This window comes from Jaculus jaculus, chromosome 1 (genome assembly GCF_020740685.1).
Source record: "Jaculus jaculus isolate mJacJac1 chromosome 1, mJacJac1.mat.Y.cur, whole genome shotgun sequence".
NCBI lineage: Eukaryota > Metazoa > Chordata > Mammalia > Rodentia > Dipodidae > Jaculus > Jaculus jaculus.
The window spans coordinates 339,843,439-340,131,796 of NC_059102.1; the positions used below are offsets into that span (position 1 = coordinate 339,843,439).

At 43.3% G+C, this 288,358-nt stretch overlaps 2 protein-coding genes across 5 annotated transcripts; both read left to right on the plus strand.

Annotated features, from left to right (window-relative positions):
* The first annotated feature begins 9,181 nt into the window (after positions 1 to 9,181).
* On the plus strand, positions 9,182 to 59,399 carry Rrp15 (ribosomal RNA processing 15 homolog). The gene is made up of 5 exons (XM_045130192.1): positions 9,182 to 9,349; positions 28,274 to 28,536; positions 31,061 to 31,158; positions 34,737 to 34,935; positions 58,907 to 59,399. Exons 1-5 carry the CDS (start codon positions 9,205 to 9,207, stop codon positions 59,027 to 59,029), a joined length of 828 nt encoding a protein of 275 aa, XP_044986127.1. The 5' UTR covers positions 9,182 to 9,204; the 3' UTR covers positions 59,030 to 59,399.
* A 12,933-nt stretch (positions 59,400 to 72,332) lies between these two features.
* Positions 72,333 to 156,434, plus strand: Tgfb2 (transforming growth factor beta 2). 4 transcript variants are annotated; one of them, XM_004670110.2, is made up of 8 exons: positions 72,335 to 73,168; positions 88,185 to 88,268; positions 126,870 to 127,033; positions 147,318 to 147,450; positions 147,562 to 147,672; positions 150,085 to 150,262; positions 151,559 to 151,712; positions 155,099 to 156,434. In XM_004670110.2, exons 1-8 carry the CDS (start codon positions 72,823 to 72,825, stop codon positions 155,255 to 155,257), a joined length of 1,329 nt encoding a protein of 442 aa, XP_004670167.1. In that variant the 5' UTR covers positions 72,335 to 72,822; the 3' UTR covers positions 155,258 to 156,434. The 4 variants fall into 4 exon arrangements, with proteins under 4 accessions (XP_044986339.1, XP_044986346.1, XP_004670167.1 ...); XM_045130404.1 differs by lacking the exon at positions 88,185 to 88,268 and having other exon boundaries at positions 72,333 to 73,168; positions 150,200 to 150,262; positions 151,559 to 151,668; XM_045130411.1 differs by lacking the exon at positions 88,185 to 88,268 and having other exon boundaries at positions 72,334 to 73,168; positions 151,559 to 151,668; positions 155,099 to 155,248.
* Positions 156,435 to 288,358: the final 131,924 nt, after the last annotated feature.

Here is a 288,358-nt window from a genome sequence, read left to right on the forward strand (position 1 = left end):
GTGCATCTGGCTAACGTGGGTCCTGGGGAATTGAGCCTTGAACCGGGTCCTTAGGCTTCAGAGGCAAACGCTTAACTGCTAAACCATCCCTCCAGCCCCCTCTTTGGTTTCTTGAAGGAGGTTCTCACTCTATTCCAGGCTGATCTGGGGGTCACTGATTTGGTAGGTGAACTTTTTAAAAATTTTTATTTTTATTATTTATTTATTTATTTGAGCGAGGCAAAGAGACTGAGAGAAAGAATGGGTGCACCAGGGCTCCCAGCCACTGTAAACGAACTCCAGATGTATGTACCACCTTGTGCATCTGGATTACATGGGTCCTGGGGAATTGAACTGAGGTCCTTTGGCTTTGCAGGCAAGCACCTTAATTGGTAAGCCATCTCTTCAGCCCCCAAAGATGAACTTTTTTATGTAGGTTTTATGCAAGGTGGAATAAGTCTCCTTAATATATGATAAAACTCAGGCTGAAGGGGGATAGAGTTAGGGTGACTGGACCCCTGAAGGTGTAAAAGGGGCAGGAAAGTTTTTACTTATGTCTTCCCTAGTTCCAAAGAACTGCTTTTCCACAAAAAGTCAGGACTCCTTCTGGAAGGGAGGTCTTTCATAATATTTAAACATTGTGGGTGGTCAAATTAAGCTTATTTCTTCCTGAGACAGCCCCTAGTCCTAACCAACCAGCTGGACCTCTGGGTCACCTGAGCCTGAGCCAAAAGACACCATCCTAAGGATATAAATACCTTTGCAAGGAGAGGGCAGGCTCTTGTTCTCTGATCATTTGACAACTTCCAGCTGTGAGTGAGGTTTTTCCCTGGGCTGGGCCTGGGCTGGGAGACACATGCCTGATGGGACTCACTACCTGCCGTGATTTTCTGCCAAATTGTTCTACGACAAAGATGTCTTTATGTAACCAAACCACCTACTCATTCAGGCATTATAAACAGTAAAATGAGTTAGGCCTGATGGCACAGGCTTATTATCCTAGCTACTTGGGAAGCTGAGACAGGAGGATTACCAATGCTAGCCTGATTCCACATTTTTAAACCACGTGACTTTTAAGTTGTTTGGTAAAAACAAGTACATAATTTTAATTTGAACTGTGACTGATATTTTCTCTTTTGTTTGGGCTTTACACAAATAAGATGTTGTCTATAGACACCTTTTGGTTACTTTATTAATCCAAATAGTCCAATAGATCTCTCCTAAAGTTTTTGTTGCCACTTGACTTATTTCAAGGGTTTTTTGGTTTTTGTCTTTTATAAAGTCAGATTTAACTAAAGCCTATTGTGAACTGATAAACATAATTACTGAGTGTTCTGCCTGTTATGCCCAGTTCTCGGCACCCCCAGTGACCACCAAGGAGAACCAAACACTTATGCAAGGGCAAGGAGCTTAAGCTCGGTCTCTTGACTTCACCAATGCAGTGAATCTGTGCAAGATCCCGGAGTAGCGGGAGGGCAGGGTTTTTATAGGGATTTGAACATAGAAGGGGATGGGTACGTGACTGGTTGATTTAAACAGTAACTGCACTTGTACTCTTCTGATTGGCTTAGGATTTTGGCAGAAAAACTTGGTGGGTGGGAGCTAGGTAACTAAGCAACAAGCAGCAATAACATTTGTATGTATTTTCATTGGCCAAGACAGGGAAGTAGGAGGGATAAATCTCTTAATTTGCCGAGGCAGGGAGGTAGGAGAGACAAATCTTCTGCAAGTCTCAGGTGTCCTGGGCAGGGGGCAGGGCAGCTGCCCCTTTGTTCCTTTATCTAAACTGAAACTTGTAACTTAGGCCTAACCAAGGCAGCACTCCACTGAAGCCTATCATGGCATCATTCAGTGTCTGGGTCCTTCACTGCCCGGTTCTTGGCACCCCGTCAGTGGCCACCAAGGAGAACCAAACACGTATGCAAGGGCGAGGAGCTTTATTTCGGGCTTAAGCTCGGTCTCTTGACTTCACCAATGCAGTTGATCTGAAGCCTGTCATGGTGTCATTCAGTTTCTGGGTCCTTCACTGAGTATATATTCTTAGTCAACTTGAACTTACATAGAGGATTATTGAAAACAACAAAATTCTCTCTGAAGTGGTGACTCATAATTTGCCAAGCATTTTTAAAGATTATAATGTCCTGTTACTTAAACAGAGGAGGCATCTGGCCTGAGGTCCAGACCAGCCCACCTCAAGACAGAAACAAAAACTTGCCTGAGTTACTGTTAGATCAGATGGGCTCCCCAAAATGGAGTCACCAAAGACAGCAGGATGGGGACAGACACAAGGAAGTGGGTCATCCACATTCCTCAAGAAACCACCCATTATCCCTTCCTTGCCTAACAATGCCCCCTCCCCCCAATCATGATTTCCTGTAAGTCACTTGGTCACTGTTCTGGTGTCACACCCTGGCTATCTTAGATCTCCCCTAAAGAAACCTTTGTTTCAACTTTTTCCTTCCTTACCTTCCCCCAACTGAAGAGCCCTATAAAGCACACTATCTGGCATGTCAAATTGGCTGAACTCCACTTTTGAGATTCAGTCCTGGAAGCTTGTGGTTTTTCCTGAATAAAAGCTTTCATCTTTGCCTCAGAGTGTTTTGCATGGTCTTGGTCACTTCCATACCTTACAGTTACTCTTAATAAAAACATTTCCAAACGTGCTAGAGGTATTGAGAAAGATTATCCCCAGAACAGTTGTCATGTTTTGCCTATATTCATAGACTTATAACTTTAAAAAGGGTGTATTTCATGGAGTTTATTAATAGGAGGTACCTTAAATCAATGGGTTATATAAAATCAATCTATGTATCTGTGTATCTATGTATCTATGTATCTCTCCCTCCCCCCCCCCTCTCTGTGTGTGTGTGTGTGTGTATTATAAAGCAAGCCTGGATGTCAGGTAGAGATTTTTGGTGACATAAATAGTAAGGAAGTTGTAAGTTTTTCTGCTAAGGCTTTTTCTTTACAAATTTCCAACAATAAGATGGTTAACTCTTTGAAGCTAGACTACTTGATTCTTTGTCAGTGGGTAACAAGATTGATTTATTTGGTGTAGTTTCTCTTAATAGTCTTATAAGAAAGATCGTTAATTTTGAGGTGAGCTGAGATGATTGAAGGAATTGGGAAGGAATTTTTCAATGTTAGACATAGAATGCCTGTTAAATGCTTTTTGAGTGGAACTTAGATCAGAATTTTAAAATATGTAAGCTCTTGTTTACTGTTATATGCTATTTAAAGTTATGGCAAGCTGGACTCTGGAGAAAGGGATAGCACCCTCCTTTATCCTTTATCTCAGACCCCATAGAAGAGGGATAGCCCTCTTCTATGAAAAGATGAAAGTCAGGATTGGGCATAACCTATCTATAGACTCTTCTTTTCACTTTCCCCTACTTTGTTTCATATGGGACAATCGGCTTCCAAGGTAGCCCAAAAGTCTCTGCTCGTCTGTCTCCTGAAAATCTGGGTTCATTTAGATTATACAGTGAGAACAGGAATTGTCTGTTACTTCTCTCCAGAGACTTTATGAGACAATTAGAAAACATACTAATGTAACTCCAGACACCATGGAGGAGGAAATTCTTACCGGAGTCAACAACTGATATGTGTAAGAAATTACAAAAATTCGTAACCAAACCAGATAAGAACTTTAAAACAGTTGCTCCAGGTGGCAACTCCTGTTTTATTATAATGAGGAAGCCAAGACAAACAAACAAACAATCAAACAAACAAACAAAAAAAAACGGGGGGGGGGTCTAGAGAGGGAGAAAAAGAAAAAAGGGTAGATGTCACCAGGACATCATGATAATAATGAATGTTGCTCAGGGAAGAGCATTTAATTGGATAAAATCTAAAATATGTTTACCTGATGCTCAGAGAAACTGAGTCTTATGGTCAAGGCCTCACTCTTTAGCAGTTCACTGATATTAATTTGTTATGGTTTAAGGGTTATAAAAACTGGCTTTAAGACTCTCAATAAAGTAAATTAGGTACCTCTGTTGATCAAGGTTTTAACTATTGGAGAAACTGAGTCTTAAGATAAAGGTTCATGTATACATGTTTAATTTCCAAAGATGAGGTACTCATACCTAAAGACATTGTGACTTTTAGGTAGCTTCTGTTTTATTCTAATTCCATTGAACAGTCATCACTAGGTTTAATCACTTAGGTTTAAGTGATTTAATTTCAGTCACTGTAACCTTTATGCTTCTGTTAGGTTAAATATGTTGGGATAGTTTGTCTAAGCTTTATCAAATTTAAGTCATTTTTTTAATAAAAAAATTCTATGGTATATAAAAATCAGTGGCCATCAAGGTTAAGCTAAAATCATTAGTTGTCAAGTGGTGTTTTCTCTTTCAAAACAGATTTTATCAAGGGTTGTATTTAAGAGCTTAGCTGTTGTGGCTCAATAAAGACCAGATTTTGCTCTATTGTATGTAAAGTGACTGTCTCATTTCTGGCATCTCAAGTCCAGTGCTTATAACAAAATTAACTCTTTTTTTTTTAAATTATTTATTTATTTATTTGAGAGTGACAGACACAGAGAGAAAGACAGATAGAGGGAGAGAGAGAGAATGGGCGCGCCAGGGCTTCCAGCCTCTGCAAACAAACTCCAGACGCGTGCGCCCCCTTGTGCATCTGGCTAACGTGGGACCTGGGGAACCGAGCCTCGAACCAGGGTCCATAGGCTTCACAGGCAAGCGCATAACCACTAAGCCATCTCTCCAGCCCCAAAATTAACTCTTAAGACATATTCCCTACTTTAGGGTACAGCCTCATGTTCAAACAGTGGTCTTCATCTGAGCAAAATAATTTCAAGCTCTGTTGTTCTGTTTACAATGTTCCCTGAGTAACTGGTATCCACACAGGTATCTGGACCAATCAAAGATGTTTCAAACACAGGTGCTAAGACCTTATACTGTCTTACTTGTCCTTTTCTGACAATTTCTAGGTTAAATTAGTTGGTTAAATCTGTGTTGTTTTCAAGACTGATAACACATTCTGCCTGTATTTATAACTTTATTTAAAGACTATATGCCTACTTCCTATGCCTCAGATATGCTGCCACAGGACAACCAACTTTTAAAAGTTTAGACAAAATGAGTTTAAACTCTTATGCCATTCTTTAACTAAATATATTTCAGTAATAAAATGTACTTATATGTACATATACCCAGGTTGGTTAATGTAACTTCCTTTCTAAGTGTATTAATAGCCTATGCAGAAGCCAAAGCCAATTGGAATCATTGGAGCTAAAAAGGCCAATATTTTGGCCTGTGCTCCCACGTCATGAGGCCACTGGAGATGATGGGACACTTCTACACTGGGCCCCTGGTAAGTCATCTGTCTTTTGATCAGGAAGGATATGGAGACACCCCCCCCAAAAAAAAAAAATGGTGTACAGTCTGAAGCAGGAGAGTCACAATTGAGGAGCAATCAGTTCTCCTGGCTTCCCAAAGAAGGGAAAACTACTTGACCAGCATGGCCTTGAAGAAGACACCAATAAACTATAGGGATACTCCTGGGTCCCTAAAGTCTTTTTTAGAGCCATTAGTGACCTCCAGATTTAATCCTTGATTAAATTTTGGCTATCTGCAGAGAGAAATGCACAACCAAAGATAAAGGGATACTTCGAATATATGAATGGCCTATTAAGTAATACAAGAGCTTTCCAAGAGGGGAAACAAGCAAGACCTTAAGACATGTTGTCCCCAGCTCTAATAGTTCCAATTCTATAATAAGAAAAAACAACCATAGATGTCAAAAGGGTTATTTTCAAGTTTGGAATATGTTTATAGATGACTCTGACCAAAAGTCTCTTAATTCAGAAGATTTCTTTACACTGGGAACAATGGTGAATCTCTTTTATCTTGTGCCAGGACATCCTAAAAGAAGTCATGAGAGCCAGGCATGGTGGCACATGCTTTTAATCCCAGCATTCTAGTGGCCTAAGTCCAACCCCTCTCCTCTTGGCACTTTCTAACAGGGCTATAGCCACGTGGGAAAGATGTGGTGTGGATAGTGTTTTCATAACAACATCTAACTGAACTTTGTTCAAGTCAAGGGCAAGCAGGTAACAAAAACAACCAAGTGTGAGGACTTTGAATAGAAACATCTTAAACAAAGCATGAATAATGAACAAGAATAACAAAAAGAGATTGGCTAGTGAGAGAGAATGTAAATTACAGGTAGAGTAATATAGTAGGTACAAGAAGCAGTGACTGCCCCAGAGCTGAGATACAATGTCAGAGGAAGGGTCTCCTTGCCCTGCCTGTGGTTGAGTTCCATGTCTTGTGGTTCACTACACGGCCAAGGAGCTGCTGAGATGGCCACCCTCACAGAAAATCCTCAGTTAAGAACTTGCTGGAAATCAGTGTTCTTCGAGGTGCTGGGGAAAACTGTGGCAGGCAGGCATCCTGTGAGCTGCTGTCCCCATAGGGAGGTTGCAGAAGAAGGTGCTGGGTGCTGCGCACCACAGGAGCCAGGTGCTGGAGACACCATGTGTGCTTCAGGTGTCTGAGGCTGAACAATTTCCAACTGGCTTTGCAGAGAGAAGCCCTTGAGTAGGAAGAAGACCCTTTTCCTTAAGAGTGCCCTCTAGTGTCCTCTATTGGCAAAGCTTAGAACTTGACTGGTGGGTAAAGGAAAAGTATTTAAAGAGCCCTGCTACGTTTTTACAGAGTAGCCAAGAGTGCATTTGAAGCTCAGAGGCAATAAGTGGATAACCAGCACAGAAATTTGTTTATAAACTTTTTATATATAAGAATCTGGGTGATTTAAATTATTTCTACCACACATTGGATATGCTGTTTGGATCTTTTCAATTATTTTGAATCATTGTCAGGACAAAAATTGTTTTCTATTTTGTGAATTCCAGGGCTGGAGAGGTGGCTTAGCAATTAAGGCACTTGCCTGCAGAGCCTAAGGACCAAGGTTTGATTCCCCAGTACCCACATAAGACAGATGCACAAGGTGGCGCATGCATCTGGAGTTCATTTGCAGTGGCTAGAGGATCTGGTGTATTCTCTCTCTCTGCCTCTTTCTCTGCCTCTCTCCCAAATAAATTGAATTAAATAATTATAATTTATGAATTCCAGTGCTTACCAGAAATTTCCATTGCTTATAATTATTCTATGCTTTCTAAGTACTTAAGTGTAACAACAATATCTGTAAGCAGTGCATTTCAATGGTTGAACAAACTCTGAAAGGGAGGCCTTTTCTTTGAATATGATTCTACCGATTATTAGCTGGGTAGTTTTGAAACTTTTTTTGTCAGCCTTACTTCCGTCATTTATAAAATAGGGACAATAACAGTAACTAGCTCACTGGTCTATTATGAAGATTAAAGGAACATATTCCCCACATAGCAGTAATCTATTTCTGGATTAAAAACCTGAAGTCTATTTTATTTATTGTTAAGGAAGAACAACTGGGGTCTGGGAAAATTGTTCTGTGTATAAAGTTCTTGCTGTGCAGGCATGAAGGGCCTTAGTTTTCATCCCAGCACCCACATAAGAGTTGTGGCAGGGCAGCACCTGCTTGTAATTCCAGGGCTGGGAAGGCAGAGGCACAGGATCCCCAGGGCTTAAGAGCTAGGTAGTGGAGCTGAAAAGATGAACCCTAATCTCAGTGCTAATCTCTGTGTCAATAAAAACAAGGAGGGAGTGATGGAGGAAGATGCCTGACATTGATTTCTGTCCTCCGTATGCAAAGCCACACACATACAAACACTGCGCGTGCGTGCACACACACACAGATATCTCACACATACAAAAGAGGAAATTTCAATGTATAAGCAAGTTGACTATTTGTGTTTCCAAGCAACATCTTAAATTGCAACAAAACCCGCCACAATACTTATATATAACTTATTATATTAATATGTAAAGACTGGATTTAAAGGCATAGGACTATAATCTTAGCTATTTAAGAGGCTGAGGTAGGAGAAATGTAATTTCAAGGTGTTTCCTGAGTAAACTTATTGAGATTCCTGTCTCAAAAGTAAAATTAAAAAGGGGAGCGGGAGGTGGCGGCGCACAGCTTTAATCCCAGCACTCAGGAGGCAGAGGTAGGAGGACTGCTGAGAATTCCGGGCCACTGTCAGACTACAGACATAGTCAATTCCAGGTCAGTCTGGGTTAGGCCTTACCTGGGGGGAGGGGAAGGGGGTGGTGGTTGGGGGACGGGCTGTGGCTGTGGCTGGTGCAGCATGAGCGAGCCTATCAGCTTAATCCCCAGAATCACCAAATATACAAAGCAAAAAAATAAGTAAGTTCACAGTACAAACCATTACCTCCTCTCTTCATCGCCAGGTGTTACCTAGCACATTATTGTTGGACTAGCTCCATGCTCCGTGTGCATGAGCATCTCTTTGCTTGTACCACTGAAATAACGTTTCTCTCTTACTTGGCTGTCTTCTCTACAGTTATCTTCAGTGTTTCCCTAACTTTGGAACTCTTGGTGTAAAAATTAGGCTAAAACAAAAGTAAATATGAATGGTCAGAGACTGCGTGTCAGCAGTTTCCTAAGACATTCTTCTTGGGTACACCTTTTTTTGTGGCCATAATCGAATACTTCAAAAGGTTTATGCTGAAATCTGATCTGTTCCTAAACTGTTTCTGCAATGCCATATTTCCTGTTTCTTTTTTTAAACATATTCGTAGGATTTCCTAAATAGATCAACCAAAATACATCGGAATGAAGGTTCACATTTCCTCTTTCTTTTCATTTCTTTCTTTTTTTTAAAAAATAACTACCATATTAAAAAGCAAGAATCACTGCTTGCGAAACACGAATCTTTGGGAATGTCCACAAAACACAAAGTGGCTTGTTTTCCTGTCTCGATAATTAACTGTCAGCGCTTGTATTCTGTCGGTCCACTGTTCCGCCATTCCTTCCAGAACGTTAAAGCCCCATGGCTGGTTTTAACAAGAGGAAGACTAGAGCCCGCCGAGGACTTAGGCAGACGACGACTGCGGCGCCCTGGGGCCGGTCAGCAGGATGTGGCGTCGGGTCTCGGAGCCGGTCCCGGGCGCAGGCCGCGAGCCGCTCGTCGCGGTGGCGCCGATCCGACGCCGACACGAAGCCTCCTGCAGGCGCAGCCCCGCCGGAACTGCCCGCGAGCACCGCGCGGAACTTTGTGAGCCCGGAACTAGAAGCCGAGCGTGCCGCGGTTGCCACCCGGCCCACTTCCCAACGGCGCTTCCCGTGAGTGGACGGAAGAAAATGGCCGCGGCCGCTGAGGACTCACGTGCGAGCGCGGGGAAGAAGTCGAAACATTCTCTGAAGAGGAAGAAAAAGATGAAAGCGGCGGCCAGGTCTGTCGAGCGGGCGCCGGGAGACGAGGCCAAAGGCGCGTCTGACAGCGAAGGTAACGTCCCTGGGTTGCGCTGGGGCGGCCGGGAAGAGAAGTTCGGCGGAGGTGCCCGGAGCGGGGCTGCAGAGCGCCGTCCCTGAAGCTCGTTCTCATCTGTAATTCTGTGTTTCCACGTTTTTTACTTATTAAAAGTATTTTTTTTTGAGGATGAGGACGACTGAATGGGTACTCCAGGGACTCTGGCTTGACGTGGGTACTAGGGGACTCGAACCTGGGCCGTCGGCGGTTGCCAAGCGCGCTTTGAACCTGCGGGCTCCCTCTGCAGCCCACCTCGTCGCACCAGGCACTTTCAGTCACTGTGGCCTGCCCCTGCTGCAGGGAAACCTAGCAGAAGCCGAGCGTGGCAAGACGGGGTTGTATTTGAAATTACGGGAGCCGCCGCGCGTGGTGGCGCACGCCTTTAATCCCAGCACTAGGGAGGCAGAGGTAGGAGGATCGCCGAGAGTTCGAGGCCACCCTAAGACTACATAGTGAGTTCCAGGTCAGCCTGAGCCAGAGTGAGACCCTACCTCGAAAAACCAAAATAAGTAAATAAATAAGCAAATAAATAAATAAATAAATTATAGGGATGGAACAGGTCTCGGAGCGAGGACAGAAGGCCAAAAGAGCAGTAAGAGGAAAGGATGGCGTGCTGACTTTGAGTCCTGTCAATTGGGTGGGTGCGAGTGTTTGGGACATAGAGAACAGATAGTAGATGGTAAATGAAGAGTAGCTGGGAAAGGTGGGAATAAACAAAAGGAACCTCTGATAACAATTCCTCTTAGATATGAAAAAGGAAGGATGTATTTTGAGGCCTCCAACCATGATGGACCTTTGCCTTGCTGCTTATCACCCTTGACAACAGGTTCTTAAGTTAGAAGGAATTTCACGCGGTTCTGTATTTCCTACTTACCAGTCTCTACCCATTTGCTTAGTGGGCACCCATGTTTCCTGATTTTTATCTGATCACTTCGTTTGCTCACAACAATGTACTGGTTTCCCTCCTCACAGCCTTGCACATAATCCTTTGCACGATCTGGGGAAGCTTTCAGCTGCTCCCTCCCTACTAATAGCTGTTCTCTGCCATCTTTATGAGCCATCATGTATACCCCTGTAATGGAGTTTCTGGACCTTTTGTATCAACTCTGAAATACAACCAACTGTTGAACAGGAATTAGATCTTCTGATTTGATATTTTCTTTAATACACTTTAAACATTGTTATCCAAGGGGGGGGGATACACCAATACACCATTATATTTGGAGCAAAATGTAAGTGTTACTTAGAAATTTGGGTACAAAATGGATTTAATTATTCTAGTACTGGGTAATTCCAAGTGGGCAATGTTCTTCTGAATATATTATTTTAAATACTGTATTTAAAATACTTTTAATTAGTTTCTCAAGCTCTTTTATAGATCAGTTACATCGTGTATTAAGAAGGGTCTTGGATAATATGGAAACCTAATTATTCAGTTCAGTGAACAGTTGTATTCTGTTGTGTGTTACAGTAACCCATTGTATGTAGAAAACATACAGCATGAATGAATTCTTTCCCTGGGATTAAAGCTTCAAGGAAGACAGTTATTAACACAGGCCTGCAATACACTGTATTGAGTATTATTAAAAGATGGTGATCAAGGTCATGGTTCATATCCGTAATGGCGAGGATGGAGCACCTCTGTGGATGACTGAAAGTGCATGACTTGTGGTATTGGGTTTACAAAGAAATTTTACCAAATGGGTGAACTTGCAGATATAAAGCCCACGAATACAAGGTCAGCTGCGTCCACTTTTGAACTAGTAACATTTTGCATATACAGCTTCTGTGATCTGACACTGCTTCTCAGGAAGTTTTATTTGTCCTTTCCTAGACTATAAAGGTCATAATATTTTGAGTAGGTAGTTTTTATTTTAATTAATTTATTTTTACTTATTTATGAGAGACAGGGGTGGGGGAGAAACTGGGCATGCCAGTGCCTCTTGCCACTGCAAATGAACTTCAGACACATGTGCCACTTGTGCATCTGGCTTTGTGTAGACTCTGGGGAATTGAAACTGGACTGTCAGGCTTTGCAAGCAAACACCTTTAACTGCTGCACCACATCTCCATCCCTCGCTGCTAATCTTTTGAACCTAGTGTATGCTCTCCCCATTCCTAACTACTTCTGTTTTGCTACTGTTGAAGTTTCAGCCTTTCAGCATCTCTTCTCTATCTGTTAGGTTTTAGTTTAGCTGTCTCCATCCAGGTTTCCTTTCATCATTTAGGCTATCTCTGTGATAGAGATAAAACAAATAATAAAAAAGGACCCTTCATTGTCTTAATTCAGTAGTAAAGGTTTAACTCAGAATTTGTTATATAATACAAGAAATTGCTCTTTTCCTCTTATGAAGTCATTTTGTCTCTAGATCATAGAAATGGGTTTTCTAGTTTAGATAGTTGTACACATGTGGCATGGTGGAACCGTTGTTACAAGTTCTCAATGATTCTGTAAAGCTGCAGAGGTCAAGAACTCTAAGAAGGCCTTTGACAACCTGTGTAAGTTACAGGCGTGTTAAATTTTGTCAGTTTTGTTAGTAAGCTGAATTAGAGGCATTTAATTTTTAACAGGATCATGAAGATGGTAGGGCCTTGACATTTGAAGCAGATTCCTTTAGCGACATAACACTTTACAAAGAGCACAGGTATAACTAATGTGTTTTGAACATTATTTTTCATCTTTTGGTTTTAATATGATTTGACATATTGTAAAAGTAAGTTAGAAAAATGTGCTTTTAGGAGGACATAACTCTTTAAATACATTTTTGCAGAAAGTTTGTAGCTTCTGTGAGGACAAAATCCTTACCTTTGGTCACAGCTGTGTCTCAAAGATTAGCATATGGCCTGATGTATGGTTTAGTATTCAGTAGCCATTTATTCATTGCCTGTTTGAAGAGTTTATTAATTATACAAAGTAGTGGATTTCATTGTGGCATTTTTCTGCTGTGCTAACTTCCTGGAGAGGTGAACGGACGTCTGTTCACCCTGGATAGGGTACCCAGGACAGACCAGAGGAAAGATCCACTCAAGTCTAGCCTGGTGAAGTAGGAGGTTTAATTTGGGTTACTTACCTGAGCAGCACCACACCATTGAAGCCTGTCTTCCCCGAGGAATTCTAGACCACTCACATTTGGGAAACTGTGAGCCTCTTGTGCAGCATCAGGGCTGTTCAGAACAGCTGTCTGCCCTGCCTGATGAGTCCACCCTCCCTCCTTCCCTTTTCCCCTCCATCCAGAAGGGAAGGTGGGCCCAATCCTGTGAGTGTTTCCTGCAGGTAGCTACTATGGTTTCGAGAAGGGAAAGGCCAGGAGACCTGGAGGAGAGTTCCACCACATTTTCATAAGTGATGTAATGTACTTTCATGCTACTACCTCTGCCGCCTGCCTAAGCCACCCTCTGTTCCCTTCCCAGGTTCCATATCTGAAAGAATGTGCAATATTCGTCTTTCTTATTCTCCTTATTCCACTTAACATGGTGTGCTCCAGTTCCACCCATTTCCCTACAAATGACATAACTTTGTTCTTTATGTCTAAATAAAACTATTGTTTGTAAATCCATATTTCTTTTTTTTTTTCAGTCCAGCTCAGGCTGACCTGGAATTCACTATGTAGTCTCAGAGGGGCCTTGAACTCATGGTGATTCTCCTACCTCTGCCTCCTGAATGCTAGGACTAACGACTTGCACCATCATGCCAGCTATGTAAATCCATATTTCTTTATTCATTCAGTCTTGATGGGCACTTAGCTGACTGTAATTAGTTGTGAATAGTGCTGTGATATGGGCATGCTGGTGTCTTTGTAGTAAGCTGACTTTGATCCTATGGGTATCATCCAGAAATAACATACATGATCATATGGTAGTTGAATTTTTAATTTTTTGAGGAACTTTGATAGATTTCTCAATTAACTATATTTATATTTTTACCTTTCCATAAGCAGTAGTTTTTTTTCCTTTTCTTTTCCCCCTTCCCTTCCTTCCTTCCCCCCTTCTTCTTTTCTTTCCTTTACTCCATTCCTTCCCTTCCTTTTTTTTTTTCCCCCCCTCTTTGTTTTTGTTTTGGAGACACAGGTTCATGAGCCCAGCCTGGCTGACCTCAAACTCCATACGTTTCCAGGAATGGCCCAGAATTCTTCATCTTTGTGCCTCAGCCTTTTGATTACTGGTATTATAGGCCTATGCCATTGTGCCTGTCTCCATGTCTCCACCAACAGTAGGGTTCCCTACCCCTCCCATCCTCACCAGCATTTGTGGTTTTTATTTTAATGATAGCCATTCTGACTGGAATGAGAGGAGTCTCATTGTATTTTGATTTGGTTTTTCCTTGATAGTTTTGTGCATTTTTATGTTTATTGGTCATTTGTACTTCCTTATTTGAAAAATGTCTATGCAAGTCATTTGTTCATTATTGACTAGGATTATTTATATCTTGGTGTTTAATTGTTTGAATTTGTTATATATTCTAGATACTTTCTGTCAGATGTACAGCTGGCAAGGATTATCTCCCTTTCTATTGATAGTTTCTTTGGTCTGGTGAAGTTTCTTTTGCTGTGCAGGAATGTTTCACTTTGGTATTATACCATTTGGTATCTTGAAATGGAAAAAAAATCTCTTGATGTAATTTTTTTTAACTGTTTTCTCATAAACCAGATTTCACTGGAGCTAAAATTAAATTATATGTAGTGTAAACTTAATGATGACAAAATAACTCATCAAATGTTTGGTAAGTTGTACTACTTTGCAGAAAGATTTGAATTGTGACCATAACTAAATAACTAAATGGCAGGCACTCAAGAACCAGAGATGTGGGAGGTAAACATGTCAATCTAAATGGTTCTTTGTTTTTGATGGAATATGGGGCCTTGGGCATTCGAGGCAAGTGCTCTGCCATGGAGTCATATCTCATCTCTCCTTTTATGTTTTATTTTGAGACATTCAGGCTGGTCTGTGAACACACCTTTTTGTCCAGGTGTGCCTTGAACTTGTATTCTTCCTGCCACATCCTCCTGAGTAGCTGACGTTATAGACTGGCCTCAGGCGTTGTCTTACTTACTATGAGTTTCAGGCAGTATAAAGGGGAGGACAGCACCCCTGCCTGAGTTGTCCTCGAACTGCCCAGAGTATTAACTGGATGTTGGTTCTTAAGTTTGTAGTTTTAACAAAACCCCAGAAGTTTCCCTAGTCAGAAAGTTACTGCAGGTGAGCTTTGGGAGATGATAAAAGCAGTTAATGTTCATATAAGGTATAAATAGGGAAGGAAGGAGCCTGTATATCTCAGTTACACTTGAACTGCTCAGGTGTGTTGAATTGATTGATTGTACGAGGTCTAGACACACTGCTAACTAGACTCTTAAGCTTGTATCCTTGTGAGGAAAGCTTCTGTAGTCAGTAAATCAAGCCACATGAGAAAAACCTTGGTCTTTACCTATTGTCTGAATGTGATTGACCCCTCCCTCATAGAATGTGATATGTCTATAACATAATAAGACTGTTGGTAATGTCAGGATTCTAGATAGTGAAAAGGCCTGAATTGTTTTGGTCATGTATGTGGGAAATGGCCATCTATTGGTAACACACGACTTGATAACAATCCAGTTAGAAGGTCCTAAGAGATACCCTTCATTCTTGATAAACTACAAAGCTGTATTTATGACATAATAACTTAGCAGGTAGATGTTCTTTTCATCAAACTGTATGTAGCCTGTAGCTTGCTTCATCATTCAAGTTACTTAAAATAGTAAAAGGATATGCCTAAGAAATGAAGTGTAGCATGGCCATGTGTGAGTGGCTTAGCTGTTTATAGGACAGACTCAGGAAACACATGATTTCAGGCTGTATCTGCATTGGCTTGTCCAGATAGCTCATGTAACTCCATCTGTCAGTGCTGTCCCATGGTAGCACTTGTGTATATTTTTGTCTATTTTCATGGAAACTTGGAATGACTTCAGTTTTTCAAAATCAGTGCGTTTTAAAAGTTGTAAAGCATCAATTTTTAATATTCTGAATTTAGCAGTAGCTGTCAGGAAAGACCATGTGGCATGAGCAGCACGTGTGATTTACAGTTGGACGGGGGCAGTAGCCGTACAGCTTTTCTTGGTGAGGGGTATCGTGCTTAGGCAGAATCAGAGAGAGAGTGGCAAGGTGAGAGGGGTGTGTGTGTGCTTAGATACAATCAGAATGAAGATAGGGAATGGATTTTTCCAGGTAAGTGAGACTTACAGAAATTCATTTTTACTCAGGCTTTGTTCAACTATTAAAAGCATCACTGAATGACTCCAGCATTAATAAGTCGAGTTTTCAAATAGGTGGCACTTAATCTGATTTAAAACTTTGTAGTGCTTTAGAAATTAGAAAGTGTGATCAGTCTTCCCTGCTAGCTTTGTGACTTGGGGGTGTTTGAAGTGTTCAAGATCCGGTATCATGTGTGTAAATGGAATAAGAACATCATCTCATCTCATAGAAGTGTTGTGAAAAGGCAGTGCACCAGAAATATGCTAACATCTACTGAGCTCTGCCTTGAAAAGTTGTGGGACAGGAACATTGGTCACTTGTAGTAAAAGGCAGCACATGTGATTACCTGGCACTCTCTATAGCCAGTGACTTGGGCAGAATTATTTTATTATAATTGATTTCTTTCCTTGCAGATTTTGCCATCCATTTAAATAAAACCTTCTGTAGGACTGGAGAGATGGTTCAGTGGTTAAAGATGCTTGCTTGCAGAGCCTGACAGCTGGGGTTTGAGTCCCTAGTACTCAGTTAAAGCCAGATGCACAATGTGGCACATGTGTGTGGAGTTTGTTTGCAGTGATGAGGCCCTCGCATACCCATTCTCTCCCTCTTTCTTGCGTTCTTTTGCTCTCTTCACCCTCCTTTCTCCCTCTGTCTCTCTGCTTGAAAATAAATAATGAAAATATTGAAATAAAAAGCTTGTTATCATTTCTTTGCTGGGTCCCCCACTATCTCATTATTTTAATCTTTGCTCTGATCATTGAGTATTATTTCCTTACTAAAGTTCTTGCTAAATAAGTGCACCAAGTCTGAGCTGAGTACAATTTATGTGTACCTCGTTTATTTTCCTAACAACCTAGTGAGGTAGGTGCAGTATTCATCCACATCTTATTAATAAAGAACCTCAGTATTCATACACATCTTATTAATAAAGAACCTGAAGCACAGAGGGTTCAATTGCCTAAGATTATGATGTTGGAAAGTAATAGTCAGGAAAGAATGCCAGTCTGCCTGCTTCTGTCATCTGAGTTGGACCTTTTGGCTTGCTCATATAAAACTTCTTTTAAAAAAATTACTATATTTTATTTGAAAGGGGTATAGGAGGAAGGAGGGGTGGGAAGGGGAGAGAGAGAGAGAGAGAGAGAGAGGGAGGGAGGGAGGGGGAGGGAGGGGGAAAGAGAATGAGTGTGTGTGTGTGTTTGACTATGGACGATGTATGTGTCACTTTGAGTGTGGCTTTATGTGGGTACTGAGGAATTGAGCCCAGTCCATCAGGCTTTGTGAGCAAGTGCCTTTAACCACCGAGCCTTTTTCCCACTGTGTCATATAAAGCTTCTTACTCATCCATCACCTCACCCATGTACCAGAGATTACAGATAACAGGGAGTGCTTTTCTTTGTTCCTCCACCACAGCCACATCAGGCACTCCCAGGGTCTGTCTGTCTGTCTCTCTCTCACTCTGAGTGAGTGTGTGAGTGTGTGTGTATTGGGGGGGGGATGCCACATGGTAGTGGTACTTAACATAGTCTAGGCTGCTTTAAAAGAATGTTATGTTTACTAGATCATTTGGTTATCACGAAGGCCCAGTGAAGTAGGTGCTGCTCCCTCCTGCTTAGCCGGCTTGGAAGAGGTCTCTTGGTTTAGTGCTTGAGTTGAGATTGAGCCCAGTAGCCTGCCTTATGTGTCCTCACTCTTAACCACCTTCTCACTCCTCTTACTCAAGTTTTTTGAGAGAGCCTATTTCAGTTTAGGGTAAATTCCAAAAATGTGAAGTAAGTTAACTCAAGGTTATCCAATCGCCCAAATCTCCTAAGTGGTATTTATGTTTTAAGAGAAAATCTGAATCTCGTGGAAAGAAGGAAGGACCTAAAATAATGCTAGGAAGAAAATAATGCTAGGAGGAAAAACCACTGGCAGTTGGCCTCTTACTGGAAGCTCACACCTGTAGCATGGGATGTTGAAATGACTTGGTTTTAATTTTGAGGTTGATGTATGTTTTATTTCTTAGACCATATGTCAGATTTGTTATGAAACCTTATAGTCCAGTCTTCAAATCTGCCCATCTGAACTTGTCATTTCTCAGTATTTCATCATTTAAAGTTGCCAGTGTTGTTTCACACTTTCTTCTTTTGGCTTGCTTGGAATGCCACCAATCTGATTACAACAATAATTTTTATTGTCACATAAAGCATTGATGCAGATCTAGTATGAATTGGTTGTAGGCGCTGACCTTTGCCCTGTAATAAATTGGTCCTGGTTATAGAATCTAAATTCTTGACTTCTTTCCTTGTCATTCAAATTCTTGCTTTGCCTTTTAAGAAACAACTTGAATTATTCCAACAACTTGAATTTATTCCTTGTAAACTTTCCCTAAACCCTCCTGTATGCCTTTCCCCCTTTCTTCATTGCTTTTTTTTTTTACTTAGAACACAAATTTTATTGCTTTTTCTTTTTAACCTACCCTACTAAACTGTTCAGTTCCTCAGGCAGAGAAACCTAGAGTTGGGGTCTCTATTTATTTATTTACTTGCTTGCTTACTTACTTATGAGAAAAAGAGAAAGAGGGAATGGGTGCATCAGGGCCTTCAGCTACTGCAAAAGAACTCCAGACACATGCACCACTTCGTGATTCTGGCTTACATGGGCACTGAGGAATCAAACTTGGGTCCTTAGGCTTTGCAGGCAAGCACCTTAACTTATAAGCCATCTCTCCAGTCCTAGAGTTAGGGTTTCTTTTTTCCCTTCTCCATCATTGATGGGTATTCAGAAATAATGGGGGCTGTGCATTTTTTAAGAGGTTGGGTTGTCACAGTCCTGTAGTTCTATAGGCTTAAAAATGCTTTCTTTACTTCCAGCAACTCGTTTCATCTGGGCTCAGGAACAGGTAAGTAGAACCTTTGAAAGGTGGGTGATGGTTTGTGGAGAGGCAGCAAATGAGAAATAAGGTCTGCCTGAGGACCTTAGAGGTCTGGAGCAGCCTGCTTTTGGGGGGGGGGTAGACTGTAGTTAGTCATGTCTGGCTACTTATGATCATTACAATTAAAGTGAGAAATCAGTTCCTCAGTCATGCAAAATATTTGAAACACTCAGAAGCCACTGACTGGTGGTTTGTGATTAGCTGTAATGTGACAGTGCCCTGATTGGAACTTTTTTCATTATTTTAGATGTTTCCCCTAGTAGTTCTTCTTGATTTCCAGACTTTTAATGTAACATGTAGAAATGTTTCAAATAGCATAGCAATACAAGAGAATTTTTGCATGCTTGGTGATTTCTAACCATGTTTACACAACTGAATCTATATACTTATTTTCAGCTGTTAAAGATAGGTTAGTGAAAAATTAAAAAATAAATCTCAACTTAGGATACAATTAAATCTCAAAAACCAATTCTTCCTTCTGCTTCTTCTAGTAGAATCTTAGGTGGTGGACAAGTACATCCCAATGTTTAGTTGATGGCAGATTTCATCATTTTGGTATTTTTAATTTATCCATTCAAAATATCATCATTTTTATTGGCAGCAAAATCTGCACTAAAAGCCAGAGCTTCTTTAAGAAAACAGTAAAATAAAGACCATGACTTTTACAAATTCTTCTGGAATTCTTTTTATTGGTAGGTTGAGTGCAGGTCATATAAAATAAAATAAAATAAAATGTGTTAAACTTTACAGACCTTTTGTGTCTCCATAGTACCTTTGTTGTAATCACCCTAAAGAAAGCCAGGTAAGGCTTCAGAGGTGAGTGGTGGAAGTGACTTACGTAATCTCGCATAATGTCTGCCTGTACTGCAGTTAAGAGTCTGATATGAACCCTGGCTTGTTTATGAAAACTACAAAACACTAGATGTCAGTATTGCACTGCGAACATTGTATGAGGAGCTGGTGAAGATTTTCCTGCCTTTAATCTCTGAGATAGTATCTATTCTCATAAATGTGTAAGCCATTGTGTCTTTTTACAACTGTTTGCTAAAGAAAGCAGTTTTTATAATAATTGTGTGATTAGTGTTTGTGGTGCTGCTGACTCCCAGGACTGGCACATGTGGTATTAGAGCTTGCTCTTCTGCTGACTGCATTACAAGACTTTGTTCCTCAGGGTCCTAGCAGGTACATCTTGAGGAATGCTACCCGCCCAGGTGCTGCTGTGTGGTCCCTTCAGGATCCTACTGTGCTGTCCATGGTGTTCCTGAAGCTGGGACCAAACAGTAAGGTTCCTACCATGCTAACCAAAGTGCCTCTAGCCTTTGTTTGGGAAAAGTGAGATGCCATTCTAATACTGAGGACAGTTTTTGTATATCAAACTCTAGAGTTACATGTATGCAGATTTCTGAAATCAACCCATTCTGTAGAATGCATACTAGGCTCCAAATTTCATTTGTGCTGAGTCAGTTTATACTTGAAAAATTCTCTTTATTAAGAAATAGGCAAGGCACTTGCTAGCAAAGTCTGATGGCCCAGGTTCGATTTCCCAGTACCCACATAAAACCAAATGTACAAAATGCATCTGTGTGTCTGCCCCACTCAAATAAGTAAGTAAAAATATTTTTTTAAGTTTCAGAAAGATTTTATTATTGCTCAGAGCTTGAGGTAGTTTTTTTATTTATTGGATGTTTTTATTAGTTATGTATGCAGTGTGTATACAGTCATGTTGGTACCATCATTAGCCTCTTCCCTGTTCTCTCCCCTCTGCAGGGATGAGCCTTGTTGGGGAAAGTGGGTCATACATTGTGGGGTTAGCCATCAGTTATGGGTAAGAGGCAATGTTTCTGTGCATAATGTCCCAATATGTGGCTCTAACATAATCTTTCTGCCCCCTATTCTGAAAATTTCCCTGAGCCATGATGGGTCTACTTCAGTGATGAGGTCTTGGGAGCCTCTGTGTCTCTGGTTTGGTAGGAGTTGAGTGTTCTCTGTGTCTATCTCCTTCACCTTTTTGCTGGGACAGGTTCACCAAGAAAGCAGCACTCTTGCTCATTTTCCCAATTACTTTTAGTTTCATTTGGGGCCCTGGGGAGGTGTGATGGTCTGATTCTCTCAGGATCTGCATCCATCTGAAAAAGAGAAGCAAATTCTCCAATGGGGAGTGAAGTCAGCACTAGATATGGGATAGCCATTATTATTTTAGAGAGAATTTAATAGGTGTAGGCCCTCTTGTAGCCCATGATTGGTGGCAGCTTGATAATGGAGAGCAGGCTTGTCTTGTGGATATGGTTCTGACTTGTTTCCCAGCTCCAGCTATGCACTCCATTCCACTGAGCAGGTCAGTTAACCAAATCAAGAGCAGTTGGTTGCCCACCATGGCTGTGTGCCACTATTACACTTGTGTGAGCATCACATCAGGTTGTTTGCTGCTGAGTAGCTTAGACCACAAGTTGCTTGGACAGATGTGGGTCATTTTCCCCGTCACTCATGTAGCACCTTCTGGCACTAGACGAGCTAACTGTCTGGGGCCTTACTCTCCCAGATTCCAGCCAGGTCACTCCATGTTCCGTACCAACAGCATATGGTGTCTTCAGCAACAGGGTGGTGGGTCATCAAGTACTCTGACAGAAATCTGTCTTCTTTTGGGAAACCTTGTAGGTCTCTCTGATCATTGTGGATGTTAAACACATGCTGGCACTGGGAGTTACAGGCCAGCACTAAGGAAAAGAAAGAATAAAAAGGTAATAGAGATAGAAGAGGGAGGGAGAAAGGGAGGGAGGGAGGGGGAGGGGGGAGGAGAAAGAAACAGGAGAAGATTAAGGTTAGTCTTCATCATAACCTCTTCAGGGCCCTGTGAGGACCTGATGAAGGTTCAACCATTTAGTCTGTCTTTTAGGATGTAGAATTTTATGGTACCATTGCCATTTGGGTCCAGTTTTGTGTCCCCCCCCCCTTACCCACCCCACCCACCCCACCAACCCTATTGTTTGGTCCTCGAGATGCTTATGAGGTATGCCTGCATCTTGGGCAGATTCAGGTTAGGAGCTACAGATGAGTGAGACCATGCGACTGTTATTTTTCTGTGATTGGTTGAGTTCCTGAGAATGATTTGTTCCAGGTTGGACCATTTTTCTTCAGATTTCATTGTTAGTTTTCCTTGCTGCTGTATAGAATTCCATTGCGTAGGTATACATCTTGGGTATCCAATCGTCTAATGATAAACATCTGGGTTGATTTCAGCTCTTAGCTATTATAAACTGAGCAGTTATAAACAGGGTTGAACAAATCTTTGTGAACTGAGGCATGAAGCTTTTAGGGTAAATGCCCTGTAGGGGAATAACCGGGTCTCTTGGTAACTCTATAGTCAACCATTTTAGAAGTCTCCATATTGCTTTCCATAGAGGTTGTACCATGTTACATTAATACCAACAGTGAATAAGGGTTCCTATTTCTCCACATCCTCACCAGCATTTGTTTTCATTTGATTTTTAAATGTCTGCTATCCTTACTGGATAAGGTGGAATCTCATTGTTATAATTTCCATTTCCCTGATGATTAGGGATAATGAACTTTTTCTTAAGTGTGTGTTTGCCATTTGTATTTCTTCCTCTGGGAACTCCCTGTCCATTTCTTTGCCCCATTTTGTGAGTGGATTGTTTGACTTTATTGTTCAGGTTTTTAAGTTCTTCGTAGATTCTGGAAATTAGGCCTCTGTCAGCTGTATAGTCAGCAAAAATTTTCTCCCATTCTTTGGGTAATCTATTGGCTTTGCTTATTATATGTTTGTCTGTGAAGAAACTTTTCAGCTTCATGAGATCCCAGTGGTTGAGGGATTGTTTAAGTTCCTGAGCTAGTGGAGTTTTGTTCAGGAAGTCTTTTTTTCCCACTCATACCGTGAAAAGTTCCACTTAGTTTTTCTTCCAGTAGTAGCTGAGTTTATGGTCTTATATTGAGGTCTTTGATTCATTTGGAGTTGATTTTTGTGCATGGTGAGATGTGTGGATTGAGTTTCTTTTTCCTGTGTAAGGCTAACCAGTTTGTCCAGCACCATTTGTTGAAGATGCTGTCTTTATTCCAGCCTATATTGTTAGGGCTTTTGTCAGATATCAAGTAGCTGTAGTTACTTGACCCAAAGTCTGGGTCCTCGATTCTGTTCCATTGATCTATAATCCTGTTTTTTTATGCTAGTACCATGTTGTTTTTATTGCTGTGGCTTTGTAATATAGCTTTAGATCAGGTATGGTGATGCCTCCAGAAGTATTTCTTTTTCTGAGGATATGCTTGGATATCTGAGGCTTTCTGCCGTTCCATACGAATTTTGAGATCATTTTTTCTATCTTTGTGAAGAAAAATGTTGGGATTTTTATTGGTGTTGCATTAGATCTGTATATTTTAAGATTGCTATTTTCACAGTGTTAATTCTGCCTAACCAGGTACATGGGAGGTCTTTCCATTTTCTCAAGTCTTCCTTAGTTTCTTTCTTGAGTGTTTTTATGTTTTCATTGTATAGGTCTTTCTAGTTCTTGGGTAGTGTTATTCCAAGGTAATTTTGTTGTTGTTGTTGCTATTGAAAGTGGTACAATGTTGCTTATTTCTTTCTCTGTATCTTTGTCTTTTTCATATAGAAAGACTACTGATTTTGTGCATTGATTTTGTGTCCTGAAACTTTGCTGAAGGAGTTAATCACCTTTAGGAGTTTTCAGATGGAGGTTCTTGCATTACTTATGTATGGAATCTGAATTAGGCTAACTTAACTTCTTTCTTTCCAATTTGTAACCCTTTTATTTCCTTCTCCTGTCTTACTGCTTGAGCTAGGACTTTCAGTACTATATTGAAGAGCACAGGTGAGAGTGGACACGCTTGTCTAGTTCCTGATCTCAACGTAATTCCTTCAGTCTCTCCCCATTATGTATTATTATGATCCAGATTTGGGACCTTTAATAATATCCCATAGTTCCTTCATGTTCTGTTCACAAAAATTTTTGAACTTATTGAAACTTTTGGACTCATGAGCTATTCTGTTTTGCCTTCCAGTTCTGAATTTTTATCTCCCACATGGCTGATTCTATTCTTGAGAGTTTCTATAGAGTTCTGGGCTTGTTCAATTTGGTTTGTATTTTCTACTGTTTGTTTATGTACAGCTTCCATCCCATGGTCAAGTTCCCCTTTCATGTCATTTTCTGATTTTCTTAATGCTTCTTAGAGTTCATCCTTGTGTTTCTTGTCTTCATTGAGCTTAGCCAGCTAGTTATTGAGGCGCCCCTCCCCCTCAGCTCATTTTGAACTCTGTATTTTGAACTCTTCCTGCTTTTTTTCTATTAGGTCTAATCTAGTGAGGGCAGCATTCTTATGATTATCAGCCCTTTGTTGATTTTCTGTAAGTTCTGCTATTACTTGGCCAGGGTTGCATAGCTTACATCTTCATTTGGGGATTGTGATTCTACTGTCTCTTCTGTGTTTTGAATAGAGACATCCATCCTGGGACTGGGCAATCTTGTTGCATTTACTTGCATTTTCTTTTTCATGTTAATTCTTTTTGCGCTGTGGTCTGCTCATCACAATGTAGGAGTCTTTAATCCAGGAGGAAGCTGTAGTCCACCCTTGAAGTGTCTTGAGTAATTGTTCCTTTCATGTTTGCTTCCACTAGGCTTCTGATGGCAATGGGGCCTGCTGCTCAGAGGGAAGGAGCCCGCCAGGCTCTGGTGGGGTCCTGGGGACCTGATGAAGGGGCTTGTTGTTTTGTGATTCATGGTATGGGACTGCATCCTCAGTTGGCCCTAGGGGATTGCTAGGGGGTCATGGGGCAGAGCAGACTGGTGTTGCGGCTGGCCTGTGGAGGGTGGTGGGATGGGAATGTGTGTTGGTTCTGCAGTGCTTAAGGGTGAAGGGATGGAACAGCAGGTCCCTTGGGACCCTGTAGCTGGGGGTGGATGGGACTTCTGGGTTCTGTGACAGGGCAGGGTGGGGATATGGGACTGTTGTCGGTCAGGTGACATGTGGGGCTGTGTGGAGGTCCTGTGGTGCTAGACCCTAGGGAGTGGGGAACCTTAGCCTGCTGGCCTGGGTCCACACAAGGAGGGGCAGTGGCGTGTAGAGGTCCCTTGGTGGTGGTGGGGTCACTAACCTGCTGACGTGAATCTGCCTATGGATGTGGGGAGGTTGGTGAGTGGGACTACGTTTGCATGTGGAGGTCTCCTGGGGGAACGCTGGCCTGCTGGCTTGGGTTGGTGCGCTGGTGTGGGGGGTGGCAGCAAGTGGGCTGGTATGTGGAGGTCCCCTGAGGGAAGGCTAGCCTGCTGGCCTGAATCCACCCACGGGGTGGGGGACAGCAGTGAGTGGGAGGCCCCTGAGGGAACCCTAGCCTGCTGCCACGGGGTGGGAGGTGGCAGTGAGTGGGGCAGCTTTCGTGAGCTTGGAGGCGCTCCTGGAGCTGTGCTAGCCTGCTGGCCTAGGTCCCCTTGCCTGCAGTGAGTGCAGGAGGAACTGCAGCTGCGACTGTGGCTAGGGCGGCTGCTTGAGGGCACTGGGGACTGGCGGGCCACCAGAGCGCGTGGGATCAGGTGATTCCTGCTTTGCTCCTCTGCGCCCTCCCGCTAGAGGTCTGTTGGACTCTGCTCACCCCAAGAAGACCCAATGAACCCTAACCGTCTTGCCTTACTTTCCCTGGGAGGTGTAGCGTGGTTAGATGGATGCCACCTTGACTGGTAGTCCAAATACAAATATTTTTAAAAAGAAATATGCCGCTTCATCATTTTTCATATCATTGGTAGTTTTTAAAATATTTTTTATTTTCTTTTATTTATTTACGAGAGAGAGTGAGTGAGTGAGAGAATGGGAGCACCAGGGCCTATAGCTACTCCAGACAGACTCCACATGCATCCAGGTATGCATCTGGCTTAGGAGGGTTCTGGGGAATTGAACCTGGATCCTTAGGCTTTGCAGACAAGTGCCTTAACTACTACTACTAACTAAGCTATTTTTCTCTGGCCTATTCAACATTAAGCAATGCTCAGTATAGCATTTGAAGGAACTTTACTTTTTTTTTTTCTCATTCTTGAGGTTCATTTTTGGATATTTGTGGTTTTATTGACTTTTCTAATCTTACAGGTTTTTATTTGTTGTATATTAATACCTATTGTACGTTTTAATTTTATGAATTCTCAGCACTTACTGCATAAATGTACAGTTTGAGTATCTTTTCAGTTTTTCTGGTCTTAGAGTTTGACTGACCACACTTAATCAGAAAATTGGAAATCAGAGAGGTTCTAAATTCAGATTTTTTCAGTAATACGGCTTTTCAAATGTTAGAGCAATTTAGCCTTTCAGTTTTGGGGTTAGGGATGCTCAGTCTGTCGTGCACATGTTTACCCTCCAGTACAAGTATTATAATTACTAGGGAAACATCAGTTTTGCTTGTTCATTACTTGAAGTCAGGCAATTTAGAAAGGATGACATAGTTATTAGTGCCTCACATTCTCTTTCTTTTACTGGGGTCTCATCAGTAAGTTGATAAAAAGGGCCTAACATATTTAAGGATAAAATAGGCACATGATGTTGCGATTACTTAAAGCAGAAACTGAGGCTTCGATTTGAACAGAAAATTTTTGATTGTAATCCATCAGTAGACCTCTCAGAAATGGAAGCAAAGGCTGTCAGTGATGCCAGCTGTGGAAAAGGCAAATGGGCCTGTGCAGACACCTTGATAGGCAGTGCTCTGGGGAATGGCTGACTTCTCAGTCTGAGGGTTCTTGTTTGGACTTGGATGAAGGTGTCAGAATTGGAAGGTAGGGACATCAGGATGCCTTTTTATGCGTGTGCCCTTTTTCTTTTTGTTTTACCTGATTTTTTTTTTTCCGAGGTAGGGTCTCGCTCTAGCCCAGGCTGACCTGGAATTCACTGTGTAGTCTCAGGATGGCCTTGGACTCATGGTGTCCCTCCTACCTCTGCCTCCTGAGTGCTGGGATTAAAGGTGTGCGCCACCACGCTTGGGTGTTTTACCTGATATTTTTAATGGAAATGAGGCACCAAAGGATTAACAGTACTTTTGCTAATGTTGCTGTTTAATAGAGATATTTTTATAGGAAGAGTTTCAAGTAACGGCCTTTTATTTTTCTGGTGATAATCTCTGAGATGCATTTAGTTAGGAGTGACCCAAAGAAAAGTTGTTACTCCAGTGAGTGAGGTGGCAGTTGTTCCTTGCAGATTTCTCTGTTAACTTCTCAGCTAGCTGCCTTTGTCAGCACTTCTTACCAGAAGGTATCTCAAGATACTGAACTGTCTCATGGTTTTCTCCTTAGAGGTATTTACCCATAGCTCGAGGGTCTCTGACAGATGAAACAGGAGCTCCCCTAAGTACCCTGGGTTGTATACATGCATACAGGCATGGTGCCAGCTGCTTGTGTGTGCCAAGAAGGGCCAGCTGCTGAGCTTACAGGACCCAGGGTTGCTGAGTAAGCTACCTACAACCCTTGTCTGTGCCAGTCCTCCGCACTTCAACTCACATTTGGTGGGCTAGTTTGCATTCTTCTGCCTTCTTTTCCTTGGATTCTTCATGATGAAACTAATAGCATCCTTAGATGTGTTTATCACCTCAGCAGTTGATGTGTGTATATGTGTGTGTGAGAGAGAGAGGACGGGGGAGAGAATATGAGCCACAGCGTGCATATGGATGTCACATGACAACTTCCTGGGTCAGTCCTTGCCTTCCATGTCATTTGAGACAGGGTCTCTCAGTTGTTGTTCACTACTCAGTTTATCTGACTGGCTGGCTCCCATCTCCTTGTAGCTATGCTGGGATTACAGATAGCTGCCATAGCTTCTAGTTTTTAGGCGTGGTCTGACATTGCAACCCAGGTACTCATGCTTGTATAGCAAGTGCTTTATCTACTGAGCCATTTCTCCAGCCCAGGAGTTGATATCTCATCCAGTTATCCACCAGTACAATTGCTTGATTGGTATCTGGGGCACACCATTCTTTTTTCCCTCCAGAAATGTTAAAAGTGACCAACCTGAATTTGTAGTACTGTGTCCATATTCTTTAAAATCACAGAAATTGGGTCATTTTTGTTTTTTTCGTCTTTGTAGTTTTTTGGACAGAAATTTAAAATTTTAAATATTTGAGCCAAATTGCAAATTCCTTAGAGAAGTTGACTTAACACTACACCACTTTTCTTATGCTGAAGCTTTTAATTGTGGTTTTTTGTTTGTTTGTTTGTTTTTGTTTTTTCGAGGTAGGTTCTCACTCTGGTCCAGGCTGACCTGGAATTAACTCTGTCATCTCAGGGTGGCCTTGAACTCATGGCGACCCTCCTACCTCTGCCTCCCAAGTGCTGGGATTAAAGGCATGCGCCACCACACCTGGCATTAATTGTGTTTTTGCAATAGTCTTTATTAATCTCTTTAAGAAATATAATGACATGGGTATGGTCCATATACGTAAGTGTACTCTGTACCAGTATTGAGAGGGTCATTCACCATTCCAGCAGAGGCAGTAGTGAAGTGGAGGAGGCTGTTGGATTTGTGTCTTGGATCTTGAAACTATTTGGCTTGCCCGTCTTTGTGGCTGGACTAGGTCTTAGGGGCCAGTGGCAATGGGGTAGTTAATCCTGCTGTTCCTCACAACTGCTGCAGCTCCAGGACTCCAAAAAGCCCCTTCTTGTGTTAACAAAGGCTGGCAGAACTTCATGAATGGCTCAAGGTCCGATCACAGTGCTTCTGCTTAGGACACTGAAGTTCATAATTTTTGCTCTTTGGTTCTGTAGGAAGCTGTGGCTCAGAAGTGGATTACTTCTCTGATGATGGTGCAGTGGATGCTGACAGTGAGGACAGCCTTAAGACCTGTGAGGAAGAAAATGGAAGCCCTGAGGAGCCCAGCACTGGGACTAACGCCGGCTGGGCAGATGCCATGGCTAAGATCATTAACAAAAAGACTCTTAAAAGTAAATCCACTATTCTCATCAAAAATAGAGAACTGGAGAAGGAGCAAGAGAAGTTAAAACAAGAAAGACTGGAGAGAAGAAAGCAGGTGTGTCCTGTCTTTGTACCCTGGAGTTGCTCTGGCTTCTCGGTGCCATGTTCTTTGCAGAGCTTGCCCCAGAACGGTCTAGTGTTCAACTGCTTTTTACATGGCTGGATAAGCAAGAATGCCATCAGAAAGAACCTTCCTCTGAAGTGTTCTAGTTCACTTTTAGTCTCTAAGCAAAGCCAAGAAACACAGCTGAGGAAGTCTGTCTTTTAAAAACCAAATAATGAGTTAGGGTATGGTGGCTCATGCCTTTAATCCCAGCACTGGGGAGGCAGAGGTAGGAGGATCGCTGTGAGTTCGAGGGCACCCTGACACTACGTAGTGAATTCTAGGCCAGCTTGGGCTAGAGTGAGACCCTACCTTAAAAAACAAAACAGTCAAGTAATGACCCCTATGGCCACAACTTCTGTGTGTGCATCTTCTTGGGAGTGGCTTACATGGCCATCTCATTGGGTTGGGACAGGAACATCTTAGATACTTTTGGGGGGGAGGGCAGGGGATTCAAGGTAGGGTCTCACTCTATCCCAGGCTGACTTGAAATTCAGTATGTATTCTCAGGGTGGCCTCGAACTCACAGTGATCCTCCTACCTCTGCCTCCCGAGTGCTGGGATTAAAGGCGTGCACCACCACACCTGGCTCTTAGATACTTTTTTATTATATAACTGAAGAAGAGGGATACAGTTCTAAAATGATGATTTTTCTACTGGATAAGTTGAATGCATTGTGCTTGGTTAAACCACTGAAGGTACAGACTCATGTTATCTTAGGTAAGGGCCTACATTTAGATAGAGCTTACTGCTGTGCTCTAAATATAGAGCCCATAAGGTGCTGATATTCTTTGTAGCTGATCAAATACCTGTTTGTCAAACATTTGGTTACTAAAAGATTATTTTCTAATGATAGAAAAATAATTTTTTAAAAAAATACCTCTTTGTGAGACAGAGAGGAAGAGGCAGAGAGAAAGAAACTACGTTCGCCAGGGCCTCCAGCCATTGCAAATGAACTCCAGATGCTTGCCCCCACTTGTGCATCTGGCTTACATGGGTCCCAGGGAATCAAACTGGGTTCCTTTCCTTAGGCTTCACAGGCAAATGCCTAACTGCTAAGCCATTTCCCCAGCCCTAGAAAAATAATTTTTATAATTGCACGAGCCATATGGAAGGATAGCTTCTTAGAGTATATACTGTAGTGTAAGTGAAAGAAAGAAAGGTTTGTATTACCATATAGTTCCCTTTATGTTTGTCACGGCCTTGTTATTTTATAATGTTTTTTGCTATCACTAGTCATCTGCATGAAATTTTCCTTGTTAAGTATGCAGTCTATACTCAAACTATTCTCATTAGATTTAAATTTTTTTCTCTAAATGTTACAGATAGCTTTTCAAATGAAAATTTGAATCTTTGTTTATTAATTGGCAAAAGAGAAAATGGGTTTTAAAAATGTAAGAATCTTAAGTATCTTCTAGTCTCAAAGTTGCCATGAGGGCAAGAACAACATTTTGAAACCAAGGACCTGTCTGTAAGTCTACTGCAGGTGAAAAACTGAGTGCTGGCTGTGGGACTGTGTTCCAACTGTGCTAAGCACCCATGCTGATGCTGGAACCATCAGTATTGCACATGCTCTTTGCAGAGCCTTCCTATAGTGGAACCTGCGGTTGTGACCGGGGTAGTGACCTTTACCACCATTAAAGTGCGCTGATTGGAGAAGACTTCTTCAGAAAGGAATCAGGCTCATCTTTGTAGTCAGTGCAGGTTTTGCTGTTGGGCATGCTCAGTAATATAGGATGAGAGGAGAGCATGTCATAGGGAGACATTGTCCCCTGCCTTCAAGGAGGGTTTTCCTGCACCCTAGCAGCATCAGTACTGCCTTGGGAAAGAGACCACACAGTGGTTGAAGCCAGGTGCCTGAGACCAGGCCGGGGTGCATTAGGCTGTGTTCCCTGTGGGGTTTCCTTTTCCTCGGCCCCCCTTCTGTGTTTGCCCACCACCAGGGAGCCACTTTGCTTTAGATTGTGGCAAGTTGTATGTGGTGAGAGTACTGATGGGTTAAATGTTTCATGAGAGAAGAAAAATAATCGTTTTAATATATGGATATAATAATGTTTTTTTCCATAGTTGATATACATTCTTAATTCTCAGTGTTGACGGATGAAATCACTTTGTGAAAATAAAGAGAAACAGTGGTGAAATTTGCAATTACTAAAGAGTGGTGGTGGTAGATGAGGCCCGAGGCTGTCTTACAGCCTACCTTGGACTGCCTGGCCAAATACGCTGGCAGCACTCCAGAGCCCTGCTGTCAGAGAAGCTGCTAGAAAGTCTCTTTGTGCTTCTCACATGACATGTTGAGTGCTAACCACAAGCTCTCTGAGCTGAACTCCTGAAATTGTGTTTTTGAAAAAGTTCCTATGACTTACTAAGCTAGAATGATTTATTACCTTTGTCCTTTCACAGAATATCATATCAAAGTTTGATGTACTTTCAAAAATGCCTAATATTCTTTAACATAACAATATTTATAACACAGCTTGATAAGAAGCGGGAGTGGGAGATGATGTGCAGAGTGAAGCCAGATGTTGTCAAAGACAAAGAAACAGAGAGAAACCTTCAGAGAATTGCAACTAGGTAAGATGGTGTTTCACTGTTTAAAAAGTAGATGTGTTACGGCTTTGATAATGATAGACTTTTGATTAGATTTGATTCTCAGCTCTGCCTTCTCAGAGCCAAGTGATATGTATGGAAGCCTGCTGATGAACAATAAATTCAACCAGAGCTTTGGAAGTCTCATGAGGCAAGAGTTTAATGTGTTCATAGTGTGTATTTGGTATAAACCTGATCAGATCTTCTAGTTTTTACAGTCACAAGAACAATGTAGCCAGATCTCTTACTGTATCTCTCTTTGGTTGTCTAAGTTCAGGGGACTCTATCATTTTTGTTATCTTGCATTGTGTTTACGGGATAATATGTTATACATTATGGCAACCTCATGCCAGCCTTTTACTTTTCTCTCCCCGTACGTCCCCTCCTTCCTCTCCTTTACCCTTCTCTAGTAATCTCTTCTTCCTTTCTTAAATCATGACACCAAATATTTATATGTCACCTTCTCTGTACAAAGATTAATAGGATATGGTGCTACTAGGGCCTTGCCGTCATCTGTACACATGACAGTCTCTGAGAACAGAGTATGTCCTGTGTATGGGAGCACAGCAGGCCACTGTGTGGAGGTTTGGAGGAGTCACAGAGGAGATAAAATTGAATTACTATTTATGGAACGTAGCAGTTATAGTTGGTGGAATTACTATTAATTCTTGGTTGCCAGAATTGTGTTGGTCATTTCCTAATCTGCTTGGGTGTTTCTCAATGAAATGGTATGTGTGTGGTGATACAGAGTGTTGAGATAGGTCTGTCTGGGTGTTACTCAGCAACATGGTGAGTGGTGGTGAGAGAGTTGGGATGGGGCTGTCTGGGTGTTACTCAGCGACATGGTGAGTGATGATACAGAGCGTTGGGATGGGGCTGTCTGGGTGTTACTCAGTGACATGGTGAGTGGTGGTGAGAGCGTTGGGATGGGCTGTCTGGGTGTTACTCAGCGACATGGTGTGTGATGATACAGAGCGTTGGGATGGGGCTGTCTGGGTGTTACTCAGCGACATGGTGAGTGATGATACAGAGCGTTGGGATGGGGCTGTCTGGGTGTTACTCAGCGACATGGTGTGTGATGATACAGAGCGTTGGGATGGGGCTGCCTGGGTGTTACTCAGCGACATGGTGAGTGGTGATACAGAGCGTTGGGATGGGGCTGTCTGGGTGTTACTCAGCGACATGGTGAGTGGTGATACAGAGTGTTGGGATGGGGCTGTCTGGGTGTTACTCAGCGACATGGTGTGTGATGATACAGAGCGTTGGGATGGGGCTGTCTGGGTGTTACTCAGCGACATGGTGTGTGATGATACAGAGCGTTGGGATGGGGCTGTCTGGGTGTTACTCAGCGACATGGTGAGTGGTGATACAGAGTGTTGGGATGGGGCTGTCTGGGTGTTACTCAGTGACATGGTGAGTGGTGGTGAGAGTGTTGGGATGGGGCTGTCTGGGTGTTACTCAGCGACATGGTGAGTGGTGGTGAGTGTGTTGGGATGGGGCTGTCTGGGTGTTACTCAGCGACATGGTGAGTGGTGATACAGAGCGTTGGGATGGGGCTGTCTGGGTGTTACTCAGCGACATGGTGAGTGGTAGTGAGAGTGTTGGGATAGGGCTGTCTGGGTGTTACTCAGTGACATGGTGAGTGGTGGTGAGAGTGTTGGGATGGGGCTGTCTGGGTGTTACTCAGCGACATGGTGAGTGGTGGTGAGAGTGTTGGGATGGGGCTGTCTGGGTGTTACTCAGTGACATGGTGAGTGGTGGTGAGAGCGTTGGGATGGGCTGTCTGGGTGTTACTCAGCGACATGGTGAGTGGTGGTGAGAGTGTTGGGATGGGGCTGTCTGGGTGTTACTCAGTGACATGGTGAGTGGTGGTGAGAGCGTTGGGATAGGGCTGTCTGGGTGTTACTCAGTGACATGGTGAGTGGTGGTGAGAGCGTTGGGAAGGGGCTGTCTGGGTGTTACTCAGCGACATGGTGAGTGGTGGTGAGAGCGTTGGGATGGGGCTGTCTGGGTGTTACTCAGCGACATGGTGAGTGGTGGTGAGTGTGTTGGGATGGGGCTGTCTGGGTGTTACTCAGCGACATGGTGAGTGGTGGTGAGTGTGTTGGGATGGGGCTGTCTGGGTGTTACTCAGCGACATGGTGAGTGGTGATACAGAGTGTTGGGATGGGGCTGTCTGGGTGTTACTCAGCTACATGGTTAGTGGTGATACAGAGTGTTGGGATGGGGCTGTCTGGGTGTTACTCAGTGACATGGTGTGTGGTGATACAGAGCGTTGGGATGGGGCTGTCTGGGTGTTACTCAGCGACATGGTGAGTGGTGGTGAGTGTGTTGGGATGGGGCTGTCTGGGTGTTACTCAGCGACATGGTGAGTGGTTATACAGAGTGTTGGGATGGGGCTGTCTGGGTGTTACTCAGCTACATGGTTAGTGGTGATACAGAGTGTTGGGATGGGGCTGTCTGGGTGTTACTCAGTGACATGGTGTGTGGTGATACAGAGCGTTGGGATGGGGCTGTCTGGGTGTTACTCAGCGACATGGTGAGTGGTGGTGAGAGAGTTGGGATGGGGCTGTCTGGGTGTTACTCAGTGACATGGTGTGTGGTGATACAGAGCGTTGGGATGGGGCTGTCTGGGTGTTACTCAGCGACAAGGTGAGTGGTGGTGAGAGCGTTGAGATGGGGCTATCTGGGTGTTACTCAGCAACATGGTGAGTGGTGATACAGAGTGTTGGGATGGGGCTGTCTGGGTGTTACTCAGCGACATGGTGAGTGGTGGTGAGTGTGTTGGGATGGGGCTGTCTGGGTGTTACTCAGCGACATGGTGAGTGGTGATACAGAGCATTGGGATGGGGCTGTCTGGGTGTTACTCAGCGACATGGTGTGTGGTGATACAGAGCGTTGGGATGGGGCTGTCTGGGTGTTACTTAGCGACATGGTGAGTGGTAGTGAGAGTGTTGGAATAGGGCTGTCTGGGTGTTACTCAGCGACATGGTGAGTGGTGGTGAGAGCGTTGGGATGGGGCTGTCTGGGTGTTACTCAGCGACATGGTGGGTGGTGGTGAGAGCGTTTGTATGGGGCTGTGTTGCTCAGTTAAGATCCTTATACTGCCTCTTTGCTGTATATATCAGGCATAATATTTGATTTCTTTCTCATTTTGTCTGCTAAAAGATGGTAATAGTATACTTAGCCCTTAAAGTTTCCCTGAGAATATAGTTAATAAAACTTACAGAAGTGGGAGTAGCTCCTTTGAGTTCCGTCATAGGCACTTTACTTGCCTCCACCCTTCAGCCATACACTACATGTCACACTGGAATTTTGGATTTTATTCTTCCTTTGAAAGCCAATAAGCCAACATGTATGTGTTGTGGGGGGGAGGTGTATTTATCTTTTATGGATGTGCCTTAGAGGATTATTTCACCTAGTATTTGTCTTCAAGAGTGAATTAGAAATACTTACCTAGAGGTTGCTGGTCTCTTACTAGATAGTAAGTATACTGTTGTCCTAACAGTTTGTATTTTAGCATTGTTACATAACTCCCTTGTTTTGATATTTATATTCTTCAGAGGTGTGGTGCAGTTGTTTAATGCTGTTCAGAAACATCAAAAGAATGTTGAGGAAAAGGTTAAAGAAGCAGGAGGCTCCATTAGAAAACGTGCTAAGTTGATATCAACTGTGTCCAAGAAAGATTTCATCAGTGTTCTGCGAGGAACAGATGGAAGTGCAAATGAGAAAGGTTCATCTGGAAAGAACCCAAAAGTCAAGGTAAGGCTTTTAGGTAGCGATTCAACACATCCAACTTTTTACTGTTAAATATACATATAAAAAACACTGGGGTATTAGAATTTTTTCAGATTTTATTAAGATTCTTACATTCTTACAAACCAATTAATGAAAAGTTCAGTGTGTAAGTTAACAGCCTTAGCCCCACTGGTAGGAGTCATGAGCAATGAGATCCTCTTTAATGCCCTAGTATTGCTTATCTTAGCAGGTAGAAGCCAGGTGAGGAGAGGATTGCAGCTTCACTCTTCAGCCAACATTTTGTGTCTCAGGTGAAAGAATCTGAAGTGAGCTTTGATCACATGAGGACTGGGTTATAAAAATTATAAATTTAAGGTATATATTTATACTTGATGGTTTGATTTCTACCACTGTTAAGTTATTTAGTTAATCAGGGAAAAGACAGATTTCTATAAAAGGTATTAAATTCTAGTGTGTGTTTGGAGAGAACAGCCAACCAGGAGAAACATGAGAAGAAGAGCATTTAGAAGTGTGTCAGCTCAAGGTGGAATGTGAGAAGAAGAGCACCTAGAAGTGTGTGAGCTCAGGATGGGAACGTGAGAAGAAGAGCATCTAGAAGTGTGTCAGCTCAGGATGGGAACGTGAGAAGAAGAGCATCTAGAAGTGTGTCAGCTCAGGGTGGGAGCGTGAGAAGAAGAGCATCTACAAGTGTGTCAGCTCAGGGTGGGAACGTGAGAAGAAGAGCACCTAGAAGTGTGTCAGCTCAGGGTGGGAACGTGAGAAGAAGAGCATCTAGAAGTGTGTCAGCTCAGGGTGGGAACGTGAGAAGAAAAGCACCTAGAAGTGTGTCAGCTCAAGTTGGAATGTGAGAAGAAGAGCACCTAGAAGTGTGTGAGCTCAGGATGGGAACGTGAGAAGAAGAGCATCTAGAAGTGTGTCAGCTCAGGGTGGGAACGTGAGAAGAAGAGCATCTAGAAGTGTGTCAGCTCAGGGTGGGAGCGTGAGAAGAAGAGCATCTAGAAGTGTGTGAGCTCAGGGTGGGAGCGTGAGAAGAAGAGCATCTACAAGTGTGTCAGCTCAGGGTGGGAACGTGAGAAGAAGAGCATCTAGAAGTGTGTCATCTCAGGGTGGGAACGTGAGAAGAAGAGCATCTAGAAGTGTGTCAGCTCAGGGTGGGAACGTGAGAAGAAGAGCATCTAGAAGTGTGTCAGCTCAGGGTGGGAACGTGAGAAGAAGAGCATCTAGAAGTGTGTCAGCTCAGGGTGGGAGCGTGAGAAGAAGAGCATCTAGAAGTGTGTGAGCTCAGGGTGGGAATGTGAGAAGAAGAGCATCCAGAAGTGTGTCAGCTCAGGGTGGGAACGTGAGAAGAAGAGCACCTAGAAGTGTGTCAGCTCAGGGTGGGAACGTGAGAAGAAGAGGATCTAGAAGTGTGTCAGCTCAGGGTGGGAACGTGAGAAGAAGAGCATCTAGAAGTGTGTCAGCTCAGGGTGGGAACGTGAGAAGAAGAGCATCTAGAAGTGTGTCAACTCGGTGGGAACGTGAGAAGAAGAGCATCTACAAGTGTGTCAGCTCAGGGTGGGAACGTGAGAAGAAGAGGATCTAGAAGTGTGTCAACTCGGTGGGAACGTGAGAAGAAGAGCATCTACAAGTGTGTCAGCTCAGGGTGGGAACGTGAGAAGAAGAGCATCTAGAAGTGTGTCAACTCGGTGGGAACGTGAGAAGAAGAGCATCTACAAGTGTGTCAGCTCAGAGTGGGAGCGTGAGAAGAAGAGCACCTAGAAGTGTGTGAGCTCAGGGTGGGAACGTGAGAAGAAGAGCATCCAGAAGTGTGTCAGCTCAGGGTGGGAACGTGAGAAGAAGAGCATCCAGAAGTGTGTCAGCTCAGGGTGTGAGTGTGATAAGAAGAGCACCTAGATGTGTGTCAGCTCAGGGTGGGATCGTGATAAGAAGTGCACCTAGAAGTGTGTCAGCTCAGGATGGGAACGTGAGAAGAAGAGCATCTAGAAGTGTGTCAGCACAGGGTGGGAACGTGAGAAGAAGAGCATCCAGAAGTGTGTCAGCACAGGGTGGGAACGTGAGAAGAAGAGCATCCAGAAGTGTGTCAGCTCAGGGTGGGAACGTGAGAAGAAGAGCATCCAGAAGTGTGTCAGCTCAGGATGGGAACGTGAGAAGAAGAGCATCTAGAAGTGTGTCAGCTCAGGATGGGAACGTGAGAAGTAGAGCACCTAGAAGTGTGTCAGCTCAGGATGGGAACGTGAGAAGAAGAGCACCTAGAAGTGTGTCAGCTCAGGGTGGGAACGTGAGAAGAAGAGCATCCAGAAGTGTGTCAGCTCAGGATGGGAACGTGAGAAGAAGAGCATCTAGAAGTGTGTCAACTCTGGGTGGGAGCGTGAGAAGAAGAGCACCTAGAAGTGTGTCATCTCAGGGTGGGAACGTGAGAAGAAGAGCACCTAGAAGTGTGTCATCTCAGGATGGGAACGTGAGAAGAAGAGCATCCAGAAGTGTGTCAGCTCAGGGTGGGAACGTGAGAAGAAGAGCACCTAGAAGTGTGTCATCTCAGGGTGGGAACGTGAGAAGAAGAGCACCTAGAAGTGTGTCATCTCAGGATGGGAACGTGAGAAGAAGAGCATCCAGAAGTGTGTCAGCTCAGGGTGGGAACGTGACAATAAGAGCTTCTAGAAGTGTGTCATCTCAAGGTGGGAACGTGAGAAGAAGAGCATCTAAAAGTGTGTCAGCTCAGGGTGGGAATGTGAGAAGAAGAGCATCCAGAAGTGTGTCAGCTCAGGGTGGGAACGTGAAAAGAAGAGCATCCAGAAGTGTGTCAGCTCAGGGTGGGAACGTGAGAAGAAGAGCATCTAGAAGTGTGTCAGCTCAGGATGGGAACGTGAGAAGAAGAGCATCCAGAAGTGTGTCAGCTCAGGATGGGAACGTGAGAAAAAGAGCATCTAGAAGTGTGTCAGCTCAGGGTGGGAACGTGAGAAGAAGAGCATCTAGAAGTGTGTCATCTCAAGGTGGGAACGTGAGAAGAAGAGCATCTAGAAGTGTGTCATCTCAGGATGGGAACGTGAGAAGAAGAGGATCTAGAAGTGTGTCAGCTCAGGGTGGGAACGTGAGAAGAAGAGCATCTAGAAGTGTGTCAGCTCAGGGTGGGAACGTGACAATAAGAGCTTCTAGAAGTGTGTCAGCTCAGGGTGGGAACGTGACAATAAGAGCTTCTAGAAGTGTGTCAGCTCAGGGTGGGAACGTGAGAAGAAGAGGATCTAGAAGTGTGTCAGCTCAGGATGGGAACGTGAGAAGAAGAGCATCTAGAAGTGTGTCAGCTCAGGATGGGAACATGAGAAGAAGAGCATCCAGAAGTGTGTCAGCTCAGGATGGGAACGTGAGAAGAAGAGCATCTATAAGTGTGTCAGCTCAGTGTGGGAACGTGAGAAGAAGAGCATCCAGAAGTGTGTCAGCTCAGGATGGGAACGTGAGACGAAGAGAATCTAGAAGTGTGTCAGCTCAGGGTGGGAACGTGAGAAGAAGAGCATCTAGAAGTGTGTCAGCTCAGGATGGGAACGTGAGAAGAAGAGGATCTAGAAGTGTGTCAGCTCAGGGTGGGAACGTGAGAAGAAGAGCATCTAGAAGTGTGTCAGCTCAGGGTGGGAACGTGACAATAAGAGCTTCTAGAAGTGTGTCAGCTCAGGGTGGGAACGTGAGAAGAAGAGGATCTAGAAGTGTGTCAGCCCAGGATGGGAACGTGAGAAGAAGAGGATCTAGAAGTGTGTCAGCTCAGGATGGGAACGTGAGAAGAAGAGCATCTAGAAGTGTGTCAGCTCAGGATGGGAACATGAGAAGAAGAGCATCCAGAAGTGTGTCAGCTCAGGATGGGAACGTGAGAAGAAGAGCATCTGGAAGTGTGTCAGCTCAGTGTGGGAACGTGAGAAGAAGAGCATCCAGAAGTGTGACAGCTCAGGATGGGAACGTGAGACGAAGAGAATCCAGAAGTGTGTCAGCTCAAGGTGGGAACGTGACAATAAGAGCTTCTAGAAGTGTGTCATCTCAGGATGGGAACGTGAGAAGAAGAGGATCTAGAAGTGTGTCAGCTCAGGGTGGGAACGTGAGAAGAAGAGCATCTAGAAGTGTGTCAGCTCAGGGTGGGAACGTGACAATAAGAGCTTCTAGAAGTGTGTCAGCTCAGGGTGGGAACGTGAGAAGAAGAGGATCTAGAAGTGTGTCAGCTCAGGATGGGAGCGTGAGAAGAAGAGCATCTAGAAGTGTGTCAGCTCAGGATGGGAACGTGAGAAGAAGAGCATCCAGAAGTGTGTCAGCTCAGGATGGGAACGTGAGAAGAAGAGGATCTAGAAGTGTGTGAGCTCAGGGTGGGAACGTGAGAAGAAGAGCATCCAGAAGTGTGTCAGCTCAGGATGGGAACGTGAGAAGAAGAGCATCTAGAAGTGTGTCATCTCAAGGTGGGAACGTGAGAAGAAGAGCACCTAGAAGTGTGTCAGCTCAGGGTGGGAATGTGAGAAGAAGAGCATCTAGAAGTGTGTCATCTCAAGGTGGGAACGTGAGAAGAAGAGGATCTAGAAGTGTGTGAGCTCAGGGTGGGAACGTGAGAAGAAGAGCATCTAGAAGTGTGTCAGCTCAGTGTGGGAACGTGAGAAGAAGAGCTTCTAGAAGTGTGTCATCTCAAGGTGGGAACGTGAGAAGAAGAGCACCTAGAAGTTTGTCAGCTCAGGGTGTGAGTATGATAAGAAGAGCACCTAGAATTGTGTCAGCTCAGTGTGGGAACGTGAGAAGAAGAGCATCCAGAAGTATGTCAGCTCAGGGTGTGAGTATGATAAGAAGAGCACCTAGATGTGTGTCAGCTCAGGGTGGGAACGTGATAAGAAGTGCACCTAGAAGTGTGTTAGCTCAGGATGGGAACGTGAGAAGAAGAGCATCTAGAATTGTGTCAGCTCAGTGTGGGAGCGTGAGAAGAAGAGCATCTAGAAGTGTGTCAGCTCAGGGTGGGAATGTTTTTGGGTTTCTTGATTACTTTCCATTTTGCTGAACTTATATTCTTGTTTATTGACTGTCACACAGTAATGTTTGTATTAATGAGATACATTGTGAAGTTTTTGATTCATGTTTACCTTGGGTATGATCAAGCCGTATCCATAACCTCCTCTTGATTATTTTCCAGTGCATACGTTGGAAATCTTCCTTTATATTTGTTTTGTAATCTGTATTGTGTTACTGTTATAGAGAAAACTAAAATTTATTCCTTCCAACTGCATTATCACAATTAATCAAACTTTCAGCCTTTTCAGTTTTGGTAACTACCATTCTTCTCCCAACTCTTTCAAATTAGCTCTTTTCGATTCCACATATGGGTAAGAGGTTTTTGTTTTCAGGGCCATGCTTATTTCACTTGGCATAATGTCTTCCTGGTGTGTTTATGTTGTCACAAATGATAGGATTTTGGGTGTTTTTTTTTAAATATCTGACTAACATTCCATTATAATATAAAGTATAATATATGTATAGTATGTACATTATATAACCCATACCACATTTTCTTTGCCCATATTTGTGTGTGGATGAAAATTTAAATTGATTTTCTTATCCTGTTACTATGAATAGTGTTGCAATAAATATGTGAGTATAAGGATCTGTTTGCCATATTGATTTTATTTCATTGAGTATATATTCAGGAGTTAGGTTATTGGATCATGTTTGATGAACTACCATCCTATTAGAATGGCTGTTACCAAAAAGGGGAAAATGCTGGTGGTGATGTGGCAGTAGGGAACACATATACTGTTGGTGGGAAAGTAAATTTGTTAAAGCTCTATGAATAAACTGTGTGGACCCTCATTTACCTAATCTTGATTAAGTTAAGTAAAATCTCTCTTCACATTGTCATAGGACTCAACTTGTGACTTACATGGTTCTTAGTGCTGTTATTTTAAGGTATCTGTTGGAAATAATTATGAACATGTGGACACTACATGGGGGGGGGGTTGTACTTTTAATTTTAAAAGTCTTAGGTGCTGTTGGAGATGTAGTTCATTTGGTAAAGTGCTTCATTAGTATGCAGAAGGCCCTGGGTTCAATCCCCCCCACCCTATAAGCCAGGCACAGTGTTATGGGCTTCTGAACTCAGTACCTTGGAGGTGAGGCAGGAGGATCTGGAGATCAAGGTCATATACAGGACAGAGAAGTTTTGACCACCCCATCTGATTCCTAGCATTGTACTGTACGAATCTGAGAAAAACTTGGTAGCACCAGAGGAACAGAGCTAGTAGAAATACTGAAAGTAAAGATGGCTTTTTCCTTTTCCGATTGGTTTAAAAGTAACTTTTTGTGGAACTATTTGTTCATGAGCTATAAAAATAAGTGAAGGTTCCTTTCTGGGGGACATTACTGCATTTTCTTTCTTGCCATTTACACTTGACCTCATTTTAAAAATATATTTTATTTATTTAGAGAGAGAGAGAGAGAGAGGCAGAGAGTGAGAAGGAGAGGGGGAGAGAATGGGCGTGCCAGGGCCTCTAGCTATTGCAAACAAATTCCAGATACATGTGCCCCTTGTGCATCTGGCTCATGTGGGTCCTAGAGAATAGAACCAGGATCCTTTGGATTTGTAGGCAAACTCCTTAACCACTAAACCATCTCTCCAGCCCTTGACCTCATTTTTAAACTTCAGTTGTCACAGGCATACTACTATCTATCTGGGGTAAGGTAGAATATTGCTTGAGATTCATGCCAATGTGGCTTTACTCTAAAAGTTTTTTATTTTTACTTTTTCCATTTGTATTTCTTTCTTGTGGATGAATAAACTCCTTAGTTGAACATTGTATTTGGGTTTGCTTCTGAATAATTATCAAATGACCATACTGTTTGTGGTGGGTTTGTTAGTGATATACAGTATTTATGTATTCAGGCCCATACATACCAGGTACTGTTCTTATATCTTTTAAAGTCCTACAGTACAGCATTGTGGCACATGCCTTTAATCCCAGCACTTGGGAGGCAGAGGTAGGAGGATCACTGTGAGTTCGAGGCCACCCTCAGATTGCAGAGTGAATTCCAGGTCAGCCTGGGCTAGAGTGAAGCCCTACCTCGAAACAAAACATGGAGTCCTACAGTAGGATAAATGACTGTGGCGGTTTGAATAGATGGCCCCCAATATATTCAGTGTTTTATTTGTTTGTAGTTTGTATCTGCTGCCACCTGGCTGTAGGCAGTGTCACTGGGTGGATGTTAAGGTGTGGTGGTGGGTTTCAGATTTCAATCTAAACATATGTAAAGTGTTCCTACTTGGAGCTCCTGAAGTGTGTTGTGTGACTTTTGGCTTGTGCTTCTCTCTCTCTCCTTGGTCCTGTGAAGGCAGGCCCGCTTCTTCTGCCATTTATGAAACTTGCCCTGGATCTGTAAGCTTCAATAAATATCCCTTCCTCCATAACTGTGCCTGTCCTGGAAGTTCACCTCAGCGCACCTGAAGCTGTCTGCTACGACGACTAAGTAAAAACTAAACAAGAACAGTGTGACAATGTACAAATTCTAGATTTATATGTGTAGACTGTATGTCAACATCCATTACATCACTTAGAGTAAAATGTAAGTTTAGCTGTTAACCCTGTTTGTCGGGTGTGGGTTGAAGTGAGTGATAATATTCCTTCAGTGCATAGAGGAATAAATCTTACTGAAGACAGTTGAATGGCAGGAGAGGCAAAGATTTGGGCATGGATGTAGTATTGAGAGGGCTCCTCAGAAGGGAGTTGAGGATTGGGGAACTGGATAAAGGTAGCTCTTAAATAAGTACACAATAATGTTGGCCATTTCCCCTCATATTTTACAGTGGTCTAACATCTTAATAACTGTTGTACCTTCTCCTAATACAAACATGGTGTAACAAAGGTACACTATTGTTTGTCCTTTTATTGGGGCAAGTACAGGCTTCTTATCTGCTACTTCTGATTTTGTGAAGTAAAGTCAAATCATGAATGTCTATGTCATCTTTCTGTCAAGATACCAGTTTGGAGAAACCCTCTAGTAACTACTTCATAGTTGTACAGAGTCTTACCTGCTGTAGCCAACATTTAAATGTTTTTATTCCTTTCTAATAAACCCTTTATTTATTTATTATTTACTTATTTATTTATGCACCTGCCCTCCAGTGCTGCCTGTTGCTGCAAATGTATGCCAGACACATGCGCCTCTTTTTGTTTGTCTTTACAGGGGTAATAGGGAATTGAACCCAGACCAGCAGGTTTTGCACATGAGCACCTTTAGCTGCTAAGCCATCTCCCCAGAGCCTGAGTGCTGAGTGTCAGCTTTTGGAACCTCTGTTTTTTAATACAGAAAGGTCCTACAGTGTGCCTGTGGATTAAGATTTCTGGAGCATTGTGGCTCTAGCACTCAGTATGTGGACAGTAAGTAGACAGAATGCCAGCTGTAGCACTAGAGTATAAGACCTTTCTGATAGTCCAGGGGCCAACTACCTGGTCGTCTCCCAGTCCTGGTACAGACTGCCAGCCAGTGACTGTCTCTCCGTCACCCCCATCTCCCATTCCCTGAATGCTACCAGCTCTTGATTTTCATCTACTTGCTTCTTACTTAGACATAAGTCTTTTCAATTTTCTTTTTCTAGTATTATTGCATATTTAGTGTGCAGATCACTGGGTTTCTTTGTGATATTTTTATATGTGTAGTTCTCATTTATTGTGTGTTGATCATGTCTACCTTCCTTTCTTCTCTCTTGCCCCTCTCCTGTAGTACCTCCTCCTTTCATGTTATTCCCCTCACACTTTAAAAAATTTCTATGAAGAAAGCCTATGTGGTACTGGTATTTCTTAATCTGCCTCATTTCATTGAGCATGATCTCTCAGGATTCCTGCATTTTCCTGCAAATGGCATGGGATGGCTGGATAATTCTGCATTGTGTGTCTATACCGTGTTTCCTTTATGCATCTATCTTGGCTATTGTGAATAGTGCTAATGTAAACATGGATACCCTTCTTTTTTTTTTTTTTTGATATGCTGTCTCCTTTTCCTTGGGATACTCAAGGAGTTATATAACTGGATGAGGTACTTTTATTTATTTATTTTACTATCTTTCACAGTTTTTCATTGTGGCTGCAGTAACTTCTATTTTTTGTTTTTACTTTTATATTTATTTATTTGCAAGCAGAGAGACAGAGAGATTGTGATTGAATATGGGTGCACCAGGGCCTCCAGCCACTGCAGATGAACTCTGGATGCATGCACCACTTTGTGCATCTGGCTTATGTGAGTCCTGGGGGAGCAAACCCAGGTCATTAGGCTTTATAGATAAAGGTTCATTTTTCTCCATATCCTTTATAGTACTTGTTCTTGTTTGACTTTTTGTAATAGTTCTTCTGTCTGGGGTGAGTCTCAATGTAATTTTATTTAACATTTTTTCTTATGTTGTACCATATTTGTACTTGTTTTGAGAAGTTTCTCTTTAAGTTAATTTGCTATTTTTGATTGAATTACTTGTTCATTGGATGTTATTTTTTTTCTCTTTTGTATGTGTGCAAGCAGTTTACTGACTGAGTTATTTTCCTAGCCCAGTGTTCTTCTTCTAGTCAGTTCATAAAAATAGGGTCTCCAAGCTGGGTGTGGTGGCGCACGCCTTTAATCCCAGCACTCGGGAGGCGCAGGTAGGAGGATCACCGTGAGTTCAAGGCCACCCTGAGACTCCATAGTGAATTCCAGGTCAGCTTGGGCTAGAGTGAGACCCTACCTCAAAAAACCAAAAAAAAAAAAAAAAAATAGGGTCTCCTTTCCCCTCACCCCCATCTCTTCAGTTCCCTTTGTTGGTGTTTGTGGTGGTTTGATTCAGGTGTGCCCCATAAACCTGTGTTCTGATTGCTAGGACCCCAGCTGGTGGCAGTTTGGGTATTGGGACCTCCTAGAGGAGATGTCTTGTTGGGCTTTTGGGTGTTATAGCTGTCTTCCACTGTCAGCGTCAGCACACTCCTGCTGCTGTCAGTCACCTGGCGCTGGCACGGAGGTGATGTCCACCCTCGGCTCATGCTATAGTTTACTTTGCCGTCATGGAGCGTCTGCTCCAGTCTGTAAGCCGAACAAACCTTTCCTCCCACAAGCTGCAGTTGGCTGGGTGCCTTCTGCCAGCAACTCAAAGCTGACTCCAACAGTGTTTTATGGTTTCTTTTGTAAAATTCCTTTATGACTTTGCTTAAATTTAATACCTAGATATTTTCTGTTTTACATAGCTGTTGTAATTAAGATTGCTTTATCAAATACTTTCAGTTTGATTCCACTGGATGAATAATATTGCTGCCCTTAGATTTTTTTTACTGTTTATTTTCCTGCTTTATTGTACATTAACATATGATTATTTTTGAAATATTTGGACAGTCATGTCTTAGCCTTTTTAGGAAAAATAGTAAAATACATGTTCAAAGATAATTTTTAAGGAAAGATTTTTGGAAGACTAAGACATGTACTAAAGAATGCCAAAGTGTTAAATTATATTTGAGTCAGTAATTATACTTTAGGTACCACAAAAGTAAGACAGAAGGTACTTGATGTCCTGATCCCAGAAGAGATAGCAGTTAGCACTTAAAAAGTGAGACGGCCTTAGTGGTTTATCATCTGTGGAGATGAGCTGCTTCTTCAGTTGCATGTCTCAGCTTTGGTGGTTTGTAGATGTGGAGATGCTCCTTCCATCATACCTACGGCTTCATACACGGCTTCAGTGCTGTAAGCACAGCGCACCGTAGGCATTCACAAATCTTAACAATCTTTATTTTTCTTTAAAAAACTTCTAACACTGTCCTATTTATGTGTATGAGAAAGTCATTAGCTGGTGAATGTTCTACCCACTACCTGCTTCTGCAGATGCCTGCTGCCCTTTTATTATGAACTTACTTTTTTTGTATTTAATTGCTGCAAGATGGGTTTATGAAGTGAAAAGGCTTGAGTCAAGAATGCTTTTAGCCCTTAAATAGAAATTTTGAATAACAGGTTAAATGTCATATTTGGTAGTGGTTTGGTTTTTAGACTTAATCAGTCTACTCAGTAGTTTACATACAAGCACAAAGAAAAAAGCCTGTTGCAAATTGATTTAGTAAGTGTGTGAGGTTGTACATGTATTTATTACTCATGAAATTAAAAATCAGCATTGTGATTGAGATGAGGGTGTTGTAGGAAATGTGACTCTCCAGAGGCCTGTGCTTCAGAAGAAACCTGGCTTTTAAGCTTCTAGGAAGCAAACAAGATATACGCGCAAGTGCTTGTTTTTCATATATCCTTCGCTACCTGTGGAAGATTTGTTGCAGGATCCCCTGCAGATACCAGAATCCATGATGCTCAAACCCTTGTCCAAAATGTTGTGTTGTATTTTAGTATAGAGCGCTTCCACCCTTCTATGCACTTTAATCATCCCCTGGTTAGACTATGTAGATGCTCTGTAGATAATGCCATGCTGTGTGGCTTGGTGGAAATAACTGGTCAGTTCCTCTTTAATCCTTTGCATCCATGCTTAGTAAAACTCACAGAAGGGAGAAATTATAGTAGGCTTTGTTTATTTTCTACAGGGTATTTGCTAATGGATGTGTTTAGAAAATAGGATTCTAAGGAATTAGGTTGGGATCAGAATTCAAGTCTCATGCCTCTGATAAAAATCAAAGACTTTACTGTTTAGGGTCCATTTATACCAGGTATGTGCTCTGGTCAGCTTTAATTGTTTCCAAGGAAATGAAGGTGTGGCGGTAGAAAAGGCTTCAGAAGACCATCTCCTACCATAATGACGTCAGGAGGGGAGAGGCTGAATGACAGTGTTTGGGTAGGGTTAGATTGAAGAGGCAACAGATTGAGGTTGACTTGCCGTGGTCTCCCTGAAGGCGCCTAGGCAACTGGCATGGGTGAGTGCGTGAGGAATCACTCCCGGGAGATAGTTGAACATTTCTCTCAGTTGATTTTCAGGGAAGTGGGTTTATAAGCATCTGAGGGTAGGGGGAAGGGTCCTAAGGGGATTGAACATACCAAGTTCATTTCTGATGCCTAATTAGCATATGGGAACATACATTCTAGCACATAGGCAGTGGGGGTGGTCAGGTGACCTAGGGTCTCAGGACTGTGTGAAGGCTGCTGGCTGATAAGTTTCCTAGGCAGCTGCCAAAGGTTACAGGGCTATGGGTAGAGCCCAAGTTCAGGTGTGCTGGGCTTGGAGAGGGAGTGGCCTCCTGTAGCCTGGGGGTCCTTAGCCGTGCCTGGCAGTGCCCGACAGTCTGTCACAATGGGGAGGACTAGAAGGAAGGATTGTGAATAACTGAGTTTTATACTTGTAGAGACTCAAGTGTGACCACATTCATCAAAATATAGAACTAGAATGATGAACCACATTTCAGAGAGAGCCTTGGATGGGGAGGACTAGAAGGAAGGATTGTGAATAACTGAGTTTTATACTTGTAGAGACTCAAGTGTGACCACATTCACCAAAATATAGAACTAGAATGATGAACCACGTTTCAGAGAGAGCCTTGGAATCCGAAATGAAGGTGACCCAGACAACAGTTCAGAAGCTGGGCTGATGGGAGAGGCCTTAGTGAGTGCAAGAAAACAGTAGCAATGGAAGGAGGCAAAAAATGCCCTTTGAGGCCACAGAAGTGACAGAAGCTGGTGAGTTCTGGGTCTTAATAGGTTCCCTGGAACGTGACAATCTGCTTACCAAATCATGGAATGTGAATTTTCGAGAGCTTTTCTCATGATTAAATTGCAAACTTTCCCAGTTTAGAGAATCAGTTTTCAATGACCTAGAGGAAATTCCAGCCCAGAGCCCATAATCCTGCCCTTGGTTCACATGAAGACAGCACCGTCCCATCTACCTGCTGGCATGAGGCAAAGCACATTATGAGTAGGACACTGTAGAAGATGTTTAGTTAAGAAAGATTTTAGTTTTTAAAAATCAGCATTAGGGCTGGAGAGATGGCTTAGCGCTTAAGTGCTTGCCTGTGAAGCCTAAGGACCTCGGTTCAAGGCTCGATTCCCCAGGACCCACGTTAACCAGATGCACAAGGGGGCACACGTGTCTGGAGTTCGTTTGCAGAGGCTGAATGCCCTGGCGCACCCATTCTCTCTCTCTCTCTCTCTCTCTCTCTCTCTCTCTCTCTCTGCCTCTTTCTCTCTCTGTCTGTACCTGTCAAATAAATAAATAAAAATAAAAAAATAAAATAAAATCAGCTTTAATGATTAAAAGAAGAACATATCTTTTTTTTCCCCCCAGACTAGAGGGATTTGCTTTCTCACTATATGAAGATAATCAGGGTTTTCAAAGATTTTATGAAGAAGTGTTACGCTTTTTCTCTTTGCCTCAGAAGTTATAATTATTCCTTTTGTTTTTCTGCCATCTGCCAATTGAGTTCAACTTTGAGCCATATTTTTAAGTTTAATCAGAAATTGACACACATCAGTTTAAAATGTGTTTTTAGAATTAAACCACAATAAAGATTGTGGTGAGGGGGGAATGCTAGCTAGTTTCATTGGTGTAGTAATTCTCTTAATGATTGCAGGACAATAAATTTCAATAAAAGTCCATAGGGAGCTGGACATGGTAGCACACACCTTTAATCCCAGCATGCAGGAGGCAGAGGTAGGAGGGTTGCCGTGAGTTTAAGGCCACCCTGAGACTACGTAGTGAATTCCAGGTCAGCCTGGGCTAGAATGAGACCCTACCTCAAAAAGCCAAAGGAACAAAATAAAGTCCATAAGGGGGAAAGTCATTTGAAGAGGTATGGCTATTTTTTCTGTTTTTGTGACATGAGGTCTTTAAATGTCAAGTATAAGTTACAAGTGTTCTGTTCTTCATTCATTTCTCTTAAAGGGTAACCTTGTCATATATATTCATATATATTCATAGCTAGATACTTAGTGTTGGGGTGCCTTTGACATTCTGGCTTGTTTGGTGTCTTATAGTCCAGACTGAGTTGTTTTGTAGTTTTAAAACTATTCTTCGGGATTAGAGCGTTTTAGTTCCTGCTTCAAAAGAAGGAAGCCTGGGAATGGAAGGACTTCCCTGCATAGCATTTTCAGACTTGGTTTTCCAGTGGAGTTGGAGGTGTGGAGGTCACGACTGGATGGAGAAAGGCTGTCCTTAATTTGCCTTGCATTGTGGCAGCAGTGTTTTAATCTCTCATGAAAGCTGCTTCCAATGGAATGTGTGGAATCCTCACTTTGTAAATAATTCAGCTTAATGTTTGTTTACTGGAAATGCCCAAACAGATTAGAGTTTAGACAGAAAAAGAATTTAACTAGAAATGAGAGAGCAGAGTTGCACACATTATTGTTGGTGGGAACAGTTTAAAGACCAATTTCCCATTGTACCCACCTCCTTAAAGACACCATTTAGTTTTAACATGAGATAGTGTCTGGTATGAGCAGTTGTGATTAGTGATGTGGTACATGTACACTTTGACATGGGGAGGTATGGTATGAGTGAGAAGTTATTATGGAGCTGCTATATAAAATCAGCAGTGTTCAATGAAAATGAATGGTGTCCCATGTGAGTACAAAGCCGATCAAATGCTGCCTGGCCAGGGCTTTCATTAGTGAGTGTGCAGCTTTCTCTGTAAACTACATAGATGAGTCAGGTGCCTCGTATTTGTATCCAGAGTGCATATCTTAAAATCCAAAGAATATTTCCTGTTTCTTGCTAAAAGTCACCATTTGAGTAGCAGGCACTTGAAATATTTCTGGGGATGTAATGTACATGCTGTGACTGAGGCTGTGGCTTCTATACCAGACTGTCCAGATTCAAAAGTGTGTATTGTGTGTGCTAACAACACTCGGTGCCCCTCAGAAGCATGTTGGAAGAGATCGGGTTAACTGACAAAGTGCTTAGACAGTGCTGAGAAATGTCACAGGTGTTGTATTGGAGTTGTCACCATTTCCTTGTGTTTACTGCTTCCTAGTAAATAGCAGTCAGAGATGAATCCAAAATTGGAAACCACTTTTTAAAGGACACTGTTGTAAGCTTGTTACCTGACTTACTGGAAAATTCAAAAGTTATCTAAAATAATTTAATAAAAATTATGGTTAGATTTGTATGGTTAGTAGCAACACATAATTCTTTTAAAATAATAGATTTTGAGGAACTAAAAATTTGTCCGCATTGTCTTGCTTATAAGGTTTTTATCAAAGTATTCTTAAGTGGCTGCTGTCATATTGTTTGACATGTTCTCGCTTTATGCTGTTATGTAGCGCATCATTAGAAGATCACATGTGTCCTACGTTGGGAATCCTATGGACACGTCGTGGCTCAGGGCATTAGCAAGTAAGAATAATTGGGGTGCTGGGCCAAGAGGCTGCACAGGCACCTGTGCTCTAGAGACTGTGTGGGGTCTTGAGTCACAGATGCCATTGTCAGGAGTAGTGCAGCTCACCTTGAAAGTTGGGAAAGCCTTCCATAACTGTTAATCACTTATCCTCGTCACAGTGTTGGTGTCTGGTAGGATCTGGATCTAGGTGCAGGACAGATTCTAAATCCACGTTGTTCTATGGGGCTGCTGCTCACACAGTACGTAGATTTTAGTCACATCAGCTGCTTGGTGTCGAGTTGCCCAGAACGGAGTTTTAGCAAACATGTTCTCAACACAGATCTTCCTCATGTTTATAGTCTCAAGACTGTTAGTAAGTAAAAGCTTACTAAACTGACTAAAAAGCCAAAGATAAAGACACATGAAGGCTGTCAGTTAAAGTGTGTTCTATACATGATTAAATTGGGAGCTTGAGTTAAGGACACAAGTAAAATTATAACAAAATGACTCAGTGGGTTACAAATGATTCCACAAAACTTTTTTTTTTTTTTTCTCGTTTTTCGAGGTAGGGTCTCACTCTAGCCCAGGCTGATCTAGAATTCAGGGTGGCCTCAAACTCATGGCAATCCTCTTACCTCTGCCTCCTGAGTGCTGGGATTAAAGGCGTGCGCCACCACGCCTGGCAACAAAACATTTTTAAGGAGTAGTACGCTTGGAAAGATAGAATTGTGTTTTCTTAGAGAAGTCTATACATTTAGCATGTGTTCAGATTATAATTAAAGGTGGCTTCCCTCCCCACCAAGGAAGTTTATCTCAACTTTTTAATTTAATTTAATTTAATTTTACTTTTTTGAGGTAGGGTTTTGCTCCAGGCCAGGCTGACCTGCAATTCACTTTGTACTCTCAGGATGGCCTCTAACTTGGGGTGATCCTCCTACCTCTGCTTCCTGAGAGCTAGGATTAAAGGCGTGTGCTACCACGCCTGGCTGTCATCTTATAAATTCTGCATCTGAATCTGGAAACCGTACAGATTTGTTTGATTGCTTGAGACAGTGTTGCTACACAGTCCAGACGGGCTTTGACTGTGTGATCCTCCTGCTTCCTCTTCCCAGGTGTGGGCATCATAGGCATGTGCCGTCATATCTGGAAACTATGCCAGGACTTAACGGAAACACAGACAAGTGCACTTACTGCCTGTACTCTGGAAAAACAGTGAGAACTAATTGAACTAAGATTATGAAGGGATGGAAAAGGCGTACATACATTAACCAAGATAGTTAGAAGTTGCTTATTAAGAAATTTTTGAAAACTGGAAAATACCAAGTTTGTGCTTAGAAGTCTTGCCTCTAATCTCCATCTGTAGGTTCTTTTCGGCATTCTTGTACACTGAAGAGAATGTTTTCAGCCCTTTTCTACCAGGAAGATGTTACCTTGTGTGTTTAAAAACCACTAGTGCTCTTTTTCAGCTTCTAATGATGAAGGATTGCATTTTCCCTTTGCTGAGTCTATTTTTTTATGTAAAGAAAACCCAATATATCTTGCTCACACGAAGAATGTTCAAATAGGCTTTAATCAGTTGTAGTCACTAATAGCAGTTGTAAATGGCTTGCTGAAAATTTGTAACAACAAAGATATATTTAGATGAATCTAGTGACTGCTAAGATACGTATTTTTTTAATTTAGCTACAACGAATGACAGTTTTATTCCTGGAAATGATGGCATCAATTGACTGCTCAGTATAGCTGTGACCACCTTTGTTTAGATTTTTAGACTTTGAGTTTAATTTTCTTCCTTCAAAAATAAAAGGAGGTTAAACTTTTCATTATTTAGTATTAGGCTAATTAATGTTTCAAATCTCTTTTTCAAGTGTTCTTTTCAGTAGCTGCCAGAATGTGCTTAAACTTGAAATGGAAGCTGATTAGCATTGTTACAGAACAAAAACCAAAAAACAGCCTTTTCTGGTGGTTGTTCCAGAACTGGGGTAGGCGGCCCTGTGGTGAGCGCAGGCCAGTGGCGTGTGTTCCATGTCGTCGCCTCACATCACCTCATCATCCCCTTGTCCAGTTGGTTCTACTTTCATCTGTGTCGGCATGAAAGGTTGGTGCTGAGGGGCTCCTCAGCTCAGACAGCTGTGGTCACTGGTCTTCTTTAGGTGCTGGTGCAGGCTGTACTGAGAACTGAAGTCCATCTGTTCAGGGGGTGGTCTTCAACCAAACCTGGTGGAACCTTTAAGAGGTTGGGTTGGTTTGGAAGTGGTTAGGTCACTGGTGCTATGCTCCTTGGGGGATAGTGATGCCCTTGTCCTTGTCTTTGTCTTTGCTTCCTGGCTACCCGTGTGTTGATGGAAGAACTTTCCATCACCTGCTTCTGTCATTCTCTGCCTGCCTTGCTGATCATGAGCTACAAGCTCAAACTGTGCTCCTAAATAAGCCTCTCCTCCTTTTCAGTTGCATGATACTTTGGTGTAATCAATATATGACATATAACAGCTCATGTGGCTAGCTCTGCCTCTCATTGTTTGGCGGCTCGTCTTGATTTTAGTCTCATTGGACTTAGGCCCCTGTAGCCCTGCGTGTCGTTCCTCCTGTAAGATGTGTATGTCATCCGCTCCATACTAGTGTGAAAACCCACTGTGTATGTTTACACCCAGGTAAGGAGATTTTTCGTCAGTAAGTCATAGACCGTCAAAACTTTCTGATGAATATATTGAAGTCAGTGGAATAATCAAAAAAAATTCAAGTACACATTCCACTTGGCTTTTATTTCTGATGTAAAAAATATTTACTGGGCTAGAGAGATGGCTAAGTGGTTAATGCACTTGCCTACAAAACCCAAGGACCCATGTTCGATCTCTGTCCAGATCCCATGTAAGCCAGACACACTGAGGCAGATACAAGTAAGGTTGCACATGCACACTACACAGCGCAAGGGTTTGGAGTTCGGTTGTAGTGTCTGAGGCCCTGGCATGCCAATTCTCTCTTTGTCTATCTTTCTCTCTCAAAAGAAAAAAGTTTATCAAATTGCTGCTCCTTTTATGTTGAAAAGGAAACCAAAACTTCATTCTTATGATGTTTACTATTTGGAATTTGCCTTGGGTTTCCTCATTTATTTATTTTTTTTTTGACAGCCTTGCTGTATAGCCAAACCTGACTCAGACTCACTATGTTTCTTCCTCAGCCTCCCTCTCCTGCTGTCTTTAATCTGTGAATTTTATCCACAGTGTAAAGATCCATCTTTTTCTGTGAATATTCCCAGTCATATGCTCCATAGTGAATTGTTTATGGAAAACATACAGTAAACTGAAATTCATAAAGTGTACTGTAATATATACTATGTTGAAATTCATAAACGTGTAGTATAATTTACTCAGATTATAACGACTATAGAAAGAACCCTTAAGCAAATTAAGTAATTTCTGTGATTTTTAGCACTAGGTCTCCTATGTAGGAATGGGTTTTTATAGGAGTGTATTGGCTTGTCATTGATGAAGATTTAGATAGTATTGTGAAAAGAAAATGGACTTTGGAATTGTATGTACCTGGTTCTGAGTATTGACTCAGCTATTAACATGTGGAGTTGAAGACATTGTTCCTCTTCTTTGGGAATGATATTTGATGTTTGGCCAGGACTCAATGGAGATTTAGAAATAAGATAATGCTATCTAAAATGTGTGGCACAGAATGGCTGTGTAGGATAAATCATGATTGTGACTTTTTTTCATTAAATACAGGTAGAAAGGAAAGCAATATAGATCCCTGAAGGGTTTCATGGTGAGGTTTTCTTTGGTTAGCCTAGAAGAGCTTAGAAAACAAGATTGTGAAATGATTTAGGGTTTTATTTCTTGTGTTGTTCTTGCTGTTCTATCTCTTCTTTTTAAGGTGTATGTGTATGTATGTGTGTATAATACATATTATGTAGTTTAAGAGCCACATTTTTGCAAATACTTAGGTTGTTTTAGCGTCACTGCCCACTCTGCAGCTTCTATTCCAGGGAAACTATTTGTAGCTCACTACAGGGTCCGGTTGGTATTTATGTATTCCTAACTATTGTATGTAGTGATGTTATCAATTTGAGTTGTTACTTACTGGCTTCCCCTTGTATGTAAAAATTTACTTTTCTTACAAGTAGGTGGTTACTCAGTATTTACTAATATGTTTGTGCAAGAATTATTTACAGCTAAATGTTGCAGTATTCTGTAAGTACACCTCTCTTTTGTTTTTCCTGAAGTTTTTACTTTCTTTAGAACATTTTCTTTTCAAAATCAAATTACCTTGAGCAGTTCATTGGCTATAATAAATTTCTCTGAGACATTCTTTCCCTAGAAACTTCCTTCTCTTGGTTTGAGGGTGATTGTTCTCTTGGGTTGCTTCCTGCTTAAGTCTGTGATTTAACTTTGCTCTTATCTTTGGAATTTCTCCCAAATTGCTGTCCCCATTTCTTGTATCTTTTATCTTTTTTCTCCACTTACTCACACTTTTAGTAAAGAATCCTCTGGAGCTGGCAGAGACAAAGTAGCTGAGGGTGTGCTGATGACAGCCATCAGCATGCCGTCCCTGACACTCTGCTGGAGGCTGTCCTTGGTGTGGTAGCGGTCTCCCTGCATTGTGGGCCAGCTTGAGGCTACATAGTGGGTTCCAGGTCAGCCTAGGCTAGAGCAAGACCCTACCTGAAAAACAAACAAACAAAAAGAGTACATTTATTAAGAATGTTAGTTAGACAGACTTCCAAGTGGGAAGCTCAACCTGAGAGGATTGCAAACAAGGTTCCTCTTAGGGATTTAGGGTGGGAACTGGATAGAGACTAAAGTGATTGTTACTGAGATAGGCTGTCTTCACACTTGTCATCCTGGGCAGAGCCAGTGAAGGGCCTACATACCCTGTGCATCGCCCTAAGCCCAACTGAAAACTCCAGGGAAGACAGATGATCGCACACTGTGATCTCCTTGTTCCTTCTCTTGCCTACCAGGCTGTTTATTGACTGAGTCTTTTTCTTTTTGTCCTTGAGCGACATGACAGATGAACCCAGTCCTTCTCTGCCTACATGAGCATGGCTCCTGCCTCAGTTGCAGGGTTCCCTGGTGTTCTTTTTTACTTTCCAGAGTGCATGCCCTCCTTATCTGCTGCCTGTGGGAGGAAGGCCACCAGCATTTCAGGAGCCCGGTGTCAGAGGGCTGGGGTTGATTATGTCTGCTTTACAGTTGCAGTATTAGGCTTCAACAGTTTGTTTTTTTTTTTTTTTTTACTATTATATTTATTTGAGGGAAGAGAGAGGTGTGTGTGTGTGTGTGTGTGTGTGTGTGTGTGTGTGTGTGTGTAGAGAGGAGAGAGAACGAATGAACACTGGCACGCCAGGGCCTCGAGCCACTGCAGACAAACTCCAGATACATGTGCCACCTTGTACTTCTGGCTTATGTGAGTACTGGGAAAGGGTCCTTAGGCTATATAGGCCATCTCTCCAGCCCAGTAGTCTTGTGTGTGTGTGTGTGTTTCCAGTAGTGTTTCACTGTAGCCCAGGCTGACTTGGGATTCACTATGTAGTCTCAGAGCGGCCTCGAACTCATGGTGATCCTCCTACCTCTGCCTCCCGAGTGCTGGGGTTAAAGGTGTGTGCCACCACGCGCAGCTGTTTTTTGTTTTTAAAAATATTTTTCTTTTAATTATTTATTTGCAAGAGAGGAAGAGGGAGGGAAGGAGAGAAAAAGAAAGAGAGGGAGAGAGAGAGGAAAGAAAGAAAGAAAGAAAGAAAGAAAGAAAGAAAGAAAGAAAAAATGAAAGAAAAAATGGATGTACCAGAGTCTCCTAATGTACTCTAGACTCATACAACACCTTGTACATCTGGCTAACATGGGTCGTGGAGAATTGAACCTGGGTCCTTTGGCTTTGCAGGCAAGCACCTTGACTGCTAAGCCATCTCTCCAGCCCCATTCTTGTTTGTTTGCATCTGTTTGTTTGGCTTTTGTCCTTTTCTTTTCCTTCAGTGTTGGGAGACCAAGCCCAGAGAGGCAGCTGATGTACCCCCTCTTTATCTTCCGATGTACACTGCTCTTGTTTCTGCTGGTTTTGCCCTTGGGTGTTACGTCTTTCAAACAAGTCACTTTTATTTAGTCTTTGCTTTTTGAAAGGATTCCATATAGCACAGCCTGCCCCTGAACTTTCATTGCAGCCAGGGTTTGCCTTAATTCTGGACCCTGTTGCCTCCACCTTCCAAGTTCTGTGATTACAGAGTGTACCAACATGTCTGGCCTTTTTATTTTCTTCTTTAAAAATTTTGAGTTATACAAATTAACAAAAGTAGTTGTGTTGGTTTTCAAGTGGCCACCTCAGCACGGGCTCTCAGCTAGTTGCTTTGCTGTCAAGTGCTGCATTGAAACTTCTTCGAAGACAAAGCTGTCTCCTTGGCTGCGCTGATAGACGCTGTACAGACATGCCTGTTTCCTCCCCAGAGTTCCGCTTGCCAGCATGAGCACCACTCTTGGGTGATGGTCACACCTCAGCACGCACAGAGTTGGGCTGATTTCTGGGCTTCTTGTATGTGGTACTGGGTTTTCTGAAATCTTTCCCTCTGGGCCGGAATGTGTACTTGGTCTTATATCAGTGGTTGAAAGCTGTCCCTAGAAGTCTCTGTCCTGTTGGCGGGTAGTTGTCAGGTACTGTGTGCTTCAGAATTACTGCACAGCTTGTCAAAGCAGATTGCTAGGCTGCACCAGAGTTCCCAACTCAGCAAGTTTGGAGTGTGGCCCTAAATTTTGAATTTATAGTAAGTTTCTAAGTGACATTGATGTCAATAATTGTTAGTTGAGGGTATGTGTCACACTTTAACAGCTCTTGATACAGGGTAAGTTGATTGCCTTAAAAACAGAACATAAAATCACTACCAATTCCCCCCCACCCCCATCGTGGCTAATTCTACTGAATTGTTACTTCTCAAACTGAATAATTGAAACTTTGAACTGATTCTTTTATTGTTCTCATTGCTGTATAAACCCCTACATCAAGAAGGCAGGTTCACAAGCAGGTGAATGGCAGACCATGCCTCATACATGCTGGAAGGGGAGGAACTGACAGGAAAGTTGTCCTCTGATCGCCATCTGTGCCATGGCACCCACCTCCACAGCCACACACAAATACACACGTACTGCATGTATGAATGAATAAATGCAAATTTAAAATTTTCATTTTATTTGTGAAGAGAGAGGTGGAAGTGAGGGGTAGGGAATGGGCATGCAAGGGCTTTTTATTACTGAAAATGAACTCCAGATACGCTTGCCATCTTTGTGCATCTGGCTTTTCTTGGGTACTGGAGAATTGAACTCAGACTGTCAGGCCTTGCACGCAAGTGCCTTTAGCCACTGAGCCATGACTGAAACTGTGAACCTGACACAAGTGTGCAGTTGTTGGTTCTTCATGGATCTCTGTTTATCCAAACACTCAGCTCTGTGTCCCATTTTAGGCAAGGAGAATTGGGATTGTGTCAGAGAAAAGGGTTTCTCAGTGAGTTGATGGAATAGAAGCAGAATTCTGTTTGAGGAGCATGAGGTTTACATGTGGAAATCTGGATGGGGAGGACTGACATACTCCAGGAAGGAGTTCTGTTTTATGGCTGTGGCAGGAGAAGCATAGGGCTATCTCCCTGGGGCATTTTCTGTAATGGTGAAATTACAGTCAAATATACTGCTCTTTGACATACTAAGTCAATTCTGAAGTCTTTACTCAAGTTTTGTATGCTATCCAGCCAGAAGACCACTGAGATATAAGTCGTGTTCTGTTTTTGAACCCGAAAATAATAGGACTGAGCCAATGGGTCAATTTTCCTATTTTTGGTAGTATCCTTTTTTGTCTTAAACTGTATGAGTTTTCTAAGACCCTTTCTCCTCTTTTCAAGTAAAGAGAAGCTTTAGATAATAACCTTTTTGTTGTTGTTGTCATTTTCTGTCATGCCCGGTGGAATAGCTATGCAGACTGTTGGCTGTGTGGAGACAGGCCTTTGTTTTGCTGGTCCAGCACCCCTGACACTAGGACGAAGTTATCTGTGTGCCATGACTGAGAGCTCTGCACGCATTGTAGTACTTCATTAGTACCACAAGGTGGCGCTGTTGTGCCGTGGAAGGAAAGCCTGTACTCAGGACAGTATGTGCATAAATCTGAATGGATGAAATGAATTGGCTAGTTACATTTATTGCCTGCTACAGTTATTTATAATTTCAGCATGGGATTAGTCTGATTACATGATTGGGTCAGGTAGTGAGATCATAACCTAAGTGAAGAACATTTGGTTCACATTTTTAGAAAATGCTAAATGAGATAGCATCTGTAAAATCCTAGCCTGGAACCAAGGTTTCTTTTTCTGCCTGTTCATTTATTTTGGGTTAAAAGCCTCTGTTAGGGTTCTATTTGTAGTCAAATAATTGGTGAAGAATTTTTTATTTATTATAAAGAATCACTTAATGTTCAATAATATGATAAATGTGCTTCAGTTGTCAGAAGACTATAAAAATTGATACTATAGATTTTACTATATTTTTCCTTCATTCCAAATTTTCTGTTTTACATTCATGTTTATAGACTTGCTAAAATGTTTCATTTTACTAGTATACGGATTGTATATTACATGATCATACTATATAGAGCCAATTTCTAAGTTATCTTTGTTTCATCCTGTAAACATTGGAACATTTGTTTTGAAGCTTAGATTCTGATTATTTTGGTTCTGTTATTTTTCTCAGAGTCAAGTGAAATCGGAAGAAGGCCCAGGATGGACAATTCTTCGTGATGATTTCATGATGGGAGCATCTATGAAAGACTGGGACAAAGAGAGTGATGGGCAGATAACGGCAGACCAGAAGTGACTGATGCCTAGAGCCATGTAGGAAACAAACTTAACCAGCATTTCTGAGAAAAATACTTCATCCTCTGATGACTGGGAATCACAAGGATAACATTTGCTAAAACTTTTATGGTTTTTTTTTTTTTAAAGACAGCTGCAATATTCCTTCTTTACTTGCAAATTTGTTTAGAGCTATATTTTAAACCTTTATATTGAGCATTTTTCTTCAAAATGTGTCCAAAGAAACACTTCTTTTTGAACAGCAATATATGTATTTTGGTGGGATCATTACACATTGGTACATTTGACCATGTGTCTTACTTGTTATAACATCACCAGTGTTTCCAGAAATACAATGCCAGTTCATAATTAAATTGATATTTTGAAGTTTATATTTCTCTGCCTTCTGACTCATTGATACATCTGTACTTCGGAAGGATAATTGGTGGTGTTTGCTTGCTTGTTTGGGGAAACTCTTGAGAAAACCTAAAGTAAAATTTAAAATTATAGTTTTCCTAAGTTGGCATTGATTTTAATTTTATACAAGCTGGAAAATATGATTTAAGGGGCTGGAGAAATGGCTTAGTGGTTGAGGCACTTGCCTGCAAAGACAAAGGATCCTGGTTCGATTTCCCAGGACCCACATAAGCCAGATGCACAAGGTGGCGGATGTGTCTAGAGTTTGTTTGCAGTGGCTGGAGGCCTTGGCTCACCCATTCTCTCATCTGCGCCTCTCTCTCTCTCTCTCTCTCTCTCTCTCTCTCTCTCAAATAAGTAAAAATGATTTTTTAAAAAAGTAAAGTATATATATATATATATGTATATGATTTAAGAACCAACCGATTTCTATTTTTAAACCAGCTACTTTTACATACTGATAAATAATGACTAAATGTTGGGTTATTTATATGAGAGTTAGTTAACTGAGGTGGACAATCACATGTTTAAGTTGTGCTGTGAGACATAATTTCTTTGCTGCCATGGGCAGCACATTTTAGTTTCTGCTTTCTTTCTATTGAATGGTTGCAGTAGCTTGAATTCTCTTACACGCATTGCTTCTTAGGGTGCAGTAGAGAGTAAGCAGTGAGCCTCAGACACCAGGACTGAGCCTTGTTTCCACACTGTACATTGAAGGTTATTACATTACATGACCTTTAGCATCTAGTTATTAAACAGAAAAAGAAAAGGAAGCAAAACTGTGTAAATCAGCCCAAAGTTTCTGTGAAACTAGGTTTGTGTTCAATGTTCATATAGAAACCTCACTTTAATAAATGCGATCTGTTCCTTTTTGAAAAGGGTTTGTCTCTCATCTTTCCATAGTAGAACTAATTGCCTCCTACCTCCCATTTGCACATACTTGCATTTATAGTGCATCAAAGGATAACCCGGCCTGGGTGTTCTAGGGCTGGAGAGATGGCTCAGCAATTAATGACACTTGTTTGCAAAGCCTGCCCATCTAGGTTGGATTTCCCAGTCCCCACATAAAGCCAGATGGACAAAGTGGTACATGCATCTGGAGTTCATTTGCAGCTGCTGGAGGCCCTGGTTGCACCCATATGTTACCCTCCCACTATCAAATAAAAATAAATACATTTTCAAGACCAGGGTTCTAGAACGGAGATGCTTGTGTACTTACTTCATTTGACACAGAGTCTTGCTGTATGGTCCAGCTTGTGCTAAAAGTCTCCATCTTCCTGCTTCCCCTTCCCAGGTACAGGGATTACAGGGGTGTACCACCATGGGCGTTTCAGGCCAGCTCTGACGCCTCTTTCCTACATACTTGACTTACAGCTTAGATCCCAGCATCCATCAGGCGGGGAGCTCTGAGTGAGCCCTGTTTTTCTCCATTGTGTTTGCATTTCTGAGGAGGGAAAAAGAGCTGCAGCTCACCCCGCTTCCTTTATCCAGCAGTGTCGCGATATAGTAAAGCGGTTGTTTTTTGTTATTGTTTCTTTTTGAGGTAGGATTTTATGTACGTCAGGCTAGTGTCTCACTCATATCTCAGAGGATAAACTTGAGCTTTCAGGTCTCTTGCCTGTTTTCCATTTGCTGCAGTTACAGGCTGGCTTCATTCACCATGCCGGCTTGTGTGGCACTGAGATCGGACTCTAGGTCTTGGCATGGGAGGCAAGCATTCTGCCAGCCACTAAGATGCTGCCGTCCTCTAACACGGATTACAGAAAATTGTAGCCAGTAACGCAAAGAATGATCTGACTCCCTTTTCTGTAACTGTAAAGGATGGTCTGACTCCCTTTTCTGGGGGCTTGGGATAGTTGTCCTCAGTGAGTGCATAGTTAAATATCGGTGGCAGAAAAACATTGAGATTGAAAAGTCGAAGGTTAACACCTTAGGACTGGCAATAATTTAGATTTAACTATTTATTGCAGTCTTTTAGCATTTCAGTATGAAATTGGATTACTGACTTTATTTTCAGAATAGTTAGGATTCTTTATTGCCCAAGAACTATTTTACTGATTCTAATATATACCTTCAAAACAGTGGAGCCTCACAGAGGTGTGTCTCTGGCACTTTGGGTTAAAAAATGACTCAGCTTCAGGAAATTATTTTGTGCCTTTCATACAGATGGATGAAGAAAGGGATATTTAAATTTTGGGAAATCTCTTAGGACTTTAATAAACTTGTTCTGCTTATAAGGATATACTTAATAGTCATTGCACTAACCAATCTAACCCTGTACCTGTGCTGTTCCTCAGGCCCCAGGAGTACAGTGCTTCATCATAAGGTGGTTTGGAGATGCCTAAAGATGCCACAGTAAAATGTAATAGCTGAACAGGCACCAGGTTGACGTGCGGACAGTGCACTCACTGAGCACGCACACTGTTGCCAGCAATAGAGGAGTCGTGAGGTCTGAGTCCCTGAGAGGCAATCTTCAAGGAGAGGAAACACCTGTGGGGAAAGGTAGGTTAGCTAAGTGAGCCGACACTTCTGCAACCTCTGTTCTAGGAACTGTGTTACTGTTACTTGCTTACAGCAAAATAAGGGGCCACTTTACTCCTATGAAGATAAAAAAGAAAAGTTGGGTCCTAACTGGGGTGGTTCAGTTGTTAGTGGCACTTACTTACAAACTGCTGATCCAAGTTCAGTCCTCCTCAGCACCCACATGAAGCCAGATGCAAAACGGAGCACGTGTCAGTAATACCAGCTCACCGACAGCAACGGGAGGCAGTGCCAGGGGGACCCAAGTGCTCTCTAGAAGCCGCAGCAAGAGAGCCTTCCAAGCTCCACACATGTGTAGAGGCACATGTGCTTGTACACACATCATACATATGCACCAGAAAATAATAAAAATTAGGAAAATGTTTTAAGATCAAAAAGATTGGAGCCTAGTGAAATGGCTCAGCGGTTAAAGGCTCTTGCTCACAAATCCTGCCAGTCTAGGTCTGATTCCCCTTGTACCCATGTAAAGCCGGACACACAGTGATGTACTTCATACACATGCACTGCATTGTGCATCTGGCTTTATGTGGGTACTGGAGAATCTGACCGAGGCTGTCAGGCTTTGTAGTCAAATGCCCTTAACAGCTAAGCTATCTCCCCAGCCCCAGTTTTTAAAATCAGTAAACTATAAGGATAGGTGATTGATGCATAGACAACTGCCTAACATGCCACACCCACAGGTGCCAGGCTCTGTTTAAGTGCTGTGCTCCCCTGTTGGACTGACATTGCGGGGGTGTTCCTTATTTAGGGAGTTTCCTAAGGAAGTGTCTTTAGTGACTGTACTCTACAATTGTCTAAAACTTCATTCTGTCTGGACACTAGTTCTACTGCCAGAGCATATGCATGCTGCAGATTCGAGAGAGAAAATGGAAAACAAACAGTGGGTGTTATAAGCACCACCAGTTCAAAATGATGAGGTGCTAAACACATTTATATAAATAATAGTTTCTCTAACCCCTGAATCACTGTCTTGCACTGCTCATGCAGCCAGTACATAAACATCAAAGTAAGAACCTCAAAATTCTGTGGGGTCAGGACCCACCAGGTCTCCCAGCACAGAGACAGCTGAGGGCTGTGTCCCTAGGCGTGCGCGTGGGTGGCCTTGCAGCTGTTGATCCACCCTCAGGCTTCCAGACAGTTGCCTCTGCACTTGCAGAACCGGACCTCAGTCTTAGAAAAGAATTTGTCCCCTCCCATGGAAAGGACATAAACAGTGGTTGACATCAGTTCTGAAAACAGCAGGGAGGTGGCCAGACACAGCAGTTACCCCAAAATACTAAAGGGGCAAAGCACAGTATTGGGCTGTTCTACACAATAAATAATATTTGTCTTTGCACAATGGCCCAGGCTTCTTGAAGTGTATTACAAATAGACTAGCTCGTCTAGAAGGGCTGATGTATTGCCCCTCCACAAATGGCAGTCATGCTGGGATTAACTAGACTGCATGAGAACTGAGACCACCATGTCTCAAGTCTGGCTAGGACTTCTGCACTTCTCAGTAAGTGAGGTTATGTTTGCACTGGGAATTTTCAGAGACACCAGTTTTCATTGTTACTTAGGGGATAGCGCAGTTCTGATTTGATTGGATTTCAGAGACTAGTTTGGACCATTGCTAGCTGTGTGTCCTGCCACAGATCTTAAATCTTTGAAGGTGGTGTTTGAGTCAAGTACCACATGCATACTTCTCATCGGAGGATGAGGGCCACAGTGTTTGTCTCGTCCAGTGCTAAGAATGTAGCAGGGCCTCCGGACGTCAGAGAAGCACTGGGAGGATTGTGTGCTATTATAGATTGCCACACATTTCTCATCTGTATACTTGTAAATATTTCTCTTCTAGATAAATGTCCCCTGCACAAACATTTAGTCTGACAGGGCATAGGTAACTGAAATCGAACAGTTCTCCTTGGAAATCTCTTTAGGACCAGACACAGACCAGTTCCAGAAAACGCTGTGTGAGTAGTTCTATGCAATTGTTTTCAATAGTCAGAAATAAAAAAAATGCCCCCACAAGTTCAGTGATCTCCATCCATTTACATGAAATGGGAAATCTCTGCTCTATGGTTACCATTTCAAATGGCTGTTGATGAGAACACACATGCCATTGAGGCTCCCTGAAAATATCATGGATCGGATATGTGGAAATTTTGTGCCAAAGTAGATCTGGTGAAAGTAAATATGATAATGTGGTATTTTAAGACTAATTTTTTGGTAGTCTGAGAAGTCAAGTCTCACATTGCGTAAAATCATAGTGAAGTTTGATGAGATACTAAAATATGTTTTGTTCAATTCTCAGTCGAGAGACCCAGAAGGTAGTAAGAGTTTGCCATAATCCTGTTCTAATCTTACGACGTTGTGCTCACTACCCTGCAATGAACACTGGCCATAAAACGCTGGATTCTGTTCGTGTTCACCTGTCTCCTTGTGCCTATTGTCTAATAAAACCTTGTTTTTATTTTTAAGTGGAAACCCATTTTTTTCTCATTTTTTTTTGTGGTCGTGTCTGCTTCAGTTTCACTCAACTGTGGTCTGACAATACTAAGCAGATATTTTTAGAAATAATTCATGTATTTGTACCCACATGCAGTTCTGAGTAGTTGATAGAATGGCACACAGTCCTGGCTGAGATGTGACTCATGCTTTTGTCTACCATATCCACTCTGCATACTGTTCACCTAAAATGTCCATCTTGGTTCCATGCTGCTCACATGACCCCACTTTCACTTACTAGTGGCCCCAAATTTTAAGAGGAAGTGCTACTAGTTTATGCCAGAGAGAAGCTGTAAAAACATTGCCTTTAAGCAAAAAGGTGAATTTTCTTGACTTAAAAAAGTATAAATTCCCGAGTTTGCTACAATATTTATATAACCTTTAGTAAATATATTCTATTTTATGTAATTATTTTTTAACTCTGTACTAGGACTAATTGTAGATATGTATGTATCAGAATAAAGATAGTATAAATGTGGGGTTTTAGTCATAAATGGAGACAGCTACTTTTAGGTGTCTTGAAATATTCCCTGTGGATAAAGGGTGACTTGGGTTGGGTAGTCTTACAGCAAATGGGATTCTAGATATCAGACTTTGCTGGAGAAGAAGAAGAGTCTGCTCAGAGCTTTGGTCATATGAGAGTGTGGCCAGTGCAAGAAGCATGGCACCGTGTCACAACAAGAGCTGAGGACTTTCCTGGCAGTGTCACGTTAGAGTCCCAGTGCCCTGGGGTTTGTTTTGATCGTTGCTGTCACTTTATTGTGCAATGTGCTGCTGGAGAATTCATTATAGGTCTTGCTTGAGCATGTCTGATAATTAAAACATTTATATTTTAATTATATGGAAGAAGGAGAAATGGAACCACCAGCAAAGCTGTGGTGTCCAAAAGTGTGTGCATTGCAAACTCGTTTTGCTGTTGCTCCTTTTAGCACGAAGATGCAATAATAGCCACGCACAGCCCTTTGATATCCAGTGACACTGGCTGGCATTTTTAGTGTTAAGGGTTTAGACATTCAAATTATGCTTTGTAAATGGTGGCTTGATGCAGGGAGCGGCTACAGATGCCATTACAAGATGGCGCTGACTTCCTGCTGAGAGTGGTGAGGAACAACCCCCTACTTGGTCATATCCTGGCGACAGTCTTGCTTGATGCTGCGCGTGCACATGATGTAATGCATCCTGGGCCTATCCCGTGGCCCTGGGTGATGGGGGAGCAGGTGGTGGCCAATCCGTAGGTGCCTAGTAGTATTACACCCTATAAAAGCAGCTACACTCCTGCGCCCCGGCCCCTCGCCATCAACTTTTCTGTTAACCAAGAGGCTCTCCAATAAAGTGTGATCGAGAAGGATCTTTGTTTGCTGGTCGTTCTTATCCTGCTGGTCAGGAAGCTCACAGCAGCTTGATTTTAGCATAGAATGTTAATGTATAGAGGATAACAGGTAACTTTATAGCAAAGAATGTCTTGTTAGTGCTCAGGGATGTTTCCTTGAAAGGCATGCTTTATAATAAAAATTAAAATTTTAATTCATGTGCCTTAACAAATCAATGGAAAATATTTTGGAAGTGGAAGTACAATGCATACTATAGTTTCTACAAAGATTTTATAGTAGCCAAGTAAAATATGTGATCTAATAATATGTGGTTTAATAAACTGTAAGGAAAATACCCAGTAAATGCAGCATGCTAGTTTCCTGGAAATACAAAGTAGTAAAATACCATCACTGTCCTCTAGGTGGCATCCTTTAGGCTCTCATTGAATCCATTGATAGATTTTTTTTTGTTGTTGCCACAAATGAACAGCTAGTTTCTAAGTAATACTGACATTCATTAAATTTAGTTGTTATATCTAGTCGGATAGCCAAAATGACATTATAATGGTATCTTCTTCAATGAACTCAATTAACTTTAATTTTTAAGACTAACATTTCTAAAACAGATAGAACATGTGATTTGTAATAACCCAAAAGCCAAAATCATTTCTGAGTAATGACTAAGGCTCTGGGCATAGTGACAGGCCCAGGTTTTGATTTCTTTCTTTAGTTTATGGACAGCTTACTATTTGCTAGTAACTGTAAAGATGCTTTTCATATTCAAAAGGGCATGCAGATATAATTGAGAAACCATAGATTATAGGAATATTGATCACAAAAACATGTTAAAGTTAACAGGAAAGACAACCCTTTCAGCTCACTTCCCAGGAGTCCCTGGTCTTTTGAAGCAGGGCCTATTATTAGCCAGGGAGATCAGTGCAAAGACCTAGCTTGTGTGAACTTGGGAGGGACAGAACTCCTTTTTAGATTTTACTTAATTTTATTTACAAGCAGAGAGAAGAGAGATAGACATTCACAGAGAATGGGCACCCCAGGGCCTCTAACCACTGCATATGAACCCCAGATGCACACACTACTTTTGTATGTTTGGCTTTATGTGGTTTCTGGGGAATCAGGTTGTTGGGCTTTGCAGGCAAGCATCTTAACTGCTGAGCCATCTCTCCAGCTCCTTGTTCACTTTTGAGGGTCCTTATTTGTTATTTCCTCAAATTTAACAGTTAGTTTCCTGAAGAATACACAGAATACTGGCATGGTTGTTAATCCCAGATCTTTGTTATAATGGCTTTCTTCTGCTCCACTTGAGTCCATAAGACCGCGGCTTCAGTAGGGCTCAGGAGAGTCATAAACCTTCACTCCCTGGAGGCATCATTTCTGTGATGGTGCAGGTTTGAATCAATGCTGAAACTGCATAGTACACATTTTCAAAATGTTACCTGTGAAAATAATGTTTAGAATCTGCTGCCTGGGAAAAGACAAAAGGCCTGAGGATATGCCCAGTGTATCACCAAAGTAACTAAAAGAGGTGCAGTGCTGATCCATTTTTACAGATTTTGATTTTAAAATGTCTTCCTCATAAACAGCTTGACTATCTGGGACAGTCATAGTACCCTGTAACCTTGCTGTGTTTACAAGTGACATCCTCACATTGGTATGGTAAAGTTTGCAGCCAGTAGTAAATTAGAACTTTCATTAAGTCTGAGTTTTCAGGCTTGTTTGAGACTTGGGATGATCATCATCAGAGAGTTGTGGTCAAAATTTTATGAATAAAAGCCATCTCTATAGCTATGCTGTTAAAAATACTTATTAACATATACTTTTGCTTCTAAAAATAGTGGTTTTTTTTGCCAGTCAAACAAAACCACATTGAGGTTTTCTTTTTTATGCAATTACCAAATAACCCATTTTTTGTTTTATTTTCAATTTTAAATTGCAGACTGAAGCACAGGAAAGACTTAGTTACTTGAAATTTGGGTTGCAAGTTAGCTAGTTGATAACTTTGGACTTTCACACAATCTGCTAGGCCCACTGAGGTGAATGGAAAGAAGTCCATCAAGAAAATATATCTTAAAAAAACTTCCACTTGATGCCCCAGTTATGAGAACATTAATTGTACTTTATTATATGCCTTTCCCTCTGCTTTTGATTTTTTTTTGTCCTGAATACTCTTCTTCCCTTTTACGTCTTCATACTTTGTTAACCACAGAGGCGATGGGCAAGAAGTCCAGAAGTAGGGTTCTGTTCCTGGCCACCCATGTCGGCATTAGCCTTTCATGAAGTGTACAAACGTGTTGTTAATCTACATGGTGTCCATCCCCATTTGTTAATCTACATGGTGTCCATCCCCGTTTGTTAATCTACATGGTGTTCATCCACATTTGATAATCTACATGGTGTCCATCCCTATTGGTTGTCCATCCCCATTGGTTAATCTACATGGTGTCCATCCTCATTTGTTTGTTACAGTGGTCATAAAGGCTGTTAGTGGGTGTATTTCACCAGGAGCAAGAAACCAGACTGCCACAGATGTTAGAAAGTCCTGGGGGTGGCAAAGCCCAGGCTGCTGGGAGTCTATCCTTTTGTTGGAACTGTCCAGAGCCAAGCATGTCACGCTAGAGTAGCCTGGAAACACGGGCACTCTCAGTGAGGGTCTGCTTTCTCTGCCGTGTCCAGCCGCTGGAGACCCTGCCTTTCTTGTCCTCCCTCTTCTGCTGACCGCTTTACCTTTTAGCACCTCTGCTCTCATTAAGCCCTTATCTTTCCATTTTCCTCTGCCTGTTGTTTCTTCCTGTTTCCTCATCACCTCTCACTGAGATCAGTCTGTAAACACAAAATTCAATATGAATAGATTATTGTTTCATATTCTATAGAGAACCTATGAGTCCACAGATGAACTTGCATATAGCAATGGGTATAGTTTATGAGGAAAAAGTGATAAAGCAGTTATTAAATTGTGAAATCAGAATTACAGGTAAGAATGAACAAGGCTTTTGATGTGTTTTCATATAAAGGATTATTTCCCTTTATAAAGCATCACTTTTTGATACAAAGGCTAGTTTCAAACATTTTCCCCAATTACTGGTTACTGGTACTGGAAATCACTGTGAAATCATGCTGTAACAGGAAGTGATTCTTTGGAGAGGTCGGGAAGGAGATGCTTGCAGGGGACAAGCTCCAGGGCTGGCCTGTTCTGCTCAGACACTTTGTCACTGACGTGATGGTAGACCCATTAATGAGCAAGCACAGATTACTGGGTAAAGCAGCTGCAAACCTGGGCCTCTGGTCTGGAACCAATACTTTCATTCAGCACATCAAGAGACCCAAACTGTTGAAGGCTTGCTTCTCTGCATGCTGATAGCCAGTCAGTGTTGTAACCCATCTGAAGTATGTTCTCTTGTCTGTTCCTTCTGCACTTACTGGGGGCAAAATACCATGGGGCTTGAAAGCAGTGAGCATGTGTCCAAAGGCTGCTAGAGGAACAGCCCTGAAGGAAATTTTTAACTGGTCTCCCCTGAAGTTTGTATCCTATTTACACATGAAGCTCTGTAGAGGCAGACATGCTTTATTCTCATGAAGCAAGGAGGTGACAGTGCATGCTGAATAGTCAGTTTGTTGTAAGCATTTCCTGCATTAGTTCATTTCATCTTATGCAAATGCTCACACCGATGTAGAAACCAAACCTAAGGGTGCATCTGAGTAATTCTGTTAGGCTCACAAAGCCACAGTGGTGGGAATTTGAACACTGGAAGCCTTGCCCCTGGAGCCTGCCCTTTTAACCACTGTTCCCCAGGGTGCTGAGCTGAATGTGACGCAACCTCGTTAAGCTGCTTGAATACCCAGAGTCCCCACAAAGAGATCTTTAATCATCTCCTGAACATGGAGATGCAGAGGCCCTCAAGGGGCTCAATAGAAGAGAGGATTTGTGAACCAGAGACACAGCTGTAGTAGCCCCAAAGACTGCTACTCTGCTTAGGAGGTTTTAACCTCTTGGGCTTTGGGGAAATCAAAGCACCCTCTTAGGAAGAGGGTGGTTCTGGGCCCAAGGGATATTAAACTGTAAGTGACCCACCAACAATTGTGGGCAAAACTGTGGATGTTTGTGTAGGAAGAAGTCCATGTCACCATAGATAGGGTGTGGTTTCCTGATGTAGCGCAGATGGCCTGTTGCTGCCCTGCCCATACCCTAGGCGGAATCCACACGTCCTGAGGTTTACCTCTGGACTACCAAGGTGGTCTAAGCATGGGATGAGATGAGGGAAGCCCAGCCAACTTGCCCAGCAGAGGAGGAGCCCCTTGCTTAGCCAACCCCTTATTCCAGAGTGACATGGGTACTGTCTCTCAATCTACTGTGTTGCTTCTGCTCCGTATTGTTCCAGACACAGAGATCCCCACTGTCCTGACGAGATGGCTGCACCTGATGACATGGCTGCTCGTGATTCTGTTTTGGTGTTGGGATGGCAGGTGCTGGGTAACCCTGTTGACCATGTCCGTCTGAGGCCCGCCTTAAGAAAAGGAGCCTACTGGCGGTGCTGGCTTTTTGTTTTTTTAAACACCTTACTTTCAGAACCACTCAGAGCTATGTTGGGACAATTCATTTATTACAGAGTTTTGTGCTGTGAGTGGATAGAGAAGTTTCAGGTTCATGGAGGGTCAGGCAGTGATAAAAGGGTTAGTTTAAAAGGAATTCAGAGCCTTTAACACCATGGCAGGAGTTGTGATTTGGAAAGAGGGCAGTTGAAGACCCAGAAGTACTTGACTTCATTTGTCAGAACATGTCCTGGGACCAGGGTTTCTTACAAGTTCATGGTGGGTGAGGACGTAGACAGTGTCCTCTGCACAACCCAGGCCCCATATGCATCTAATACGTAGATTGTGCGTATTCTAGAAAGTTTGTTTTGAGCCAGGATAGATCTGGAGAATAACAGGGGTCCTTGACTGGGGACAACACTCAACAGTTTAAATCATCAGTCTAGTTAGGACAGCCATGCAGTCAGGCTAAAATAAAAAATGTTCATCTAATTTGCACTTAGTTGATGTAGAAAAATGTCAAGTTATGAGCCGAGTACAACAGTAGGCACCAAACACTTAAGATCCTGGCTCCCCGGACCTGTGCTGTGGAAAGACTGAAGGTAGTTGATGCTGCTGGTCTAGGAAGAAGGCCATGACAAGGCCATTCCGGAAGTGCCCGAGGCAACAAATTAAGAAGGTGACCATTCAGTCATTCATTCAAGACAATAAAACAAACCGAAGTTATGTTTTAGGTTAAAAGTCCGCATCTGTTTCCCACTGGTTCACAGATACTTGGAGGGCTGGATTGTAAACAAACTAATAAAAGGCTTCCGGAGAGCAGCCTGGTAAAGAATCCCAGAAAATGAAAAAGTTAGGCCAAGGAATCTTAGATTGGAAGGGATGTCTTCAGGGCTGGGTGGCTTGGCTTTGGGTACTCGGGGCTTCATGGCACGTGTGTGTATGTGTGCGCGCGCGCGTGTGCAATTCAGGAGGGAAGGCTTCCAGTGCAGCCCGGAGAGTGAAGTACACTCAGTAGAAGCGGGACGCTGGACGGCTCGTCCCTGCAGACCTGTCCAGGGTGACTAGAAAGGGATGGCAGCGAGTGTGCCGCAGCCCGCAGCCCCTCCCCTCCCCCTCTCCACGCCCCCCTCGGCGGCCCGGGGAGCTCTTGGTCTTAGTAACGAGAGGACTTTTGACTGTGATCCGAGCACGTCACTTTGTTGAAGGCAAACACGTGGTTCGGGGAGAACTTATAAATCTCTCCTCCCGGCTACATCGGGATGTTATCTGCTGGCAGCAGAAGGCTCGCTCTCATCGGAGCTCCCCTAGCTTGCGGCAGAGAGATAGAGAGACAGAGAAGCGAGCGGAGTGGGGCGCCAGCGACAGGGATGGAGACCGGCAGGATAACGGTCTAAGAAACCCTCCCGAGGCCAAGTTGAGGGGTGCTGGCCGCGGACCGGAGGAGGACGAGGCACCCGGGGGTTGCTGGTGCCCACGGAACCCTGAGCCAGCAAGTTGCAAGTGGGCTAGAAGCCAGAGGAGGTTGGGCAAGGGTACGAGTCCCGGGGTGCCCTGCGCCACCCGCTTAGGAATAAAGCCGCGCAGCCAGCCAGCCGAGTCCCCGGGGTGGCGGCGACGGCCGTGCGGGCGGGCGGCGGCTGATCGTGGCCCGGCGGCCGGGTGGAGCGGGCGGCAGCTGCGGCCGGAGCGAGCCGGAGGCCGGGCGGCGGCGAGGCGGAGCGGCCCCGGGGGTAGGCCAGGGCGCGCCCGAGGCCGGGCGGAGCGGGAGCGTCGGCGGCGCCTCCACCGCCCGTGCGGCGCGGCCGGGGGCTGCCCGGGACCGAGTCCCCAGCGCGCGCGCGCGCGCTCTCTCTCGCGCGCACACACCCACACACTCCTCGTGCACACACACACTCACGCACACACACACACTCACACGCACGTGTGCGCTCCGAGCCGCGGCCGCCCCGGCTCTCGGCGCCGCAGTGGAGGGCAGGCCCCCGCCGGCGCCCCCGGCCCGTGCCCTAGTGACTCCCCGCGCCCCTGCGCTCGCGCGCGCCGGCCGCCAGCCCGGGACCCCTGCATCACCTTCCCTTCTGGCCGGAGGAGCCGAGTTCAGATCCGCCGCTCCGCACCCGAGCCTGACACACTGAACTCCATTTCCTCCTCCTCCTAAATTTATTTCTGCTTCACAGCCACTCGTCTTTTTCTTTTTTTCTTTTTTTTTTTTACCCCCTCTCCATCTGATTGCTCCAAGAAAACATTTTCTGACTCCCCAAAGTCAAGGTTCCCCTTGACCGTCGCGTTATTAATATTTCCATTTTGGGAACGATTGGCATTTTATTTTTAAAGGAATCAAAGCAAGATACCTTTTTTCCCCCCTATTGGGCATTGACTTTTGATTGTCTGCAAAAGTTTCGTTATCCAAAACAACTCTACCTGATCAGTGCTTTGAGAACTTTTTTAAAAAAATTTTTGTTACTTAATTAAAAAAAAAAAGCCAACAAGCAGAACTTTTCCACCTTTTAAAACCATGCACTACTGCGTGCGGAGCGCCTTGCTGCTCCTGCATGTGGTCCCGGTGGCGCTCAGCCTGTCTACCTGCAGCACGTTCGATATGGACCAGTTCATGCGCAAGAGGATCGAGGCGATCCGCGGGCAGATCCTCAGCAAGCTGAAGCTCACCAGCCCCCCGGAAGACTACCCCGAGCCCGACGAGGTCCCCTCGGAGGTGATTTCCATCTATAACAGCACCAGGGACTTGCTGCAGGAGAAGGCGAGCCGCCGGGCGGCCGCCTGCGAGCGCGAGAGGAGCGACGAGGAGTACTACGCCAAGGAGGTTTACAAAATCGACATGCCGCCCCACTTCCCCTCCGAAAGTAAGTCCTGCTTGCTGCCCGCTCGCATCCCCCAGGTCCACAGGTCGCCCGGAGCTCTGGGCTGTCCCGGCTCCCTTCCCACGTCCCCGTCTTCCTGGCCCCTATCCTGTCCCTCGCACGGGCCAGTCGGGATGGGCTTGGAAGCCTTCACTTTCTTTCTCCTTTACTTTTCCCCATCGCTCCCTCCCCCGCTCCCGCAACGCCTCGGCCCTGTTTGAGGCGTTGTGATCCTTCACTCCAGCCTGACATTCTTGACTCCAACTAGGAGTCAGCCCTCTGTTGCCCTGGCCCACTTGAAGTAGGAATTTTGATCAGCTGTTTTTTTTCTTCTTTTTTATCCTGGTTGCCCTGGGATCCTCCAACTGGTACAGGAAGGGTTAAAAAAAGTGACTCCAAAGTTGCCTGACCTGAAGGCACTCCCTTTCCCTGCAGACTTATCAGGGGACACCCCAGAGACTTCTCTATTGTCCCCCACTTCCCTAAAAATGTCAACACTGATAAGGCCAAACCCAGCTTTGGGGAACCCCTAGAGAACCCCTTCTATCCTGAATGTATTGCTTAATGCCTTGACTGGTGTTTTCACACACACACACACACACACACACACACACACACCCCATCCCCAAGGCAAAAACCTGGTAGCCATGTCCCCTTTTGACCTCACTGAGTGCGAGAAAGGGCAGCGATGTTTCTGACTGGGTTTAAAAATGTTTCACTTCGTGTTATTATTGTTAATTTTTTTTTCGGATCCACCCAAACCTGTCTTAAAATCGCTGGGGAGGAGCAGGTCCCTTTTCTTTGGGGTACATTGTGATCTCTTTCAACCTCTAGCTCTGGGCTCACCACCCTTGCATAGGCTTTCTTCAGGGACTCCCTTGCAGATGGAAAAGAGCTGATTTTTAAAAACATTATTATTCTCCCCCCCTCCCTTGGCTTCCCTGAAAGCAGTGTCTTCAAAACCAGCTGGCATACAGTAGCAGTGGGAGTGAAATGATTTAGTGTGGAGGTTTTTGGTGGGGAAGGGAAGGGCAGTATGTGGTGAATTATTTTAGTTAAAAAAGAAAAAAGCAGCAGCCGCACCAGTGATACCTGAGAGGGTTAAGCAGCAGGAAGAACTGAAAGAAAAAATAAAAGTGCTTCAGCATTTTGTGTCTTCCAAGTCCCCAGTCGTAAACTTTTCATTGGTGGATCATTTTTCCCTCCCCTTTTCATGCCCTATATCCTTGCTGGCTCCCTTGGTGAAGTCTCTCTTTCCTAAATAGATAGTACAGCCATCTTGGTAATTTTATCCCAGAACTTATAATTGCAGGGTGGTGTTTTTCTCTTTTAATATTTATTTTTAGTTTGACAAGCCATCGCTCTGTGACTTGCCATGTCTTGTACTTCATGGCCTCACAGTGTCTGCCCATGTGCCTAACCCCAGTCTTTCTGGCCACGTTTCTTTTGCTGTAATGTCTCTTCTTGTTTAATGGCATAACAGACTAAGGGAATCCTGGCGGCAGGTCGATTTTATTATTGTGATTATGGCACGATGCATACCAGTGGTGATAAATACACTCCACCCTGGTTATCCCCCTGGGAAGTAAAGCTTTCTCTCTGGGGTGGAGCCAAGGCAATGTTAAGAGAAGAAAGTTCATTGTAATTAGTCCAGAACCATTGAGACTGAGCAGAGTTGAGTCACGGCTGTCTCCAGCACGTCCATCAGCTCTGCTGATAGTTGGCTCTGCAGGCCGATGGGTATGTTTCGTGGGACCTGAGCAACTCGACCCGTGGAGCTTCTGTGCAAAAGCGCAGACGGCTGCCAGGATGCTTGCAACCAGGCGGAGGATTGATCTCACGATCACACAGGTGTGGGAGGAATAGGTAACCCTAGGGAGGGAGCGTTCATTCCTGGTTCTCTCAAGGACACATTTGTCTGAGAGACGAAGATGAGCTGAGATGGTCCAACCTGAGGTCACGGTTATGAACCAGTTAGAAACATTTCCAGATGACTAGGATGTTAGAGTGTGGCCTCTGAGATTAGTGTGTGGATTCTCCTTTGGATTCCATTTCCAACCTCCAAGTAAATTAAAATCTCCCATAAGCCCAGGGTAAAAAAAAAAAAAAAAAAAAAAAAAAAATTCTGTCAGTGTTTCTTACAAAGAATCCAGACTTTAAGAAGCCTGTGCTGGAGAAAGAAGCAGAAAATCTTATTCATAGCAGATTCGACACTACTGTGCAAGGACTGTGTATAATTTTATAGAAAGTAGGTTAACTGATTTTCCAGCACTTTCTAGTTGTACTGGAGTGCAGTGAGCTCTTCCAAAAAAAAAAAAAAAAAAATCTCCTCCATATTTTTCAAAAGCAAATTGAAAGTACAGCTTAAGTTTGCTTATATACCAGCCTTCCCTCTTCAGCATTTTTCTGCTAACTTGAACTGGGCTGTGCCTGCCCTGGCTTCAGGGAGAGACCGTGCCTGTCATTTCTTGCAGTGAATCCGGAGCCGGTCAGAGCCCTAGAGTGGAAGGCATGGGAAAAATCACTGGGGCTTTTTTTCAACCACCAACTTACTAGTGTTCAGGGAGTGACTTCAACTCAAGTATTACAAATATGCTTTAATTATATTCAGTGAGCTATATATCATCATAGAGGGCCAAGAGCTCTGGGTGGGACCTTTTATAAAGTTCAGACTAAATATTTTTAGCAATGTGGAGATTTAAAAGTAAAAATACTAGAGATATTGTATATGCCCTCAGGCATATTTTGTCTTAAATATTATCCTTGGCCAAGTGAGCTATATAAATACAGTAAATATGAATAGAGCTGGCTGTGTGCCAACTCCTAGTATGAATTTTAGTCAAGAATGTATTTATGGGATATAAATAATACTGTGTCAACATTTAAAGAAGGGGTCTGATTAGTTTTGAATTTATTCATATTGATCTTTTCACATGCTGTTAGTTTAAGGCTCAAAGTGGAGTTATGTTAAAGTTTACTGATATGTTGCCCAGTGGGAATTAGTGGACCATGGATTTCAAGTAGTTTGGCCATCTCCTTGAAGTTCAAGGCATATATACTCAAAACACACTCTATAAGGGCTTAGAGGTTTGAAAAGAATGGCTTTGTTAAGTCTAAGAACATATGAAGGTGACATTAAAACCTGTAGTGATGTGGGTAATCAGAGAGTGGAGGGGGGATTCATTTACTTTCTACCACGGAACCATCCTCAACTCCTGTTTTGTTAAGACAAAAATCTTGCTGTGTAGCTCAGGCTGGCCTTAAACTGGCATCAAAACCCAGGCAGGCCTTAAACTCATGATTGGCCTGTCTCAGCTTCTCCAGGGCTAGGACTCTGGGTGGGCCCCACCTCGCCTGGTGCCTCTCTTCCTTTTGCTGTAACCAAGCAGACACACTGTGGCTCTACTGGGCTGCTCTAGCATCCTACCTTCCTCTGTGACCCCTACCACCAATGTCTGGAGATGTTTGTGGTTGTCCTGAGTAGCCGGAATGGTACTTCACCTGGTAGAAGTCTGTTTTTTTCTAACCATCCTCTATAATGAACAGGACAGCCCCTCTCCCTTCTCTGTATAGCAAAGACTTATCCAGTCCCAAACATCAGTAATACTTCTGGTGGGAAGCTCTGGTCTTCTGGTGCTTATCTTAGGTGTTTGAATTCTGTAACTCTGTTTATAGTCCCATTTAAAAATAATGACAATAACACATCTTGTGTTCAAAGGGTGTTCAAATAAGAGCACCTAATAGGAGAATAATCAGAAAGTTCTCTTCCTAAGTGGAATGTGGATTAGTCTACTTTGTACGTTGTCCTTTTTTATTGTTATCTTAAAGCTCCTATATTAGAGACATCCAAACATCCATTCATTTAACATGAGAGTCGGGGTCAGAGGGTTGGTCCAATTGTAGATCTGTCGGCAGCAGTGAGATGCTGGCTGGCATGCAGGGAGAAGTGAGGAATTATCTTGGATTTCCCTTTCAAGTTAAATAAGCAGTTTGTATTAATGAAGAGTGGAGTATGCAGCACAGGTGAGCAAAGGTGCTAATTAGTCATGCTGCCTTACTCTAGCCCATCAAATTAGGCATAGTAAGATACACAGCTTGGAAAATCACAAGGAGGCATCCTTTATAATTCTCTCCCATGAAAGCCTAAGATTTAACTCCAAGGAATCTCTTTGCCTATTTCCCCTGTAATTTTCTGAGTGAAACGTGGAGTGTAGACTGAATACCAGTGGCACCCTGGGTTTGAGGAATGAGACTTAATATGTTTTGTTCATTAATACTTACAGATTGCTGGTCTACTGGGCCAGAAGACATTAGCAGAGCACAGTAGTCGTCTTGCTTGACGTAGAATTTTTGTCTTATTTTCTGAAAGAATCTGTGTCTGTTTGTACATGAATGTTTGTCTGTGTGTGTGTGTGTGTGTGTGTGTGTGTGTGTGTGTGAGAGAGAGAGAGAGAGAGAGAGAGAGAGAGAGAGAGAGAGGAGATGTGGGGTGAGAGGCACTTGATCCTATTGTTTTGTAGAATGCTTGAGTGAGTGATTAACAAAGAAACTAAACTTTAATTCCCCATTTCTATTGCTTCATGACTTGTACTAGGGGTCGGGCTTGATTGGGGGTATCTTGAAGTTGGGCCACCTTCTTCTTCAGGATTTTTTTTCCCTTTTACTAAGGAATATAAAATAAAAATAACCTTCCAATTAAAGTAATTTATAACTGTAACAGTTAGGTAATCTTTGTTGCCAAGTGATGCAAGCTCACCACACGTGTCTCCCGAGTAGACTCCATGGGATAAAGCATGGTCTTCCCTCAGCTTGAGCAAGCGGGGTCTACTTGACCTTCCTGAAGGAACCCTGGAGCCCTCTGTGTCTCCACAGCGACCTCTGTGGTCCATGCAGGAGCTGCACTTTTTGAATAATGAATTCTCCTTGGTAAAAGATACTTAGTTGAAGCAAGCTCCTCGCAGCATCTTCTGTATAAAGATATGAAAGAATGACAAATCATTTTTCTTAGAGAAAACGGAGAAAAGGCTAATGACTCACTGTTGAATCCACATCCAATCTGGACTAGAGTAGAGGAGGTCACTGACTCCAAAACCTTCTCCCAGAGATTACAACACGCTTCAACCTGCATTTTTAGAAGGTTAGGGAAGAGAGAGTGGAGGAGCCTGGTCCTGGAAGAGGTGTGCAGGCCACCAGGAGGGTGATCCTCTGGCCTGACTCCCCACTGCCCCCTCCTAGGCCTCTTTAAAGACTCGGGAGTAAGAGAAGCAGCAAGCAAGATCACAGAGCAGCCCCTTGGGGTGTTGTAGTGTTTGAGAGGAAGTGGATTTGCCAGCATCCCTTCTGCTTATGGGTGGAATCCACTTCGCAGATTCTGAGCAGCTTAATGGAAGGTGGCTTTGGCTGAGATAAACAAATGTTTCTATTGTTATTTTTGAAAGTATATGGTAAACTTTAAAAATATATATATATCCTTTAAACAAAGACAATGTTTAACTCAGGGATCCAATATTCTCCAGGTATTTTAAATTTAATAATATGTTAGGGATCCTTGGATGGGCTTGTTTAGACAGAAAGGTTTACTTCTGTCATTGGTTTAGAAACCATGCATCCTGCTCTAACTGCAAGTTGTTTTTGGTTAGCTCTTGTTTTGTTCCTGTACTAACTCCTAATAGGCAAATGTGGGTGTTGACTACAGTGCCCTCCTGCCACCATGTTTCCTGGGCTGGCTGGGTAAGCCTGACTCTGTACCAAACTCCTCTTGACCTCTTGCTCCCAGTCCGATGCCTGTCCACCTCCTCTGTGGTGGAGTGTCCATATGCAGGATGGTGAAGTGCTGCTGCTTGTCCCCATCTGCTGCTCTGCTGCGTGGGTAGGAGGGGGCAGCCCTTCACTTAATGGGGCCACAGTTTCTTCCCTGGCTCTTCTACTGCCCAAGGTGCTAGAAGACAGACAGTGATGCGTGTGAAGAGGCGCTGGGCACAGCAGCGGCTGACGCTCAGTAGGCCTTGGCTGGGCAGCCGTTATTCAGTGAGTTGCAGACCCCATGGACTTTATGATGCCCCATCACGAGCAAGGACATTTCATCCCGGTAGATCCTAGCAGGCTGCTGATCTTAGAGAGGATTTGGATTTTAGCGATCTTTAAGTAGGTCATTAACTTCCATTAGTCTCATTGTCATGGCGCCTCCACACCGTTCCTTGGGAATTCCACTCAGCAGACCTCACTCTTTAAGTCTGATTGTGCACTAAGTGGCCTTTGTCACTTAAGTGTAGGCCACAGAGACTGACAGGGACAGTTACTTACCGCATGAGAAGGCCTGGGGTATTTCAACTTCTTCTCTTTTATTCCTTAGATAGCATGTAAGAGCCCCTCTTCCCTGATCATCCCGTCTACTTCTGACGCTTTCATGGCATCTTCCATTGGGACTTTACCCAAATGGGTCACTTATTTCCATGTCTCTGGGCTGTTTCTTCTCTTACAGAGGGTGGTCTATTCTCTAACACATTTGAAGATTTAGAAAGTCTTTGGAAGATGCCACTTCCTTATGAGTCCGACTTTAGTTTTCCTAGACACAGTCAATTGGCTCATCTCTTCCTCCACACATCAAAACCTTGATGTTTACATCTATATCACTGCCTCTTTTGGCTGTTTTTGTTTGTTGTTGTTGTTAGTAAGACATCGCATCATTCTAGGCTGTCTTCCTTGCTCTATAAATGCCTGACTTCTCCTCATTCTTACAGAATCGTACAGAGCTCATTGTTATTACTTGGTTAGTATTCAGTCTTTGAGCATTGCCCTTGAGGGAGATTGAACAGCTAGAAGCATCTTTCCCAAGGAGACCTGGAGGTGACATCGTTTCGCCTTTGGCCCCAGGGGTGATACAGCTGCTGGTTACCACTGGGCCACCCACCACAGGCCACTCATGGCCTTCATCTTCTATTTCTACATTTTTAGGCAATACTAAAAAACATGTGGATTTGGACAATGAAGATAGCAAACTTTTATTGGGCACTTACTCTGTGACAGGCATGGCTTTAATTCTTTAACATGTGTCTACTCATTTCGTCTTCATAAGAAACCTTTGAGGTTGGTTCTAGAATCTTCTTTCTGACCTCTGATTATGGGGATGTCCCTCTGTCAGTGATGTGTTACAGAAACTCAGTCTCCACCAATGATGCTGGCCATAATAAGAGCCCAGGAAAAAGAGAGTGGGACTTTTCATTTGTTTCTTTGTTTGATAGATACAATTATGAAGCCCAGACTGGCTGAAAACATCATATGTAGCCTAGGCTAGCCTCAAGCTCATGACCCCTACTACCTCAGCCTCCTGAGTGCTGGGATTGCAAGGAGTATGCCACTGAATTTAGCCTAGCATGACTTTTCTTGACCAAAAAAATGTGTGTCTTGCTGAGAAGAACATTTGCAAGCTTGTATTCTTTCCCTAGAGAAGCAAAGTTATCTCTGAAGCTTGTCCTTGGACTAATGTAGGTTTATCTCTGCACTTTCTTGACACAAAAATTGCCATTTACTATTCCATGGAGTTTTTTTGTTTTTGTTTTTTTATGCATGTGGATATGTGTAGTATGCATGCATGTTTGTGTGTGGGTGTGGGTGGGGATGTGGGTGCACATGTACACGTGTGTGGCCAGTCAGTGGTCAACAGCAGGTGTCTTCCTGAATTGCTCTCCGCATTTTTCTTCTTTTAAAAAAAATTTTATTTATATTTATTTGACAGAGAAAGAGGAGAGAGAGAGCGAGAGAGAGAGAGAGAGAGAAGGAAAGAAAATAGACATGGCAGGGCTCCAGCCACTGCAGACAAACTCTAGATGCATGTGCCCCCTTGTGCATCTGGCTAACATTGGTCCTAGGGAATTGAACCTGGGTCCTTTGGCTTTGCAGGCAAATGTCTTCACCACTAAGCCATCCCTCCAGCCCCACATTTTTCTTTTTTTGAGCATGTCTGTCACTGAACACAGAGGTTGCCAGTTAGGCTAGACTAGCCATTCAGCAATCACCAGGGACGCTCCTCAGCACAGGATTGCAAGCCCACACCAACATGCCTAGTTTTTACATGAACGCTGCTGAAGCAATCTGAACATGAGTCCTCATGTCTGTACAGTAAGCACTTTACCACAGAAGCATCTCACCAGCCTAACGCCATGCCCTTTGGGTCTTTTACTCTAACCCCTTTCCACACAAATATTTGATAAATTTGATGGGTGTGGTATTCTTTTTGTTTGTTTGATTGTTTTCAAGGTAGGGTCTCTCTCTAGCCTGGTCTGACCCGGAATTCACTATGTAAGTCTCAGGCTGGTCTTGAACCTCTGTCTCTGGAGTGCTGGGATTAAAGGAATGTGCTTCCACACCTGGAGGATATGGTATTCTTGTCTCTTTCAGAGAATTGATTTGATGAGGCAGGATAGTGGCATGCAGTGAACCCGCACTTTGCAGCTAGCCAGATGCAGTACGTACAGGAAAGAGAATAAATGAAAGGGAATCATACTAAAGGGATCTCAAAGGCTTCGATGGTCGCGGCAGCCTCTCAGTCAAGAAGTCCCACTCCCCTTGTTAGCAGTGCAGCCCTCTCAGCACAGGCTGTCAGAACTGACTCATTGACATCACATCTTGGCTCTGCAAAATTGACCCCAGAGCCTGGCAGATGCTCTACCGGCCCACGCCTCAGTCTCATCATATCTAAGCAGGAAGGACATTTTTAGCTGGTTCCTAGCGTTGTGCAGCACCGACGGCCCAATGAGAAGAGGAACCTCCTGTGGCTGCCTCTGCCCTTTGGGCCTGGTTTCGTCTCCTCAGGGTGCCCTGGCTCTCATCTTGCCGCTCAGTTGAGAATCTCTGTAGAGAAGGAAGCCGGGGCATTTGGAGGGAGGAAGGCAGACGTCCTTTGCCTCCACAGAGGAGCACTGATGTAGCAAGAGCCGCAGCCAGGGAGTGGCGGCCTCAAAGAGGAGGTGCCTGAGAGCATTGGAAGGGGAGGGGCCACCCCAAAGGACTGAAGGAGGAGAAATGAAAGTGTGGGTAGTGATCCCAGGGAGGAGCCGCTCCTCGGGTCCTCAGGTCCTTGAGAGCCCTGGGAGATGTTTCCTGAATGAGTTGACTTCCAGGGCTTTCCTGGAGCCACCCAGTAATGTCACATCACTGGGGTCAGAAAACTCTGCTATTCGAGAGGGATGATTTTGATGGGACTTAGGTCTTTTGGAAGGCGAGGAAGCTCCATGGAGTTGAGAAAGCGATGCTCCGTGGACGGTGACCATCCTTCATTCTTTCCAATGAGCACTTGGATTCGTGGGACTTGATAAGTCTGAAATGTTTGGCTTCGGTTTTCCTTTAGACACAATGACCTGAGAAGCTGGAGGCAGATGGAAAATGCTTTCTGGATGTTGTGAAGCCCAAACCTTCTGAAAATAGTTTGAATGCATTTCCAACTCTCCTCAGGCAGCTGTTTTTCTTCACACTGGCCTTTTCCACACGTCTCAGTTCCCAGAGAGAGTGTCTCTGTGGCCTTCCTGGCTCTTTCCATGTTTATAATTAGGAGGCAGGTTGTTCCTGAAGAAGAGACTCCACGTTTCTGAAAGGAGAGTCATGGGCTGGCTGTTTCTGACCAACTCTATGGACTGGTTTATTTCAGGAAACTTGTAACATCTTTGCAGTCTCACAAAGGAAGAAAAGTCCTGTGATTAGGGTCTTGGCTCTGTTCATGTGACTTTCCCTATCTTGCTCACAGCCCAGAGACAAACACCATGTCTGCCCCATCAAGCCAATTCACTGATCACTGTCCACTCATGACTTCAAACTGCTGAAAGAGCCCTTGCTTGCTCCTTCTTCTTGTGAATATGTAAGAACACAGAGTACAATTTGAGGAATCCACGCTGAAGTGACCTGTAGTATGGTGGCCACTGAAAATCTCTCCACCTGAAAGAAAATTATATGATATTTCTCTTTACGTATTCAAACTACACTGAAATATTTACTGTTGCCAAAACTTAAATGGACCATCATGGGAAAAGTAATTTAATTTTTGAGCTTTGGATTCATTTCAGTGTTGGTTAATTTCAATGCTTCTTTGACCAATTTTATCCAAGGTGATTCTGTCTACACCAGATGTAGGGGTAACTTTTGTCATTTCTTCCACTTGGGTGGATCCTTTTTTATGTGGCTATTCATTTCCTTACCCAGTATCTTGTTTTCATTTCTGTCTTGACAGTGTCATGGCAATGCCACTAGAATGGTTCCTACTTGCTTTATAATAAATATTTGTCATTAATCTGCTGATTTAGACCATCCTAAAAAGAGTAGAAACCTTATTTTGTCTCCACCTAATTTTTTTTAATTTTTTTTTATTTTTATTTGTTTATTTGAGAGCAACAGACAAAGAGAGAAAGAGGCAGATAGAGAGAGGGAAAGAGTATGGGCGCGCCAGGGCCTCCAGCCACTGCAAATGCACTCCAGATACATGTGCCCCCCCCCATGCATTTGGCTAATGTGGGTCCTGGGGAGTTGAGCCTCAAACCAGGGTCCTTAAGCTTCCCAAGACAGTGCTTAACTGCTAAGCCATCTCTTCAGCCCTTGTCTCCACTTTAGAAGGAGAAATGAGCAATCATAGATGGAAGACAAAGATGTCTTGGCAAAGGAACTGTCCACTTCGAAGCCTCTTGGGATTTTCTTTCTGCATCTAAGCTCATCGCTGGCATGTTGGGCTCTGGAGATGAAGCATAGGGACAGAGGAAGCCATGCTTCTAAACTCGTGAGTTTTACTTGAGAGTGGCCGGGCAGAACCAAAGCCGAGTTGCAGCCACGATGAGCCCAGGCCCACATTTACAGACATCACTTAAACTGGTCGGCTGCTGGCATGTGTCTCACAGCTGACACACCTTGAGGCGTTTAAACAAAGAATCTTGTTGACTTTAACAGTGGCCACTCTTACACGTCTCATGGTGTTAATTTTTGGTTGTTAAGTGTGTTAGCTAAAGTGACCAACCAGACTTGTGGACTAGTCCTAACCTGACACCTTTTCACCTGCAAGCCTGTGCTTTTCATTGCTGTTGATTGCCCCAGCAGGTGTGAGATTGTCTTGGAGAGGGATGCATTTCAGAATAATTTCACTGTCAGAAAAATATCACTCTCAGCAAGGAAATGCTGCATATGGGTTCATGTGCAATTTCGTTAATTCTTTCCTAGAAGTCTTTACATTATAGAATGAAGGTATGGCGCTAAGCTGACCCAGTCATTATGTATTTGGACCAGTTTCCAGATCTCAGCTACAGTTACAAGAGCTCTTGAAGAGAAGCTGGAACTCACAGCAGAGCATAGAGTGGAGAAGACAGCATCTGTCTGCTGGACTCTTATAATCGTAGTAAAGGTTCATTATACACGCATGGAGGGCGAGGGAGGATTGGGCAGGAGCCAAATGGACAGGAAGCTTATTGAGAATTTTTAATGGAATTTAAATATGCTCAATAAATTTCACACAGTGTTTCTAGACTGTTTTTCTGAACCACCTATGGGTAGTCCCGAACCGTCTTGTTCTGCAGTCCATCTTACAAGTGTGAATGGCAGCCTGGAGGGGACAGAGAAGAGTCTGCTTTCATTACGAGGACCACAGGGCACTTTTTGGCACTGGAAAATCTGCAAATCACCAGTCCAGCTCTTTGTGATTTAAAGGCTAGAAAGAGCTTTTGTAAAACCTCATTTGACCTCAGAACAAACAGACCAGGTGGATCCGGCAAAAATTATCCCTTGGCAAGCAGTAGTGTGATGCTTTGCAGTTTTGCTTTATGTCTTACCAGTGTCATTGCAGGCAAGAATGAACCCAGTCACTTTTTAGTGCACATCCTAGGCATCTAGTTATTTTGTAAATTACCCATGAAACTTTTTATTCTACCACTATTTAGATCTTATAACTTGTATGACCCATAGTCCTCCATTATCAACTTGTGAGTGCCAGCATTCTAAAAAACATTGTCTGTGAGACTATAAATATCTCCAATGTTCAAAGTATTTCATATCTTATGAACATCTCATATCTATCCAGAGCTTCAGTGATCTGAGAAAAATATGTCTGTATGCCACAGAGTCAGCTCAATTACATAGAAGTTTCAAAATTGAGAAGCTAAGGAGATAGATGGCTCTGGGGGTCAAAGCACAGGGCCATGGCTCTGTGGGGTACAGTGCTTGCTGTACAAGCATGAGGACCTGATTTTGATGTCCAGTGCTCACATCAAAAGCCAGTCATGGCTGTGTATGACTGAAACTGCAGTGCTGAGGGAGCAGAGGTAGAAGACAAGAGTCAGCCAGACTAGCAGAGATGGTGCGCCCTGGGGTTAGGTGAGAGATTCTGTCTCAAAGAAGAGAGAAGATTAATAGAGGAGGATAGCACATGGGTGCTCATGGGGTGTGCATGTCTGTACACACACACATACATCCCATAGCATAACATAACAACAGAACAGAACAGAACACATGTGCACACAAAGATTCAAAATTTATTACTTTAAAAGTAAGGACTTGTTTTTGTGGTCTGAGAAGTCACTATAAGCATCTTTATATCTCCATCCAATTTGTGACCTTAAAGTCTAAGGTAGCCATTCAATCAGGACATGAGCTCTTTATCCCTTGGCCCTACTTAGAAACAAAGCAATTAGAAAAGCATAAACAAAATTAATTTTAATATTGCACCTCTATAGTAGGGTGGAAGTAAACCAGAGGTGCATATTTATAGACATCGTGTTGGTAGTTGAAAATACTAGTGGTTACCTCACCTTCTCCCCACATGGGCCTGTCATCTAGTTGACCTTGGGCCATATCAGGCATCTGAAACCAGTGGGCAGAATCATCTTCCTCCACAGTGTACACTGATCTGAAGAAGGTCCTGTGTCCCAGGAAAACGACTTAAATACTCCCAACCCAAGAAATGCATAGGGCCATAGCTTTAAGGAGAAAGAGTAGCTAACCAGCAACCCACTCTGAATATTCTGCCTGCCTTTGGTTATACTGGCGATTTTTATTTAGGATAACTTTTAGCATCTCTTTGTAAAGGTCAGATAAGAAAGAGAAAACTTGGTTTGACTTGCTAATCTTGTGACAAACAGTTTATATCCAGGGCAGCTTCCTGTCTTTGCTGCCTGGTTATTTGAGGGAATAGTGTCCCTGACAGACTGGGGAGAAAGCTCTAAAAATAAACAGCTATGGTTGCTTATTGGGGGAAACACATGGGCACAGATGTCAGCTGGAAGCAGCATATGGCGGCAACGTGATAGCAGCATGTGCTTCCAGAAGGTCAGTGTTGGCCTGCATCTTCTGCACCACACTGGCCCTGCAGGGTCCCATATCTAAAGTAAAGACTGTTCTGGCTACGAAGTCTAATCCACACATGTGTGAACATCTGTCACCGGGGTCTTGTTTATGTGCTGAATGCTGGAGATGAGCAGTTGCAGAGTATGGGAAGGGCTGTCATTGCCCAGTTTAAAGCTGAGTGGTCAGAGGCCCACATCTGGCGAGGGAGGGAGAGGGAGAGAGAGATGGGGGGGGGGAGAGGAGTCCACAAAGCCATTGTCATGTCAAAAGAAGGTTCCAGCAGTCAGGCTCGAGTTGTGTCAGTGTTAGTTGTAACACATCTGTCCAGGCAGACAGAAGGTGCATGATTCTAAGTCTATGCAAGATGCTACAGAATAATTGTGGCTGTGCTTTATCACATATGTTAGGTAACTTGTAGGAATTCAATCTTTGGTTGACTTTTATTTCTTTATTTTTTGAGTTAATTAATTTATTTGCAAGGAAAGAGAGACAGAGGGGAAGAGGGGGGGGGGGAGAATATGGGTGCACCAGGGCTTATTGCCATTGTAAATGACCTCTAGATGCATGCACCACTTTGTTCATCTGGCGCTGTGTGGGTACTTGGGAACCAAACCTGTGCTGGCAGGCCCTGCAAGCAAACACTTTTAACTGCTGAGCTATCTTCCCCAGCCTTTTGGTTGTCTTTTAGACAAAAAGTCAATCTCTTTTAAATATAGCATCTCATTTCAATTTCTTAAAATCTCTCAGAGATCGCATGATTTTTGTCTAATCTGTACACACAGAGTCTTAGGTAAGCTTGTCTAAAGAGTTATGCAATGACAGAACAGGCTTTAAAAAGTTATTTCATTTTTATTTGAGGGGGAGAGAAATAGAGAGAATGGGCACACCAGGGCCTTCAGCCACTGCAAACAAACTCCAGATATACACTCTGCCTCATGCATCTGGCTTACGTGGGTTCTGGGAAATCGAACCTGAGTCCTTTGGCTTCACAGGCAAATGCCTTAACTGCTAAGCCATCTCTCCAGCCCCAGAACAGACTTTTTCATCCACATCTTTTCATGCAAAAATCCTACCACTGAGAAGAAAGCGTTGGATCACCCGGCAGCATTGCTCTTTGGAGATTTCAGGGTGGTGCAGTTCCAGGAAAAATATGTTTAACCAGGTTCCAAAAGCTCTAGCTTTAGAAACTGTGGATGTGCAACTGCAAACCAATGTGTACTTGCATTTCCGACTCATCCGAGTGTTTTCCTACATGGGTTAAAAATGAGGACAGGTGGTTTTAAGAACCCTGAAATCTAGGCCAGAAAAATTAAAACCCAAGATTCATTCTTAACAGGTGTCTGCCTTTGTCAAAGAGGAGCAACAACTTTCTTACCCATCTTTAAGATCATTCAAGCTATGTATTTTTCACACCTCCATATGTAAACTGTGCATTTTGATTTTAATGCCTGAGCATGTTAAAGGGGTTCAGGAGTGTGGACTTCTGGGTAAGGGATGCTGGGGAGATGTGGGAGTAGACCCAGAATCAGCTGTAGGCCTTTAGTGTCTTGTCCCCTAGTCTCTGGGTAGGAGGGCCCTGCTGTTTCTGGGAGGCGGGGAGGGTGGCTTAGAACAGTTAGCAAGTCCCTCTTCTGCTTGGAATCTTTGTAGAGTTCTGGGCTGGGCTCTCTTCAGTCAAATAGCTAATGACTGTGCTTTTTAAAACTCCTAGCTATCTGCCCAGTTGTTACCACACCCTCTGGCTCAGTGGGCAGCTTGTGCTCCAGGCAGTCCCAGGTGCTGTGTGGGTACCTTGGTGAGTACACTTGTCCACTTTATTCCTCCTTTGACACCGCGGTACCGGATCTTTCCCTATCTATCTCTGTAGAGGCGAGATAGGATTTGTTTTCATTTTTGACGTTTTCTTACATGCATATACTTACTGTCTTTTGATCATATTCACCCCCATGACTCTCTCTTATGTCCCAAGATAGGATTTAGAAATGTAGCTTGTTGCTCAGTAATCAAGAAGGGGCTTGAAATTTTCTGGTCAGAGTTTCATGGGAAAAATTGATGATGAATTGCTTGGAAGTAATATAACACTGTGACTTGACTGCACTCCTCGAAAGGATGACTTGTGGGTGTGAGATATGTGTTCCTGGGGCCACAGAGGCATGTAGAAGATTCATCTTTTGAGCCCTGAGCAGGCTACTTTCTGGAGGGTTGGACTGTATGGCCTGGATGCCAAGGGAAATTTCCTTCTTGAGTGTTTTTCTGTGTCTTTGCGTCTATCCCTGACACACAGCACTTGCTCAGTTAATGTTTCTTATGCTGAACCAAAGGGAAAGAAAGGGTTTCTCTTTCCTTCGTGTTGCTAGGCGGAGGTTCCTGGGAGTGTCATGTTGATGCCTTTGTGTCTGATGTTCCTGTTGACACGCCTGCACTGCACGGGATGCATTGTCCTGGCCTAGGTGACCTGGGGACCTGCTTCTTGCTGAAACCACTTACCCCTGATGCTCAGGCCAGACCAAGGGACACCACAGCCACAGGTCTCTGCCCCTTTGTGATCTGAAACATCATGCAACTCTGCCAGCCCATACTGAATGCCTACTGTATGCTGGCCAATGAGGCCACAACAAAGGGCAGAACTTGAGTGATTCTGACCCTCACTGGGCTATGCTACCTCTTACCTGTGCACAGGAAGAAAAGAGATAGATTTGTCACCCTGGCATTGGCCCTGGAAAAGTTTGGACTATCTTGATTCTTCATGTGGGTGGATATCCTAGATAAAGACAAAGTTGTCGACTTTTTTTGTTTCTTGTATTTCCCTAATTCTCTGGATGTCTTAGTCTGCTACTTACCACGTCTGACCTCGCTTCTTAGGAATCAGTTTGTTATGGTAGCTGAAGTTTGGGTTTCTTAGAAAAACACTGGGCCAAACATAAAGTCTAAGCCCTGATTTTATTGACAGCATACATGTGCATACTTATTAAAGTGGCCAGATGATACAATGAAAATAAAACATGAAAGATTCAATCTTTGGTTTTCTTTCTTTTTTTTTTTTGTTTGCATGTGTGTATTTTGTTTTTTGTTTCTTTTTAAAGGCAAGGTGTCACTCTAGGCCAGGCTGAGCTGGAATTCACTATGTATTCTCAGGGTGCCTTGCACTCACAGTGATCCTCCTGCCTCTGCCTCCTGAGTGCTGGGATAAAAGGTGTGCGCCACCACCACGCTCCTCAGAAAGATCCAATCTTTTATGAAAGCCTCCTTTTCATGAGATAGATTATGTTTTGTTTCCAAGTTCTGAGTTTTTTCTTTCTTTCTTTTTTTTTTTTTTGAGGTAGGGTCTCACTCTAGCTCAGGCTGACCTGGGATTCACTATATATTCTCAGGGTGGCCTTGAACTCATCGTGATATGGCGATTCTCCTACCTCTGCCTCCCTAGTACTGGGATTAAAGGCATGCAACACCATGCCCAGCCTCTGAGTTTTTATCTTATTTCTCTCTCTAAACCAAAACGTTAAAGCCATCCTTTCTCCCCACTTACCCACTGACATTTTTGTTTATTTTTAAAATTTATTTATTTTTGAGAGTGATAGACAGACAGAGAGAAAAAGGGGCAGAAAGAGAGAGAGAAAGAGAAAGAGAGAGAGAGAGAATGGGCGTGCCAGGGCCTCCAACCACTGCAAACGAACTCCAGATACATGAGCCCCTTTGTGCATCAGGCTTACATGGGTCCTGGAGAATCAAGCCTCAAACCGGGGTCCTTAGGCTTCACAGGCAAGCGCTTAAACTCTAAGCCATCTCTCCAGCCCCTGACTGACATTTTTGGAAAGGAAAAGGAGAGAATGAGGAAAGGTAACCCTCTCCATCCGGGTCCTGTCCGCGTGGCTGGGTGCAGGAAGAGCTGCGGGATGAGCCTGAGTTTTCAGGACTTTGTGGCTTGGAGAGGTCTTCCTCGTCCTTGTCACAGAGCTGGTTCAGGTGTGTGGCCCGCTGCTGTCTCCCTACACGGCAGCCCCACACTTCTTGCCCTTCCTGTAGCTCTCCTTCTGGAATCTAGTCCCATTCACACGGCAACTCTTGCTACTCCTTTGGACTAACTTCCCTCTCTAGCAGACAAGTTGTGAGGCCTTCCCCGGTTCCCTGAGTGGTTTTGTCGCTACTTGTTCTCCTGTGGTGAAGAAAAAATAAATGAACAAAACCAAAAACCTGGAAAACCACTCATCCCTCATCGCTTTGGGAAGTATCAGAAGCATCTCTGAAGGTGTCCGAGGGTCTGACAGGGCCACAGGCTCCCTGCTACTTCCAGCGCCCCAGGAGGCTCCTGCAAACCTCGCCTCACCGACAGGCCCGCGGGAAAACTGCAGGGCCCTCCCTGGCCTTCGGGGCAGGACTCCGACCTGCTGTACACACAAGCACGCAAACATGGCCTCTGTTCTTAGAAACACTAATTGTGTAGAAATGTAAGCGAGCATTTGCCACGGGGCAAGTGTCCAGGTTCGGGTGGGTTTCTCCATGCCAACTCTGATGCTGCATACTCATCAAGCAGAGTCGGCCTGTGCCAAGCAGCTTGAGAGCATCCCTATCACCTTGTGTGAACTGCCTCTCTATGCCAAGGCGGGACGGGGTGGGGGGGGTGGCTCCTCTTTCTCCATCATCTTACCTGACTGCTGTGACAACTGCCTCCTGATGCTCACAGTGGCATGATTGGGCCGATGTTCCGTCAACTCCAAGTCAGATAGCCTGGAAGATGGACGAGCCGCTGCTCCTCAGAATCATCTTTTCTCTTTTTAGATTTTTTATAATTTATTTTGGAAGAGAAAGAGAAAGAGAGGGAGAGGGAGAGAGAGAGAGAAGCCAGGGCTTTCAGCCTCTGCAAATGAACTCCAGATGCGTGCGCCCCCTTGTGTGCATGTGAGACATTGCATGCTCACATCGCTGCCTCTGGCTATGTGGGACCTGGAGGTCCAAACATGAGTTCTTAGGCTTTGTCTGCTTAAGGGTTTCGTAATAAGATTTAAGAACTTGAGGCTATGGGGTTGGCCCAGTGGTGTAAATGAGTGCTTGCTCCACAAGCATGAAAACCCAAATTTGAATCCCAAGCATCTACGTAAAATGCCAGGCACCATGGTGCACTTCCGTTAGCACTGGAGAGGTGAAGACAGAGATCCTCAGGGCTTGTAGGCTCGTTGGTCTAGCTTAATCCGTGAGTTCAGGAGTCAGTGAGAGAACCTGAGAAGTGATTGAGGAAGACACCCAGCATCAGCTTCTGGCCTACATATTCCCACCATGTATGCATGTGGCAGCTGCCCACATGTGTACTTACATGCATATGAACATACTTCATGCAGACACATACCACACACATACACAGGCCTGAAAGGAAAAAAAAATAGGGATAACTGGCTGGGGTGGAACATGCCCAGTGCTCAGCTTTAGGGAGGCTAGGGCAGGAGAATCATGAGTTTAAGGTAACCCTATCAAAACAAAACAATGAAACAGAATTTCAGAATCATAAAAGCAATGGTGATAGTCTCTAGGAATGTGTGGGTTCACAGTACCTAAGGTGAGCCTCTGAGGAAGAGAGGCCTTCAATGGCTCTGTTGGGATTCAAAGCCTGGTCTGTGTTTGGATCTCACAAGGCACCTTAAAGCACAGTCCCTACCCTCCTGTCAGGGGAGGTTGGGGATGTTCACATCCTAAACAGACTGCAGGAGCTTCTGACCTCATGGAGGAGGTTTGCAGCTGTGGGAGCTGGCAGGCTCTGATGATGTAGATCTGTTTGCTCACACACATCCACATGGAAGGAGAGATTCGGATCCTGCAGGCCCTTGTGTGATCGAGTGCTCTGGGGTGTTCCTGAAATCCACAACATAGGCAGAGGCTTTTGCCAGTGTTTTCTGTTTCCCTGAATGCAGATAGGAATCAAGGGAGATCTGCTACTAACAGCAATAAGCAACCCCCCTGTTCCTTGTTCATCCCAGAGAAGGGCTATGACTATCCAAGGCAGTAAGTAAGTCACATGGAGTGGGTTGCAGATGCCCAGCTTGGAGTCATGCCTGGAAGTCAATCCCTTCATTGAGATGTCTTCAACAAGGCAGCAGTAGGGTCTTAAGAGGAGGCGTGAAGTGGTGTTTAATGCATATGGGTCACATGTAATGTGTAAGTGAATGCAGAATTCCTGGGCAGTGTTGGGTCAAAGCACTGACAGTCTCTTTATGGCCAATCTTGTTCTGACACATTCCTCTGGGTTTGTATCTGGCCAACAATGGAATGTAAACTCAACTGTCTGAGCCAAGCTTAGCTTCCGGTAACTGTAGTTTTCTGTTTCCAAATGATGTTTTTCTCAAGCAGAGATATTAGAGCAGGTGGGAATCTGACCAAGCTACTAAAAGTAAAGTTCATGATAAATTACCTGGTATTTGGTTGACATTATGCCTCCTGGTGTTTTGGCTTGATTTCTGAACCACCCAGTTTTTTGAAGCTAATGTGAGGCACTGGGTTCCATCCTGGGTAACATACACATGTACACACACACACACACACACACACACACACATTCTATTACTCTTGTGGCTTTTAGGATTATCATACTATTTAGCGAAATATCCAGTTCTTCTTTACAATCTACATTACTAAATCCTGTTGAGGTACGAGAATGGCTGACAGGGTTCATATTACCCCCCAAAGCCTTTACTAAAAGATCTCTACATGAACAACAAACACATAATCCAAAATAGATAAAATAAACACCCAATGTCTTGGGTGGGTAAAAGTAAAGCACGAACTTCCTTGTGATATGCTAACTTATTCAGAAGTATTTATTGAGTGTCTGTGTGTGTCAGGGCACCAGTCTAGTGTGGTGGTGTTACCGCCAGTACAGAAAGTAGAAACAAGCCCTGTGTTTGGGAAGCTCACCTTCTGGTGGAGAAAAATGTACAAGTACCAATGCAGATTGAATGAGAATGATACGACGTGATAAATGTTATGAAGAGCTATGAAGGGCAGAGCAACTTCAGGAACATGGAGAAGTGAGCTATAATTTTGTATAAGCCAAACATAGAAGGGTTAGTTAAGAAGATGGCATTTAAACAGAGACTTGAAGGAGGTCGGAATGGCTGTCTGGAAAGAGCATTCCTGGCAAAGGAAATGGTGAGGGAGGCTGTTCTTGGCATATTCCTGGATTAACAAGTGTCCTAGGAGATGACATTAGAAAGATAATGATGAACAGACAGTTCATGTGGGCCCCTGTTGGCCATGGGGGATCTGTGACTTTTCCTCTTAATACTGAGTAGTTGGACCAAAGGCTAACTGTGGTGTTATTGAAAATTGAGCCCCAAGGGTAGAAGCAGGGGGTCCAACAAAGAGGTCATTGTGAGTATTAGAGTGGAACTTTGCACACTCATTCCTAGGCAACACTATATTGTAATGGGAACCTCAAACTTGTGCCAAGTTATTGTTTTAGCAAATATTTTGATAGGTTCCTTATATCGATCATGATTTTTGTTTGATTGTTTTTAGCCAGTAGTTCTGAGTTATTAGCAACTCACAAAGGCTAGTTTGGCATCTTTCTGTGCATGATAATCACCCCTTAGGTCTCCCTTCCCATCTTGTGCTGACCAGTGTAGAACAGCTGCAATTGGAGTCATGTCTAGTAATTGCCTTTTTTGACTTCGTGGCCAGAGACATAGGACACTACGCTCATGGGTAACCATACCTTAGCTAAAAGGATGACAGTCTACATTTTCCTGTGTGGAGGAGTAAGCCAGGCCTGTAAGGGTCTTTGGATCTGTTTGCATGTTCCTGTTGCAAGAGATGGATGCACCTTGGCTTAAAAGTTGACTTCAGGTTATACATGAGGGAGTTTATAAAACTATGTCTCTTATCAGACAAAAACATTGCTGCTAGGCCAGAGTTTGTTTTCTAATTCTTCTCTTCTGAACCTTATAAGACTTCACACTGGAAGACTGATGTTATTCCTCCAGCTTTCCTTTTTGTTGTTGTTGCTTGTTTGTTTGAGGTAGGGATTCACTCTAGCAGTCCAGGCTGACCTGTCATTCAGTATGTAGTCTGAGGATGGCCTCAAACTCACAGCCATCCTCCTACCTCTCTGCCTCTTATCAGACAAAAACATTGCTGCTAGGCCAGAGTTTGTTTTCTAATTCTTCTCTTCTGAACCTTATAAGACTTCACACTGGAAGACTGATGTTATTCCTCCAGCTTTCCTTTTTGTTGTTGTTGCTTGTTTGTTTGAGGTAGGGATTCACTCTAGCAGTCCAGGCTGACCTGTCATTCAGTATGTAGTCTGAGGATGGCCTCAAACTCACAGCCATCCTCCTACCTCTCTGCCTCCCGAGAGCTGGGATTAAAGGCATGCGCCACCATGCCCGGCCCTACTCCTCCACGTTTTTAAACAAGAGATATTAATTGGGTCTTTGGGAGGCAGATGGAAGTAGACCTCATCTTCAGGGAGGCCACAACTTAGTAAGGAAGTCAGGCAGATGAAATCTGTGTGATTTCAAGAAAGCAATATCAGAAGCCAAAAGAATTGCTTAATTTGGCCTGGAAAGGTGAAGGAAGACTTCTTGGTGGAGATGATATTTACAGCTTGGAAAGATGACCTTTGAGATGGTAATTTGGCCACCAAGCAGCAGCAGGAAGCTGTTTTCTGGAAAGATATTTGTCCTTTCATGATGTTTCTTCCTCTATGAGCTTGCCCCACTGCGATCTTGGCCAATCACCATACTGCAAGAAAGGTGGTCTTTGAAGGAACTGGTGTGCTCCTACAAGAGAATCGCTTTGAACAAGTGAGCCTGGGGAATAGGATCATATGGTTACAGCAAGTGCTTATTAGTCAAGATTGATACATTCATAAGGTGCTGGCTCTTTGGGGGTACAGACAGCCAGGTAATGATGTTCTGGTTATGTGGACCTCTGTGGCATTATTTTATAAGCTCGTGATCACCATCTTGAGCTTGGCTCTTCATCCCATGGCCTGTGACAGGCGCATATCTCTGGTGGATGTTATTAGACCTTGTGGGTTGACTGTACTGTGTGAGATATGCACTGGGGGACTCAAGCCAGAAGAAGAACCCCCTAACCTGGGTATGGTGACTTAACTTCCTGACATAATTATAAGGTGTGACAATCCTTACCCACATTCACTGATTAAAGCAAGTCACAATTTTAATAGGGTCAGAGGAGGACACAAGGGAACGGATGTGTGGGGATTAACCTAGGGCCAAGTGCCAGCCAACATTTCCAACAAGTGGTACAGTCGCCTTCAGGGTGGGGGAAAGGGATTTCACTCTGGTGGAAAACTTTTGATATGGTGGGTGCAACCTAATGAGGGTATTACCTTTACAATGATGGGAACTTTTCAATGGAGACTCACTGAATTCTCAGTGGGTTGATTTTATAAATTAGACATGTTATTTCTCTTCATTTTTATAAATGACTCATTCCTCCAATGGAAGCAAATTTATCTGGCCCTGTTGGAAGCATCCCATGTCAGAAGCAAGTCCTGTTATGTGAAGTTTATGTCTGTCAGGGAAAGGCTGGAGCTCAGGAGTACCTCCAAAACAAGTAGTGACATGCCTGAGCCTTACGGTCCTGCATTGTTACCCCAGTCCTGATATACCCAGCAGTGTGAGTGTCTGATAGATATTGTCCACAGTACGGATTCAGGTTCAGTTCCACAAGTGTCCAAGTCTGTTGTTGCTTAACTGTTTGGCCAAAGAGAGCCTGAGTTTCCCTGTCTGTGAGCTCCGTGTTAGCTTAAACATAAGATACTATGTCATTCTCTAGAAGTTTGGTATCCTGGTAGTTAGTGACTCTTCGGGTAGATAGCTTAGTGCCACACTCTCATGTGTTGTATCCTGTTAGAAAACTGGGAAATAACTCTTCCTGGCAAGGGCATCTGCTGTGTGACGTCCATGGTAGTGACAGTGCTCTGCCCTGATGGCCCCTGAGCATGCAAGGGAGCTTGCTGCTTGCAAGTTCATAAATAATCTGCATCTGCATGCCTATTCTTAGTAGCAACAGATGCTAAGCTTTTCCAGCCTGCTCTTGGGGTCAGTGGTGGGAAAGAAGAGAAAAAAAATGAAAGCATTGTTTTGCACATGGCTGGACATCTGTATTTCTGAATCGCCCTGTTATGTGTATGATGCAACTGCTGGAGCTGTTTTGCTGAATGTGAACTTTGTCCACCGACCAGAGTCTAAATTGGTTTTGGATCCTTCTGAAATCTAAACGGTCAGACCATATTTTTCTAATATTCCACTGGATTGTGTCTTTGCTCTGAAGTGGAGCTGACTTCGTATGTGCTCCCAGCAGCAGCAGCGGGGGTGCTTTTCTGTTTTCCTGGTCCATGTGGCTTGTTTGCCCAGGGGGGCTACTTACTTCTTCCATTGCCCATCTTTGGGGACAGCAGGAAGGTGGCTCCCTATGGAACTGGGGCCACCATGACCTCAAAGACCGTGAAATTCAGTGTTGTTGCTGGGACGAAAGCAGCTCGTTTTTCAGAAATTAACCAAGTGAATCACCAAGAGCAGCTAACCTAGTTGGGATGCCAGTCCCAGGCAAGCTTGGGATTTGGGCTTTAGTCATCCCCGAGCTCTGGTCCTGGCACGGGAACCTTGACTGTCAAGACTGTGATTTCTATTGGGAAGCACGAATGCAGAAGTTCTCAGCTTCACTGTCCGTCAGAGTCGACTGGGAAGCCTCCAACGTATCTCCCATGTTCCTTAAGCTGGAGCCCACCTCCAGGAGTTGGGACCCTCTCAGTCTAGTGAGATCTAGCATCTTGAGTTTTGAAAAAGTTATCTAAGGCTGAGGAGATGGCTCAGGGAGTACAGTGCTTCCCTTGAAAGCATGGTGACCTGAGTTTTATCACCAGCACCCATGTAAATGCTGGTAACCCCAGTGCTGGGGAGGTGGAGAAAGGAGAGTCCCAAGAGCTTATTGACACAGTCCAGCCAGATGGATGAATGCCAGACTAATAAGAAACTATCTTGCCTGGTGTGGTGGCATACACCTTTCATCCCAGCCCTCAGGAGGTAGAAGTAGGAGGATCACCGTGAGTTCAAGGCCACCCTGAGACTCCATAGTGAATTCTAGGTCAGCCTGGGCTAGAGTGAGACCCTACCTCGAAAAACCAAAGGAAAAAAAAAAAAAAAGAAAGAAGCTATCTCAAAAAGAGCTGAATGGCTCCTGAGGAATAACAACACCAGAGGCTGTCTTCTGATCTCTGCATGTGCAAGTTTGTATCTGTACACATGTATACCTATGCACTTAGGAATATTCACACACACACACACACACACACACATACATGCATACATACACACACATCTACCCAAGTAGTTCTAATATGTAATCAGAGTTGGGAACCACTGTTTTTAGGAAGTTCATAGCATTTGATACAACTATATCTAGCTATTTATGCAATATGTATACATATTACATATAGGTCTTGAGGTAGATTCTTAGTGTAGCTCAGGCTGTCCTAGAATTCAACATATAGTCTAAATATGGCCTCAAATTCATAGCAATCCTCCTACCTCTGCCTCTGGAGTGATTAATGCCCTGTTCCACCATGCCCAGCCTACTATAAGTGACTTTCTACATGAAAAAAGGGGATCCAGAGTAGAGTAATGTATGAGGAAAGTAAATTCTGTTTTTAACAATAATATTAAGAATAATGTTAGTCATTACTGATTGAATAGTTAGGCCTTGGCCTAATCTTTGTATTAGCTCTCTATTTTTTTAAAAAAATATTTTATTTATTTATTTGAGACAGAGAGAGGGAGGAAGAGAGAATGGGCATGCCAGGGCCTGTAGCCACTGCAAATGTACTCCAGACACATGTGCCACCTTGTGCATCTGGCTTACGTGGGTGCTGAGGAATCGAACCCAAGTACATAGGCTTTGCAGGCAAGTGCCTTAACTGCTAAGCCATCTCCCCAGCCTGAGCCCTCTATTTAAATACCATTATTCTCAGGCTTATCCTTAAGGAAATGAGGCCTTGAGATAGCATGTGTCATTTTTCCACCTCCACACAACAGATAGGTAACAATAGACAGAACTTGATCTATCTGATGCCAAGGCTCATCCTTAACATCACCCTCCTAAGATGAGAAACTTTAAGTGAGAAACCACTTGAGGAAATGAGGTGACAGGACAGGAGAATATCCACCAGGCAGTCATCTCTATCTCTGTGTAAGAGAAAATCATCGTTACCGCAGAAAGGACAACGACAGGGCCAGATGCGTTTCTTTCTTTTTTTACATGCAGTGTTTCTTTCCTGCACATTTGAGAAAGTTGCAAGTAGGCAAGCAGAACTTCTGGGCTGAAAACTGGTATTTGAAGAGCGGGAATAGTTTTTCCTTCTTTGAATTTATTCTTTGCTGTTGTTCTCTTTCCTGGGTAATAATTAGTATGTGCAATGCCAAATTGTGCTGTTTTTCATTTTGGTCCCTGCATGATCTGTTCAGCTGTTCTTTCTTTGGTTTTTGACTGGTGGTATTCTGTTTGGGGTGGTCAGTCTGAGGAGTTAAGTTACTTCCTTTTTTAAAAATTACTTTTGTTTTTATTTTTATTTATTTATTTGAGAGTGTCAGACAGATAAAGAGAGAAAGAGAATGGGCGTACCAGGGCCTCCAGTCACTGCAAACGAACTCCAGACACTTGCACCTCCTTGTGCATCTGGCTAACGTGGGTCCTGGGGAATTGAGCCTTGAACTGGGGTCCTTGGGCTTCACAGGCAAGCACTTAACCAGCCCTTAAGTTACTTCTTGTGTAGAAGATTTCATTGATTCCATAAGTGCTATTAAAAGTTTGTGATCTTACCAGAACATGTCCATGAGAGGACCCTAAAGCTTCCATAGCAATTGGCCTGCCAGTTTGCACACATAGGAAGGAATATTGCAGATTTAGGCATTAAACAGATATTTGTTAAGTGAGGCAGGGAATGAATTTTGCGAAGGTGGGCTATAATAGGAATAGTACCTTACACTGTGCTGAGGACTTCTGGGAAAGAGAGAGATGCTCCTAGTTTCTCCATTGAGGCCTCAGACCACCTAACTACCTACCTGGAGGAGCACTGTGTCCAGCAAGCATAGCAATATTAATAAGCTCTCATGGGACTGGGGAGATAGCTAGGTCTATAAAGTGTCTGGAATACAAGCATGAGGACCTGAGTTTGAGTCCCAAAACCCATAAAAGAATGCCGAGTGTGGTGGCTGAAGCCTGAAAGCCCAGTGCTGGGCAGTTGAAGCAGACACATTTCTTTTTTTTTTTAATTTTCTTTATTTTTTAATTTTTTTTCTTTTTTTGAAATTTTTATTAGCATTTTCCATGATTATAAAAGAATATCCCACGGAAATTCCCTCCCTCCCTCCCCACTTTCACTTTTGAAATTCTATTCTCCATCATATTACCTCCCCATCTTCATCATTGTACTTACATATATACAATATCAACCTATTAAGTACCCTCCTTCCTTCCTTTCTCTTCCTTTTATGTCTCCTTTTTAACTTACTGGCCTCTGAGGTAGACAGATTTCTGAGACTCTCTTTGGGCCAGTGGAAGATCCTGTCTTAAAAAAGGCAAGCATTCCTAAGGATGACACCTGAGAGGTTGTCATCTCCTCACCCGTACCCTCACACGCACATGTACCCTCACACACAGGAACACACACATGCACACAAGTCAATCTTGTCACCAGCCTGTGTTTATACCTCTCCACCTCGATGAAAGGACCCTAACCCCATGCCCCCACCACTAAGCAGCGCTTTTCTTATTGTAAGTTGGGGAAGGTCCAGAGTCCCCAGCAACACAAGAGCAGGAGCGAGGTGACTTGCCAGCCCGCGTGAACAATGAGAAGCTGACCTTGGTGCTTCCTCATCGTGGCTGCTGGGACACCTGGATGAGACATTGCTCCCTCTGGGAGTTCAACTTGCTGTCACTACAGCTATAAAGGGGCATTCATGCCCGTGTCCTTGGGTCTGTAGCCAGACAGCACATGTATTTTGAGGGTTCTTCTTGTCTCCCGCTGATCTCTGCTTGAAGCTTTAACACATGTCGGCTGTGCTTGATGGCTTTTAAACTACTCTCCGGGTAGTGTCGGAGGGGTTGGATCAGCACCACAGCTTTTGGACGGAGGTTTTTCTTATTTTTTTTTTAAATTTTATTGCTAAATATCCAACAGGCATAAGCAGAGGAAATTCAAGCCTAACCCTGGAGGGACCCCCATTTAGTCATCTGTCTAGACAGGCGAGTGCCTATAATGGGCTGTTCTGTTTCTTTTGCTCTGTGTAACAGACGGTGGTCCCTTCCTTTCACCTCAGTGAAGATCTCAACCCTGGGGTTGTTGATCCCAAACTGCTATTGATAAGCCAAGGAAGGGACTCACTCATGAGATGGCAGTGACTTCTGGGTGTGACTATTTGGGTGAGTGTGATATAGTAGAAAGAAAATATAGACTTTGCATAAAGAAGACAATGGCAGAGTCTAATCTGCATAACATTAGGCAAGCCCATTACCCTTTCTGAATCTCATTTTGCTTTTCTCTAAAATAAGAATTTTTTTTTTGAAAATTTAGTTTTTAGTAACATCTTAAAGAAAGAAATAATCTAACATAAAATGTTTTGAGCATGGTTGGGACAGAATCATTTGTCATTCACTTATTCAGAGGTCATTATCAAAACCTTTAATTTTCATACCTTTCTATCCTGAGAATTTAATTGCAAAATTAGTAATTCCAGCCCATATTTTGAATATGATGTTGGTATGCATCAAGAACAGATCTTATGTTTTTCAAAGTCTTGAAAAGATGAAAAGTGATCCCCATTGCTGTGAGAGAAAAATGATGGTGGAGATTATTGTTTAAAAAATACCAGGTATCTAAAACAGTCATAGACTCAAAGAGGAATGGTGACGTTTGGGGCCCAGGCAGTAGGCATGAGTGACTAACGGATAGTGTCAAGATTCAGTTAAGCAAGAGTCAGCTCTACAGAGCACTGATGCTGCAGCTAGTCAGCTGAAGGCATGGATCACCTCAGAATCCACTGAAAGGGTGGGAACTGTGCTAGATGTTCTTACCTGCTCTTGAAAAAATACTGATCCAAGGAGCGAAGAAGGCAGAGTGCTGTCCTTTGTGAGAACTCACTCCTTGCCTAGAAGGATGGTGGGTTAGTAAGGCTTCTAGAAGTAGATGGGGCATCCACCACCCACTTCCTCATCCTTTCATCTTAAATACTGCCTGGATTGTCTCTAGGAACCTCAGCTGGGGCAACGTCTCATCACATTTAGTTCAGAAAATTCATTTTCATTGTGGGCTTGGCTCCTGGTTTACACAGGTGCATAAAAATGAGGTGAGGAGGGGTAGGTTCCACTTGGAAAAGGAACTCAGCCTTTCCAGCGGGAGGTTATATGGGTAATGTGGAGGTGTGATATGGCGGTGGGGCTCTCCCCGGTAAGCCTGTTTCTTTTCCCTGCCTAAATGAGATAATGCAGGTGGCAACCTTGTAGATCATAGGCTTGCCAATAACTTCTAGTATTGCTTTTGCTACTGTTTGTGTCATGATTCTGTTATCTCCACCTTCAAGTACATTACAGGCCATTTGTGGGGACAAACTTACAAACAAACTGCACTACACAAGGCAAATACACGGACAAAAGACAGAACTGTCAGAAGGTGTGGTTGGCCAACGAACCTGATGTGTAAGAGAAACCACCCGGACAGCCCTGTGTCTGCCTGAGCAGTGAACAGAAACGGCCTCCGAGAGGAAAGAGTGGAAAACCAGCCAGTTCATTAGCTGTGCGAGGAGAGAAGTCAGCGACAGGCTAGGATGGCAGCTCTTTACCTCATACAGTTCGTGGCATCCGCATCCACCAGCATTCCAGTGACAACCCAGTCCTCTGTGTGGCTTTGGATACAGTGTCTGAGTCATGTCTCTTTCAGTACAAAGACAATCAATAAAAAATCCCCAGTAAAGTGTGGTTAACCACAAGGACATCCCTCTCCACCAGCCCTCCCCCGACGTCAGCACTGATTCATTCGCTGCCCTGCTCCTCTCTCTCATCTACTTCACACTGGGAGCCACTTAGGCTTCCCCAAGTAAATTAGTCCTGCTCTTTTCATAGCCCTGGACCTCTAGAGAGCAGCTTCCCCTGCCAGGGACCCCTTGGAAGCTTAGTCCTGCTTGGTTTGCAGGTGGATGGCGTTCCAGCCACTAGGCTCACGGGGACAGCCTGCCTGCTGCTTCAAAAGCTGCTCAAAGTATCACTTGGTTTAAGAGTGTTTTCTCTCCAGGCTTTGAGAGAGAGCTTAGTGGGTAAACACTTGCCTTGCAAGCTGAAGACCTGAATTAGACCCCAGTAGTCATGTAAATGTTAGCTGTGACAGAATATACCTGCAATCCCAAGGTAAGAAGGTAAGAGGAGTGTCATGTAATCCCAGGGCTGTGCAGGCGGAGACAGGAGGATCTCGCTGACCGCTCATTTTAGTCTACTTGTTGAACCAGTGAGGGACCATGCATATGCATCTGGACACACGCGTATACTTACACACATTTGAACACATAAATACAAACTCACCACACACATGCATGCATAACACACACACACACACACACACACACACACACACACAGTAGTTTCTTCCCAACTGATACTGTGGGCCTTTTTCAACATTCTTTCCCAAATGCACACCGAGATAAGGCGTCTCCCTGGTCACCCCTTTGTTTATTTTCATTTGTTACGTGGGCTCTAGTGTGTGCCCTGTTAAGGAATTGTGAGTCCCAGGGAAGGATAGGAGAGGCGTCAGGGTAGGATATCGCAGGAGGGGAGAGGAGAAGAGGTGCTGAAGGGCCATAAAGGTAGCTCCATCAGTGTCTTTTCTGAGTGTGTAGCTACCCCTTCCAGCCCCGCACCTTCTCAGCCAGCCAAGTCCAGAGGAGCATCTGTCAGAAGAGTCCGGTGGCCACCCCAGTGTCCTTGATGTGTGACCTCCGGCCACCCACATAGGACAGCTGGCTGCAGGGTTACCTTGCATGGTAAAAGCAGACCAAAGCAGTGTGGGTTGTTCCTTCAAATGATAAAACGTTGCTTCTTTCTTTACTACATAATGCTTATTTCCAGTCTAAATTCTTTCTCCAGTGTCACTTGAAAGAGGTTATTTAAAATTTCTGGGGTTAAGTATATGGAAGGTAGAGGAGTGTCATTGAAAGTTACTTTCTTTCTCCATGTGCATGTCTCAGAGAAGTCTAGTCACTCCTGAAACGTGAACCAGGAAAGACCAGAACTGAAGTTTCACTGGACATGCTAATCTAATTTTGCATCTTTTACATCCTTTTGTTAATGAAGATAGATGAGTCTAGAAAAGTGTGCTGGTGTCTAACTTAATTACTTAAGGAACTAGTTACCCTTTGCCAAGTATGTCTACACATGGTAGTTTACTACAACAACAATTATACCGGGGGCTGGGGGGATGGCTTAGCGGTTAAGGCATTTGCCTGCAAAGCCAAAGGACCTCAGTTCAATTCCCCAGGACCCACATAAGCCAGATGCACAAGGGGGGCACATGCATCTGGAGTTTGTTTGCAGAGGCTGGAGGCCCTGGCATGTCCATTTTCTCTCTCTCTCTCTCTTGCTCTCTCAAATAAATAAATAACTAAAAATAAATAAAAAGCAATTGCACTGATGTAGTACTTCTTGCACTCAAAGTAGTCATCTGTGCATTTATGATAAGTGAATTGTTATTTTTTTCCACTTCACATATGAAGAAAGTAAAGTTAACCTTGGAGAGAGGTAAAACCATGTGCCCACACTGCTTAGTGGCAGAGTGAGACAACCACCCACCAAAGCCTAGACTGTCCCTGTCACACACTTTCATCAGTTGGAAACTCAAGACCGTTACCAACCAGATGCCTCAAAGCAGGAGCATGGTGCAATGGTTCAAAGCCCTGTCAAGATAATGGGCTAGGCCTGAACATTTGAGGAAAAGCTTTCCCCTTTTAAAATTGGTTCAGTTTCATATAAAACATTCCTATCAATATAAAATAAAATTAAACAAATTAAAAGGGCTGGAGGGATGGCTTAGCAGTTAAGGTGCTAGTCTGCAAAGCCAAAGGACTCAGGTTCAAGTCCCCAAGACCCACATAAGCCAGATGCACAAGGTGGTGCATGTAACTGGAGTTTGTTTGCAGTGGCTAGAGGCCCTGGTGCGCCCATTCTCCTCTCTCTCTCTCTCCTTCTTTCTCTCTCAAATAAATAAAAATAAAATTAAAACCCATTGCTATTACTGAATTATCATACCAGCTAGAAACCTGCACAGAGAGCACACTGTACTGAGTTCCCCAGGTCTGCAACCGAAGAAGGAACGCCTTCGCCTGGATCTCCTCACATGCTGCTTCTTTAAAGATAACCTATTTGATTAGCAGACAGTATAAATGTATATGGTGTTTGGGGAGGTTTTTAATATCTTTATTTGAATTACACAAAGCAGCCAAATGTAGTTTGGCTCAGGGCTGCAGAGTATATGTGTCTGGGTGCCAGGAAGCAACTGTGCTCTGCCTGAGAAGCCAAGCCTTCCAGACCGGTTACCCTGCACGAGTGATCTTTACCAGACTTTTCTTCATCTAGAGATGAGGTGCAGAACTGAATAGAGTCAGGGTGGGTCAAGCTGTGGGACTGGGGATCGTGACAGGAGGGGTCCTTGAATGAGGAGGTAGCTGGAAGGGCGAACGAAAGTTTGCCAGAAATGGCCCCTCTGCTGCCCCCTTGGAACCTGGAAACCCACGGCAGATGCTGACACGGCAGGGTGCTTGTCATGTGCCAGTCATAGCACTCAGTGTTTTTGCTTTCATCGTCTTGTTTTATCTTCACGGTGCTATGAGGGAAACACTGGTATGCTCATTCATACAGTGCCCCCGAGAGGGTTAAGTCAGTTCTGCGCAGCGCTACTCTGTTGTCAGGAGGAGTGACAGAGTGCCAGGATCGCAGGGCGTCGGGCAGAGATCGAACACGCCGGGGCACCCGCCGGATCTCCCACTGGTTTTCTGTCTCTGACCTTCGCATCCCGCCCTGGAATTGAAATTAGATGTTATTACCATCTTACAGTCTTAGAAACTGAGGCGTAAAAGATGAAGACATTTTCCTAGGGCCACACTGGTTCATGACAGAGCCAGCTTGCAGCAGAGTTGTGCATGTCTCTATGCAACTCCATGTGCCAGTAAAGAGCTGAAAAATAGGATTGTGTTGATGGCAGTGTGTGTGTGTGTGTGTGTGTGTGTGTGTGTGTGTACAGGGGGTGTTGCGGGTTAGGACAGAGGGGATTAACAGGTGCCTGGAAACACCATGCCCCATGCTTTATTCTCTTCATTTCCTCTCATGAGTCAAGGTTGACAAGACCCGTGCCAGTCAGGCTGCCGTTACCACACTTCATTCATTTTGGGAGAAAATATCACTTTGAAGTGCTCGCGCGAAAACACAGCTTTAGAGTCGACACGCCCCCCCCCCCCCCCCCCCCCCCGGCTCCTCCATCCCCCGCAGCGCCCGGGGCTCTCTTCCAAGGAGGGTGGAAATATAAACAGAAGGGCAGCTGTGCCCAAGGCCCTTGCAGGAGTCTCTAGTCAGCTACTGGTCCTTCGGCTTTGGCCCAGTCTTACTCAAAAAGCCATATTTTAAGCTGGAGGTGGAAAACTATAGAAGCCTAGGTGTGAGGTGAAGCTCTGTGTGTGTGGTCCCTGGAAGGGCAGTCGTGCCACCACAGACGATGTGTTCCAACACCCTCTGGGATGCAGTAGGTGGCATTCATGAGGGTGCTCCCGGGCCGACACTGATAAAGCAACTCCCTGAACAACAGGTTTCAATTCAGTGTGGAGCTAGGAAGCCAGGACTTGTCTCTGGGGAAACTCAGATTTTTCTCAGCTGGCTTCACAGTACCACTATGTCTTGTTGGGCACTGGGACACAGGAGGTGAACCCAAAGGATGATTCTTCCATAACGTGGAATGCTTGGATCAAAAGGCATCTTCTGCAGGCACGGGAAGCATATGGAGTATGAGTCCTGCCTCTCTTTTAGAGATTCATCTCAGGTTTTGAGAATAGATGTTCATGGGGTTGAGGAGATTAGTATCTGATAACAATCCTACTGTTGATTTGTTCTTGGACTCTTCATGAAAATTATTGGGTATTTAAATCAAATACCAGTAAAGTGACAATGATGCAGAAATAAAGGTAATTTCTAAATGGGAGGATGAGACAAAATGGAACCTTGAAGTTGGGATTCTGTCCTTGGCTGTGATGGGAAAGTCCCAGGACTAGGAAGGCACAGAAGGAAATTATATGTCTGTTTACATGTGTCTCCTATGCCAATGTTAATTACCATTGACAAACACACAGGGACATTTTAAAAGGCAGCAACAGGGGCTGCTGACTCCTTTCTGAAGCCCCTAAAATTCCCGATTTTGAGGGGAAGGCAGGCGTATGAACAGTATGTATGTATGAGCAGGTTTGTGTGTGTACACATGTATGTGCGTTCATATGTCTATAAAATGGGCCTCTTTGGGTTTCATAGCCAAATAAGAGTCACTACCAACAAATGGCATGCCTTGCATAAAGCTTTCATCCCTTCAACTATATTGTTTGGGGTGGTTTTTTTTTGAACACAGATACATGTCAGAAGACTCGTAGGTTCTGGCAATAAGTCCCAGGAGTCAGGGATTAAGGAGTTGCCACAAACCAGCTGTAGTTCTCTGAATAGTTTTCTTTTTTAAATTAATTAATTAACCAATTAATTAATCTATTTATTTATTTGAGAGAGAGAGAGAGACAAAGCCAGATAGATAGAGAGAGAATGGGTGCGCCAGAGCCTCCAGCCACTGTAAATGAACTCCAGATGCATGTGCCCCTTGCGCACCTGGCTTGCGTGGGTCCTGGAGAGTCAAACTGGGATCCTTTGGCTTTTTGGGCCAGTGCCTTAACTGCTGAGCTATCCCTCCAGCCCCTCTGAAGAGCTTTCTGTGAGGGGCATTTTCAGTTAGAAGCCCTGCCTGTGGATTTCCCTGTGGTAAAAGTTGAGGATCATAATGTACTGACAAAGGTGCCACATTCTAGACTCCCAGAATCATCAAGAAATGACACCAAGACACTTTTCTCACCATCTCCTTCCTTTCTACACCACACAGTTTGCCATTTATGAAGGGTCTGAGGTTGGGATAGTCTGTAAGAACGCTGTAGGCAAATATTTTATTTAAATGATACCAAGTAATTCATATTTCCCTCTGCTTTTCTAGAACATCTTAATTCATTGAAAAGAAGAAAAAGGAAGGGCTTGGCATTGTAGGCCAGTGACAAGCTTGCCAATAGGAACAAGTCCAGGGAATCCATCCCCAGTGCGGGGTGGGACAGGGAGTTAGGTGGAACGGGAGGGTGGCATTATTTTAGTGGTCTGTAATCTATTATGTATTACAAACAAGGATTTGAGAAATAAAGGTCTATCTGAATTTTGAGTGAAGTGCTAAATGTTCATGATGAATCACTTCCTCTGTTCCACCCTTTACTAGCTGTGTGGCAGGGTGGCATTGGACAATGAGTGAGGACTTTGGAGCCAGAATGATACCAAGGAATGAAAGAGAATAAGAAAAAGGGAATCTCAGAGCTGAGAGGATGGAGACCTCTTTTGGGCCCGTGACTGTTGTTAACTTGGGGTCCTGCCTTGGTTCTCAGCTTGGCTCTCTTAGTACAAGCTATTAGAAATGTCTCCTTCTAAGATCTGAGTCTCCTCACTTGCAAATTGGCATTGAAAAGAAAATGGCCCAGGTGGAGTCCTTGTGAGGCGTCACTGAGGTCACGAGCTCACCTGCCAAGACTGGCTGCCTTCCCGGATAGCAGATTAAATGTTCATTTTATTCACCTAGCTCTCCTTAAGTTGTTGGACAATCTGCTCACATGCCTTGGGTCTGATTAAATCAAGGCAAAAAGAAAAAGTCAAATCTGTTGAGAATGGAAGATGAGCATGAAGTTGTTGGGAGAATCCATGAGGCCAGGGTATCACCATGGGCTACAGCTGCTCATGGGGCTGCCCGCAAGCGCTGTGCACCATCTGATGTCACCTTCTGTCCTGAGAGGCCTTCCCAGTCTGAGGTGCATGTGGTGAGAGGGAAAGGCACCCACAGAGGATTTGATTTCTGTCCCTCCCACTTGCTAGTATGCTCTGGTTATTACCTCAGAAACTTCATGGCTTTATATGCAAAGTGGGAAACCTATCTCAAAAGTTGTGTAGGGAGCCAAATAAAACATGAAATCACATGCTTACTGTCTTTGAATGACCTCTGGAGATGTGTGGAGTATACATACTTATTACTACAGTAATAATACCTTATCCTTAGCATTTTACATTCAGAAACACTACTTATTTCCATATGCGTGGTCTGTTAAGTGTCTGGCCAGAGCCCTGTTAAGTGACCGTAAGTTCACAGGCACAATGAGGTTATGGGTCTTCCCCAAAGTAACATGACGTTGGAAGCAAGTGGGGATTCCTAAGCTGTCACAGTTCTTTGGTAGAAACCCTTCATCCCCTTGGCTGTGACACTTGGAAGAATTTCACTTGAGAGTTTAACATGACCACATGTCAAAACGAAAACCAAAGTCTCATCAGTGAGCTGCCGCAGGCAGCCTGGGTTCAGAAGGGGAAAATGACAATGGCCTTGGCAGATGACGGCCTCATGCCGTCTCCTCCAAACCAATGTTAGCTTTTCCTGGGTCCTGATTTGGGACTCTGCGTGGTGTCTGGCTCCTTCTCTATCTTGTTTCTGTCATGAAAACTGACCATTCAGACTGTGAGAATTAGCTTTGCCTTGCTACGTACTACATGCTAGCATGCTGCAGTGTGGTGTCACATGTCATCTAGTTTTATCCTTGAATCTTATCATGTCAGACTGGCTGTCCCTAGGGGTGTCTCTGGCTTGTTCTGTGCTAGATTCCGTTATAATGTTTGTCACTGTCCTGAGATTAACTTGTCTTTAGAGTTTCTATTTTCTGAAGTACTACAGAACAAATCTTTATCAGGAAGAAGGGCGGATGAGCATGGACTTGGGGTCAGACAACTTGCTTCACAGTTTCTAGCTTTAGTTTGCCTGTTGGAAACCTCCATTCTCCACATTCCATGGAAGGTAGGAATGAGATTTTCTCAGCATATTACCCCCTGAGATAGTATGTATACAAGAAATCCGGATATCATGGAGTTTAAAAATGAGATTGTGTCCAAGCAAACACTTTGTCAGTTGTTTCCAACATGGGAAATGTTGATGGTAATTTCATTGAAAGTTTCCTTGGGCACCTACCTGTCTTCTCAGGCAATCCAATGGGCTAGAGATTTTCATGACTTCAAGGATAGTTAGTTTCCTCAGAATTACACTCAGCACTGCTCATGGCTCCCCACTATGAACAGTTACTAGCTAGGGAGCAGAGGTGGACCTAAGGGCCATCCTGTTTTTTTTTTTTTTTTAATCCTAAGGCAGAGCAGAGGATGGCTCCTATCCACGGGGTTTCTAATACTGTGGCTATCTTGAGATCAGTGACCTTTTCTGTCTTCCTTTTTAGGAATGACTTCTGACATCAGACTCCAAGCTTTTTGCTCCTGGCACTGTGTCAGTAATATGAGCTCACATTTATTACTTAGTATATTCTGGGCTAGACCTTCACAGACAAGCGGAGTTTCCCAAGGGATGGCATTTCTAGGTGAAGGTCTACAAGGTGTGGTGCCTATTAGCAGCGCCTGGCACGTCTGGAGGTTGTAAGTGATATGTGTCCTAGGGCAAGAGGCAGAGCCCAGTGTGGAGGGTGGCAGCGAACTCATACATCTGGGAAGGTAGTTTGGGGTCACAGGATACAAATATAGTTATATCATGAAGCTGCCTGTTTGGGGGTGTGGAATTGCTGATCAGTAAATAGAAGAAAATACACTTAGGGATGGAAATGGGATTATTTAGTGCTACATTTCTATTAATGGAAAGACACACCGATTTATAGCAGGATGGTGGTTTCTAACCCTGGCTGAGCTCACTGTTATTTTAGACAAGGAAGAACTGAGCTGTGTATGTGTGCAATGGAGTCTTGCTGCTCACAGTGGTACTGGTAGAGGAGTCTGACCAGCCCATCCTCCGTGTTCAGTGGTATATGCACATGTGTGCACATGTGTGGAGGGCAGAGGAAGATGCCACGTGTCCTGCTCTACTGTTCTTCTGTGTTATGACCTGGAGACAAGCGCTTTCACTGAACTTGGGCTCCCCATTTTTCAGTTAGATTGATGGACCAAGGGAGCCCTGGTGATCCTCCTGCCGCAGCCCACACTCAACCCTGGGGTTACAGGCAAGCATGGCCATGCATGACTTCTTGTGAGGGTGCTTGGGATCAAACCAGGTCTTCATACATGTGCAACAAGTGCTCTTAACTGCTGAGCCATCCCCCATCCCCGACTTTATCCTCTTAATACTCCTGAAAACCTCCTCAAATATTACATACTTCACATCCTGTCACGGCTCAGTGGTCACTGTGAAAGATTTGTTCTACTCCACCTTTCTGCTTTTTACTCTTGCTAGACCCACGAGGAGAGGTGACTGACCGAAGGCTGGGAAGATAGGATGCTCGACCTTGGTGGTCTTGATGTGTGGGATTCACGAAATGCTTCCAGGTTCCAGAATCCTTCTCTGAGAGAGTTTAAAATCCTGACACTCAACATGCCATGAAGTCCACATCTCTGTCTCTCCCTTTCCCCTCTGTGACCATATCCTGAAGGCACCATGGAAACCAATACAGCCACAGAGAGCTGGACCACACATCAATGTCAGAGAGCCCAAGCACCCCAGAGACATGGGTGTGGAGTTAGATGTAGTGTGTAACTACAATAGATATGTTTGGCTCATAGAACCCCTGGCTTCCTTCCTACAATATAAGTCTTGTACAGCCATATATATATATATATATATATATATATATATACACACACAAAGAAATCAAGGAGACCAAATGGCATCTTTAAGGAGACCAACTTAGTACTTGGTCCATATCAACTCCCTGCCCAGGGCTGCTGACCACTGGACAGAAAGGCAGTCCCAGCTGTCCTCTACCCAGAGTGAAATGTTGAAAGCAGTAAATGTCAGGGCAATTTGTAGATTGCTTTGAGCATCCAAAAGCAACTTTGCTCGTGAGCCTGGTGATCGTATAATCTCCACAGTCATGCTCATTTCTACAGCCGCTTATGGTTCAGGCTTCACTTGCCCACCATGTAGAACAGAGCTTGTCCTAAAGACATCTTCATTTCCTGATGAAACATGGGGGACTCTTTCGTTCTCCTCTTTCTTTCCTTCCACCCATCCTTCTTTACCCCATGGCTCTGATTGTTATCTCCATGTTATTTAGAAATCACCAGACTTGGTAGGTGACCTTCATGGCATATTGCTTCTGCCTAGCTGATTCCTGAGGTTCTTGCCTAAACACAGATCACTTCTTCCATCCTGGTCCCTTGTAAGCACTGTCATCCTCAGGCTGCTGTGCACTCAGAGGAAGATACTTCTCCACTTGCCATGAAACATAGTTTATTCATGACAAGAATTATGAGTAAAAGTGCTCTTGGGGACAGCTGAAGGCAGCTTATTTGAATGTTGCTGTGTCTCTTCACATTGGAATATAACCATTGCAGCCTACTGGATTCAGAGTGCATGCCACAGGGGACTGTGTTACTCCAACTGTCTTGTCCACAGGGGAAGCTAGTCTTTAACTTGGTATCAAGTGACTGGTATTAGATAGCACTAAGAAGTTCAGGGAGGGCTGGAAAGATGGCTCAGTAGATATCTTGCCTACACAGCCTAATAACCCAAGTTTGATTCCCCAGTACCCATATAAAGCCAGATGCACTAGGTGGCATTTGCATCTGCAGTTGATTGAGAATGGCTGGAGGCACTGGTATGCCCATTCTCTCTCTCTCTTTCTCCCTTCTATCTCTCTCCACTTGCAATAAAGACATAAAAATATTAATAATAACAACAATAACAACAAAAAGAAGTACAGGGAAGCATTTCAATCAAGGCATTTGGCTTTTGAATTGTGATTTCTTCAGAAGTAAGAGGGATTAATGTTTCCTAGCTTGCTGAGTTATCAGACGCACACAGAATCATGTACGTAGGCATGCTTTATGGGACACAGCCAGTTAAAGACCTGTGTGGTTATAAATAGCATTCATAATTATTCTATAACTTAACTACTTGAACAAAAGTTAGATTTCATTTTTTTGCGTGGTACTTGTTGAACACCTACTGGGTGGTATGCGCCTGGTCCTAGAGGGACAGACATGACACAGAGTGGGGAAGCTACTCCATTTGGCTGGTCTGAGCTTCCAGTACTGGCTCCCTGAGCATCCTTGTTTGTACGGAATCAAGTGACTTATGCTGTTCTGTCTACATAACTGCCTCTGAGGACATAGAGCAGAAAAAGCTTCTGAACCCCACTGAGTTGTGACCCCTGTCACAAAGCCTCCTTCAAGGCTCCTAAAGAAATAGAGAGTTCCATAATAGATCTTAAGCTTAGCTCATAAGAAAACATTCATAAAGGGAGTTCACAGGTGTAGTCGAGTAGATGTGCATGAACTTCCTTTTGGCCCAGTGACCTCTAAGCAAGCCCTACAGCCAGGCTTTCTCCACGTTTAAGAGAATTTCCAGGTGTTAAGGGCGCTAAAGAGAACTGAGAAATGCACTTTCCCTGGTTCAGACTCCTATGGTGGGTAAATGCTCCCAGGGAAATAGCACATGGTGCACTATTGTACAATATACATGAATTCAAATAGTGTGAGGACAACAGATTCTTGACTGTAGCCTTCCATGCACTTTTATGTACTAATGTTAGGTTAATCAATGTAGACAATGATTATGGATCTGCTTTTTCCTCACAAAGAGATATTTTAGACATGTTGCTTAATCTTTTACAAATAATCTAATGAAGCCAACACAACATGACAAGAAACAAATGTCTTCATTGACATACTCCCACACCCTGACATAAGAAAATCCATTCGACTGGCTTCAGGGCATATGTGACCATATAGAGGATCCCTAGACTGAACTTAGGTAAATTTTCCATGTCTGTCCTTTTGTTTGCAGCCAATTTCATTCTGGTTATACGTGGATGTACACTCTACTATGGTGTTCTGGGAATTCTGTTTGCTGTCACCCTCACACATTGAGGAAACAATGGCCTTTCTTATTCAAGGACTCTAAAGGCGACACACAGTAAATGTTATTAAGGCGCATAGAAAACCATTGACTTGAAACTAAATCAAGTCATTTATTCTGTTCTGTCTACATAACTGCCTTGAGGAAAGAGGGCAGAAAAAGCTTCCGAAACCAACTGAGTTGTGACCTCTGTCACAAAGCCTCCTTCAAGGCTCCTAAAAAAAAACAGAGAGTTGTATAATAGATATTAAGCTTAGCTCATAAGAAAACATTCATTATTTCTTAAGATTTCTCTTTCCATTCTGAAAATTATAGTGCCTTCCAATTTTGCTAGTCTCAGATAACTTGGGACTAGTTGGTTTAACTCTTTGGTGTTCTGGGCACTACCTTCCCTGAGTTTCCTCTCCTGAGGTCTGTAGGATAAGATTTAAATATGGACATTCATAGCTTCTATACACAAAATTAATGTGACTGAAGCTCAGTGGTAGGGCTTGCTCTCAGCTCAACTAAATGAAGACAGCACACACTTAAGCACTGGAGCAGCCTTCCCATGATCTAGTTATGCACTGGAGATCCTTAAAGATGGTTGTCCTCTTCTCACAAATGGTGGTCCCACCTTGAAGAACAGAAACATGCATAGTGCCCAGATGAACATGATTTTTAAAAAATCATTAATTAATGAGAGAGAGAGAGAGATGAGCATACAGTGTCACTGCAAAGGAACTCAGACACATGTACCACCATGTGTATCTTGCTTACACATGGGTGCTGGGGAATCAAACCTAGGTCTTTAGATACTGAAGGCAAGTGCCTTAATCACTAAGGCATCTCTCTAGCCTGTGAACATGGTTACTAAAAACAAGCATAAGCCCCTGGCTCCATTCCAGAGCTCACTCATGCTGCAGCTCCTCTGGCGTCCTTTAATGCCTGTATGTTCCTGTGTCTTAACTGTCCCCAGCTTAATCACCACAGCAGACAGGGTGAGGGAGAAGTGCACTGCCTATACATACCTCCACCAAACCTATGAAAGCACCATTATGTGGACCTCTAGTATTCTTTGTGAGGTGTTAAATGTTGGTCCACTGAAAAGCTAGTGTGGGTATCTGGGAACTCAGCGTTTCTTCCAAAGCAGTTCCTAACTTCCTTTCATCTATATAGCCCAGAAGGAAGGCTGCCATTTAGCATAAAGAATACTTCACAGCACCCATTCACACTCTGAAGGAAGCATATCTTGAAATGGTAATAGTGCTGGGCATTCTGAGGTGAGGTGAAGTCAAGAACTTTTGTATGGGCATCTTCCATCAGACACAGCTGGCCTGCTGATCCACTTTGAAGATGTGCCACTGGGCAAAGCGGAAACCCCATCATGGCATCAGTGTGTGCCAGCACAGCTTGTGGGGCCCCTGCCTTGTAGACGTGACCACTTACCTCGAGTTGAGCAGCAGAGCGCACAGCGCCAGGGGCACATGGAGAGGAAGGGGCTGTGGTGCGAATTCAGTTTGTGTTCACGTGAACAAGTCTTAGACGCTTTCCCCCCTTATCTGTGAATTTCGGTTATTGGGTGAAATAGGCAATAGATCCTGGTGACTTTACATGCTTTCCCCTGAAAAATCATCCCGCAGGCCCGCGCACAGGTCTGCTGTGTCAGCCTTCAGATTGCTCTCAGCGTATTTACAATGAGGAATCAAGTTTAGTGAATGGAATGAACACCGGCTAGTGGTAATTGTGACTCTTGCATGTGTGCACACACGCACCAAGCTTCAGGGGAAAAAAAAAATATATATATACATGATATCTGCAAAATAATTTCTATGGAAAATACCCAAGATCTGTAATTGATTATGCATTTCAAATGCGCAGTCTTGGGTGGCAGGTCTGGGCCCATTGTGGAGCTACTGTGCTCAGCCCAAGACAGGAAGGAAAGAACTCTGAGTTGCAGCCTGAGGAGTCTGAGACAAGAGTGAGTTCATGGCCCTGAGTCCCAAGTTCTCTGTCACTGATGGACTGCTGAGACAGTCTGGCTTCATCTTGTTACGTAGAAAGTCACAGGAGGAGGGCTTAGACACCTCTAACCTACTAGGTACTAGGCACCTTTTGCCATTGCTCATAACTGCCATACTGAAAGCTGCTGAGAATGAAGGTGACTGTATTTGCTTTACTCCTGTGAAGCTGGATCGTCCAGACCAAGCCATGGACTTAGAATGTGACTATAAGGGCTCATTACACTTGGTTAATTTGGTAAACAGTTTTCAGCCCTAGCATGGTGTTCCCTGCTGGTTGTTAATTTAGGTTTTAGGGCACAGCTATGCATCGGCATAGTGCTCAAAGTGATTAGGTGACTGCCTCATCCCCTTCTCCCCAAGAAAACTTACATCATCAGTGTGGAGCTAACAGAAAACACAAAGAAATGCTCACAGTACAAGACTCACACTGCATCACTGCTATGATTTTATAAAGATTAGGGAAAGATTTTCAGGGTAACAAAGAGCCACTGCACCCATGAAGCATGACACAGGCCATGCCAGCTATTGCAGAGCTGCAGGGGAAGTGCCTTGGTTTCTTGGAGAGGAGATGCCAGAGTTGTTTGTTTGGATTATTTATAAGAAAGAGTATGATAGTCTAAGGCTGAGCAAGAATGTTAAGGCTGTATATGCCAATCCACGCTTTGGCAGTGCTTGGCATGATCTTGGAATGGTTGTACACCCCAGTTTCTTAATCTGTAAAAAGGAAGAACAGTGAAATATGGCCCTTAATAAGGGATTGGGATGATATGTTAAATTGTCCCAGTTAAATCCACTAAAGCAGTCAACACCTGCAAGTTCTCTTATGAAGCTTCTTTGGAGCCATTGTTGATTTCTGTAATAATTGTTTGGACACATCAGCATTGTGGAGTTATGGCCTCTTTGGGTACCACTGGTGTACCAAAAATGTGTCTGATATGTCTCATGCATTTCAGAGAACCAAGGGACATTTAAAGAGAAGAAAAAGAGGAGAGAAAGAAATGGAACAAAGAAGGGCAGGAGGGAAGGGAAGAAGAAAGCAATGGAAGGAGGAAGGCAGGAGGACTTAGGCAGTTTGCCGAAAGATTATGTGACAGTAACCACTTCACTAGCCAGTCCCCATTGCAGGTATGATGGCACACTCCTGTGACACCAGCTCTTGGAAGGCTGAGGAGAGAGGATTGCAAGTTCAAAGCCAGCTTGGGATTTATAGTGATAAGGTATCTTACAAGACACAGAAACAATAAATAGCCTGTCCCCACAATGAGGACAACCTGCCACTGTGAGGTCAGAAGGAAAAAGAAAAAAAACTGTGCTCACTGTCCACCTGCCCACAACAGTGGCTCTAGCCAGGCTATTGACTGCTCTAAACGAGCAAGCGGTCTCTCCGCAGCTGCAGTCGGCTGGCCTTTCAGCACCAAAAGCTTTTACCATGATGCCTAGTACATGCTGCAAAAGCCGTCCACTCAGCCCGAGCTGGCTGAAGAATGTGGAGGAACAGTGAGTGAAATAGGTGTCTCTATGAAAGTGGGCTTTTACGAGGGTGATGGAAACTTTGGAATAGAAAGGACCAGCCTCGTGTCTGTCACAGTTCAGGAAAACCAAACACCATAGGCCAGCACCAATGTTATTTTACTTTTTTAATTTTCTGCACCATGTAAGAAGGGGCCTGGCCTGAACACTCCTGGTGACAGTAGGCAAGGTCTCAAATAGCAGTCTGATGAAGGCCAAGTCACACAGCTGAGGCTGACACAGTTAGGCTCCCTGCTGCCAGCAGCACGTCGAGGCTGACACCGTCCCCGTCTTGGAGACTCCACTGTAAACTGCAGATGCTTGGGTGCTGTGTTACATTTAATAGGTGGGATGGCCGGGGAGAAAAATCAGAAACCACGGCCGATGTACTGTTTACTTCTCAGTCATTTCATGTTAAATCGCTGTGACTTGAATGTCAGCGGTGTTTGGGATGTGGTAGTGAAACAAAATCCATCTCCAGTGTGCCAAGACAAATTTCAGAAAACCCCAAAACACAATTGTCCTGGCTTCTTGCTGGCTATGTCTACACACTCACGGATAGTAGCTGGTTTCTTGCCCTCCAACTGTTTGGTGGGTTTCCTTGTCTTGCTGCACTCTGATGGATGTCTAATGAACCCCAAACTACTTCCCTTCAAGCTGGGTTGTCAGGCTCGAAGAGCGACCACATTCATTAAGCATGTCACAAGGCCGAACCGATCGGCGCTGAGCTGCAGGGTGCTGGAGTCAGTTATGGTGAGGGGTATGCGGATTTGTTCTGCTCATTTGAAGATTCGGGCAGAGGAGAACTAGATACGAGTGACTAGGTACTGACTGGTGGTCTGAAAGTTCCTGGGCAATACTAATATTAGCAAAGTATTCTTACTGGGAACATTCGTATGTCTAAGCTCCCAGCTCTTCAAATCAAGGACATTTGGCCAGGAAGTGTCAGCGAAAATACTGAGCCTTGAATCAAAATTTTACATATGTGTTATAAAGTTGAACTCATCTCCCTCATGGAAAGAAGCAGCTTGTGTGTGTGTACATGTGGAGGTCAGGGGCATCTTCCTCAACTGCTCTCTCTCTCTTATTTTTTCCACACAGGTTCTTTCCCTAAACCTGGAGCTCACTGACTTGGCTAGACAAGTCAGCCAGCCAGCCCCAGAGATCTTCCTGTATCTGCATCCCCTGTGGTGGGATTAAAGGCCCGTGTCATTGCTCCTGGCTATTACACAGATGCTTTGTGATCTAAACTCAGGTCCTCATGCTTGCTCCTGAGCCATCTTCCCATCCCTCCTTGTGTCCAGTGTGTAACCGTGTACCAATGCAAGGGTTGCCATAGCTGCTCGAGTAGCATTTGTGCACTCTAGGCACTCCTTTACACAGGAGGCAGGAGATTATAGTGAAAAGAAAAAGCCAGTGAACATACCTACAAGTCACTTCACTTTCCTTAGGTCTTTATCTTTAAAATGGAGTTTGAGGCCTGAAGAGATGGCTTAGTGGTTAAGGCATTTACCCACAAAGCCAAAGGATCCTGGTCCGACTCTCCAGGACCCACTTAAGCCAGATGTACGAGGGGGCACATGCATCTGGAGTTAGTTTGCAGTGGCTGGAGGCCCTGGCGTGCCCATTCTCCCCCCCACCCTCTCTCTCTGCCTCTTTCTTTCTCATAATAAATAAATAAATAAATAAATAAATAAATAAATAAATAAATAAATTTTAAAATAGAATTTGAGGCACCTTCTTTTCAGGATCAAGGAATATAAGTCATATAAAACCGAAAGTGTGTCTTCAAGAAGGATTGAATGTCTTCAGTGAGAGCAGCCTGGTCTTTTCACAGAGGGATGCTGGAGTGGACATGTTTTATCATATTTTATTCATCCCTAACTTGCTCATCCTTAGCTTGACATTGAGTAACGGAAGGGGAGCCCAGCCAAATTCAGTGTGGTCAGACCAGCATAGTTTTGGGAAGAAGCTTTCAAATTTGACTGTGAAAAGAAATCTTTTCTAGTCATCCTGTGGGTCTAGGACATTGGTCAGGTCCTCTAGCAATTCCAACATAGGTCATGAGTGAACATCATCCAATAAGGGGATCTAGAGGAGAAAAGCAATGTTTTGGAGTCCATCACAGTGAAAGCAGTGTGACGACAGAGCTGAAATAAGCTGCAGAGCTGCCTGCCTCAACTGCTGCTGGCTCCGGGAGTTGCAGGCTTATATAAAACAGACTGTGCTCTTTAAGTATGTGAATTCTTCCAGTGGCATTAGGTCCCATCTCCTTGGAAGATAGTGACTTTCTCTGTTCACATTTGAAACTCTTCTTTATTGTTGGAAAATTGTGTATGCATTGAGCCTAATTAAATATGGTTACCTGGATATATAGGGAAAGACCTTGCCATATGCAAGCCCACAATACTCCCGAGGGCTCTGATGTCCTTAAGTCTTCCCTTCTCCAGGTTCAACACATACACAAACATTCCATGGCATTTTAATTTACATGGCTCAAGGGTTGTAATTTATAGCAAGTTTAAGGATGAAGTAAACTCCAATATGAGCTGGTAGTATACCATTTATTTTCTCTTAAAGGATTTCAAAGTTTGTAAATGAAATTACAAGGTGGCTCTTGGAGGTTACTTGTATAGATTTGGGATTGAAAGGAGAGGGCTAATAGAGTGAAACTCAAGGCCAAGAGCATGCTGGCCCTGGGTCAGCATTGTTTCCTGTTTCTAGTACCCTTGCTTGAGAAGTTTTCCGGGAAAACATGCACTAGGCCATTTTGATTGTATTACTTTTGTTGAAGTTTTTTGACTCTCAGCCAACAAGGAATAGAAACTCAGTCCCAGGAAGAGGGACACCTTTCCCTTCCTGCTTTCCACTAACGGGTCTTATCTTTCTTTCTTTATTATTGCTATTATTATTTTTTGGTTTGTCGAGGTAGGCTCTTATCTTTCTACCCAGCCTCGGGACTCATGTGTGCTCTAGCGGGTGGGTTGTGAAGCTCAGGGGGTTGTGAGCAACTTAGGCAGCAGACACACAAAGCCCCCAGGGACTGTTAACCCCTTCACACCCAGTGCCTTCAGTTTCACTTTGAACGTACACGACTGAAGCTTTGCCCTGCCTAAGGGCCAAGAGCCAGACAGCCTAGAGGTATTTCTTGCAAAAGATACCTTCGCACTGCCTGTCAGAGCAGAGATGGGTGATCATGGAAGACTTTTCCCCAATTTTCTGTTACATTTTGTTTTGGGACAAAGTGTTGCTATTTAGCTGTTGGATATTTAACCTGGTAATTGCTGTCTAGACTTAGACTGATCTCAAGCTCATAGCAATCCTCCTGTTTCAATCCCCCGAGTGGTAGAATTGCAGGTGTGCACCACATTTCTCTTTCATAGAAACCCTGCAATGGAGGGTGGAGTTCCTTCGTGTGTCTGATGGGAACGTAAAATTGTCTTGCTGTTCTTTCTGATGGCCAGGGCTTTCAGTATCACATGTGGAAGGTGGTTGGAACCGCGAGAACTTTGGTGACTAATCCCTCTCCAAACAGGAGAAAGGAGTTAGAGTATATACCACCCCAGAACATGTGACTGTGTCTGTTCATTCTCTGCACCCCTAATGAACTCTGTCAGGCAGCAAGAGAGCTTCCCTCCCAGGGGCATTCATGGAGGCCCAGTAGCCACTTGGCAGCTCAGCAAGGGACCTGAGTGGAAATTTATGCAAGACCCAGGGCTCTAACTTTCCCTGTTTGCTCGTATAATACTGACAGCATGATTCAATATGGCTTTGTATCAGTGTATAAAGGAAGAGACAGGCTCAGAAAAGCCACGAAATGTCCCTGCTTCCACTCAGCTAAGCTCTGCTTGATTTGGTTTCAGAATGGAGATTCCCTTGACCAACCTTTGCTACACTAACAGCTCCTAGCTTCGTGCGGCTATAGCAGGGACACATGTGGATAGGACTGTTCTTTAGAAGGAGAATTCAGGGCCTCTTGTTCAAATAGCAAGAAAACGTTCTATTGAAAATTCTTGAATAGCTTAGCAGTAGAGTACTTGCCTAACATTCACAAGGCCCTGGGTTCAATCCCTGATACCATATAAATTCTAGAATATACAACTTCTCTCTCTGTCTTTCTCTCTCACACACACATCTGTTGTAAGCTCTTTGGGGGCTGTTTGATATAACACTCCCTGTGCGTAGGTTATTTCCAGTGCGAGAGCCTTAGAGGAACCCGGGCTCTTATCCTTCAACATGGAGTGTGTAACCCACCAACTACTGGGTTTCTTTTAACATTAGCTATCAAAATAATGCTTTACTAAGCTAGCATGTTCTCTTCATTGATTTGTTGATCCAAGATATGTTTAGTGTCTTGACTGAAAGTGGGATAGAAGGGGCTGGGGAAGATACCTTAGCAGAAAAAGTACTTGCCTCGCCAGCATGAGAACTTGAGTTGAATTCCCGTAACACATGCCAAAAAAAAAAAAAATCTAGGCATGGTTACGTTTGCCTGTAATCCCAGGGTTGGGAAGGTGGAGACACATGGTTTGGGACTTGCTGGCTGGCCAGTCTAGCCTGTTTGGAGAGCTCCAGGTTATTGAGAGACCCTGCCTCTAAAAAGGTGGGCAATGACATGACATAGCACTCAAGGTTGTTCTCTGGCTGCCTCACACACATGCACACACATGAGTGCCCACCTGCATAGACACACACACACACGTGTGCACACACACACACACACACACACACACACACACACACCCCACAATGGTCTTAAGGCACATTTCTATTGGCATTGCCTACTGAATGCATCATGGCACTGCCAACTTGAGGTGAGGTCATCTGCCACCATGGCATGACTTGGACTCTGTTCCTGGTCCCAATTCTCCCAGAAGTGGAGGGTAACCATGGTGACTAGATGGCTCAAGAATGTTGCTTAGGGCTGGGGACACCAGAAGACAAGGGTCTGGAGACAGAGAATCCTGGGAAGGCAGGTCAGTACAGGAGCTGGCATTTCAAACCCTTGCACCATTGTCCCATAGGACTTAATTTACAAAACATGAACTACTTAGAATTAATTTAGAAATATTGATGATTTCAAGATGGCTATATGGAGCATTCAGCACAAGTGTGAGAACCGTGTGCACCTGCTCTGGTCACATACCCTTGATGTCAGCCCTGGGTTGTGAAGAAGCAAAGGCTAAACTCAGGTGTCTAAGTAAAGACACCCAAGTTCCAAGTACTGGTGTGGAAAGAAGACAATATATATTAAGCTAATTATTTGGAACAGACCTAGGTCAGCATTATACTTAGGACGTAGTATGTGATTAAATGTTGCATTTGTGCCTTCTGAAACTCTTAATTTGGAAGTTAATGATTAGTTAGATTTCTTTACTTTTTTCCCTCCCCACTTCCCCAATGTCAGGTTATGGGGAGTGAGATGCCACTAAATCTGTGACACATGGAATCTGCTATGTGTAGGACTTTCCCTGGAGGAAGGTGTGTGGGAAATCATGGGAGGAGGCCCGGCCGCAGCCTGCTGGTGTGAGGTGCAAGGGTTGAAAGAAAATCAGTTTGACTGGACTGAAAAAGTGGGTCAGAAATGGAGAGGAAGGAGCAGGCCAGGATGCGAGTGTGGGTAAGTTGGCGACACGGTCAAGCACAAGCACCTGACCACCTGGCACAGAGGACTGTAGAGAGAACTCCCATCTCACAGGGGGAAGTTAGTTCTTGGAGGAAGCAGAGGAAAAAGCTCCATTCCTTCAAAGCTAAGTTGGGTGGATTTGGGCTGGAGAAACCATTAAGCCCCTGCCCTGCAGCTCTGCACCCTGAGCCGAGGAAGTCGGTGAGTCTGTTGAATCCGGGCTGGTTGTAAGCAGACCTGCTTTGCTTCTCTTGCACAGCGCATCCAAAAGCACTCATGGAGCTGGGGCAGAATCGCAGACCAGCAGTGTTTTCCCCCTAAATGAGAAGACACTTGGCAAGCTTCCCAAGTCCCTCAGCCTGACAGAGGGACTATGACCCATAAGCAAATGACAGCAGGGGACAGCTGGGACGGTCCCTTGGAAGCAGTAGCCCTTCAGTCAGCAGTTTTCAGCCCACATTTGTGTGTCGGAGCACAAGGCTGGGGGAGGCTGCTGTGTGTGCCCTGCGGACCTGGCTCTTTCACCGTGGTCACAAGACCAGAGCAGGGACCTGGGGGACGCCCTTCAGCAATCCCGCCATCTTGTTCATTAACTCTACTTAAAAAGCTAGAACTAAAAATTCAGATTTGTGTTATCAGGCAGTTGAAATATAAGCTGTCTAAACAGTCCTAACAGCTAGCCAGGAAGAGGGCTGTTTGCTCGGATGGAGAGAGCAGAGCAGAACAACCATACTTAACCATCAAGCTTCTCTTGTAAATATTTGCAGACGCCCCTTCAGAGCTCAAAAGCTTAGGACAGGATCATTGGATGATTTGCTTAGAAGAAGAAGAAACAAAATTGACCTCACGGTCTGAGGCAGCCATAAAAAAAGGAAGAGCATGTGTATGGCAGAAGACCAGAGGGGGAGAAAAATGTACAAAGCTTAATAAACACAAAGGAGAATAAAAATAAATCTGGAGAACAGTTATTTACAAGCGCGATGGAGGGACAAGATGGAGGCTGGTGGATGTTTGTGGAGATAGAACAAGCCTATGGGGCTCCATGCAAAGAAAGAGTGGGGAATTAAAAAGGAGATGCGTACTCTGGTTAATAACAAGAAGCACACTTAACTCGTCCACTCTTCCAGGACACACTTTCAAAGGATGTTTGAAGCTTCTGCTGTCTAAGGCAGAGGGTGAGTGAGGATGAGTGCGGTCAGTTGGCCTGGGGAAGGCTTTGGCCAAGCGAGTGTGCAAAGCCTGGCCCAAACTCTACCCAATTTGCTTGGCCTGGGAGTCTGGCCTGCTTTCAGCCATGCTGGTTAGGATGGGACCAGCCTTTCCAGTCATAGGGATGAGCATATCCCAGCACAGAAAAAGATTTCTTTTTAGCAGATTACCCTTTTCAAACTGCTAAGCCCGGGGATGGGGGGGTGGGGGGGGCGGTGAGTGGGAAGGGGCTCCAACCTCCAAACCTGCTACCAACCCAGGGCAGCCTGAAAGCCTCCTACCATTTCATAGTGTGTGAGTGAGCTAGCAACTGTGTGTGCATAAAGACTTCATTTTCTCCAAAATCTGAATGGTTTGGATTTGGGGGGGGGGTGTTTCTTGTTTAGAGTTATGGTTCACCAGCTCTAAAGCCTTATTTCACACTGCTCTTGACTTGGCATTCATTGTTACTCCATGAGCTTGCATTCGGGAAGCTTCAGGACGTGAGAAGGTGATGAGGAAGCATCTCCCAAGGCAAAAGTGCAGCGCTCCCAAGATGAGGAAGTGCCCAGTATCCCCAGGCTTGTTTTCCCCCAGTGTCATCATCAGGGCATAACCTTTCCAAGAAATCACAGCAGGTCTTTATTTCTATTTTAAGGTCAGCAAGATGGCCTGTCAGCCCATGAGAGGTTAGTATTGTCAGTAGCCACCTGCTTGACCAACTGGACAGACAGGAGAAGCCTCGCAAAGATTTCTGTCCTGAATACGGGGAAAAGAAATCCCTGGCAACTTCAGTGTCTGCCCTAAAGATTCTTAAAACCTCACAGAAGCCAAGGAAATTAACCAGCACAATGCAGAAACAATAAACATGTAGAGAAGTATACCTGTGAATGATTATGTTGCAATGAAGCTCTGTCTTGAGCCAAAGATAGCAAGGATTCCAGTCTGGCTGTGACACTTTGGAATGGGGAAGCTAAGTATTTAAATATAATTTTTATTAATTAATTTTTTAATATAAGTTGTAATGCATCTCCTCTCCTGGTCTCCATTTCTCTTTGGACTCTTAGAGTTATTGGCATTCACCGTGGGGTAATTAGGGCCTCTGTTTCTGGGGGGTGGGAGTGAGAGCTAAGTCTCAGGGTGTTTCTACCCGCTTTGTGGCTCTTACAATCTACCTGCCCCTTCTTCCTCAACAGCCTCGGATCTTTGGCAGGTGTGTTATCTGTCAGTGCTGACTTCGCTGTGGCCTCTGTATTTCTGTCACGATGTGTTTCAGTTCACCACACCATTTGAGGCTGTTTCCTGGATGTGGATGGGCCGGGCTACCATTGGGAGCAGTGCCCATGTCACTGCTTCCTTTGCAATTTCTTCTGGACCCCAGTAGATGTGGTAGAGGCGGCACATCTCACCGCGAGCATTTGGCTGTCTTTTCTTGTGTTCTTGGCTCTTGTATCTCCCCAGTTTTCTCTGCCATCTGCAAAATAAAACAGGTGCTCTGACCCAGGGTGAGAGCAGTTTTGATTAAGGGGGTATGCCTCGGAGCTTCAGAGACATTTTGATGAGGTTATCTGCTCCCCTTTTGTAGGGAACATGGGGGATTCACTCTGCTTGCTGTGATTTTCCTGACCATGGGTTACTGACTTGCTTCCCCAGACCAGTTAGGAGTTTTTCCCACTGAGCGGGCCTCATATGCAATTGAAGGGCCATTGGTTACCCAGAGAGGCTGTGTGCCATGATTGTACAGGTATGTAGTTGTTGTCCAGCAGGCGGATTGCATGGCTTGCAGGATCTCTTGCTTGTTCATGCTGTTGATGACCTCGTTCACCCAGTAGCTCCCATAGCACTTTCCAGAGCCCTAAGGGTATGCCAGGCTAGGCTGGCTTTCCTCTCACTTCCCACATTATCTCTTGGCATTGTGAGATGGCAGCCTTGGAGTCAAGAAAGTGAATTTGAAGGAGATCTTGACAACGGTTGTAGAAACACACTTGATACAAATGGTCTGTGGGGCCCAGTGTTTATGCTCAGTCACTGAATGTTGGAGTTCCAGCAGAGGTCCTGTGGATCTGATTTGGCCCTGGGGTACCCTCACACTCATACTCAAAGGCAACATAGCAGGTTACTAGAAAACGAGTGTAAAATTCTAAGTAATGCATAAGGTTGAAATAGTTGGGTACTGTCCTCAACTATATCTTCTATAAGGGTCCGAATCTTGCATTGATTCCTACTTTTTAGTAGCTAGTGTTTCTTTGGGAAAAGGAATTTTAGACTGGATCTATTATAGTTGGCTTGTGGGCATCATTTTGTTTCTTCAAATTTCTTTACCATAACTTGGTCATATGTGTGAAAAAATCGAACTATTGAAGCCAAAGCAAGATGCAATACATGTGCCTGGATAAAAGTAGAGTATTTTGATGCCAAACTTTCAAGGAAAAAAAGCACATGGGCAGACTGCTTGCCATTAGGAGCTATTTTCTTGGCACATCTGATTAAAGTGTAAGCAAGCCTGACAGCTCTCTCCAGGCATCAACTGTCATGAACTTGTTCCAATTCATAACCATCGAGGATTTTCCACAACTCTGTCAGCCTTCAAAGGACAGGGTTAACTGCTTGCCCTCCAATGGAGTTAGAAGTGGTTTGTTAATCTCTCTTAATCTGCTCCTCCTGTAACCAAGCACACATGTTGATTTTATTTCGTTTTCTCCCCTGGTTAAATTGCTAATGATATTAAATTGGCCATTTGCAATGAAATCGTTCTGTAGCTATTTCCCCTATGGTTTGGGGGGAATATCTTGTGCTTCGGCCTTTCTTTAGAGCACAATGGGTTTTATCCTTTTCAATCATTGCCTTAACTTTTTACAGATGCCATCCCGCCCACTTTCTACAGACCCTACTTCAGAATAGTCCGCTTTGACGTCTCAACCATGGAGAAGAATGCTTCCAATCTGGTGAAGGCAGAATTCAGAGTCTTTCGTATGCAGAATCCCAAAGCCCGAGTGCCTGAACAACGCATCGAACTGTATCAGGTAACCTTTGCTTGGGTTGTTTTAGTGGGTTACTAGTTTGAGGTCCTTGGGTCAAAAATTTTCTACTGTTGAAAATTTTATTAGTGCTGGGTGTAGTGGTGCACACCTTTAATCCCAGCACTTGAGAGGCAGAGGTAGGAGGATTGAGTTCGAGGCCACCTTGAGACAACATAGTGAATTCCAGGTCAGCCTGAGCTACAGTGAGACTCTACCTTGAAAAACAAAAAAAAAACCAAAAAAAAAAAAGAGAAAATTTTATTAGCCTATTCTATACACCCACAATCATGATAAAGGCCCTCGTCTGTCATAACTCTTATAGTAACAGCATGTTCCTTATCATCCAAGGAGACCTGGACAATTAAGTGTTGATGTTCATCTTCTGGTGAGAACAACTGCAGCCCCCACCTTGGGAGAGCTTTGGTGGAAATGTCAAGCCCCTCACTTCATAATGTAGACCAGGTGTTCAACCTTGAAGAAGGCAGCTAACCTGTTTCCTACGCTATGACTATCCCCTTCTTTTCTTCCTTCTCTATTGTGTTTTCCCTCCTTATCTTTTTAACTTTCATCTTTATCTCCTTATTTCATCCGCTCACTAATTTCACCTTCATTCCTTTTCCTTTTCAACTCTGCCCGTGCCAGACTATCACCTTCCAGCCCACATATGTGCTCTGTCTCCCATGAAATGTCAGCAGCTCTGGCATTTCATCTCTCACCTCCCTGGTAAAGCTACTGGGCAGCAGTGTCAAAAGATCATGGAAGGCCAAGCTCCCGTGACAGTGCTTTGAGGCCTGTTACTCAGGTGGAGTCTGAGTGGCCATAGCTTCAGCTTCAGGTAGGAGCTATGAGAAATGCAAAAGCACAGGGTTCTCACACTCTTATGAAATACAAACCAGACTTCAAGGAGATACCTGTGTGATCCTTACACACACTGAACCACTGCTTTAAAGCTTTGGTCTGGCGAGGGAGACACAGCTTAAGTACCTTGTGATGTCTTGTTAACAGCAAGGGTTGCTCTTGCGGGTAGAGCTGCAGAGCTAGGAAGGTCTTAGCAAGGAGCTGGCATTTGGGTGAAGTTTCCAGAACCAACTTAAAGTATATTAAAACACAATGTATGATAGAAGAAACAGCTTGCGTGATGGTAGTCTTTTAACTCAGGTCTTGTACCGACTAGGCAAACACTCCTACACTGAGCCACCATATCCAGGCTTTGGGGACAGTCTTGGTGGGTTTACTGAGGGTGTTAGTACGTAGTTCCTCAAAGCAAGGAGACACCAGGAGACAGCCTACCAGGCAGTGTGAGATGGAGCCTCAAGAGGATTAAGAGCAGATTCCTGGGAATACTGTGTTAATAAACAGGCCTGTGTGACAATGTGGTTAAGATGTATGGTCTTGTGGACAAGGAAAAAGTTGACATCTCTATGTAAAAAACTCTGTTTACTCTTCTTTCTAGTAATTTGGAAACTTGGATAATTAAGATGACTATTTTCCTTGGACTCTGTGTGTAAATGGGAGAGTGTGAAGGGAGGATGGCTCACTGGGTTAGAGCTATTGCTACACAAGCATGAGAGCCTGAGGTCAATCCCAGTACCCACATAAAAAGCTGGTCATAGCTGTACATGCCTGTAACCCCAGCACTGAGGGCATAGAAACAGGAAGATCTCTGGGGCTCCTTCGTCAGCCAATCTAACAACAAAAAAGGTTTTCCAGGGTCTGTGAGAGGGAAAATAAGGGAAATAAGGCAGAAGGATAATACAAGAGAAAATCTACCATTTTTTCTCTCCTATGTATACATGCACATGGGACACATGCGTTTCATCTGTACACATGTGCATATACCCCACATATAGCCACTTGCATCCCACACATACCACATACAGACACTGAGAAGAAAGAAGATGTGAAATTACCATTCCTATTATGTATGAACTTTTAAGAATAAATGTTAAACTTTTGGACAGTTGACACATGTGCATATGAAAATCATGCTAATTTTTAAAATGGGTCCTTGAGAACCGCTGCTTGAAGTCCTTTGATCTCAACATATCTAAGAGTGCATCGAGGGCGGCGTATCGCCTGCCTATAGGTGAGAGCCTCGCTTGTGTGGTCCCATTTGCCGGTGAAGTTTTAGAATAGTCCAAGTCCACGTGTGCCCGGCTCTGTGCTAAGCAGCTCAGGTGAAGTTCTTTCTGATGATTCCACTATACTGTGATGATTGAGTGTTCTTTCTACTCTGGCCTCTCTCCACTTTACACAGAAAGATGTCAAACTGAGTGTCAGAGAGACTAAGTAACAGGGTCAGGGCCTCACAGGTGGGAAGTGGCAAGCCTGGGACAGGAATCAATCATTGACTCCTCTGTACTATGTTGTTTATGGAGAATCTAACCATTTTTCCTTCTGTAGGAGTCAGAATAGAAGAAAAACAGGGAAAATTGGGCCATAAGGTGGAGTGATAGTTCCAAAGAGGGCCAAGACTGATGCTGTAAAAAGAAGTTGATTGAGGGTAGTCAGATCAATTGCATTACAACTCAACTAAACAAACATAGTTGCATCTCCTTTTTTTTTTTCAATTAAGGCACTGATAACAATATCCTGGATAATTCTCCCCAAAACTGTTTCAGAGTTGTGACTTCAGGTATCTTAAGTCTGCTGGGCCAGTCAGCTGTTCTCTGGTCCCCTGGTCTTATGCTCCCATAAGTGGTTTCTCCCAGCAGGCTTGGTGATAAGTCCTCTTCCTATCAGTATTCATCTCATCACTAAATCTCTAGAAAGGGATGTGTTCCATGAGGCTGGTCATAGAGGGGTCCTTAGTAAATTCTTGGTAGATGTTTCCACAGCACTAGGTGCTCATGACACAAACAACACTTCTGTGTGGATGAAAGTCTTTCAAGTGGGAGAGGGCACAGCCATTGCACTAAATATGGGGATATTCCCAAAGGAGACAGTTCTAGCTGAAAAGTAAGAATAACAACTCCTAATATCAGGAACTTACCTGGCTGCAGTATCGCTTTCTGACACAGCAGACATCCAGGAAGTAAGTCAGAGAGATGCCAGCACCCACAAGGCAAAGCCCACACACACCTGACTCATCAGGAAGACAGCTTTGGCCTTTGTTCATTTTGAATAGGAGGATTATGCCTTGGACCGTAAGTGAGAAACAGGGAATTAGATGGGGAGGATGACAAGAAGACATCTTCTGGACTCGAGATGTTTTTCCAGGGCAACACAGGATTGCTAGCTAGAAAATCTAATCTCAGATGCAATGCAATTGGACCATCTGCCTAAACCTGAGCCTGTTTCAAGTCAACCGTGCTGTATCTCCTCAGCTTCTTCCCTGTTGTCTGGCTCCACTTTTGGCTCCCTGACTGGAAATCCCACTTTTAACTTGTTGCTCACCAACTTTCCACTTGCCTTCTGGGAGACCTTTGCAGCCTTTAGCTGTAAATTCCCTTTCCCAATCCCAGTACAGAAGTAGCTGCTTGCGATAACAGCATTGGATTGCAACAGTGAAGCTACATGACATGCAGAAAATTAAAAGCATGCGATAAATTCCAGTGAGTTTTATATCTAAAAGTGTTGAAATATTATTTTGAAAAAATAAAAGCCTTGGAGCTTAGGTGGGAAGATCTTCAACTCTTTAGAAAATTCATCTTTTCATAAGAACAAAGCCCCTGATGGTTCCGGATGGTCTGTGATGGCTGCGTCCCCTGAACTACTCTTGAGAGGAAAGTTGGGTGGCTGTGTATCAGGTGAGGTTCATGTGCAGATGATCTATTAGGAGTCCACAGGATACTGATCCTAAGCACCAGGAGGGATGTGTATGTGTATCTCTGCGCTCATATCTGTGTGTGAGCACATGCACTGTATAGACCCTCCCTAAGCATGGAGTCACTAGGGGAGCTTTCACGGGGGCCACATGTGACCACCTTTGTTGAGATTCTGGTTCTCCCTGGTAGAAAGCGGACAGTTGCTTCTGCACCGATCTTTTCAAAGGCCTCCTGATGATGGCCATGTGGTCACTTCCTTCTAAGGAATAGGATCTTTCCATTTTTAATTAGAAAGAGTAGTTTTAACGCATACCTCCAAGCTTTTAGGGTCATTCTGTGTCATAACATGATGTCAGATGTGCAGAACACAACATATGCTCTTGTAAGACAGCGTTTCTCAGACTGAGCTCACAGTTTGTCTGGTCCTGGGTTGTGAAGGGCTACTGATCCTCAGTGACAATCCGGAGCTGCTACTGGAGACACACTTAGTTTGGTTACAGTGGAGACACTTAGGATCTCAATTTTCTCTCCTCCTTCCTCTCTTTCTAAGATTATCATTTTTTATTATTGTGTTTTGAATGTGGAAGGTCCCCCATAGGCTCATGTGTTTGAATACTTGATCCCAAGGTGGTGACACTGTTTGCAAAGTTAGTGAAACTTTTAGGAGGTAGAGCCTTCGTGGAGGAGGTGGGTAGCTGGGGGATGGGACTTGAGGTCTTGTAGCCTGACCCCACCTCCCATTTACTCTCTCTTCATGGCCATGGGTGCAATGGGACCAGCCTTCTTGCTTCTCCTGCCATATGGTCTCTTCCATGATGGCTGACATCTTCTCAAAGTGTCAGCCAAAACAAACCCTTTCTTTTTTAAGTTGCTCCTTCTTCCCAGGCATTTGGTCATAGCTACAAAAAAGTAACCAAGACATTGATGAGAGACAGTACTATACACTTTTACTGTCATATTAATAGACCATAAACTAGCATAGACTGGAGAGATATGAAATATGAATATGACTAAAATGTACTACACTAATGAAGGAAGTATGAGAGTGATCAGGAAAAACTTTTTGATGAAGAGAAAGAGAATGTGTGTGTGTGTTATCTCTCTCTCTCTCTCTCTCTCTTTCTCTCTCTCACACACACACAGAAAGAGAGAGAGAGAGAGAGAGAGAGAGAGAGAGAGAGAGAGAGAGAGAGAAACTTCCAAATAAAAATGATCCTGGTTTTGTTTTAATATTTGTATACCAAAGATGCCTTTATTTGAATTTGCTCAGATAAAACTCCAGTGCTATGGGAATACCTCCAGGCTCACATTAGTCAATGAAGTCTTAGCTCACCTGAAATTTGGTTAAGTTGACCCTGTGTTTATGATTAAAATTATGATTGGGTTAATAAGGTAGAGAGAGGGAAAATAAGAAGGGGGATCCTTTTCAAGTTCTGAATGAACAAGGATCACTGCTATCAAGGAGTGGAATGTGTCTTCCAATCAAGTCAGGAAATGAAGTCCGGGGGACTAGAGAGATGGCTGAGTTGTTAAGGTGCTTGCCTGCAAAGCCAAAGAACCTCAGTTTGATTCCCCAGGACCCATGTAAGCCAGATGCACAAGGTGGCACATGCATCTGGAGTCTGTTTTCAGTCTGGAAGCCCTGGCACACCCATTCTTTCTCTCTCTGTGTGCCTCTTTCCCTTTCTCACATATATAAATAAATATAAAAATATTAAATAAAGAAATGAAGTCTGGAGAAGCTAACAACTTATCTAAGAGTGCCTATAACATTGTGATCCTAAACTCTTAGCTAAGACTTGCTGACCTCATCAAAGCTCTCAGGAATGTGCACTTTCTCCTCAAATTACATCTTTTCCACATTTACTTCCTGTGACTTCAGCACCCCCAGGACGATAGGACTCATGCTGTTATTTTGTCTATGTACTTGATGAATTAAACAAAAACTCAAAACTTTCCCACAATTTATATTGCCTCAAACTAGAACCATTTCACTTTACCACACAATGCTTTTGCTTGGGTCAGAAGTGTAATTAGGCCTTTGGCTGCGATGTTCTCTTTCTTTCAGGTGGCTTGGACTGGTGTTACCAGCTGGAAGTCACCTGGAAGTTGGGCTCGCCGCAAAGGTCCTGGATGCTTTTGCCCATGTGCTTAGAGATTGATAGGCTAGCAGCCAGGCTGGACTCCAGGAACCCTTCAACTTCTTTAGTCTCAGGTGTTAGCCATATATACTCTGTGCAGATGAGGTTCAAACCTTGACTTAGTTACTTTTCTTGTTGCTGCGGCAAAAATACCTGACAAAAGCAACTCACAACAATAAGGGCTTATTTTGGCTTCATGGAGTGGAAGGCAGGGTGGGAAGATTGGCCTCAGCTGTGGTGGCAGAATTATGAGGCAGCTGGTCACATTGTGGTCACACTTGGGAAGTAGAAAGAGATAAATGCTATGCTCAGCTCACTTTCTTCTGTTGTTTTTCTTTTTAAATCTATTTGAGAGAGAGAGAAAGAGGCAGATAGATAAAAGAGGGATTTGGCATGCTGGGGTCTCCAGCCCTAGAAACAAACTCTAGACACATGTGCCACCTTGTGCATTTGGCTTACGTGGATCCTGGGGAACTGAGCCTGGGTCCTTTGGCTTTGCAGGCAAGCACCTTAGATGCTAAGCTGTCCCTCCAGCCCTGTTGTGTTCTTTAAGTTTCAGAATCACACTCAGGGTGGCTCTTCCTTCCTCCCTCAGTTAAAACTCTTGGGAGACATCTGCATACACAGACCCAGAAATGTGTCTTCTAGTGATTCCAACTCCTGGCAAGTTATGGTGACTGATCATCACAGACCCCTTAATGGAGGCTCAGGAGTCCAGTTTCCAAGGAGTAAGCTGCCCGTCTTTTTAAAAATTAGCTCCAGAATTGACTTAGCATTATGCCTTAGTGATTAGATGAGCTACAGATCTATCTCCCATGAATGGTTTGTCCAAAAACTTTCAACCATGTCTAATGTCCAAGCCTGAGTGAGCAGCTCTTAGTGCCAGCATGACCTGATACTGGCCAGTAAGAGATAAAACATTTATTTGCAGCTTTAAGCTATCTAGTAAGTGTTAAAGTTTCAGATTTGAAAGTGAAATGGAGAATTGATGTTTGCAGAGCAAAATAAGTAAATAGGGATTTTAGCAGGGGATAATAAATAAATAAATACCTTAACAGACATTCCACACAGTTTATCTCTACAAGATTCTAAAATGAAAATCCCCAAGGCTTAACAGTGAGAGTTCATGCTGAACGTGAGAGTAGCCTGCTTTGTTAAGAGATTCCAGGTTTTTGTCACTTCAGGGATCATGGTGCTAATAGAGTTAAATTAAATTATGCCCCTTCCTCTCAGAGAGAGAGAGAGAGAGAGAGAGAGAGAGAGAGAGAGAGAGAGAGAGAGAGAGGGAGGAGTTCAGCTTTCATTTTTCATATTGCCTAAGGGGGTATAAAATAAAAAGAGGTCAGCCAAAAATAGTGACTGTCTGTTAAATTAAACTTGTAAAATCAGCTGCTAGAAAAAAAAAAAGGTTATACTGTGCTTCTAATGTGGGGAGCTTTAAGGTGCAATCCCCTGAGCACTGACCCTACCCTTGGCACTGCATTACAGACATACGCCAGTACTCACCACTGCAAAAAAGTCATGAGGCGCAACAAACAAGTTGGTACAAGACAATTAATCTCTCAAGGATTTTCAGACTAATCAAATAGCATTCTTGCCTCATAAGGAAACTGGGTTGTTCTCATCAGTCATAATGTTACCTAGAGTCTGATAACCTTGTGAGCACATGGAATCCCAAAAGCAGTGTGAACAGAAGTCCTTCCCTATTGTATCTCATATAAATATTCATGATCATGAAGTAGTAACTAATCATGATGGTAATTGGAAGCAATAGAACAACAGTGATAATTATTGTGAACACATGTATCGCTTACTATATTGTAGGCCCTGTGGTAGCTGTGTGCTTTCTCATATCTCTCTGTCTCTACAGTGTTGCAATTTGAATGTGGAATGTCCTTCATAGGCTCATGTGTTTGAATACTTGATCCCCAATTGCTGGTGCTATTTGGGAAGGTTCTGGAGCCTTGCTAAAAGACCTGGGTCCCTGGGAGCAGGCCTTGAGGTATTGTTGCCTGGCCTCTCCTCCTTTTTTGCAGTGTGACCAGCCAGCTTCCTGCCCTTGCTGCCGTTCCATCCTTCCCCAGCAGTAGCTCTGGAACTGTTAGTTGAAATGAACCCTTTCTTCCTTACATTGCTTCGTGACAGGCATTTTGTCACAGCAATGAGAAAGTAACTAATACAGAGAGACCCATTTAATCTTCATAATGTACCGTAGGACAATCACTGTCATTTCCCTTATTTTATAGTCAAGGACACTGGTGTCTAGTGAAGTTCATAATTTTCCCAGGCTTCACAGCTAGGGAAGGGTCAAGCACGGATTCTTATGCATGCTGTCTGGCCTTAGGGACTGTGCTCTTGATCTTTTCATCATTTGAGCACACAGCGCAAGGCTGTGCAGGTGGGGCCATGTGGGTCCATAGCATGGCCTTACCCTTTTCTTAGTCCATAGAAGTCATGTGATGGAGATTATATGCAAATCAGTACAGTAAGTAGGGATTAAAAAAACCCGCTTGGCAGAGCTTTTGTCAAGTACAGAGATAATGCATGCCCACTTCTCCCCTAGGATCTTTCCCCTCAGCAGTTACAATGATCATTTTCCTTAAAATCTCCCAAGCATTGGCTTGAACTTTCATAAGAACAGTCTTTTGTCCGGTTCCTGGATGTTCCTCCAGGAGTTTGCTTCAGGGCCTGCTTAAAGAACATTTCCCAGGCCCTCTGCTTGTGGGGGTCCATGAGTCACTATGAATGTAGAAGTGGGGAACCTGGCAGCCAGTCAGCCCTGGCTTTGCTTCCTGTCTTCTTACTCACTAGATTTTTGGGTCTTACAAGTCACTCCTCTCTCTCATGAAATGGAATCACAAGGGGCTGGAGAGGTGTCTCAGTGGTTAAAGGTACTTGCTTGATATGGAATCACAGTTGCTGAGAACATGTATGAAAAGTATGCATATCATACGCAAAAGTGGGCTGTCCTTGTCACCTGGAATGGGGCTCACATTTCCTTTACAACTGGCTTGCGATTAAAAAACTGCCCCCTGATAATAATGTCTGCCATCTCTGGTGAGAGAAGATCTGACTCGTTCCCTGTTATGAGTGTCATTTTATAGCCTGTGTGTTTGCTTGGTCACGTCTCCATGGGACGTGGGTAGTCTCGGTGCTGTGATGTGTCTTGCTTTGGTTTTTGAGTAATTATTGTGAAATAATCACTTTCAAGGGGGTCATATTTTACCTCATACCCTGTCTGCTCAGCACCTCTTGCTGCTCTATCCCCAAAGGAGCTTGCTATTTTGCTTCCTGAATTGATTTTTTTTGAGCTCCTGTTCCATCCTTTCCCCACTGAAACCCATATTCTGTTCAACTATCCCCTCTCCCATTTTTTTTTTGCCCTTCTCCATAATCTATGACCATGTATTTATTAGTTCAACATGATGCAGATTTTGCAAAGGTAACAATAGCTTCTGTAAGGTAATGAATGCAGTTGTGACTGGAAGACAGCATTCCACAGAACTCCTCCCCTCTTTGACTCTCACAAGAACAACTACTGCATACTTCAGAACTGTGAGAAGAGCATATTTCTGATGTCCTAGACACACCGAAATGACAACTTGCAGGGATGGATACGCTTATTGTTCTGAATTTATCATCTCATGATATCTGCATGATCACACATCACATTAATCCCATAACCACTTTAAAAATAAAGTCAAACTCCAAAAGAGCCCCATGTTCAATGCCCTACAATGGCTTTTTGTTTTTCAGACATACGAGATAACGTATCCTGACCCTGCCAAGTGAGGTTGTCTCAGCCTTTTCTTCAGGCTTAACTTCCCATGGGAACCCCCAGGCAGTTCCCACATGCTGATCTTTGTTCTTTCTCAACCACTTGGCACTCACTTCCAGCTAAGTGATGTGGTCACTTCTCTACCCAAAGTGCACTTCTCTAACTATCCGTGTAACTGGCTCTCTTTAGTCCTTAAGGTCTTTTTTCAAATATCACCTGTTCCAGGGAAAGCTATCTTCCCTACCTTTCCTCTTGTCTCAGAGTTCCCTACCCACCACAGCCAACTCTGAATGGTCTTCATTTTCAGCTGTTCTTATCTGATGCACCATTTTGATATGGAGAATGGTGTTCTCTCCACTTCCAGAGAGAGCCTCTTAAAAATCCTATGTACACAGAGTTTGTTTAACAAATATTTCCAAATGGATTCAAGAAAAGTTTCAAAACAAAATTCATGTACAAGGAATGTTCTCAAAAATAGGTAACTTGGGCTGGAGAGATGGCTTAGCAGTTAGGCACCTGCCTGTGAAGCCTAAGGACCCCGGTTTGAGGCTCCACTCCCCAGGACCCAAGTTATCCAGATGCACAAGGGGGCACACGTGTCTGGAATTCGTTTGCAGTGGCTGGAGGCCCTGGCACACCCATTCTCTCTCTCTCTCTCTGCCTCTTTCTCTCTCTGTCTGTCACTCTCAAATAAATAAATAAATAAAAATGAACAAATAATAGGTAACTTTTTGAAGTATTTCTTTTAAGAAATATCACTCACCATTCTGCATCAATTTTAAAGACATTTCTCTAAATGTTTATGAAGATAGAAATGTATATATTTTCCCATCCTCCATTTGCTCAGTAGCTGGTAAAGCAGATAATAGCAATATAGGTTAATAAATTAAAGTAAGTTATATAGTAAGTCAATGAAACTGATACTCTTGACTGCCTGCTGTGTTTTGGAAATTCTGAGGTTTGTTCTCGAAAGTTCCATGTATTGGAAGCTCTATCTCAAGCATTGAGAAGTGGAAGGACATTTAAAAGGAGAGGCCCTGTGTGAAAGTAGGCCATTATAAAGAACCCCCCTGAAAGTGGTCAATTTGCATCATGTAACACAGGGCTAGGCCTTTTAGGACTGGGTGACTCTTTCCTCAAGTTGCCTGTTATAAAGCAAGACTGCCCGTGTTGCCCTTCTTGTGTTAGCTTGCTTACTCTGGCACAGGTGCCACCACATGGCACCATCTACCATGCTGCTGTGCAACTAACTGTGCCTAGACAAATGCGCCTGCCTAAGTAGGCATCTTTTCCTTATGAAGCCCCAGCCTTGAGTGCCTTGTCACAGCAGCAGCAAGCAGACTGATCTGTATGGTTGTCTCACCTGGAGCAGGGGTCACATTGCTTATGTGCTTAAGCTTATTACTGTACAGTCCCCCACTCTCAATTAATGTGCTCAGACAGATATAAAGAGAGACTTACAGTGCAGGCCACATGGGTCATAGGTGCCATGCAGTGGAAATAGGGTGTTGGAAAGTGTTCTGCCCATACGTGTGTAACTGAAAGAGGAAGCTACCTGTGAGAAAACCAGGAGTGACAGCTCCAGAGAGCTTGTGGGGTCGTTAAGGAGACTCTTCTCTCCTGGATGGGAACAGCTGCATAATTGTCCAAGTCCATAGTACCAGGATCTATGGTACAGCTTTGGGGACTGAAGGAGTTCAACCCAGAAAAGGCTACTTCACCTTTCACTATTCAATGCTATGCTGTGCCATCTCTTTCTTTGCCCATGTTGGGGTGACTTTGTCCAGTGGAATCTTTCTTTGCTACGATTTCTATATAATGTTCTCATGAATACCCCTGAGGTGCAACATTGGAGAGACTCTCCACTCGTACAAAGGTCTCTTTCATCCCTCAGACCTGAATACATGAATTTACTTTTTCTATGTATGTGCACTTGGCACAAAGGGCCATCTGTGGAGAGTGAAAGAAAAATTAAACAATAGAGAACTATAAGATATTTTCATTATAGAAGTGAGGCTTTCCTCTGTGTGTGTATGTGTATCCTGAAGACTTATCTGATGCCATTTCCATAAAGGTCACTCTACACTACTTGGCACATAGGTATGTGTAACATAGGTGCCTATCAATGTGCATAGCTGTGTCCTGTAAAGAGACCACATTTTATGATGGCACAGGAATCTCCCTGATGTCCAGAGAGACTGTGTTCACTTGCTGCTTTCTTTGAAGTCAATGTATATTCACAGACACTCATGAAGGCCTTGCTAGGCACACATTACTTGGGACCTTCTAGATTCAATTACACAGGAGCCATGACAATTACAGGACATGGTGATGACAGAATCGAGGTAAGTACTGGGTCGGATAAGCCACCACAGAGAGATAATCACACTGTGCCTCGGCTTATTGGGTACCTCTGAAGTGGCCCACTGTGATCACACAGGCTACAGCTAAGCAAAGACAGAATTACGTTTTTGCTTCTACAGAAGGATAAAAAGGTCTTTTTACCTACTTTTGATTTTCCAGATAGCTCCAATTTCTGTCAGTTAAAATAATCTTTCTAGCTTTTTTAAAGTTGGCCACATTCTATAATCACATTCAGTAAGTAGCAAGAATAAAATACAATTCTGTACCCTATTGATTCTGTCTTCATTGATATATAAAATCTCTGTGGTAGTGGTCTTTATTTGTTCCTATAAAAGACTGTTCAGAGACTTGTCACTTGACAAAATATTTCTAAGTAACGAGAACTTAACAAGCTGAGGTTATGGAAGGAGCCATGGAAAAGACCCTTGGGTCATAAGGGAGTGTTAGAATGAATCTCAGACCCTCAGGAGGGGAGTCTGAGGTTGGAGGATCACAGTAAAAGGTCAGCCTGAGTTATGGAGTGAATTCAGGGCTAGCATGAGCATATTGGGATTCTGTCCTGAAACTAAAAGTAAAACAAGGGCCAGGGAATATACCCCATTGTAGACTACTTGTCTAGCATTCATGAGACCCTAAGTTCAATATGCAACCTCACTACAAGGAGGGCTTAACTAGGGTAGTGAAGCACATTGAACGTGACCTGGGAGAAGCTGTGAAAGACAGCCTCTCCTATTTGGGGCCATCATGGGAAGAGAAGTGAATTTCATGTTATTCCTTTGAACTAAGCACAATATTGGAAAACTTTGTCCCCTATGAGTGGAGGTCTTCCCACAGTGCCTTTAGAATACCCATGGGAATTCTTTTCCTTTAGGTATAAAATATAGAGAATAAATGTATGATGTCGACCCCACTAAACAACATGTGAAAATGGGGCTGGAGAGATGGCTCAGTGGTTGAAGCCCTTTTTGTGCAGTTGTGAGTACCTGAGTTCAGATCCTCAGCACCCATGGAGAGCACGATGCTGTGGTGAGAGTGTCCATAATCTCAGTGCGCCTAGAGGGTGGGGAGGCACACACACAGACGCACACACACACACCAAAACTTGCAAATGTGTAAACATTTGAAGAGTTACAGCAATTACACAGATATGAGATGGTGGGAGTGTTATTAATGGAGCCGACTTTATGGAAATTTTAAGTCTAAGATAAGGAAAAGTCTGAACTATCTTAAATGTGTAAACATGACAGGGGTGAACTTTCTTGTGACGTACTTTAACAAAGGCCTTTAGACAAAGAGTTGTCAAGGACGGGTTGTGCCGGCCGGCAGCAGATGGTTTCTAAGTGTTTTTCCAGTGCTCACCATTCATGATCTTGAAGTGAATAACTTGGGGTCAAGCCGATCTGAGTGCCTTGTGCTCACAGCCAACAGAACACATGACTAATTCAGCATTCAGCGTGTGTTAACCTCGCTGAGCCGCTGCAAACACTAGAAACATTTCAGTACATGTGAGCCTGTAGTTCAAATGTTGAAAACATTAGACACATGGAAAGCCAAGATGGGTTTTCCTCTACAGCCCTGTTGTAAAATTCCCTTTCCATTTGAAGGCTGACTGAACTGGCTGCTTGGTTCTCCTGCAAGATCATTGATGTCTGGACGTGGAAAGTGAGGTGGAAGTGCCAATGTTTCCTTGATACTTTGATGCCTCATGGGAGTGTAAGAGATGTCACCCTTGTTGCTAAGCCAAATCCCAACTTGATTTACAACTTTATTCCTTTAAGACAAAGATTTTTCTTTGGCTATAATTTTCATCTAGACTTTTATTTCTTTATTTTTTTAACCCCAAAACTATTGGGTAACATGAGTGGCTTTTACCTCTGTCCCCTCTCTATTGGCTGCTGTCCAATGTAGAAGGATGAATGAATCCTTTTGTGTAGGGTTTTGTAACTCAGTGACGAGCCAGGAGTCTTGCCAAAGGTGAGAAATGTACAGTGTATAGACAGTGTCTTACCAGTGCTGTTGTGAAGTAGCCTTCACCGGTGAATTCCTGGGTGGTGGCTGGGTCCTAGTCAGCTACATTTCATTTCAATCCAGTAGTACTCCTCTTCATGATTCAGTCAGGAACTGTTGTTGGTCAGCTCTTGGAATCATTAAGGGATTATAAAGGCATGAGAGAAACAGACTTAGATAAATGCAAACTTTAAAAAATCTTAACAAAACAAATACACGTGAACACATCCAAAAATAATGCTTGCATATGAGGACTGCACTTTTTCAAAATATTTTATTATTTATGACAGAGAAAGAAGAGAGAGAGAGAATGGGCATGCCAAAACCTGTAGCCATTGTAAATGAATTCCGGACACGTGTTGCCCTGTGCATTGGCTTACATGGGCACCGGGCAATAGGACCTGGCCGCAGAGGCATCACAAGCAAGTGCTTTAACCACTAAGCCTTCTTTCCAGCCCTGCATTTTTTTTTTAATGGTAGGCCAGGGATTTTAGTTTGACATAGCTGTGCTAATTGCTGGTCAGTGTTGTTTTTTGCATAAAGAGCATCAGAGTTCATCACTCTTGGGTCCTGATCTGTGTGTGTGTGCAGGTGTGCATGTCCCATGGCATGCTTGTGGAGGTCAGTAAACAACTTCTGGTGAGGGTCCTCACTTTCCATCTTGCTTGAGGCAGGGGCTCATTCTATTGTTCACTGCTGTATGCTGGGTGATCGCTGGCCCGTGAGTGTGGAGTTTGCAGGATGCTCCTGCTTTTACTGCGGGGCACTGGGATACAGACACCACCACTGGGCCCATCTGTTAGGCAGTTCATTAGGCAGGATCTGAATGCTGTTGTCACGCTTGCAAAGCAAGCATTTTTACCCACTGAGCCTCAGCCACCCTGATTTCCAACTCTCATTTCCTTAGAAATAGGTTTCAGGAAAGCTGCTGAGACACCAGAAAGCAGAATCCTTCTAGCTTTTTGTATATGTTTCCTTTCACTGTTCTTTCATACCTAAAATTTCTCTCACACCTAGAATTGGAAAAAAATATATGTGATGTTGTGTATATAACACATAACTATCTTTTAGCTGTTTCCCTTTGATGCATTTGTGCGAATGCATTCACAGTGCTCTCACCCAGTCCACGGCAGAACAAAGTAAAATTCATCCCAAACAGAAACCCTGTGTCCATTCAACAGTGACGCTCTATAGCCTGAGTCTGCCAATCTGTGTAACTTCTCTACTCTTTTTCGCTAGCAATTTTTTTCTGTTCCAGCACCTCATAATAAATGACATATCTGTCCTTTTGTGCCCAGCTTACTTCTTAAAACAAGATCTTCAATGTTTATCAATGTAAATATCTTAGAATTTTCTTCCTTTCTATGGCTCATTGATATTCCACTGCACCTCTGTCCTACACTTGGTTTATCTGTACATCTGCTGATAGACATTTGATCTTTCTCCCACCTTTTGGCTGTTGTAAAAACTGTCATTGTGAGCATTGGTATACAGCTACCTGTGGCCCTGCCTTAAATTATCTTGGGAGCGGGATCCAGCAGTGGGATTACTCAATTCCGTGTAACTTTTTTTTTCTTTTGAGGAATTTTCAAATTGTTTACCTTACCTCCCCCCCAAAAAAAACTATTGTTTTCTTAGGTCAATTTGTCTTTCTGATGATTTTCTAAGACATTCATCTTGGCATTCACAAAAGTTATAGCTCTCTTTCCTTTTGATGTTATATTTTACCAGTCTCTAAACCATGTAGTTAACCAAGTCCAAGTATCATAAACAGGTTTAGAAACATATACAACTGACATTTGCTAAGCTCACAATTTCAAGTGGCAAGACCAGAAAGGCTGGGACAGTGACTTTTCAAAAGAACCCAGCTTGCTGAGATCCAGCCAGTACTGAGAACAGAACTTGCTATGAACAGAGAACGCTGGTTAAATGGGACAAGGCAAAACAACTTCTGTTCAACTAGATTTCCTCTGTCATGAGGAGATAGATAAAGACATACAGAAATGAATGACTGTGGGTCTGGGCAGAACCACCAACTCTTAACATCCAATGCCTTCCTGTGGACAGCAAAGGCTGAATTATAGTAGGAGGCTTACTAATGTGTTCCCTTTCTGTATGAGTTCTTTAACATAAGAAAGGACTCAGAAACATTAGTAGCAGGTTGATTTCCCATTCTCCTTCTTCTCGGGCTTAATTTAATATGAAGAGAAATGGGAGCCAAACAGGAAGATGATAGCTTTCAAGTGAAGAGTCCATGCAGAGGAGATGTGATTAGAGGTTTTCTAGACAATGCTGAAATAGTCACAAAGCTGAAGAAGGAATGCTTTTATATAGCACCGTCCATCCTTGTTAGCCACCCAAATGATTAACAGGTTTGGGAGTCTGCCCCCTAAATGTGGCCGAAAAGGACTTGGTTTATTTAGCTCAGAGAGGAAAAGTGCACGTGGTGAGAGGGACTGAATAACTGTCTCCAGAAGCATGAGCGCTCTTCTCTGAGCAACAAAAAGCAGCAGCCTCCTGCTTCGGCCAAGGACAGGGTAAGAAGTAGTTCAGCGGTAACAGGTGGGTTTAAGAACTCTGTGTCCATCAAGTTCAAGACCAAAGTCACTTCTCTGTCTCAGAAGGATGTAGCCTACTGTCTTGGGTGGGAGTGATTTATATAAGACCTTTTTTTGAATCTTGAACTAGTACAAAGAAGCCAGAGGGCCTTTCCCCCTGTGCCCGTGTGAGAGAAAGAAACTGTTGTCTGAGACCCCCAGTGATTCATGTTTGAAGAAGCCTTCACCACAAAGTCTTCAATGAGATTTAACCAGGAAAGGCTGCAGTTTCTTACTCCCCTTAGCCTTCTTCTCAAAGCAGTACAACCCAGATTCACTCCTCCAGGAATCAGAATGTCCATTGACTTGCCACTATTCACCCATTTGATCAGAGGGTCATGACTTAAAAACAAACAAACAAACAAAAAACCAACACAAAAACTAGGTGTTCTTTTTAGTGAGGTTGATCTGATATATGTGTACATTAACATGAGTATGTGTCATATAAGTCATAAACATTTGATAAAGGATATATATTATCAGGTATGGTGGCAAATGCCTTTAATCCCTGTACTTGGGATGCCGAGGTAGAGGATCACTGTGAGTTCAAGGCCTGCCTGAGACTACATAGTGAATTCCTGGTCATGCTGGACGGAGCAAGACCTTACCTTGAACGTGCCCTGCAAAAGGATATATATATTCATTTAAGGAATATAGTTTATATGTTATTAGTTATTATATTATCAAATAATTATATGATATACAATCTATACAATTCAACAATGAAAGCAAGCTCTTATTCTGGGTAGTGTCTCTAAGCATTAATTATCTGAATATGAATAAGCTATGCAATGTTAATTAGTAGCACAGAAAATATTTCAAGAATCATGTAACAATGCATTATTATAGGTGAACAGCTAGGAGAAAATTATAAAGCAGAAAAATTCTGAGTATGTTATTAACTATTAGTCAATGTGGCAGATAGAAACTTCTTTTCCACTGCTGTTTTTATCATTTTTATCTGTATTAGGTTCATTATGCCATTTACTTTGAATTGGATAAGTGGTGTCTTATTTGCTCACTTAGAAATTATTTCCAGGAAAGCTCTGGTTCCCAGAGGATTGACTGATACCTAACTGTGTCGTTAAAGTTGTAGGGATGGATTCTCCCCTGTTATGTTTTTGTCTTTTATCAAAATTTATTATGACCTCAATCAAAGGTCCTTACCTTTATTACTGAATGACTTTTGTCATCTAAAAAAGAAGTCAGCTTGAACCAGGATCCAACTCTGAAGCTCATAACTTTCTGATCTTCAAAATTCCAGTACTGAAGTGGGAAAATGACAGTGGGGAGGGATTTGAGTCTTCTGGGGTTTCCATTTCTTTCATCTACATTACAGGACTATTTTGAGAGTGAAATGAAATAATGTGTTTCAAGCCCAGAGTCCATTGTGCCAACCCTCGAGTAATGTCCATTGGCTTCCTTTAACTCACAAAGAGAACTTCTTGCGTCCTGCAGAGTCACGATTAGCCCTACATTCTCTCTATTTAGTAGGGTTTGGCTAAATGCAGGGTAGTCATGTGGAGTAGAGTTTGTCTAAATTTTATGAGGGTACCCGAGACTCCAATTGCATGAACCTGTCTCTTTTATGCCCAGGACCCAATGAATGCTAGGCGAGTGCACTGCCACTGACTTGTAGCCCTAGCCCATGTTCTGTTTTGTGTAGTTTGTTAATTCATAAAATAAAATCCTCTCTAACATGTAATGTTCCAGGAATAATTGTTAACAAATTACCTGAATCAAATTGTAAATACACTTGGAAAGAAAGTACCTTTTTATTTATTTATGTATTTTTATTTATTTATCTTTTTTTTTTTTTTTTTTTTTTTTTTTGTTTTTCAAGGTAGGGTCTCACTAGCCCAGGCTGACCTGGAATTCACTGTGTAGTCTCAGGGTGGCCTTTGAACTCACGGCGATCCTCCTACCTCTGCCTCCCGAGTGCTGGGATTAAAGGCGTGCGGCACCATGCCTGGCAGAAAGTACCTTTTTAAAAAATATTTTTATTTTTTATTATTTGAGGGAAAGAGAAGCAAATAGAGAGAATGGTCATGCCAGGGCCTCTAGACACTGCAGACGAACTCCAGACACATGTGCCACATTGTGCATTGGGCTTATGTGGGTACTAGGGAATTGAACTTGGATCCTTTGGATTTGTAGGCAAATGCCTTAACTTCTAAGCTGTGTCTCCAGCCCTGAAAGTGCCTTTTAAAATAAGTGGGAAGATAACATATTTTGTTTTGCAACATTTACAGAATGATTAAGAAATCTATGAGTAAAAATAGTCATTTAATAACCTTTGTTTCAATTTAGTGCTATACTTTGAAATATCCAAGTTGAAGACATGGTTCCTGACCCGGAGAAGCTCATGAATTTGTTGAAGAGACAAAGCCAGGAGTAGGAAATGATCACAAGTTGGACTGAGTGTCAGGAGGGAAATAGATAGTACTAGGGCGCGGGCCCCTGTGTGCTGCAAAAGGCAGGCCACGGCAGTTGCTCAGTGGCTTACTGTAGCTCTTGGAAGACGTAGGATCATGGTTAGGTTTATAAAACACTATCATTTCAATAGAGAATTGTTCAAAACCACCTTAAAGTCCACATCTATCAAAACCCAAGAACATTCTGTCCCTGCCCTTTTCTTCCTTGATATGAGCTTACCTTTCTGAAATCTCAGTGCTCAGGCACATTTGTCGGGAGACTCTCAGCTCACGCTGCACCAGACCGCTCCTGCCCAATGTCATTCCTAGACTGAGATGTGGACTGTCGTTATAAATCACGTTGAGAGCAAACGCCCCAGTTAGAAGCTTACCTCAAAAACCGAGGCAGAGCACATATTTTTTTTGATATCACATATTTTAATATGCTTATTTTCAATTTCAGCACAAATGTAATATGTTAAAATTACTAGCAAATTATCAAATTAAAATTTGTCAAATTGTAGAATACACACAATCACACATTTCCTCAATTATATGTGAAGTTTGAAGCGTGCAGAAATATTTACTATGAATCTGCTTTTACTATTGCTTTGTGCTTAATTTAATTTTTATTTTTAAAATTTACATATTTATTTTTTATTAGTTTTCTATTCTGCAAGTACAGGCAGTTTGGCACCATTATTAGGCTCACCCGTGACCTATCTTAATGCCAGTGGATGGAGGAGATGTGGGAGGATCTCTCTCTGTTAGAAGGATATTTGCAGGTCAGGGATGGGGGAGATGATTGTAGACCTTCTAAACAGCACCTCTCCCCTCTCTCCCAGCTCCCCAGATTCAGGCAGCAGAGAAGCATGGCAACAAAACCATCAACATAATAACATACAATTTATGGTTGGAATCTTATAAGGCTATGTCAGCCAAGTGAAGGAATAACTGTCACTTTCTTCTAGACATAAAGTGTTATGGTTCCTGTCACCTTTATCATAACTTGCAGCTGATTTAGAGGTTCTGTTTTTTATGGCAAATGGCTTAGTGGGGTGTTTCTGTGCATATGTCCATGCTGTTGAGATGGTAATCTGGGGATTCCCTGGAGTGGGGTTAAATGCCGACAATGACCTGGGATAACGTGAGTGGTTGGGGTTTGATCGCATGGTTGGCAAGCCACCTGGACTGATTCTCTGGCTCTTTCTCACTCTAGATACTCAAATCCAAAGACTTAACGTCTCCCACCCAGCGCTACATTGACAGCAAAGTTGTAAAGACAAGAGCAGAGGGCGAATGGCTCTCCTTTGATGTCACCGACGCAGTGCAGGAATGGCTTCACCACAAAGGTGACACACTCATCTTTCTCCTCCTAGATGTGGCCCGAGGTGACTGGAATTGATTGCAGGGTTAAGGTTGCACATGCATATCAATGACTTGCTTAACTTAATGTTTTCCAGACAGGAACCTGGGATTTAAGATAAGTTTACACTGTCCCTGCTGTACTTTTGTGCCATCTAATAATTACATCATCCCAAATAAAAGTGAAGAACTAGAAGCAAGATTTGCAGGTAACTGGAACTTGGTCATTACTATGATAATCTCTTGAAAGAAAGTGAGTGTGCATGTGAAAATGGGATTATTTGGTGAGGTGTGAAAACTTTGATTCAGTTGGGCTGTGGTGTGCTCACTAGAAGGAGGTAGAAAGGAAGAAAGAAATTGATTTGCAGTTCTCACTGCTTAATGCCTCCACATTATTTAGTACTAATGGTCTCGTGAGCCCTGCACATTATTTGTCAGGTTAGCCTTTTATTCTTCATTTTTAAAAATTGTTTATTTGCAAGCAGAGAGAGAGATAGAAGAGAGACAGAGAGAGAATGGGCACACCAGGAACTCCAGCTGCTACAAACAAACTCCAGATGCATGTGTTCCTTATGCATCTGGCTTACGTAGGTCCTGGGAAATCGAACCTGGGTCCTTTGGTTCTCAGGCAAATGCCTTAACCACTAAGCAATTTCTCCAGCTGTTGTTCTTCATCTAAAACAACCAAGTTCCCATCCATTCTGAGAGTCTAGAAATAGACAGCATACACTCAAGGAAATCCATTTTGAATCCCTCAGACCAAATGCTGGGAACCAACAAAGGTGTATCACTCAAGAAAGGAATCTCCTCTTGCCTCAGGCTCTGCTCTTTACCTCCAGGAGCTGGAGCACTCCTCCTTTCTCAGGTGCTCATAACCTCCAGGAAATGGAACACTCCTCTTTTCTCAGGCACTCATTACCTCCGGGAGCTGGAGCACTCCTCCTTTCTCAGGTGCTCATTCCTCCAGGAACTGGAGCAGTCCTCCTTTCTCACGTGCTGATTCCTCCAGGAACTGGAGCACTCCTCCTTCCTCAGGCGCTCATTACCTCTGGGAGCTGGAGCACTCCTCCTTTCTCAGGTGCTCATTACCTCCGGGAGCTGGAGCACTCCTCCTTTCTCACATGCTCATTCCTCCAGGAACTGGAGCACTCCTCCTTTCTCAGGTGCTCATTCGTCCAGGAACTGGAGCACTCCTCCTTCCTCAGGCGCTCATTACCTCCGGGAGCTGGAGCAGTCCTCCTTTCTCAGGTGCTCATTCCTCCAGGAACTGGAGCACTCCTCCTTCGTCAGGTGCTCATTACCTCCGGGAGCTGGAGCACTCCTCCTTTCTCACGTGCTCATTCCTCCAGGAACTGGAGCACTCCTCCTTTCTCAGGCGCTCATTACCTCCGGGAGCTGGAGCACTCCTCCTTTCTCAGGTGCTCATTCCTCCAGGAACTGGAGCACTCCTCCTTCCTCAGGCGCTCATTACCTCCGGGAGCTGGAGCATCCCTCCTTTCTCAGGTGCTCATTACCTCCGGGAGCTGGAGCACTCCTCCTTTTTTAGGTGCTCATTACCACAAGTGGCTTTCTTAGCACACTATCATAACAGCTTCCAAACATGATTGCAAAGCCTTCACTCTTCCCATGATCACTTTCTAGTGGGTTAGCCAAATGCCAGAAAGAGTGAGGAGATGCTAGGGTTCGAATCTCTGGGCCTTTTCATTAGTCAGTGATTGGCTGGGGAGGAGGTGGTAGGGAAGTGTATGTCCACATGCTAGTGGGTACCAGCTTTCCCTGACAGGTCATAGCAAGATTGATCTCCCCTCCTAACATCACCCCGGACCTCTGTCCACTTTTAGAAGGCTCCAATGGCCCTTGTTCATGGAAAAATACTCCCAGAGGTCTGGAGATTTATTTTGGTCTCTAACCTAGCCGTGATTCTCTTGAGTGTGGAGATTAAATGCTTAAACTGGCAGTCTCTTGAGCATGCTTTAAGGAGCTCAAGTTTTTAAATCTTAGATGGAATCAGGAAAGTGTTGAGGATGCCATAAAATAAATGAAAAAGCCCTTTCTTCACAGCTTCCCAAAATAGCATTAGGTAAGGGTGACTTCTGTTCACTTGAGCCTCCTTCACTGACATTCACTCAGGCTCAGTTTATGTTCATTAGGAAAGTCTTCTGAGTTTAGCAGCCTTGGGAAGAGTGGGAACCAGCAGGCGACAAGGCATGTTCTATGACTGTGTGCTCCGTTGTTGAGCACTTGAACACTCCCTACCCTGAGGATGAACTAAAATAACCTGCCTGGCTTGCCCTTGGACCATAGGTCAAAGACTTCTGTAGTGACTTTCCTGAGAACAGCCCTGCCTTTGACATGGAACTGCCTTTGGACAAGAGTCCCATTTAGATGTGTCCATTGTTACCTCTGATAGTCCCATTATACTGTGTCTGATTCTGTGGGGAATAATGATATCAAGTTGATGCTACTGTGGTGGTCCTTGGTGTTTTGTGTGACTATACATATATATACATATGTGTGTGTGTGTGTGTGTGTGTGTGTGTGTGTGTGTGTGTGTGTGTATTGCTCATAATATATGATGAAGGTAAAGCTAAACATTTATTACCCAAATGCATTTTTTCAAGGTATTGATGGCACCTCCACATATACCAGTGGTGATCAGAAAACTATAAAGTCCACTAGGAAAAAAAACAGTGGGAAGACCCCACACCTCCTGCTAATGTTATTGCCCTCCTACAGACTTGAGTCACAACAGTCCAACCGGCGGAAGAAGCGTGCTTTGGATGCAGCCTATTGCTTTAGGTAAAGAAATGAAAACAGCTAAGCGCCTCTGTTAACCCTTGTCCCGCCTCTGCTTTCTCCCCTGGCACACCGACCTGAACTGAACTCGTTCCTCAAGGCCAGATAGGACAGTCAGGCTGTTGTATGCATCTCATAATATCATTCCCGCAGGGGCATGAAACATGATTTGTGTGGTGTATTAATTAGCTCTTTAGCAGTGAACCTGGTGTGAAGGGAGAAAATTAACCTCTGGAATGCCCACCCCCCTCCACCAGTCTCTCTGTTTGGGTGTTGATAAAGAAAATGAGCTCTTTGCCTCCTCCCAAGCAAATGTAAGTTTATTTGAGATTTGTGATAATTCAAGAAGACTCATCACTGCTATGAAGGCTTTCCTTTTCCGTGAGTGTCTATGGCCTGATTTCCAGTTAGAGAAATAAGATAGCACAAAGAAGTTGTATACCATGACTGAAGCTACAGAATTTGAGAGAAGCGAGGAACAGGAATTTCTTTCCACTCCTGTATAGACCTTTGGACCAGGAGAGAGCCTGTCCTGTGGTGCTTTCTATGCGAGGCCTCCTGTGCTGTGGAGTGGTGGGGCAGTACAGGGACTTCTGCGGAAGAGTTCCACGCACCACAGATCATCAAAACAGAAATAGTTTTTGGTTGGGTGATAAGGCTCCCTGTTTCTTTCCCTCTTATCCTGTGTCTTTTGTTAGCATATATTAATTATGCATAGTAATGACATTTATTATGGCATTTTATGTATGTGTATAATGCCCTTATGCCATGTTCACCTGCTCTGCCCTCTTTAGTGCCCCTGCCCCTGCCGTAGATCCCCTTCTCTTCTCAAATGAGACTCCATAGTTCTTGAACTCTGATTAATTCCTCAATCCACTAAAAAGTGGTAAAGACAGAGGCTATATTCTCAACAGAAACTGCTTCAGGGGGCTCTCTACAAGGATCTGTTGTATTTTATTTGTTGTACGTGCGAAAAGGTGATGGGAGCTGCGTGGCAGCATGGTCTGGTGCTGGGGGAGAAGGGCTTTGGCCACGGCGGTCGCTTCCCGCTCGTGTCTGGACACTTGGGGCGCCACACGCACTTTCCAGGTCACAGACAGGGGCCCGCACGTGCGTCAGTGAATCGCCACAGCACCTCCTCGTGCCCACCGGGGGCAGCGGCAGCATGACCGTTAAAATGGGCCCATGGCGCTTGCTCGGCAGCTGTTAGTTGCAGCCATGAATGAGTCATTTTTCTGGTTTAGGGAAAGGCGGGTGAGAAATCAGCTCTAAAATCCCTGTCACTCTTTCTTTGAACAGAAATGTGCAGGACAATTGCTGTCTACGTCCTCTTTACATTGATTTCAAGAGAGACCTTGGGTGGAAATGGATACACGAACCCAAAGGGTACAATGCCAACTTCTGCGCTGGTGCGTGTCCATATTTATGGAGTTCAGACACTCAGCACAGCAGGGTGAGCATTTGGCTGGCGTACCTCTTTCATTCCCGTCTTACTCAGTATACCATCTATCATATTTCTAAATAAATTGCCATAGGCATGGTGACATTTCTCACATTCATGGGTGCCAAAGAAGTTTTAGATGATGAGGGCTGATGTAGGTTGCAGGGTTCTAAAAATAACACTGATGGGTTACAAATAGTTGGTCATGCCTTCTCCATTAGTTATAAGTAATTTGAAGGTATTCCTGTGCTTTACAATATATTTTTAACAGCTATAACTATAAATAAATAAACCCAAAACACCTTTCTGAATCTAACATATAGACATAGCATGTAAAGGGACTCAGGTCTCCAGATGAAAAAAGGATTGGTTGCCAACTTTATCTGGGACTTTCCCTTAGAGAGAACATTGGGGATGTTGACTGATGCTTTAGTAGTATATAGTAATTAGATCATCTAAGCTTTCTGAATCTCAGTTCCCTATTAGTAAAAAGGAATGATTATGTTGGAAATTATCCTTAAGATAATGCCAAATTTAAGTGTTGTTGTGCAATATGAAAACATGGTATGTTTGAAAATGAGCATGTCTGTGTCATTTTCAATAGAAGGAACCTAAAGGAAATTGAATATTTTTTAAAATTTTATTTATTTATTTATTTAAGCCAGAGAGAAAGAGGCAGAGAGAGGGGGAGGGAGAGAGAGAGAGAATGGGTATGCCAGGGCCTCCAGCCACTGTAAATGAACTCTAGACGCGTGTGCCCTCTTGTGCATCTGGCTTACATGGGAGTTGAACCAAGGTCCTTTGGTTTTGCAGGCCTTAACCACTAAGCCATATCCTCAGCCCAGAAATTGAATATTTTATCGAATTACTTCAATGCAAATAGAAGACTACCTCGGAAGTAAGGTCCAAGGTTAGATGCCATGTGTCCCTAGCTCTGACAAGCAGAGACCTCTTCTATGGAATAGTGATACTTCCTTTTGCACTTCCTGTTGGTGGCTCATGCTATATGAATTTAGTGTTGGAAAGGACTTCATGCATCATTTTATTCAAACATTTAATTTTCCTAAAAGAAAAGGTGGGATTTAGACTATGTGGATGACTTGCCTAAGATCAAACTGAAAATTAGTGACAAGCGGGGACTTGGACTGCAGCCCTGCCTGTTTTATAACTGGGGCTCCATTGCTCCGCTTAATTCCAAAAATGTGGCTTCGTGTGGGGGTTTCTGTTCCACTCTTTATGCCTCTGTAAATCTCCCTATTAAAGAGGCATTAGAAAAATTGCCTTCACTGCAGGGTAGGAAAATGAACTGACTGCCAAAAGAGATCACATAATGCACTCGGCTGAATTCAAGAGTTTGAGGGTTATCAATTATTTTAGACACTCTGTGTTATCAGAATGGCTCTTCAGCTCCTGTGTTAGTGGAATAAGAAGCCTACTTATTTATATACAAATGCCTGCATAGACTGGCATTAAAATGAGCAAACATGGCTCCCCTTCTTCCTGCAGCTCTTCTCCTAATGCCCCTGTAGGCTTTGGCACTGGGGGCGACCATGAGCTTGGCCACGTGAGGGGCGTAGCTCATGCCCACCCCTTTGTCTGTGTTTGCTGGCCAGTCTGCTGCATCAGGGCTGTGACAGCAGTAGCTGTAGCGTGGGCAATATTTAGTTGCCAAGTCGACGCGTAATTCTCCTCCCTGCTACATGGAGGGAGTGTGTGAAGGCTGAGACCAAGCTTGTTTGTCAAGCAGAGAGGAAGTACAACTGTCATGGTCACAAATATGTGGTTTGGATAGTCCCCTGAGAAGCCAAGGCAAGCTTAATAAAGTAGTCAGTGTGGCTGCGCTGAACAGATCTTCTGTCTGAGGTTGAAAAAAGATCATGGTGAATCTCGAGGAAAAGGTCACTTGTTTGATGAACACATTAATGGCAGGCTTCCTTGGAAGTGTCCCTGTGTCATCCTTGGAAATGTCCCTGTGTCATGGGTGACCTACACACTGCCAGCAGTGAAAGTCACACACCCTGTGGTAGAAAAAACTACACAGTTAACTACGGAGCACTCCGGTCCTTCTGGTTTAGGACTAGCTACTCCTCAGTCTTACATATCTTCACTCAGTGCGGTGAAGGTCACTGGAGGGCCAGTTTTTAAATGATTGCTTTAAGCGAAATGTATGATGGTGAAAAATTAGAAGTGTACATTTACTGGGTGTGATGGCACACACCTGTAATCCCAGCTCTTGGGAGGCTGCGGCAAAAGGATTGTGAATTTGAAGCCCACCTAGGCTGTAAAGTGAGTTAGAGCCCGGCCGAGGGTACCTAGCAAGAACTTGTTTCAAGACAAAACCAAAAAAACTAAGAAGGTATATTGTATTTTTATGTCATCATTAGCATCACTGTAATTATTGATGAAAGGATTTAGGGTTTAATGAGAATTTAAGTGCCATTACTTTGATCTATAAAACACTTGATGTAGAAAGATTTCACATTGCAGACAGATGTCATTTCTATACCCTAAGGTAAGTTAAAATTTCAATGGAAACTGTAATGAAACATTTTAATCTTCTATTTATCATTTCTTTTGTAAGTATATGGGTCATTATTGTCTGGACAAGACTTAACCAGGGCTGCAAAGTATAAACAAAGCCTAGATTTCTTGACCCAAGGGACTTCAATTTACTTGGGAATTTAAAACAAGTACCCATGAAATCTAAGTTATAAATTTGTGTAGAAATAAGAGCAAACACTAAGAAACCTGAGATGTTTGGCAGCAAAGCAGTGATCATGGTAAACTTATTAGAATATTTAGGAAAATCTTCTAAATAAACAGATTGTTTCAGCCTGACATTTATGGAATCATTTGTTTAATATATACCCTCCAAAACTGGGCATGGTGGCACACGCCTTTGATCCCAGCACTCAGGAGGAGGCAGAGGTAGGAGGGTCGCCATGAGTTCGAGGCCACCCTGAGAATATGTAGTGAATTCCAGGTCAGCCTGAACTAGAGTGAGACCCTACCTCGAAAAACATATGTGTGTGTGTGTGTGTGTGTGTGTGTGTGTGTGTATCCCCAGAAAAGCACCTGATGGAAAAAGGCTTAATTTGGTGATGATTGACAAAGGACTCAGAACAATCTGGCCATAATTTAAGAAAAGTATAACAGCCGGGCGTGGTGGTGCACACCTTTAATCCCAGCACTCGGGAGGCAGAGGTAGGAGGATTACCGTGTGTTTGAGGCCACCCTGAGACTATAGAGTGAATTCCAGGTCAGCCTGGGCTAGAGTGAAACCCTGCCGCGCAAAACCAATATATATATATGTCTGATAACATATAATGACTAAAAATTGACTGTCCTCTTTTGTGTATCTTCCTCTATGTTGTATCCCCTCTCCTGGGTCCACTCAGGTCCTCAGCTTATATAACACCATAAACCCAGAAGCATCCGCTTCTCCTTGCTGTGTGTCACAAGACCTGGAACCGCTGACCATCCTCTACTACATCGGCAAAACCCCCAAGATCGAGCAGCTCTCCAATATGATCGTCAAGTCTTGCAAATGCAGCTAAGTCTCTGCCAGAGTCAAGATTAAGATTAGAGTGATCATGATGACATGCGACGGGGATGGTGACAGTGGTGATGTTTGTGACAAGGAAACATGAGAGCGTCTTGGTTCATCAGTGTTAAGTTTTCTGAAAACAAAGCGGTACTAGTTCAAACACGTTGAAAGCTTGTGTTCTGTTTGTTAAAACTGGCATCTGAAGAAACAACAACAACAACAACAAAATAACGTGGAAAGCCTTATTCTGCATTTCACCTACTTTGTGAGAGACACAGAAACAACATTTTTTTAAAGGAAAATATAAACACTGGAAGAATTTGTTAGTGTTAATTATGTGAAACCAAACCAAACCGGAAAAATCCATTCAGTGGAGTTGCTGTATGTACCGTTCCTGTCCCGTGCCTCCAGATCCTTCCATATTGCTATGCAATATGTGCCCTTGCTCCTCCTCACTCTAGGGTTAACAGTGAGTTATTTATTGTGTGTTACTAGCTAATGAACATTTCATTACCCTTGGAAAATAAAGCAAGTGTATAAAGTGGAGACCAAATACTTTGCCAGAAACTCATGGATGGTTTAAGGAACTTGAACTCAAACGAGCCAGAAAAACAAGAAGTCAGTCATATCAATGGGATGAAAACCCAAGTGAGTGCTTATGTGACCCAGCAAGTCCGCATAAGACAAAAATCCAGAAAATGCATGCTGTGTACCAACTGCTCAAGGAAGCTTCGCGTATGGTTCAAGCACGAAAAAGTTGGTTAATAAAGGAAATTTTCAGTCAGAATAACTCTGTAAGATCCGTTTTTGTCTCCATTGTAAGTGGTTCTTTGTCCATGTCAGCAAACCGGTGAGACGCTGAAACCTTTTGACACACACTGTCAGCTCTGTTCCCCGTTTTCCCTCTGCCTCGCTGTGTATAGCCACACCTGCGTGACTAAATGAGACAGGTGTAGAAGCAGATATAACTGAAGCCACATCTCCAGTTCTCTTCTGCAAACTATTAAATCAAAACATGGACTATTTTACATGTGATGTGTAAGCCCTTACCATCGTTTTCCACATGTTGTAATAATGTCAAGTATAATTGAGATTGGATTTAAATTTTGTTCTCTTTTTAATGACCATTCACAACTGTCCATTTCCTTCAGCTGGCCAGTACTCTTGAGTAAAACTCCTACTTTTGACTTGCATTACAAATACATTTTTTATGACATTTTTCTCTACTTGGGTTTTGTATATTGTCCATTTTTATGACATAAGCTACCTGGGTCCATTTCTTTCTCTCTCTCTATTTTTTTTTTTTGTTTGATAGATTTGAGTTCAGTGGTCTTCCTTCATCTTCTACACTTCATAGAGGATCAGGCAGATGTTAATAAGCTTCTTTTAGGAAAATGGAGGATGTTGTGGACGTGGACAATGTAGATTTTAGGAATTCTTATGGATTTCAAGTCAGAATCCTGGTGGCCAGGCTATAAACGTTTCCTCTAAATTGGTTTAATTTGTATTTTTTTTTTTTGTTTCTTTGTTTGAGGTGGGATCTTACTCTAGCCCAGGCTGACCTGGAATTCACTATGTAGTTTCAGGCTGGCTTTGAACTCATGGCAATCCTCCTACCTCTGCCTATTGAGTGCTGGGATTAAAGGCGTGTGCCACTAGGCCCAGCTAATTTGTATTTTTGTGGAATTTTATTGTGGTAAAAACAACAGCAACAAAGCAATTCAAAGAAAATATCTTTTTCTTTAATCAGGTTTTGGGTATTTGGGGGGAGATTGAAAGATACATATTTTAGTTGAGTTCTTCAAAGGAGGGAAAATGTCCAGATCAGCATTACTCATTTCATTTATGTCCCGGAAGTTCACGTTTTTTCTAGATGTTCTTTGAAGATTGAGAAGAAACACGCCAAGTTCTGTCCAGACATTCTTTTACCTGAGTGAGCATGGTCTATAGTTTGAGTAGTAGCGGCTGGATTTTACTTACCTTTTGTTTTTTTGAGGTAGAGTCTCGCTCTAGCCCAGGCTGGCCTGGAATTCACTATGTAGTCTCAGGCTGGTCTCGAACTCACAGCGATCCTCCTACCTCAGCCTCCCTAGTGCTGGTATTAAAGATGTGTGCCACCATGCCCAGCTTATGTACTTTTTATACAGAATTTGCCATATCCTTGCAGAGGAGAGCTCTTTTGTCAGGGTATACAGGACATTCGTGTCACTTCCTTAGCTTGAAGACATAAAACAATGGAAGAATATTTGTAGTTTCACATAAATGGCAGTAAAGTGAGGTATGAATTGGAAAAGAATTTGTTTGATATGATAAACTGATTTCTTGGGCTTTTTTTTTTAATTCACTAAAATGAAGTATTGGATTTGCAAGTCTGAAGACTGGAAAAGCATGAGATAAAGAGCAAAGGTCCTTTGTGTTTGGTGCATCCCAGTCCCACAGTTGAGAATGTGCTTGTTAGTTTTCTCTCTCCCGCTCTTCCATGGAGTCTATGTACATCACGTTTCCTTCTACAGGTGTTTTCCTCTCAGATAAAATGACATTTTGTTTTGTAAAATTTTGTCTTTCCTTATGAATGCACTGATAATATTTTAAATACTCTATTTTAAGATCTCTTGGACCTCTTAGGTTCTATAAGGTCTTTATTTTCCACAAGTAAATACTGTCATGGGAGGGGGGAGGGAGAAGGGAGGGCAGAGGGGTGTGGTAATTCGGGGTGGGGGGGCGCAGGTCAGATGTGTAACACAGCAGTGCAAGTTGATGGTTGGTGTGGTTTTTGAAACATGGAATATAAGAATAGCTGTTTTGTATTTTGATGACCAATCATGCTGTATTTTAACATGATATATGTCTGTTTTTTTTTGTGGTGCTCTAGTGTGGTAAATAAATTATTTCAGTCATAAGTTGCTGTGTTCTTCCTATTGTGCAGCCACATCTGAGATGAGAAAACACTCATCAGGCGATTGCCAGGCTGGATAAGGTACGTTGGCAGGTGCCCTCTGCACTTTACTCATAAAGCTAATCACTTCAGAAGTGTCATGTGCAGTTTAAGAGCCAAGGAGATTTATCAAGGACTGAAGGAAGTCCTGTGCTGACTTAATCCTCTGATTTGTTGCTATTTGGTGATTGTTTGGGGTTAAATTTCTATCCAGACTGACCATCTACTAGAAAAAAACAAAAACAAACCACACTGAGATATTTGCACCATGATTCTGGCATTCTGGTTCTATGTTCTGCCAACGCTAGGGCCAAAAGAACTGGTCTAGACAGGATCCCCTGTAGCCCCATAACTTGGTTACTTAGTCAGCCAGATATAACAAGAGCCACGTGCACTTTGGAGTTGGTTGTTTGGGAGGAGCTATTCCTCTTTCTGTGTCACCCATACCACTGTGCATGTGCACACACAGACACACACACACACGCATGCACGCATGCACACACACACATCACACACCCCACACCCTGCCCTATTCGGTCAAATTTCCTTGGCTGTTACCTATAAGACTAGACTTCTCAACTGGGTTGTTGCCAATCTCTTAATAAATAGAACCAATAAAACATTTAAAAAAGTCAATGTGATTCAATCTGGTTTCTAACTTTCTGTAGTACAAGGTCTAGCTTGTGCCCGCTGTCTTATGAAAACGTCACGTAGGAACAGGCCATGATTTTGAGCATGGAAATAAATAGACAACCGTTCTCTCTTCTGCCATCTTGTCGTGCTTGATCTTTTATGGTTGACTCTCAGGTAAAGGAGGGATTACACTTCAAACTTAGTCTGTGATTGTAGGTGGAGTAGCCATCTCAAGTCTGTCATCCAGGCTCACATCATGATTAACTGCTGAGAGAGCAGAAGAGCATGGTAGACTCACACTGAAGAAAAGAGACATGTAGGAGTCCTTTCCATGGCTTCCCTTTCCTTTTCTTCTTTTATCCTTCTGCTGGTGATGATGCTGGGATCGAATACAGAGCTTTGGCCCACTAATCACCTACTGTATCATGGAGTCCCAGCGCTGGACACTGACTGTCCTTTGTCTGCAATGAGAATGGGCACATCTGACTTGCACCTATCTGCCTGTTTAAGTGAACGGCCCCCAAGAAAAGCACTGCATTGAGCATATGGACTCCCATCTTGATATTTCTAAGGCAGCTCAGCTTTTGCTTTCATGCCAACTTGCAGTCATAAGGATTCATCTCCAGACTGTGATGTGAGTCCGTACTTCTCCATCCTGATGCTAAGTGTGTAAGACCTCCAGACACTTATCTCATGAATGGATCGAGCCACAAATAGTCCCTGATGATATTCTGTGACTACATGTTAACAGTTTGATGACATGATAGGATAGGCCCCAAATTACTGGGAAGTAGCCAGTTGAATGACCTTTCCCCTAACACTAGCAGACACTGTTCTTGGATTTAATGTCACACTTAACCCTAGGATGTAGGTGTTTTTCAAGCTGACTCACAGTGGTATAATTATGTCCAAAACCAAGTTTAGTTTGTAAGTGAATGTTCTAGAAGCTTATTATTCAATACAATAGCCACACAGGACACCTGAACATTACAACTAATCTGAATTGGGAAGTAGAATATATGACCTGGAATTTCAAGACCCAGGTACAAAACAATGTAAAGTGTAAACTGTCTCACTAATATTTTTATATCAATTACATGTCTAAATAATACTCTTTTGGATATATATGGGATCAAATAAAGTATGTTATTAAAATTAATTTCACCTGTTTCTCTTTAAACTTATTTTGCATGGTTACTAGAAAATTTTAAATTACATATGTGGCTTATGTTTGTGCCCTGAATCCTATTAGACAGTTCTCTTTCCCTTCCTCCTTTCTTACCTTTTCCCCTTCCTTCCTTTTTTGCCTTGTTTGCGAAATAGGAACTTACCACATACACCAAGCAGACCTCAACTTTATGATCCTCTTGTCTTCCCATTGCTAGGACAGCAGACTAGCTCCATTGACCTTGGCATTGGTGTGAAATTTTAATATTTTATTTATTTAATAAATTTAATAAGTTAAATTAATTTAATATTTTATTTATTTAAGAGACAGGGAGAGAGAGAGAGAGAGAGAAGAGGCAGATAGAGAGAGAATAGGTGTACCAGAGCCTACAGCCACTGCAAAAGAATTCTAGATGAATGTGCCACCTTGTGCACCTGGTTTACGTGGGTACTAGGGAATCAAACCGGAGTCCTTAGGCTTTGCAGGAAAGTGCCTTAAATGCTAAGCCATCTCTCCAGCCCTGGCGAACAATTTGAAGGTGATTCTGTTTGAGCAGAAAGGCTAAGCTATTCTCACAAACTACCAACCTGTGCTTTTGTAATTTACCAATGGTTGGACAATATGAGCTCATACCTTGTGCAAGTACTGTCTTGACAGGTCAGCGTTGGTTGAAAAATGGAAATTCTATAGGGGTCGATGTAACAGCGAATACCAGCAAAGGTGAAAGAGAAAAAACCAGCATTTTATCAGCTTTGCCAGCAATTCCCTGCAGAGCTGGTGGCTGCCTTATGTAATGTTTGTAGGAATGGGGTGGTGCAACTTTCTCCTACGTATATTGGGAGATTGAATCAAAAGTTTTCTATCCATATAAACTTAAATTAATGCATCAGGGATAACTTGTTCACCTTGCTGAAGGGAAAGAAGGTAAATCTGAATACCTGCTGAGCAATTTTGAGCCAGTGACCTTGGAGTGACAATTGCTTTCTAGCTGTATTGTGTGACTCTTGCTTAGAGACCTGAGAGTGAAAGATTCAGGCTCCATTCCCCATATAATTCAAACAATCAAAAACTCATACTCTAGGGCTGGAGAGATGGCTTAGTGGTTAAGCACTTGCTTGTGAAGCCTAAGGACCCCAGTTCAAGGCTCAACTCCCCAGTATCCACGTAAGCCAGATGCATAAGGTGGCTCATGCATCTGGAGTTCGTTTGCAGTGGCTGGAGACCCTGGTGAGCCCATTCTGTCTGTCTCTTTCTGTGTCTGTCACTCTCAAATAAATAAAAATAAACAAAAAAATAAAAACCCCTCATATTCAGGATTAGGAGAAGAGCTTTACAAGGGACCAAAGAAATTAGAAGCCAGGACACGTCGGCTTCAAGACCATACTGGCAAATGTCTTGTGCAACAGATCCCCATGCTTCTACCAAAGCCTGACACCCTGTGCTTCCAGCAAAACTCTGACTTCATCCTTCACTGTCCACGCATCTCCAGAACTGGTTGCTCTGTTCTCTAAACTTGAAACTCCGTCCTATGTGCTGGGAAAAAATACTAAGACCCCAAGTTCACTACCTTTCCAGGTCAGCAGCAAAGGAGGAAAAGCGGTTTTCCAACCTTCTTTGGAATATATTTACTAGGTGCTAGGAAACTGGAGAAATAATTAGCATTAAAGTTTTAAGATATGGTAGCTATCTGTCATCTATCTATCTATCTATCATTGATTTATCTTATAACTACCATGTATCCGTGAACTATAGAAATCTATCATCTATCTCTTTAGTACTGTGTTTTCTCTCTATCTTTAATCATCTCTCTCATCTACCAATTTATCTATAATTAATATTTCTATGACCTATTAATCTGTTCTTTATATTCCTATCTATCTTCTATCAATCATCTGTCATCTTTTCATCTCTATAATGAATTATCTTCTATCTCTCCATGTCTCATTTATCATCTACATACCTATCTGTTTTATCACCTATCTATCATCTATGCATGTATCTTCTATCATCTATCTATTACCTATCTATCATTTATTTATCTATTATCCACCTATCTATCTGCCTATATCTATCTACCTATCTATCTTTCTACCATTTATTTCCATGTAGATTGTAAAGCAAAAGACGTCTTTTTAAGACCCTTCTAAAATAACAAGATCTTTATTTTCCAGAGGGAGTTCTTATTTTCCTGAAATGCTTTTGTTGTTAGTATTTTTATTTCAGCAAGTAATGGCTGAAGAAGAGATGAGTGTTTCCTGTAATTGGGTAGAGATCTAGTCAAAGGAACAGAATGTACTGAGGGAGACTTTGTGCTATGTGATCAAAACTAGGGAAATGGTCCACCCTAAGAGCACAGGCATAATTAAACAGAAAAAAAAAATGTGGTTAAAAAAATAAGGCCCAAGATATTCTCTCAGGTTTTCTGTTCCAGAGAAGGTTTTTCTCTGTTGTGGATGCCAGCTTAGTTGAAAGCACCCGGACATGGCACTCGAGTGACATCACCAAGCTCCAGCCAGCCCTGGAGATGGAACCCCTTTCCGTAGGCCAGATGCTACACCCTGAATCCTATAGCAGATCTTCAACCCTAGGACAATGGGAGCCAACAAGCTAAGAGTTATGTAATCATTACTGCTGTAACAGCTATGTGAAGTCATTCAGTTTGGCTTTAATCCAAGTATGGGTGGGACACTAACTTCTTCATTTGAAGCAGAATCAAATAGTACATAACACGGAAGAGAACTTTAAATCAAATGGTGGAGGTTCAGTTCGGGATGGCCCAATTTCCCATTATCATGTGTGCACATCTTCTCTTTGCCCATAGCTTTGAGTTGGAGATAGCACAGGTTACATTCAGATCCCTATGTATTGAATGTTTAGGGAGAAGCTGGTGGGGAGCCTGGAAGAGCCCCAAGGAGGGTCAACAACCTCCTGAGCCTCTGACATATTACCTTTTTGTTACAGGCTCTGACAGTCTACCACAAGGAAATATTCCTATATTGTCTTCTCTCCTCTCCTCTGCTCTCCTCTGCTCTCCTCTCCTCTCCTCTCCTTTCCTCTCCTCTCCTCCCCTCTCCTCTTCTCTTTTTCTCCCCTTCCCTTCATCTCACCCTATCTTCTGTATATGTATGTGGGGGTGACTGTGTGTGTGTGTGTGTGTACGGGTGCATATGAACACCAGAGGTTGATATCATGTGTTTGTCTCAGTTACATTCCACTTTATTTTTGAGATAAGGTCTCTCACTGAACCCAGAGCTCACCAATTCAGCTAGACTAGTTAGCCAGTAAGCCCTAGGAGTCCTCCTATCTTGGCCTCCCAGTGCTGGGATTGCAGGTTCCCACTGCCATGCCCAGCATTACCTAGTTCCTGGGGATTTAAACTCAGGTCCATGCACCATGCAGGAATTTTACCTGCTGAGTCCCTCCCCCAGCTCCACTTGAATGGCCTTCTTTCTCAAGGAGATGAAAGCATAAACCCATATGTATAATTTAAATATATATTACATATGCATGTATTTTAAATTGTATATGAGCTTGTAATGAAAACATTCTGAAGGTTTACTTCTAGCCCCAAACTTGTAGGATTGAGTAGAATTTCTTTCCACCATATCAGGGCCCTGGCCAAATGAGACCAAAAAGGCCTCAGAGCAGGTCAGAAGTAAAAGGAAGAGGGGACAAAGGGAGGTAGGCAAGGAAGGGCGGAGGCAGCCTGAGCACTATGTGTACAGTACCTTTAACCAAGACCTTGATGTCCATATTGGGTGTGGTGGACATGCCCTTAATCCCAGCACTCCAGAGACAGAGCATGAGTGAATCCCAAGTCAACTTTGGCGGAGTGAGATTCTGCCTCCATAAACAAACACAAAGGACCTTGGTGTGTGCAATGCAATGCCAAAGCAAAGAACAGGTATAGAGTGGGAAATGGGCCAAATGGGCCAAAGGGACTTAACATCAAGCCAAAGACTCAGGCACTAATCCCACTATGTAACTGTCTTTCAGCAGGAGGCTGGGTCACCCAGGGTCTGGTTTCATGAATGATGTGACTGGAAAACATGGCTTTGTTCCTATCTCCAGCCTGCCATGTTGGGTTTAGGGAATAGTCACATCCTCTTGCCAGCTCTTTCAGGACAGTAAGTGTGCTCTTCCTTATCGTTCCTACTGTGCACAGCTTCTCATTTAATTTGGGTTCCCAGCATCTTGGACACCATGTAGGCCATGCTGTTTTAACACATGTGTGTTAAAATAAGAGACCCAGATGGTGATACCACTTCTTCACCTGACGAGCTACAGAACCCAGACTTTTTCAGACCTTTCTCCAATAAAGCAATAACTTTGAAATAGGTGACCAGTAAAATCCTTCAAAATCATTCTGTTTTGTTTTCCCAGGACATTTGGTTGTCCCCTCTTATTGTTCTCTGGTTATACCAGTGACCAGGAAGCAGATATTCATCCATTCATTAATTTATGTAAGTAGTCCTTGTTCTTGTCTTTGTCCTGGTCCTTGGCTTTGGCCTTGGCCCTTGGTCCTTGTCATTGATTAGTTTTCATTTTTAACTTGATTGGATTGAGATGTGCCTAGGAGATTAGTAAAGCACATTTCTAGTGTGTCTGTGAGAGCATTTCCAGACAGGTGTCATAAAGGGGAGAAGATGCACCTTGAACATGGGTGGTACCATCCCATATATTTGGGACTGACTGGAATAAAAATGTGGAATCAAAAAATCCCCACCACAGGCATTTTCTTTCTCTGGTCTTGCTTTCTGGCTACCATGACATGAGCTATGCTGCTCTGCTCCATCCTTCTGCAGGGAAGGCCTGGACTCTCTGAAATGGTAAGCCAAAGTGAATCCCTGCTTTAAATAATTTCTCTCAGGTATTTGGCCATAGCAATTAAAATGCTAACACAATTATCTTCTCATTAGCTAAATTCTCATTCAATTGTCTCCAACCACTTTTTTTCCTACTTGCTTGTACACTACATACTTGTGAATTCATATATTATTCCAGTTCACACTGAGCATGGGGTAGAGAGAGGAAAACCTTCCTTACCTAATCTTCACACCAGAAACAACACTCAGGGAGATGAAACCGAAGGATTTCACCTATTTCTCAGTCACACCTGGGTCTGATTTAGGTGATGCCACCCTAGTCTTGAAGCCTATGGTGTGAAATAGGTTTTGAAGAAGGGGTTGAGCATTTTTGGTATATGGAGGAGAACAAATCATCACAGTCACAAGAAAGCCACTGGGAGATGATGCGCATCAAAGATGGATGCTATAATCTGTCCCCCCTTGCACGCTTGTCTTACATCATAACATCAGCATTCTCTGCTTGTCTTTGGATATTGCTGGCTTGAAATTACAGTGGAATCAAAGATCCTGAATGCCCAAGATTAGGTCACACTTGGCATGCTCACTCAGGGCTCCTAGCTATGAAGAATGTCCATGCCACATAAAGAAGCCATGCTTAAGCATTCCAGCCAGCAACCCCAGCGAGATCCCAGATAACAGTTCATAGTATCAACTCCTGACCAAGTAAATGGGAAGGCTTCACGTGGCTCCAGTCACAGTCACTGACTTCCTGACACTGTTCAAAGGACTTCAAGTGAAAACTGCTTAGCAGAGCCTAGTTAATCTCCATAACCACAAAGGTAACAATGAAAAACAGTTATTGTTTTAAGCAACAATTTGGCATGGTAACTTACATAGCACTGATAACTGACAAGTACTGTTTCTGCCTTTGTAAACATTCAGAAGTTAGCTGCATGACTTTAAGTTACTGACTAAACTGTAAACTCCATAAATAAGAATTTTTACAGAGATGATTTTTATTCTCTCTTTTAACTGAAAATATAATTTTTGAGTGAATTTAGCCATTGAGCAACTTCTTACATTATCAGGAACTATATTAGTTGTAGGAGATTCAGAACTGAGAAACACAGTTCATGTAGACCTCAAGGTCCACTGAAAGACATAAATCCAATATGTAAGTAACTAAATTCAACATTAAAATCAAAAGCAATTAATGGGACTGAAGAAATTACCTAGTGGCTAAGGTGTTTGCCTACAAAGCCAAAGGACCCAGGTTTGATTCCCTAGGACCCATGTAAGTCAGATGCATAAGGTGGCACATGCATCTGGAGTCATTTGCAGCAGCTGGAGGTCCTAGAGTGCCCACATTCATATTCTCTGTCTCTCTCTCTCTCCCTCTCTGTCAAATAAATAAATAAAAATAAAACATTAAAAAAGCAGTTAGTGTGTCAAACATTTATTGAGCACCTTTAATGTGATGGGTGCCCAACATATATTAGGGAGATGGTGGTATTGGGGTAACAGGTGCACAGGCATTGTGGGAAAGAATTATAGTACATGCATGAAAATCATAGGATGTTCATCAGAGTTATTCATAACAAATTTGATGAAGTGATTCTCACTAAATTATTAAGTTGAGTCTTGTCAAACTTATTTACAGGGAAAGAAAAATGGTTGCTTGTTCATTGCTCCACAAGAGGGCCACAAACATGGACTCACAGAAACCAGATGGGATGACTAGGGACAGGGGAAGCTCCGAAGACAGGAAGTCAGTGCAGGAATAGTAGCTTATCCACAACAGAAATTTATTTTTCATGGTTCCGAAGGCTAGGCAGTCAAAGAACAAAGAAGTAAGACCAGGTGTGGAACATGCCAGTAACCCCCACACTTGAAAGGGTGAGACAAGATTGTGAGTTCAAAGCCATTCTTGTCTGTAAAATGAGACACTATATTGAAAAGGAAAAACCAAAAGCACTTGCCCCATTGGTATCTGGTGAGGATCCACTTTTTGGTTCATGGATGGCCATCTGTTACTCCATCCTTACATGGTGAGAGAGGTGGCGTGACTTTCTTGGGAACTTAAAAAAAAAAAAAAAAAAAAAAAAACCACTTACCTCATTCTTAAAGGCTTGGTCCTGAAGAACTACTCTCCTTCCAAAAGCCACATTTCATACCTTAGGAAGGGTCTAAATTTCCCTTTATACAAGGACATCAGCCATATTGATGAGAATCAACCCTAATGACTTCATTTCAATTTATGTGTTTTAATTTTTTAAAATTTATTTGAGAGATTAGAGAGAAATATAGTGTGTTTGAGAGAGAGAGAGAGAGTCAGAGACACAGACAGAGAGAGAGAGTATGGGCATATCAAGTCCTCTTGCCACTGTAAACTAACACCAGACTCATGCGCCACTTTGTGTATCTGGCTTTATGTGGGTACTGGTGAACCGAATCCAGCCCATCAGGCTTTGCAAGCAAGTGCTTTTAACTGCTGGGCCATCTCTGCAGCTCAATTTATGTGTTTTTTCTTATAAAAATCCTGTCGCCAAATAATTTCAAACTGAAGCACTAGGAGTTAGAATTCTAACATGCCTCTTTTTTCTTTAAAGAACAATGTGCGGTACTTAACCCATATTAATTTAACTTAGAAATGTTGAGGAAAGTGACAAACTATTTCAAAGGAGGTTAAATGAATACGTTTCTGCATTTAAAGGGGGAGGGAACTTTATTAATCTACTAATGACCAAGTGCTTTTCAAAAATTATTATTATTATTTTTCTCTAACTTTTTTTATTAATTAGTTTTGTATTAAGCAAATACAGTCAGTTTGGTACCATTATTAGGCTCATCTGTGACCTGCCCCCTCCACTTGGCCCCTCCTTGTTGAGGTATATGGGTCATGCATTGTGGAGTTAGCCCACAGTTATGGGTAAGATAAATGTCTCTGCATATCATGACCCAACATGTGGCTCTGACATTATTTCTGCCCCCTCTTCCGCAAAATTTCCCTGAGCCACGTTGTGTGCATTTGTGGTTTGTTTCAGTGATAAGGTGTTGGGGGCCTCTGAGGCTCTGGCTCTCTGATTTGGTAGGAATTGATTTTTCTCTGTGTTGATCTCCTTCCCCCTTGTGCTGGTATCCGGTTCATCAGGAAAACAAATTTTCTTAGTTTCAGCAAGGGCCCTTTTGAGGTATGATGGGGTGGCTCTTTCCTTAGGATCTATATCTATCTGAAAAAGAGAAGCAGATTCTCCAACGGACAGTAACTTAGCACCAGGACAAATAAGATAACCCTTACTTTTTATTTTTGTTTATTTCTTATTTATTTATTTGAGAGTGACAGAGGGAGAATGGGCACGCCAGGGCCTCCAGCCACTGCAAAGGAACTCCAGATGTGTGCACCCCCTTGTGCATCTGGCTTATGTGGGTCCTGGGGAATCGAGCCTCGAACTGGAGTCCTTAGACTTCACAGGCAAGCACTTACCCATTAAGCCATCTCTCTAGCCCATGGCCAAGTAGTTTTGTTAGTGATAGGTAAATATCTGGGAAATTAGATCATACTGTTACCCAGTCTCCAGTCTTCCCTGTAAGATACTTTGAAAAGGAAAATGCTCTACAGTTGTGAAAAGGAATGAAATTCTCACAACTCCTATCCACTACCCACCACCCGCCCTCCCCCCCCCCCCAGCTGCCCACCATCCTCACTAGTGCAGAGTCAGGGTCTGCAACAGTTACCTGGACAGCTCTGAAGTACACATTCCCAGGCCTGCTGGGACACATCATCTGGGGGGCACAAGAAGGACATTTTACAGTAAAAGCACAAAACAGAATCTCTTCTAGATAAATCTGATGCAGTGTGATGCCACAGAAATTGGACCATTCCAGGAAAGAGGGTTTCTGAGTGGCTGTAAGTGCCCAGAAGACCTTCAATCAGAAGACGGATTTACAGCATCACATGATTACAGACTCACACTGCTCCAGGAACCTCAGGAACCTTGGCTACGTTTCCTGCTCTTGCTAGCTCTCCAAAAGCAACGTTGCCTATCTTTAAAATAAGAAGCCTCTTTATTCTCCATTTCACTGCATGATGGGTGCCTGGCCAAATCTCTTGGGAAAATGTTAACTATCAATCATGAAATGTTCACAACATCATGGTCTATAATTTTCCCCAAAAGATATATTCTAGGACACAAGGTTATTTTTTCATTTGATAGTGCCCCAAGGAGGTTGTAATGGAAGTTTGGCAAGTGGGGGTGGTCTGTGACCCATCACATCAACTAGACATTTCCTGTGGACCTTGGTTTTCCTATGGGAACTTTCTGGAAAGTTTCTCTTGAGGAGAGTTCTTATTTTCCTAAGGTCAGCTTTTAATTGTCTCTCCTTAACTGATGGAGAGTTCAGACTTTGTGATTAGTCTCCAGTAAATTCAACCTCATGGTGGAAGGAATCAAATTTGCAGAATCCCCCTCCTCCAAATTAAATAGTCAAATTAGTATTTGGTTGTCAAAAAAGTATTTAAATTGTTTTTTTCCAATAATTATGTTTATATCAATATGACTTTAATGAGGAATCTTTCTGAGGAAAGAATATTTTCTGAGAGTGTGACACGTGAAATGATGTTTTCTTGCCTTAGTGTTTACTTCACACCTATGTTTTCCCCTCCCAGCATCTGTATGTCTGGTACAGACAAAATTCCAATGAATAAGCAAAGAACTAATTTGTCTGCATGGCCCATGGGCTCAATGTGTACTGCTTAGTTGGATCATGGGATGCAGATTGCCACAATTCATTCCCAAATTAAACATGGATGTGTGAATACTTCATCTATGGAGACCCAGGGCTCAATGTGTGAAAATGTCAATTCATGATGCTTGGCAAAGAGTAAGTGTTGGACAGATGGAATGTCTTTTCTTCTTTTCCCTGAGCCTGTGTTGTCCTTACCTCATGGCACCTTTCTAAGTGGCGGCTAACCTCCTAAAGACAGATTCTGTGCTTCTTCTTCTCTGATCCAAGGAGGACGTCCTCACAGCTCTTTCCTGGTCCTCCAGCAGGTGTGTAAGTTGCTCTTTGATTGGGAGCTACACACAGGTGCAGAGCCCTCATCTGACCTTTCAGTTCCCTGATTACTGCTTCTCTTGGAAAGCTGTCATGGGTACAGCTGTGCCAGAGTACATGAGGGGCAACTGGTCACTGTCTGATGTCCATGGAAGATGAGACAGCAGTGTCCTGACAGCTGGTGAAACCTGCCCCCCCCCCCGGGTGTTCACTCAGCTGGTTCTGTAGAGGGGAGGTCGTCTGCTCCTTCCCCTGGGAGAACACACTTTCATCTAAGGAATGCTTGGGTAAAACATTTTTCCAGGGCACATTTATCCTTCTATGTTATATGTGACAACATTCCAATTTTGAGTCATGACTTGTGCCAATCCACACAGGCAATTAGAGCTGACACATTCCATGGGCTATTGGTCAAGTCTTCAATAGACCAAGAAGAAAGCCACAAAGGAAAACTTTGCCAGTGAAGGGCAAAGAATCCACTGGGGGACATGCACAGCACAGAGCCTAGAGTGAAGCTTTTCACCAAGGCTCTGCTATGGCTATAGCTATTTCCTTTGCCTGGTGTGGGGACATGTGCAGGTGGGAAACAGGGATGTACTGGACACTGCATACCATAACTAAGGGTGGTTGATGGTGAAGGGACTATACTTGGATATGGCCCACATGGGGCTGTACCCACAAAGTGTGCTGACTATTTCCAAGGATCAGAATCATTCAAGGGTGATATTATAGCAAGGGTTGGTGGTACACACTTATAATTTTAGCACATGGGAAGCTGAGGCAGAGGGATTACAAGTTCAAAGGCAACCTGGGCTATATACTGAGACTCAGTTACCCAGCTCACCCCCATGCCAGGTATGGTGTGCATGGCTGGAATTCCAACATTCAGGAATTGGAAGCAAGAAGATTTAAAGTTCAAGGTCATCCTCAGCTGTGTAGTGACTTCAAGACCAGCCTGAGCTATTTGAAATATCCCCACAACTCCAGAAAACAAACCAATCTTCACATCATCTCCAGTGATGCCACCCTAAGTCCACCTCAACACAGTTCTTACACAATGGAAGTATGGATATACAATACAGGGTGTCATTCATAGAATCTTTCTGCTCCTGCATCCATGACTATGAAGTCACCACCATGTGTACACAGAAACACAGATTACATAGTGCACCAACATTGCTCTTGGGATAATGTGACATCACTTCCTTGGTAGAAATACCATTAGTTCTTATCCAGCCGTCTCATCCAGAGATGACTATTTTTAGATTTCTGTGACCCTTAGAAACATCAGCCAACAGTTACCAAAAGGAAGTTTGTTCTATGAAAGGTTTGGAAACTACCAAAATTCTAGAGACCTGATCCTGATCACTGATATGCATTAGTCCCCTTTGTATCTGTGGAGATTAAGCTATAAGAATATAGTTATTGAACAATTTGAATTAATGTATGTCTGAAGTGACTGGGGTGGTTTGATTCAGGTATCCCCCATAAACTTAGGTGTTCTGAATGTTGGGCTCCCAGATGGTGGAGATTTGGGGATTAATGCCTCCTGGAGGTGGTGTATTATTGGGGGTAGATTTAGGGGTATTATAGCCAGTTTCCCCTTTCAAATGTTTGGCATACTCTCTTGTTCCTGTTGTCCACCTTATGTGGTCCAGGAGGTGATGTCCACCCTCTGCTCATGCCATTGTTTCCCCACTCCATGGTAGAGCTTCCCCCTTGAGGCATAAGCCAAAATAAACCTCCTTTTCCCACAAGCTGTTCTTGGTTGGGTGATTTCTACTAGCAATGCGCACCTGACTGCAACAGTGACATAGTACTTAGAAGCGGAATGTTGGTTGTAGCATGCAGCTGGAGACTGGCAGTGCTGTAGCTTCAAACACAGAGGTTCCTTCATGCAAAGGGCAGAGGTTAGTACACAGATGTCTAACTGGAGAGTTAGTGTGTACTCAGCCCTAAACAGGACATCTAAATCACACCCTCCCACTCTGTGAACTTTCTGGAAGAGGGGGATGAAAGAACCTAAGAACAGGAGGATGGGAAGTAGGGGTGTGTGATGCTATCTTCTGGATACTATGTGGCCATTACACTCATGAACTTACAGCAGATGTGGGTACCTTGAAAAGGTGCTGAGTCAATCCTTCACCTTAGGGCTGGGGTTGCTTAGTGATTAAGGATCTTGATTTCGAAGCCTAAGGACTCAGGTTCAATTCCACAGTACCCAGGTAAAGACAGATGCACATGTATCTGGAGTTAATCTGCAGTGGCTAATGGCCCTGGCATGCCCATTCTCTCTCTCTCTCATCTACCTCTCTCTTTTTCAAATAAATGAAATAAAATATTTTTAAAAATCTTTAAAAAGGCTTCTTCATAATTGAGGGATGAGTCCATGAGACTGCACACCTCCCAGAACAAACGGTCATGAGGGGAGTCACAACTTTCAGTGGTACAGCCACTGGTGGGATGCCCATTCCCCAGCAAGTGAGTTCCCACCCTTGATCATATCGTCTACCCAACTTAACTGACTGGGTCAGACCAACAAGCACAAGGCGACATGGGAAAGTAGGATGGGGATCTAAGGTAAAGAAAGCTTTTAATATGAGAGGAGGGGGGAAATGGAGGGTAATTGGAAGGAGTAGGATCAAAATGCACTGTATACATACACAGAAATGTCTTTTCAAAAGAAGAATTGCAAAAGGGCTGAGAAATATATGAGCAATTGTTTAGCATCTTTAGCCAACAGGGAAATGCTAATGAAAAGTACAGACTGTTACAGAGACTCTGTCACTGTCTGATCAGCATGGCTGTCACCAAGAAAACCAATGCTGGTGAGGATGCAGGGAAGGAAGTTCTCACAGTGCAGTGACATTGGAAGGAAGTGTGTGTAGTAAAGGCTAGAAGATGAGTAAGGAATGTTATACACGGCAAAGAGCTATTTTTATTGTCAGTTTTGGTGTACAAAAATGTTTGCGGTAAGTTTTAACTTGCTCTCAAATATATGATAACAGCATAAGCTTTACTTTTTCTATTTAAGTTTTCAAACTTTGTAGAAATAATAATTGTCTCTGATACCATAATAAGTATACTATGGTAGCAATGATTTTAAATCATTTTCTCCTGATTATGTGTTCTCCATCAAAATTGTGTAAGTAGGATTTAATATTGAGGGTAGTCAACTAAAACACTTTATTAAAAACATACATAATAAAGAAATGAAAGGTTGTAAAGTCATGGGCATTATGTGAAGTTTGTTTTTAAAAAGTACTTTAATTTACAAGCAAATAATTACATACTTGGACAGCACAGAGAAAAGATAAAAAATGTTTGCCAGATGAACATATGTGTTTTAGGTGAAAATGTAAAATATAACTTGTAGTATATGCTTTCTGGTCTTGTCGACAAAAGACAGTGTAATAATTTCTCTTACAGTCAACTGCTAAATTAAATAGCAATCTTTCCTGAGCAAGATGAGGCTCTCGTGAAAGAGACTAGAAGAACACACTGCCTAGATTAGCCTGGCCGCCCTCAGCTACCGTTAGCTTTTGCTTAGCTTCAGTCACCACGCAGGCCGATCTCCTCTGCGGTTGCTTGCCCCTGTTCTTCTTACCATGCTCGCTGCACTCATGCTTTCTGAACTTGGGAATGGGGTGAGTCAGGCAGCAGCAAAGATAAAGGAAATATTAACAGAGAGGAGTGCAGTACAACGCCCTCCCACATGCACAGTCACAAGTTACCAACTAAGCGTTCATTCTGATTAGAGAGCTTCGCTTTGGGTTTATTTAATCACATTTCTCTCTTGTACTTCCTGTTTCCACAATTGGATTATACATATTCTTCCCTGAAATCATGGTCTTGGGCTGGGGAGGTGATGGCTTAGACAGTAAAATGCTTATCTCACATGCCTGAGGACCTGAGTTCAATCCCCAGAACCTACAAAAAATAATGGATATGTTAACACATGCCTTTAAGCCAGCACTGGGGAGTCAGAGATAGGAGGACCCCTGCTACTGACTATCCATATGGTGTAGCATAATTTGTAATCATCAGGCCAATGAGAGATCCTGTCTCAAAAAAGGTGGGTGGTGGGCTGGAGAGATGGCTTAGCAGTTAAGCGCTTGCCTGTGAAGCCTAAGGACACCGGTTTGAAGCTCAATTCCCCAGGACCCAAGTTAGCCAGATGCATAGGGGGCGCATACATCTGGAGGTCGTTTGCAGTGGCTGGAGGCCCTGGAGTGCCCATTCTCTCTCTCTCTCTCTCTCTCTCTCTCTCTCTCTCTCTCTCTCTCTCTCTCTCTCCATCTGCCTCTTTCTGTCTGTTGCTCTCAAATAAATAAATAAATAAAAATAAAAAGATATTTAAAGAAAAGGTGGATGGTAGCTGGAGAGATGGCTTAGTGGTTAAGGTGCTTGCTTGCAAAGCCAAAGGACCCAGGCTGAAGTCCCCACAACCCACATAGGCTAGATGTGCAAGGTGGCACGTGTGTCTGGAGTTCGTTTGTAGCAGATGGAGGCCCTGGGACACCTATTCTCTCTCTCTCTTACTCCTTTTCTCTCCCTTAAATAAACAAATAAAATACTTTAAAAAGGCAGATGATGTTCCTCAGGAGTGACATCCAAAGTTGTCCTCTGATCTCCACATTCAGGTGCACTCAACTGAGCCTACACCCATATAAAAAATGAACAGGTTTAGGGCTATAAGATGGAAGTTGACTTATTTATGTAAAATGACTATTGAATTTGTTTTTCTCAGCTGTAAAATAAGGAAAAGTGAACATATCTTGGACACTTGTAGATGCTGTCTGTAAAACAGCAAGCACAGTTCCCGTTACACTGGGGAAAGAATCTCAATAAAGAGCAGCATGCGGAGAGCAGCAGTGCGGTGGAATACAGGAAAGGGATGCGGTCAGAGAGGTTCCGGCATCAAGACCGGGAGACAGCATTGGTGCGCTAGTTGTGGTGGGAAGATGCTTGTAGACTCATTCACAGATACATCTCCTAAACACCAAAGCAATGCTACTACCAGAAACAGAATGCAAGGCACATGTGTGTTTCAAATATTCCATGTTAAGAAGTTATAATGAAACAAGTGATATTAATTTTAACATAGTATTTAACATAATATATCAAAGGATAGCTTCAAAATATAATGGATTTGGGCTTGAGAGATGTCTTAGGAGTTAAACTCTTGCATATGAAGCCTAAGGACCCCAGTTTGAGGCTCGATTCTCCAGGACCCACATAAGCCAGATGCACAATGTGGCACATGCATCTGGAGTTCATTTTCAGTGGCTGGAGGCCATGGCACACCCATTCTCTTTCTATCTATCTGTATCTTTCTCTCTCTGTCTGTCTATTGCTCTCAAATAAATAAATTAATTAATAAAAGTAAATAAAAAATATATAATGGATCTAAAGCTTTGAGAGATCTCACATTTGGCTTCAGAGAATTTTGTCTCAGGAATCTGGTAAGTTCTCTGCATGTATAACATATTTCAGTTCACACGAGGTGCACTGCTTTGCCCATAGCCTCATGAGGCTACAGGATTGACTACCATGGGGCCAAAGCATCTGTTTCCATTACTGAGAATTAGAAGCAGGGCTTGGGAGATGGCTCAGCCACGGAGAGTGTTTGTGGTGCAAACTTGAGGGCCTGAGATGACTTGAGACCATCTGAGATCGATTCTACAACACCCATGTAAACAGCTGACTGTAGTCATTCATGCCTGTGATTCCAGTGCTATGGGGAGTGGAGACCCAACAATGGCTGAGGCTTGACAAAACAGCAGCTCTGATTTCAGAGAAGACTGATTGTCCCAAGACAATATGTGACTGAGCAATGGAGGGGAGACACTTGGCACTCTCCTTGGGCCTAAGCATGTGCACATTGGGAGCACACATCTGCACTTACATATGCACATAACATACACACACACAAACCATGCATACATGCTGAGAAATCAAAAACAATGATGAATACTCAGTATTGGTGAGGATGTATGAAATGAGCATCTTTTTGGTGTTGGGAATGAAACTGTAACTATGCTCAATGGTTAGAAATGATTGACTGCTTATATCAAGAGGCTTATAAATATTTATGCACATCCAGTAATGCTATTGTGGTAAACCATCTTGATGAAATACTCAAAACTGCTTCAATCACTATGACAGTTATTATAGCGTTACTTATATTTACAAAAACTAAGAACACTCCAGAGGCCCCACAATATGGAGCGAGTTGAACTAGGCAGCCATGTAATGTACACTGCACACTGTATTCACATGGGGAGATATTGCATGGTGCACAAAATCACTTCTCAAGCTGTTTGGATGATTGATGCACAACCAAATAAATACATAAAACTTATCAAACTGTATGGTTGTGCTAGGTAAATGTTTCAGTACTTAAATTATATATACATGGTGGTTTGAATGTAAGGTGTCCTGCAAAAGCTCATGTGTTTGAATACATAACCCCCAGTTGGTGGCATTGTTCAGGAAGGTTACGGAGCCTTTATGAGGGGGAGCTTGCTGAAGGAAGTGTGTCTCTGGGGATAGGCCTTGAGGTTTTTATAGCTAAGCCCTACTTGCTGTTCTAGCTTTGCTTCCTATCTGCTGAAGTGGCTACAGCCTCTCATCCTGGTTGGCCATACCTTCCCCATCATGATAGACTCTATCCTCTGGAACTGTGAGCCCAATTAAACCCTTTTCTTCCATTAGCTATTCTGTTTTTATTTATTTATTTGAGAGTGACAGAAAGAGATAGAAAGAGGCAGATAGAAAATGGGTGAACAAGAGCCTCCAGCCACTGCAAAAGATCTCCAGATGCATGCGCCACCTTGTGCATCTGGCTTACTTGGGTCCTGGGGAATCAAGCCTTGAATCAGGTTCCTTAGGCTTCACAGGCAAGCACTTAACCACTAAGCCATCTCTCCAGCCCCCAGAAGCTATTCTGATCAGATGTTTTGTCCTAGCAATGAGATAGTAACTGGCATTATACATTTAGATCAACTTGAAATGCTGTAGATACATTTTAAATGAAATGCTAACTGATTCACAATCACTGGGGAAATTTTTGTAAACTTTGTACCTACACAAGTTCAGACATATGAAAAATTTAATGGCTGTTATTTTAGGGCAATAATATTATTTACTGTGCTGCTGTTTTTTACTTCACAGCATTTGCTAAATTTCCTATAACTATATCCATTAGTAAAAATGAAAGTTGAAATTCCGCCAAATTATGTATAGGAAGTATTGCCAGTATCATGTGACAAAATATACCCTGTTTAATGTGGCCAGCGGGACACAAGGGTATGTGTGTCGACAAGCGCTTCCACACTCCCGCTGCCCTGGTCAGGCACTGTGAGCAGGACTTCACACTCACTAACCCACTTGTCTTCCCTGAAGTGCTGTGGAGAGATGCTGCTGTTTCAGAAGAGCAACACGAGGTGCTGAGGGGCCACGCGGACGACCTGGCCAGGCATGAGGAAATGCTTACAATCCTAGCTCAGGAGGCAGAGGCAGGGGCAGGAGGGTTGCTGGCATCAGCCTGGTCTACATAATGAGTTCTAGGTCACACACAGAGAGAAGGTATCTCAAAACAAACAACTCGGCAAGTCAGGTAGACTGGCCAGTTGTACAGGTCTTAGTAAGAGCTAAGGACAGAGCACAGGCCACAGGCCCCTGAGTTGGCTGCTGTATTCATTGTGCCTTCAGCACACAGTTTTTCTTTTTGGCCTTTATATTATGGGAGAATTATAGCTTTATTTCTGTTTTATAAAATTTTTATTAACAATTTCCATACATGTATAACATGTGTTTTGATCATAACACATCATTACCTCCTCTTGCTCTCCCTTCCCCCTCTCCCTTCCTCCTCTGATTCTTTCCAACTAGTCCCTTTTCTACTTTGATGCCTTTTTTAAAAAATCATTCTTTTTGGCCTTCCTCCACTGCCCATGACAAAATGTCTTGCAGGTCTTGTGCAGGTAGCAGTAGTGGCTATGAGGTTGTGAGTGTAACTCCTGTGTCTGGAAGACATGCTCCACAGCACTCCCGCCCCATCCTCTAGCTCCTACCTAAGTAGCACCCCTTCTCCCACAGGGAGATCACAGGGGCTGAGATAAGTGCCTCCTTTAGTGTTGAACTTGCATGTCTGTGTCATGTTTATGCTTTATAATTTTCCTGTAATAGACACTTATTACAGTTATATGCTGAATAATTTTATTCCAATGATCACAACAACCAAAGACTAATAAGTATTGCTTACTCCACAGGGGTTGGTAAGGATTAAATGCAAACCAAAAGCCCCTCAGTCAGTCAGGTAGTGTGTCCTGTGCTAACACAGTGAGGACTTTTGGTTCTTCTGCTGACTATCTGCTGAGCCAGAGGCACCAGAGAAGAGGCAAGTGAGGGACATAGATGGAGCCTACTTAGGCTGGTGGCCTGGCCGCTGACCAGGTGAAAATGTATAAGACATATTTAGGAGTAAGATATAGTAGCAACACAGGTCTGGGCCTAGATCCCTTTTGGCTGTTTTGGGGGTCCTGCTTGAGGAAACAGTTTAGTCATTCTATTAAGTTGCAACCTTCTCTTAATGAAAGTAGAACTGTTTCAGGTTTCTGAGTCCTCTCCTCCTCTTCTCCTAAAAGTCTCCTGAGTAAGACAGGAGTGAGTACGCTCTTTGACATTAGGACAGCAAAGGTGACCTTGCCTGAAACTTGCAGGGTCCTTCCTTACACAGGAATGGAATCCAAGACGGACCTTGTGGGAGCCAGTTGGGGAGCTGTGCCCGGCACAGCAGGGTTCTCAGATTCACGCATAGCTGCAGGGTGACTCACTACCCAGTGCTTCCTAAAAGAGACTCCTTCAGTTACGGTAACATCTTAGCATGGTATTTATAGTGCCAATAGAAAGTAGGAGGGGCACCATGCCACCCTGCCAGCTATGTCTCTTTTTCAGGTTCCAAGTTTTCTTTGTCCTCTGACTGGAGGCAGAAACTGCAAGAGACAATCTTCTGATGTTCAAGGGGGCTCTTCAACTGACCCCAGACCTGACAATAAACAGAACCTCACAACAAAACTCTCTCCCCAGCTTGGGCCCCTGGGCCCTCAAGCTGGGCCTTCCAATCTGCTATGCTTCTCACAACAGCTCTGTTCTCTGTTTATTAACAATTCAGATGAACTGTCCTGAAATGAGTGGAAATGCCAGAGGTTATTTGTTCTGGTTTCCTTCCACTGTGTATGCCCCGTTTCCGTGGCTGTCCGTTGGTTACCTAGGATATGGCCAGACGAAGCAATGGATTGGCTGGGAGCTTGGATGGATTCCCTGGGAGGCTGTGGAGCAGGGCTTAGTGGTCAGCAGGATTCCCTAATTGAGGGCCTGATTAACCACTCACTGACCCCTTCTGAACTGGGCTAACAGTGTCCTCCCAGAACACCAGGAGCTCTACATACATACCCCACTTTTGGCTTTTGCACAGTGGGTCACTTACATGTATGCATTTGTCTACCACTAGGTTCTGGAATCTTAGAGCCATAATCATGTATTTGTCTCTACTGTATCCAGTGTAGTTCAAAGCTTACGAATGGTACTTCATATGCAAAGGTTGAATATATATCTAAGTGAACATTGGTTTTAGTTTTTTTGGGGGGGGATGGAGGAAAATAAAGTTTAAACAAGCTTCAGGGGCTGGAGAGACAGCTTAGCAGTTAAGGTGTTTGCCTGAAAAGCCAAAAGATCCCAGGACCCACATAAACCACATGCACAAGGTGGGGCATGTGTCTGGAGTATGTTTTCAGTAACTGCTCTCATGCGCCAGTTCTCTCTCTCTGTGTCTTCTTCTTTCCCTCTCTCACTCTCTCAAATAAATAAAATCTAAAAAAAAAAAAATAAAAATGCTTCAGCTTTTTAATATTCTGACAATGATTTTTTTTAATGAAAAACAAACTATTTGTTAAACATCTCTTATGTCAGGACCTCTGTAGGCATTTTAAATTCTTTAATTGCCACAACTATATAATAAAGGGGTATTATTATCACCACATTACATATGAAGTGACCCACTTTAAGGAGATTAAATAATTTAGCCCAGCTTTACCCTGTTAATAAATGGAAATGCCAGGAGTTGGGTCTCAGGGTATCTTAGCACTTACAATGCACCTCGATGTCTTCATGTGACATTGTTACTGCAGCATTATGTATTCAGTGTGAATTAAACAGAGAAAATGTGTATTGGGGCAGGTGCAATATTTTTCTGTGTAGTCCAGACTCACTTTAAATACTCTGTCTTCCTGTCCCCATCTCCCTATTGCTGAGATTACAGGCATGCACAATACTTGGCTTAGAAAATGGGTTTATGTAAGAGAGGTTAATGAAATAAATGTTACATGAAAATACAAGCGATACTATTTGGGAGGTGGAGGAGATCAACAAGAAAGGAACAAGAGATATAGGGAAGGGGATAAATAAAAACCAAATATAATACAAGTACATATGAAAATACCATAATGAAGCCCATTGCTTTGTATTATAACTGAAAAAAATAAAATAAAAATTCTCTTCTTAAAGAGCACACTCACCAAGAAAACAGCACTCTTGCTTGTTTCCTCAATTATTCTCAGATTCAGCTGGGGCCCCTTTGAGGTATGATAGGATGGTTCTCTTCTTAGAATCTGTGTATATCTGAAAAAGAGAAGTAGATTCTCCTACGGAGAGTAAAGTTAGCACCAGATAAATGGTATAAGATAGACACAGAGAACAATCAACTCCTACCAAACCAGATATCCAGAGATACGGAGGCTCCCAAGACCTCAACACTGAAGCAGACCTAAAATGAACCCAACATGGCTCAGGGAAATTTGTGGAAGGGGGTGGAAAAAATGTTACAGCCACATGTTGGGTCATGATACACAGAGACATTTCCTCCTACTCATAACTAATGACTCACCCCACAATGCATGACCCATATTCCCCAACAAGGAGGGTCCCTGTGGAGGGGGAGAGGGCAGAGAGGAGACTAACAATGGTACCCACTTGACTGTATTCACTGAGTGCAAAACTAATAAAAATATGACAAAAAGAGCACACTCAAAAATGTAGCTAATATGAATAAATGGCTGCATAAAGTTTTTGAAGTTTTCCATTAAGGACATTTTCAAACATATTCAAAAGCAACAACAATGGTGTAGACCCTCCTGTTTATCATCTTATGCCTTATGCAGCTATCATTGCTTGATCTGTGTTTCTATTCTCCTTGTCACTGAAAGACATCTGAGAAGTTATTATCAATTGACGAAGGGTCTAAAAAATTACTAATGGAATATACCTTTTGGCAAATAATCAATCAGAAAATTTGGATAAAACTACGTAGAGAAAGCAGTGTCCGTTGAGCGCTGGAGTTGTCCTGGGGCTTTTCTTTCTAGAGTAGGGCTGAGCACTCATTTTGCCTTCGGACCTTGCTAGCTCCCTAGGGCGTGATAAGGTCCTGTCTTCGTGTACCACAAGACATTTGTAATAAGGTCCTGTGTTCATGTACGACAAGACATTTGTGATAAGGACCTGTCTTCGTGTACTACAAGACATTCATGATAAGGACCTGTCTTCGTGTACCACAAGACATTTGTAATAAGGTCCTGTCCTCATGTACGACAAGACATTCGTGATATGGTCCTGTCTTCGTGTACTGCAAAACATTCATAATAAGGAGTTGTCTTGGTGTACTACAAGACATTCATAATATGGTCCTGTCTTCATGTACTGCAAGACAGTCATGATCAGGTCTTGTCTTCGTGTACTACAAGACATTCATAATAAGGTCTTGTCTTCGTGTACTACAAGACAGTCGTGATAAGGTCCTGTCTTTGTGTACTACAAGACATTCATAATATGGTCCTCTCTTTGTGTACTACAAGACATTCATAATAAGGTCTTGTCTTCGTGTACTACAAGACAGTCGTGATAAGGTCCTGTCTTCATGTACTGCAAGACATTCATAATAAGGTCTTGTCTTCGTGTACTACAAGACAGTCGTGATAAGGTCCTGTCTTCGTGTACTACAAGACATTTGTAATAAGGTCCTGTCCTCATGTACTGCAAGACAGTCGTGATAAGGTCCTGTCTTCATGTACTGCAAGACAGTCGTGATAAGGTCCTGTCTTCATGTACTGCAAGACAGTCGTGATAAGGTCCTGTCTTCATGTACTGCAAGACAGTGATGATAAGGTCCTGTCCTCATGTACTGCAAGACATTCATAGTAAGGTCCTGTCTTCGTGTACTACAAGACATTCATAATAAGGTCTTGTCTTCGTGTACTACAAGACAGTCGTGATAAGGTCCTGTCTTCATGTACTGCAAGACATTCATAATAAGGTCTTGTCTTCGTGTACTACAAGACAGTCGTGATAAGGTCTTGTCTTCGTGTACTACAAGACAGTCGTGATAAGGTCCTGTCTTCATGTACTACAAGACATTCATAATAAGGTCTTGTCTTTGTGTACTACAAGACATTCATAATAAGGTCTTGTCTTCATGTACTACAAGACAGTCGTGATGAGGTCCTGTCTTCATGTACTACAAGACATTTGTAATAAGGTCCTGTCCTCATGTACTGCAAGACAGTCGTGATAAGGTCCTGTCTTCATGTACTGCAAGACAGTGATGATAAGGTCCTGTCCTCATGTACTGCAAGACATTCATAATAAGGTCCTGTCTTTGTGTACTACAAGACAGTCGTGATAAGGTCCTGTCTTCATGTACTGCAAGACAGTGATGATAAGGTCCTGTCCTCATGTACTGCAAGACATTCATAATAAGGTCCTGTCTTCGTGTACTACAAGACATTCATAATAAGGTCTTGTCTTCGTGTACTACAAGACAGTCGTGATAAGGTCCTGTCTTCATGTACTGCAAGACATTCATAATAAGGTCTTGTCTTCGTGTACTACAAGACAGTCGTGATAAGGTCTTGTCTTCGTGTACTACAAGACAGTCGTGATAAGGTCCTGTCTTCATGTACTACAAGACATTCATAATAAGGTCTTGTCTTTGTGTACTACAAGACATTCATAATAAGGTCTTGTCTTCATGTACTACAAGACAGTCGTGATGAGGTCCTGTCTTCATGTACTACAAGACATTTGTAATAAGGTCCTGTCCTCATGTACTGCAAGACAGTCGTGATAAGGTCCTGTCTTCATGTACTGCAAGACAGTCGTGATAAGGTCCTGTCTTCATGTACTGCAAGACATTCGTGATAAGGTCCTGTCTTCATGTACGGCAAGACAGTCGTGATAAGGTCCTGTCTTCATGTACTGCAAGACATTCGTGATAAGGTCCTGTCTTCATGTACGGCAAGACAGTCGTGATAAGGTCCTGTCTTCATGTACTGCAAGACAGTCGTGATAAGGTCCTGTCTTCATGTACTGCAAGACATTCATAATAAGGTCTTGTCTTCGTGTACTACAAGACAGTCGTGATAAGGTCCTGTCTTCATGTACTACAAGACATTCATAATAAGGTCTTGTCTTCGTGTACTACAAGACAGTCGTGATAAGGTCTTGTCTTCGTGTACTACAAGACAGTCGTGATAAGGTCCTGTCTTCATGTACTACAAGACAGTCGTGATAAGGTCCTGTCTTCATGTACGGCAAGACAGTCGTGATAAGGTCCTGTCTTCATGTACTGCAAGACAGTCGTGATAAGGTCCTGTCTTCATGTACGGCAAGATAGTCGTGATAAGGTCCTGTCTTCATGTACTGCAAGACATTCGTGATAAGGTCCTGTCTTCATGTACTGCAAGACATTCGTGATAAGGTCCTGTCTTCATGTACTGCAAGACAGTCGTGATAAGGTCCTGTCTTCATGTACTGCAAGACAGTCGTGATAAGGTCCTGTCTTCATGTACTGTAGACATTCGTGATAAGGTCCTGTCTTCATGTACTACAAGACATTCGTGATAAGGTCCTGTCTTCATGTACTGCAAGACAGTCGTGATGAGGTCCTGTCTTCATGTACTGCAAGACATTCGTGATAAGGTCCTGTCTTCATGTACTGTAGACATTCGTGATAAGGTCCTGTCTTCATGTACTGCAAGACATTCGTGATAAGGTCCTGTCTTTATGTACTGTAGACATTCGTGATGAGGTCCTGTCTTCATGTACTGCAAGACAGTCGTGATAAGGTCCTGTCTTCATGTACTGTAGACATTCGTGATAAGGTCCTGTCTTCATGTACTGCAAGACAGTCGTGATAAGGACCTGTCTTCATGTACTGCAAGATAGTCGTGATAAGGTCCTGTCTTCATGTACTGCAAGACAGTCGTGATAAGGTCCTGTCTTCATGTACTACAAGACATTCATGATGAGGTCCTGTCTTTGTGTACTACAAACCATTCATTCAGCTCCACTCCATACTTGGATTGACTCAGCTCAGGAGCTCACATGTGTTTCTTTATTTTTCAAGGAGAACCCCAGTGGTGTGTTCTGGGCCAGCATGAGTGAGTGGACCTCTGAAGTGTGACTGCTTCTTCCCATTGCAGACTTTGCATGCATTCCCACCTGCATCAGTTGCTCTCCATGGCTGTAAATGAATACCTGGCCAGGGTCAGCCCAGCAGACAGTAGACCAGAGTCAGGGAGAGACCACAGTGGTGTGAGGTTGTGGTGCCTTAAGGCTCACCTCTGCCATGACACACTTACTCCAGCAAGACTGCACTTCCTAGAGTTTCTACAACCTTCTCAAAGAGTGTCACTTTACTCAGGACCAACGGTTCAAACACATGGGAATATTTTCATCCCATTTCATGGACTCTCTGTCCATCTTTCAGAGCTCAGTTGTTAATAGTAAGAGCAGAAAGGTTCACATCAACCACTTTCTCCCATGACACCCTCAAGAGCTCAAGGCTGGTTGAGTGAAATAACCAACATTCAAATGTTTATAGAAAAATTCACAACCTTCCAAATATTTTTAAGAAAAGTTTCATGGGGAAGCCTTACCAAGACTGGGCTTTTATTGGAGGGAAAATTAGAATTCTACTCTTCTCTGTGGTTTGGGTTATGACCAAAACTACAGTCTAACTATGCGTGGTGAAGTGCAGCCTGTAGCCCCAGCACTTGTGAGGCTGAGGCAAGAGGGCTGCTGTGAGTTCAAGGCCAGCCTGGTCTACCTAGCAAGACCCCGAGCAAAAACAAACAAACAAAAATTTCAAAAATCTAGAGATAAGGGTGTGTGTGTGTGTGTGTGTGTGTGTGTGTGTGTGTGTGCATGTGTAAGTGTGTAAGGGGTATGTGGAGGACACAGACAGCACATACTAGGATGAAAGTTATTTTGGTGTCTGTAACTTTATATACTTTGGAATCTCAGGCCTAAAAATAACTCTCATCTGGAAGCGTTGTTGTTTATCTGTATCCCGGGTTTTCCCATTCTTAAAAATACCCTGACAAGCATATAAGACTGTGTTCCAAAGGCCAGTGCTCCTTAATCATGGAGGGAGTGGTGAGCAAATTCCTTGTATATCAATCTAAGAATAGGCTTTGGAGCTATTCAAGTATATGGTAGAATGTGTGTGGGTTCTAATTTTTGGTTTAGAAAGCAAAGTGCTGAATAGAGAAGAAGGGAAGTCAAAGGGTAAGAAGACAATTCAGAGTCCACCGATGAAGTAAAATTCTCTTTAACATTTGTCAATAGCTTTAAAGATTCCATGCATTAAAATGGTTTTATCTTACAGTAGAAGGAAGAAGAAATCCTGTGAGAATATTTTACTCTGTGACATTTCCAGCTGGAGCCTGATAGAAAACTGGAAAAATCAGAGGAAAGTGAACACTTTTATTATTGAAGGTTACTTCTCAATTTGATTTTCTTTAATTTGTCTCTGAGTATTTTAATTTTTTCCTGTGTATGTGAGGTTGCCCAGCCTACCCCTCCCAACATAGACACAACCGCCTTCATGCACTGTTCAGCAGGACATCTGGCTCCCCGACTTTCTGTATCAGCACTCTTTCTGCTCTGCTGGAGTCCCAGGAAACAGTTGAAATTGAACATGACTGGTAAGGTGCTGTCATAGTCGCTAGGTTCCTCTCTGTGCACGCAGTCCTGACCCATCCTCTTGGATGCCCTTAGACACCACCCTCCAGGCTAAACGGTGGCCTTACTGGACACTTCTCCATGTTCCCCTTAGTACCTATTCACATAGAGTTAAAAGCAAATGAAATAATAACAATAAAAACAGTGTAAATCTGAACATTTTGGAAAGGCCAGCTAGCATTCTGTTGTGTTCTTTTTCTTTTGAAGGTTGTATTTCTGAATGAGTCTTTAGGCTTCACACGTCCTCTTAGCATCATTACAGAGGGAATCTGGGAGTGAGCCTGACGAAGACTTCTCTGCCTACACTGTGGGTCAGTTACTGTTTCATGTGGCTCCCTCTCAGGGGACTTTTCTTGTATCTTCACCCTGGAATCATAAACAGAGGGACAAAATGGAGGTAATGATCTCTTTCTCCAAGGCACCTTGCTTCATTAGGCTTTTGGGGACACTGCTGGCTATGAGTGGTGCTGATGGGTTTTGCTCATAGAAAGCCCTACTGGGGGAGGGAGAACTCTGGGAAGAAGTTGTATAGCCAACTGTGAAGACATTGCCTCTGGGGGTGATCATTTTGAAATGTACCAGATAGCAATGTATTTCAGAGTGGGTTTCAAATGCTCAGGCAAAATTATAAACAATCAGGAAGAAACACTGACTGCAAGACCCCTTTGTTCTGGTGACATGCCTACCATCATAGTGACAAATAAGGACAAATCCGGATGTCTTCAATGATATTATTTATGTCTCCTGACTTAACTCGTTGTATGAAGCCATCGGATCCTTTTATTTGGAATATTTAAAAATATAATCCACTTAAAAATTTATCATAGGGGCTGGAGAGATGGCTTAGCAGTTAAGCGCTTGCCTGTGATGCCTAAGGACCCCAATTCGAGGCTTGATTCCCCAGGACCCGCATTAGCCAGATGCACAAGGGGGTGCACGCATCTGGAGTTCCTTTGTAGTGGCTGGAGGCCCTGGAAGGCCATTCTCTCTCTCTTTCTGCCTCCTTCTCTCTCTCTCTGTCACTCTCAAATAAATAAATAAAAATAAACAAAAAATTTTAGCATAAAGTTGGGAACATTTAAAGCACTTTCAAAACATCTGCTTAAGTGCCAGAAATAGATGTAATACCAATAAATGATCCCATTTTTTTCTCAATGGGATTGGGCAATATTCTGAAGATCATGACGTCTGAGTCAAGATAGGATAAAATGAACTTCCCAGCTTCTCACAGGGAACAATACTCTACCCCTTCCCATTCCAGTCTGTTAAGATTGATCCTTAGTCGTCAATTCTGTTATCTCTTTTCTCCATGTTTCAAAACTTCCTTTTAAAAGTGTTTACATTATTGTTAATGAACATCCAATATCAAAACATCAAACATCAAAAATCAAACAGTGGGTCCCAACCCCACTGTTTCTCTAAACTCCCTCTCTCTAGCTTTTCTCTACTCATTTGCTTGGATTGATAGCCCAACAATCTAAATCCTTTAAATCATCAACTGAAAAGTTCACTGATTACATGTCATCAGGATGAGGTGATTTTGCTCCATACTGAGATATTTGTCAATATATGATAAATTTTTGGTTGACATAACATTGTGTGGATGTGCTACTGGGCATGCTGGGTTGGCCTGGGATGATGCAAGACATTTCACAATGCACAGAAAGCCCCCCATCAGAGAATGATTTGATTGATAATTCTGCCAATAGTAAGTAGGTGAGAAACACTGCCTTTAACTCAAGATGGGACATGTTTGAGTCAACTCTCAAATTCCCCTGCTCCTATTAAACTTTTTCTGATTTATGCTGTTTACTTCTTAGCTCAAGATGGAGCGTGTTGGGGTTTCCTCTCAAATATCATTCACAAATCTTCCCGTCAACCCCACTAAGTCATTATCAAAGCATCACATGCTGCAAAGCATGACTCTTGTAAATTTGTGTGCATGGTTCATCCCCTTCATTAATTCTGGGACTTGCAGACAGTGGGGCGCATCTGCTATTCCTCCTTATGTCTCCAATTGCACTGAGCCTGGTGCTGTGCAGTTAGCCCAGGCCCCGCACATTCAGGGCAGCCAGCAATCATTCCTGATGCTCGAAGATGATTTAGTGAGGTGATGTCAAGACTTCAAGAAATATAGGTAAAAGACTAGGTAAAAGAGCTACTCTGGGAGTTAGAAACCAAAGACTGAAAGTGAATAGCATGGGTTTTAATTTGATGTTCATTAACAATAATGCAAACACTTTTAAAAGAAAATTTTGAAACATAGAGAAAAGTGATAACAGAATTGGCGACTAAGGATCAATCTTAACCGACTGGAGTGGGAAGGGGTAGAGTATTGTTCCTTGTGAGAAGCTGGGAAGTTCACTGCCTCCTGTCTTGACTCAGACGTCATGATCTTCAGAGTATGCTCTTCTACTTGTTTTAGTTCCATGCTAACCAACAACATTCCCATGAATGGCTCAGCATCCCAGCTGAGCAAATGGAGACACTCCCATCAGTGCACAGAGAGAGATGTCTTAGATAAAAGAGGTAGGAAACAGGGAGATGGGTCAGTGGACAAAGAAATTGCCAAACAAATGTAAGGACTATAGTTTGGATCCCCTGGGCCCTCATAAATGCTGGACAGGTCTGGTAGCCTGACTGCAATCCCAGCACTCAGGAGGCAGAGACAGGGAGTGCCCAGGACAAAGTGGTTAGCTAGGGCAGCCAAATGTGTGTGCTTTGGCTTCATGTGAGAGATCCAGCGTCAGTAAGTAAGGTGGAAAAAAACCAAGGAAGACAGCGAGTGGAAACCCCTGTCCTCTGCACACACATGCATGTGCACACACACATGTTCTCACAGACATGTGAACATGTATGCACACACATGCACACCATGCATACAAATAGATAAATATTCAGGACATTAGATGGAGATGTTCCCTGTAATAAAGTAGTAAACTGATCTTTTGTTTGCATGTTAAATTTCCACTAACTTAGTGTGTGTCTCCCCAAGATTTTGACCAGACCTGGGATTGCTTCCAACACCTATTTTCTGGACTGAAAAGCCTGGGGACCAAGTCTTGACTCGTGACCTATTCAGTATAGCAGTGCCATGATGGAAAGTATTTGACCAGGCATAATATGAAGACTCTTTACTCCATTCCGCTTTCTCTTCAACCTATTCTCTCCACCTGCAGCATTTCTTACCATTTCAAGATTTCATGTTTCATCCAAGATCTTGGATTTATTAGTTTATTTTATTTTTACTTGCAAAGTATTTTTAGTTTAGTTTTGTTTTGTTTTTCAAGGTGGAGTTTCACTCTAGCCCAGACTGGCCTGGAATTCACTATGTAGGCTCAGGGTGGCCTTGAATTTACACTGATCCTTCTACCTCTGCTTCCCAAGTGCTGGGATTAAAGGCATCTGCCATCACTATTAGCCTTCCAAAGTATTTTTGAAAATACCACTCATATGTATTTGGGAATATTATTACTGGGTAACAACAGTAGTAACAACACAAGCCCACATGAAGCTTCTTTTTTAAAAACAATTTTATGTATTAATTTGCAAGCAGAGAGAGAGAGAGAGAGAGACAGACAGACACACAGACAGACAGACAGACAGAGAGACAGAGAGCATAGGGGCATGCCAGCATCTCCTGCCACTGCAAACGAATTCTAGATGCATGTGCCACTTTGTGCATCTGGCTTATATGGACTGGGTACTAGGAAATCTAACCCAGGTCATTAAGATTTGCAGGCAATTGCCTTAATTCCTGAGCCATCTCTCCAGTCCCATGAAGCTTCTTTTTAATAGAGGGATAAAAAGATGTCAAATTGCTTTTATAATTGTGTGTATGTGTATGTGTGCGCACATGCACTTGCACGTGCATGTGTGTGCTCAGGTACCTGCTTGCCATAGTGCATGTGTGGAAGTTAGAGGACAGTGTAGGCATTAGTTCTCTCTTTTCACCACTGTGATTGCCAGGATAGCTGGCCTGCAATCCTTTGAGAGACTCTCCCATCTTGCCTTGGGTACACTGGGATTACAGATGCCTGCTACAGAGTCCAACTCTTCACTTTCTGAACCCAGAAACACACACTTGTATTGAAGGTATCTTGTCCAGTGAACTAATACCCCAACTTCGCTTTCAGAATGTTTTGTAGGCCTAGCAGTACGACAGACATTTCATCATTAAAAAAAGAACTTTGACAAGTAACTGGATCTATTTACTAACCAATACTCAGGACAGGTTGCGGATAGTAATACAGACTCCATATTTGATTCGGTCTTCCTGGGAGCAGCTAGAATCAATTAGAAATAACTTGCAGTTTGTTGTGGTTACATCTGTACATTTGTTAATTTGCTCTCCTAGGCAAAAAAGACTGACCTCAACTTCCTACCTCTCTCTAGTTCATTTTGTGCCCTGCTTACATCTTTTTATTTAAGTGAGAGTCTTTAGATTAATGTCATTAATTAACAGAGGAAGTTGGGGTGAACAAATCTTGGGTACTCTACCTATTATAATCCTAATCATGAGTTGCTTTTCACTAAAAAGAAAGCAGTCTAGAACAATATTAGACACTGTATAAATTCCACCAAACCACTGGACAAATAAACAGGGTTACTGAATCACACAACAAGTCATGTCCCAATGAGGCTGCACAGCTTCTTTACAAAGGAGCTTGGGCACCAAAGAGGAGAACTTTTACCATAAATACTACCATATGTGAAAAGAAGAAAAAGAAATTCCCAACAAACCTTAATTGCCTGGAGCTCCATTTTCAGTGTTATTTGCTGTGGGAGTGAAGGATTTTTGTCATGCGCTTGATTGACAAGCACCCTCCATGGTGAGGGGAGAGAATTCCCCACCAGACTGGAGGTGCAGTGGGACTAGATACCTGTGAGCTGTACTGCCTCCTTGCTTTGCTGCTGCAGCCTTCCTTCGCCCAGTAGCACCTCTCAGCTCTCAGCACATGCAAACATCTCTCCTTTGATTCACGTGGGCCTTCCACTCTGTACCTTAATTGGAGAAAAACGTTAAATGCAAGCTGCTTTCCTGGAGTACGCTGGTAGATATCCCCAGGGAGGAAATCCATTTTCGTGTCTGTGAGAGTTCAATAAGGAGCCTCCTTACCGTTAAACATCCACTTCTGAGCCCAGCATCAAGGCTCTTTATCTTCATTTTGATTCTTAAGTGAGCCTTGCCCTTGGCAGCTGTGGTAATTCTTGAGCTATCCTTGTCACTACCCCCCCACCACTCTTTTTTGTCTTGATAATGACTGCATTTTTTCAAGTTATGCTGTCACCTGTCATTGTGTCCAATTTATGTTTCATTTCTGCTGTCAGAGTTGGGCATTCACACAGAGAAAACCAGAGTAATCCCCAGCGGGCCCGAGACTGAGGAAGTAGTGTTAAGATTTTCTGGCCACAGTCACCATGGGAAGCCCAGAAAATAAAATTTACCTGAAAGACTGGAAAGAAGATTCTAGAAGGCTTTACTCCACTTTTAGGAAATTGATCATTGGGGTTGGAGAGATGGTTCAGTTGGTAAAGTGCTTGCTGTGTCAGCCCAAGGGCTTGAGTTTGGGTCAGCAAGCCCATGGTGGTTTGCACCTGACATCCCAGTGTTGGGGAGATGGAGACGACAGTCTCCCTGGGCCTTGTAGACTAGCTAGTGTAGTGGAACTGTGAGGTCTAGGTTCAGGGGAGGAGGACCCACCTGAAAATAAGACACAGATCAAGTAAGGACAACGCCTGGCATCATCCTCTTCCTACCACACACACACGTACACCTGCATGCGCATGTGCCACCCACTGCACCCACATACATGCAGACATGCACACACATGCATGCACACCACACACATATACTGACAGAAACATGGACTTTGTAAATCCAGTACTTGGAGAGCTCCTTAGGAGGACACCCCATGTTGTTATTATTACATGTAAGATCTTGACACACCCAGCTTCTTTTCATTTACACATGCATTGTTTTCCAGCTTCTCTGACGTTCTTTCACACATGATTGGTGAATTAACTTTAGCTTAGAATTATTGTACGCATGCTATCCTTATTGGATATACAAAGCATCAGGTGATGTTACAAAGATATAGCATTCCCTGTGTAGCTAAAATATACATTCTGGTTGTATTTGTGCAAGAAATGAAAATAAAAATGTGGTAGAAAAAGATAAAGTACAAGGGTGAAAGGGAAGGAGAGAAGATGTTCAAATGTACTTAAACCACTCATTTTTAATATTCTTTCAAATATTTTTCTTGTATGCCTACAGTGCTTTTGTTAGAGGTCAGACAGCTTTGATGTTATAAACGTTGGGAGCGAGGATAGCAAAGGTGCTATTTCTCTTCTCAAGAGGAGAAGAAATCAGAGGAGATGAAAGACAGAGAATAACCTTTACCTCATAATTTCCCTTCCCCTCCTCTCTGTGTAAACTGCATTAGTCTCAGTAAAGGTACTTGGAGAAACTTGCTAAAATTTTCCCTCATGCTTGAAATTTACTTACCCTGGTTAACAGGAAATGTGGAGTCTTGTGATGTAGATTGTTATACCAGATGGTAATCTTAGCACATGCCATTTCTGTAGATCAGTGTGTGCGTGAGTCATCCATCTAAGGCTGACCTCAGCCACTGTGGACCTGGGTTCCATACCTGTTATTAATAAACAACAACACTGTTGCTGACTATGGACCATTTTGATGTACACTTAAGGCCATTGCCTTTATGTGATGTTAAATATAGATTTTTTCCCTCAAGAAATACTTTATTAACACCTGGCTGTACTGTTAGGTTGTTCGTCTTTACTGGCAAAGACAAGCATGAAATTTCACTCAGTGAAGTTAAATAGTGAGTGTGTTTGCCACATATGAAGTGTTGGACTCTTATTCTTCCTGTTGAAGTAAAGTAAGTGTCTGTTTTATTTATTTATTTATTTTTGAGAAAGAAAGTGGGAGAGAAAGAGAGAATGGGCCCATCAAAGGCTCTAGCCACTGCAGACGAACTCCAGATGCACATGCCACCTTGTGGCTTATAATATGGGTACTCAGGAATCAAACCTTGGTCCTTGGATGCCACAGGCAAGTGTCTTAACCACTTAGCTAGCTCTGCAGTCTGTCTTCTAGATTCTGTGACTTTATGGAATTGATGATGTTGAATTTGAGAGGAATGAGACACATTTGTATTTGGATTATTGGGGAAAACAGATCTAATAGAATTTCTATAATTATAGGAGGAATTTAATAGCTGAGGGTGTACAGACAGAGGCTGAATGGTTAGTTATACATCACTGGGCCTTCTTGAAAGCTGGAGAGCCAGGTAACCAGTAGCTACTCAGACTAAGAAGCCAAAAGCTCAGACTGAAAGAGAGAGAGACCAATGATGGAGTCCCAGTCTGAGAGTGAATGCCTGGAAGAACTCTGGAGAGCTACCATTGTAAGTTCAAGTTCAAAATCCAAAGAACCTAGGGTTTTATGTCCACCTATCTCAGGAGCATTTGGCCACACCTGCTGGGAAAGGCTCTTCCAAGCCAGGTTCATTCTTCTATGTTCCCACTTCACCCAGGCCCTTAGCCTATTGGATAAAGCTTCTCATACTCTCAGTAGGTATTAGCCACAAATCTCCTGGACCCATAGGCAATCTTTCTGGAAACATCATCATAGACATACCTAGCATTTTACTTTTTCTGGCTGAGAACCCCAGTGAACTATCACAGCACTCATCCTCTCTCCCCTTTAGCCAGTGGATCATTCAGCCATAGATAAGTTTCATTTCACCAGAACCATAACTATCTGGAAGTTGTCAAGAAGCCAGATAATAAAGGCTATGCAAGGATAAACCCTTCAAACTTACAGACTATTTGTTTTTGTTTAATCCACCCATTCCTGCCTTCCCTCTTGCTTTCTTTTCTCTCATTTCTCTCTTAATAGTGCCTAAAACTTTACTTTTTTGTTCAGAACAACTAGTATCTTTTTGATTTTGTAGCAATCTGCTGGCATGCATTCTCTAGTATGATGCTCTGTCCCCTTACTGACATAGGACTCTAATTTTTGGACACTGCCTATTTTCTTTGCATAGCACCCGAAGAAGGCGTCTCTTTCTCGCCTGTCCTAGTTGAAGCTGGCTTCTGCGTGTGGCCCGGGGGGACTCTGGGGGTCATCAGTCGGATGTGATCTCAGTCCTGCTCTTCGGCTCCTCCAGTCAAATTCCTTTTTTTCTCCAACTTCCTTCACAGATGGATGTGCCCTTGTCCTCTTTTTGCCTCCTTCCTCCTCTTCAGAGCTTGTTTTGGTAAAAACAAATCCAGACAGTCAGCCCACCTTTTCAGAATCTTCCCTGATTGTCTTTGGGGGGGAAGTACAACTGCCACCTTTGCTTGGTTTCTCTTACTCAGACATGGTAGTTTCCATCTAATGCCAATAGAATGAGAACACTAGATTAAATGGCAATGAGGTATAGGCAGTTTTTTTTTCCCCCTGAACATGCCTAGTTTAATCATCTTTGTGATTGAATTGGGATTGGAAAGTGTAGATAGCAAGTTCATAAGGTACTTTAAGGAAGAAAGAAAACTCAGAAGCAAAGGCCAATAAACTAGAAAAGAAATATAAAGGGAAGAGAAAGGAAGGGAGAGGGGTACTTTATAGGATGGTATTGTATACATGTAAGTAGAAGAATATATTAGTGGGGGAGAAAAGGCCCAAAGTGAAGTCAGGGGAAGAGATTGAGTAAAAGAAAGGTGAAGAGAGGGCTAATCAAAATCTAAGAGGAGCCAGGTGTGGTGGCGCACGCCTTTAATCCCAGCACTCAGGAGGCAGAGGTAGGAGGATCACCATGAGTTTGAGGCCACCCTGTGGCTACATAGTTAATTCCAAGTCAGCCTGGGCCAGAGTGAGGCCCTACCTCTAACAACCAAAAAAAAGAAAAAGAAAAAAGAAAAGAAAGAAAGAAAAAAATCTAATAGGATATAAATAAATTATATGGAATCCTACTTTTTGGACAATGGAACACTCAGGAGCCATAGATTGTTGCTAGAAAATTTTCAGTGCCCGGGGTGGGATACCTTCTAGTGAGATATTGGCCAGGGAGGTCCCTAATGCCCCCAAAACATTTATAGGACATTGTCAAGGCCCTTCGTTTCCCACCAGAAATAGATGGTAAGACCCTATTGCTGAAGACTCCACATACTTGGGCTGCAAGGCCACTGAGAAATCCTGTTGGAACTGAGCTGAAAACCTCCTCCATGTAGACCAGCTGACAGAAAGCTGGAAGAAGCCATTCTGCATGCAGTTCAATGGGAGAAAGAGAAATCACCAGGGAAGGTACTCAACAGTGGATACTGCAAGCCTTATAGTTGACCAGCCAGGTCAAATGAGCCAACAGGTGCAATAGTGGCGCATCTGTCATGGTAGAAACCAACTGCTCTCTCATTGGACTGGAAGCCTGCTCCATGGGAGGTAATACATCCCTGATACTGAAAACTTAAAATGGGTAATCATGAGCCCTAGGGGTGTAATGTCTGCTGCTGTCTGGCTAAATGTATGTACTATGCTTATCATACTGCCCAGTAAGTACTTCTCTTAATGTTCATACCCTTATGTTAATGCTGCTCTTACTTTTCATAGAGAATTTTCTCTTCAGATGGTAGTGACCTTGGGATGACTCAGAAGGCATCATGGTGCTAGAAAGAAGTGACCGGAGTGCTCAGTACTGTAACATTTCTATCACGCCTTCCAAGGCTCAGGGTCTAATGGGGAAGAGGTGGTGTGAAGAATGTAAGAGCCAAACAAAGGTAGGGTTCTTTACAACGTGCTTCCCCCAGACACAAAATGGCCTGGATATCCATGACCTCACAGTGCCTGACAGTACCTGTGCAAGACACATGCCTTAGTTCATCAGAGGAGGAAAAGATCATGACAGAAAAATAAAAGAAAGACTGATTGAGATGGGGAGGCGATATGATGGAGAATGGAGTTTCAGAGTGTGGGGTGGGAGGGTATTACCATGGGATATTTTTTATAATCATGGAAATTGTTAATAAAAATTTGAAATTGAAAAAATTAAAAAATAAATAAAAATAAATAAAATGTATGAAGTTCCATTGGAGTGGCATAGTGGTTTAAGGGTAATTTATAAGTTTCAATGAGGAATACGCCATCCGTTTACCTATTTCTGATGTGAATTAGGCAATGAGTTGTTACTGAAATTTTGCTACTAATTATACCTAGAGCCTAGTTTTAGATGATTTTTTTTCTCAGTATATTTTTTTCCTCAGTTGCTTTACTGGTGGTGGGGGGGGACACAGCTGTGACACTCACAGAATTTTTTAAAACAAGTTCCTTTACCACCAGGGCCATTCCTACTCTAGCCTTCCACCCACCTCTCCTCCCTGCTCTATGGGAAACACTCCGTTTACCTAGGAAACAGCATTCCTTTTGTCATTATTATCTTCATTCATTGCACTCTCACTTGTCCATCACAGTACACGTGTTTACTATCACCATTATTGACTATCAGTGACAGTGTTAATTTGCAGTTTCATAAGATTTAATCAAGCTTCATCAGAGAGTCTCCACCCCTGCCACCCAGGAGGGTCTGTCTCCCCACCATCAACCCCACACATTAGTTAGATTAGGCTTTGGATTCAGACCAAACTGGTCTGAATTTCAACACCAGTGACACTAACCTCTGACAAGTGACAAAATTTCACGTGGCCTTAGATGCCTTATGCATTAAGTGGGAATAACCCATCTCATGAAATTGGCTGTGAGCTTTTAGTAGGAGACTCATGAAAAGTCCCTGGCACCCACAAGTGGTGGCTATTTTAATCTGTGATCCACTAGGTAGAACTCACTGCGCTCTGCCCAGTCTGGGTGGAGACAGCCTTCATCACCCCTCGTGGCTCTACTTTGTCACTCCCGTCCATGGACTTTTAAGCACTCGTTGGCTTTCTGTTCAAAGACCAACGCTTATAAAACAACAAGGATAGCATAGACATAAGCAGTCTGTGGATGACATTGGAATCCTGAAATCTTGTCAGAGCTCCTAATTTATTCATTTCAGTCATTAGCATCAAGGCCAAGCAGAACTTTTCTATATTACAATTATCTTCTGGATGAGGTAGCATGTGTGTGCATGCATGTGCATGTGTGTGTGTGTGTGTGTGTGTGTGTGTACACATGTGGGTGCAGATGCACACGTTCCATGCATACTTATGCAGAGGGCAGAGAATATCCAGTGTCCTGCTTCATCTCTCTTCTGCTTCGATTTCTTGAGATTTCTGTCACTGAACCTGGTCGTACTGTTTTTGGTTAGACTGGCTAATGAAAAAGCCCCAGTGAGCCTGTCTCTGCCCATGCAGGACTGGGGTTACAGGGCTGTATGGTCATGGCAATCTTCTCCTGTGGGTGCTGGGGGGGGTGGGCTAAGGCCCTCATATTTTCACAGTAAGCACCTATGTCTTCTGAGCCACCTTTGCAGCCTAGGCTTACTTGTTACCAACAGTGGTCACCGCCTGCGCTTCCCAACCTTGTGCTTTGTCCAGAAACACGTACAGTGCGGTGACATTTCTAGGTGGCAACAGACAGGTGAAGTTTGAGAGGCTAAGACTGGAATGATGAGCAGTTTCAAGGCTTATGCAGTGATTTTGTCCTATTTTGTGAACTCTGTAGCAGTACAACCTCCTTGAACTGCTTGTCCTGTAAGAAATGCGAATTAGAAAATTCTTTCTTGGGAGGCAGTGTTACGGAGTGGTCAAGCCTGAGCATCACATATGACAGGCAGTCTCTCCACCACTGAGCTACACCCTTGACCTAAGAACTTAAGAATTCCTGACTATAGTCATTATAGTGTCTATTTAATTTTTTTGTTTATTTTAATTTATTTATTTGAAAGACAGAGAGAGAGAGAGAGAGAGAGAGGCAGATAGAGAGAATGGGTGTGCCAGGGCCTCCAGCCACTGCAGACGAATTCCAGACGTGTGCGCCCCCCATGTGCATCTGGCTAATGTGGGTCCTGGGGAACTGAGCCTCAAACTGGGGTCCTTAGGCTTCACAGGCAAGCGCTTAACCGCTAAGCCATCTCTCCAGCCCTATAGTGTCTATTTTGAAAGACAGTGTTTTGTTAATTTAAGATTCCGTACTAAGCTCGGTGTCGTGACACGTGGCTGTCATCCCAGCACACTGGAGGTGGTGGCAGAAGCATCAGGAGGTCAGATTTATACAAACCGTATTGTGAATTTGAGGCCAGCTGGGATACATGGGATCCTACCCAGAAAAGAAAGAAAAGGAGAAAGATTCTATGTTAGTATGAAAATTCTGGGAGTCCACAAACACTTGGGGAATGAAGCATTTAATCATTTGAATCATTAGCATTTAACTCCTTCCATAAAAGGTCTGAACCTATGGAGAGCTCTTAAAGCAACAAAGGAGCAGTTGCTAGTCAAGCCTTTGCATTTAACAATGAAGACATTATTTTCAAGTTTCTGTTAGCAGTTCTTTCACTATAGCATGGAAGTTGGAATCTGAAGAGGACTTAGAGAGGAAGCCTAGTCTTTATCCCACTGATGTAAGTCACCCCAAACTGTCTGTAATGCTCAACTGCTGCTCCACATCTCTGTCATCTGCTTCAGAGAAAATCAGCTAAAACCATGCAACATGGGCGTGTCCTTTGACATATTCTCATAGTCACATAAAAATACAGCCCAAAATGAAACCGTTGAAAATCTTCTCAATAGAGATTAACCACACTTCAAAGGCTCATTAGCTGCATATTATTATTGGCTAGTGCACTGGACAGAAAAGCTTTATTTAGTTGAAAAAAATTCATGCTTCTGACCCTTCAGAGATCCAGTACCTTTTAAAACAATTCTAGCTATGAGGAAGTTCTTTCTTGTGTTGCATTAGAATGCCAGTTTTTGTCTTTGCTCTGCCCTTTCAATTATATGTGTGTGTGTGTGTATGTGTGTGTGTGTGTGTGTGTGTGTATCTATCTATCTATCTATCTATCTATCTATCTATATATTTAATTTTTGTTTATTTTTATTTATTTATTTGAGACTGACAGAAAGACAGAAACAGAAAGAGGCAGAGAGAGAGAGAGAGAGAGAGAGAGAGAGAGAGAGAGAGAGAGAGAGGGAGAGAATGGGCACACCGGGGCCTCCAGCCACTGCAAAGGAACTCCAGATGCATGCGCCCCCTTGTATATCTGGCTTACGTGAGTCCTGGGGAATTAAGCCTCGAACCAGGGTCCTTAGGCTTCACAGGCAAGTGCTTAACTGCTAATCCATCTCTTCATCCCTCAATTATATTTTTAATACTACTGAAATGCCATGAAATAAGTATGCTTACTTTCAAGTAGTCTTATCTCTTTCTCTCTCTCTCTCTCTCTCTCTCTCTCTCTCTCTCTCTTTCTCTCTCTCTCTCTCTCTCCCTCTGTGTGTGTGTGTGTGTGTGTGTGTGTGTGTGTGTGTGTGTGTGTGTCCAGGCACAAGTGTGCTACAGTAACTGTGTAGGCCACTGAATTTTCAAAGGGGCTAGTGTTCCTGACTTGGTACTCTTGCCATGGGCACACTGGTATGGTAGATGCTAGTGCTATATGTCAGACTTTACGAGGGTACTGGGGACCTGAACTCAGGTCCTCAGGCTTGTGTGGCAAGCACTTCACCCACTGAGCCATCTTCCCAGGATCAATCAGTTTCTTTGTTTGAAGAAAATTATAATCATATAACCATATGAATTGTATAGCTCAGTGTGTGCACTGTGACATTTATTTTAGTTTTTGGTGTGTGTGTGTGTAATATGGCGAGGCGGGTCTGTGTGGTGTACACGGCACATTCGTGCGTCTGTACCACGCAGTGCCCCATGCTCCTGCCTGCAGTGGAGTGAGCCTGCTGTGATCTGCTCCAGCACCCTTCTGCCTTTCCTTCTTTGAGCCAGTGTCTTCTATTGATGCCATAGCCTGCCTTGTCACCAGCTCCGTGTATCCTCATGCCTCTGCTGTCTGGCAGGACTAGGGTTGCAGATGTGCAGGGCCACACCCAGCTGCTCACATGGGTTGTGAGGCGCAAACCCCAGCTATCTCTCAAGCCCTCACACTCACACAGGAAGCGCTTCGAACTGCTGAGCCACCTTCCCACCCTCACTGTGACATTGGTATAGATAAACATTGTGCTTAGATCATAGCTACCCTCCTGCTATTTTCTTCTGCCTTCATCTCTGACTTTGTAATCTCTAATCACTTTAATCTTCCTGAGAATTCCACCTCCTGTTACTGAATCATCTTTTTCAAGAGTTCTCTCAAACATTTATCATCTTTTACTATTAATTGAACTTATTATATAAAAAAATGATTTATTTGAGAGAGGGAGGGAATGAGAGAGGGAGAAAGAGTGAGAGAGTTAGCCCATGAAAGAGATAATGGAATGCGCGCAGCAGGGCCTCTTGCCACTGCAAATGAACTCCAGACATAGGCGCCACTTTGTGCTTTGGGCATTACATGGGTATGGAGGAGTCAAACCCAGGTCATCAGGGTTTGCAAGCAAGCACCTTTCACTGCTGAATCATCTCTCCAGGCCCGAATTGGATTTATTTATTTTTATGTCAGCCAGTTAGTATTCTAGCAATGGTGTTTTACCCATCTAGCTGGCCATTGTTCTCAATGACAAAACCTCTATGGAGTAGAATTCTCTCCACTAACAAATTAGACGTCTCTTTTAGCTTGCTGCTATCTGTCTATGTAATTAGCACCCCATCTTCATCCCATTTCACCCAGGGCTAATTCTGATGATTCAGAGTGTGGGCCAGTGGAGGCTCATCCATGGCTTGCTGTGACAGTCTTCCTCCAAGGATTTGTGCCCTCCACAGACATCCCGTTTAGGTCACAGTTGTTTGGCCATTTATAAAGTCACTAGCCAGGTAGTCATTTCAGCTAATATTTCTTCACCTGTTTCACTGGACACCATGACTTACCTTAGCAACTGTCCTTTCCAGACTAAGTTCTTAGCTGTGAACAGGACATAAATTAACATTTCTTCCTAACTTCACCAAACTGATAGTGAGCTTTGTCTAGTACCACATGTAAGTTTCAGTCACCTTTCACACTCTTCATAATTCCTCAAGATAACTGACAGTGGTGTAAGCTTTGCAGCATTTAATTTTCTTTTTTTTTCTTTCTTTCTTTATTTTTTTAAATTTAATTTATTAGTTTTCTTTTCAGCAAATGCAGTTTGGTACCATTGTTTAGGCTCATCCATGATCTACCCCCTCCCATTGGACCCTCCTTGTTGATGCAAATGGGTCGTGCATTGTGGAGTTAGCCCACAGTTGTTGGAATGATAAATGTCTCTGCATATCATGACCCAATATGTGACTCTGACATTCTTTCTGCCCCTTCTTCCGCAAAATTTCCCTGAGTCATGTTGGGTTCATTTTTGGTCTGCTTCAGTGCTGAGGTGTTGGGGGCCTCTGAGGCTCTGGCTCTCTGATTTCATAAGAGTTGATTTTTCTCTGTGTTGGTCTCCTTCCCCTTTGTGCTGGTATCCGGTTCATCAGGAAAACATCACCCTTCCTTGTTTCACCAATTGTCCTTAGTTTCAGTCGGGCCCCTTTTGAGGTATGATGGGGCAGCTCTATCCTTAGGATCTGCATTTATCTGAAGAAGAGAAGCAGATTCTCCAACGGAGAGTAAGTTGGAACCTGGAAAATTGAGATGACAATTACTTTTTTGATACAGCGTTTGATAGTTGTAGGCCCTCTTGTACCCCATGATTGATGGTAGCTTGATATTGGAGAGTGGGCTTATGTTTGGATATGGTTCTGACTTGTTTCCCAGCTCCAGCTATGGGTCTCATACCACTGAGGGGATCAGTTAGCCAAATCAACAGCAGTTGGTTCCCCATCATGGCTGTGTGTCACTATTGCACTTGTGTGGGCATCACATCAGGTTATTTGTTGCTAATTAGGTTAGACAATAAATTGCTTGGACAGATATTGGTCATTTCCCCCAGTCGCCCATGTAGCACCTTCTGGCACTAGACACGCTGACTATCTGGGGACTGACTCTCTCCTGGCTTTCAGCCATGCCATTCCATTTTACGTGTCAGCTGCGTGTGGAGTCTTCAGCAATAGGGTCTTACCACTGACCTTTGGTGGGTCATCAAGTACTCTGACAGAAGTCTGTCATTATTTTGGGAAACCTTGTAGGTTTCTCTGATCAAAAGCTCATTGTGGATGGTAGCCCCAAGCTGGAAGTGGGGGTTACAGGTCAGTGCCCACTAAGAAATTGAGGAAAAACATAACTAATATACAAGAGTTAGAGAGGAGAGAGATAGAGGGGAGAGGGAGAGAGGGAGGGAGGGAAGATGTAGAAGATTTAGGTTAGTCTTGATCCTACCCTCTCCAGTGTCTTGTGGTTCAGGTGCTTCCTGTAAGGGTCTAGTGAAGGTTCAGCCATTTGGTATGTCTTTTAGGAAGTAGAATTTTATGGTACCATTGCCATTTGGGTCCAGATTACTGTTTTCCACCCTTCGACGCCCTCCCCGCCCTCCCCATCCATCCTATTGTCTCGTCTATGAGGTGCTTGCTGGGTATGTAAGGTATCTTGGGCAGATTCAGGTTAGGTGTTGTAGATGAGTGAGACTATGTGTCGATTTTTTTTTTTGTGATTGGGTAAGTTCACTGAGAATGGTCTGTTCCAGGTTCAACCATTTTTCCTCAAATTTCTTTGTGTCATTTTTTTCTTACTGCTGTGTAGAATTCCATTGTGTAGATATACCACATCTTTGTTATCCATTCTTCTATTGATGGACATCTGGGTGGCATCACCATACCTGATCTAAAGCTATCCTAAAAAGCCATAGTAATAAAAACAGCATGGTGCTGGCATAAAAACAGGAGTATAGACCAATGGAATAGACTTGAGGACCCGGATTTAGGGTCAAGCAACTATAGCTACTTGATATTCGACAAAGGCCCAAACAATATAGGCTGGAAAAAAGATAGCATCTTCAACAAATGGTGCTGTCCACAACTGGATAACCACATGTAGGTAGATAACTAAAACTTGATCCACACATTTCACCATGCACTACACTCAAATCCAAATGGATCAAAGACCTCAACATAAGACCAGAAACTCGAATACTACTGGAAGAAAATTTAGGTAGTACTTTCCATGATATAGGAATGGAAAAAGACTTTCTGAACAAAACCCCAGTGGCTCAAGTACTTAAACAGTCACTGAACCAATGGGATCATATGAAGCTGAAGAGTTTCTTTACAGACAAGCATATAACAAGCAAAGCCAATAGCATACCCACAGAATGGGAGAAAATATTTGCAGGATATCCAAATGAGAGAGGCCTAATCTCTAGAATCTACAAAGAACTCAAAAGTCTAAACAATAAGAAGACAAATACCCCACTCACAAAATGGGGGGCAGAGTTGAACAGGCAATTCACAGAGGAAGATATACAAATGGCAAACACATACTTAAGAAAATGTTCATCATCCCTAATCATCAGAGAAATGCAAATTAAAACAACTATGAGATTCCACCTTACCCCAGTAAGGATAGCCAACATCAAAAAATCAAATGAAAATAAATGCTGGCGAGGATGTGGAGAAGCAGGAACACTCATTCACTGTTGATGGGAATGTAGGATGGTACAACCACTTTGGAAAGCAATATGGAGACTTCTGAAAAAGCTGACTATAGAAATACCAACAGACCCAGTTATACCCTTACTGGGCATCTACCCTAAAACCTTCAAACCACAGGCCAGAGAGATTTGCTCAACCATGTTTGTAGTGGCTCAATTCGTAATGATTTTATTTTTTTAAATATTTTACTTGTTTGAGAGAGAAAGAGACAGATGTGTGTGTGTGTATATATATATATATATATATATATATATATATGCACATAAATATGTAGAGAGAGAGAGAGAATGGGCATGCCAGAGCCTCTAGTCACTGCAAACAAATTCTGGATGCATGTGCCACTTTGTGTACCTGGCTTCATGTGGGTACTGAGGAATGGAACCTGGGCCCTTAGGTTTTTCAGGCAAGTGCCTTAATGACTAAGCAATCTAGCCAGCCTGATTTTTTTTTGATTTTTGAAAAGTTTTATTTTATTTTATCTTTAATTTTTTATAATTAATAACTTCCATGATTGTAAACAATATCCCATGGCAATTCCCTCCCTCCCTCACTTTCCCCTTTGAAACTCCACTCTCCATCACATGCCCACCCTCTCTCAATCAGTGTCTCTTTTATTTTGATGTCATCATCTTTTCCTACTATTATTTATTTATTTGAGAGAGAAAGAGAGAGAGAGAGAGAGAGAGAGAGAGAAGGAGAGAATGTGTGCACCACTAGCCACTGCAAACAAACTCCAGACTCATGTGCCTCCTTGTGCACCTGGTTTAGGTGGGTCCTGGGGAATTGAACCAAGGTCATTTGGCTTTTCAGACAAATACCTAACCACTAACCATGTCTCCAACCCCAGCCTGAATTTTCTTTTATTAAATAGAAACTTTGTATGAACAATGTGTTGTACCATCACATTCCTCCTCCCTACCCCCACTCCACTGAGGGCCCACCTTAGTGGGAGTGCCGATACTCACCATGGCACTGTGGGCTGTGAGTGGTGAGAGCAGCAGTCAGTCATGGGGTCAGGGGTCAATGCCTTTGGATACTCCCTTCCACAGTGTGGCTCTCACGTTATTTCTGCCCCCTCTTCTGCAAAGTTCCCTGAGCCCTGGAGGGTGTGCTTTAAGTCTACTTTAGTGTTCAGCTTTCAGTACTTCTGGACCTCTGCCTTGGTGCATTTTGAGGATCCTCGGTGTCTGTCTTCCTCACCCTGGCACAGGTTGTCAGGCTATGGAAGCAGCACTCTCGCTGATCTCGCCAATCCTCCTGTGGCTGCAGCTGGGCCCTGGTTGATGTGCGAGGGTCGTTCATCTGCTGCCAGGGAGTTGGCTATCTTTTCTTGTCCTGTAGATATATTTTAGTTGTCCTCTATTCTTGCTGCCTTCTGAAAAAGAAAACCAGATTCTTCAATGGAGAGTGAGATCTGGATAGGTTAAAGGGGATAAGCATTTCTGATTTAAAGAACTTTTGGCTTTCTTATCCCACAGACCTTGTACATCCTATTTCCGTGCTAGTTCTTGCCTATTTCATTCCATGGGTCTGAAATTACTTCCAAATCTTCTGAAATAGATTATAGTGCATAATTTTATTATGTTCTACAGTTAACAATTAGCATATAGAAATAGACTTGAAAGATTATATATTGTATATACATAGGTATATTTACACACAAATATATACATACATATATACATACATACATTCATGGAGAGATAGATAGATAGATAGATAGATAGATAGATAGATAGATAGATAGATAGAGACACTTTACCACCAGGGCAAGTTTCAAACATCCTTTAGTCAGAGGCTTTTGTGTTGACAATGATGAAAAAAAATTTCCTTCCTGGGTGAGAAGCAGAGAGAAAGCACTTTCTTGCCGCAGAAAGCATGATTCTGGGGCTGCGAGGTGGGCTGGTGGGTAAAGCGCTTGCTGTGAAAGCCTGGGGACGTGAGTGCCAGGAGTGGTGGCATGTGCCTATAATCCTAGAAGTGGAGTGGCAGAGCTGGCATCCTGGGGCTGGCTGCCCAGCTAGTCCAGCCTGGTCCATGAGCTACAGGTTCAGTGATAGACGGCGTCTCAGAGAATACCGTGGAGGGCAGCTAAGGAAGAAGATGGTGACCTCTGGCTGCTACATGCCTGTGCACTTATAGACACTTACATATGTACGGACACATATACACATGCACACCATAGGCACATACATGTGCAATGAAAGGAAGAAGAAAGAAAGAAAGAAAGAAAGAAAGAAAGAAAGAAAGAAAGAAAGAAAGAAAGAAAGAAAGAAGGGGGGAAGGAAGGAAGGAAGGAAGGAAAGAGGGAAGAAGAAAGGAAGAAGGGGAGGAAGGAAGGAAGGAGGGAAGAAAGGAGCAAAGGAGGGAAGGAAGGAAAGAAGAAAAGGATGATTCTAAGGATTTCCCACATGACTTTCTTTTTCTTTGGTGATTTTTTTTCCTCACTGGTTCACTTTCTTGGACAATCCATCTAATTCCCTGCTTCTTTTGAAATTAAAGGGATAGGCACCATTTTATTTTCCAAATAACATAGCCAATGGTCTGAAACTCTGCTTTTCTGAAAGCCCAGAAAAGCAACCGGACATCCAGATAAACAATCTGTATTTCTCCAGCTCCTTCTAAAATTAGATGTGATGTGTGGTCCAAAGCCGGGTGATCCGTTCAGCCCATCATTAGCTGCATTGTGTTTTGGTTTTCTCCTTGAAGTGTGTCCTATCCACTTCATTATGAACCCCAGGATTCCAGGGGCTACTTTATGTTAATCATTTCTTTCTCATTCCTTCTTTCTCAGTATGTACTCCACAAGTACAGCATCAGTCACGTGTCTGCATCTCCTACTGACATGTTTCCTGCCGTGAAATACTCCCCACTGTGTTAGTAAACCCACTGCTCTGTTGAGCAGCTCAAATTATAGACGGCTTTTCTATTGTGTTGGCCTGCACCCCACCCTCAGAGCCTCCATGCTCCGTGAGATCCACTTCTTCCCGGTGTGTTTATTCTAAGTACTCAGTGAAGACTTCGGGCCTGATGAAGGCAGCGGTTCCTTTGCAGCAGGCAGTCCCCGCTCCGTCCTCTTCTTCCCCAGCCATGTCCATTCCAGTGGCATTCCAGTGGCAAGCTTCTGGCATGCCAGCCACACAGGTCATTCAGGGAGAAATCCAAATTCCATTAAGACACATTTTAAGCTGCTCTAAATATTGTACTTTCTCAGGCTTCCAGGGAGCCAGTGTTTATCACTAGATGAGTACAGTTACAGAGAGATCAAGGAGTTAGTTTATTCTGGGTCATATCCATTAGAATGGCCTTGTTTCAGCCAAGCAGTCTTCTCTTTCCCAGGTCTTAGGCTGGAGTTTTCTGTTGCGTTGCTCTGTTTCCTGGGATGAACCCCAGTGCCTAGACCCTGATGGCTCCTTCTTTGTTCTAGATCGGAAGACCTGAGCAAAGCCCTCATGGCTCTCCCAATCGCATTGCCAGACGGTACAGTGTGCAAGACCCCGCATCTGACACTTGAGTTTGGCTCAGGGCTGGTTTGTGAATCACATGTCAGAACAAAATATTAAATCTCATGCCCAGCACAAAGAGCAAGACGCCAGTGCTTTAAAATTTCTTTAAATACAAAATATGTCAACTCAGTGACCCCTCCACCCTGCCCCCTCTCTTCATTGCACTTTTTTTTCTCGATGTTTGCCGGTTGTGTCATTTTTCTTTGTGAAATATGATTTTAGGATCAAGGTATGGCAGACAATGCTGTGAGTGTGAACTAAAATATACTGTAAGGAACATGAGACTGTGATTATCCCTGCTTTGATCACACTGATTCCACTAATTAAAAATTCCACTGAGGAGAGTGAATTACCTAATAATGATAGAAATATTCAAAGCATTAGTGATTAATGAGCAGATGTGAAGAGGCAATGCAAACTTATGGGAAACCTTCCTTAAAGGTGATGTCAGCAAGGAACAATTTGCAGACATAATTACCAAAAAATTATCAGAGACTTCCTTGTCAAGTATTTTGTATGTTTATAAAGCTGTTGATGACTCACTTTAGAAGTCTGGGAGACTTATTTGATTTGGAATCGGGATTTTATTATAGCTTAGCTGTTATGTAATCGTTTACTCAGACTGACGGGGAGGTAGCCTTCCATGTCAACAGAGTTTGTATGTGTGCAGTGAGATTTCCTTGTAATTATTTCAGCAATTAAGATCGAATGCTTTCCCATATTTTCATGCCTGGAATGTATTCTTAGTTCACAGAATAAAGTGTGTGAGAAGCAGTGAGCTAGATTCCCAGGTTACCATGGACCCTGATGGTTTAGTGTATTGAAACTGTGGTTTGAATGACTGTCTAAGAGATGTCATACACTCAACAAATGACTTTTTGTTGCATTTATGTATACCTCTCAGCACAATGAACCAAGACCCTCCATGGCTTTCCTGTGGTCAATGGTATAATTACTCAGGCTTTACCCAAAAATTCCAGTGTCTAAGTGCAAAGACATCTGGGTACATCCGGTTTTGATGTTGACTGGGAAACTGTTGTTTGATCAACACCTCTAGTTGCTAACTAGAAGCATTTCATTTGGAGTTTCCAAAACACTCATAGCAACCAGATAGACACGCGTCTGTTCCCTGCCTTGCACTTTAATGATGTTGTTGTCTCCAGAATAACTCCAAAAGGAACATTGCCTGAGAGATGCAGTGCTCTCACAGAAGGATTGCATGCTGTCTTTGCTCTGAAGGGGGATGTGTGGAGAAATGACTGAGCAGGCCAAGCAGGGGAGCTCCTCTGTTCCTTTCCTGGCTCCTTAACTTCTACCTGCACTATGGATATTTACTTTATGCTCTAGAAAAGTTGCTTTATCTAGTGAGTCAAGGAAGCAGAATTTAAACACAAGGTAGTGTAACTTCCTAAACATTTGATTATGTGCAGACATTAGGATCTCATTTAAACACCTAAATGGATTCATCATGTCACTTGATGTCTGGTTTGATAATCTTTCTGTCTATGTGATCTTTATTGGCATGGACAGGGACAAGGAGGGAAGGATGGAATAGTGGAAGGAAGAATTTGACACAGAAGAGGAAAAGAAACAGACTTGATTCTTTGAGTAAATGGAGGTTATTAAAATATTTTGGATGATAGCTACAGAGCTCTTCAACACTAACAGAAATGCTTCTGTTTTGTAATAATGAATAATGAAGAGTATTTTGTGATCCAGAAAAGTCATAGTACAAAGGCAATACTTCCTTTTGGCTGGTTTTTAGTTTACAATAAACAAAGCTTCTATTTTAATTCCTGAAGTACACATTGTCACGCAAGATGGTCCCCAGAGGAAAGAGTTCAGCTTCCTTCTGGCATCTTTTGGAAATTTTCTATAGCAATGATGCAGCTCTGTCCTTTCCTGGTGAACACCCACAGCTCCATGTAGCACTTCAAGGGAGAAGTCTGGGGAAGAACGATTTCTAGACAGTGTTATGCATATCAAGGAATCTTGTTGAGCTTGTAACTCAGGGTGACAGGGCAGAGGTGTGAGGACTTGGGTGTAAGTGACACACACCTGTAATCCCAGGTTTCAGAGGTGGAGGCAGGAGGGTTGTGAGTTCAAGGCCAGCTTGGCATATCGAGGGAGACTATCTCAAAAATCAAAAATGTGTGTGGAGAGAGACAAGGAGATCCTGTTGTCAACTGAGTATGGACACAAGTCTGGCTGGAAGGGAGGGCAGTTCCTGGTGTATTTGGTTGGGTTTCCCTCTCTCTTGTTCACCAAAGAGAATGCATACATCTTGAAGTTCTCATTTCTACTTAATCATTGTTTAGAGGATGAACAAGGCAAAGAATAATTATAAAAATAGCAGTTAGCCATTTTAGAGTTTTTTATTATTGGTATTATTATTTTTATATATTTGGAGTCATTTTATTAAGCACTGAAATGAATTATCTGTTGAGTCCTTTATAGAGCCTATGAAGTTGGGACAGATGCTCCTAAGATTTTGATGGATTTTCAACTTAGTAACATGTAAATTGAAAATGTTGTAAGTTAAAAAATGCATTTAACCCTAGCACTGAAAAGGCTGAGGCAGGAGTTCAAGACCAGGGAAGGATATATAGAAAGAACCTGTTTCAAGGGAGGGGGAGCATTTAAGGTGCCTAATCTCCTAATGTACCAGACATTTTAGCTTTCCAGGCCTACATTAAGTATGATCAGAACTGACACAGAGCCCACTTTATAGTCAATGAGGAGTATTTTATGCAAATGTGTCGAACATGGTACACTGTAGAGCCCAGCACTGGCCAGTGGAAAAGAAGGCTTACTGGCATTGCTCAACATTGTGTGTGCATGTATGTACACATGTTCACATGTGAGTACGCAAATACCTGCGTAAGGGTGTGCATGTGTGTCTGTGCACGTGCGCACAGGGAGCAGAGGTTCACATCAGGTGTCTTCCTCAATCCCTTTCCATTTGGTTTTCTGAGGCTGGCTCTACCACCGGAACCTTCTGAGTGCTATAATTATAAGCACACCTTGCCTAACTGGCTTTTATATGGGTGCTGGGGATCTGAGCTCAGGTTCTCATGATTGTGTGGCAAGTTTTTAATCTACTGAGCCATCTCCTCAACCCCTTGGTTAACGTATAACCTCATAACTCTAGCCTAAGAAATATCAAGAGTCAAAATCCAGAATATTGTATTCCCACCACCATGAAGTCAGAAATCAGGGGTCTGTGCAATGCCTTTTGACTTCTAAAGCAGGAGAAACTGAGGCTTCTGTTAAGCCCAGCTTTGTGTTTCCATTGCTAATCCCAGAGTTCATTTTACCATTACATATTCCTAGAACATCCTTGATGAATTTTTCTTGTTAACTATACTATGGTTATATTTTGTAAAAATTATGGAAAATAAGGAAAAGTTGAGTTCAGAAGGATCATCATTTATACTCCCCCTAGAGATAGCTGGATGTTTTAAAGCTCTGTTTCCATGCATATTTTAGTTACAAGTATGCATATGCATACATAGATAAGTGTGCAGATACACACACACACACACACACACATACACACACACACACACACACACAATTGACTCAAAACTTTTAAAAAACTGAACTGTATAGAAGAGGTTGTTAAATTTCCTGATAAATGTATTTTAATGATTGGAGAATATTGTATCACTATTCATCAGTCCTCACGGTCCTTACAAGTTATACATAATTTATAAGTGGTTTATACTGAATGTTTTCTCTGGCAATTCTCTTATCTGCTCTTTCCCATCTTTCCCTCCATCGTAACAGCGGCTGCGTGACCTGCCCTGATGCCAGTCCACACAGTGCCAGAGCCAATCTAAATTCCAAAGCCTGGTATCGAGTAGACTTTGCCTTCTGACTAGGTCTACCTTTCTAAACTCCAATCAAACTGACCCCTTGAGAAAAACCATGTGCCTTGACAGCCCGCCCGGCTCTTGATGCTGATTCATCTGCTAGAAAGCATTTTTCTTCTTAGCTATCTGTAAAGCCCTTGCTCATTGGCCAATCCCCACTTTACAGCCCATCTTTTGAGGTTTTTCCCGGTTCCACCTTCTTTCTGGGAATCCTCCCTCCCGTGATTTCTTACTACATCATGCATCATGCCTGATTTTGTATCCTGGTTCTAGGTCCAGAGTGAATGTTTTGTGGAGCTCCATTTGTGTTGGTAAAGGTCAGGCCGTGGACATCTTACCTTTGTCCTCTGCAGCATCTGCCAGGTTCTCAGAATATGTAGGAAATATCAGTTGAATCCCTCTGTGCTGTGTGGATCACCCTGGGCCCAGAATACTACAAATTTGTTATTATTTAAGCTGAAATTATAAAGACAAGTTTTTGAATTACTGGCCATCTAATACTGCTGCAAAGGATTTCTGAAACATTAGCATATTGTTTGCTGTATATATAACCATGTTGAACCAATGTTAAGATAGAAGTGCATGGGTCCTCTGTGACCTCCCAATGTGACCATTTCTTTTATAGGTAAGAAAACAAGGCCTGGGCTGGCGAGGCCTGAAGCGTTGCCCAGCCATTACTGTTAGAGCAGAGCACAGGGTTGAGAAGCCCTGCTCATTTGCTGCAAGCCTTTGCCTCTATTGTCCAAGGGTGCTCTCTTATTTGATGCCTTTGAAAGGAAATTGGATTCTTAAAACAAACTTTTCTGGTCAGATTGACATTCTTGTTTGCATCTGGCTGGGAACATTGAGCTAGCAGTCTGAAACTGTCTTTGGCTTTCTTGCTGCATTAGCTGTGATTCTTTGAAAGCTCCTTTCCTTGTTTAGCAGCGCCATGTTCGAGACTTTTATCTGAAGGAGGTCGTGGATTCCTCCAGGCACTCAGAGGCTCTACCATGGCACAATTTCCTCAAAATGCCTGAGAGGTGGAAAAGATGATTTTTATGTGGGAAGGAGAATTTCTTAACATTAAATATTGACCATCACTGAAAGTTAGAAAGGAGTTTATGACTACCAATTCCAGTGATTTTAGTTTAGATCCAGGGAGACAAGCTTAAATAGGCTGCAGCTTCCTCTCTCTCTTCCATATTTTCTCTCCCCTGCTTTCCTCTCTTCTCCTCTCCTCTCCTCATCCCTCCTCTCTTCTGCTATCTTCCCTTCCTAGCCTCCCTCCTTTCTTTCTTTCTTGCCCTCTCTCCTTTACTTCCTTCTTCCCTCCCTCCCTCCCTCCCTCCCTCCCTCCCTCCCTCCCTCTTTCTTTCTTTCTTTCTTTCTTTCTTTCTTTCTTTCTTTCTTTCTTTCTTTCTTTCTTTCTTTCTTTCTTTCTTTCTTTCGTGTTGCGCACATAGTGATTACCTTCTCATTGCTGGGACAAAATGCCAAACCAAAAGCAAAACACAGATGGCAAAGGGTTAATTTGGCTTCTTACATTCATGAGGGGAGGCTTCATTATGGCATGGCAGAGCACAGTGTGGGCATCACTTCTTGCCACCGCAGCCGGGAAGTAGCAGCAAGTGTGAGCTGGCTACTGAGCATCCAGCAGGGCTGGACTAGTAAGGCTCAAGGTCCACCCCCAGAACATACTCCTCCAGCAAGGATCCACCTCCCAGTCTCTTCCAGCTGAGACCTAGTCACAGACACATCAGGCTATAGGGAACAGCTTACATTCAAACTACTGCAGTGTGTGTATATATGCCTTTTATATATGTGGGGGAACATGTGTATGGGGCAGGTGTGTGTGCATGTGTGTACTTGTGTGGAGGCCAGAGGTTGATACTGAGTCTTGCTGTATTGCTTTCCACCTTATTCATTGAGACAGGGTTTCTCCCTGAACCTGGAGTTCACTGATTGGACTAGATTAGGTAGGCAGCCAACTCCAGGGATGTCCTGTTTCTATCTTGCCAGTGTGGGGATTGCCAGTGTGTCCCACCATGGCCAACATTTTATGTGAATTCTATGGATCCAAACTCATGTCTTCATGTTTGCACAACAAGCATTTACCCACAGAGCCATCTCCTAAGCTCTTCTTTTTCTTTTTCTCTCTTCCTCCTTCTCTTCCTTCTTCCCTCCCTCTTTTCTCTCCAGCATCTCACTATATGACCTGGCTGCCCTTTAACTCTATATATTCCTGCCTCTCTGTACCCTAAGTGCTGGCATTACAATGTGTACCACCATGCCTGCCAAGATCAAGATATTCTGAAGCCCCCAGTAGCATTGGCAGTGGGATTAGAAGTCTCTCCAAGATGACATGCAGTCATTATTTTCTAGGTATGAAAGCTAAAGAAGATGAAGGGGCCCCATCTGAGGGGCATAAGGTATGCTGACCCTGTGGACTGACTGCTAGTAAGTACAGAAGAGACACTCTGAATGAGTAAGCATAGGATTTAGATACTGACTTGGACTGGGTCAAAGATGAGTGTCCAGTCATTAAGGAGGTGGCGAGGAGAAAGGAGCTGTTTTTACAATAATTCATACTTTGTCATGGCCAGGACCTCACACTGATGAACCCAAAGATGTGTAATCCTTCTTTGATTTGGCATCTCCAGAATTTAGGAGCCTGCCTTGTTCACATTCCTGACTGCATGTTGAATGAATCTAAGTGCATTAGGAGAATGGGAGAGAGAGAGAGACAGAGGCAGAGGGGGGGGGGAGTAATTAGAATAAAGCTTAAATATTCAAATATGCTTCTGACACTGATTACTAATATTTAAGAAATTATCATGACATTGTTAGCTAAGTCGGGCTTGAACAATTGGACTTTGGTTTCTAACATATGAGCAGCAAGGGAAGATGAATAGGCCACATGGCAGCAATGACAGAACAGCACGAGAGGGGTCGTCTCTGATAGAATCATGCCACTGAAGCGGGCTCTGCTCGTTCCTTCCTTCAACCAATAGCTCCATGAAGGCCGTTTGATAGGACACATGAACGACACGGAGACTGCCTTTGAGGGGCTCAGGTACCCCACTCCTATGCTTCTTAGCTTAAGTTTGTATTTTCTGTTGCATAATATAAAGTGAGAAAGTGCTGAATGAAAAACATTTTAAGGAAGTTCAGCTTTACTTTTTTTTTTTAATGCTACTTTAGAGGAATTTGAAGGCTCTGTCCACTTAATTTGTGGATTTTGTCCTCAGATCTGAGCGTTTGACAATGATTCTGGAGCTTCTTCCAAACAAGATACCTGTCCTCTAAAGACACTTGTGCATCTCAGGAATGCAGAGAGCGATGGCAGCCTCTCCCGCAGGACGCATGTCACAAACCCTGCAGGAATCCTCACGGGGGCTGAGTGCACTCAGGACGCTCGATCAGTCCTTACATGGGCAAAGGCTTTTTTTCTCTGAGCCTGCGTTTCTCTCAGACCAGTCAAGCAGACCCACGAACACAATGGTTTGCATATGACATTCTGTGGAGAGTGACCTAACAGGCCTAATGTGCTTATGAGAAGCAACCTGGAATGAGATCTCAAAATTCAGGCAGAAGCAGGGAGGACTGTGTTCCACCTGAAATCAACCACACACCAGAGAAGTGGTAATTCATGCCTGGTACTCTCATGACTCTTACATTTCATTCACATAGATGACTTCTACAGAAGAACAAGCTATCACTAAACATAACACCCTTGTATCAAACTCTGACTTCTACAGTGATCAGTTTTGAGCAGGGATGATACTCAAAATATTTGTAGGAAATCGCATGAAGAATTCTGTTAGTATTGACACATACTGAATCATCTTCAGTCAGAGTTTATTCTTCCCAAAATGCTCTTGTCAACGTTAATGGGAACATGGTCAATGCTCAGTCTGGTGGGTGCCTGTCAGGCCTCCCCACATGAAGCTCCAAAGCTCTGTGGCATCTTCTGTGGTGTGTGTCAGTGTCCTGATGGGAGCACCCCCTCGCCGCTTTCTTAGGCTTTACTGGATCCTTCATTCCTCAGCTCTAGAATGGGGTCCCTTCAGGGTTCCCTTCTCACTCCAGGTGACCTCATGCTTTTTCTATTCTTCAGTGACTCCTACCTGAGTCTCACAAGGGAAGCGTTCCTGAGCATTCTCTGGGGTAATGATCATCCTTGTTCTGCTTTCCACCCCTTCCCAGCCCTTACCACTACCTAATACTCCACTTGAAGTGGAATCTCACCCTAGTGCTCATCAGCTGCCTTGTCCACTAAAATGTGGCTCTGAGGAGGACAGACACCCCCTGGTTTCCCAATGTTCCTTGTATGCCTGGAAAAAAAAAAAGACACAAAACTTTCTGGCATAGAGCTAGGGCTCAATCTACATTTGTTGACTGCATAGATGGATGTGTCAAAATGGGACAGAAGCAGCCCACTGCCAGGCAAACCCATGGAAAGTGATTTGCCTTTCATTAATGATGATAACTTAGGTCAGAGGTGGGTCAGACCAGTGGTGGGTCAAATCCAGCTATACTCTTGTCTGTTTCTCGGATTGTCTGTGGCCACTTTCCAACTGCATGGAGGAATATGCCCAGAGGTGGTGCTAGACCTGCAAAGATGAACATAGTGTCTGAGACTTTGCAGAAAAATGTGTAGCAATCCCAGGTTAATTGTGTGTGCTATGGAACCAAAGTCATGTAAGGCTATGAGAATAGCTCTGAAGACATATGTCCTAGGTTCAAATACCACTTCATCCAACAGTGGCTTGGTTAAATCACCTGTTCTCTCCATGCCTTACTTTCTCTCCTGCTAACAAGAGCAAATAGGGTAGTTGTGAAAATAAGTTAGTAATTAGTTAGGTAATAAAATTTATCTGGAAACCCAGTGGCAGTGTTGGGAAGACTTGAGTACAGCCACATATAAATGCAAGGAAGTGTGCTCAGTCTATCTGGGGAGGTAAGTTACAAATTATGAAGTTTAAAAGCATAGATCATTTTTCTTTTTAAAAAATATATTTTATTTATTTATTTGAGAGACATAGAGAGAGAGAGACAATGGGCACACCAGGGCATCTAGCCACTGTAAACAATCTCCAGACTGATGCACCCCCTTGTGTATCTAGCTTACATGGGTCCTGGAGAATCGACCTGGGGTCATTTGGCTTTGCAAGCAAACACCTTCTCTCTAGCCCCATAGTTCATTTTTCTAATGGGAAAGGTTTACATGCAAACTGTGTCTGTGTAGAATACATATAAAGCACAAACAATGGGTGTGTCTTCCGTTTTCTGACTTGACTGAATTCACAGAAATGTCCCTTTGTAGCCAGTCACCCGGGTGCTCCATGTAGGCATCTGTGTGACAGTTTGTCTGATGTCTTCTTTGTATGTCGCTTTGCACATCATCCTAGGCATACTGGAAGGACCTCCCAGCACCCCTGCATGCTTCCTCTCCCCATCTTGAACTTTCCACTTGCAGCCTCAGCCACATTTTCCCCGTTTGCTGTTCAGTGTCTGTGTCAAGTTCTTCATCCTCTGGGATGGCCTCCTTTGTGTGAGTGCCTGAGACACATTTACTTGGTCCCTAACGAAGGCACACTGTTAGCAGCTGCTTTGTAGTTCGTGTTAAAACTCTCCCATGTCCACACACAACAGTTGTCTGTGGCTGAGGCGTGGGGCATAAGGCAGTGCTGGTATATTTGGAAGAAGGCCCAGCTGAAGCTGTGCCTAGCCTAGCAGGTAGCTACTTGCGATGGAAATTCTCAGAACACATTCTTAGGACCTGCAAGACCAGCATCTCCAGGATCTTTTACCGCCCTTTCTCCCTGTCTGTGCCACGGCTACCATCCTCCACTCTCTCACCCTCCCAGCCAGCTCCTTCTCAATATCTGGATGGTTCTTTACCCCGTTGACTCCCCTCCGTTTATCATCTCCATGACCACTCAGTCCGGGAAGCGTCTACAACAGGAGCAGCTTGGAGTCCCTTCTTCTCCTCTTGCTCTCCTTCTTCCTCCGTGTTTCCTCCATCAGTCGTTCTCCATCATATTGAAGAAGCTGGCTCACATGGACATCTTCTTCGGAGGCCACTGCTCTATCAGCAGGAAGAATTTCTGTTCAGCTGGCACTCTCCCCCAGCAGCTAGTTGAAACCAGTGACTTGTAGTTTTTGAGAGAATCGGTAGTGAAATAACTGATGAAAAATGAGAGAGATAAAGGGGTGATTACATGTCTTTGTAGAATGCAAGCACATTCAGTGACATTTTGCTGTGACCCCTCTATGCGCCGGCTGCTATGATGGAGCAGAGAGCAAGGCAGGAGTGGAGAGAGGTGAGAGGCAGAGGGACCCCTTCCCACCCTAGATCTGTGCCCAGTCCAAAGAACAGCTACTTTTTCTCTTGTTGTTCCTGCTCTGGTTTACCAGATGGAGGGAAAAAAGTGATTATTTTGCCAAGAATCCACTCCTACTATGGTATCCCAACATAGTCATTAGTGAGAAACTATGGAATGTGAAAAGCTGAGTTTTCATGCCAAGAACCCCAAAGTTATTGCAGCCAGTTGTTTCTTTCACAAGAATAAAAGTTTTATAATTGGTGTCTACCTCCTTCCTCTCCACACTGGCTCCAAGTCTAATACCTTTACCTGACACATTCTTCTGTTATCCATGCACTACTTTGATGTCATTTGCTGCTATGAATGAGTTCTATTTGCCTAATGTAGTCTTTTCATTTTGGGATATACGGTATTCTTATGTTTCCTTTCTCAAATTGCCATTTTATTAAAATAAAATCAATTCAGTCACTCTAAAATCAATGAGCTGTGGCAGTTTATTTGACTCCCATTTCTGTTTCTTTCATTACATTGATGTTACCAGTGGAAGATAGAAACTTCATGGACTCGGAACTCACATGTGTCCCTCGCAGTGAACAAACAGCTCCATTGCAGACAGCTGCCTATGCTGATCGTAATACGTCCCAAGTCACAATTCCATGGTGCCAAGACACTTTGGGACACTTTTCTAATTGCCACATCTTGCAAAGTGAGTCCTGTTGAGGTTTGATGACATGTCTTCCACAGCTAGGAGAACCTAACCTGAACACTATAGTTTAGATCTCTCTCTCTCTCTCTCTTTCTCTCTCTCTCTCTCTCTCTCGTGTGTGTGTGTGTGTGTGTGTGTGTGTGTGTGTGTGTGTGTGTGCATTCATGTACGCTTCTTCATGTGGTTGAGGGAAGGCACACAGATGTCACGATGTGCATGTGGAGGTCAGAGGACAGCACTGACTCCTGTCTTTGCCCTCCACCTTGCTTGAGGCAGGTTTCTTGTTCACCACAGCATTCTCCAGGCTAGCTGGCCCTGGAGCTTCCACTCCTGTGTCTGCCACTGTGTCCGGCTGGTACCTGGGATTTGGAGCTCTGAACCCCAGTCCTCACACTTGTCTGCAAGTCTTCTTGTGAGCCCCCGTCACTGTTTCTCATTGGATGCACCCATTTTACTTTACCTTATGAACTTCTCCATTTTGTAATCATTGGGAAGTGACAGGTTTCTTCTTGGTCACAAATTTTGCTTTTGCTTAAAAGTAGGGGTGCTATGCAAGCCCCTTCTTTGCTTTTGTGTACCAAGGCTGTTTCCCATCATCTGGGAACATGAGGCTGCTCTTTAGTGGCATCTAATAATCATTTCTCTGAGACCCAGATTCCTAGTGCAGCCACTGATTGGTATATTGTGATTGATAGATATCCATTTCAAGTTAAAGAGCTCTGAGCTCTGATGTCATCTGTTTGAAGGCATGGCTCCAGACAGAGTGAGTGAAAGAAATTTCCTACTCTAGTTCAGTGCCTAGATTCTCCCAAGTTAGTTTAATTTTCTCCAAGTTTTCTCCCAGGTTACTCTTCTCAGCCTGGGCTGGGGGCACAAAGGGCTCACTTGCTTCAACCCTGTGCATGCCCATTGGTAACGTCAGGGTTTCATTTGTGTTCTTTCAACTTTCTGGCACAGAGCACAAGACAGCTTCCTTAGTGGTGAGTTGGGAAAGCCTGACACCTGCTCCCCTCTGCTGCTCTTCTCTCCTGTACCCTGGGGATGATTGCTCTGAGAAACAGGATCTGGCCTGTGCTGGCTGCCAACTAGAAACCCCTGATTAGAATAATGCCCAGCAGGTTCCTACTTTTGCTTCGCCTTTCCCACCCTTAAACACACTAGGGGATGACTGTTTCTAAGAGCAAAATGACAAAATTGGGTGCATTTAACTGTTACATTTTGTGAGACACCTTCCCTGAGAGGCAAAGCTCAAGGAGGCTATTGGAACCTACCCAGTTGAATGAATGAAAGCAATTTTATGAACGCTATTTGCAACAGTTGTTTACATTTTAATACACAGTAATCAGATTAGGCAATGGGTGAGTATGGTGAGTAATCATCTCTAAGTGGATAGTATTTGGGGCAAACAGAAAGCAAATGACATAGGGCTTAAGGTTGAGGCTACTCAGAGCTTTGGTTCTCTGGATATCCTTAGGTTTGCTTATTTTTTAGCTGATAGCAGCTTTTTTGGGCCTCTATTTCTGCCCTCCTCCTCCTCTTCAACTTCCTTCTCCTCTGTTTCCTGCTCATCTTCTTTCTCTTTTGCTCCTGTGAGTCAAGGTTTAACTCTGTTGCCCTAACTGGCTTGGTCCTTGCCATGTAGCTCACAATAGCCTCATTCTCAGGCTGCTGTTCCTTCGTCAGCCTTCAGGTACTTTGGGTGGTTATAGGCGTGTATTGTCACACTTAGCTTCCCTTCCGTTCTCCTTCCTTTATCTTCCTCAGTGTGAGCTAGTCCTGAAGGGAGGATGAAGATCAATCACTGCCATGAAGCTCTTGTGTCCTGTCACTTCAGGTCCTGCAGAAAGGCAATGACAGCAGCTGGACACAGTCCTTATTCAGGGATGACACTCGATTGGCACACACCTGAACAGAGAATATGCAGATGAAATTGCTTCTCACCTGAAACCCCAGTGTCAGGAAATTTAAGAATACTTAAAAACCAGCCAGGTATGGTGGCACATGCCTATAATTACAGCACCAAGGAAGTGGAGGCATGAAGATTACAAATTCAAGATCATTCAAGACTCTGACTCAAAAAAAGGAAACTACCTGATGTTGCACATGAAACACTTTGACAAGAAAATGAGAATTATACAAGGGGTGGTACTCATAAGCAAAAATAGAAACATTACTAAATATGCCAAGAGGTCAGAAGAGCGGTGATATGGTATGTCTAACCTTCGTAGATATTAAACAACAACAAACCAATAAAGTTTAAAAATGACAAAAAAAAAATTCAAGCAAGAGAGTGGTTGTATCATCCAGAAAGGCTGAGATTTAATCCTGGGTGAAAAAAAGAAAAAGAAAGGGTATGTTAGAAGAAAATATTTTATCATCCTTCTGTAATGTTTCTTTTTCTTTTCATTACTTTTTGTTTGCGGGAGGAGACAAACTTCTCTTTGGAGATAATTTGCCAGATTCTGGATGGAACACAATGAAATGGAGCAAAAGACACTTAGAAACATTATAAGACCCAGGAGCTTTCGAAGCACCCCGCCCGCCCCCTCCCCATCCCTATTTACAAAGGAAAGAGAGAGCAAGGCGATGACCTCACTGGGTCCTTTGAAGGATTGCTACTTAGTAAGGAAGAAGAGCTGGGCACTATGAGTCAGCTTCAGTCAACACCAGGCATGACTTATCCCTAGAGCATTCAGGAAGCTGGATTCCGCCCGGGCCCTCTGGGAGGCCCATGTCCTTGAAAGCAGTTTGAGGCTGCGGCTGCAGGGGGGTTGACAATGATAATTTATATGTCACCACATCTGTCCTCCAAAGTAAGCCTGGTGCAGTGTAGCACATATACCTGTTGATTCTTCCATGGTTTTTTCCTTCTTAGAATATTAAGGGAAGAAGAAAACTATGGTGTGTACCTAACTCCATGTCCTTTGATTTGAATAACACTGATATTTGACATAAGAGAAAGAAAATAGAGATCTCTACACACATGCACACACACACACACACACAATACCCATGTGTGTCTATTTGTGTGGTTATACATATATGTAAATAGCTCATAAAACTTAGAGAAACATAAAATGTATATGAATATGATTTGGCCCAAACTATCACATATATAAAGTTAATTATTAGCTTGGCAAAACGATTTTCGCCTTCCAAGATGATTTTTCACTATATCTGAAATGAATGAACAAGAAAACTCCCATTTATTTTTGAAATTGAGTTTGTTGTACAGTAATAATAATAGTAGTTAGTCCTTAGAAACCTTTTCTCTTGTGGTAGGTACTGAGCTAAGAGCTTTGTATGAAATAGCTCATTCAAGGCTGGAGAAATGGCTTAGTGGTTAAAGTACTTGCCTGCAAAGCCAAAAGACAAAAGTTCCATTCCCCAGGACCCATATAATGTCAGATGCATTAGGTAGTGCATGCATCTGGAGTTCTTTTGCAGTGGCTAGAGGCCCTGGCATACCCATTCTCTCTCTCTCTCTTTATATCTGCCTCTTTCTCACTCTCTTTTAGATAAATAAATAAATAATAGCTCATTTAAACCTTCTAATCACTTTAGGAGGTATGATGTTTTTATCCCCTGCTTTTCATAAATTATGGCTTATAAAGTTAAATAATTTCCCCAACACTATACTTTACCTGGGATTTGACTCCTGATAGGCTAACCTTAGAAGGAGTACTCACCTCTACTCAATGGTATTTCGGTATCTGGGAGTTACTATGGATCTTACACAAAATAACACATCTGTGCACATCGCTTCTGACAAACCTAGGTAGCATTACAAATAAAAGTATTAACCCTTGCTTTGGATCTAAGAACCCTTCCTTGTGGGCTCCACTTTTCTTTCCATAACTAAGCATTATGGTTTGTTTTCTAGGTTTGGAAAAACCCAGTGTCAAATGAGTCCACTGCATTCTTTTTTTTTTTTTTTTGTTTTTGAGGTAGGGTTTCACTCTAGTCCAGGCCGACCTGGAATTCACTTTGTATTCTCAGGGTGGCCTTGAACTCATGGTGATCCTCCTACCTCTGGTTCCCAAGTGCTGGGATCCAAGGTGTGTGCCACCATGCCCAGCTTCCCAGTACATTCTTGTGGTATGACCATGTGGCAGATGCTCATCTTGGGCACAGAGAGGCCTAATGTGCAAAGATAGAATGCTAAGAAACTGCCAATTCAGATTTTTTATGTGCAAAAAACTTACAGTCCTCATGATACAGAATGAAGTATGCAGGCATTGAAGTGTTTGAATGTTGGATAGGAGCTATTGACTTTCATGTGTTGAATCACCCTTGTACACAGATCATGTGGGGAAAGGCCACTTCCAGCAGTGTATGATGTTGTCCAAAAAAAAAAAAAATCCTAGTCCAGGATCTGACAGCTTAGAACATCCATGGACTCCCCCCTCCACTGCCATGGCATTGCCTACACACCCACACTCCTCATATTGAAATGGCCTTGAATGAGTGATAATGCTGGGGATGGCCAATGTTCATTCAGCTAATAGTCTACAGAATTGCCTTCCAAAAACCCAAGCAAGGCAAAGGAAGATGGATGAGGAGCCCTGGTCCTACAAAAATATGACATCACAGAGGTGAACAATTGCTGAAGCCCCAGGTGGGTTACAAAGTGGGTAAGGTGAGTGTACCAGTGTGGACAAACACTGGAAGGGAGGACTGGTAGAGCAGAGGTCCGGATCTATGCTTATCTGTTAGCTGAAGTTTTGATCTCTAAGCTGGGAAACACATAGCCAGAAATAAATGTTTAAGGCATGACATTCTTTCCATGTGAGGACACTACATTCTTTCTATTTGGTGACAAATGACTCAATAGAGTGCTTGGTTCCATTTTATGATCTAATTCCATAAAAATGCAACCCTGGGTGTTGGGTCCGGGCATTTCAGGAAAGAGTTAAAGCAGAATATTGCTGCCTCACGCTTTTCTTCCTTTTTGGTGGATGGCAGGCTGGGACAGGAGTGTCAGCCTCTTCCAGAGGGGATTTTTCTTCCTCTCTGTGGTTTCTGCTTTCTGCCTTCTATGGCACAGGACGAGTCCCCCACCTTTCCCCTTCCCTGTGGCTTGAGAACACGCGGACACTCTCCATGGACATAAACCCACAGAGAGAAGTTTTAACAAAAGATGGGAAAGCATTTCCATTTGTAAAACCCCAGGAGTGAGCGAGTGTGTGGGCGTGTGTGGGTGTTCGTGGTCCACGCCGGGGAGTCTGATGAGGAGCGCGGCTGACGCTCCAGCAGTGGTTAGCCTCTCAGCAAGCGGACAAGGCTTCCAACAACAAATGGTGACATTTACACAGATATTTGTGGCTGTGCTTTCCATTTCTTCTTATAGGAAGTGAGTAGGATTTTTAAATGCTTTGGTGATGTGATCAGTAGACAGTAGTGGGAAAGAATTTCTCTGAAACTTGACTTGCAATCAAAATAAGGAAGAAGATCGGAAAGAACTGAGAATATTTCAGCTAATCAGGATGTGGCACTTTCCGACATCTGGATGTCCAAACAAGTGTTTTGCATTCAATACTATTAACATGTGTCACTTTAATGAATATTTTCCTTTGGAGTCTGTTGGGTGGTTACATTTTTGGCAATTATCTCATGGTCTGTTGCTTACATTACCTGACCCACAGTCTATTTTCCTCATGTTGGCTGTGGGAAAGAGAAAAAAAATGGAAAATATCCCAGAACCTGGAAAACAGCACAGGGAATGTAATGTGGTTCATCTTTTAATTGTACCTCTTCAAACAGCAGTTCTTACAGAACTGTCTCCTGGCTCTCTGTGACATCACATGCCATTAAAAAAAGAATAAGTTCCACTTGCACCTAAAACACAGAAAAACTCACCAAATAAATGTGTTTATTTTATCTTTGTAAGCCTGAAATAAAAGGCCAACCTTCACCTCCTGAAAAAAATCAATCAGAGGTGAACAAACTACCTCAGATCAGAAAGAATTTGTGGAGACCTCATAAAGAGGTCTTCTAATTGATCACTAGAATTTGTCCACACATGAACTCATGTTCTGAAAGGACTGCTTATCCTTTTTTACAGGCACTTAGCCTCATGGCAAAGATGAGTTCTGTACTGATTCCAAGGCCCTTTCTGAGGAGTAGGGTGGCTTGGACCTTGAAGAGCAAGTGCTGTTGGAGTAACCAGGAGCTCTCTCTCTCTCTCTGGCTGTCCAGCCCAAGGCTGTGCATCTTCTTGTGTATATGAATGTATGTGGATGTATAAATGTGTATGGATGAGTTCATGGATGTACATGTGGGTTTATGTGCGATTGTATATGTATTGTAACTGTACATGCATAAGTGTGGTATAAAAGTGTATGTGTAAAAGTGTGACATAAGAGTACATATGTATACGTTTGCTTGTATGTGCTTCATTAGACTAGGAGAATATTTGGAACTGGATCCAGTTAGTTTTAAAAGCACAGGCATTGGAGTCATAGACCATAGGTTAAACTCAGATGCCATCATTCTCTAGCTGCCTGGCCTCAGATCAGTTGCTGTCGTTCTTGGTCTCATTGTCTTCATCTGTAAATGGGCAATGGCATTACTACCTGCCTCCTTGTTACTGTGAGAGAGTGTGTATGCGCTGGTTTATTTGCATAATATTTTATATAATAAGCTATCAATATTGAGAGGAGAGATAAAATTGACTGGCTATTTCTTACTTCCACAGTTCCTAGAACTGTTTTTCTTTCTTCTACCTCCTCCTCCTTCCTTTTTTCCTTTCCACCTGCTGCCCCTTCCTTCCTGAAATGGAGCTTCACACTGTTGACGCTCCCTCACAGCAGCCTTTGGATTCCTACTTCAGAGCCATCCACCCTCAGCCACTAAGAAAAGCATCGACTCTCTCCCCTCTGCTCGCACAGTTTCCCATGTTCAGGCTGCAGGTGTGCATGGCCCACAGTTCTGCCACATGAAAGCCAGAGGTGGAAGTATGGACAGTGTGCTATACTCTTTCCCCATACAATCCACAACGCACAGCCCAGATGCCCCTACAGATGGGAACGAGACCAGAAGTACAAGGAACACAGTGGTCTGCTGTCTTTGGGTTTCATTGAGCAGTCTCTTTTTAAGTTCCCTTGTGTTGCTCTAAGATGAAATATGAGAAACTTAGCAGGCACACTGTCTTCCCACACTGGGCCAGTGAACTCATCTCTTCAGTTGCCTGTGATGGTCAGTTTCCAGCCTCTTTTAGTTTCTTCAAATTTTGTTTGCTAAATTTACTTTATAATGTCACCTTTAGAAAGCTGAATCACTGTCATTTCAGAATCATTTCCTTGCTCATTCACAGATACCCTGTAGGTGATTAGATACTGGGACTACTCACCTAAGACATTGTCCCTAATTTCAAAATAGTCACAGTACTGTTAAAAATACTAACAAATTAGTGATTTCTGTGGTGTGGGACATGCTGCAATGATGGTGTGGGAAGATTGAAAAAAGACAGGAGAGATGAAAAGACATGTCCAGAATACCAAATCTTGAAAAGTATGGAGAAAATGTTCATGGTTGTGTCCCATAATTTAAAATCTATATGCTTACAGACTGAACATATGCCTCTTTCTTTTGGTTGCCCAATGCATCAATCTCATTTAATTTTATTGCTATTAATGCTATTTTTGTGGCACTAATGATCAGTCAAAACCAGGGCCTCTGGCATGCTATTTTAAGCACTCAGCCACTAAGCTATATCCCCAACCCATCGTAGACTTAATATGTAACTACTAATGGCATTTTTGGGTTTGGAGTTTGTTTCTTGATGTAGTGTCTCGCTCTACTCCACACCAGCCTTGAATTCACAGCAATCCTCCTACCTCAGCTCCCCAACTGTGAGCCACTATGGCTGATGTTAGCAATAGTTTGATTTTGAAATGAAAGCAATGCTACAGTTGAATTCAGTTGGGATTTGTCAGTAAAACTTAGGACATTAAGTATACTTTTAAGAAACAAAAGTTTAAAGTTAAATAAAAAAGAGAAAAAATATTAAAGTTAATAACAGTAATGGGGACCAGGCTAAAATATACCACCAGATGGAAAAGACTTATAACCTGCTTGTACTGTCTTCCAATTTTGCACATAAACAGTGCCATCAGAAATTTTTTTCTATTACTTAGGAGTGTGTTATGCTGCATGTAACAGAAAGATGGCAGTGGATAGGAGCTTCCACAAGGTCTGAGGTGGTAATGTCCAGCTCATGTGGCCATCGGGGGAAGCCATCAAGGGCATGGTCTCTTTCAAGCATCTCTTCCTATCATCCCTCTGGTGTAGCTTCCATCCTCATGTTTGCAAGATGATGACTTCATCTTCAGGTATCATGTATATTCCTGATGGAGGAAAACGGGGTAAAAGTAATGCAAAGGCTAGATAAGTCTGGCCTTTGTCTTAGGAAAATAACTCTACAGCCTTCACTATAACTTCATTGTGCTGTGCTGGGTAATAAAGTCATGCTGAGCTACAAAGATTCTGGAAAAGTGACTACTTCTGCCCTAAACACAATCTGGGCTCAGTAATGAGGAATGAAAGAATGCAGATGGAGTAGGCAGCCAGGACTGTCTGCCACGTTTCCTTAAGAAATTAGATAGTTGCTTAAACTCTTGGATCACTCACTCACAAAACTCAGTAAAATATATATAGGGTAAAACAATTCAAACTTTGCATGGACCATCGGAGTCCAAAGAATTTGTCAATCACAGAATTGGCCTGGATAGTTTTTACCTTTTTCCATATTGCTGTAAACACAACTTGTTCTTTTTGGTGAGAGCAAGCCAGTTACTTTAAACTTGCAAGCGAAATACTTCTATGCTTCTTTTATTATCTATTTTTTGAATTCTTGATGTGTGCCATTAGATATTTTCATTGGGTTGTAATCAAAATTTTTATTAAAATATGCCTTGGCCTTAGAATAACATTTCACAGAAGAGCTACATAGCACTGTGAAGGTAGAAACCAACAGGCTCAACAAGGAACCAAGCAACACATATTTATTGGATCTGGTGATCAAAGCAATTTTCATACAAGTCGTTAGGGTTTCCTTCAGCACCTGGCTCCCAGCACTGTGCATCCCGATGAAGGAAAGCTCTGACTGACAACTGCATCTGCCAGAGGAATGATTGTATCAGCTATCCCCTGTCCCCATCATCACCAGGAAGGAAAAGCAAGTCCAGACTTCAGAATTCAAACAAAACTTAATGAGGTCAATTTATGCTTGATGGTGGGCTTAGCCCAACCTGACACCTAATATAGCAAGGTTTGAATGATTCGAAGATAATGAAAGGTGGAAAATGGTGGGGGTGGGGATGGGAGAATAAAAACTGAACAGGGGAGAGAAATTTTAAAAATATGTTGGCAGGGAGGAAGATGACATTTTAAATAGCAACACTATTTGGCTGCCTCAGCTCTTGCTGCATATGAGAATGATTTTTTTAGTTGAAAACTTCATTTTGACAATTTTTAAATCTTTATTAAAATATTATAAAAAGGGCTGGAGAGATGGCTTAGCAGCTAAGGCACTTGCCTTCAATGGCTAACAATCCAGTTTGATTATCTAGTGCCCATGAAAAGCCAGATGCACAAAGTGGCACATGCATCTAGAGTTTGTTTATCGAGGCTGTATGCCCTGGTATAGGGGTACTCAACATTCTCTCTTTCTCTCTCTCTCTCTCTATCTCTCTCTCTCTGTGTGTCCTCTCTGACTCTGCTTGCAAATTATAATAATCTATTTGCATATATGGATGTGTGTGTGTGTGTGTCCATATATGATGTCCAGATGTGGTGGCACATACCTATAATCTCAGCACTCTGGAGACTGAGGCAGGAGGAATAGTTGTTTAAGATCAGCCTGGTCTACATATGGAAACGGCACCTCAAATGGATGAATGAATAAATTTAACTATTTGTCTGCCTTTAAAAAATTTGGAATACCAAAGAAAATCCACAGTAAAGCAAGAAGATTTTTACAAATTCTGCAACATAAATAGGAAGTTCGAGCATGTCAGGAGGCAGGTGGTTGCTGCACTCTGTGTATCTTTGTCTGCCTCTGTCCTAAAAGTAATATGAAGCCTCTGGAGTGTTTGTTAACTCTGTGTCAAAATCTCCACTGGGTTTTCTGCTTTTCAAGCGGACATTATCATCTCAGAAAGGTATGTGTGGTGGTTTGATTCAGGTGTTCTCATAAACTTAGGTGTTCTAAATGCTAGGTTTCCAGCTGATGGAGATTTGGAAATTAACAACTCCTGGAGGCAGTGGGGGTGGGCTTGTGGGTGTTACAGCCAGTTTTCCTAGGCCAGTGTTGGCACACTCTCCTGTTGCTATTGTCCACCTTATGTTGCCCAGGAGGTGATGTCCACCCTTTGCTCATACCATAGTTTTCCCTGCCATTGTGGAGCATCCTCTCAAGTCTGTAAGCCAAATTAAACCTTTTTCCCCCAAAAGCTGTTCTTGGTTGGGTGATTTCTACCAGCTATATGAACCTGACCACAGCAGTGAAGTGGTTCTGAGGAGGGGGGCCATTTGCTGCTGGACACCTGTCTGTGTGGCTTTGGCCTTTTGGAGCTGATTTTCAAAAGGAATGTGGAAGGATTTGAAACTTTCACCTGAGAGATGCTTGCAGTGGTGTACGGACACCTTGATGGACTATTCTGGTCAGAGTTGAAAGACCTGCATGCAATAAGAACTATGGACTGTGAGGTTTGGGTTATGAGGGTGAGAAAAAGCTTTGCTTAGACTGGGCTAACAGTCTGTGTGAAAAGCTTGCTGTTATGCCTGTGTCCTGAGAACTTGTGCAGGGCTGCTTTGTGTATAAATGAACTGGTGTGTGCAGAGGACTGTGGCACAGAAATGAATCTTTGGGTGAACTGATGCCTCCTCAGCTGCAATTGAGTGAATACAACCTTTGAGAGTGAGCCAGCTGACCTGCACTGTGGCAACAGGAAGAATGTAGACTCTTTTGAAGGGATCCCAGTGCTCAAGGAGTGTCCCATTCTTTCAAAATCTTCTTTATCTACCCCACCCCCGGATTAACAATTGACACCCTACCTGGTATGGTGGAGTATAACAAATGCAGGAAAGAGAAGGTCATTGTATTTGCAACATGGTCTTGTGTATTGGAAACAGCCATGGGCAGTGTGAAGCAGGTTTGCTGGCTGCCTGCCTGGAGACCCTATGGAGCCATGAAGATGAACTGTGGATTGTAGTGGAGACCCAGCTAAGATGTTGGGACCATGACATAGCTGCTAAGGAAAGCTGCTGGCCCCAGATAAAGTTTTCCAGGACTGTGAGTAGCCTCACTGGAGGGGCGGAATTGGAACTCCAGAGACTTGTTACTGGTTAGAATTATAGGACTTGGAGATTTGTCACTGGCTAGAGTTGTTTGACTTAGAGCTACAGAGTTTGATGTTTGCCCTAGTTATTTTAATTCTTGTATTGGTTGAATATTTCTTTGCTATGCCCAGTGCCGTCTTTTGTAGTATGAGTGATTGTTCTGTGCCATTATGGGTTTTTTCCGGTTAAAAGATCTTGGACTATGGGTATGTATTAACATCTGCGGAATTGATAAAAACTATGGGAACTTTTAAAGTTGGATGAATGCATTGCATTTTGCAGCATGTATGGTTATCAGTTTATGGGGGTCAGAGGTGGAATGTGGTGGTTTGATTCAGGTGTCTCCCATAAACGTAGGTGTTCTGAATGCTAGGTTCTCAGCTGATGGAGATTTTGGAATTAATACCTCCTGGAGGTAGTGCATTGTTGGGGGCAGGCTTTTGGGCATTATAACCAGTCTCCCCATGCCAGTGTTTGGCACACTCCCCTGTTGACCAGGGGGTGATGTCTACCTTTTGCTCATGCCATTGTTTTCCCTGCCTTGGTAGAGCATCTCCTGGAGTCTGTAAGCCAAAATAAACCCCTTTTCTCAAAAGCTGCTCCTGATTGGGTGATTTCTGCCAACAATGCGAACCTGACTACAACAGTATGGTTGGTGGAGTTAATTAGAGAATTATGATACATATAGTCATAAATGCAAATATTACAATATCTAGAACAACACAAGTTGATTTTCATCAGAAGATGAATAATTGGACTTCCATAAATCACAGGTGACAATGGGTAGCCAAGGTGATCATAAGGTGCCCACCCATATTTCCTCATGGATTGAGAACCCACAGAAATGCCCCAGCTCCATGCTCTCTCCACAAGTAAGTAGCCTGAGCTTGTTTATCTCACATTTCTTTCCCATCCTTCTCCCCTCAGGTTGTCTCTCTTATTGACTACTGATTATTGTACAACAGAGTGCAATGACATGCCTTGCAAAATCAGAAGGGTTACTAAGGTGATGAAAGTAAACATGGAGAGCTGCCCCTTTGCTACATGGTCATTGGCCTTGAGGATTTGTGAGAGTTTTGCCACCACAGTTATCACTGGCAGATGTGCCAACCTTTCCCATTGCCTATAGTAAATCTAAATTGCTTATGGTGATTCCATTTTCTCATCACTCACTTATTTAAGAATGACTACAGTGAAGCAGAATTTTAAAGAAGAATATAGAAGAGTCCTTGTTGTTCTGAAGCAGTAACAGACCCATTATGATTAATTTAACTTTACTTATTAATATCCATGCAAGTCAGTTTATTCTGCTTAGTGAATAAAAATGAAGTAACTTTAATGTGTAGACTGCTTTGGTGAGCCATTCTTTTTTAAAATGTTTTATTTATTTATTTGAGAGAGAGAGAAAGAGGAAGAGAGAGAGAGAGAGTAAATGAGAGAGAGAGTGGGTGCACCAGGGTCTTTAGCTGCTGCAAATAAACACCAAATGCATGCGCCACCAAGTGCATTTGGCTTATGTGGGTCCTGGGGAATCAAACCTGGGTCCTTTGGCTTTGCAGGCAAGCATCTTAACCACTAACCCATCTCTCCAGCCCTGAGACATTCTTGAGTTTTCTATATAGCTAGGGACATGTTAGTTTAGCCAGGAAGATAGAATTTACATAAAATAGAGCACAGACTGAGAAAAACACCACTGGAAATGCTACTTTCAAGCTGAAGTTAAAAAGAAAAAGGTATGTGCAGCAGTTACCTTCTTGTTGTTTGTATACAACATCCAATACGAAACAGATTATGAGTGGAGGGGATTTGATTCCGGCTTATATTTCATAGGGGAAGTTTCTTCATGGCAGGGAAAGTATAGCAGGCCAGCAAGCTGGCTCACACCATCATCTGCCAGCAGAGAGGAAGAAGCAAGAATGTGCTTACCACACTGGCACGTGGGGCTGGATTGTAGAACCCCAAGGCCAGCCTCCAGTGACATGCCTTCTCCAGCAGGGACCCACCTCCCAAAGCTCCAGGAGCTGGGGATTAAGTATTAAGGCTTAATCACAAACACATGAGGCTGTGGAGGATGTTTTATGTTCAAGTTACCACAGTATGTAAGAGTTTCCTTTCTCTTGAAGCTTTTAAGGGTATCCAACCTATATCCCAAAGGCTCCATGCAGCCCAGGGTAGCCCAACACAAAATAATAAACTTAAAATATTATTGGATTTGTTTTGGTGTTTTTGTAACTTGATTGCACAGTTCTCCAGTGTGAACTTTGTAGACAACAGTGCCATGTGGCAGTGTCCCACAACTTAAAGATATGGATGCTCTCTCAACCCATGGATTATGGGTTGGTCACATGTGGATGTGTAGCCCAAGACAGTTCTTGGTGCACCATGGTTCAGAGAAGTCAAAAGGTTGAATACCCCTGGAAGCAGGGTGGTGCCTGGTAAAACTGTGTCAGTTAGACACTGGGAGAAGGAACATAGAATCAGCGTTCAGCGTCAGCAAGGGGATGGCTCATAGCACATCACTTTTTGACCTTTGATTCTGGCTCGTAGACTCCTCCTTTCACTGCTTCGTACTGCACCCCATTATTCTTATATGCCATGGAAAGGAACACTACCTAGTTCTCCATGTGTGTTTCTCATTTAAGTACTGTGGGCTTTAGAAGGGCACCACTGGGCTGGAGACGTGGCTCACTGGGTAAAGCACTCGCCATGCAAAAGTGAGAACTCAAACTTGGATTCCCGAACCCACACAATATGCCAAAGAGATTGGCGACATGTGCCTGTAATCCCATGCTGGGGAGGCAGAGACAGACAGATCTTGGTCTCACTGGCTAGCCAGTCTAGTAGAAGTGGCTAGCTCTAGGTTCAGGGAGAGACCTTATCTGAACAAAACCAACAAAAAAGATGGGAAGTGACTGAAGACAACAGCTGGCTTCAACCTCAGGCCTTCGCATGTCTGTGTGTGTGCGCACACACACACCTATACATGCCCCCCAAGTGTACTTGCTCACAGACCTTTAAAGATACCCTGTATATTATCAGCTTCATGCACCTACCCCCCAAAAGCATCCATAGTCTCTTCTTACAGAAAATCTGTCTAGAAAGACTTAACCATTGGCTCACAAATCCTGCCAACTCCACAGCTCTCAACCAGAGTCCCTCTATGACACTTTATTGTTTTCCTCATACCAAGAATTTGGCTACGGGCTGCACAGAGAAATGTTTCAGGAAGTTCTGGAAAGCACTAAATGTCATGTTAGCATGGAATGATTAGATCCTAATTGTCCCGGGCTGGTTACTTGGTGATCCCACTTGTAGCCAGGATTGATAAAGCCTCACCAAGCCCTGAGTGCTTGGTGGCTAAATTCCTCTTGGTCTATGTCCTCCTCTCTGTGGTGTTTCCACAGTCTGCTCTGTCTTCTCTCTTCAACTGAAAGTCAAGATGGTGTTAGAATAGACCCCTCTTCAGAGCTAGATGTTTTCTCCTCTAGCTCTGTTCACATGATTAACAGTAGGAAGTCTGCTTCAGGCATCATTTTCATCTTGGCCTTATTATATCTAAAATTCACATTGACTTCCCATAATCAAATTTCTATAAAATTGCTCTCAAGCCCTTTCCACAACTCATCAACCTCACCCATACCTCCTTACACACACTGTGTATGTTATTTCATTCTCGAGAAAGTTATAGCCTTGAAATTTATCTCATTTGTCCCTTTTGCCTCCACCCATCTCCACTTTGTTTTCTTTCCATAATATTACATTGTTACCCCCTGTAAATTTTCCATACTTGAGTTATATTTTCCTTTGCTAACATAATCTGGTTTTAGTCACTTCTTGGATAAGTCTGCTCATTAAGACAGTTTTGTCTGTATTTATGTGTTTTTGCCTTTCATGCATTTTGATTGTTTATTTGCTGACTCTTGGCATCTCAGTGTTTTTGTGAGAACTATGTTAACCACCTCCTGTCCTGTTTACACTATACACAGAAGCCATTCAATAAATGGCTACCTGACCACCAGTCTTCTGTTGACCAAGTGTAACCTTTAACCCACTCAGCGTAAGCCAAGTCCAAGACACAACCCTCGTATCTCCTGTCCTGACTGGACTGCAGAGCTTTCTGCCCAAATCCTGTGGTTAGAACCCTTTACTGTGAAGATCACTATCTTTGGGCACAAGTATTGCTTGATGCCTGACCAACAGCACTTCCCACGCTGAGCACGCAAGCCTTTGGTTTGCAGCCAAAGGCAATTCTGTATAGAATGTGGAGTTGTTTGTGATTCTAAGTTCCGTGTCCTTTCTGCTTCTTCTCCAGAGCCACTCCACTGCTAAGGATTAGCATCCGCTCAGCTGTCAGCTGCCATAGTTGTTTAGATCCATTATCTGTTGCATAGTTTGAAGTGGTGGCTGTGGATGCAGTTTCTTAGCACCCATGAAGTACAATGGCCCTCTGCTAACCATATGGAATGGCCACATGGATCTCAGCATGCTTGGACTGTAGCATGTAGCGTGGCATACACACAGTGTTCTTTGGTGGCTGTCTCTGCAAAGCCTTGAGAGAGAAGATTCTTCTCCTTTGCTACCAGCTGGTGGTAACTCAGTCTTTGTGATCTAGATGACTGACTGGACCAGTGAGACCTGGAATTACCCACATCCAAGAGGTGAAGCTAAGTGCTTCTAAGACTTCAGTGTGCCTTGGAATCTTCTGTAGAGCCATTTGTTAGCATATGGATTGCCAGGCTCCACTTACAGAGTTTTTGAACTGGTAGGTCTGGAGTTGCATTTCTAGTAAGTTCCTAGGTACTCCTGTTGCTGCCCCAAGAACCACATTTACAGGATCACTGTCCAAGACAACACTGGCCACCCAGCTTTTCCTCTGGGCGGGTCTCGTGGAGAGTCAAGCTCCTGGCCATAACTTACACTTGAAAGTAGCCGTCCAGCTTCCCTCCGCCTGTCTGTGGGGTCAATGAACTCTTTGCTGTGTTTTATTAGCACCTTTATTGTTCTCCCCTGGGTCATGCTTAAGATAATCATGTCAGGGCAGTAATGCTCCCTCAAGGATCAGAATGACTTCCACACTTGTCACCACTAGGAAGTACAACCCAAGCCATCCGATTAAGATTTCTATTTGCCCAAGGGCTGGAATATTAACTATAGCTCTTGAATTTTTTTTTAGGAAGTGCAAGAAAGAAGGACAGGGTGTTGGAGCAAAACTGGAGGCTTTTTAGGTGAAGTTATTGATACAGTGCCTCTGTTTCCTTTAACTAAAAGCAAAATCCTAATAGTGCACAGAACATGTGTAAGAATGGGAAGTGGGGCTGGACAGATGATTCATGGGAAAAGCACTTGCTGCACAAGCATGAGGACCTGAATTCGGATTCCCAGCACCCATGAAAATGCTGGCTGCACACGGTGGTCTGCCTGCAATACTAGCACCTGACAGGTGGGGGGTGGGGATTCTTGAGGTGGGCTGACTAACTAGACTAGCCAAATCAGAGACTCTGAGTGTACTTGAGAGCATGTCGCAATAAATAAAGTGGAGAGTGACTGAGGAAGATGTTGGAGAGAGAGAGAGAGAGAGAGAGAGAGAGAGAGAGAGAGAGAGAGAGAGGGAGAGAGAATTAAAATAAAATACTTCCTTGGGCATGGGATGCACAGTATTTCTCAGATTTCTGGGGTCCCACCTGTGCAGCTTCCTTCTCTGCTCTCCCGGGGTGTCTACCATCTCTAGAGACATAACTGGATGATGCATCTGACCAGAAAAAAAGGGCTGGAGAAGCAATTCGGTGAGGAAGCACTTGCTTCACGTGCCTAGGCCTCTGGATTCAACCTCAAGTCCCACATATATATTCAAATCAGATGCAGGGAGGCTGAATCATCCACATAGATGTGACATGAGACCCTGTGGTGCTGAAACTTTGGCCCAGTGGAAATACTTTTTCTGTTGACTATTGATAGGGTCAACCTTGAGTTTGGGTAGGAATTAGAAATTTTCCTCATTTGTCTTGAGTGTTCCTGCTTTCTGCGGCTGGTGGATCTTTTCTTCCAGACCAAATCTCTTTTTCTGAAAAGGAATTGTGCTAATGACTGCTGCCACCATGACCTCTTGGGCTAGTGTGTCTCCTGCCCTTAGGGAGTATCAGCTGGAAACCAGCCAGCTGGAGAAATGCTGTCTCTGCTGGCTGTATTCAGTGGTATTTTCAGATGAACCTTTCCTGGCAATTGCAGATGGAAAGGCACGTTTCCTTTACTGGGGTAACCATGAATCACCAAGCAAGTAAGAAAGATTACAGGACTCCAGCAGCCACATGGTTACATACAGATGGGATTGGCCCTGGTTAAAATTAATTAATGCTAAAGTGGTTACTCTTGCTTAGTATTAACATATTGTACCAACAACCAACCAACCAAGCAACATCCCCATGAACAACAGCAACAACAATAAAAACACAGGGCTTAGGAGATGGCTAAGTGGGAAAGGTGCTTCCCACACAATCATGAGGACTGAGTTTGGATTCTCAGCATCCACATACTTCCTGAGTGTGAGATGCTGTGTGTCTGTAATCCCAGAGCTGGGGAGACAGGAACAAGGTTGATTCCCGGGCCTGTGGGCTAGCTTGTCTTGTCCAATTGACAAGCCTCAAGTTTTCTGAGAGACCCCGTCTTGAAAAAATAAGGTGGACAGTGCTTGAGATAACCAATGTTAATCTATGACCTCTACACACATGCACCAGCACACACACGTGCACTCACATGCATATGAACATGCATAGCACATGGAAAAAGAGGAAGCCAAAAACTATCTGTGTATACACACTTGATTTCTATTTGCAACTGATTATTTTTCTCATCAAGGGGAATTATTAATAGGATCGCTTTTGGTAACTCCTTCAGTAGGACATAACATTTTGTTAGGGTAAAAATGCTCTTTGATTCTGTTTTTAGAGGAAATTACTCCTTTGTTTCATTATTTGGTCTTCATCAAAGACATTGATAATGTCATCAAGACGGGGAAAGGAGCCTTGTAGAGTTCCTGGGACACAAGAGTGTGGCTCCAGTATGTCTAGGGATTTCAAACCCAAAGCTAAGTCCACTGAGCAAGGGAGGAACAAATATCAGTCCTGTGATAAGGAGGAAGCTGAAAATAGTAGGAACGAAGGAGCGCTCAGACCTTCCCCAGAATGTGGGGCGAGGACAACTAGAGCTAGTGAGGTCACGAGGAAGAGGAAAGCGCCCAAGAGGAGTGAGGAAATAAGGTCCAAGACCCTCCTTTTGGTTTCTAGGAGGGAGGAAAATGCAGTGTTCCTGCCTCTCCAAAGTGTTTGTTCAAACACAAAAGCTCCCACTTAGCCACGGCTGGATCCCTACCCCAGCTCGCAAAGGCTCCTCAATTGGCTCACGTGAGCTGAAAATCACAGATGCTGTCCTTATGGTGTTTTCAGAAGACCCTGCTGTAGACCTGGAGGCAGGGAATACAAGGTTCTTAGTTACTAAAATGGGTGACAAGGTGATGTACTTCTTTCAGCCTTATATACCAATATATATATAGGTGTGTGTGTGTGTGTTTGTGTGTGTGTGTGTTTGTGTGTGTGTGTGTGTGTGTAACATGTTTTGTGCAGATAACACCCTCTATTCTCTCATTAGCTTATCTTTATGGGCACCTGGTGGACGCTCTTCAAGTTTGCAAGTGGCAGAATCAGGATTCCAACCAAGAGCTATCTAACTGCATCAGATCTTAAGCTAGAAGCTCATGTAATGAATGCATTGCATTCTCATGAAAACAGAATGAGGCAGCTATTTTCAGCCCTGTTTGTGAGAAAAGTGACGGAAAAATTTGTTATCCATGTACATTTGTTTTCATCCCAAAGTCACAGTTTGTAAGCAGTAGGATTCATACTATGTTATGTGACAAAACCAACACCTGCATTTTGTTTTGTTTTGTTTTATGGTGGCTCTAACATGTAGGCAGTGTCATCATCCATGCATCTTGAGAAGGAGCAGAAAGTGAAACACTTGTTGAGATCTGGTGACTAATCTGACCCTGACTTTTTGTCACTTTGAAGGCAGATAGACAACGTGAAAAGACAGATGAATGTCAGCTTTTCCACTGGAAACGGATGGAAAGCATGGCTGAGAGGAGAGGCTTCCAGCATGCTTCTTGATTGCTTCCTGGTGGGTTGAACAAATTTTCCAATCGAATCGAGGACAGCATCACAACAGGCTGTGCTCTGGCCCAAGTGTGCCAGCTGCGTTAGCTCTACACTTGGGGTGGGCTCACATGTTCAGACGGGAGCTGGTGTGAGTGCCAGCTGCGTTAGCTCTACACTTGGGGTGGGCTCACATGTTCAGACGGGAGCTGGTGTGAGAGTCAGCTGCGTTAGCTCTACACTTGGGGTGGGCTCACATGTTCAGACGCGGAGCTGGTGTGAGAGCCAGCTGCGTTAGCTCTACACTTGGGGTGGGCTCACATGTTCAGACGTGGAGCTGGTGTGAGAGCCAGCTGCGTTAGCTCTACACTTGGGGTGGGCTCACATGTTCAGACGCGGAGCTGGTGTGAGTGCCAGCTGCGTTAGCTCTACACTTGGGGTGGGCTCACATGTTCAGACGCGGAGCTGGTGTGAGTGCCAGCTGCGTTAGCTCTACACTTGGGGTGGGCTCACATGTTCAGACGTGGAGCTGGTGTGAGTGCCAGCTGCGTTAGCTCTACACTTGGGGTGGGCTCACATGTTCAGACGCGGAGCTGGTGTGAGAGTCAGCTGCGTTAGCTCTACACTTGGGGTGGGCTCACATGTTCAGACGCGGAGCTGGTGTGAGAGCCAGCTGCGTTCGTGCTACACTTGGGGTGGGCTCACATGTTCAGACGCGGAGCTGGTGTGAGAGCCAGCTGGGTTAGCGGTACACTTGGGGTGGGCTCACATGTTCAGACGCGGAGCTGGTGTGAGAGCCAGCTGCGTTAGCGCTACACTTGGGGTGGGCTCACATGTTCAGACGGGAGCTGGTGTGAGAGCCAGCTGCGTTAGCTCTACACTTGGGGTGGGCTCACATGTTCAGACGGGAGCTGGTGTGAGAGTCAGCTGCGTTAGCTCTACACTTGGGGTGGGCTCACATGTTCAGACGCGGAGCTGGTGGGAGAGCCAGCTGCGTTAGCTCTACACTTGGGGTGGGCTCACATGTTCAGACGGGAGCTGGTGTGAGAGTCAGCTGCGTTCGCGCTACACTTGGGGTGGGCTCACATGTTCAGACGCGGAGCTGGTGGGAGAGCCAGCTGCGTTAGCTCTACACTTGGGGTGGGCTCACATGTTCAGACGGGAGCTGGTGTGAGTGCCAGCTGCGTTAGCTCTACACTTGGGGTGGGCTCACATGTTCAGACGCGGAGCTGGTGGGAGAGCCAGCTGCGTTCGCGCTACACTTGGGGTGGGCTCACATGTTCAGACGTGGAGCTGGTGTGAGAGCCAGCTGCGTTAGCTCTACACTTGGGGTGGGCTCACATGTTCAGACGCGGAGCTGGTGTGAGAGCCAGCTGCGTTAGCTCTACACTTGGGGTGGGCTCACATGTTCAGACGTGGAGCTGGTGTGAGAGTCAGCTGCGTTCGCGCTACACTTGGGGTGGGCTCACATGTTCAGACGCGGAGCTGGTGGGAGAGCCAGCTGCGTTAGCTCTACACTTGGGGTGGGCTCACATGTTCAGACGGGAGCTGGTGTGAGTGCCAGCTGCGTTAGCTCTACACTTGGGGTGGGCTCACATGTTCAGACGGGAGCTGGTGTGAGAGTCAGCTGCGTTAGCTCTACACTTGGGGTGGGCTCACATGTTCAGACGCGGAGCTGGTGTGAGAGCCAGCTGCGTTCGCTCTACACTTGGGGTGGGCTCACATGTTCAGACGTGGAGCTGGTGTGAGAGCCAGCTGCGTTAGCTCTACACTTGGGGTGGGCTCACATGTTCAGACGCGGAGCTGGTGTGAGTGCCAGCTGCGTTAGCTCTACACTTGGGGTGGGCTCACATGTTCAGACGTGGAGCTGGTGTGAGTGCCAGCTGCGTTAGCTCTACACTTGGGGTGGGCTCACATGTTCAGACGCGGAGCTGGTGTGAGAGTCAGCTGCGTTAGCTCTACACTTGGGGTGGGCTCACATGTTCAGACGCGGAGCTGGTGTGAGAGCCAGCTGCGTTCGCGCTACACTTGGGGTGGGCTCACATGTTCAGACGCGGAGCTGGTGTGAGAGCCAGCTGGGTTCGCGGTACACTTGGGGTGGGCTCACATGTTCAGACGCGGAGCTGGTGTGAGAGCCAGCTGCGTTAGCGCTACACTTGGGGTGGGCTCACATGTTCAGACGGGAGCTGGTGTGAGAGCCAGCTGCGTTAGCTCTACGCTTGGGGTGGGCTCACATGTTCAGACGCGGAGCTGGTGTGAGAGCCAGCTGCGTTAGCTCTACACTTGGGGTGGGCTCACATGTTCAGACGCGGAGCTGGTGTGAGAGCCAGCTGCGTTCGCGCTACACTTGGGGTGGGCTCACATGTTCAGACGCGGAGCTGGTGTGAGAGCCAGCTGCGTTAGCTCTACACTTGGGGTGGGCTCACATGTTCAGACGCGGAGCTGGTGTGAGAGCTGCTGCGTTCGCGCTACACTTGGGGTGGGCTCACATGTTCAGACGCGGAGCTGGTGTGAGTGCCAGCTGCGTTAGCTCTACACTTGGGGTGGGCTCACATGTTCAGACGTGGAGCTGTTGTGAGAGCCAGCTGCGTTCGCTCTACACTTGGGGTGGGCTCACATGTTCAGACGTGGAGCTGGTGTGAGAGTCAGCTGCGTTCGCGCTACACTTGGGGTGGGCTCACATGTTCAGACGTGGAGCTGGTGTGAGAGCCAGCTGCGTTAGCTCTACACTTGGGGTGGGCTCACATGTTCAGACGCGGAGCTGGTGTGAGAGCCAGCTGCGTTAGCTCTACACTTGGGGTGGGCTCACATGTTCAGACGTGGAGCTGGTGTGAGAGTCAGCTGCGTTCGCGCTACACTTGGGGTGGGCTCACATGTTCAGACGCGGAGCTGGTGTGAGAGCCAGCTGCGTTCGCGCTACACTTGGGGTGGGCTCACATGTTCAGATGCGGAGCTGTTGTGAGAGTCAGCTGCGTTCGCTCTACACTTGGGGTGGGCTCACATGTTCAGACGGGAGCTGGTGTGAGAGCCAGCTGCGTTCGCGCTACATTTGGGGTGGGCTCACATGTTCAGACGTGGAGCTGGTGTGAGAGCCAGCTGCGTTAGCGCTACACTTGGGGTGGGCTCACATGTTCAGACGTGGAGCTGGTGTGAGAGCTGCTGCGTTTGCGCTACACTTGGGGTGGGCTCACATGTTCAGACGGGAGCTGGTGTGAGAGTCAGCTGCGTTCGCGCTACACTTGGGGTGGGCTCACATGTTCAGACGCGGAGCTGGTGTGAGAGTCAGCTGCGTTAGCTCTACACTTGGGGTGGGCTCACATGTTCAGACGGGAGCTGGTGTGAGAGCCAGCTGCGTTAGCTCTACACTTGGGGTGGGCTCACATGTTCAGACGCGGAGCTGGTGGGAGAGCCAGCTGCGTTCGCGCTACACTTGGGGTGGGCTCACATGTTCAGACGCGGAGCTGGTGTGAGAGCCAGCTGCGTTAGCTCTACACTTGGGGTGGGCTCACATGTTCAGACGCGGAGCTGGTGGGAGAGCCAGCTGCGTTCGCGCTACACTTGGGGTGGGCTCACATGTTCAGACGCGGAGCTGGTGTGAGAGCCAGCTGTGTTAGCTCTACACTTGGGGTGGGCTCACATGTTCAGACGCGGAGCTGGTGTGAGAGCCAGCTGCGTTAGCTCTACACTTGGGGTGGGCTCACATGTTCAGACGCGGAGCTGGTGTGAGAGCCAGCTGCGTTAGCTCTACACTTGGGGTGGGCTCACATGTTCAGACGGGAGCTGGTGTGAGAGCCAGCTGCGTTAGCTCTACACTTGGGGTGGGCTCACATGTTCAGACGCGGAGCTGGTGGGAGAGCCAGCTGCGTTCGCGCTACACTTAATGCAAGATATGTAACCGAGGGAAGAGATGGGGGTCAAATTCCAGCTTGATGCCGGCGACTAACATTCAGATGACATTATGTGTTTCCCGTGCTGGAGCTGCATTTTCTGTAGGGTAATGTCAGTGGAAAGAGGAAAGCTTTAGACTACTGTGGATGGTTTCTTGATCTTTTCCACCTTTGTCCAGGGAATTTAGAATTTTTCTGATTAACAATTACCAATGGCTCTTCACATATTTCTAATTATCCAAATATCCACAATGTGGCCACTACTCTTCTTCACCTTAAAATCATAAATATTAAATCTGGGAAAATGGCTCAGTGGTTAAATGTATTTGCTTTTTGTGCCAGCCTACTTGAAGTCAAGTCCCCAGTACCCACACAAAGCCGGATGTAAAGTGGTCGACACATCTGCAACATCAGTGTACCTACAGCAGTGGGCAGCTGAGTCAGGAGAATCCTAAAGCTCATGGGCCAGCTAGCTTGTCTTTCCCAGTGGCAAGCAAGAGAGGCCCTTACTCAAAGAGGTGAAAAAGAAATGACAGGCAGGTTGTCCTCTGATCTCCACATGGTCTGTAGCACGCGTGCATGCACACCTACCCCCACACCAAATTAAAAGAAAGACAGAAAAGGCACATCATTCAATTGCATCACCAACCATTTTGCCAGAATCAGAAACAAGGATTATAGTTCTATGTCAAACGTTGATCTCTCTGTGAGCCCGTGGAAGTCATCGTGTCCTTTCCTCTCATAGATATTGAACCATAAGTACCTATATCTTTTCAGCTCTTGGCACACTCTCTGTCTTCATGGGATCCAGCACTTCATGGAGAAGACAGACCATGGATAACGTTGGTATTTTAGGGTCTCTCAGGTAGGAACCTGCAGTGTAAAGGAGAAGGTGAGTCTATGCTAGCAAGTCAGATAAAGCTTTCTCATGCTTTAAGCCAAGATGTGACAGGTTAGGGGGGTCCAGGAGGAACATCTGCTCAACAAAGAGCAGACTGCATCTCAGGCAGGGAGACCAAATGAAATGTGAGTTTAGAGGACTTCTGTTTTTCAGAAAATGAACTGTGAGAAAGGTGAGGGCCACCTGAATAAATTGGGGGCCAAAGATAAGAGGAACATGGAGGGCAATGTGTCTGAAGAGGTAGGTAAGATTTTGTTTCTTCTGACACAAAATAGTAATAATAATTCTATGCCAGCTAGCATCATTTATGCTAAACATGCATTTTCTGAGAATCAAAGGAGACATTGTACTCAGAATGATTTCTAGTCAGCAAAGCACTATAGGAAGGCAGTACATTATTACTGCTGGGTGAGCTAGAGATGTTTGCTCACTTTCACAGGAGAAATGGTCTTGCACAAAACTATGCTTTGGTGATCTTTTTTGCCCACAGTTGCTATGTACAAGAAGTCTGAGCAGCCAGGCGTGGTGGCTCACGCCTTTAATCCCAGCACTCAGAAGGCAGAGGTAGGAGGATCACTGTGGGTTCGAGGCCACCCTGAGTGAGACTACATAGTGAATCACAGGTCAGCCTGGACTAGAGTGAAACACTACCTTGAAAAACAAAACAAAAAATAAATAAATAAAAATGAATTTTTAGCAAACATATACATCACAATGACAAGGTTTATTTTTGTGTTTTTCTCTCCCTCCCATAGTTTTCATATATGTCTTTATTAACTAATACTGGCAACATTGGGCACACATGCCTCCGAATGGATAGCTATCCCAGAACCCTCACCTCCTGTCGTATGGACAATCGTTGCTCAGGGACATAGTCGGAAACCCTTCCTGGACAATTGTTTTCTGCTGTTACCGTAAATTATCAACCCTCTCAGTGGAGAGTTGAGTCAGGTTTGGAAATTTTCTTTTTTTAAAGATCCAACTCAGTTTTCTTTTTCTGATTTTTTTCCCCAAAAGAATAAATTTAAGTAATACAATGAGAGTTATTTTCATAGTAATCAGCCAGGAAATGTTCTCTGCTATACTGACCCAAAGTATGGGTTTTGTACCTAGTGTGTGGCTCAGGTCACTCTTTACGCCTAGAATTCTGCATTTTTATGTTTTATTCATCTAATGAGAGTGACCCTAGTGAGATATATGCTCAGCCTGCCTAAACACATCACCCTGACTCTCAGTTGAATTTATGTTTTCTACAGAAGTGTAGGGGTAAAGTGTAGGGGTAGCAAGCAAATGACCTCTTGGACTTTCATACTGGGTTCCGAGATGGCTTAGCGGTTAAGCGTTTGCCTGTGAAGCCTAAGGACCCCGGTTCGAGGCTCGGTTCCCCAGGTCCCACGTTAGCCAGATGCACAAGGGGGTGCACGCGTCTGGAGTTCGTTTGCAGAGGCTGGAAGCCCTGGCGTGCCCATTCTCTCTTCTCTCTCTCTCCCTCTATCTGTCTTTCTGTGTCTGTCGCTCTCAAATAAATAAATGAAAAATTAAAAAAAAAGAAATATTTAATGAACTAATTAGTTAATGCGTGAGAGAGGAACAGGGCGAGTGGAGGGCCTCCAGCCACCGCATATGCACTCCAGACACAGGCACCACTTTGTGCCTCGGGTTTTACGTGGGTACTGGGGAATTGAAGCCAGGCCATCAGCTTTTCCAAGCAAGCACCTTGAACCACTGAGCCATTTCTCCAGCCCTCAAGCTGTCAAGCTTCTTGAGAGGGAATGTGTGAAGGTTGAAACCAAAGGGAGGGTGTGAACAGATTATTAGCTTTTTAACTCCCATATTTCTCTTAAGGACAGAAAGGGACATTCTTTTCTTTTTTAATTTTTTTGTTACTTTTTATTTACTTATTTGAGAGTGACAGACAGAGAGAGAAAGAGGCGGATAGAGAGAGAGAATGGGCGTGCCAGGTCCTCCGGCCACTGCAAACGAACTCCAGATGCGTGCGCTCCCTTGTGCATCTGGCTAACGTGGGTCCTGGGGAATGGAGCCTTGAACCGGGGTCCTTAGGCTTCATAGGCAAGCACTTAACGGCTAAGCCATCTCTCCAGCCCAGAAAGGGACATTCTTTTTTTTTTTTAATTTTTTATTTATTTATTTGAGAGTGACAGACACAAAGAGAAAGACAGATAGAGGGAGAGACAGAGAGAATGGGCGCGCCAGGGCTTCCAGCCTCTGCAAACGAACTCCAGACGAGTGCGCCCCCTTGTGCATCTGGCTAACGTGGGACCTGGGGAACCGAGCCTCGAACCGGGGTCCTTAGGCTTCACAGGCAAGCGCTTAACCGCTAAGCCATCTCTCCAGCCCAGAAAGGGACATTCTTAAAAACAATAGAACAGTAGGCTCAGGACCCATGCATTGGTGTACTGCATTTTCTGGCACTGACTGGGTTTTTGTCTTTGGAATCAGTAGTGCCTCTTTAACTTTGAAGTACTTCCTTTGATACCTGGAAGACCCGGGCGGGGTCGCAGAGAGGAGCTGAGGAGCGTGATGCCAGCCTATTCGGAAGGCTTAGGGCAAAGTGAGCGACCGGGTTTCTGTTCTTGAATTTAGTTAGCCTTGGTCTGTCAGAATGTTCCTATCGGAAGGAGTGTGTGTTTGTGTGTGTGTGTGTGTGTGTGTGTATGTGTGTGTTAGGGCATGGGATTGACAGAGGCTCTGGCTAGAACTGCTACAACTTCTCTTTCAAATGTCTACTGCTCTTTTTTTTGGCAGGGTACCTGTGAGGCTCAGATGTCCTGGGAAGCCGGTCACACACGCTCTCCCTTTGTGGATGCTGTGGTCAGTGTCTGCAGCCAGTTTGTACCATAGCTGCTGCTCTGACTGCTGGATGCGAGTCTTTTACTGCCTCTCAGGGAATTGGTTGCTTAGCTGTTCCATACCCCTTCTGGAGCTTCCTGAAGTCACTCTGTCCTCTTGTGGTCTTCACAGCTCTGCAGTGTGTGTGTGTGTATGTGTGTGTGTGTGTGTGTGTGTGTGTGTGTGTGTATGTTGGGGATTCAAGGGATGTTACTGAGCACGGCTCCTCTCTGACCTTCCAGAATGGCCTCCCTCTCGTTTCTTACAGCGCCCCCTAGCGTTACCTCGCTTTCCCTTGAGGGCCTCTCCACCCACTTAGTGGCTGTCACGTAGGATTGTCAGATTTGGTGAATAAAAATAAAGGATCCCCAGTTAAATGTGAGTTTCAGATCAACATCACAGAATATTTTAGCATAAGTGTGTCTGACATGTTGCATGGAGCATACTTTATATTAAAACATTTTGTTAGGCTGGAGAGAAGGTTTAGTGGTTAAGGCGCTTGCCAGCAAAGCCAAAGGACCTGGGTTTGATTCCCCAGTAGCCACATAAATCCAGATGTACAAGGCGGCACATGCATCTGGAGCTCATTTGCAGTGGCTGGAGGCCTTGATGCACCCATTTCTTTCTCTCCCTCTCTCTGTCTCTCCACCCTTCTCTCTCTTTCTCAAATAAATAAATTAATTAAATATTTTAAAATACTTTGTTTGTTATCTAAATATCAGTCTTAACAAGATGGCATTAATTTTAGCTGGTGATTCTGTTTTAGGCTTTGAATCCAAAGTAGTTACTTTTATACTTCCTGTCCTATTACTATCCTTTCTTTTTTAAAATATTTATTTATTTATTTTTGAGGTGGGATCTTACTACAACCCAGGCTGACTTGGAATTCACTATGTAGTCTCAGGGTGGCCTCGAACTCACAGTGATCCTTTTACCTCTGCCTCCCAAGTTCTGGGACTAAAGGTGTGCCACACCTGGCTCTTTTTATTTGTTTGAGAGAGAGGGAAAGAGACAGGAGAGAGAGAGAGAGAGAGAGAGAGAGAGAGAAATACGGGTGTACTAGGCTTTCTGCCACTGCAAACAAACTCCATACACTTGCACCATTTTGTGTATCTGGCTTTACATGGGCGCTGGGGAAGTGAACCAGGCAATCAGGCTTTTTCAAATAGGGGCCTGTGACACCTGAGCCTTCTCACCAGCCCGTTACTAGACTTACAGTGTAATGGAGAAGAATGAAATTGTTTCTTTTCCATGCACCCCAGGGCGCCTCCCGCCCCCCAACCCCCACGTGCCTCGCGCCCCCCCAGCGCTCCCCCCCCCCCCCCCCCCCCCCCCCCGCGGGTCCAGCGCCCCGCATGCCTCAGCGTGCTCCGCCCCCCCCTCCACGCCCTGCGCCCCCTGCGCAACCCCTGTGACAACCACCCCGTGCGCCCCGCCCCCCCCCCGCATCCAGAGCACCCCGTGGCGTCCCGTGGCGTCCGGCACCCCGGTGTGCCCCACGCCCCCTCCCCCCCACACACCCCGTGCCCCCCCACATGCCCCACGCCCCTAGGCCCCCATGAACCGCGGCGTCCCACACGTCCTGCGCCTCCTGCATGCTCCCCCGTGCCCCCCTGCGCGCCCTGTGCCCCCCTGCGAACTCCGCGCCCCGCACCCCCCGCACCTCCCGGGTGCCCCACGCCCCCCCACGCCCTGCACAACCCCCCTGCGCGTGTGCCCCCCCCGCGCCCACGGTGCGCCCCTAGCCCCCCCCCCCCCGACCGACCAGAGTGCCCCATGACCCCCTCCCCTCCAGGGCACCCCACCCCGCGCCCCCTGAACCCTGCCGCCTCCCGCATGCCCCACCCTGATTGCCCGGTTTCTCCGGCGCACCCCAGCCCCCCCCCCGCCGCGTGCCCCACTCGCTCCATACACCCCATCGCACCCCGCGCCCCCCCCCTGTCCGCCCACCCGCCCACGCACCCTCCGCACGTCCCGCGTGGCTGTGCTCTGATCAGGCACCCACCAGTCATGCCTGCCAGCCTGCTGCACTGAAGCTGAGACCTCCTACCTCGCCCTTGTTCTCTGATCCTGCGAGTAGACCAGCCACGTGGTGCTCGGTTCGCAGGCCTGTGGGGGCCACCCTGCCATAAATAGGTGGCTGCCAGATCCCCTGCTGCTGTGCTCACATCACTTGCCGCCGGTCAGCCTCTGCCGTGTCCTGATTCCTTACCCACATCATCTGCCTCTGCACTACAATTGCACGTGCAGCGGGCCCACTCCCACAGCAAGAGCCACACAAGTCCACACTGAGTCACTAGCACCAGCGCAGGTGCCATCCCCTACCTGTACATCGCCACCCATCTCCCACTCCCCTGAGGTGGGAGAGCACAGACTGTTTACAGACCCCAGTGTACCCAGCCAGAGTCTGGGCACCTTCAGGGCTTGCTACCTCAGTCCCCTTTCAAACTCAAAGGCAGGCAGCTTAGGTGCATTACTGGGTGAGAATTCAGGCAACTTTGGTGCCACTGTCAGGCTATAGATAGGGGGCTTTGGCAAGACTGAGCAAAAACCCAGGCTGCTTACAACTGCCCCAGGCTGCCTTGGACTCGCATTAAGCTAGATCCCAGGCTGTTCCACCCACCTACCTGCCCATACACTGACATGGGTAGACCACAGGGCAAAAGAAATAACACGAAAAATAAAATGGAAGAAAATCCAGACAGATCACCCAGTCCAACAAGGATCACAACTAACCAAAACATAGATGAGTGTTTAGGATCAGAGCATCAAGTGGAAGCAATGAACAATGCAACCCAGACCAAACTACTGCTAGAACTGACAGGAAAGCTACAAAGGATAGATAATCGTATGGATGCTACCATCACTAAGCTAGAGCAATATGATAAGACACTGGAAGGAATTCAAAGAGAGCTAAGAGAGTTGAGGGAGAGTGAAAAAAAAGAGGACCTTAAAAATCAGCTGGCCACAGTAAATGAAAACATAAAGAAATGCAAGGATGATTTCCAAGAATCAGCAAGAAAATCAGAAAATGAGACAAAAAGGGAGCTGGACAAAGCTATGGAAGTGATACATACAAGCAAATGGGAATAAGAAACAAGCAGGTGTAGCTATATTAATATCAGATAAAGTTGACTTCAAACCAAAAACAATCAAAAAAGACAAAGAAGGCTACTTCCTACTTATAAAGGGAACAATCCATCAAGAGGATATTACAATCATAAATCTGTATGCACCAAACACAAGGACACCACAGTTCATAAAACAAAACCTACTTGACAATAAAACAGAAATAACCACCAACACCATCATATCTGGGGACTTTAACACACCATTATCAGTAATAGACAGATCATCCAAACAGAAGCTCAACAGGGAAGTAATAGAGCTCAACAAAACCATAGAGCACTTAGACCTAACAGACATCTACAGAACTTTCCATCCCAAATCCACAGACTACACATTCTTCTCAGCAGCCCATGGAACATTCTCTAAAATAGACCATATACTGGGTCACAAAGACTGCCTCCAAATATTTAGGAAAATCAACATAATTCCCTGCATGATATCAGATCATAATGCTATATTCCTAGAAATCAACAACAAAAAAACCAACAAGAACCCCCAACGGCAACTGGAAACTGAATAGCACACTCTTAAACAATAAATGGATAGTGGATGAAATAAAAAATGAAATTGCAAAATTCCTGGAATTGAATGATAATGAGAACACATCATACCAAAACTTATGGGACACAATGAAGACAGTCCTCAGGGGAAAATTCATAGCACTCAATGCCTTCATAAAAAAGACAGAAAGATCCCAAATCAATAGCCTAACCATCCACCTAAAGGCATTAGAAAAACAAGAAAAATCCAACCCAAAGAGCTCCAGAAGGAAAGAAATAATTAAAATCAGAGCAGAAATTAATGAATTGGAAACCAAGGAAACAATTAAGGCAATTGACAAAACAAAGAGCTGGTTCTTTGAAAAAATAAACAAGATTGACAAACCTCTGGCCAATTTGATCAAGCAAAAAAAGGAGAGACTCCAAATTAACAAAATTCAAAATGAAAAAGGAGAGATCACAACAGATATCAGTGAAATCAGCAGAATCATCAGGACTTATTTCAAAAACCTCTACTCCACAAAACTCGAAAATGTGGAGGAGATGGATAAATTCCTGGATGCATATCATCTACCAAAGCTAAATTCAGAGCAGATCAACCACCTCAATGAACCCATCATGCTCATGGAGATTGAAAAAGTAATAAAAAACCTCCCAAAAAAGAAGAGTCCAGGACCAGATGGATTCCCAGCCGAATTTTATCAAACCTTCATGGAAGAACTCAAACCAATCTTCCTAAAACTGTGCCACACAATTGAAGAACAGGGAAAGCTACCCAAATCCTTCTATGAAGCTAGTATCACCCTAATCCCCAAACCAGGCAGAGATGCCACAAGAAAAGAAAACTATCGGCCTATTTCCCTAATGAACATAGACGCAAGATCCTCAACAAAATACTCGCAAACCGAATCCAACAACACATCAAAAGCATTATTCACCTTGACCAAGTGGGATTTATCCCAGGAACACAAGGGTGGTAAAACATACGGAAATCTGTCAATGTAATACACCACATAAACAAGCTTAAACATAAAAATCACATGATCATTTCGATAGATGCAGAAAAGGCCTTTGACAAGATACAACATCACTTCATGATCAAAACATTGGAGAGAAATGGCATGGCCGGTTCACATCTTACCATAATAAAGGCAATATACAAAGCTCCAAAGGCCCAAATAATACTTAATGGAGAGAGACTGGAGGAATTCCCATTGAGATCAGGAACAAGACAGGAGTGTCCTCTCTCACCTCTGCTTTTCAATATAGTTCTGGAAGTCCTAGCCCAAGCAATAAGGCAGGAGAAGGAAATAAAATGGATACAATATGGAAAGGAAGAAGTTAACTTAGCTCTATTTGCTGATGACATGATTGTATATGTAAGAGACCCGAGAGACTCCATCCCAAAACTCCTGAAGGTGATTAACTCCTATAGCAAAGTAGCAGGATACAAAATAAATGCACAAAAAATGGTAGCATTTCTGTATGCAAATGACAAAGACACAGAAAAAGAAATAAAGGACATAGTCCCATTTTCAATAGCAACAAAAAAATAAAATAAAATAAAATACCTGGGAAATAAAATACCAAGGAAGTAAAAGATCTATACAATGAAAATATAAAAACTCTCAAAAAAGAAATTGAGGAGGACTTGAAAAGATGGAAAGACCTCCCATGCTCCTGGATAGGCAGAATTAACATTGTAAAGATGACAATCCTACCAAAGGCAATATATAGATTTAACGCAATTCCAATTAAAATCCCTACAGTGTTCTTCACAGACATAGAAAAAATGATCTCAAATTTCATATGGAAAGGCAGAAGGCCTCGCATACCCAAACATATCCTCAGCAAAAGAAATAGCTCTGGTGGCATCACCATACCTGATATAAAGCTGTATTACAAAGCCATAGTAATAAAAACAGCATGGTACTGGCATAAAAACAGGAGTATAGACCAATGGAATAGACTTGAGGACCCGGATTTTGGGCCAAGCAACTATAGCTACTTGATATTCGACAAAGGCCCAAATAATATAGACTGGAAAAAAGATAGCATCTTCAACAAATGGTGCTGGACAAACTGGATAACCACATGCAGGAAACTAAAACTTGATCCACACATTTCACCATGCACAACACTCAAATCCAAATGGATCAAAGACCTCAACATAAGACCAGAAACTCGAATACTACTGGAAGAAAGTTTAGGAAGTACTTTCCATGATATAGGAATGGAAAAAGACTTCCTGAATAAAACCCCAGTGGCTCAAGTTCTTAAACAGTCACTCAACCATTGGGATCATATGAAGCTGAAGAGTTTCTTTACAGACAAGCATATAATAAGCAAAGTCAATAGAACACTCACAGAATGGGAGAAAATATTTGCAGGTTATCCAACTGATAGAGGCCTTATCTCTAGAATTTACAAAGAACTCAAAAGTCTAAACAATAAGAAGACAAATACCCCACTCACAAAATGGGGCACAGAGTTAAACAGGCAATTCACAGAGGAAGAGATACAAATGGCAAACACACACCTAAGAAAATGTTCATCATCCCTAATCATCAGAGAAATGCAAATTAAAACAACTATGAGATTCCACCTTACCCCAATAAGGATAGCCAACATCAAAAGGTCAAATGAAAATAAATGCTGGTGAGGATGTGGAGAAGCAGGGACACTCATTCACTGTTGGTGGGAATGCAGGATGGTACAACCACTTTGGAAAGCAATATGGAGATTCCTGAAAAAGCTGACTATAGAAATACCAACAGACCCAGTTATACCCTTACTGGGCATCTACCCTAAAACCTTCAAACCAAAAGCCAGAGAGATTTGCTCAACCATGTTTGTAGCAGCTCAATTCGTAATAGCTAAAAGCTGGAATCAACCCAGATGTCCATCATTAGAAGAATGGATAACAAAGATGGGGTATATCTACACAATGGAATTCTATACAGCAGTAAGAAAAAACGACATAAAGAAATTTGAGGAAAAATGGTTGAACCTGGAACAGATCATTCTCAGCGAACTTACCCAATCACAGAAAAAAATCGACACATAGTCTCACTCATCTGCAACACCTAACCTGAATCTGCCCAAGATGCCTTACATACCCAGCAAGCACCTCATGGACTAGACAATAAGATGGATGGGAGGGCAGGGAGGGAATCAAAGGGTGGAAAACAGTAATCTGGACCCAAACGGCAATGGTACCATAAAATTCTACTTCCTAAAAGACAGACCAAATGGCTGAACCTTCACTAGACCCTTACAGGAAACACCTGAACCACAAGACACTGGAGAGAGTAAGATCAAGACTGACCTAAATCTCCTACATCTTTCCTCCCTCCCTCTCCCCCTCTCCCCTCTATCTCTCTCCTCTCTAACTCTTGTATATTAGTTATCTTTTTCCTCAATTTCTTAGTGGACACTGACCTGTAACCCCCACTTCCAGCTTGGGCCTACCATCCACAATGAGCTTTTGATCAGAGAAACCTACAAGGTTTCCCAAAACAATGACAGACTTCTGTCAGAGTACTTGATGACCCACCAAAGGTCAGTGGTAACACCCTATTGCTGAAGACTCCACACGCAGCTGACGCGTAAAATGGAATGACATGGCTGGAAGCCAGGAGAGAGTCAGACCCCAGACAGTCAGCGTGTCTAGTGCCAGAAGGCGCTACATAGGTGACTGGGGGAAATGACCAAGATGTGTCCAAGCAACACATTGTTTAACTTAATTAGCAACAAAAAAGTGGGTGTGATGCCCACACAAGTGCAATAATGGTACACAGCCATGGTGAGGAATCAATTGCTCTTGATTTGGCTAACTGATCCACTCAGTGGTACTAGACCCATAGCTGGAGCTGGGAAACAAGTCAGAACCATACCCAAACACAAGCCCACTCTACAATATCAAGCTACCATCAATCACGGGGTATAAGAGGGCCTAAACCTATCATACTGTCTATCAAAAAAGTAATTGTCATCTCAATTTTCCAGGTTCTAACTTACTCTCCGTTGGAGAATCTGCTTCTCTTTTCCAGATAGATGCAGATCCTAAGAAGAGAGCTGCCCCAACATACCTCAAAAGGGTCCCAACTGAAACTAAGGACAACTGGCGAAATAAGCAAGGGTGATGTTTTCCTGTGAACCGGATACCAGCACAAAGGGGAAGGAGATCAACGCAGAGAAAAATCAACTCCTACCAAATCAGACAACCAGAGCCTCAGAGGCCCCCAACACCTCAGCACTGAAGCAGACCAAAAATGAACCCAACATGGCTCAGGGAAATCTTGTGGAAGAGGGGGCGGAAAGAATGTCAGAGTCACATGTTGGGTCATGATTTGCAGAGACATTTATCATACCAATAACTGGGGGCTAACTCCACAATGCACGACCCATTTTCATTAATAAGGAGGGTCTAATGGGAGGGTGTAGATCACAGATGAGCCTAAATAATGGTACCAAATTGCCTGTTTTACTGAAAAGAAATCTAATAAATTAAATTAAAAAAAAAGAAATTGTTTCTTTTCTTAGGCACTTCATAAAGGAGTATTGTCTAGGTAATGCTGGGGTGGCAGGGCTGAATTAACATATTAACTTGTTTTCCTTAAGACTTTATTCCTAAAAACTAGGTCCATAGTATTGTATCCCAAGTTTCCAGAAACACAAATGGAGTATTTAACCTACAAGTAGGTTGCTAATCACATTCTATTTGCATAAGATGGATGATAGAATGATTCAGACATATGAATTTTAAATAATCCAAATTTTACATGTTTATTGGGGGAAACCAGATCATTTCATGCTAAATGTAGGATGAATTCTTATTTCCAAGTTACTCTTATATAAAAATTAACTTATTTCAGGGAAAGAAGACAATATGTTTACATGGTAATAACAAAATATTGAAAATTATGTCGAAAGTAGTATGACAGTTTCACAAAAATTAAGTGCAGAACTATCATGTGATTCAGCAGGCCCAGTTCTGGGTACAACTCCAAAGGAACTGGAAGCAGCGACTCCAGTGGACACTCCCACATCCACATCCATGGCAGCATCATCCTCCACAGTCAAAAGGTGAAGCAACTCAAGTGCCCATCAGCACATGAGTGGCTAGGTGAAGCTTGTACATATTGTCTGGCATTGTTTAGTCTTTTTTTTTTTTTTTAAAAAAAAGAGAGAACGTTACAGTAAATGAAACTCAAAGCCATTATACTGAATGAAATACATCCATTACAAAAAGTCAAACATTGGATGATTCCACCTAATGAGACTCCTAAAACAGACACATTCACAGGGGCAGAAAGTAGAGTGGGAGTTTGCCAGGCTTAGAGTGCATGGGTAAAGGGAGTTAGTGTTCGATGATGTGCAAATATTCTATTGCAAAATAACATGAATATATTGACCACCCTGAACTGTATACTTGCATAGTTAAGGTGGTTAATGTTACCACAATTTAAGAACCTAGGAAAACCTAGCTTCTTGATTTTTTTAACCCTATCTAAAGAAATTATTAATTTGTCCACTTGAAATCATGTGGCCAGGTAAATCCCTCAGATAACATGGTTAGGTCAGCAAGTCTGTCTGAAGGAAACTTCGCATTCTTTCTCAGAGGATTCCGCTTCCTTCCAGCCTTTGTGCTTGGAGTTGACTTGTTTTGGCTCCAGTGGCTGCAAACATGTTGCCTTCATAATTTAGATATAGAGAACCTTTTTTTTAACAGTATTTGCACATAATTTTGATAAATGAAGATAATAAGAGAGAAATGTGGATAAGAATTGTTGATAAGCTGGGGGAGAACAAATGTTTTTGAAAGGTTTTCAAAGGAGCCACACACAACTGCACCTGTTCTTCAGGCTTCCCTGATTTGGCTTACTGTTCTTGCATCAGAAAACATCGCAGGAAGATTTAGATTCCAAATAGGGGAAAGAAAAGATTAGAAAATCAGACTTCACATTTTACCATGGCTTATTCTGGGAGGGGAGATGAATGAGTGGGGGAAGTGCTGGCCACGAAGCATGCAGGCTCAGTTCTGATCCTGACCACGCAGGAAAAAGCCAAGCGTGGCGGCTCGTGCCTCATGCCTGCAATCCCAGCTCTGGGAGGGCAAAGGCAGGAGGGTTCCTGGGGCTTGCTAATGATCAAGGCTAGCCGAACTGATGAGGTCTAGGTTCAGTGACAGACTCTGTCTCGTTAAAAATAGGGTTTAGAAGCCATAAGATGCACATAGCTGATTTCAATATCTGGCTTTTGCCTGCGTGCGCGCGTGCGCGCACGCACACACACACACACACACACACACACACACACATGCACATACATGCACACACATACACAACAATAATCAAAGAAAATCCGTTCCCTAGAATGTTGGTAGAAACTGTATGTTGTGGGACTTGATGAAAGGACTTAGGTCATGGGAATGTCGTTGAGGGGGACGGAAGAACCGGGATCCTCTTTCTCTCCTTTTCTGACCAAGCCCTGAGGTGAGCAGCTTGGTCCACCAAGCATTTCCTACCATGAGGTGCTTCTTCTTCCAGTCTAAAGGAAGTGGGGCCAATCTACTCTGCACTAAAAAGTTTGAGCTGTGACACAACAAACCTTCCCTTTTTTTAGCTTGTTCATCTCAGGCATTTGTAACAGTAACCAAAAGCTAACCATGCAGTCACCACTCAAAGCAATGACAAAATATTTTAGTGAATGAATCATTTACTGTAATTTTCATAAACTGACCTACAAGTTTCTTAAGATTTCTCTTTAATATGATGCCAACAGCCTACTTTACTAGATTGTTCTCTCAGTAATCCCACCTAATTCATTTCCCCTAGATGTAATTTATTTTTAAATATTTATTTATTCATTAGAGAAAGAGAGAGAGAGAATGGGCATGTCAGGGCTTTCTGCAACTGCAAACGAACTCCAGATGCATGTACCACTTTATATGCATCTGGCTTTATGTGAGTGCTGGGAACTGAACCCAAGCCATCAGGCTTTGCAAGCAAGTACAACTGCTGAGCCATCTCTCCACCCCTAAACATAATTTGAATCCCAACAAAAATGCTCTCAGTTTTGACAGGTGTTTCAACTGACCAGCAACATAATCTCAACAAATGGTTCACAAAACACCAATGGCTTGAAAATAAGCTGAGAAATTTTAAAATCTTGTATAAAATATTTGGTGAAAAATGTAAACTGTTCATTATAACCTATGCTTTTTCAAGTGCTGATTTGCTACGGACTCCAGCACAGTAAAGACTGACAGAACATTCCAGAATGTCCCCATCTGGATATACTGGCTCATCTGATCACTTTCTGGGTGAATATGAACCAGATACTTAACACGTCCTGCAGCATTTGAGTTTGATTTGGATGGTTAAGCAGCCAGGTACACTCTGCAGGGAAATGCCACAATGCTTTTGTTTCCCCAGTAATTTTTCTTTGGCATGAATTATCTAGAAAGTTGCCTAAGCTTTCATATTGACGTGGGTACTATGAGGCAGACAAGATCACCAGGGTGATGTTCCCGAGCCCCACGGTGTCAGGACTTTGCCCACAGCTCAGGGCGTCACTGCACACTCGCGGGGCATCTGCCAGCGCTCTCCATGAGCTTTCTGGTGGGAAGGCGAGGTCGCAGCAGGGCACATTCCTGTACATAGTGCTTCACTGGGACGCAGGAGCCACTTTACCTCCAGCAACTCAATATTTATCCTCGTCTCTCCTATTTAAGCATTCTGGTAAGCAATATTTATTATTTTTCCCATATTTTTTGTAAATGAACTTTCCTGGAATGCTGCTAAAATTTTGGAAGTACTAGCTTGCTGTGGTGGCTCACGCCTTTAATCCCAGCGCTTGGGAAGCAGAGGTAGGAGGATCGCCGTGAGTTCGAGGCCACCCTGAGACTACATGGTGAATTCCAGCTCAGCCTGAGCTACAGTGAGACCCTACCTTGGAAAGAAACAATTGGAAGTACTGATAAAACTCTGGGAACTAGAACAGGGGAGAGGGCGAAGACACCAACTGTGTGGCATAGAGGGGCTGTGACCCTGCTGCTTGGCTGAAAACCAAAGGTGGACCCAGGGAAGCCACCTGGCCTGGCATGTCAGCGGAATGAAAGAAACATCCCCCCCATATTGCAGAGGCAGAAAATAGTGTCCATGAAGAAAGCTATGCTTCCCGTTTGGTTCCATCAGTCATAAACCCCACCACATTTGTTGTAATCAGTTTGTAACCTCACCCACAAGATACTGGAGCCTTTGTTCTCTTTCTTTCACTCCGCCTGGGGATCCTTTACAGTCCCACTGGGGGAGAAGGGGAGAAAAAGTCTGTTCAGTACTATTTAAGCTTTGAAAGAACATTTACTCCTTTTTTTCCCCCTTTGCCTAATACCACAATCAATTTGTGGCCCTCCCCTTTGAAGGAAGCCCTGGCTGTTCCCGCTCTTTCATCTCCTGGGTGGAAAATGCCTACCGGCTGGAAACCCTATGAGTCTTAATTTTCAAGGATTTTCGTTGTAAGCTGTTCAAGACATGAGCTAGGGTTTCAGGCGAAGGTAACTTTAGCAGTTGAGCGGGATTTCTGCCCCCCACCTCTGTGCTCCAGGGCCATATGAGTACCTAGCTAAATGGGTTAGCTCTTTAGCTACCAAGTGAACTTCAGTACCCTGCCACATGATAGAGGTTCCTGGCAATGAAGCTTTTAAATGAAAACAAATAGGAGGGGAAAAAGAGAAAGGGAAGGAGGTAGAGAGTGAAAGAAAGAAAAAAAAAAGGAAGAAAAGAAAGGGAAAAAAAGAAAAAGGGAAATTTAATTTAAAGGCTCAAAAGAGATGAGAAAAGTACACCCCAGATGGAAGATTCTGGGGGGAGCTGTAGAAAATGTTTAAGTTAAATATCAGTATCATAAAATAACAGGAAATAGTGTAATCTACCTGATGGAGAAAATTGTCATTTTAGAAAAAAATTATTATAATTTCCTTCAAAATTGTTCTTGTTTTTGAGCCAATAAACTACAGCTAAGCTGACCCTAGGCCTTCCTTTTGCCAAACTTATATTTTCCAATAGAACCATTGTGTTTACAATTGAAACTTTTCCCTTCTATTTTTCTCATTAAAATAAAACCACCCAAGTGCAGGCAAAAAATCATGCAATAAGGACAGAAAATTGCTGATGATCTGGGTGAATTATGATCCACAAGTTTACAGGAAAATTAGAGTGAGTGTGGGAGCAATGGGCTCAAAGCAAATTTGGGGTCAACCAGACAAAATGTACCAGGGGGGAATTCCATGCTTTTCTTTAATAAGCAATAATAATAACACAATTTATTTTAAGTATGTGCATGGCAGAAAAGAAATCAGCAGGTGAATGTGCAAGACACTCACACTTGGGAAATGTGATAGTGTTGTAAGTTTCACCCTGTCTCTTTTCTTTCCTCTTGGACTTCTAGGTTGGATTACATGATTTAGTAAGCTATTACTGAACAATGAAGAAAAGCATGTTTGGTTGCTTAGGCAGAAAATTAACAGCATCAGTTTCCTTTCTCTGGGCATATCATTGTGACTGGGATGATGATGGCGTCCCAGAGGTCGGAGTCAGGATTCGTTTCATAACCTGCGGTGTCTATGCACACATAGATGTGCACACACATGCACATACACAGGAAGGTTGCTCACATCTTCTGTGAAGTGTACTAAGTGGGAGAATAAGCTAGAACTGAAAGGTGTGAGCTCAGATGCAAAGTAAAAAGGGATGTATGTGATGAGAGGTGAGGCAGAGAAAACTCAGGGAGTTCAGCTATGGAAGGATGGTTGAGAGCTTGGATGGGAGCCAATGCAGTCTTCTTTGAAGGTTACATTTCTACTACACAGTTAAGCTGTAAAAGAAGTGAGCCATAATCCATTCTACGTTTACAAGAATTATAAAGTATTAAAAAAACTATTTATTTATTTATTTGCAAGCAGAGAGAGATGAAGAGAGACAGACAGAAAGAATGGGCATGTCACAGCCTCCGACCACTGCAAATAAATTCCAGATTCATGTACCATGTTGTGCATCTGGCTTTATGTGGGTTTTGGGGAATCAAACCCAGGTTATTGGGCTTTTCAGGCAAATACCTTAGCAGCTGAGCCATCTCTCCAGCCCAGTTTGCAAGAATCTGAAATAAAGCTCTGCAAACATCCATTGGCTCATTCCTTATTTAACACATATCTTACTGCAAGAAAGAGTTGGGGTTGGAACAGGGAAGAAGCAGTCCAATGTCTCCCATGGAGCTGATATGTAGCCAATGTGATGATGTGCTCTGCTGTCTCTGGACACTTATTGACCCTGAACTGTTGGTATTAGCTGACAATTAACACGTTTGTCTTCACAACTAATCTGTGTATACTTATTGAAAGATTTCAGATTAAATGTCAGGAAACATCCTGGTTGAAGTTCAAGTACACATCCATAAAACTTCAAACAAAAGTGTTAGCATATTTGTTATTTCCCAAGGACATAATTTGAAAAGGTACATGGATTGTGCAGAGTTTGGTTAGAAAGCAAAAAAAGATAGATAATGGTTAAGAAACCTTTTGCTTCTATAATACTTCAAGCATGACATTGAGAACAGGAAAGAATTGGTTCATATACATTGGAGGGTGTGATGCAGAGCAAAGGGATCATCCAAGTGCCACAGGCTGGTGCAGGAAGCATGTGTTTGAAAGATCAATGCCTCTACTGGCCACATGAAGTACTGTGAGCACTGACTCGATGCACTTCTAAGTTCTTTGACTTACACAATTCTTGGGTCACTTTGGAAGATAAACCATGCAAGGAAAGACAGATATATCCATAGTTTCAAGATAACCTTCAGATATAGAACCAGTCTATGAACACATCATGAATAGGCTGTTCCCACTTACTAGAAAATAGATAAACATTTGATTATTTTTGTTGTGTTATCACAATAATCCATAGTTATATTTCCTTTAAGATATAAAATAAATAATGCTTCAAAGGTGATTTGATCAAATTTTGATTCTTTAATTTTTAAAGTCATAATATAAGAATCTTTGGGTATTTGTAGATTTTTAAAAAAATTTTTTTGTTTATTTTTATTTATGTATTTGAGAGAGAGAGAGAAAGGCAGGCAGACAGAGAGAGAGAGAGAGAGGGAATGGGCGCACCAGGGCTTCCAGCCACTGCAAACGAACTCCAGACGCGTGCACCCCTTTGTGCATCTGGCTAACATGGGTCCTGGGGAATCAAGCTTCGAACCGGGGTCCACAGGCTTCACCGGCAAGTGCTTAACCACTAAGCCATCTCTACAGCCCTGGGTATTTGTAGATTTATCTGTTAGTTTCTGAGTTGTTTGGTAAAAAGAATTTGAGGCCAAGTATAACACATCAACAATTAATTTTGCCAGTTTAGGCTTAGGACTTTGGGAGTGCTATGTGGGGGAGGAGTGGTCCTGATAACAAGGAAAGATGGAAGTGATGTGATATCATAGGTTACTTTATTGATCACTGCTTCACAATAGGTTGCAGAGACACCACTCAAGAAGCTGAACACACACAAGCCAGGTGTGGGACTGTATTCATGCAAACCCAGAGCATGGGAAGTTGATACATTAACATCTAAAGTTTAAGGCCAGCCCAATTTATATAATGAGAACTGGTCTCAAATTTTAAAAGTGTGTTCACTCGTGTTATGAAGAAGAAGTTTTGAAGTGTTCAAAGCAATCGACACCTAGGAGCAGAGCATGGAAACTGTAATGGAAATTTTGTCCTGAGTTTTCTCTGGTGCCTTGTTTCTCAGAGCTCAAAACTTAATTTCCCTAAGGCTTAGGTTGCAACATCATCCTCCTTATAGATTCTCAGGGAGTCACATCCTATGTTCGCTACTGTGGCATTCCAACCAAGATAGAAAAAGCATGGAGAACTTGGCTTGTGTGGGATGGCTGAATGAAGAAAGCAGTGGAGGACTCTGGGAACACAAAGCTTACCTGACGTGCCAGCTAAGGAATGTTGACTAAGTCCTCCTCTGTGAGCTGCCCTCTTCTCCTTGGTTCTTGTCTATGATAGTACCTTTCACTGAAGGTCTTATGAGGCCATTTCTTCATTTGCCCTTCATAAACACCAAAGCGCAGGAACCAATTCTGATCCATCTTCTGTGTGCAACACTCAGCAAAGGTCTTGGCACATAGCATTCCTTCAAAAATATGGTGAAGATCTGGGGAGATGGCTCATGAGAACCAGAGTTCAGATCCCAAGACTGTGTAAAAAGTTAGATGCCACAGCCAGTCTCAGTAATCCGACATGCATATGGGGAGGTGGGGGCAGAGATAGTCCACTCTCGCAGAAGCTCGTGGGCCTGGCACAGCAGTGAGTAATGAGAGACTCTGCTTCCAAGAAGGTATAGGCGAGGACTAACATTTGAGCTGGAGCTCTGTCCTCCACACGTGCATCATGATGAGCATGTGACTATGTTCATGTGTGTGCATGCACAACATCATAAATAATAAACAACAGATGGGAAAAGAGAAGAAATGATTCCTTCTACCTCAGCTCATTGGAGATTGAGGCAGGAGAATCCCAAGTGTGAGGCCAGTCTGGGCTACAGAGAGTAAGACTCTGTCTTATTAAAAAAGGAAAAATTTACAAAATGAAGCGAGGACTTTGTTTGGCTCAAAATATTCATTAGTTCACTTTCCTTTCTTTCCATTGAAAGTGTAAAAACATCAACTCAGTCAGTAGAATCCCCAAGGAGAAAAAAATGTAAGGAAATGTACAGGAAAGAAGCCCATGTGCTCAGAAAATGAGTGTCACTCATCCTCCCTCTTCTCCACATGGATGAGAACCGCTGTGACACAGCAACGTACCCTCTCGACATCTGAACTGACACTTATGAAAGAGAGACAAGCATTTCCAAAGCATAGGAATGGGGAGGTTAAAGCATTTCAGCAAAACAACAAATTTCATTTAGGGAAAGTATGGTATTGCGGCTTGCCGCTTTGTCGCCCCTTAGTGACATACTGAACACAGCTCTTCATTATGTTCTCTGGGTTGACAGAACAAGGCAGAAAGCCCTAGGTGTTGTCTCCATTGTCCGTCCATCACCTGGCTTTTTTTTTTTTTTTTAGACAGTGGTTGGGTATGATCTCATTAAAAGGCAAATAAAGAAATCAGGCAGAGTCCCCTCTCCCTTCCTAATTTTAGAAAGAATTTCTATAAGAAACTATTAGTTCCCTAACTTGGAAATGAGAATAGGAAAACCGTAAGCACTTTCCAAAAATACACACTATCCTGATGCTGGAGTCATAACTGTTCCTCCATTGCAGTCAGCAGTAGGGCTTCCCTTCCCCATCTGCTCCATGGGCTCAGCCTTACTGGGGTTAGACAGCCCAGAAACAACGTTGCTACAAAACAGAATGGAAAACAGCAGGCTCAGCTTAACTCGATTTCTCTGGATCAGGGTGGGTCACTGTTATCCTGAAATAGCATGTGAACAGCCACAATTTTCTCAAACTCCTTGTACCATATTAAATTACCAGAATAAATAGCAGCTATGTTCTATCTGCAGTATCAGCAAGATCATATAACGTGGCATAGGCTGGTATCACTTAACATGCTGGGCTTGAAAAAAACAAAACAAAACAAGAACCATGGGGGATATTGCAGAGTTGAAGATCAATTCCTGCCACAGTAGATCTACCTTTTTACTGGATTAGGGTGAGTCAAAAGCTGTGGATCAAACTAATTGGCTCAGCATCCCTGTGCTCTGCAAACGAGACAGATTCTCAGTCTTATAACAGAAACCCCACACTTGCGCCTGCAGCTTACTCCAGTAAAACGGGCCGCCTTCCTTGTCCCATAACTGCTCCTTCTGGGTTACCAAAAGTTGTGCTCAGTATAATCTCCTTTCCTTAGAGCTTGGAAGAGAATTTAAAAAAAGAAAAAAACCAACAGTTACTCTACCTGGTGAACCAAGAGAGGAGGAAACAGCTAAATCGAGATGAAAATATATTGCCATTTTGATATGATCACCTGTAGTTTTCAAGTGGAACCAACACTTTATAACTCGAGAACTTGAACTCATTCTCGAGAGGCACATGGGATTTAGTGACAATTTATAGATGTGTCTAATGTCAGTTGGTGTTGGTGCGTTTAGCAGCTCATGTCATTTCAGCCAAGTGCCAGTGACGGGCCCCCAACCTCCAGCAGGCCTACGAAGTAGGACATGCTTCTCATTTCTGTTCAATGTAGTGAATTTTTCTAAATGACTTTGCGTAACAATTTAACATTCCCAGCAAACTTGTGTATTATAGAATACAAATAGATTTTATGTTGGCTCATGTGAAAAATCCAATAAATAAGTTTAAGATTTTGTGCTTAGATTAGAGTGAAAAATAGCCGAAGTGTCACTCTGGTTTGATTACGCACTGTGAAAAATAATACCCTTGAGGAACAGGCTGCTTAAAACTTACGATAGATGGATTAAATGTCTTTCATGGTGACATGGTGAGAAAGTGACCTGTATTCAGAAAAGCTTTGAATTTTTATCTTTCCCCAGATCAGTGCTCTGCACTAGATCCTCTCTGACAACCTGGTCAGCACAGCTCCCAGCCAGTGGGCGACCATCAGGGTACACTGCTCATACTCTCCTGTGTACTGTTCATAAAAGAAAAAGATGAGCCATAGGATGGATTCAACTCATTCTCATATAGTTTCAATTTTTTTTTTTTTGAGGTAGGGTTTCACTGTAGCCAAGGATGACCTGGAATTCACTATGTAGTGTTAGGGTGGCCTCAAACCCATGGTAATTCTCCTACCTCTGCCTCCCAAATGCTGGGATTAAAGGCATGTGCTATCACGCCTGGCTAGGTTTATTTTGGTTTATGGACTCAAGGGGAAGCTCCATAATGGCAGGAGGAAATGGTGGCATGAACAGAGGGTGGATATCACTTCCTGGCCAACATCAGGTGGACAATAGCAGCAGGAGAGTGTGCCAAACACTGGTAAGGGGAAACTGACTATAACACCCATCAGCCCACCCCCAGCAATATACTGCCCCCAGGAGGCATTAATTCCCAAACCTCTATCAGCTGTGAACTTAGCATTCAGAATACCTAAGTTTGTGGGGGACACCTGAATCAAACCACCATATTCTGCCCCTGGCCAACATAAACTGATAACCATACATAATGTAAAATGTAGTGCATTCATCCAACTTTAAAAGTCCTCATAGCTTTTAAATATATATACCATGGAATTTCTCCCTCCTCCCCCATTTTCCCCTTCATAACTCTTCTCTCCGTCATATCCTCTCTCTCTCCCCATCAGTTTCTCTTTTTAAAATTTTTTTCTTTATTTATTTGAGAGTGGCAGAGAAAGAGGAAGAAGGAGAGGGAGAGGGAGAGGGAGAGGGAGGGAGGGAGGGAGGGAGAGAGAGAGAGAGAGAGAGAGAGAGAGAGAGAGAGAGAGAGAGAGAGAGAGAATGGGAGCGCCAGGGCTTCCAGCCTCTGCAAACGAACTCCAGACGCGTGCGCCCCCTTGTGCATCTGGCTAACGTGGGTCCTGGGGAATTCTGCCTTGAACTAGGGTCCTTAAGCTTCTTAGGCAAGCTCTTAACCACTAAGCCATCTCCCCAGCCCAGGTCTCTCTTTTAATTTTGATGTTGTCATCTTTTTCTCCTATTATGAGGGTCTAGTGTAGGTATTGCTAGGCACTGTGAAGTCTTGGATATTGAGGCAAATTTCTGTCCGGACAGTTGTATGTAAGGAGTGGTATGCTTTCTTTGGCTCTTACATTCTTTCCATCATCTCTTCCACAATGGACCCCGAGCCTTGGAGGGTGTGAGATGTTTCAGTGCTGGACATGCCTCCCTCCCTTCTCAGCACTATGTTTCCTTTTGGGTCATCCCATTGGTCATCACCGTCTGAAAAGAGAAGCTTCTCTAACCAGAAGTGAGATTAGCATTAATATATGAATATGAACATCAAGTATAGTGCCTTCAGGGAAATTTGGTGAGAGTAATATATGCATTTATCCAGACAAGAGCAGGCTTTGTACTCCTAAGGATCATAACCTCCCCTGTCATAGGATTTTGATTAGGTTTTCAGTACGAGACATGTATTCCCTCCCATAGGGTGGGCCTTCAGTCCAATTAGAGAGCAGTTGTTTCTCCCAGAGCAGATATGCCACTATTGTACTTGTTCAGTCCTGTCTGGCCAAACTTGAGGCTTCCAGTGTCCACTGTTTTCACTGGTGATGACTTCTGTCTCCCATAAAGCTGCATACAGTGCAGCTTTTTCCAGCTTTCAGTTGGCTGAGCTATAGGGAGAAAATTTTCTGCTCTGAAATTGCTTGAGGAAAAGGTAAGGGGAACCCTTCAACATATTGGCATAGGTAATATTTTCTGAATATAATCCCAATTGCTCAGAAAATAAAACCACCAATCAACCACTGGGATCTCATGATATTACAAAGCTTTTGTGCAGCAAAGGACACTGTGAATAGAGCAAAGAGACAACCTATAGAATGGGAGAAAATCTTTGCCAGCTGTACATCTGACAGGGGATTAATATCCAGAATGTACAAAGAACTCAAAAAACAGAACAATAAGAAATCAAACAACCCAATCAAAAAATGGCTATGGAACTAAATAGAGAGTTCTCAAAAGAAGAAACACAGATGGCATATAAACATCTAAAAATGTGCTCTACATCCTTAGCTATCAGGGAAATGCAAATTAAAAGTAACTTGAGATTCTATCTCTCTCCTACCAGAATGGCTACCGTCAAGAGAACAAATAACAGTAAATATTGGCAAGCATGCAGTAAAAGGGGAACCCTTCTACACTGTTGGTGGGAGTGTAATCTGGTTCAGCCATTGTGGAAATCAGTGTGGAGGTTCCTCAGACAGCTAAAAATAGATCTGCCATATGATCCCACGATAGCACTCCTAGGCATGTATCCTAATGACTCTTCTCAGTACCTTAGAGATACTTGCACAACCATGTTTATTGCTGCTCTATTCACAATAGCTAGGAAATGGAACCAGCCTAGATGTCCATCTACAGACGAATGGATAATAAAGATGTGGTACATTTACACAATGGCATTCTACTCAGCAGTAAAGAAAACTGAAATTATGAAATTTACAGGGAAATGGATGGATTTGGAAAGGATTATACTAAGTGAGGTAACCCAGGCCCAGAAAGCCAAACATCACATGTTCTCTCTCATATGTGGATCCTAGCTACAAATGTATAGACTGTGTGTGAGCTGGACCCAAAAATCAGTAGCAGAGGCCCATAAGCAAAAAAAAAAAAAAAAAAAAAAAAAAAGGGCTATAAGGGAGGGAGGATAGGGACTTTAGGGGATGATATTGTATATATGTAAGTAGAAGTACAGATTACATGGAGGGGAAAGGCCTAAGCTAAGTCAGAAGAAGAGATTGTATAAAATAAGGGTGGGTCTGAGAGAGAGTCAATCAAAATCCAAGATATTCTGAATAAGACGTATGAAAATCTACTTTCTTGCACAACGGCACATCCAGAAACCATAGATTGTTTCTAGAAAATTTTCGGTGCCAGGGATGGGATACCTTCCAGTGAGTTGTTGGCTAGGGAGGTCTTTGTTGCCTCCAAAACATTATAGACTATTGCCAAGGTCCTTGGTTTCCCTTGAGAAAGAGATGATAAGACCCTAGTACTTAAGACTTCACATGCCTGAGTAGTAAAGTCACTGAGAAATCAAGCTAGTTGGAATTTTTGGTGGACTTGTTTGGATGTAACCTGATCAAATATTGAAGAGCAGAGCTGGAAGGATGGTAGTGGTTAAGTCGTTTGCCTTTGAAGCCAAAGGCCCCAGGTTCGATTCCCCAAGACCCACATAAGCTAGATGTACAAGATGGTGCATGTGTCTGGAATTCATTTACAGTGGCTGAAGGTCCTGGTGAGTCCATTCTCTCTCTCTCTGAAATAAATAAAAACATATAAATTTTTTTAAAAAATTGGGGCTGGAGAGATGGCTTAGCAGTTAAGCGCTTGCCTTTGAAGCCTAAGGACCCCGATTTGAGGCTCAATTCCCCAGGACCCACGTAAGCCAAATGCACAATTGAGCACACACATTTGGAAATCGTCTCCAGTGGCTGGAAGCCCTGGCATGCTCATTCTCTCTCTCTCTCTCTCTCTGCCTCCTTCTCTGTCTGCCACTCTTAAATAAATAAATAAAAATAAACCAAAAATTTTTTTTTAAAAATATTGTAGAGCAGGGGCTGGAGAGTTGGCCTAGCTGTTAAAGGGGCTGCCTGCAAAGCTTGCTGTGCGGGTTTGATTGCAGGCCCCACACAAAGCCAGATGCCCAATGTGACACATGTGTCTGGAGCTCATTTGCAGTGGCAAGAGGCCCTGGTGCACCTATAATCTCTCTCCCTTACTTTGTCTCCTTGCAAACAAAGAAAAATATTTTAAAATAATTGAAGGGCATCTCTATTTTCATTCTCATTTGCATGGTGGCTGGCAGAAACTAGTGAAAATTAATACAGTCATAGATTATAGGATGGAGATACGTTCTGAGAAAGGAAACATCAGGCAATCATGCAAACACAAGAGTGGCCTTTACAAACCCAGAAAGAATAGGTCCATTAGGCACAGGGCCTCTTGATGCACCATGAGATGGGGCAATTTAGAGATGTGTGAGGGCATTGCTAGTGTCCAAGTTATAGGAAACATCCTTAATAAGTAGCAGGAGCACATGCTAGAACAAAAGACAAAGTCCAAGCTAGCAACACTCTTGGGTAGATATCCAAGACACCAAAGCCAGCATATGATAAGCACTGGAATACTAAGTTCACTGCTGCACTGTGCACAATAGCTAACTTCAGGACTCAGGCTAGGAGCTTATGGATAGAAGGTGGAAGAAAATTATGCTATAAATACACAATGAAATATATTCATCAATGCAGAACAAAATGATATCATTTTTAGGAAAATGGATGGAACTGGAGACTATCCTGTCATGTGAAATGAACAAGAATCAGAAAGACATGCTGAATGTAGACTTTCAAAAAAGCCATTCAAAGAGCATGGGGCCTGCTTTAGGGGAGGGAGGGAGAGAAGGAGGGAGGAAGGGAAGGTGACCAATGGAAACAAGGCAGGGTGAAGAGGGGTGGGTTTTTATGAGTTTCCCTGTATACATGTGTGAAAGTGTCATGATGAAACTCAACATTTTGTACAAATAATAAACACTAATGTAAAAAACAGAACTTAGGCCAAATATATGGTTAGTTTTTGAAAGAAAAGCATAGTACAGTGTAATGAATCAATAGACCAGTAACATGAGATACTACTCACATTGCCAGATACCACGCACTGTGCACGTGTGTGCTGGTTACATATTTACATGATTATTGTGATCAAAATGTTGTTATGTGTGTGGCTATGTCATTTATGAAGAAATTATTGTGAGCCCATGTTCATAGAAGCAAAGAGTCATGGAATCACGGGGCATCGAAAGTGATTCAGTTCCTCAAAGTCTTTCTCCCACTACTTCCCAACAGCTGACCACTTACGCTGTTGAAGTCTTCCAGTGATGGGACTCTCAGTGTGTCAGGCAAGTCATCCCATGTTCAAATAGTTATACCACGAAAAACTTCATCCTTAAGACAAGCTAAAGTACATAACCTTCAGTCTGCTTGCTCTACGTCTTCCCTTTGGAAAACAAGAAGCTGAACATGTTTCTTTGTCTATAGGGTAACTGTTTAAACATTTGAAGACAGCCATCACATTCCCCTCACATTCTTTGCATTTTCTTTTGCATGCACACTGCTGTCAGGCCAAGTTCCCCCACTGCACAATTGTATTATTGAATTTTTGGAAAGCAAGTGTAGAACTTCATATTTACATTTATTAAATTTGATTTTGTCAGAAGAAACACAAATAGCTGATGTAATGCATAATTCAATCTCACTGACAATGAACAAAGAGTAAGCTTAAAGAAACTGTAAAAGCACTCAAAAGTTGGAAACGAGCAAAGATTAACGCAAATTGAAGCCAAAGATTTTTTCAAAGGGCTGGAAAACTGCTGGGGTCAGGGCAACTCTAGATGGCCTTTGTGGAAATCAAGTCAGCAATATATATCATAACAATCTGAGTTCAGGGACTATTATAAGAAATTGAGTGTTTTGGACAAAGTGTTCATGGCAGCCATATCCAAAATAACAAAATGATATACAATCCTGTGATGGTTAAATAAATTACAGAATACCTGCTCTGGTGATGGGAGAAGATATCACATTTATTCATATTTAATGATATAGCATTAACTGGAAAAGTAGATTATACAGCACCAAGTGACAGACAATCGTGGTTCTCTAATAGTAAGAGGGCATGCATGTGCTTAAGTAAATGGGGCTGAAGAGATGGCTCAGTGGATAAAATGCTTGTAACAGAACCTGAGTTCAGATCCCTAACACCTATGTAAATGCTCAGTGAGTGTGGGGGCCCGTTGGTAATCCCAGCACTAGGGACGCAGGGACAGAGTAGACCCCAGGCAAGCACCCGAGCTAGACTAGCAGAATTGGCATTAAGGTGAGATACCTTACCTCAGCCAATAAAGTGGAGAACAACCGAGGAAGATACCTGGTATCAACTTCTAGCCTCCACACACACACAAACACGCATACAGCTCCACACATGTACACATACATCCACCCACAACTCTGTCCCCACACGTACAAGCAAACATAAAAGATTTTAAAATAAAGTTAAAAGAAACGTGCAGGGACATATATACATGAACAGAGCTGCCATTTAACTGGAGTCCCTTTCATGTTTTATGTAGTCATTTCATGCCACCATTGCTAATTGAATGTCAAATATTTCCCATGAGCTCATATGTTTGAACACTTTGTCCCGAACTAGCTTTGGAAGGTTGTGGAACATGTGGCTTAGATAGTAACAATCAGTTTCTGGGAGCGGCCTTTGAAAGTTGTACCTGCCTGTAGTTCCTACCAGAGTTCTGTGCTTTGGCGACTGGCCACTGCGTGAGAAGCAGCAGGTGCCACCAGAGAGCCTCCCTGCCTTTCTCACAGTGACAGGCTGGTCCCTCTGAAATCATGAGCCCAAAGAAACATTTCTTCCTTTAAATTGTGTCTACCAGATGTTCTGTCACAGCAATGAGAACACATGACTGATTTCCTGACTGTTCTGATTAGGTTTCCGGCACACACTCTATTAGTCTCTCCCCCGTCTTCTCTGATTTGTATCTTTTAAATTTAACTACCACTCAACCTTTCCTTCCATCTAGATCATTCTGCAAGACAAAAGAATACGAGACAGGACTAAGAGAAAGGTAATTTTTTTTTTCTTCTATCAGAATTTCACTATATCTTCCAATGAGTCAAAGCATGTCAGCCTGACTTTGGGTGATATCAAAATTCAAAGTTTGGGGGCTGGAGAGATGGCTCAGCAGTTAAGACACTTGCCTGCAAATCCTAAGGACCTATGTGTGATTCTCCAGTATACATATAAAACCAGACACTCAAGGTGGCACATGTGTTTATTTGTAGTGGCTAGGGTTCTTGGCATGCTCATTCTCTCTCTATCTGCTTCTTTCTCTCTCTCATAAATAAATAAATAAAATGTTAAAAAAAGTAAAATTTTCTTGATTCACTCGTATTCTTTGATCAAATACTGTACTTATGAAACACCCAGGAAATATTCCATGAACAATTTGTTCTAAGAACATTTAAACCCAAACTAGGGATGTTTTTACACTTTGATTCAACAACTGCTGCTTGAGTGCCTCATTAGGAATCAGTCATTTTAGCAGATTTTGGGGTAATTGGATATGGCTCCCATGTAGTAAGCCTGAGTTGGAAAGTTTAACAAATTTTATCTTCAAATGTACCAAGAACCATCAGAATTTATTTACATCACTTACTCCCCTTCTCAACTTTATGAGAAAGTGATGTCATCATCTCTACTTTATAGACGCAGAGAGTCTTGGTGGCAAGTGAGATTTTCCAGCTTGCACCAGGCTCCCAGCTAGGGCATATTCTAGTAGAAGTAATGTGCAGTGGCATCTCAGCCATGATACTGCACCATGTGAGGTTCACCTATGTGCCACCAGACCCATGGCAAGATGTCCCTCACAGCTGGGGTAGGACAGTGGTGAGCATCCTGTGGTCTGAATTCTAGACAAAGTGACCGTATGACTAGTTAAGAGCATGGGAATGTTCTCTTTGAGCCCTTCTCTTTAGGTCATTATAAAGGGATATTTGTCAAGCTAGGTGGATATAACCATTTTAGCTAAGAGTTTGTTTACATCTTCATCATTTAGGTATTTAAACATTTAGTGTGTGTGACTTTTGCCTTGGAACCTGACAGGTTAGGTGAAAGTCTGTAGAATTATTTCGAGGTTAGGCCTGAGAAGAACTGGCAACAGCATATGTCTACTGAGAAAGAGAGAGAGAGAGAGAGAGAGAGAGAGAGAGAGAGAGAGAGAGAGAGACCTGATTGTGTATTTTCTTTTAAGGGGATGGATATACTAACATATTCTCCAGAGACAACACTGAGGGAAAGCTGTTGTTTGGAAGAAGACTGAGAATTCATTTTTGACATGTTGATTTTGGATATCTTTGAGTAACGTAGGATATGTCAAGAAGAATTTATTTGTCTATAACTCAGTCTGGTCAGATACCTCATTACCAAAATGGTCAGGAGGCTACAATGCCCCACTGTTTGCTAAGCATGAATAATTGAGGTCATGCTGCAGGATAGGAAAGAGGTGAAATCACAAAAGACCACTTATGCTATCCCTAAGTGATACAAACTGGATGGAAATGAGGCTTGTCCATGGCAGGAGTGATGGCAGCCTTGTGTGAACAGTGGACCGTCTGGGTCTCTATTCTACGACTTTTAGGACCATCATTACGCTGTTGCATGGTAGCAGGACCATCTTAAAAATTAGAGTTTTGGCTTCTCCTTATTCTGTTGATCCTCCTCCTCATCTACCCCCCCCACCTTATCCCATTAGTATTATTGCAAAAAAACCATTACAGGGAAGTAGAATTTTATTTTATCAATACAGATGTTAGAAAGTTCAAAGTGAAAGGGACTGCCTCATTCTTATATGCCTGGACAAACTTAACAGTATCCAGTTGTTCCTTGAAAGCCAAGTGGTTACCTAGCAGCACAATCAGGATATGAGCTGATTTTGAGGCCACAGATAGGGTTTCTGTCCCTGGAGTAGGGCACAGAGGACATGGCCTGTGGCCTTCAGTGGGACTAAAGAATGTGGGACTAGGGACTCGAACTCCCCCTGCTACATTAACTTGTGCTAAACTGTACTCAGGAGCATTTATTAAAATGACTCAAGTTCAAGGGCCGGACACCTTCCCACAACCTAACTCTAGAAAGAGCAGCCAAGCCTGGGAGCCAGCCCATGGCTTCTTTCTTTGTGGATCAAGAAGAGAACTACTCATTTTGAAGATAAAAGTGTTCTTTTTCACATCTAAAACTATTTATGCATATGTATAACATGATACTTATTTATGTCTCCCCTGTGGTGATGTAAGTACAGATGATTCTGAAACATATGGAGTACATTTTCTTTAAAGTAAAGAGAGACTGCTAATAGTCAAGAAAGACCAATAGCAAACATGAGTACTGCCTCCGGTAACTTGTGATGAGTTTTGAGGAGATTTCCAACTTCAGCACAGAGAGCAGAACTCCATATTCCCAATGGCATAGCAGTTTCTAAGCTAAAAGTGCTAAGAGTTGGGTGTGGATTGAAGGGCCATGACTTTATCCCAAGTCTTTCACCCGTTGCGGCAGGCAGTAGGGCGGGGTGCCGCTGGTGTTCGAGGTCGCACTGAGTTTTAGGTCAGATGTGATCATATCTACACGCGCCACCAAAGACTCTGCATTAGTTACTTCTCTTGCAGCTGTGACAGAATAGCTCACAAAAGGAACCTGGAGGCTTGATTTGGCTCGCAGTACGAGGGTACATTCAGTTGTGGTGGGAAAGTAATGGTGGCAGGGACTCGAAGCAGCAGGTCCTGTTGCGTCCAGTCAGGAAGCGGAAAGAGATGAATGCTGGGGGTGGGCTAACTTCCTTCTTAAGTGCTTCTTCCTTCACTCACTTTAAGATAATCCAGGACCCCAGCAACAGCATGGGGCAATCCACAGTCAGGGTGGGTCTTCCTGCATCAGTTAACCTAATCTAGAAACTCCTTTACCAACATGCTCAGGGATTTGTCTCCTAGTTGATTGTAGATCCAACTAAATTGACAATCCAGATTAACTACCAGAGACCATTTCTTGATTCAGTTTTGAGTTGGCTCAACCTGAAGGCTCATGGGTCATGGGATAGGTTACACTCAGCCTTTAATCTATTTGTTTTTTTCTAATCCATAGATCAGGGCATAGGTTACTTACATAACCTTAGTTTTAGATCCTAAACTGAATACTTAGTCTGTCTTTACTAAGTCACTGCAGTTTAATTAATACTGTATGTAGGTGAGGGAGAACAAAGTCTATCCCTAGGTTGGTTGGTCTGTCCATCTATCTATCTATCTATCTATCTATCTATCTATCTATCTATCTATCTATCATCTATCTTCCTCCCTTCCTCCTCGCTCAGGAGATAAGCAGTTGTTCTTCCATTCTTCCTACCACAATGCAGCTTTGCCATCAGAAGCCCAAAGCAATGGGTTTCCCTTACTTTGAATTGGAACCTTTAGAACCATGAACCAAAATAAATCCTTTCCATGTATAAATTGATTCAGATGTTTCATTATTGTAAGGTACAGCTGATTAAGACAGGTATCAAAGATTCATATGGCTTTTTGTTCTCTTAGTCTATGCTGGGAAATAAGTATGTGGTCCACACAAATATATTCCACACCTACAGAACTCTGGAAGAGCCATTGGTCTTCAGTGGATGCTGGACAGCTGAAGGGGTTGGTTTCTGATGTCTGCCAAAGATAGCAGCAACAGGATAGATATGTTCACTGGTAAGTATGGAGGGCCGGCAGACAAAAGGTATCGCATTTGCCCTGGTCCCTCCTTATGCATTGCTGCCGCTGGAAGGCTTTCTATGCAGGGGTGAGGTTTTTCTCCCTCAATAAATCTGTCCTGGAAATGCCCTCACAAACCTGCCCCACAGGTGTGTATCTTACTTGATTCCTGGTCTGATGGAGTTGACAATGGAGCTCTAACTGTCACAGTAAAGGAATGAGTTAAGAATGAGAGATATTGGCATAGATTATATTGATTATATTCTCCTTGTAAAAATTACATGAATGTAATGGAGGCACTATGGAAACATACTGTGGAGTGAGTTTTTAACCTCTCTAAAATTCACGTGTTGAAATCCATTCCCAGTGTGTTGGCGTTGAGCAATGAGGAGATGGCTAAGCCGCGAGGGCCAGGCTCACGTGCGTGGGGCCAGTGCTCTCATAGAAGATCCTGAGAGAACATGGCTCCCCTTTTCCCTTTGGCCATGTGAAGACATGTAGCAGAGTCCATGTGTGAGTCTTACAAGACACTTCTCTTTGGTATCTTCATGTTAGACTTCCCAGTCTGGAGAACCATAAGCAGTTTCATTTCTAGTGCTAATAAGTTTAAGATGTTTTGGTCTTGCAGCCTGAACAGACCAAGAAAGAAACTTCTATCATTTCTAAAACAATGAAAATGGGGCAACGTCTGTACAGACTTTCCAGAAAGGAGGTGATTAAGGGATTTAACCAAGTATATATACTCATGTATATAAAGTTGTGTAAACTGAATCAGCCCACACTATAAAAACGACTCAAGGAACTGAAGAGATAGCTCTGCCATTAAAGGCACTTGCTTTTAAAGCCTGAGGACCCAGGGTCAATCCCAGATACTATGTGTGGTAGTCTGAATAGATAGCCCCCAATATGTTCAACATTTTATTAGTTCGTAGTTTGCATCTGCAGGCATCTGGATGGAGGCTGTGTCACTGGGTGGATCTTAGAGTCCAGCCCTAAGGTGGATTTGAAATTCCAGTCTAAAGATATGCAAAGTGCCTGGAGCTCTTGAAGTGTGTTTGTGGTGTGGTTTTAGGGATTTGGCTTGTGGCTTCTCTCTGTCTGGTCCTTTAAGAGCAGGCCATCTTCTGCCATTATGGAACTTCCCCTGGATCTATAAGCTTCAATAAATCCCTTCCTCCATAACTTGGTCTCGTCTGGAAGTTCATCTTCGTGGATCGGAAGCTGTCTGCTGCACCTTGTAAATCCAGGTGCACAAGGTGGCAGGAGGCCCTAGAGTCTGAGTCAATTCTCTCTCTCTCTCTTTATCTCTTTCCCCTTCTCTCTTTCTTTCTTCCTCCTTCAAATAAATCAATAAAAATTAAAAAAAAAAAACTTGCCAAAATATAATTCAAGTAAGCAAGAGATGAGCTAAAATAATAGGAAATATATGGAAACTGCCCCTTCTGTCCTCAAGGAACACAACTCTTGAGATTTCAATTTTTGCCCACAAAATCTCTGAATATTGTAATGATATATTGTAATGATATGATTTATAACACAGCATTATTCGATTAGGAGATACCAAGTATAAGCCATTTAAGAAAGTATCATTCTTTTTGCATACGTTTTACTGGTGAGAGTGTGTATCTGATTATAGCAGTTACCTTCTTGCTCCTGTAACAAAACAACTGACTTGAAGCAGATTACAGGAGAATAGGGTTTATTTCAGCCTGCATTTACAGGGGAAGCTTCATCACAGCATGACAGAGCGGAGGTTGGGCATGGCATTATGTTGCAGCAGCTGGCAGGAAGCAGCAAAGGTAAGTCAACTCTAGCAAAGAGGGCTTAGATAACATGCCAAGGCCCACACTCAGCAACAATTCTCTTCTAGCAAGGCTCTGCCTCTCAAATTGGCACCAGTTGAGGACTGAGTATGAGGCTTAATTACAAATACATAAAGAGGGAACATTTCACATTTAAACTAATACAATGTGTGTTAAAGTTATGTGTAAATTTATTACTATAACTAGATTTTCTATGCACTACATAAAAGCAGTTTTACTGACTCATTAAAACAGATAATATATTGATATGGATGAAAATTAATATGCAAATAACTGTATGTATAATCTAGGTAACTCAGCATGCTATTTTAAGAATAATTTAAAATCTACCAATAAAATTCTATTTCAACCTGATTAAAAATAATCCAGGTATTATGTGCATGTAAAAATAATCACATTTAAAAATATTTTTATTTATTCATTTACAAGGAGAAAGAAAGAGAGAGATAGAGAGAGAATAAATAAATGTGGGCACTCCAGGGTGTCTAGCCACTGCAAACAAACCCCAGATGCATGTGCCACTCTCTGCTATCTGGTTTTACATGAGTACAAGGGAATTGAACACATGTCATTATGCCTTGCAGGCAAGTACCTTAACAACTGAGCAATCTTCCCAACCCCAAAATAAGATTTTAACTTATGTTTTAATAATATAAATATTATATTACACTTAGGTTTTTAAGAATAAGAAAAGTATTTAACCAGAATTTTATGCTTTAATTTATTTTTAGAGCTAAGATACTTTGTCAGAAATTGGAATTAATATAATTGCTAGCTTGAAAAAAATTAAACTTATTTTTATTAGTTATGGATAAACTTACAACATGTTAACACGTGTTGGTACCATCCTTGCCCTCATCCCTGCCCCTTTCCCAAAGGGGCCTCCTATTGGCAGCTGCTGGTCATTACCATGGGGGTTGTGGGTCATGCATTGCATGGGCAACAGTCAGTTATGAGGCATCATCTCTGTGCATATTTTCCCAACTTGTGGCTCTAACAATCTTTCTGCTCCAATCTCAGCAAAACTCCCTGAGCTGTGTTGGGTGCATTTTAAATCTACTTCAGTGATGGGCTTGTAGAAGCCTCTGGATCTCTGGTTTGGTAGGTGTTGAGTGTCCTCAGTATCTTTCTCCATTACCTTTGTGCTGATATCAACTTAAGCTAAGCTAAGTTAAGTTAAGTTAAGTGCAGCATTCTTGCTCATTTCCCCAATTCCTCTGTGGGTTCAGCTGGGGCCGGGGTGGAGTTCCCTGGGTCACTTATGTCCTCAGGTCTCACTCCCATCTGAAAAAGAGATTCTCCAAGGGAGAGTGAAGCCAGAACAGGTTAATTGGGATAACCATTATTCATTTTTAACCCCAGATTAGTGAGGGCTTGCTATTGGAAAGCAAAATCATTATCTGGATAGATTATGATTTATTTCTCAGTTCCAGATTATGGGTTCCTTTCTAATGAGCACATTTGTTAGCCCATACAAGAGCAGTTGGTTTCCCACCACGGTTGTGTGTCACTATTGCACTTGTGTAAGCATCATATCAGGTTGTTTGCTTCTGAGAGGCTTAGTGCTCAAGTTGTTCAGTCAGATGTTGGCCACTTTCCCCCAGAAGCTCATGGAGTACCTTCCAGCACTAGATGGACTAACTGGAGGCTGGTTCTATTCTCGACTCCAGCCAGGTCTCTCCATGGTCTGTGATGACAGCACATGGTGTCCTCAGCAATAGGGTCTTACCATTAACCTCTGGTGGGCAATCAGGTGCTCTGACAGAAGTTTGTCTTTTTTGGGAGACTTTGCAGTTCTCTCTGATCAACAGCTCATGGTGGATGTTAACCACATCCTGGTACTAGGAGTTATAGGCCAGTGCCAAGGGAAAATTAAAGAAAAGAAAAGAAACAGAAGAAATTTAAGGTTAGGCTTCATCTCACCTTCTCCAGAGCCCTTCGATTCTGGTGCTCCTCCTAAGGTTCTGTTGAGGTTCAACATTTTAGTGTATCTTCTAGGATATGGGCTTCTATGGTATCAGTTCAATTTGTTTTCAGTTTTGTGTCCCCCACTCTTCCCTTCCCCGCAAGCCCTCCCTCCCTATTGTCCAGGCCTCACGATGCTGTCAGGTATGTCAGCAAGAAGGGCTGATCCAGCTTAGGAACTGCAGATGAGTGAGACCACGCGATGATTGTCTTTCTGTAATCATGGATCCAGCTTAGGAACTGCAGATGAGTGAGACCATGCTATGATTGATTGTCTTTCTGTAATCATCGATCCAGCTTAGGAACTTCAGATGAATGAGACCATGCGATGGTTGTCTTTCTGTAATCATGTGAGTTCATTGAGTATGATCTGTTCCAAGTTCAGCCATTTTTCTACAAATTTAATTTTGTCATATTTTCTCCCTGCTGAGTAGAATTCCATCGTGTGGATATACTACTTCTTGGTTATCCATTTGTCAAGTGATGGGCACCTGGGTTGATTCCAGTGAATGAATTGAGCAGCCATAAACAGGGTTGAACAAATATCTCTGAACTGAGGCATGGAGCTTTTAGGATAGATACCTAGTAAAGGAATAACTGGGTCTGTTGGTAACTCTATATTCATCCTTTTCAGGAGTCTCCATATTGATTTCCATAGTGGTTGTACTAGCTTACATTCCCACCAACAGTGAATGAGGTTTACTATTTCTACACATCCTTGCCAACATTTGAGACCTGAAACTCTTTTACTACTGGAAGAAAAAAATAGGAGGAACTCTCCATGACATAGGAATGGGGAAAGACTTCCTAAACAAAACCCCAGTAGCACAGGAACTTAATCACTCAACCAATGGGATCTTATGAAGCTGAACAGTTTTTGCACAATTATACCATAAGCAGAGCCAATAGATTACCCACAGAAAGGGAGAAAATTTTTGCCAGCTATATAACTAAGAGAAGCCTAATATCTAGAATCTACAAAGAACTGAAAAACCTAAAGAATAAAAAAGTCAAAAAACCCACTTACCAAATGGGGCAGAGAACTGAATAGGGAGTTCTCAGAGGAAGAATTAAAAATGGCTAACACACACTTACGAAAATGTTCAACATCCCTAACCATCAGGGAAATGCAAATTAAAACAACTATGAGATTCCACCTTACCCCAGTAAGGATAGCAAACATTATAAAAAGTCAAATGAAAACAAATGTTGGCTAGCTTGAAATTTGTCATTTCAAAATATAGAAGTATAGCCAGGCTTCTCCTAAAACATTAGCTACTGAACCAATAAGTTATGGTTGTAATATAATTTAAAATGCTGGCCAATTTCACAGTTAGTCAGTAGAAGGTCATGCACTGTTCATCAGCAGAGCATGAAGTCAAGGTGGTATATGACTCAACTACTTAAGCTTCATCTTGTTAAGCAAATTTGGACTGATTTGTTTCCACTTGGCTGTCCCTTATATAACTATAAGGAAGCACAAAAAGTGGCATTAATTAATTAATTAATATTATTAATATTAATATTCCTGGAAAATAAAATAGCTCAGAAAAGCAAAATAAAAGAGTGGTAGAAAGCTGGGGAGCTCCATAGTAGGAATTCAGCCTTGTTTGTTACAAAAAAATTAAAAATAAAAAAAATAAAAAATGAGCTTGTTATTTGCACTTTCTCCCCTCCCAAAGAGGATATAACCCAGAAGGAAGGTGCCTATTTATAGACGGAAACCTGGTGTTTCAGAAAGTGATTCATTTGATCCTTCCTTGGCACCCACAGGACCCTCTCACTCCTCTAGCCTGCTGGTATTCATCAGGGCTTCAAAACCTCCCCAGACTTGTGGGGTTGTCTTCATGCAAATTAGACCTGAGAAAATCCACAAATGCCAAACAAGATGGGAACCTTTGATGACATCTCAGATCCAAGCTAAATTGCCATCCTGTTTTTTAAGTTAAAACTTTCTGGCAGGTCATTTTTTTTTTTTCCAAATTAATTTTGGATCATAAGCTTCTATTAACTGGTTTGTGCTTGCACCACACTGCTGAGAAAATGACAAGCAGCAAGGAATCTTGGAAATTGTGCATGTCTTTCCTCAGTCTTCCAGCCCCGTCCTATAACGCAAGAAGGTCTTAGATCGTTTGCATCTGGTTCAGATAAGCTGACTAGAGTAAAGCAAACCAGCGAATCTTCTAAGCTTCTCCCAGCCATTCTTCGTAAGGGACCAGTCATGTTCGCTGTTATGAAATGGTGAAGCCAGAGACCAATATTCGCTGGCTCTCTTTCCATCCAAAACCTTCCCCACAGTCCTGTTGCCAACTCATGAGCAGAACTTTCAGTTTCTGCATTGCTGTTTTTCAAATACAGAAAAGTTATATGAGGAAAGTCCCCGTGCTCTTGTTGGGCCATGTGCCTCCTTTTGGTTCAAAGTCTCCATGTAGACCTGAGGACATGAATATTTGTACAAGCTCACAACCCAGGCTGGCTGCCATTTAAGCCGTGGTGAGGCTCAAGAACACCTGGAGAGCACGCTGCAGGTATGGAAAGCTCGTTTTGGTCTTCATAGTCTAGCCAGAAGGGTGCCTTGGGCCCCCTCAAGAAGTTGTATGAAAGATATAGTACGTTTTATATACTAAATTAATTTATTTATTGGTAATTTTAACACATGGACAAAACATATTTTGATGATAATCCCCTCCCATTATCTTCTCTTTTTCCGCCCTCTTCCCCCACCCCAATGTAACCCCTTCTTCTTCCCATTATTCCTGTTCTTCTTTGTTCCCCTTTCTTTGTGACCCACTGCGTTTAATTTTAATTGTCTGCATGAGCATGGAAGATTATTTATCAGAGCACGTGCAGCTTACAGTGCCTGAGAAGTTGTCTCCCATTTTCCCATCACCATTAACTGTCAATAGCTCTTTAGGGAGGGGTGGGGGCTCATGTCCTCCTCCACCATGAATAACAATGTTGACTGGCTCTATATTGTTCAGGCCTTGTGAAGGTGTCAATAGTTGCCAGGAGTTCCTGAAGGCACTGGTCATATCATGTTTGGGAGAAAGTGTTCCACAGCATGCCTCCCGTCCTGTCTACAAAGACATCACGTTTTAACATGTAGGCATTGCACACTGCCTATGTCAAACTTTGTCACTTAGTTGAGTGAAACATACCACAGAGAAAACATAGTCTGCTGCCCTTGACAGATGGACATCCACTGTCTACCCAGCATTAGAAGGACCTCTGTCTGCCAAGCAACTTCACTTGGGTGGGATCTGAGGTATAGCACCATGAATTTGAATTCTAGGGACTCACAGCATGTCAGAGGTAGAGACTGTCTTTGAAGTTTTCTTGTTCATTAGCCTCATTTTTCTTATGGCTCAGAGGGTTGTGTGACCTTCTCAGAGTGTCATAACCAGTCTGGATCTGACAGAAAGTGCAGTGAGAATTTGGGTTTTTCCATGCTTGGCAGCTGAAAAAGTCTTCATTGAGGATGATCATTTCTTTCAGTCCTGACAAATTAGAGAAGCTTTGAAGAGTTCTCACATTATTACTTTTGACTTGTTTATGTCCTTGTATCATAGTTCCTAGTTTAAACCCTTAATAATTTTAAAAACCAGCTCAACTTCTGTAATATTTGCAATGATTATGAATGTTAAAATATAGTCATTTGGCTGTATTCAAAGAGGGTCAATAAATGAAAGCCCATGATTTTCTGGAATGTCTATTGTCAGAAAGCTCTAGCAGAGTGAACATTCCAGGAGAACAAGTAATGTGGCTGTCTTCTCCATGGTCTGGAATGGTAGCCATATGTCAAAGACACAAAATAGCGCTGCAATAAGTTCTTCCTGATATATCACTTTTCTAAGTCAATAGTACATTATCATCTCAGCAGCAACTCGTGTTCACATAGTGTCTAAGGTCTATCTAAATCTCATACCCACTTCACTGGAGGGTTCCTTCTTTGAATGAGATGACATCATCTTCCAGTGGATCAGCCTAATTACCAGCTGTCTCCTTGCTTCATATCAACTGTATGCACTGCTCTGTTTTACTTATTGAATTTTCATGTACATGCACATTAGATAGACAGAACTTAGGTGTGTTGCTCCTTGAATTTTCTTGAAATCAACTCTGTGAGTTTTAAGCAAAGACACAAAGACTAGTAGAAAACTTAACCTTCATAATCTCTTTAAAATAAGACATATGTAAAACATTCATTCTACAAAGAACATTGCAAATGATCAGAGCATACAATATTTGGTTGAAGAGTTCAGAGGAGACAGAACACTGGGCTGGGATAGTCCTGGAAAGGTTTCGTGAAAGAAGCAGGATTTGAATGAGAGAAGAAAAGCTGATGGGAAAACACGGGATGTGTGTGGTCTATAGCAATAGCATCCGTAGAGATACCCATTGCTCAGTCTGTACAAACTTGCATACCAGCCTGGACAGGGCCTGACCTCACACGGCTGCAGTAGGAAGGAGAAGGAGAGACTATGTGCAAACAACTATAAAATACTGGAAGGATTAATGAACATAGCTTAATGGGCAGTACGGAATTAAAGAACAACGGCATAGTTTGACATACCGTTTACCTAACAGCATTTTAGGTTAAGCTCTTAATGTTTTAATTCCAAAAAAATAACTTGCAAATTTCACTATGAAGTTGGCCTTAGAGGTGATATATTTTTGGTCAAAGGCTTTTTTGATGAGTCTTCAGAAACAACAAGTCCATACTTCTTTCATTTGTAAGCTTGACCCCATGTGGAGGTATGGGCTAGGCAAATAAATAACAAGAATAAGAAGGTCTTTATTCCTTTCCCATTCCCTTGACTTTGTCCTTTGTACTGTGGTAAACTGGAAAGGGACATTGGAGCATTAATATGGCTATGTGAGGAGCTCACATTGGCCCCCAAGGAACAATTTTCAATATGTCACACTGTTAGACTAAGAAAATTCGCAACGCAGGTCATTTGATTCAATCCCTCTGGAAAGATGCAACAGTATCCACTACTCAAAGAATATGCACTAAATCTTAAATTTTCAAGAAATATTCATTGGGTACCTGTTGTATGGGTACCCCTGTGGTGTCTGCCTGGCACATTAATGCTCAAAAAATCTTGGTGAAGAGTTAATGAATTAGCGAAATATTGTGTTTTAGGAGGCTGATGGGCTGATTTCCAAGGAAGGAGGTGAGAGGAAGCAAGAACAGATGCATGTTTCTTGCCATCTGCAAGTTTGGTTGGGAATGTTTAAATAGGAATATGAATAAAAGTGACACGCGGGAGAAGTCTGTGGTACATTCTGGTTCACTGGCTTCAGGGGAACTATGAGAATGTACGAGGGAAAAGGTTAAGCAGACTTAGGTTATGGAATCTGAATAGAAAGTACTCATGTTGTAGGCAGTGAGAAAAATGATGGCAGTTTTAGCTGAGTTTGGGTGAGGTCATGGGAGAAGCCCCCACATAGAAGAACTGTGACGTCAGAACCTTGCACTTGGTGCCTGGGCTGGAGCAGCAGCCGAAACTGCTTTGGTCCATTGATCAGTCATGTCAAGAGAGACTCACATGTCTCAATGCAAAACAAACCGTTTTAGGCTGAAAATTGTCTTGTCTATTTCATCATAACTCAATGCTCCAAATGATTTTTAGACCGGTGTGCTTTATTTAAATCCAGAAAGTATGCTAAGAGAAGTGGCTGTGTGTGTGTGTGTGTGTGTGTGTGTGTGTGTGTGTGTGTGTAAGCCAGGGGTCAACCTTGGTGTTGTTCTTCAGCTAATCTGTCCCGTTTTTGAGACAGGGTTTCTCGTTCTTCTGGCCAGCAACCCTTCTGTCTCTGCTTCCCCAGTGCTGGGATCACCAGCTGTGCTTCCATAGCAGCATTTCTATGCGGGCTTTGGAGGTCAGACTTGGATCCTCATGGTTTTGAGGCAGGCACTTTGTTGACTCAGCTGTATCTTTGCCTCTGACAAGTGAAACTTTGAAGTACATGAAGTTGGTTTCCAAATCAAGATGGCAATGCTGTGTAGAAGTGGTTTTAAATCTTATTTTCATTATCACTCTATACGGACAGGAATGGCTTTTGGATTTAAACACAGATGTGAACCGCTGGGCATGGTGGCACAAGCCTTTAATCCCAGCACTCGGGAGGCAGAGGTGGGAGGATTGCTGTGAGTTCGAGGCCACCCTGAAAATATATAGTGAATTCCAGGTCAGCCTGGACCAGAGTGAGACACCCTAACTTGAAAAAAAAGAAAAAAGAAAAAGATGTGAAGCTGTGGGAAGAAGAGGGGAAAATTCCATGGCCCACCAACAGGAGAGGATGGGGAAGTGAAGAAGGGGGGAAGGAGAGATGGAGACTTTAAGGACTTTGTCAAATTTGTGAGGCACATAGTCAGGAGGAAGAGAGCTTTCATGAGGAGCTAATAAGAATTGTAATGTAGTTCTGAGAATAAGTGAATACTGAATGCTCAGTCTTAAGCGCAATGGCATTACGTTCTCTAGGGCTCAGGACATGCTACAGAAGGGTAGGAGTGTAAAAGCTGGAGCAGTGGAGTGCAGAACACTGCCTTCTGGACATGACATGGTCATTGCAATCTTTCTAACACTCAGCAGCTGATCGCAAGACCTGCGCAAGGTTGAGCCCATGGGCATCCACCATGGGGGGAGGGGGGGAGAGGGCTTTGTGAGGCCGTGTCCCTCCCCAAGGATTTGTGGTGTGTGGAAGGAAGGAGAAAGTGTTTTCTCAGTGAGGTGGAAGTTCCATTAACTCCTCACCCATCCTCCCGTAAGTATCCTTAAGGAAAAATCCCTGAGTTACAGAAAGAGAGGAAAAAAAAAGGTGAAAAAAGTAAGAAAGAAAAAGAAAGAAGGAAGATTGTCTAGAAGTAAGACAAAGTGAAAGAAAAAAATTCAAAGTAAGGAGATTATTAGATGACTCATTTTGAAACAAAGCTGTATCTTGAGATTTGTAACTGATAGCTAGTCACATGGGTTTTACAATTAAGTGGGGATAGCTCCCTGAACTCAGTTCTTTGAAGCTATGTACACAGCATAAGATAATGCTGTTCGGCGTGTGGTTTGCACAAGCCATCTTGACCTTGATGAGAGCCCAGACCCACCGCGTTCAGTCCTGAAGGCAGGTCATCATCAGGAAGAGTGCGGTCCATCTCAGGTCGACGTGTGTTTCCAGCAACACTGGCTGTGTCTTGCTTGCTGGCAGCTAACAAAGAATTTTCAGTGTGAGGAATGGGAGGGTGGGCAAGGACTAGGAGCGACCAAGGAGGGTGGGCACCCTGCCCTGACATTCAGGTGGCCCATGTGCTCAGTGCTGTGGTTGAGCAGGAATGGAGACATCACTAACCACACAGGCAAGACTTTTAGGCCACTGCCCTGTGGGATTTTGTTTATTGGCCAGTTTTGCAAAAAACTCCCCTCTGACCAGACAGTCAAGCTCCAAGTGAGTGAGGGAGGGGCTTCTGCAGATGCACTGAGTTCTAGACTTGGTGTGAGAACTCAGCCCAGGGTCCTAGCCTTGGACCTACGCAGCATCACTGGCTGATTCCTCACTGGGTTCTTCTGGGCAGCTTTCAACAAAGGGTGGTTCCCTGCGTAGTGAAAGAGCGCTTTAGTGTTATGTCTTGCTCGTGGAGGTGTATGGGGGAGGGCGTGCACCCTTCACGTGCCTCCTGCTGCCCCGCGCGCTCACCTGTGGGGTGCACCCTGCTGCAATGCACACCTGCTCCATTGCTCTTCAGCTCTCTCTTGTTTGAGCCAGAATTTTTTTTTTTTAATGTTGACTCGTACTGCTTTTTAGTTTTTATTTTTGTAGTCAGTGAATACAGTCAAGTTGCTACTATGGTTAGCCTCCTTCCTGTCCTCCCCTCTCCACAGGGACCCTCCTTGCTGGGCTTCATGGGAGCCAGAATGTTTTGCGAGCTTGGCAATTCCGTTCAGGACCGGGATTACAGGAGCGTGTGCCATGCCCTGCTGTCTAACAAAGTTTCTGGAGCTTTGAACTCTGGTGGTTTCTGGCTCCCTTAGGTGGGCATGCTTGTGTAGGAAGTGCCCTTAGCCACTGAGTCCCCTCTCCAGCCTGAGAGAGTTCTTTCTGACATTAGGAACTGTATCTTAGAGTCATTGTAACTTCTCGGAATGTTGCAAGAGTGTATCTGCTAGTCAGGGCTCTTAGCATATCATATGTATTTGTTTAGTCTTTAATTCCATCCACAAAAGGCCACACAATGTTTAGAGGAGGAAATTGAGGCTTAGATTTCTTCTATAACCTCTGTAAGATAAGGGGGTCAAACCTGATATTCTTGCTGGAGTGGCCAAACTTGTAACTGGAGCAGAAGAGAATGATCATTTTCCCTCTGCACATCGTAACTTTGTTCATTGGTTGAACTGTATTGCATATAAATTGCAATGCATATAACTTGCATTGAAAAGAGAGAGATTAACAAGAGGAAAGCAGAGAGAGGTTTTCAGTAGACATATAAGCATTACTAGTAATGAAGAACTCCGAGGTGTAGCTAGAACCTGCACTAAGAGGGTGTCATAAAAGTCTACATTTCACACAAGTGAAAAGGCAAGGGAGGAGGATTTGGGGTTTCTAGGGGCAGTGAGAGTCCACCAGAGTCTAACATGAGCAGTGATGAATGGTATGGAATCATACAAGGCCAGGGTTCTAAAATCAGTATGTAGGGCTGGAGAGATGGCTTAGCAGTTAGGTGCTTGCCTGTGAAGCCTAAGGACCCTGGTTTGAGGCTAGATTCCCCAGGACCTACGTTAGCCAGATGCACAAGGGGCGCACGCGTCTGGAGTTCATTTGCAGTGGCTGGAGGCCCTGGCATGCCCATTCTCTATCTGCCTCTTTCTCTCTCTGTCACTCTCAAATAAATAAATAAAAATAAAATCAGTATGTAAAGGGAAGATCAGATGTATCCAAAAGTTATACTTTAAAATATTCATTTATTAATTTGAGAGAGAGAGAGTATATAGGTGCACCAGGGCCTCCTACCATTGCAGATGAACTCCAGACACATGTACCACTTTGCATGTCTGGCTTTATGTATTGGAGAATCAAGCCTGTGTGGTCAGACCTTGCAAGCAAGTAGCTTTAACTACTGAACCATATCTCTCAACCCCCAAAATTTCTCTTGATAAATTCCATTAACTCATGATGAAACTACAAATAACATCATGTATATAATTCTATACAGCTATGATTACCATCATTAAAAATTGAGAACCATTATGATCAACTAAAGAAGGAATAGAAAATTGATATACATACAGATGGCCTGGACATTTTATCAGAGTTTTAAGGTAATGATCAAATCCCAAGTAAGTTAGAAATAAATAGAGAAAAATAGTTAAGTGTAGTGTAATGGCAGGCCTTGCCACTCAGCATATAGTCTTAACAGAGAAAATAGAGTATCCCACAGGGCAAAATTTGATTCTTGGAAGACAGAAGTTTTACTTTTGATGCAAAGTCCAGACATGCACACAATAGATACCAAAATATACTCTATACCTGTGTCATTAAAAGCGGGTTGTACAGGGTCTAGAGAGGTTGCACAGCAGTTAATTACTTGCCTTTTAAGCTTAAGGACCCAGGTTCCCTTCCCAAGTACCCACATGAAAACCAGATGTACAAGGTAGCACATACATCTGGAGTTTATTTGTAGTTGTAGGTAGTCATGGCACAACACTCTCTTTCTCACTCTATATGTCTCTCCCCCTCACTCTACCAAAATAAATGTGTAAGTAAATAATACATCTTTTAAAAAGTGTGGAGACAATTCAAAAACATGCTTAAAAAGTGCCTTAGGAGGCGATAGAAACAAAGGACTGGGGAACACTGCCATGTTGCTTTGCTCCTCAAGGCAGATCTAGTTTGAAGTAATTATTTTAACCATCATATTGCAGACATCCTAGTTTAAGTAAAAAAGAATCATCACTGGTTTTAGAAAAGGAATTGTGTTACTGCATGATGCAGCACTTTTAGCAGAAACCCCTACGCGGTGGGCGCAGGCGTAGCAGAGACACGCCTAGTCATCTTCGGTGTCTGACTCAGAGGGTCATGCAGCTCACCTGTCTTGCCAGGCCGAGGAAAAGATAAATTCCACAGCCATGGCCAGTTCCATCAAGATCTGTCTGCAGATCTGTCTCTGGGGCTGGGGAGATGGCTCAGTATTTAAGGTGCTTCTCTGTAAAGTTGAGTTACCTGAGTTCAATTCCCTAGTGCCCACATAAAGCCAGAAGTATAAGGAGGCACATGCATTTGCAGTGGCTGGAGGCTCTGGTGCACCCATTCCCTCTGGCTCTCTTCTCTCTCTTTCTGCTTACAAATAAATAAATAAGTAACTAAAAGCATTTCAAAAGTGTTTTTGTATCATGTTCACTCCCTCATCAGCACCACTACCAGAAAATAAGTAAGATCAAAACATACTTTGTCAAGAGTGAAAAAGTATCCATGGGTTTCCTTGCAAAGGCTGGGACATTTAGCTTTTATGTGAGTGTTTGTGACTTCTAATTAATACTGGTATATTCATTCCCTTTCTTAACACTTGCCATTTGGCAACTGATAATACATTTGTTTTAGAGAAGGTATTGCAAGGCAAAAATACCATCTCTATATAAAATATCATTAACTTCTAAAATAATGGCTCAGGAAAGGTTTGGAGGAGAGGGAAGAACAGCATTAAAGTTACAGAGAAAGGGCTGGAGAGATGGCTTAGCGGTTAAGTGCTTGCCTGTGAAGCCTAAGGACCCCGGTTCGAGGCTTGGTTCCCCAGGTCCCACGTTAGCCAGATGCACAAGGGGGCGCACGCGTCTGGAG

Coding starts and splice junctions, on each gene's coding strand:
- Rrp15 (XM_045130192.1), top strand. CDS start 9,205: ATGGCCGCGGCCGCTGAGGACTCACGTGCGAGCGCGGGGAAGAAGTCG. Junction 31,159..34,736: donor CTTCAGAGAATTGCAACTAG/GTAAGATGGTGT, acceptor TATATTCTTCAG/AGGTGTGGTGCAGTTGTTTA. Junction 34,936..58,906: donor GAAAGAACCCAAAAGTCAAG/GTAAGGCTTTTA, acceptor TATTTTTCTCAG/AGTCAAGTGAAATCGGAAGA.
- Tgfb2 (XM_004670110.2), top strand. CDS start 72,823: ATGCACTACTGCGTGCGGAGCGCCTTGCTGCTCCTGCATGTGGTCCCG. Junction 127,034..147,317: donor AACGCATCGAACTGTATCAG/GTAACCTTTGCT, acceptor TTCTCACTCTAG/ATACTCAAATCCAAAGACTT. Junction 151,713..155,098: donor CAGACACTCAGCACAGCAGG/GTGAGCATTTGG, acceptor GGGTCCACTCAG/GTCCTCAGCTTATATAACAC.